This window comes from Pistacia vera, unplaced genomic scaffold (genome assembly GCF_008641045.1).
Source record: "Pistacia vera cultivar Batoury unplaced genomic scaffold, PisVer_v2 Contig875, whole genome shotgun sequence".
Lineage (NCBI taxonomy): Eukaryota > Viridiplantae > Streptophyta > Magnoliopsida > Sapindales > Anacardiaceae > Pistacia > Pistacia vera.
The window spans coordinates 1-214,405 of NW_022196751.1; the positions used below are offsets into that span (position 1 = coordinate 1).

General features: G+C 35.8%; 29 protein-coding genes, 2 long non-coding RNA genes, 1 other non-coding gene and 1 pseudogene across 46 annotated transcripts; 14 read left to right on the forward strand and 19 right to left on the reverse strand.

The window, feature by feature from the left end:
* The first annotated feature begins 1,264 nt into the window (after positions 1–1,264).
* LOC116119173 (RNA helicase aquarius-like) lies at positions 1,265–10,149 on the forward strand. The gene is made up of 14 exons (XM_031405121.1): positions 1,265–1,765; positions 1,855–1,944; positions 2,324–2,386; positions 2,748–2,834; positions 2,921–3,073; positions 3,180–3,340; positions 3,723–3,957; positions 4,091–4,201; positions 4,311–5,369; positions 5,497–5,760; positions 6,544–6,729; positions 6,869–8,023; positions 8,424–8,762; positions 9,531–10,149. The coding sequence occupies exons 1-14, from the start codon at positions 1,364–1,366 to the stop codon at positions 9,852–9,854; spliced, it is 4,629 nt and encodes a 1,542-aa protein (XP_031260981.1). The 5' UTR covers positions 1,265–1,363; the 3' UTR covers positions 9,855–10,149.
* Positions 10,150–11,071: 922 nt separating this feature from the next.
* Positions 11,072–15,109, reverse strand: LOC116119166 (putative disease resistance RPP13-like protein 1). Its single transcript, XM_031405113.1, has one exon. The coding sequence runs from the start codon at positions 15,107–15,109 to the stop codon at positions 11,072–11,074; it is 4,038 nt and encodes a 1,345-aa protein (XP_031260973.1).
* A 660-nt stretch (positions 15,110–15,769) lies between these two features.
* Positions 15,770–19,234, reverse strand: LOC116119150 (putative disease resistance RPP13-like protein 1). The gene has a single exon (XM_031405090.1). It carries the CDS (start codon positions 19,232–19,234, stop codon positions 15,770–15,772), a length of 3,465 nt encoding a protein of 1,154 aa, XP_031260950.1.
* A 2,513-nt stretch (positions 19,235–21,747) lies between these two features.
* On the reverse strand, positions 21,748–23,150 carry LOC116119143 (protein DOWNY MILDEW RESISTANCE 6-like). Its single transcript, XM_031405082.1, has 4 exons — positions 22,950–23,150; positions 22,588–22,838; positions 22,175–22,490; positions 21,748–22,082 (listed from the first exon to the last, which is right to left on the reverse strand). Exons 1-4 carry the CDS (start codon positions 23,148–23,150, stop codon positions 21,849–21,851), a joined length of 1,002 nt encoding a protein of 333 aa, XP_031260942.1. The 3' UTR covers positions 21,748–21,848.
* A 7,060-nt stretch (positions 23,151–30,210) lies between these two features.
* On the reverse strand, positions 30,211–33,551 carry LOC116119167 (U3 small nucleolar ribonucleoprotein protein IMP4). The gene is made up of 9 exons (XM_031405114.1): positions 33,306–33,551; positions 33,133–33,216; positions 32,650–32,759; positions 32,464–32,514; positions 31,785–31,928; positions 31,606–31,695; positions 31,083–31,189; positions 30,859–30,943; positions 30,211–30,550 (listed from the first exon to the last, which is right to left on the reverse strand). The coding sequence occupies exons 1-9, from the start codon at positions 33,415–33,417 to the stop codon at positions 30,452–30,454; spliced, it is 882 nt and encodes a 293-aa protein (XP_031260974.1). The 5' UTR covers positions 33,418–33,551; the 3' UTR covers positions 30,211–30,451.
* A 1,655-nt stretch (positions 33,552–35,206) lies between these two features.
* LOC116119175 lies at positions 35,207–36,217 on the forward strand. The gene is made up of 3 exons (XR_004126335.1): positions 35,207–35,357; positions 35,511–35,583; positions 35,885–36,217. It is a non-coding gene; the product is annotated as an uncharacterized LOC116119175 (long non-coding RNA).
* Positions 36,218–37,113: 896 nt separating this feature from the next.
* LOC116119164 (U-box domain-containing protein 44-like) lies at positions 37,114–41,428 on the reverse strand. Of its 3 annotated transcripts, XM_031405111.1 has the most exons (5): positions 40,855–41,424; positions 40,039–40,580; positions 39,590–39,999; positions 39,185–39,485; positions 37,114–38,762 (listed from the first exon to the last, which is right to left on the reverse strand). In XM_031405111.1, the coding sequence occupies exons 2-5, from the start codon at positions 40,496–40,498 to the stop codon at positions 37,309–37,311; spliced, it is 2,625 nt and encodes an 874-aa protein (XP_031260971.1). In that variant the 5' UTR covers positions 40,499–40,580; positions 40,855–41,424; the 3' UTR covers positions 37,114–37,308. The 3 variants fall into 3 exon arrangements, with proteins under 3 accessions (XP_031260971.1, XP_031260970.1, XP_031260969.1); XM_031405110.1 differs by having other exon boundaries at positions 37,114–38,729; positions 39,590–40,580; positions 40,855–41,428; XM_031405109.1 differs by having other exon boundaries at positions 39,590–40,580; positions 40,855–41,425.
* LOC116119165 (mediator of RNA polymerase II transcription subunit 28-like) lies at positions 38,670–45,577 on the forward strand. The gene is made up of 4 exons (XM_031405112.1): positions 38,670–38,775; positions 44,345–44,615; positions 45,135–45,250; positions 45,352–45,577. The coding sequence occupies exons 2-4, from the start codon at positions 44,357–44,359 to the stop codon at positions 45,484–45,486; spliced, it is 510 nt and encodes a 169-aa protein (XP_031260972.1). The 5' UTR covers positions 38,670–38,775; positions 44,345–44,356; the 3' UTR covers positions 45,487–45,577.
* A 1,409-nt stretch (positions 45,578–46,986) lies between these two features.
* LOC116119148 (mediator of RNA polymerase II transcription subunit 28-like) lies at positions 46,987–48,167 on the forward strand. 2 transcript variants are annotated; one of them, XM_031405088.1, is made up of 3 exons: positions 46,987–47,248; positions 47,666–47,781; positions 47,883–48,167. In XM_031405088.1, the coding sequence occupies exons 1-3, from the start codon at positions 46,990–46,992 to the stop codon at positions 48,015–48,017; spliced, it is 510 nt and encodes a 169-aa protein (XP_031260948.1). In that variant the 5' UTR covers positions 46,987–46,989; the 3' UTR covers positions 48,018–48,167. The 2 variants fall into 2 exon arrangements, with proteins under 2 accessions (XP_031260948.1, XP_031260949.1); XM_031405089.1 differs by having other exon boundaries at positions 47,886–48,167.
* Positions 48,168–49,144: 977 nt separating this feature from the next.
* Positions 49,145–52,769, forward strand: LOC116119145 (CSC1-like protein At3g54510). 2 transcript variants are annotated; one of them, XM_031405083.1, is made up of 10 exons: positions 49,145–49,428; positions 49,568–49,705; positions 49,881–49,977; positions 50,166–50,378; positions 50,571–50,768; positions 50,956–51,254; positions 51,406–51,685; positions 51,818–52,096; positions 52,190–52,423; positions 52,537–52,769. In XM_031405083.1, exons 1-10 carry the CDS (start codon positions 49,145–49,147, stop codon positions 52,690–52,692), a joined length of 2,178 nt encoding a protein of 725 aa, XP_031260943.1. In that variant the 3' UTR covers positions 52,693–52,769. The 2 variants fall into 2 exon arrangements, with proteins under 2 accessions (XP_031260943.1, XP_031260944.1); XM_031405084.1 differs by having other exon boundaries at positions 49,914–49,977.
* Positions 52,770–53,404: 635 nt separating this feature from the next.
* LOC116119176 (integrator complex subunit 9 homolog) lies at positions 53,405–59,307 on the forward strand. 2 transcript variants are annotated; one of them, XM_031405124.1, is made up of 12 exons: positions 53,405–53,695; positions 54,156–54,214; positions 54,313–54,702; positions 54,818–55,032; positions 55,430–55,723; positions 56,526–56,736; positions 56,978–57,070; positions 57,174–57,265; positions 57,388–57,505; positions 57,819–57,904; positions 58,453–58,504; positions 58,621–59,307. In XM_031405124.1, the coding sequence occupies exons 1-12, from the start codon at positions 53,653–53,655 to the stop codon at positions 59,137–59,139; spliced, it is 2,172 nt and encodes a 723-aa protein (XP_031260984.1). In that variant the 5' UTR covers positions 53,405–53,652; the 3' UTR covers positions 59,140–59,307. The 2 variants fall into 2 exon arrangements, with proteins under 2 accessions (XP_031260984.1, XP_031260985.1); XM_031405125.1 differs by lacking the exons at positions 53,405–53,695; positions 54,156–54,214 and having other exon boundaries at positions 54,307–54,702; positions 58,621–59,306.
* Positions 59,308–59,309: 2 nt separating this feature from the next.
* LOC116119177 (annexin D3) lies at positions 59,310–61,280 on the reverse strand. The gene is given in 6 exon segments (XM_031405126.1): positions 59,310–59,658; positions 59,778–59,867; positions 59,957–60,169; positions 60,300–60,524; positions 60,851–61,018; positions 61,120–61,280. Coding segments are annotated over 6 exon segments (975 nt in total). The 5' UTR covers positions 61,195–61,280; the 3' UTR covers positions 59,310–59,454.
* A 2,745-nt stretch (positions 61,281–64,025) lies between these two features.
* LOC116119174 (annexin D4) lies at positions 64,026–66,138 on the forward strand. Its single transcript, XM_031405122.1, has 6 exons — positions 64,026–64,077; positions 64,314–64,489; positions 64,696–64,914; positions 65,106–65,327; positions 65,533–65,604; positions 65,702–66,138. Exons 1-6 carry the CDS (start codon positions 64,032–64,034, stop codon positions 65,909–65,911), a joined length of 945 nt encoding a protein of 314 aa, XP_031260982.1. The 5' UTR covers positions 64,026–64,031; the 3' UTR covers positions 65,912–66,138.
* Positions 66,139–67,868: 1,730 nt separating this feature from the next.
* On the reverse strand, positions 67,869–69,684 carry LOC116119172 (annexin-like protein RJ4). The gene is made up of 6 exons (XM_031405119.1): positions 69,311–69,684; positions 69,075–69,220; positions 68,745–68,963; positions 68,408–68,620; positions 68,233–68,328; positions 67,869–68,136 (listed from the first exon to the last, which is right to left on the reverse strand). The coding sequence occupies exons 1-6, from the start codon at positions 69,381–69,383 to the stop codon at positions 67,933–67,935; spliced, it is 951 nt and encodes a 316-aa protein (XP_031260979.1). The 5' UTR covers positions 69,384–69,684; the 3' UTR covers positions 67,869–67,932.
* A 1,620-nt stretch (positions 69,685–71,304) lies between these two features.
* LOC116119146 lies at positions 71,305–73,037 on the reverse strand (annotated as a pseudogene).
* A 1,925-nt stretch (positions 73,038–74,962) lies between these two features.
* On the reverse strand, positions 74,963–76,720 carry LOC116119170 (annexin-like protein RJ4). Its single transcript, XM_031405117.1, has 6 exons — positions 76,568–76,720; positions 76,332–76,477; positions 76,002–76,220; positions 75,665–75,877; positions 75,490–75,585; positions 74,963–75,393 (listed from the first exon to the last, which is right to left on the reverse strand). The coding sequence occupies exons 1-6, from the start codon at positions 76,638–76,640 to the stop codon at positions 75,190–75,192; spliced, it is 951 nt and encodes a 316-aa protein (XP_031260977.1). The 5' UTR covers positions 76,641–76,720; the 3' UTR covers positions 74,963–75,189.
* A 1,908-nt stretch (positions 76,721–78,628) lies between these two features.
* LOC116119178 (annexin-like protein RJ4) lies at positions 78,629–80,539 on the reverse strand. Its single transcript, XM_031405127.1, has 6 exons — positions 80,467–80,539; positions 80,215–80,360; positions 79,897–80,115; positions 79,575–79,790; positions 78,917–79,012; positions 78,629–78,832 (listed from the first exon to the last, which is right to left on the reverse strand). The coding sequence occupies exons 1-6, from the start codon at positions 80,537–80,539 to the stop codon at positions 78,629–78,631; spliced, it is 954 nt and encodes a 317-aa protein (XP_031260987.1).
* Positions 80,540–80,936: 397 nt separating this feature from the next.
* Positions 80,937–81,009, forward strand: TRNAR-ACG. Its single transcript has one exon. It is a non-coding gene; the product is annotated as a tRNA-Arg (tRNA).
* A 3,591-nt stretch (positions 81,010–84,600) lies between these two features.
* Positions 84,601–97,122, forward strand: LOC116119158 (auxin response factor 2A-like). 3 transcript variants are annotated; one of them, XM_031405100.1, is made up of 12 exons: positions 84,601–85,216; positions 85,305–85,361; positions 85,439–85,609; positions 85,693–85,777; positions 86,364–86,454; positions 86,632–86,916; positions 87,055–87,130; positions 87,208–87,376; positions 87,509–87,613; positions 87,713–88,395; positions 88,496–88,686; positions 88,781–89,226. In XM_031405100.1, exons 1-12 carry the CDS (start codon positions 84,974–84,976, stop codon positions 88,959–88,961), a joined length of 2,337 nt encoding a protein of 778 aa, XP_031260960.1. In that variant the 5' UTR covers positions 84,601–84,973; the 3' UTR covers positions 88,962–89,226. The 3 variants fall into 3 exon arrangements, with proteins under 3 accessions (XP_031260960.1, XP_031260959.1, XP_031260958.1); XM_031405099.1 differs by lacking the exons at positions 88,496–88,686; positions 88,781–89,226 and adding exons at positions 96,392–96,582; positions 96,677–97,122 and having other exon boundaries at positions 84,602–85,216; positions 87,488–87,613; XM_031405098.1 differs by having other exon boundaries at positions 84,602–85,216; positions 87,488–87,613.
* On the forward strand, positions 90,903–93,240 carry LOC116119160 (pentatricopeptide repeat-containing protein At5g13270, chloroplastic-like). The gene has a single exon (XM_031405102.1). It carries the CDS (start codon positions 90,928–90,930, stop codon positions 93,238–93,240), a length of 2,313 nt encoding a protein of 770 aa, XP_031260962.1. The 5' UTR covers positions 90,903–90,927.
* Positions 97,123–101,164: 4,042 nt separating the features above from the next.
* On the forward strand, positions 101,165–104,166 carry LOC116119159 (pentatricopeptide repeat-containing protein At5g13270, chloroplastic-like). The gene is given in 1 exon segment (XM_031405101.1): positions 101,165–104,166. A coding segment is annotated over 1 exon segment (2,340 nt). The 5' UTR covers positions 101,165–101,285; the 3' UTR covers positions 103,626–104,166.
* Positions 104,167–105,117: 951 nt separating this feature from the next.
* On the forward strand, positions 105,118–108,881 carry LOC116119163 (protein NEOXANTHIN-DEFICIENT 1). 4 transcript variants are annotated; one of them, XM_031405107.1, is made up of 11 exons: positions 105,118–105,370; positions 105,643–105,735; positions 105,827–105,910; positions 106,009–106,072; positions 106,198–106,244; positions 107,027–107,087; positions 107,433–107,471; positions 107,785–107,956; positions 108,137–108,200; positions 108,283–108,339; positions 108,560–108,880. In XM_031405107.1, the coding sequence occupies exons 2-11, from the start codon at positions 105,671–105,673 to the stop codon at positions 108,801–108,803; spliced, it is 897 nt and encodes a 298-aa protein (XP_031260967.1). In that variant the 5' UTR covers positions 105,118–105,370; positions 105,643–105,670; the 3' UTR covers positions 108,804–108,880. The 4 variants fall into 4 exon arrangements, with proteins under 4 accessions (XP_031260967.1, XP_031260964.1, XP_031260965.1 ...); XM_031405104.1 differs by having other exon boundaries at positions 105,247–105,370; positions 105,636–105,735; positions 108,560–108,881; XM_031405105.1 differs by having other exon boundaries at positions 105,265–105,735; positions 107,027–107,081.
* A 14-nt stretch (positions 108,882–108,895) lies between these two features.
* On the reverse strand, positions 108,896–112,128 carry LOC116119161 (serine carboxypeptidase-like 45). Its single transcript, XM_031405103.1, has 10 exons — positions 111,753–112,128; positions 111,558–111,659; positions 111,337–111,432; positions 110,843–110,935; positions 110,665–110,744; positions 110,260–110,541; positions 110,014–110,138; positions 109,578–109,670; positions 109,371–109,488; positions 108,896–109,277 (listed from the first exon to the last, which is right to left on the reverse strand). The coding sequence occupies exons 1-10, from the start codon at positions 112,006–112,008 to the stop codon at positions 109,128–109,130; spliced, it is 1,395 nt and encodes a 464-aa protein (XP_031260963.1). The 5' UTR covers positions 112,009–112,128; the 3' UTR covers positions 108,896–109,127.
* A 4,222-nt stretch (positions 112,129–116,350) lies between these two features.
* LOC116119171 (coiled-coil domain-containing protein SCD2) lies at positions 116,351–122,433 on the reverse strand. Its single transcript, XM_031405118.1, has 17 exons — positions 121,938–122,433; positions 121,669–121,841; positions 121,514–121,589; positions 121,378–121,419; positions 121,197–121,259; positions 120,972–121,021; positions 120,856–120,883; positions 120,496–120,570; positions 120,262–120,372; positions 120,128–120,188; positions 119,658–119,774; positions 119,429–119,550; positions 119,181–119,250; positions 119,016–119,060; positions 117,336–117,376; positions 116,949–117,075; positions 116,351–116,762 (listed from the first exon to the last, which is right to left on the reverse strand). The coding sequence occupies exons 1-17, from the start codon at positions 122,319–122,321 to the stop codon at positions 116,644–116,646; spliced, it is 1,704 nt and encodes a 567-aa protein (XP_031260978.1). The 5' UTR covers positions 122,322–122,433; the 3' UTR covers positions 116,351–116,643.
* A 1,668-nt stretch (positions 122,434–124,101) lies between these two features.
* On the reverse strand, positions 124,102–126,582 carry LOC116119151 (protein NETWORKED 3C-like). Its single transcript, XM_031405091.1, has 2 exons — positions 125,524–126,582; positions 124,102–124,856 (listed from the first exon to the last, which is right to left on the reverse strand). Exons 1-2 carry the CDS (start codon positions 125,681–125,683, stop codon positions 124,102–124,104), a joined length of 915 nt encoding a protein of 304 aa, XP_031260951.1. The 5' UTR covers positions 125,684–126,582.
* Positions 126,583–126,689: 107 nt separating this feature from the next.
* LOC116119157 (RNA polymerase II C-terminal domain phosphatase-like 3) lies at positions 126,690–132,984 on the reverse strand. The gene is made up of 11 exons (XM_031405097.1): positions 132,077–132,984; positions 131,824–131,959; positions 131,610–131,665; positions 131,467–131,527; positions 129,947–131,371; positions 129,099–129,731; positions 128,566–128,984; positions 128,342–128,453; positions 127,984–128,241; positions 127,664–127,710; positions 126,690–127,548 (listed from the first exon to the last, which is right to left on the reverse strand). The coding sequence occupies exons 1-11, from the start codon at positions 132,616–132,618 to the stop codon at positions 127,485–127,487; spliced, it is 3,753 nt and encodes a 1,250-aa protein (XP_031260957.1). The 5' UTR covers positions 132,619–132,984; the 3' UTR covers positions 126,690–127,484.
* A 2,239-nt stretch (positions 132,985–135,223) lies between these two features.
* LOC116119168 (acyl carrier protein 1, chloroplastic) lies at positions 135,224–137,608 on the reverse strand. Of its 3 annotated transcripts, XR_004126334.1 has the most exons (6): positions 137,354–137,608; positions 136,281–136,379; positions 136,058–136,180; positions 135,836–135,972; positions 135,622–135,674; positions 135,224–135,490 (listed from the first exon to the last, which is right to left on the reverse strand). XR_004126334.1 is itself a non-coding variant. In XM_031405116.1 (5 exons), the coding sequence occupies exons 1-4, from the start codon at positions 137,420–137,422 to the stop codon at positions 135,844–135,846; spliced, it is 420 nt and encodes a 139-aa protein (XP_031260976.1). In that variant the 5' UTR covers positions 137,423–137,608; the 3' UTR covers positions 135,224–135,674; positions 135,836–135,843. The 3 variants fall into 3 exon arrangements, 2 of the variants coding, with proteins under 2 accessions (XP_031260976.1, XP_031260975.1); XM_031405116.1 differs by having other exon boundaries at positions 135,224–135,674; XM_031405115.1 differs by lacking the exons at positions 135,224–135,490; positions 135,622–135,674 and having other exon boundaries at positions 135,680–135,972.
* A 7,058-nt stretch (positions 137,609–144,666) lies between these two features.
* LOC116119153 (poly(A) polymerase I-like) lies at positions 144,667–147,706 on the reverse strand. The gene is made up of 11 exons (XM_031405092.1): positions 147,698–147,706; positions 147,293–147,376; positions 147,031–147,164; positions 146,795–146,867; positions 146,653–146,698; positions 146,462–146,571; positions 146,274–146,381; positions 146,131–146,178; positions 145,888–145,949; positions 144,976–145,288; positions 144,667–144,879 (listed from the first exon to the last, which is right to left on the reverse strand). Exons 1-11 carry the CDS (start codon positions 147,704–147,706, stop codon positions 144,673–144,675), a joined length of 1,194 nt encoding a protein of 397 aa, XP_031260952.1. The 3' UTR covers positions 144,667–144,672.
* Positions 147,707–147,816: 110 nt separating this feature from the next.
* LOC116119154 lies at positions 147,817–149,451 on the reverse strand. The gene is made up of 3 exons (XM_031405093.1): positions 148,788–149,451; positions 148,315–148,431; positions 147,817–147,947 (listed from the first exon to the last, which is right to left on the reverse strand). The coding sequence occupies exons 1-3, from the start codon at positions 149,449–149,451 to the stop codon at positions 147,817–147,819; spliced, it is 912 nt and encodes a 303-aa protein (XP_031260953.1).
* Positions 149,452–167,820: 18,369 nt separating this feature from the next.
* Positions 167,821–171,642, reverse strand: LOC116119155. The gene is given in 4 exon segments (XM_031405094.1): positions 167,821–169,254; positions 169,381–169,491; positions 169,549–169,896; positions 171,307–171,642. Coding segments are annotated over 4 exon segments (2,229 nt in total).
* Positions 171,643–177,515: 5,873 nt separating this feature from the next.
* LOC116119147 (transcription factor bHLH137-like) lies at positions 177,516–179,702 on the forward strand. Of its 3 annotated transcripts, none has more exons than XM_031405086.1 (8): positions 177,516–177,971; positions 178,063–178,251; positions 178,387–178,452; positions 178,663–178,731; positions 178,852–178,935; positions 179,035–179,178; positions 179,275–179,366; positions 179,447–179,702. In XM_031405086.1, exons 1-7 carry the CDS (start codon positions 177,558–177,560, stop codon positions 179,362–179,364), a joined length of 1,056 nt encoding a protein of 351 aa, XP_031260946.1. In that variant the 5' UTR covers positions 177,516–177,557; the 3' UTR covers positions 179,365–179,366; positions 179,447–179,702. The 3 variants fall into 3 exon arrangements, with proteins under 3 accessions (XP_031260946.1, XP_031260945.1, XP_031260947.1); XM_031405085.1 differs by having other exon boundaries at positions 179,471–179,702; XM_031405087.1 differs by lacking the exon at positions 179,447–179,702 and having other exon boundaries at positions 179,275–179,367.
* Positions 179,703–188,368: 8,666 nt separating this feature from the next.
* On the forward strand, positions 188,369–188,878 carry LOC116119149. Its single transcript, XR_004126333.1, has 3 exons — positions 188,369–188,436; positions 188,513–188,593; positions 188,687–188,878. It is a non-coding gene; the product is annotated as an uncharacterized LOC116119149 (long non-coding RNA).
* Positions 188,879–199,194: 10,316 nt separating this feature from the next.
* On the reverse strand, positions 199,195–202,254 carry LOC116119156 (zinc finger MYM-type protein 1-like). The gene is made up of 3 exons (XM_031405096.1): positions 202,221–202,254; positions 200,316–200,573; positions 199,195–200,153 (listed from the first exon to the last, which is right to left on the reverse strand). Exons 1-3 carry the CDS (start codon positions 202,252–202,254, stop codon positions 199,195–199,197), a joined length of 1,251 nt encoding a protein of 416 aa, XP_031260956.1.
* Between the last annotated feature and the right edge of the window lie 12,151 nt (positions 202,255–214,405).

Below are 214,405 nucleotides of genomic sequence, written 5' to 3' on the forward strand. Positions count from 1 at the left end.
ACAGTTGTGTCTGAGAAATGAGAATCTCAAGACGAAAGCACAAACAGGCTAGCTTTGACTAGCTTTCTGTGCTGCGCTCAGTGCTCACAACAGTTACACCAAAATATGTATTTATACAATTGCAACGGTTGCTGTGATATTGCGAGGATCTTTCTTATTTGTTACATGCAAAAACACAGAAATTATAATTACGAAAGTTTTACCGAGAATTAAAATATGAATCCTATTAACCACCAAATGACCCAATGGTTAATTAGTATTCGAGGATGTATTTTTTTTAAGTTTAATCCATTTGAGTTATTAATAAGAATAGCTATTGAAGGGGTTTATCGAACTGTTAATTTTAAGGTCTTGAAAGATTAGTAAAGGTGTACGTAAGTTAGCTCCAACACCCTCGATCATATAAAGAAAAAAAGAATCCCATTAGAAATAAAATGTTTTATATATACCGGTGAAAACTAATTTAAGGTTATGAATCCTATTAATCACCTAAATAACCGAACAGTTAATTAGGACTCTTGAATGTATTACACTATTACTCAAGAAGTTTTGAGTTTGATTTACCTAAGTTACTAAAAGGGGTGGTCATTGAGGAGTTTATCCGATTGTCAACTTCAAAGCTTTGAAAGATTAATTAAGGTGCACGTAAGCTGGTTCGAACATCTTTGATCAAAAAAAAAAAAAAAAAATCCTATTAGAAATAAAAGGTTTTTTATACATAGGTGAAAACTAATTTAAGGTTATGAAAGAATACGATAATACAAAGTGTTTGATTTAAGGGTTATATACCGCCTTTATGGAATTGAATGCCTTTTCTATGTTATTTTTCGTTACGGGATTCCCTAAATTGACCTCTCTCTACATATATTTTAAGAATTTCACTTCAAGAGATGATGAGGAGTAAAAGGCACCCCCTCGTACAGATTCTCTCAGTAATATTACACTCATAAACTTTTTTTATTAACTTTCTCTCATAAATACGACATGTCAGTTTATGATTGATCAATTTGTAATAGATCTCCGCTGTTCGATAATAAGTCCCGTTTACCTATATCAGCGATTGTGAAAAATGTTTGTGACAAAGTTCCATGAACAGAGTGTAGCCCAAACCACTTATATCTGGTTTGGGCTGGTAGTGTGTAGCCCAAAACGAGGCGATAATGGGCCTAAGCGAACATCTAAATCTAGAAATTGGCCCAGCCCAAGGATACAAAATGTGCGCCTTAAATTAACTAAAGAAAGAACAGCAAATTTCAGTGTTCATCACTGGTTCTTACTGAACCAATCTAAAACCCTAATCAATAAACTTTCATTCAAAACCCTCAAATTCTCATTCTCTTCATTTCTTTACTATACCTTGACGATGACCAAGGTTTACGGTACTGGTGCCTATGATTTCAAGCGGCATCGGGTCGCGGAGTACCCGGTGGAGTTGCCGAACCAGCTCGGCGACAAACCGGTGGAGTCAAAGGCCGGTTCGACGCTGCCAAGTTCTATTACTCTCTCGGAAATTCAACGCGATAGGTTGACGAAAATAGCTTCAGAGAATTGGCTTAAAGCGGAGAAGGCGTTCGATGCGGAGCTGGTGAAGGACATTTATACGACTGAGTTAACGGTCAAGGAGGGGAGGAAAACAGTGCCGTTACATAGAGTTATGATATTGGAAGTGAGTCAGTATTTGGAGAATTATCTGTGGCCGAATTTTGAAGCGGAGACGGCATCGTTTGAGCACGTGATGTCTATGATGCTCATGATTAATGAGAAGGTAAATGTTTTTTTTTTTTTTTACTGAAGATATTGTTTATGGGACAGTGTATTTTGTTTTTATGAATTTAATTTTTGATATATTTGCAGTTTCGGGAGAATGTGGCAGCTTGGATGTGCTTTTACGATAGGAAGGATTTATTCAGGGGATTTCTCGAGAGGGTTCTTCGTCTCAAGGAGGTTTGTGATACACCGTTTTTCTTTTTAAATTGGAATTGATAATTTATGCTTTTCTGTTTGGATGGGGAGAAGTGATGTGAAGTTGAGAATGAAGATTAATTTTAAATTTTTTTATTGTTTTGAGGTGAGTGGTGAAAAGGACAAAATTAGTATGAGTAACTTGTGGAGAGATTTTTGAGGGAACTGAATAAAAACTCTAATGAAAATATAACACAATTAAAATTTGAATATTGAGCTCTTTGTTTATATGTGTCTTAATTGCACCACTGTTTAAGAAGCATGTTGCTTTATTTTATATACTTTCTGTTGGCATGTGTAAATTTGTTAAGACAGTCTGAACTTTTTTAGACTGATTTATTGAATCTATATATGGTTGTAGGGAAGAGACCTAACTATAGCTGAGAAGACGAATTATCTGGTTTTCATGATAAACGCCTTTCAGGTATGTTAGCTTCCTAACTTTGCTTTTATTAGATACATTAAATATATACTCCTACTTGTTGGATTTTTTCTCTGCCCTTTGGTTGAGGTTAGTTTCAAGGATCTCTTACGGCAAGGAAATAATTAATATCTTAAAGAAAATAAGATGTTTTGTTTTCTGTTGTTTATTTTGCTGCACAGTGGATAAAGTTCTTTTATCTATTTTCCCTAGAGCTAGCTTGATGCTTGCATACCAGTTTCAATTACCATTAAACTGCACAATTTTTTTTATTTTGATTTTTTTTTTATTGATGAAGTATTGTTTATGGAATTTCAAATTTTTATTGGCTTTTCTTTATTTTGTCAAATCATTTTATTCACAGAGTTTGGAAGATGAAATTGTCAGCGAGACTGTCCTGAAGCTAGCTAGTTTAGAGTGCTGGCATAGTTTGTCTTATGGTCGTTTTCAGGTAAGAAATGCTCTCTGTTAGCTTTGTTTCATGCTAGATGTAAAGTAGAGTTCTTTTTTATGCATGATTTGCTTCTGTCTTTGTAGATGGAGCTTTGCCTTAATCCAGATTTGATCAAGAAATGGAAGAGGATGATAAAGAGAGAATCTAAGGAGGCTGCGAAACGAGGAGGGCCTTTTGACCCCTCATCATCGCTTGAAGTGAAATTCTTGAGAAATCTTTTTGAAGAGTTTCTTGAGGTACTGTTTTACTAAATTAATATATAGTTGTATCTTTATAGTGTTTTAATTTCCGGTGCCCCACAATTTTAAAAATAACATTTTACAACTTTTTAATGTTTACCAGGTGCTAGACCACAAGGTTTTTCCACAAAAGCACTCTGTCAATGGTGATGATGATATTGCTGATGCTTATGGTTTTGAGCGAGTTGACGACGCTTGTGTCTTGTACTGTGAGAGGTTTATGGAATTTCTTATTGATCTATTGAGCCAACTGCCTACAAGAAGGTTTGATTGCTACTAGAGTCAGTCTTTTTTTATTTTGTTAAATTTCCTTTGGTGAACTTATTTCTGGTCATCACTTGGAACATTTAGGCTGCCGAACAGTTGAGAGCTTTTGAGTTTTCGCTATATTCTTAAGTCTTTCAGCTGGTCTTGTTTGATGGACTTTAACCTGAGATGAGCCTATTAAAAAGAAAAAAAAAATGTTTCCTGTTCTTTTAGATTATAGAAATTAGTTTCTTAGATTTGTTATTAGTTGGCATTTATATGCTTCTTATACTGGTGAAAGGTGAGAATTTCTTGTACATCTGATTATATCATGATATGTTCTGTCATTCTTATATTGTTTATGCTATTTCTCATTTTTGGTTTGGTTTTGCCGGTACAGGTACCTTAGGCCTCTTGTTGCTGATGTAGCAGTTGTTGCTAAATGTCATTTGAGTGCTCTTTATAGACATGAAAAGGGAAAACTCTTTGCGCAATTGGTTGACTTACTACAGTTTTATGAAAATTTTGAGATCAATGATCATGTTGGCACACAACTGACTGATGATGAGGTTTTACAATCTCATTATGATCGTTTCCAATCTTTCCAATTGCTTGCATTTAAGAAAATCCCCAAGGTGTGTCATAGATAATCTTGTTTAGTTTATATATTGTCTCACCTTTAAAAATCAGCTGCTATGAAATTTGGGACTAGTACTCGTTATGGTTGTTCTTTGCAGTATCTAAATTTTTCCTGTATGGTGCTTGCAGTTACGAGAACTGGCACTGTCCAACATTGGCTCAATCAACAAGCGAGCTGATCTATCAAAGAAATTGGCAGTACTCTCTCCTCAAGAGCTGCAAGATCTTGTTTGTTGTAAGGTTTGTAGATGGCCAATTTATATGTTTCTAGAAGTATCTTTCTGAATACTCTACTAATTTAGAATACTGTGTAAATCTTTGATCTCCTGACATTTACTTCTTTGTGCAGCTCAAACTGCTTTCAAAGGAAGATCCTTGGTCTGAAAGGGTTGATTTTCTGATTGAAGTCATGGTCTCCTTTTTTGAGAAACAGAAGTCACAAAAAGAAGCCATAAATGCTCTTCCACTCTACCCGAATGAACAGATTATGTGGGATGAAAGTGTTGTGCCGAGCATTAATTACTCTGGGGAAGGATGTCTTGCTCTTCCAAAGCTTAACCTACAATTCTTAACCCTCCATGATTATCTCCTCAGAAATTTCAATCTCTTCCGTTTGGAATCAACATATGAGATTCGTGAGGATATTCAGGAAGCTGTGCCTCACCTCCTTGCTCACATTAATAATGAGGGAGAAACTGCTTTCCGTGGCTGGTCAAGAATGGCTGTGCCAATTAAGGGCTTTAAAATCAGTGAGGTAAAGCAGCCCAACATTGGAGAAGTCAAGCCAGCATCCGTGACAGCAGAAGTTACTTTTAGCATTTCAAGTTATAAAGCACAGATAAGATCAGAATGGAATGCACTTAAAGAGCATGATGTCTTATTTTTACTTTCTATTCGCCCTTCATTTGAGCCTCTAAGTTCAGAGGAAGCTGCAAAGGCTAGTGTGCCACAGAGGCTTGGCCTTCAATATGTACGAGGATGTGAAATTATTGAGATACGTGATGAGGAAGGAACTCTTATGAATGATTTCTCCGGAAGAATTAAACGTGATGAGTGGAAGCCACCAAAAGGTGACATGAGAACTGTGACTGTTGCTTTAGATACAGCACAATACCACATGGATGTCACAGACATTGCAGAAAAAGGTACAGAAGATGTTTATGGGACATTTAATGTGTTGATGAGGAGGAAACCGAAGGAAAATAATTTCAAGGCAATCTTAGAATCTATAAGAGATCTGATGAATGAATACTGTATTGTTCCTGACTGGTTGCACAACATATTCCTGGGCTATGGGAATCCTTCTGCTGCACAGTGGAGTAATATGCCTGATCTTCTGGAAACAGTGGATTTCAAAGATACTTTTCTTGATGCAGATCACTTGAGAACTTGTTTTTCAGATTATCAGGTTGGTTTTTTTTTTTTTTCTTTGCCTCTGATTATGGGAAACTGCCATGTTCTTATATTTTAAGAATGATGTGACTTAGAAACTTGTTTTTGTTATTGTTTTTTTCTTTTTTCTCTTGAATCTATAGGTTAGTTTTATAAATTCAGATGGTACTGAGAACTTGGACCCAAGGCCTCCATTCCGAATTAGGCTTCCCAGGACACTGAAAGGCAACACTCATGCTCTTCCTGGGAATAAGAAATTAATTGCTGATTCTATTAATGATGCTAACATGGTGGATTCCTGTGGTGAAAAAGATCAACTTATTGTTGAAGCATACATCCCTCCAGACCCAGGTCCTTATCCCCAAGATCAACCGAAACAGAATTCTGTGAGATTCACACCCACTCAGGTACTAAGCAACTCTTTTTTGTGCTCACTTCTTTTTCCTGTATTCCATCTTAAATTAAAACTTTTTAATCTTTAGATGATGTTGCAACTGGTTTTTTTGGTAGTTGTTCTTAAAGAAGTTGAAGTCTTTTATGGCACATCCCTGTACTTTTAATTGTTTTATGGAAAAATTGATTGTAATGTTCACGCTATCTTATCAGGAAAAAAAATGGTGACTTTCTGTCTGATTTTTTTTTTTTTTCCTTTCCTACAATTAATTTGCTAATACACTCTTTCATGGAATCTGGTGATGCACACTACATCCCATTGTTCTGAATCTAATTTTTTTCTATCCTTGGACTTCCTAGTCTTTATTTACTCAAGGGAATGATAGTGTTTTTTGATTATTCTTCTTGTTATCTTGAGACATGTATTGTCTAATTTTTTATACTTATTTTGAAATGGAGGGTGCATCAAAGTGATGCCTTGCTGATTTGTCTTTACAAGTAAAGACATTTGTCTAGATTGAACCTGTTTTCTTTGCAAAAGTCAAGGTTTGAAACATCAGAAGTTTTTCAATGGAGTTTCATGGTTGTAGACTTTTGACTCTACTTTATTAGAGCAAGGAGTGATGTTTTTGGATTCTCTCAATAATGATTTTGGTTAATTATCTGTGGCTCGGATATCTTTGTTGAGAGGGATTTGATGTTGATCTATATTGAAAGTTACAGCTTATTAATAAAAATAAAGGCTGCTGTCTGCGTTATTTTTCTGTGACTGGACACTTCTTTTTCTTTTTGTTCAGATTGGGGCAATAATATCTGGCATTCAACCTGGACTAACAATGGTTGTGGGTCCACCTGGTACGGGAAAGACTGATACAGCTGTGCAAATCTTGAATGTTCTCTATCACAATTGTCCTTCTCAAAGAACATTAATAATCACTCATTCAAATCAGGCTTTAAACGACCTTTTTGAGAAGATAATGGAGGTACTTTTGATCTACTTTTAAGATTTAAACACATAGAAAGGATTCACTCTTAGTCCTGCCTTCTGTATTGTGGAAGTGACTGTGGGACACTTAATTTCTTGAGTAACTTGCTAATGCATGTCGTGTTTTGCTTTGTCAGAGGGATGTACCTGCTCGCTATCTTCTACGTTTAGGTCAAGGTGAACAAGAGCTGGCAACTGATCTTGACTTCAGCCGGCAAGGCCGAGTTAATGCGATGCTTGTTAGACGGTTGGAGTTGTTGAGTGAGGTTGAGAGGCTTGCAAGATCTCTTCAATTGCCGGAGGATGTGGGGTATACTTGTGAAACTGCAGGATATTTTTGGTTGCTTCATGTGTACTCACGCTGGGAGCAATTCCTGGCTGCTTGTGCAGATAATGAAGGCAAACCAACATTTGTACAAGAACGCTTCCCCTTCAAGGAGTTCTTCTCCAACACCCCTCAGCCAGTTTTTACAGGTCAGTCATTTGGGAGAGACATGCGGGCGGCTAAGGGGTGTTTTCGTCATCTTAAGACTATTTTCCAAGAGCTTGAAGAGTGCAGGGCATTTGAACTGCTCAAGTCAACTGCTGATCGAGCAAATTATCTAATGATAAAGCAGGCAAAGATTGTTGCGATGACTTGCACTCATGCAGCTCTTAAGAGGAAGGATTTTCTTCAATTAGGTTTTAAGTATGACAATCTCTTGATGGAAGAAAGTGCCCAAATTTTGGAGATTGAAACTTTCATCCCAATGTTGCTCCAGAGACAGGAGGATGGTTATGCACGTCTTAAACGCTGCATACTGATTGGTGATCATCATCAACTGCCTCCTGTTGTTAAGAATATGGCTTTCCAAAAGTATAGTCACATGGATCAGAGCTTATTCACAAGGTTTGTTCGTCTGGGTATTCCTTATATAGAGCTCAATGCTCAGGGTAGAGCTAGACCGAGCATAGCCAAACTATACAACTGGAGGTACAGAGATCTGGGAGACCTTCCTTATGTGAAGGAGGATGCAATCTTCCATAAAGCAAATGCTGGATTCTCCTATGATTATCAATTGGTGGATGTTCCTGATTATCATGGGAGAGGTGAGAGTGCCCCTTCTCCTTGGTTCTATCAAAATGAGGGAGAGGCTGAATATGTTGTCAGTGTCTATATATATATGCGGCTTTTAGGGTATCCTGCAAATAAGATATCCATCTTGACAACTTACAATGGCCAGAAGCTTCTGATTCGTGATGTTATTAACAGGCGATGTGTTCCATATCCCTTTATTGGTCCACCCAGTAAGGTAATTTTTTAAGTATAGTCCTTTTCACATTAGAATTTAGTTTGACATTAATATCTAAGGAAGCAGTTCAATAGTTTGAATGTCATGTATTTATTGTTAGCCAGCGAAGGCCTTATGAGATCTCCTTTGTGCACATAAAATTTTGTTTGATGACCATATTTTTGAACAACTAGAATGAGCTGTTGGTTGCTCTCTTGGTATGGATGTGAGGTTCTTTTAGTTCCTCTGATCCAGTTATAAAGGCTGGATCCTTCATATGGTTTCTTAATGACTTAGGGCTTTGTTTCATTTGTCATGGCAATGTGCAATCATTTTTTTATACTCATTCCTCTAGTTTTAGTAGATTGATGCTTTATAGTTGTGCTTATATATAACTGCTTCCCTTTATGTTTTGGTTCAGGTCACAACGGTTGATAAGTTTCAAGGTCAGCAAAATGATTTTGTATTGTTGTCTCTCGTGCGTACTCGCTTTGTGGGTCACCTTCGTGATGCTAGAAGATTGGTTGTTGCGATGTCTCGTGCTCGGCTTGGTCTGTATGTGTTTTGTCGACGTTCTCTGTTTGAGCAATGCTATGAACTGCAGCCTACATTTCAACTTCTGCTCCAGAGACCTGATAGACTTTCACTCAATGTGAAGGAGACTACATCATATACTGAACGTAATGTTGAAGACATCGGAGATCCTTATCTAGTTAGTGGCATTGAGCATATGGGTGATATTGTCAATCAATTATATCAGGTAGCTCTCTTCTTGATATGATTTATATATTTGTGGTATTCTGCATGGTTGATGCCTGATTTTGAAGCATTGCATTGCTTTTTGCTTGCTTTCCAGTTGGAAATACTCGAGCCTTAAATAATTGTTAGTATTGCATGGTAATCATGCTTTTTCAAGGTCCAGTAAATGCATTACAGCTTTGAGTCCGCTAATGTTGGTTAATACAAAATATGAAGCCGCTTTTAGATATTTGCTTTTCACTGTTGGACTTTGACATTGATGAACTCAGGCACTGATCAAATGCATACCATTATTAATTGATTGTTACATTCTAGTTTCTCTACAGCATTATGGTTCTAGAATTTTTGAACTTCAGTGATTAACAAACTTGAAGTAACAGAATAATAAGTAGTTTCATAGGAGACTTTGATTTTAGATGTATTGCTATAAAGTTCTCTAAACAAGATTCTCTGCCACAGTACCTCCAATCCTTGGGAGGTTGGTAGGGCCTCAATCTAAGGTCCACTTGGCATGGATGGATGGGCTGACGACTTCAGACATTCTCTTTCTCTATCCAGAACTCCAAATAGGATTTAGTTACCCTAAAGGAGGCAGATATATTTCTGCTTTCATATGTTATCTTAGTGTATCTACAAGTTCTCCAGTTGTCTCTAGTTACTTATGAACGTTGAGAACTACTGAGATATTTGAAATGTGAATCTGTTGTTGGTTACAAGAATTTAAGTTACTCAAAGTTTCCATCCATGATTCTAAGTTTCTTGTTGACAGGCAACCGTTGCTAGCTATGAATATCATCAGCACATGGCTTATTCTGGATCAATGGATACGTCAGGTGAGCAGAGTAACCAGCCAAATTCAATGGCAATGGACGATGACATGGATACTGATATTCCAGCATCTGCAAATGGTTCTATGGATGGTACACCACCTGTTAGCCAGTCGGAGGGCCCTACTGACATGAATGGCCTTGCAAATGGAGAGACATCTCATGATAACCAGTTAGATAGCGAAACAGATACTCAAGTTCCATCCACTGATGGGAATAGCAAGCCACTTGAAAGTGATGTAAAGGAGGATACTAAGTCGGAGTAGTCTAAATTAACAGTGTGCCTGTTAGCATTTTAACTTTTCTGCAATTTTGCAGAAACTTCAGGTTCAACTGGACAGACAGCAAAGCAAATTTGAACTGCGCAGTTATGGGACAAGGAAACTTGGTATATTTGTGAAAAAAAACCTTTTAATCCATCTATTTTGGGGTCAAAAGCTTCTACAAACCATTCAAAGCTTGTCGACAACAACTGTGCAGTGCCTCAGCTGCAGCATATGCATTAGGAGAATGATGGGAGTCGTTATTTGCATGTACAGTTCGTAACTCTTGGAAATAACTTGATGGGAACTCAACTGAATGTTACTAGCTGTACTGATATTTAACTACGAGAGAAATTTTGCTGTAAATTGTATCATTAACTTCAGATGTTGCCCCGTGTGATTGAGGGTTATCACTCCTAAAATGTCTTGATTGAGCCATTTCGTTTAATGTGCAAGAGTTCAATCTTTTGCAATTTATAGTCATCGTTTTCATTTTGCACACCCCTAATTCCTAATATGAGCTATCTTATACCAGTCTTCCCCTTGCCTCCTTTGAGGTTTTGATTTCAGCAAATCACAGTCGTTGATACTTGATATACAAAAGAGTCAAGGAGGAAGGCAGGCCCTCTTCAGGTAAGGACTGAAGCTTGTTACAGCGATTGATCTCCGAAGTCGTAAGAGATGCGAGGTGCTGAATGCCCTTTGTAATTGAGGAGTTTGAGACAATGAGAGTTGGAAGTCTGCTGATGCGTAATGAGTTCGGGTTACTAGGAAGCAACTCTTGCATGGGAAATAATTCCAATTAGAACTAAATCGGAAATCTTCGCCATGGTATTCTGGAAACTAATTCACATATGGTTGATCGCAGCTTGAAACTCTGCACAACCGACCAGAGTTAGATTCCAGGATTGCGCTCGTTATTAGATTTCAGAGATAGTATCAGTGCTAAAACAATACCCAATTGGGCTCCAGTGGTAAAATAGGAAAATGATTGAGCTCTGAGCCTATCAGGTCTCCAAGCATCCCTTTTCCGTATCAGGGCTTGTAAAATATCCACGATCGAATCTACAAAAGTACCAATCAAGGAGAAAGCTTTGAACAGATCAACAAATAACAATCCCAATAGATAGATCTTTAATGTCAATTGATATTTCAATCACTCTCCTCTGATAGTTAATAAATAGATGATCTTTTCTTACCGAAAATGCAGGCTCACTTACTCATGAGAAAACTTCCTCATCAATTTGTATTTGGGGAATATGAGATATCCTGTACCAGTGTTTCCCTTTCTTATTCTGAAGTTTTAATTGCAGCAAAGGGCACTCTTTGATACACAGAAAAGTCAAGGAGGAAGGCAGACCCTCTTCAGGCAAAGACTGAAGCTTGCCACAGCAGTTGATCTCCAATGTTTCGAGACATGTCAAGTGTTGAAGGCCTTCATAGTCCAGGAACTTGAGATTCAAAAGTCTGCTAATCCGCAAAGACTTGAGGTTGCTGGGAAGCAGCTCCTGCTCTGGAAATGACTCCAAGGATCTACATACACCTTCAATCTCGAAACGAGTAAGATATTCAAGCCTTCTTAATCCCCATTCCTTACAGGGTGTGAGTTTGGGGCAAGAAATAATGCAAAGTGAACCTAAGTTATTAGGAAAACCTCCTTTAGGAATTGACATAAGTTCTGGACATTCATTTATAAATAGTGACTGAAGAGATATGAGGCTTTGCAGCTGCTCCGGAAGTTTCCTGAGACTCCTGGAATTAGAAAGCAGAATTGACTTCAGGTTGGGGCTCCGCAGTCCTTTTTCTGGGAAATATTCCAGGCTAGGACAGTCCCTGATTTCCAGGGCATCAAGCGACTTGTGATCCTCAGTTATTAGTATGGAATTCAAATTTGCACAATCCCAGACCACAAGACTTCTGAGCTTTGGAAAGGAGGATAATGGGAATTCTGTCAGAGAATCACAGCTGCTGCCAATGCACAAGTGTTCAAGGACTGGGTACTGGTGTATTGTCACTCCAGGGGAGATAAATTCTAATTTCCTACAGTCACGGATATAAATCGTTTTCAAGGCAGTGGGCCAATAGCCTCCATGAAAGAACTTGAGAGAACAACAATTGATTATATATAAATGTTGGAGATGAGGATTGCTGTGCATCAGTTCCCCAGGTATAATATTTAGTGCTTCACATCCTTCAATTTTGAGGCTACACAGATTTGGAGGTAATTTCCTTAATTGTGAGATTTCTGAAACTTTCAACCTTTCAGGACTAAAGATGTCATGCAAATTGTCTTGGACATGCTCTGTGTTCATCTTATCAACAGTTTCAGCTCTGAGAATCTGTGATGAACCTTCATGCTTAAAACTTGAAGTATCCTCAATCAAAAGCTTAGAAGTTTCTTGGGGAGAGGCAGACAATGTGATTGAAACATCAGTCTTATGCTCGGCATGTTGCAAGGCAACTTCATGATCGCTTCTGAGTTGCCCCATGTTGCTGTCAACCTGAAGTCCTGGAAGTGTCACTACAAGCTCTGGACATTCTGAAATGTAAACTCTAGTTGAAGGAGGAAGGCACTTGGGTAAGCTTTTTTTCAACTTGGGGCACTTCCGAATATGAAGTTCCTGAAGACAAGGAAACTCTCCACCTTCAACTTCAGTAGAAATCCATTCTTCCCATTCCAACATTCCCTCAAAAATTAGAGTCTCCAAAGATGGAAATGGCCTGAGATCTGAAGAATTATTAGCCCCATAGAATTCTGGACCGACCCTTTTTACTTGTTTCATCTCTTTGATAATAAGCTCCTTAAGAGACGGTAGCTGCCCAAGAGGAGGCAATTGCAAGCAGTTATTACAGTTGCTAAGACGTAGGAGAACCATGTTTGAGAAAGACGAATCTCCCAGCCAGTCTGGAAGTTGCGTGCCATTGTAAAGCTTAATGCTGAGCTCTTTCAGATATTCATGAGGTTGCAGCTGTTCAAGCACCTCTCTTTCAATCTGTGGATCAACTGTGGTGTCACTCCATTCTAACTCTAGCACATCAAGTTCCTCCTTGTTTTTCAAACTGGCCAGGGATGCGTCTCCAGCAAAAACCACGTTCTGCAACTGTGAAATATGAAGGGTTCCACGAAGATTTAAAAGGGACCCCAAATCTTTAATTTTTGAGCCACCATATTTGCCTACAACAAAGTTAGACAACTTTTGAAGACTTGTTAATCTACCAATGTCTGCCGGCATCTCTGTTAAGTTAGTTCCAACTATATCGAGATGACACAAATTAACAAGGCTCCCCATGTTCCTTGGCAACTTAATGAGAGAATTACAATTTGACAAAATCAATGTCTGCAAATTGTAGAGAGAGTTTACAGATTCTGGCAACCTACTAATCGCAGTGTGAGAGAGATCAAGGTAACGCAAAAGTTCCAACTCATGACCAATTGAATCAGGCAACTCAATTATAGGATAATGAGACAATGAAAGCACCCGCAAGCAGTACAGGTTATCCAACAAAATCTCTAGTACCCCACTACTTATGTGACTTGATTCATTCTCTGGTGGCAATTCATATGGTAAGAAGGTCCTTAAGAACTCAGGTTTAGAAACTTCAACAATTTCAATAAAATTGCCTCCACAAAATGACAAATGCCGAACTTTGTTCAAAACAAATTCCAAATTCTTAACATCTACCAATCTGGAAAAGTAATCATGATTTACCAAGCTAGAAAGTTGACCATGATTTGGCAGTCTTGATATGTAATTTCCAGATAGGATTAGAGCTAAGTCATGAACAAGATCATGCATTGTATAGCGAGATCTAATGGTAGTTGATTGTTGAAAGAAAGACCTTGATGTCAACTCTTGAAAATACTGATGGCCTACCTCTTCCATTCTTTCATGTCTCGATTGTTCCAGAAAGCCTTCTGCCATCCATAAGAGGATTAACTTCTCCTCTTCATACTCATAATCCTTTGAAAAGATCGAGCAGTAAGCAAAGCATCGTTTTAGATGTGCAGGAAGATAATAATAGCTCAACATAAGAGCTTGGAGAATTCCATTCCTGTCTGATGACGAATCAAACATGTTGTTCTTCAACACAACGTCCCACTCTTCAACCGTTAGCATAAAACGCAATAAACAACCAAGCAGTTTTGCTGCTAAAGGCAAACCATTACACTTCTTCACAATTTCTTTGCCAATCACTTCTAGTTTGGGATATAAACTGGATTCCTTATTTTCAAATGCATATTTTGCAAAAAGCATCCAGCTATCTTCATATAGTAATGGCTTCAAACGGTAAGCAGGAAGAGTGCCAATAAATGCTGCAATATCTGAACTGCGTGCAGTCACAATAATCTTACTGCCTTTCTCCCCAGCATTAAGGAGAAACCGCAGAATTTCCCAGATAGAATACTCATTAGACCGAACATTATCTAAAATGAGTAGAATTTTTTTCTTGTTGAGACTCTCCTTCAACTTAACTTGGAGGGAATTTCGGTTTTCAACATCCGAAGTTTGATCAGTCAGTTGCCCCAGAATAGCTTTAGTCAATCTTTTCGCATCCAAAACCTCCGAAAGACAAACCCAAGCTTTGCAGTCAAAATATTTCTTCACCCTCTCATCGTTGTACACAAGCTCAGCCAGGGTGGTCTTACCAACTCCAGCTTCTCCCACAATGGCAATGACATCTGACTGGTAAACTGTTTCATGTTCACCTGAAAGCAACAGCTTCAATATAGTCTCTTTGTCTTCATCCCTACCAAATACAACTTGGGATTGATAATCATCTACCAAACTAGAGGATGGCAGCTGATTCGATTTCGTTACTGTAATACATTCTTCTTTTAATCCAAGTCTGTCTTTTTGCTCCCCAAGTTGTTCCAGCCTGACAATTAAAACATCCATCCGGTCTCCTATATCCTGTGAAAATGTAAATACCAAGTCCCATACTCGAGACTCAGCTTCCAACTTGCTCCGCAAAGCTTGGGTGGCAATCTGGTCAAGTAAATCTTCAATATCATAGCAAAAGTCCGTAATCTGAGCAAGCCAGTCGCTCACTTCAGGGTTTCTGAATTGTTTCTTCTCAGCATCATGGATCACAGCATTGATAGTTGACATTGTTTTCTTCAACTTCTTCAGCCATGCCTCGTCGAGTTTATGTTTACGGATGAAGTGAGTGAGTTCAGGAGGCTCCAACTTGTCAAGCAGCTGTTGCAAAAAACCGGAAGGAAATGATCCCGATCTTAGAAAAAACTCAGCAGCCATGCTCTCCTCCTTTCTATGAGAAGATACAAAAAGAAGGATATCTCAGGAGGAAATGATCTGCAATAAACACTTCCTGTAAGAGCTACAGTGGAGATGAACAAAGGTATGATTGTTATTTTGACTAATATGTAAAGGACAAAGGAGATACAACTTTGAGAATTCCGAAGTTTGGGCGGATAGATCAAGAACTAAAAACTATTTCTACAACAAATAAAAAAAGTTTTTTATTTCATTGAACGTAACTGAGTCTAATTGGCAGGAAACAAGAAAAGATAGAAACAATTTTAAACAATAGTTGACAAGTATTTTGTCTTATGTTGGCGGACAAGTTCCTTGTGCAAATTCTTGATTGATTGATGATCTATTATCTCTCATTTTTCTATATGATGAAAATTTTTGGTATATTTGTTGCTTGTTTATGTTGTTCGAGACACACTCTCCACAGGATGGACTATCTCACTACAGGCTTTTCCGATTTTCATTTTTCAATATTTAAGGTAATGACAATACAGGAACGTAAAACTTTAAATAAATTTCAACATATGGATTGAAATGAAGTACTTCAAAACAGAATTTTACAATGAACAGCTGTAAATATGTCATAATTTACAGTTTATTTTAGAAAGGAAAAGGGCCTGATACACATATAAATCACATTATTTAAAACATTTCAATATTGGGAATGTGATTAATCTTTTCCCAATAATCCCCTTTCTCTTGGCATTTTGGTTTCAACAAAGGACATTCATTGATGATCAAATTAGCAAGAGAGCTGGGTAAGGTCCCTTCTGACAAGTCTTTGAGGCTAGCGCAGCTGTTGATCTCCAGGGTTCTAAGAGAAGTGAGGAGCTGCAGCTCCCTGAGGTCCAAAGTTTCGAGCTTTGGAAACTTAGTCACTTGAAGAGAAATAAGAGAGGCAGGCAGTAGCCCCTTTTCTGGAAATGACTTCACATCACTAGATCCACCTGTAATTGTCAAAGAAGTGAGTGAATCCATTTCGTTCAGACCCCAATTCTTTTTCGGAGTGAGATGGTCACAACTCATGATGAAAAGTGATCTTAAATTTGGGGGTAATCTGTCATTTTGAAACGACTTAAGGTTTCTACAATCAGAGAGAGCCAAGGTTTCAAGAGAAGTGAGGACTGGCAATAACTCAAGGCTCCTGCATTTTGAGACTGAAAAAGATTTGAGGTTAGGAGCAAGCAACCCGCCTGTAAAGTGTTTCAGATTGGAGCAATCACTAACTTCCAAGTCTCCAAGAAATTTGAGCTCCTGGACCTGGTGAAGATCATTTGAAACTTCTATGTACCTGAGTTGGCTGCACTTCTGGATTTGAAGATAAGCAACCTTGTTGAAGAAGCCTAATGGGAAGCTCTCCAGAGAATCACAGCCTATGATGTGCAGAGTCTGGAGCTCCGTGTAACGTCTTGAATCATCTAGGAAATCTAAAATCTTACATTCTTCAATATGTAACAATGTCAAAGAAGGAAGGTACCTCGGTAGATTCTTGGCAAGCTTTCCACAATTCTGTATATGAAGCTCTTGGAGGGAAGGAAATTCTCCATCTTCAACAGCAGAAGGTAACCATTGCTCCCACTTTGGCATGTCCTCAAAATGCAAAATTTCAAGAGATTTGAAATGTCTGATAGAAGTACTGGAGCCATTACCATAGAATTCAGCACCAATTTTTGCTAAACTCTCCATTTTGGCAATGTGAAGTTTCTTGAGAGATGGTAGCTGTCCTAGTGAAGGCACAGAAGAGCAATTTTTGCAACCAGTAAGACGTAGGAACACCACATTGGTCAATATTGATGAATTTCCTAACCAATCTGGGAACTCCTTACCGCCATATCTATCAATTGTGAGTATCTCTATATTTTTATGTGGCTGCAACTTTTCCAAAACAGCAGATCCATTCTTCGCTGGATCATGAAGACTGTCAATATTCCAGCTGAAAACTAACTCCTCAATATTCTTCTTATCCTTCAACTTTGCAGCCTCAGCATCTGCAGCTTCGCTCACATTCTGCAGCTTGAAAATGGAAAGTTTACCCTGAAGATTTTGTAGGTCCCTCAATTCATGAATACTTGACCCATCACTCACAACAAAAGTTGGAAGTGTCTGAAGGTTCTTTAATTTACCTAAATCAGGAGGCATCTTTTTCAACTTGGTGCCACTCACATCAAGATGAGCTAATTTACTTAGGTTCCGCATGTTTTCTGGCAACTCAATAAGGTTAAAACAATTTGTCAACAACAATGTCTGTAAGTTGTACAAAAAACATGTTGATTGAGGTAATTTTTCTATTTTAGTGCGAGAAAGGTCTAAGTAACGTAATTGTTTCAATTTGTCAAAAGTATCAGGCAACTCACTGATCTCATAATGGCACAGAGACAACACCCTCAAGCACTTCATTGTCAGCAGAAGATGTTCAATTATCATCTTGTTTAAGGAAAGGGCTCCTCCAGGATTTGATGAAAAACTCAATGGCAGGAAGGTCCGCAAAAACTTCAACTCATGCAAGGTCTCAAATTTTTGAATGGAATCTATCTGATCCATTACATACGAAAAGTGGCGAACCCTCTCAGATATAACAAGTGGCATTCCCTCCTCAATCTTGAAGCAAAATTCACCAGAAGCAAATTGTGCTAATTCACTGATAAGGTCATGCATTATGAAGCGTGATTTATTGTCACCTAATTGTTGGAATAAAGACCTTGATAGCAATTCATTGAAATACTCGCGACCTACTTCTTCCATTCTTTTCTCACTTGTTGGCTGCTGCAAGAATCCTTGTGCCATCCATAAAAGAACTAACTTTTCTTTTTCAAATGCATAACCTTTTGGAAATATTGAACAGTAAGCAAAGCACTGTTTCAAATACGGAGGGAGATAGTAGTAGCTCAACATCAAAGAAGGAAGTATATCGCTCTCATTAATTGAAAGATCCCATATGTTACTCTTTAAAATTTTATTCCACTCACTGGTTTGATCGCCTTTAGTGCACAATAAACCCCCCAATGTTTTTGCAGCTAAAGGCAGACCTCTGCACTTCTTCACTATCTGTTCACCGATCTTCCGCAGGTTTTGTGGTGGCCTGATGTTTGCACTTCTAAATGCAAATTTTTCGAACACCAACAAGCAATCTTCATCAGATAATGGTTGAAGAGGATGAACATGAACGGAATGCATGATTGATGCAACACTTTGGCTACGAGTTGTCACAATAATTCGACTACTGACGTCTCCGTCTCCAAAGGGTTTCTTTAGGACATCCCAATTCAGGAAATTTTCATTCCAGACATCATCTAAAATGAGCAGAAATCTTTTTCCTGCCAGTTTCTCCTTCAGCTTGACTTGGAGTACATTTAGATCAGTGATCTTACACTGCGAATGACAAGTCCCCGGCTCAAAAATGGTCTCGGTTATCTTAAACACATCAAAGTTCTCAGAAACATGAACCCATACTCCTGTGGAAAAATGCTCCTTTACGTCAGGGTCGTTGAACAGAAGTTGAGCAAGCGTTGTCTTGCCGACTCCACCCACCCCAACAATTGCTGTTACCGGAATCTCCCGTTCATTTGGATCAGTACAGTCCGATAACAAAAGTTTCTTAATCTTCTGTTTATCATCATGTCTACCGAACACTTTAGATTCATCTACCAAAGATGTGGATGGCCATCTTGGAAATGAATTTACACCAAGAGTGCTTTCTTTCAGACCAAGACCATCTTTGGTATTTGCCACATGTTCCAGCCTCGAAATTATGTCTTTAAGCCTGGAATTCCTGCTTTGGACCTGTTTGTTGATTCCTCGAGATTCGCTTTCCATTTGACGTTGTAAATTATTAGTAAACATCTCATCAAGAAAGTCCTCAGCACGGTAGACAGCATCTTTAAGCTCATTAACCCACCGTTTTACGATTGAGTTTGTGATTTGCTTCTCCTCTGCATCACTAAGTACAGCGAGAACTGAGAGCAGTACTGTCTCCAGCCTGTGCAAGAGAGTTTCATCGCATTCCCTACTCCGGAAGAATTCAAGAAGCTGATGAGAAGCTAGTCTGTCAAACAGCACTTGAAGGGAAGCTGACAGAAGTGCACCTATTGCTGTTTCAGGCAAAACCATGGTCTCTTCTTTGTGGGAAAGGAGACAAAATCAACCAGAAAATTTAGAAAGAAAATGGGTGACAAGGGTGCAGGTCAATCTCTGTGAAAGTCACTATACTGATGAATATTTGCTTTTAGCCTTTGATTAGACGACGGTTTTTGTGGCCCTATTTATCGTTACCATGTGTGACTGAGAAGGTATATTCTCTCCTCTTTTTTTTTTTTTTGGGAAATAATTAGTCTTCAAGATCCTGAAATTAATAGTCAGATAAGTTTTTAGTGGTTATCCCTTATTAGTAGTCGTGGGGATTTGAACTCAAGATCTCTTGAATGTATTATTTGAAAGTTTTGATTGAATAGTTAAACTATCTAGAAGTAGTTGAGAAGATATACTCAATGCGTGAATAAATAAATAAAGAAATAGTTTAAAAATTGGGAAACAGGTTTCCAGCAATTTTCTGTTCGAAAGTAGCGGATTCTGTCAAGTAACGAACTTTGTTTTAATCTCTGGGTTTACCGTTAATGGTGGTGCTCTTTTGTCTGACTTTAATATGGATATATTTGTTTAACTTGAAAGTTATCTTTTCCTTTTAAGGTATCTTTCTTGTATATTCCCTTTTTTTAATGACATTTAAGTCTTCCATATATAAGTCGCGTCAAGGGATAATCAAATTCCCACTATGTCGGAGTGCACTAAAGATACCTATTAGGAAAACTTCAATATAATATTTGAAGATAATTGAATTTATTAGTATTAAATTGTCTTAAAATCATACTGCAAAGAGAATAATAACACAAAACAAACAGCCAAAAAAGAAATTAATATAGCTGTTGCTTATAAGAATTAGTCAAATTTTCTACTGATAATTCAAGAAGCGCTTGTCTCACAACTTCAAACCTGATGTGGATTGGATTAGATTCTAGGAAATGTCTCGTTTTAATCAGGAATATTCTTATGCAATTACCAAGGAAGTTACCAATTTTATTCACTACTATTGACGTGTAATTTTGACACCAACGACTCATACATGTAAAGTGTTAAGTTGTTCTTAGAAATTACACGTGATATGATTGATTCAAGAGTCAAGACAAAACTAATCAGTATAATTGAATGCAAAGACTGAATAATAAATGAGAGAGATGATTTTTAAAGTGGTTCGGATACTTAAAGTGATTCTTATATTTACTGTTTTTTTTATATATGAGAGTTTAAAAGAGGTTACGTATAGCGAACAACGAGTAGAGGAATATTAACTGAGTATTCAGAAAGAATATCAAGTCAGTTTCTTCCTTGTAAGTTATCTTTGCTTTGAAAATAGATATTACAATCAGAATCAGAATCCAAAAAATGAGAGGGGGAGTCATCTATTTATAGTAGCTGAATTTAAGGTAATGATTACAAATCTGCAAGTGAATAGGTGCTGTGCAAGTATTTCCTTGCCTCCCATTGGTTGATAACTTAGGAAATATCCAAAAATTACTTGGGGCTTAGATAGGTGTGCGGTCCTGAGCCACTTATGGACAAAACCTGAATCTGCTAAGTTGATGACAGCCGTATTCTTTCTGTTTGAGGTGATGTGGTAACTCCTGGACGGCACAAAGTTTTCATGAACTCTGATTGGTGCTCGTTCATGTAAGTTTAGTCAGCCCTGATTTTTTAGGTACGTTTGGTTAAGAGAATGTTATGTTACTGGAATATTTTACCTTGAAAGATTACTAGGAATATTATATTAATGTGTTTGGTTATGAGGTATAAATTTATAGGTATGTTATTTAAATTACTGAATTGTCCTCTTTTTAAATATTATATTATTATTATTTAGATTATTAATTTATAATCCTCTACATTTAAAAATTTAGCTAAAACATCCCCATAATAAAAGTTGAAAAATCAACGAAGACACCCTCACCTACCCAACCACTGCCGGCCTCCACCATCGGTCATCGGTAACCAAACGGTGCATGATCGGTCAGATTGGGCCGATCGTGCGTCGATCTGGCCGAAAATGGCCAAAACAGATTTTTCACTATCTTACCATTTTCGGCTAGAAATCTGGCCAGATCGACACCAACCATTGGTTGCCGATGAAAGTGGTCGACGGTGGTAGTTTTGGTGGGCTAGAATTTGTTTTAAATACAAGGGCATTAATGTCCAAAAACTTAATTAATTAGGGGTAAAATTGTAATGGTAGGCTCATGTAAATTAATTTTAAAATAAGGGTATTTTTCTTCAAAAATTTTATTAATAAAGAGTAAAATTATAAGAAAAATAAGATTACCAAATAATCTTAAAATACCTAAGAAAATGTAAGTAATCAGATTACCTTTTTTATTACCAATGGTAATTATTATTGATTTTGAAAGATTGTCAAAATCTTATATTACTTAATAATCAAATATAATAATTTAATAATATAATATGACATTATCTCAATAATCCTCCGCTACCCTCAAGCAAACACATCCTTACAGTACGGAGTTATGAATCCACAAGTCTGAGATACAAGCAATAGAAATTTGGGCCTATGGGAGATCAGCCCAATATAAATGAAAACTCTTGAACTTGTTCAGTCTTTTACAATTATTTTATTCCTTGCATTTCCCATGGCAGCACAATCAATGATCAGGAAAGCTTAAAGCTTAAAAGGTTTCAGAACCTGTTCAGTGTCCCCGGACATGGAATGGTAACGCGTAACCAATTCCTTGTATTGACAGGCTCTGAAGATTGGAGGACCAGTTAAAGCTTTTGCAGGCTCTATAATGCTATCAGTAGTTGGATTTATGAAGAAAGCTGCAGTTGTCCTGGTATCTTTCGAGTTCGTCACAGCTCTATGCTCAGCACTTTTCAGCTTGTTGTTACTGATTATCTACAACCGCAAATGCAAATACACTTTGTCACATTAATTCAATTAATCTTGAAGCAACAATTTTTTATATTCTATATGTTAGAGATAATTACCTGTAACGCATAGCCTATGTTAATTACAAATGCATTTGGAATAGGCTCTACGCCAATCCATTCCCCATCCTTGAAAACCTGAAGCCCGCAGACATCTTGATGCAGAATCGTTATGATATTAGGGTCACAATGTTTAGGAATCCCCAGGGTCAAGCTTGGATCTGGGCATGGTGGATAATAATTAACTGACAATACTGATGTTTCGCTTAGTTCATTCTTGAAATAACTGGTCTCAAGTCCCAGTCCTTCAGAAATCAGCTCCAGGATCATTGAACCCAATTTCTTTGCTTCAATTGAATACGCCCCAACAACCTCACTAACATCAATAATAGATGAAATTAATCACGCGTTACACAAATATTTGGTGTACATATGTAATAAAATTTTATGATATATCAAACAAACGGGTTTACCGATATCTAGTTGGCTTTTCTGGCCATTGTTTTATGCATTCCTCTAAGGGATGGCAAGGATGTCTCAGAATATCACGCCAGTAGTGAATCTTTTCATCATCGTAATGTACAGTACTGGTGCAAAGCCTGCAACTTTTACTTAAATCCTCAGAATAGACACTTGATTTGTCCTCCGCAGGCATCTCAAAGAACTCCTTCAAGACACCCGTTGTCTCATTTATTAGTTTCTCTGAAACTCCATGGTTAGTAACCTGGTAGCCAGGATGTAATAGTAAAGTAAAAATCATTCTTAAAGGAAAAAAAAAAAAAAAAAACCAAAATCACTTTGAGAGACCTTTGAGAGAAAGATGAGTGAAACTTACCTGGAAAAATCCGAACTCATTGCTAGCCTTCAGTATTTGCTGAACCATATCAGTTCGATTACGACCAACTGCTTGACTTAAATCAATCACCGGAACATCGCGTACAGGAACAATGGATTTCCCAGGTCTCACTTCTGGTGGGAATATGTAATCCTCAGGCAAGGATTGGTTTTTATACCACATTGAAACGAGCTTCTCCATGGCTGCAGTATAGCTGATTGAATCTTCTACTAATTGAAGCAGTGATTTTACTCTGATGATAACTTGGCTTTCATAATTTTTTGAAACATAATATTGACTATTATTAGTTAAACAATTAAGTGAAATATTGGCTTTGCCATTGTAGCCAATCACAATCAACTGATACATAAGCCAACTGTAATTTCCTTTCCTAAGGTTAATTCTTATACTAATAATGGAGTTCATTATTAACAAACATTGGCAACCAGCAGTTACTTGGCTAATCAGGGACGTAGTCAAGATTCTGAGTCAGTGGGTTCAAAACATCAAAGTTGATAATTTACAATAAAATATATACTGAAGTAATAAGTATAAAAAATGTACTTTTAAAACTTATATATATCGAATTATCAATTCTACAATTGTCCTCCACAATTTTCATATTCTAAAAACATTGCATAATTGTTTTATTGACAATTCCATCAAATATCTCTCTCTCAATATATGTAACAAGACAATCATTTAACAATTGATCTCCCATTCGATTCCATAATTGATTTTTCACAATCTTCATCGCAGAAAATGCTCTTTCAACAATTGAAATTGCAATATGTAATATCAATACTAATTTCATGTTTAAAAAGATAACAACACAAACAAAAACACCCTCCTTTTCTACACTATACTCCAACCAATTTGCATATTCTCTAAACCAAATGGGATTAAAACGACGCATTAAATTCTCAATTGCTCGCTTTTTAAAATTATGATTGTGTGGTTGGCAAGGTCTTTTTTGCAAGTATGTCTTTCTCACTTTGTCTCTATCATTAGGATGATATTCTAAAATTTTAATCCTCAATCCAGGATTTATAGGAAGACTACTCAAGTTAAGCCTAACATATGTATGTCTTGAACTAAACTCCATAGGCTCATTGTGAACACTATCGCGACGTCTTATGTTTTGTTCAATTGATGGTTCCTCGTTAAAAAACTTTCTTTTAATAAAAAACTTGTCAATAACTAAAAAAAAAAATAAAAGAATTTTTATTATTAGAAATATAATTTATTTACAATTACAATTAAAAAATAACACAAATTTATCAAAATTTAACTCATAACTTAAGTTTTTCAAACAATTTCTACTAACCTAATAAAATTCAACTCATAAACCATGAAAACTCATCAAATCTAACTCTAAATATCAAGCAACTAACCAATATATCGAAATTAAACCAAATCCCTAAATCTCTACAACTTAGGGTATCATCAATTCTTTAAACCATAATCAAAATTAACTCAATAACTAACTACAATTTATCAAACCTAACTTAAAACAACAATTAATTAACTCATACCTCAACATAAACATGATTAAATCAAAACCCATATCAAAATCTAGGAATTATTTCAAACTCATTTATTAAACTCAATATAAACTCATAACTCATAATCTTTCATCAAATAAGAAAGCTAAAAGAAAAGAATTAATTTTAAGTAAAAAAATAAAAATAAAACTAGTATCATCTTACCTTGTAATCTAAAGGAGTAGCCTTTCTTGAATATTCAACAAAATGAAAATATAATATGAGAGTAAAAGAGGGGAAATAAAGAAAAGAGAAAAGTTTAAAAAATATTAATTAATAATTTATTTTGTGGGGTTAATATAAAGTTAAGTAGTGTTAAAATTGAAAAATCTATAAACTATTAATACTTTTTTGAAATTTTTGAAAAGTTCAATGGATTAATTAAACCCACAAGCCACTATATGGCTAAGTGTGGCTAATAATTTACTAATTTCAAAACTAATTCCGGTAAACCAATCAGTGTTTTACTATAAAAATCCAACTGTATCCAACTTTGAATATATTTGGAAAAATTGTTTGTATGAATTTACTGTGCATTTTATTTTACTTACTGTTTCTGTAAATAGTTTTGTCACTATCCTAACATCTCTTACACAACCCTAAGAGGGTGTTTGGTTGGAGAAAATAAAAGATTATTGGGGTTATGTCATCTTACATTACTTTGTTACCATGTTTGGTTGTCAAGTAATATAAGATTTCAATAATCTTGAATTACCAATAGTTGTTACTGTTGGTAATATTAGAGGATTACCTCCATTTTCTTAAGTATTGTAAGATTCTTAAGATAATCTTATTTTTGTTACAATTTTATCCCTTATTAATAAAAATTTTGGACAATAATGCTCCTGTTTTAAAATAAATTTACATTAATATACCATTTCAATTTTACTCTTGTTTAATTAAGTTTTTAGACAATGATGCCCTTGTATTTAAAACAAATTATAGACCACCACCGCCACTCAGCCACCACCACCGACAGCGGGCCAACCACCACCGACCATCGCTGGAATGTCGTAGGAGTCCTTGAAAATGACCGAGATTCGTCGGCAGACTTCAAGAGGAAAATAGCCATATTAGGCTAGATTTGGCCGTTAATAATCTAACATTCCCTGAACCAAACGCCCCCTGAAGAGTATATAACCAATTAACCATTGAATTGACAAGTCTTCAAGTCCATTTCATTTTACCTAATGTCCTTGAAAAAGAAAGTAAATTCATCTTCCATATGAATCATCGGCTTTCACTCTACAAAACTCCTCTTGTCCTGGCTCTTAGTAACTCGCCGAACATTGGTATTTTGAGTGTTAACGGGAAATAAACTTTGCGTGGGAATGTGATATTTTGAAATTTTTTGGGGGCGAAAGTGTCATTAAGTCAAACCTTTGGGTGGGAAAAAGTCGTTTACTCTCCAAAGTAATACAAAGGCCCATATTTGGACTGTCGGCTTACAGCGTAGTGTTTTTGCTGCTGAAGGCAAACCCTTGCATTTTTCTTCATAATTTTCAACATACGGGAAGCAATCGTTTCAAGAAGCAGACTAAGAATATCAGCATGAGCTGATATTTGTACCACAGACATGTTCTCAGTGAAATTAAAAATTACCAAGTTACAAATAGCTAGCAAGTAGGCAAAGAAGAAGAAAATTGGATTTTTCACTGTGAATGTTTCTGCGAAACGCTACTTATTAGATTGGAAGCAGCTTCGATTTCTCATTCTAGCATCCTACTACAGTATACTGCATATCCTATTATAATAACTATATGTTATTAATGTTACCAATTTTGTTTTATTTATACATTTCCAAATAATTGGTATTAATTTGCATAAAAAATGTTGTTCGTATCCATGACCACGTTTCACATGTCTATATTCACTCAATCAGTCCGACCAATATGAATAAGTTCTAATTTCTTTCATAAAGATATCCATTCGATCTAATGAAGATAATTCCTTGAGCTTGTCAAGGAAGGTTCTAAAGTAAGCTACTATTGTTTCAACTCAATTATAGATAATATGATCATGTAATCATGAATATTAGCTACGTACATTAGGGTGTGAGCAACAAAATTTTTATAAATTATGTTAAATCCAACACCTCAAAGTACTCAGGAAACATAATCCTACACGAGCCTGAAACTATTCTCTGATTATCAATCCCCAAGGAACTTCCTCTTCTTGGTTGTGTTCATGTATGGTCTGATCACCCATTCAATCTTGGCTTCACTCTGATCAACTGTTCCCAACTTTATCTGCAACATATGCAAAGAAAAATGAGGACCAAATCGATTAGTCAGTTATACAAAGCTACACTATTAAAAAACACCACTTCTGCTTGATGGCAACAAATTGGATACCCTATCATCAATGTAAACAGATAATAAATGAACCATTGAATCTATTAGGCCAACTTCTGAACAAAAACTGTTTCTCTATTCATACAAGCAACTAGCAAGTATACACAGGAATATCCAGTAAAAGAGTAGAAAATAAGAGAAAAGGGAAAAAGAATTTCTTAAGCCATTGCATGGACTAGAAATGCAGAAAAATTTAACTTCACCAACAACAGTTGATAACTATAAACCAGCAAACTAAGTTATTAATTGTACTCTCAGAATTTAAAATGAACTATATACCTGAATAGAAAACGGGTTCCTTTCTCTGCCTCCATCCATTATCTTCCATCTTGAAAAGTACATAGCATTACTTATTTGCAGATTTCTATGTTGCAGACATGACATATCTAGGGCCAATCTTCTCCTTGCTCCTTTTGGCAATGCGCTGTCAGCAAAGAACATTCACACATGTGCAGAAAAGAAAGGGAGCTTGACAGCCTCCCATGTGACAAGCAGAGAAGGCTAACACAGCTGTTGATCTCCAGGTTTTCAAGATATGGGAGGAACAGAGGGACACTGAGATCCAAGACTTCATGCACTGCAAACTAACTGAATCAAAAAGATATGAGAGAGGCAGGCATCCAGCATCCCTCCTCTTTCTGGGGACTGAGATGGTCACAATTTTTTTATTGAGATTGTAAGTTGGGGGCCAAAACACCATTTAGAAATAACCGAAGCTTTGGACAGCGAGATATACGCAGTGCTGGAAGAGAAACACCATCTGGCATTGACATGAGATTCCTGCAATTCGAGACTGAAAATTTTGTCTCGTTGGGAGTGAGCAACCCTGTCCCAGGAAAGGATACCAGATTATCACAATGACTAACTTCCACTTCTTGAAGAAATCTGAATTCTGGGACAAGAAGATCCTCTGAAACTTCCATAAATTTGAGATACCTGCAATCCTGTATATGAAGAGATTTAAGCTTGTTGAAAAAGCCCATTGGGAAATTTGTGAGAGAATCACAGCTACACCTTATGATTAGTTCCTGAAGCTCAGTGTAAAATATGGTATCCTCAAATACCAAATCTAATTCCCTACAGTCATCAATTCTCAGTAATTTCAATAAAGGAAGGTTCTTGGGCAGGTCCCTCGTCAGTTTTTGACAGCTCCTTATGTGAAGCTCCTGGAGTGAAGGAAATTCTCCACCATCTACCTCAAAAGATGACCAGTGCATCCAATTTGGCATGCCCTCAAACCACAAACTACACAAAGATTTGAATGGGTTTATAGAAGATGGACCAACTCCATAGAATTCAGAGCCAACACCTACCAACCTCTCCATATTTGTAATACGGAGTTTTTTGAGAGATGATAGCTGCCCCAGTGATGGTAAAGAAGAACAATTTTTGCAATCATTAAGATGTAGGAACACCATGTTAGAGAATGATACATCCCCCAACCAAAGTGGAAACTTTCCACCGTTGTACTTGTCAAGGGTAAGTTTCTCTATATTTTTGTGAGGACATAACTTCTCAAGGACATCTGTTTCTGCTTGTAGATCATGAATGTTAGAGTCCCACCTGAAAACGAGCTCTTTAATATTCTTCTTATCCTTCAGTTTTGCATTCTCAGCAGCTGTAGCATTCCTAACATTTTGCAGTTGTAAAATGGAAAGCTTTCCATGGAGATTCAAGAGCCCACTCAACTCGCTAATGCTAGAACCACTCTTGTTGCCCACAACAAAAGTGTTTGAAGACAATCTAATCTACCAAATTCAGGTGGCATCTCTCTCAACCTGGTTTCAGACACATCAAGATAACATAATTTAGACAAGTGTCGCATATCTGCTGGCAACTGTGTGAGATTAGAACATCTTGACAAAATCAATGTCTGCAAATTGTGCAAATAACATACTGATTTTGGCAATGTTAGAAATAAATTGCGAGATAAGTCCAAGTAGCGTAAATGTTGCAGTTTGCAAAAAATATCAGGCAAACTAGTGATGCTATAATCAGACAGGGACACCACACGCAAACATCTCATTGTTGGCAACAGCGCTTCAATAACCATTTTATTTAAGTTACAGTATCTGCCATGATTTGATGGTAAGCTCAATGGTAGGAAGGTTCTCAGAAACTTTATTTCGTGCAAGGCTTCAAACTTCTCAGGAGCATCAAGCTGGTCCCTAACATATGAAAGTGGCGAGCTCGCTCAGGAATGTAATGTGGCTCATCTCTCTCGAGCTTGAAGCAAAATTCACCTGCTGCAAATTGAGCGAATTCATTGACAAGATCATGCATAATGAAATGTCCTTCATGACCACTTGATTGCTGAAAAAATGACCCTGATAATAGTTCATCGAAGTACACATGCCCTTCCTCTGTCTACCGCAAAAAGCCTTCTGCCATCCATAACAAAATTAACTTCTCCATTTCAAATACATAACCTTTGGAAAACATTGAACAATAAGAAAAGCATCGTTTTAGAGACGAAGGGAGATAGAAGTAACTCAATCTCAAAGAAGGAAGTATGTTGCTCTTATCAATTGGTAGATCCCATATTTTGTTGATTAAAATTTTGTACCATTCACGGGGCTCTGTCATAAAGTGAAATAAACTCCCTAATGTTTTTTGCAGCCAAAGGAAGGACTTTGCACTTTTTTGCTATCTCTTCACAAATTAACTTCAAGTTTGAACGTAAGAGGGTTTCCTCAATTTTAAACTGTCTTGCAAACACTGACCAGCAATCTTCGTCAGATAATTGTAGAAGATGATGAGTAAAAAGGGCCTGCATTGTATATGCAACACCTTGGTTACGAGTTGTCACAATAATTCGACTCCCCTTGGTGGCAGCTTTGAAGCAAGTTTGGAGAACATCCCATTAGATAAAATTCTCGTTCCATACATCATCTAAAACAAGAAGAAATCTTTTTCTAGTCAATCTCTCCTTTAATCTGACCTGAATTACATTTAGATCAGTAATGTTGCAATGTCGTGAAGTCACCGACTCTAAAATGGCTTTAGACACCTTGAACACATCAAAATCTTCAGAAAGATATGTCCATATTCTTGGACTAAAATGTTTCTTCACCCTTAAATCATTGTACAAAAGCTGAGCGAGGGTTGTCTTTCCAACCCCACCAATCCCAACTATTGCAATTACAGGGATATCCTTCACATTGTCCTCCCTATTAACACTACTTGAAAGCAAGTTACTGGTAACCAGCTCTTTATCATCATCTCTACTATATACATATAAAGAAGCAAGAACCAAATAATTGGTATTAATTTGCATATAACTTGTTGAGCTTGTCTATGTTTCACGTGTCTATATTCACTCAATCAATCCGATCAATGTGAATAAGTTTTAACTTCTTTCATAAAGACATTCGTTCGATCCAATGAAAATATTCCTTGAGCTTGTCCAGGAAGGTTCTAAAGTAAGCTACTATTGTTTGAAATCAATTATAAATAATATGACCATGTAATCATGAATATTAGCTACATACATGTGGGTGTGAGATACAAAATTTTTATAAATTATGTTAAATCCAACACCTCAAAATACTCGGGAAAACATAATCCTACACAAAGAATAAAGCCTGCAACGATTCTCTGATTATCAATCTCCAAGGAACTTCCTCTTCTTGGTTGTGTTCATGTATGGTCTGATCACCCATTCAATCTGGGCTTCACTCTGATCAACTGTTCCCAACTTTATCTGCAACATATGGAAAGAAAAATGAGGACCAAATAGATTAGTCAGTTATACAAAACTACACTATAAAAATACACCACTTCTGCTTGATGGCAACAAATTAGACAACCTATCATCAATGTAAACAGATAATAAATGAACCATTGAATCTATTAGGCCAACTTCTCAACAAAACCTGTTTCTCTATTCATACAAGCAACTAGAAAGTATACACAGGAATATCCAGAAAAAGAGTAGAAAATAAGAGAGAAGGGAAAAAGAATGTGAGCTACACTGAAAAATGAAGTGCCACCTAAATGACATGTTGTTACCTGATAAAGCCGCAATTCAAATCGAGGACCAATCTCCTTCAGCACAACTGATTTAGGACCTCCTGGCTTCTCATAGATATGATGCCTTCGTGTAAACAAGTTATTAACAAGAAACAAGTTGTCTGTTACTATCCATATTCACTTTAGCATTTACACAAATAAAGTTCAACAACCAAAATACAGTCAAGACAAACAACTTTTGAAATATGCTGCTACAAACCAACCTGAAAGAAACATAGTCAGACTGATTAGCAAAAGTGATAATGCGCTTAGTATCTGGCTTTGGCACTGGAAATAAATGCTTTAGAATGTTCGCTGTTCTTTCACCTAGCTGACAATGATTACAAAGATCCATAGATGCAATATAAGTTCAATATGTCAATAAAGATTGTCAAATTTACACAATAACACGAAATGAAACGAAATTCCTCAATGACATAACAATCAAGTATTAGTAAAATCCTTCTCACAAGTAACAATTATTTTTCCTACATATAATCAGTCATTTCTAGATGATTTCCAGAAAAAGAACAGGAAAAACTTGTTGTATTGCCAATACAGTATTTTCACAGTACTTCTTTGAGAAGCATAAACCATTATTATTATCACGTTGCATGCTATTACACATAAAGTGATACCAATGGGAAAGTGCAAAAAGTGGTAGCAATATGAACACAACCATAATATGTACAAAATCCAGTTGATTTTCCAGCAAACACTTTAATTCCCCAAGTGGGAAAGGGATACCTGTGTTTTGAAGTTATTAAGAATCAAATGTGGGTAAGCCTCAGGCATTGTCCCAATAGCGTTTTTGTCTTTAATATCATGTCTGGTAACCTACAGGCACAAAAAGATTAAAATACTTGAAGCAGAGAATATAGGTCAAAGAAAAGGTCCACAAAGCACAAGACTGATCAAATACTTGCCACGTTGAGTAATCCAAAGTAGGCAGTTGGGCCAAAAGGTAGATGACTTATAATTAAACCATCTGGCACACCACGATGTTCATGAACCAACACAACATCAGTAAAATCATGTGCACGGCAAGTTTCAATAATTTCAGATATAACCTGCGAGGAAAAAAATTTGAGAAATTTTCTCATATTTATATTTGTTTGCAGCCTAGCTAAAAGCTGAATGTTCAGGTGCTAATTTATGAAAAGCTCAGAAAAGGAGGAAAATCATAGGATTTAAACTTTAAGATGCCCCTTACCTTGCATGACCAAAATTAATGGACTTGTCACATGGATAAAAAAAATATGCATAGACAAATTCATAATCAAATTAATGTTATGAAGGGATTATGAAGATGGAATCTTGACTGTATTGGCTGGAATATCACATTGTGAAACTGAAACTATTAATTCCCAAAGCTTAAAAGCTCATAGGAAAGAGACCCACAGTAGTATTTTAATTTTCCCACATAGAAGGAAGAGTTGCTTTAATATTCTAACATACAAGGTATGCATTTGATGTATATGAATGAAAATTGTAATTAACCATGACTCGAATCAATAGGAACCAAAACAAAAAGATGAAGACTTGAAAACTACTATGCACATGTCAAAGAAGGGAAGAGTGGACAAGCATAAATTAAAGACCAACCTGGGAACCACGATTCATTCGCTGTGCATTAGGGAACACAAACTTCAATTCCTGCAGGAATAGTGGCAATTAAAAACACAGCCGATGATCAAGACAAACTTACATTTCTCAATACAAACAAAATAAACAAAAAGCATAGCTAGAGTCGGCATATATTAATGAAAGATAAAACACCACAAGACCAACCTTTACAAATTGTGTAAGAGGAGCACTTGGATTCCGGGACGTAGTCAGCAAAATTTTTGGATCTCTTTCCGTTGCATTTGCATATTCATCATCAATGTGACTCTTCGGCACTGAGTTTCAGCAATAAGAAAGAGAAACATATTATCATTTATGCCCAACCATGCAAACATCTCTGTAGCTGTGAAAAAAAATTGTTTATTCTACTCCATTCACGATTATTTGTAAACAAAAGAGTTCCTACATTTCTTCGAATTTGTTAAATTTCCTTTTAAAAGCTCCAAGTTATCTGAAGCTCATAAACACCAGGGATTGCATTGAGCTGAATATCTCTCTAAAGTAAATACTAAAGAACAGAACGCAAAGTTACAAGCTAAACTTCAACAAAACCACATAAACTGTAATGCCCATCTCCTCGCAACCAAAAAAGACGTAACCTAAAGTTTAGTTTTTATATTTAATTTAAACAAAAAAGAGTAAACTTACCAGCAGTATTTTCATCTTCGAGATCGATTTCTTGGCGAAGTGCCGCCTCCTCGTTTCTGAGCTCGGTAGGAATAGCTTTTCCCTCTGCAACAACACAAAATTATATCAACACTACAGCCTCGCAGAGATAGGTATTGAATTCCTTTCTTAAATAAATAAATAAGTAAGTAAACCTTGCAGGGCTTCTCTGATTTTGCGCTTCTTCTCAAAAAGCAACCGTTCTTTTCCTTCTAAGCTCTTTCTATACAAGTACTCCCTTCTCAATCGAATGTTACGACGCAACATCGTTGCTCAAATTAGGCTTACTGAAGAAAAATCAAGTATTATTAAGGTTTAAGGAATTACAGGGTTTTTAGGGTTTGGGACTACCAAAGGTGGTCTTTGAGAGACTGGCAGGGGTTTAGGTCTTTAGGATACTTAAAACGCCGCCGTTTTTTTGGCCCCCTCGCTCTATGTATGAATTTGTAATTGCCAGAAACGCACTGTTTGCTTTAATACGAGAAAAGTAACAGTGAATACTAATTTAGAGAGAAATACATTATCAACCCTGTAGTTTTAGTTAACCCCTCCTGATCCTGTAGTTTCAACTAATACGAAAGACCCCCCTGTACATAACAGACGTTAATGTCCTTACTAATTGAAGGTCCAAAGTACCCTAAAGTATTAACCTGAATAATTAAGAACAAGAAATATAAATTGGTTTGATTTATCGCAAAACTTTTCTTCTTCGTCCAACACCGCCTCCAAATTATCCCTACAGTTACAATCAATCACCCCACACGGTTTCAATTTTGATTTCAATTTCGAGTTCAAAACCAATAAAGAAATGAAAAATCCCATGCCAAAAACATTTCTGCAAATTTTCACCATAACCATTTGCATGTGTTCCATCAAAACCACCTTCACAAGTGCTTCCATCAGTCTATAAACTCAGACAAATTACACACAAAATACGCCCAAGCCATACAAGATTATAATACACATTTATTCGCATATTTGCTTATGCTTCAAATGAGAAGAAAAAAAATTCACAACCATCAACCACTCCTATAGCCAATTCAGATTCAAAGCAAACAAAACCGTGGTAAAAATTCACACAGAACTCAACAACCTCTAGCAGATTCAATTCTAGATCAAGTCACAAAAGAAAAAAATCTTAACCAGATCAAGAGAGTTGAAAAGTGACCTAGGAGAGGGAAAGGATCGGCTATTGATCTCCTTTAACAAAATGACCATTCTGCCGCCACACCATTAATCCTGCTCTAATGTCTGTTACCATCTGGGGCGTTAATTCTAGTATTCTGAACTTCCGGACCTGGAAAAGTAAACCCGAACCCAGAGGGATAAATAATTAACTCTCCCTTTTGCCTCTATCTAGTGGAAGTTATTTTGATGAACTAATTAAACCTAATTTGTGTAACTAAAATGGTTCAACAGAACAAAAGAGAAAATGGTGTTTGTGTTCAAGAATCAAGATTTTCGTATGTCAACATCTTTGGACAAGTAGAAACAATGACCTTTAATCAAGTAGGTGTTCATAATAGCATTCAAAACCCCAGACCTTATAGAAGCAAACCATAGGTTTAATCATCCCGGTTAAATCCTTATATGTATAAATACGGAATTAGAATGCATATTTAAGCAACCAAATTACTTGGCCTTTCCAACCACAGATTTTCATTGGAGTATATGTTCTTTAGTCATTTGTTTTCTTTATTCTGTCCTCCATGATGTATAAGCATATCAAAACTGAATAGCATCTAATCTGGCAGAGATGTTAAAGTTATATATGAAAGAGTTGTTACTGGTAAATACAACTCTTATAATTATTCTTTACTTAAGATGGTTTCCAATGATCAAATACAGGGAATTTCAGTATCACTTTATTCTAAAAGTTTCTTCACAGTATGATATTCTTCAAATAAAGTAAATTCTCTTTTTTTTTTTTTTTCAAACGAGAATGTATGGTTGCAATGTGCTGATTATTATCAGTGGTCTATGTGTTGATGGAGATTGGACTTCAGATTCTGCAAGCACTAGCATTACAAGCATAAGCTCAGCTGGCAAAACTTCTTCAGCTGTTTGGCCAAATATATATACGCGCATTGGCGGAGAGATTTTAGTAATACAGGGACAATTATATCACTGAGAATAGGTTGAGGGACTAACTGAACCATTGAGCATGCGCTGCGCTTGGTTTAATGTAGCAGCCAAAAAACAACGAGGTCAGAAAAGCCAGCCAGCACCAATCAGCTCTCTCATCTCTCTTGCCACCCGCACCTGCACACAGACATATCTTCAGTCCATGTTTTTTTTTTTTTTTTTATTTGATCAATGATATTCATGGAACTTTATTAACATGACTGGATCATGTGCAGGAAGGACGAAAGAATGCTGTTCGAATGAAGTGAAAAAAGAGGGTGGAAAGAATAGAAGTTGTATTGAACAATGGTTAGTGTATTCACTTCATTAAGGAAAAAGAATGATCTGATTTGTAATCATCTTTACATTATCACCATTATGTCTCATCTTTTAAACTTCACCAGCCAGATGAATTTTCATATGAAGTTCCTTGATAACCCTTAATAACTGGGTATAACGCAACAAAACTTAGAACTTCTCTTTCATTCCTAGTGAACATACATTTTTGTGCTAATATAGTTTGATTCCATCAAAACCCTTTTTTTTTTTTTTTGGTCATAAATCAACCCAGATTTTGTTATCTGAGAACTTAATCAAATTTTTTCTGCAGTCTGTCCATCTTGTGCTGCTGCTGGCTTTTTGATGTTTGCTTTGGTTTCAGCAGAGATTAAGAAACAACAAGATGGTACCTGCAGATCTGTTTCCAGTACACTATTCTTCAACTTCTACTCAATTTCACTAGCGATGAACCGTATCAGTTATGTAGTGTAGAAGCAGTTGTTCATCATGTATGCTCTACAATAATAAAAATTGTATGCTTCTTTGCAGAACCAAATAATTGTATGCCTTTTATCAGAAAAAAAGAACTGAATTAGGTTAGGACACATCATGAAAACACAGTTCAAAGCAAACAAATTCTCTTGCCTTGGCGAAAAAGCACAGAAGAAAGGTACGGCTCGTTTGGTTCACATATCTAGTTTTCCTAAAAGTTTTCCAAAAAAAGTAAAAATTTCACCTATTTTCAAAATAGTTTTCTAAATTATTCAATTTCTTTTAATCCTCCTAAATTTATTAATTGAACCAAACAACTCCCAAAAAAAAATTTAAAAATTGACAAAAACACCCCAATAACCCAAATTTACCAGATTCTGACCACCACTACCGGAAGCTGGCCGGAATCTGGTGTAATGACGCACTACCGGCTGAATCTGGCCGGTAGTGCGCCTATCTAGCATTTTTCGACCAGATCTATAGGCAAAGATCTTTGGCCGTAGACAGTCGTCAACAACGGCCAAGATATGATCGTCGTTGACCATCAACGACAGCCAAGATATGGTCGTCGTTGACCATCAACGAAAACTATATCTTTAGCTGTCATTGACGACCAAATGCGGCCAGATTTAGCCGTCAATGGCCAGATCTAGCCGCAGATTTGGCCTTTTCTGGCCAGATCCACGGTGGATCTAGTTGGAAAATGCCATATCAGGGCACGACCGACAAGATCGAATCGGTCATGCGCCGATAAGGTAACTCCGGCCACCCTCCGGCGGTGGTGGCTGACTGTCCATATTTATGAGTGGATTAGGGGTGTTTTTGTTTACTTTGAATATTTTATTATAGGGGTGTTTAGTAAATAAATAAACATAGGGGTATTTATGTTAATTTTCAAAATTCTACATCGTAATACCCACCAAATTTAACTTTTTTCAAAAGATTATTCTAAAAACTATCCAATAATGAACCAAACGGAGAAAACTCATGGAAGATTTATCATTTTGTAGTTAAAAGGCATTTACATCCTAATCAATTTTCTTTCTCTATTTTTTTTTTTTTTTTTCCATCGGTCATAAACCTTCACAAGGACAACTTTTAGCATTTCCTCAACTATTTTCATTTGGAATGCAAAATGTTTCTTAATTACACAATAAACAAAGAATCAAGATGAAAATGAAAGATGCAAACAAAGAATATTTTTACATTAAAATATAAGAAAATATTAAGAATCACAATGTTGCTTACACAGCGTGAATTGTCTCAGAAGTAACTTGATTGACCTTGCAAGAGTTCAAGCTGTGCCAATATTGGTGCAATTGTTGATTTCAATCTGGAATCACCATTCTGGGCAAGGTCAATGAGCACCACCTGTGCTGACTCTCCATAGTTTACTCTGTGTTCCTGAATTCTAAATATCCTCTCCAATATCCACAATGCTTTCTCTTGAGCCTTCACAATCCCGGATTCTAAAACTTTAATAATGGCTTGAATGCCTGAACTTTTTGCTATGTAATTACTTCCACTTTCACAAATTTCATCCTGCAAGAGAGTCGCAAGTGCAGCAAGAGCAGCTTCATCAGCTTCTCTCTCTTTACCTTCCAGTACTTGGACCAATGGAGGGATAGCCCCAGCCTTGACCAAACAAAATGTGCTTTTGACAAAGCAGTAACCATCATGAACTTCACAAAATGCATCTGCAGAAGGAGGGACACACAACCACCTTGATGTTTTGGACTTTCTAAGAGAGAGTGAATTCTGGGATAGCTGAGCCAGTGAGGACGCGGCTCTGCTTCTAGCAATAACTGACCCACTTGACAGCAACTTCACAAGCAATGGAATCACCCCATGTTCTACTGAAAACTGCTGCAGTTTCTTATCAGAGGACACTGTAAACCGAACCAACACACCAGCAACACTCTCTGCTAACCACTGGGTTGTTGGAGTTGAAGTTGTAGTGCTTGAATTCATTATGGAGATCAGAATAGGCAGTAAACCTATCTTCTTAAGTAATTCTGTAGCTTTCTTATCATTAACAGGTAAATTGCTCAGTATGGCAACTGCAGCAGCTTTTTCACTTTCAGATGTTGATGACGATACAATGTTTACAAACATGTTAATATGGCCTTCTCCCAGCTGTTCTGTTAATTCTCCTGACATATCTTTAGAGAGAGTGGAAATCAAATTCAATGCAGCTGTCCTGATTTTTGCGTTGGTTTCTGTCAAGAAGGGCAGTAGCAATTGAATTGCACCATTTTCTTTCATTTTTCTTCTAACATTTGATGCACTAGAATGGGCAGAAATGCTATTGAGTGCTTGTAAGAGGTGATACTGAATTGTTGGACTAGAAAGATTTAGAAGGGAAAGCATCTGCTGAGCCACATCTTGGTTGACAAGAATAGATTCTGACTGAGCAACTCTTGCAAGAATCGCCGATGCAGGCTCCCGAAGAGTCATGAGCACAGATGTTACAGAGAAGAGAAGCTGAAGCAGTAGTGCCACAATTCCTGAACTGATCAGACGTGGTATGTTCTCTTCCAACATAGACAAATTTTTCAATGCACTTAATGCAGATAGCTTGGCTTCGAGCTTCCCAACTTTAAACATTTTAACAAGAGGTTCAATTGCCCCATCCTCTGCAAGGGAAGATCTACTTTGGTCTGTAAGCTCCATCCTGGAAAGTGCTGTTGCCATAAGGATCTTACACATGTCAGAACCTGCAAGGACCAGGTATTGTATAATTTCATTATGCAATAAGGACATTGCCATTCACAAATCTTCAGGAATCAAGAAAATGTTAGATTTTAGCTCTAATAAATATTCATATTACCAAAATGAAAAGATAGAGAAGTTAAGACCCTTTTGCTTGTCCAGTCAATTAGTCAAACAAGGTCTCACTGTTTCATTTCTACAAACAGTTTAAACTACAGATAGATAGTCATGCTAATGAAACTTTATCCTACCTATTCTGGTCGTACAGCTTAAACTACTGAAATTTAAAATCAGAATCTTACGCAATTCAAATAAAAAGGAGAGATCTTCATTTTCTTAAAAATCAAATCAAGCAGATAAACAGCTAGAGAGGAGGGATAAGGAACATAAATGTCAGACAACTAGTGAAAGAAGACTGTATTATTACCGTCCTGCAGATACTTCACCAATGGCTTAAAATAACCAGCTTCTGCCATATGAAGTGCATTCTGAGTATTGCTAGACAATGCATCTAACAACTTCCCTGCATCATGTGAAGCAACTAGGTCATCCCCAAGTAGCATTGCAACTAACATAACAATGCACCCTTGAATTCTGCCTAGCCGCCGCCAAACTGCAGGAAGATCTGAAAGATCCAGCAACAGCCCTACAGCTTCCCTTCGCTCTTCTACATCTCGCGTCAAAGATTTCACCAATGCTGATAATGACCCAACATCGGCCATCTCCTCCTGCAAACTACTACACAATGTGAGATAACTAACAACTTCCCATTCTGACATTTCAAACCAAATCAAAATAAATAATAATGATTAAGAACTCATATATGATATACCTTGCTGTCAGCATTATATGATGCAAGGCCTCTTAAGACTCGAATAATACTTAACCGATTGTTTGGCTTGCTGGTACCTAAACGATTTAACAGAATTGAAACAATTTCTCCCTCTTTAATCCACTCTCTGTCAACTGACTTAGCAGTAATCATTTCATTTAAATTCAAAATAGCAAATCTCAGTCCTTCATCATCACCATACTTAAGCTGCAACACAACATCGTCTATTCCAAGACTAATTGTTTCCTCCTCAATTTCTTGTATTTCCTCCTCAATTTCTGTTTCTTTTTCAGAATCCAAGTTACTAGCGAACCCTGATTCATAACTTGGATTTGCGCTTGGACTAGCGTACCCTGATTCACAACTTGGATTTGCGCTTGGACTAGCGTACCCTGATTCACAACTTGGATTTGCGCTTGGACTAGCGTACCCTGATCCACAACTTGGATTTGCACTTGCACTTTGGCTAGGGGTAGGGCTAGGACTTAAACTCTTATCAAATTTGGCATTCATCAATTCTTTATGCAATTCTCCAATTTTTCCCTTGATATCTAACTTCAAATCAATACTTGCAAAGAGCACAAGGCCTAAAGATCGCCCAATATCTCGAGTTAAATCCTCCATTTGCTTACTAAGTAATCTTGAACTGGAATTTTTTATCGAAGACTTGGCTCGCCTAAGCTCTTTTTCAAGGGATTCAACTGCTTTTCGAATTGGAGGTATGTCCATGACCTTGCTATTGTCTTTTATACCATCAAAAATCGGGGTGAATTTCTCAAGAATAAGTGTAAATTCATTGAAGATTTCTATCTCAGATTCTGAGCTTCTTGCAAGTGATGCCACCTCTTCACTTAAGGCTTGTAGCTCTGTCACAACCACCAAAAAGCTTCTACAATCTGTGTCTTGCATTCTATGAAGATTGTCAATTGTCTGGGAGAGGTATTGATATAACAATTACACCAAAATAAGAACTCCCAGAAAAGAGAAATTTCTGCCACAGATAGAGAAAATAGAGAGTATTAAGAGAAATTATACACCAAAACAAGACTGACAGGAGAGATTAAATAGTCAGACGTTGAAAGAACTGAGAAAGTTGAGACAGAAAATGAGAATAGCCTAAAAATTCAAAGCAATTAAAGATGAAGAAGAAATTAACAGCAGAAACTACGAACACACATATATAAAGAACAGAGATAAACATGACAGATAGAGAGAATTCAAAGCACTAAAAATTGAAGAGATGAAGAAACGAGAAGGAACTGAACCTGGTGAAGAAATGCAGACTGCGCCAGCGAGACAAAGAATAGTCTCAACCCACTAACTATTTCGTCTTGGACGGGAAATAAAAGAAGAGAAACAAAGAATATGAAAACAAAAGACTATGACTTGTTTTCTTTTGTATCCTTCTATCTGTCTACCCGTCCACTTCTCCTTCTTCTTCAACTCCAACAAGAAACATACAAGTTAAGGGTAGCTAATTTCTTAAGCTTTTCAAAGAAGTTATTTTTTAATAAATTTAGAAGCTTTCGTATATGGGGCTGTAAGTAAACTGGAGGTTTGTGATTGGAATTATTCGAAGAAGAGATCAAAGTATAATCATGTTGTTGTCAGTCGGCTCTGACTTGTAATCATCTTCAGTAAAGAAAAAGAAGACTGAGTCAAAAACTCTAAATTAATCTACCCCATCTCTGGCCTTGTTTCTCTACCCCATTTGCTTTGAATGTTACGCACATCTAGCCGGTGATGACAAGTTTATTGTGTCGGTGAAATGGGAATTCTTCTGTTTCTTCATGGTAACTGCTTTGAGCTGTCTCCTTCTTTACCATGCACATGAATATACCGCGTTATTACTTCAATTTTCAGCACGTTTGACTTCAGATTAAGTGCTTCATACACCTGCAAATTTTGACCTCACAATGGTTAGTGCTTTTTACAGTGTGTTTTAAGTCTTGAGAGATTCTGTTTCTGACTTTCTTCTATAAAATTCCAAATATCAAAACCCAGTAAATATAAACAAATAAAACCTAGGCCGGCGCATTGACAATGAAAGCAATCTTCAACCATCAAGTTATTTTTTTATTTCTAATTTGTAAGTTTCTGGTTAGGCTGAGGTGAGCCATACACGTGAAATCAGGTCCACTGAAAACGAAAAGCAGAGCAGGATACTGCCCGTCCGTGTACGGTGAAAATAAATTTAATAAATACACATACAGAATACGAGCCCAAAGTCATCTGACAATTTCAAACACATTAAATGAGTCTGCGACATTATAGTCCATGAAGGCCCACCAATTTTTACTGTGATTTTGATTTACAAATGTATAGGCTTCGCCGTTTGGCCCAAGTTTGGGAATTTTAGTATTTCCAATAAAGTTAAATAATAAAATATCTAAAAATTAATATTATTTAATATTATTTAATTATTTAAATTTTTTAATTTAATTAAATATTTTTAAATATTTTTTTTTAATTATAAAAATACCCTTAAACTCATATTATACCAGATTCCGGTCATCATTGTCAAAAGTTGATTAGAATCTGATAAGATGACATACTACCGATTGGATATTATCAGTAGTACGTCGATCTAGTCTTTTCTGGTCAGATCCACGGTGGATTTGGCTAGAAAAGGTCAGATCTAAGGCTAAAGATCTAGCCGTCTCTTTGACTGTAACCAATCGTCAACGACAGCCAACATATGGTGGTCGTTGACCATCAACGACGGCTGTATCTTTGGCTGTCGTTGACGAAGATATACGGCCAAATCTAGCCATAGATCTGGCCTTTGCCGGTCAGATCCACCGTAGATCTGGTCGGAAAAGGCTATATCGTGCGCCGATACGGCGACTTCGGCCATCCTCCGGCGGTAGTGACCGACTGTCCGTATTTGATGGGTGGGTTAGGGATATTTTTGTTAACTTTTAATGTTTTTATTATAGGGGTGTTTTGTAAAAAAATAAACATATAGGGTATTTTATTAATTTATAAATCTTACATCGTAATACCCGCCAAATTCAACTTTTTTTAACTTTTTTAAAAAAAAATTATGGCTTCGTCGTTTGGCTCAAGTTTTGGAATTTTAGCGTTTAAAAAAAATAAACATTAAAATATCTAAAAATTAATATTATTTAATACTATTTAATTTTTTTTTAAACCTTTTAAATTTATTAATTTAATTAAATATTTCTAAATATTTTTTTAATTACAAAAATACCCCTAAACCCATATTATATCATATTCCGACCACCACTGTCAAAAGTTGATCAGAATCTGGTAGGATGGCACACTACCAGTTAGATATTGCCGGTAGTATATCGATCTAGCCTTTTCCAGTTAGATCCACAATAGATCTGGTCAGAAAAGGTCAGATCTAAGGTTAAAGATCTAGCCGTCTCTTTGGCTGTAACCAATTGTCAATGACGACTAACATATGGTCGTCGTCAACGACGGTCGTATCTTTGGCTGTCATTGACGAAGATCTACGGTCAGATCTAGCCATAGATCTAGCCTTTGCCGACCAGATCCACCGTGGATCTGGCCAGAAAAGGTCATATCGTGCGTCGATACGGCGACTCGGACCACCCTCTGGCGGTAGTGACCGGTTGTCCGTATTTGATGGGTGGATTAGGGGTGTTTTTGTTAACTTTTAATGTTTTTATTATACGGGTGTTTTATAAAAAAGCAAATATAGGAGGTATTTTATTAATTTGTAAATCCTACATCGTAATACCCACCCAATTCAACTTTTTTTTAACTTTTTAAAAAAAAAATTTCTCAAAAACGTAAAAATGTGAACCAAACGTAGTGTTTGACTTCCAAATTCCAATCATGTGTGAATGAATAATGCAACACCAACTCTATAGACATAAAGTGAAAACACCCCAGCTGTAGTACATAGTTTCATGAGGAGAACCATCGTGTTTTCCACTGATTCAACCCTTGATCGCCGGCAAATTACATGCATTATTGATGTTCGACACGAAAAACTTGATTGAAAATTGTGGTTTAAACCTAACAATCAGGTAAACCCTCTATTGACGATTTCTATTAGTTAACAATTATGGAGAATCAAAATCAAGAACTTCTGAATAATATATCCAAGAATCTCTATCTCTTCTTTTTTTACGAAAGTATTAAAGAGTTAGCTTGTTGAATTATTGATGTTTGGGGTTTGGTATATACTGAATTTAGTGAGACAGCGGTTAAATGTAACCCAATGAACTTGATGATCGATACAAGGTGAGGATTTATTAAGATATTGTATCTGATATATATATCAGAAAGTAAGGATCAAACTTATCCTGATGATAAGGATGGAAGAAGATTTGCGTCTTGGAAAGTTGGAATTAGAACAAACAAAACCTGAGACTTAACACTGTTATATATTTGTATAACACGTGTTGATCTAAGAATTTGACGTTTCGAAACAGGTGTTTATAGATCATTCACGGATCACCAAATTCTTATAGGTTTCAACGGCTTCTGTACTATCACCTCCTCTTTTGCTCATTACACTGTGTTTACATATGGGATTTTTTTTCTTTTATTATTATTTTCCTTTTTTTTTATTTTTAATTCGCTTATGTTAAGTCAATCGTCTGAAGCGAGGAAAATCTGCAGATACCATTACTTGTATGGCAATTAATTATGCGTTCATTAGTCAAATATAATACCTAATTACAGCTGTTATAATCAATGTTTATACACTTTTGAAGGGTAATAATTTAACTGATTCATCGTTTATTCTCAGAGTAGGAGATTAAATTTATGGCTGAAGAGGAACAATCACAGGATCAGCAGCAACGAGTTGATGCTCAACAATCTTCGAATTCGGAAGATATGATCGCTTGTTTGAATGCATTAGAGGCTGCGTTGCTTCCATGCTTGCCGTCCATAGATCATAAAGAACCTGTACCGGATTTTGAAGCACACTTAGCAGATTTTGATGAATCCATGACAGAGCTCCTTGAACCGCCCACAATGGAGCCGGAAAAGATCGCTGATCGCCCTCTTCTTCCTCATCAGAGTTTGTATCCATTATCTCTCATAATTATATTATATTGATTTCTTCAGAAATATTTCTTTCACTGATAGTGCAATGTAGCATATATACGTACGTACAAGTTTAGATTTGAAAAGAAATAGATTTTAAAAAACAAAAATGGATGACTATGGTTAAAGAGTGATGGTGATATATACCAAAGTCAGTTCATGAAAATGAACATGGCGTCGAAAAAGTCAAATTTTGGTCCATTAGAAGGGTAATTCATTATCCTTAATTAACCATTTATGAGGGTTTGTCCTTTCAATCTGGACTTGTATTTGGAGATTATTATGATAGATTTAGATCTTGATAGCAAGTTGAAACAGTGACATGGTGACACAGTGCATCATTGGCTCTGCAATTTAAGATCATTTACCTTCTGCAGGTCAAAGTAAAAATTTTGATCATCCCAGTTCAACTAAATCTCCATTGTTTTAAATAATTTCTGGTTCTTCATCAAACAATTACACTCCGGTAAGGCGTTTTATTGTCTTGTTTCAGCTGATGTGGAGAAGCACGCTAAAGCTTTTATGGAGGCCGCAAAAAAACTTCAGCGATATTTCATTTGTCTGCAACGTGCAGAGGACAAGCCAACAAAGGCTGAAACACTAAGAAAGGTATAAAATATCAGTAAGAAAAAATAGCTGCATTAATCAAGTAGTCCTCATATTCAATATTCAATGAGCGTGTTATGTATCTGACGTCAAAATTTTGGCAGGAGATTGCTGCCATGGAAGAAGAGTCAAAGCTAAAAGATGAGCTCATTCAGAAGCAAGAGAATCGGATTCAAGACTGGAAAAATGAGTTCAAAGACCTATTGGATAAACACAAGGCTGAATTAGAGAGGGTTTAGCATAAATATTGTATTGTTGCAGCTGTTTCCACTGTTGGTATTCTCACTGTTCTGCTTGTAAACTTCAACAAAATTTTCTTATTCAGCGATTTCTCACATCTCTTCCTTCTGGCTGTGTTTGCCTCCAGAGAAAATAAATATCAAAGTCAGCGATTAAAGTCTATAATATCAACTCACAATTAAAGTTTGTATTAAAATAACTTGACCCTTTAATTAATTGTATGTGATAATGTTAATCATCAGAAACCATTTCTATTTAACTACAAATTTGTAGCTAAAATGTTATAAGATAAATCACAATGATCATTGATAAATACTCCTGTTTGTATTATCGTCATATATAATCTTTTTCTTATATATGAATGTGTTATGCTATAATTCGAAAAACAACCAAGAACAAACACACATAATAATCAAAGGAAAAACAGTCACACAAATATCAGAATTACCGTGGTTCACTTGTTTTAGATTCGAGCAAGCTACATCTACGTTGAGCTCTGGAAATAGAGAACTCGCTGTACTACTATTAAAATTGAATTAACAGTTTATAGCCCTATTCAAGAACAAGCTCAAGATCCTCCTTTCATAGTCCTGAAATACAACTCGTAACCTGACCCTAGGGAGACTCTAACCCACCGAATCCCTAGAACAAGAGTTATCCTCCTCTTCTCCAAATGAGCTGTCAGAATTGCAAACCCTAACAGCGAACACAAAAACAAAGGAGAATGCTTCGAAAGAGGACTTCGGGTGTTCCTAATATTTGTCGCCCTTTTTTTTCTGTTGACTTGAAGTAGGAATTCCAACCGTTGGATTGGTGTTGAATCAACGGTCAGAATCCAACTCAAAAACTGACCCAAACGGTGACGTTTCACTAATCCTCGATGCGAAGACCTTTTTAGCACTCACTTCAACCGAAAGCAACAGCTTTTAAATTGAATATCTACCAGAAGCTCTCTTATTGATGATCGATACAAGGTGAGGATTTATTAAGATATTGTGTCTGATATATATATCAGAAAGTAAGGATCAAACTTATCCTGATGATAAGGATGGAAGAAGATTTGCGTCTTGGAAAGTTGGAATTAAAACAAACAAAACCTGAGACTTAAAACTGTTATATATTTGTATAACACGTGTCGATCTAAGAATTTGACGTTTCGGAACAGGTGTTTATAGATCATTCACGGATCACCAAATTCACATAGTTTTCAACGGCTTCTGTACTATCACCTCCTCTTTTGCTCATTACACCGTGTTTACATATCGGATTTTTTTTCTTTTATTATTATTTTCCTTTTTTTTTATTTTTAATTCGCTTATGTTAAGTCAATCGTCTGAAGCGAGGAAAATCTGCAGATACCATTACTTGTATGGCAATTAATTATGCGTTCATTAGTCAAATATAATACCTAATTACAGCTGTTATAATCAATGTTTATACACTTTTGAAGGGTAATAATTTAAGTGATTCATCGTTTATTCTCAGAGTAGGAGATTAAATTTATGGCTGAAGAGGAACAATCACAGGATCAGCAGCAACGAGTTGATGCTCAACAATCTTCGAATTCGGAAGATATGATCGCTTGTTTGAATGCATTAGAGGCTGCGTTGCTTCGATGCTTGCCGTCCATAGATCATAAAGAACCTGTACCGGATTTTGAAGCACACTTAGCAGATTTTGATGAATCCATGACAGAGCTCCTTGAGCCGCCCACAATGGAGCCGGAAAAGATCGCTGATCGCCCTCTTCTTCCTCATCAGAGTTTGTATCCATTCTCTCTCATAATTATATTATATTGATTTCTTCAGAAATATTTCTTCACTGATAGTGCAATGTAGCATATATACGTACGTACAAGTTTAGATTTGAAAAGAAATAGATTTTAAAAAACAAAAATGGATGACTATGGTTAAAGAGTGATGGTGAGGGTGTGTCCTTTCAATCTGGACTTGTATTTGGAGATTATTATGATCGATTTAGATCTTGATAGAAAGTTGAAACAGTGACATAGTGACACAGTGCATCATTGGCTCTGCAATTTAAGATCATCTGCCTTATGCAGGTCAAAGTAAATAATTTGATCATCCCAGTTCAACTAAATCTCCATTGTTTTAAATAATTTCTGGTTCTTCATCAAACAATTACACTCCGGTAAGGCGTTTTATTGTCTTGTTTCAGCTGATGTGGAGAAGCACGCTAAAGCTTTTATGGAGGCCGCCAAAAAACTTCAGCGATATTTCATTTGTCTGCAATGTGCAGAGGACAAGCCAACAAAGGCTGAAACACTAAGAAAGGTATAAAATATCAATAAGAAAAAATAGCTGCATTAGTCAAGTAGTCCTCATATTCAATATTCAATGAGCGTGTTATGTATCTGACGTCAAAATTTTGGCAGGAGATTGCTGCCATGGAAGAAGAGTCAAAGCTAAAAGATGAGCTCGTTCAGAAGCAAGAGAATCGGATTCAAGACTGGAAAAATGAGTTCAAAGACCTATTGGATAAACACAAGGCTGAATTAGAGAGGGTTTAGCATAAATATTGTATTGTTGCAGCTGTTTCCACTGTTGGTATTCTCACTGTTCTGCTTGTAAACTTCAACAAAATTTTCTTATTCAGCGATTTCTCACATCTCTTCCTTCTGGCTGTGTTTGCCCCCAGAGAAAATAAATATCAAAGTCAGTGATTGAAGTCTATAATATCAACTCACAATTAAAGTTTGTATTAAAATAACTTGTCCCTTTAATTGATTGTATGTGATAATGTTAATCATCAGAAACCATTTCTATTTAACTACAAATTTGTAGCTAAAATGTTATAAGATAAATCACTATGATCATTGATAAATACTCCTATTTGTATTATGGTCATATATAATCTTTTTGTTATATATGAATGTGTTATGCTATAATCCGAAAAACAACCAAGAACAAACACACACAATAATAAAAGAAAAAACAGTCACACAAACACTAGAATTACTGTAGTTCACTTGCTCTAGACTCGAGCAAGCTACATCCACGTTGAGCTTGGGAAATGGGGAGCTCGCTGCACTACTATTAAAATTAAATCAACAATTTACAACCTTATTCAAGAACAAGCTTAAGATCCTCCTCTCACAGTCCTGAAATATAACTCGTAACCTGACCCTAGGGAGACGCTAACCCACGAAATCCCTAGAACAGGAGCTATCCCACTCTTCTCCAAATGATTAACACAAATCACTCAAGAATCACACAAGTTACACTCAAATCTCATATCAGAATTGCAAACCCTAACAGCGAACACAAAAACAAAAAGGAATGCTTCGAAAGAGGACTTCGGGTGTTCCTGAAATTTGTCGCCCTTCTATACCGTTGACTTCGAAGTAGGAATTCTAGCCGTTGGATTGGTGTTGAATCAACAGTCAGGATCCAACTCAAAACCTGACCCAAACGGTGACGTTTCACTGATCCTCCGATACGAAGACGTTTTTAGCATTCACTTCAACAGAAAGCAACAGCTTTTAAATTGAATATCTACCAGAAGCTCTCTGATGATGTATATGAAAGTTTACATGCAAGATGGAAGCGCGCCACGTATCCCAAAGCTGGCAGCTTCTCAATCGATCTTCATAATATTTTCTACAGCCGAGCACAGTCTGTTTGGGAGTGAGTGAAAATGAACCCACTGAGCCTTCTTGCATCTGCGGTGATTAACATTAGCTTGGCTGTCATTGTTCTTTCACTCTTTTCCATCTACAAGAAACAGCCCTCAAATGCTTCCATATACTACGCTCGTCGTCTCTCTCAAAACCACCATATTTCCTTTGATCATTCTTTCACCATATCCAGATTTCTCCCCTCGCTTTCTTGGATCCCTCTCGCTGCACGTGTCACCGAAGACGAAATCCTTCAATCCAGTGGTCTCGATGCGCTCATCGTCATCAGACTCCTTAAATTTGGGTCAGTATATGCAGAGCTTTCATGTATCAACTAGTTTATCTAATTAACCGGATCTCGGAATGTACTAGGATAATGCATTTTGCTTGAGAATAATTCTCTTAAGGAAGGTTCTGTTTTGAACAGTTTTCTTGTTTTGCAGTACCAATTTCTTTTCAGTTTGCTCTCTCGTTGGGTTGGTGGTACTTCTTCCAGTTAATTTCCACGGCCAGGATGAGCCATGGAGCTTTAATTCCATGGATTCTTTTACAATATCTAACATCAGTAAAGGTTCCAACTGGTGAGACTTTCTTAATTTTCAAAGTAAGATTGGTTCAATAAGTGTCATATCAGTTTTAATAGTTTACATAGAAATTCTTAAGAATGGACTTAAAAATATGAACTCAATATGAACCTGGGTTTGAATTTAATGGATGTTCTGCAGAAAAGGACTGTTAATTTATACATCTAATAAGTATTTTTTTTCTTTTTCATGTTTTATTTCATAGGCTTTGGATGCATTTTACATGCCTGTGGTTTATATCTTTCTATGGATTATACCTATTGTATAAGGTGAGTTTCACTATGGTATACTCCTGCATGATAAGAAGTTTTCCTTGAGAAACACTTATGGCATGTTATGTTTTTATCATAGGTACAAGTTGTAACGGGTGATTATTTTGCCTCATGTTTCTTCTTGGACTTTTACATTCATATAAGTTGGTCTTAGAGGGTGACTTCCTGCATCATTTCATCTCCAGGAGTATAACGAGATTCTGATTAAAAGGATCCAACAGCTACGAAACATCAGGCATCGGCCTGATCAGTTCACTATTCTAGTTCGGCAAATTCCCCTCTGCATTGAACACCAGATTCGCGGGTGTTCTGTTGATCACTTCTTCTCTAAGCATTATCCAAACAGTTATTATTCTTGTCAAATGTTATATGAGGGAAAAGCTCTTCAAGATTTGTTGGTAAGGTTAATCTAAGATTAATCTTCTCCTATGCATTTGTTGTATTAAATTTGCAACGATTGCTCTGCTACACAATGAGCCTTTTAAATGCTTCCATAATAGCAAAGTTGATTATCATGGCTCCACATAGAGTACATTCTAGTTCATATTTCATTTCAAACAGTCGCCTCTTACAGATGTTGTTACATGTAGAACCAGGCAAAACATATTGCAAGGAAGATAGAAGAATTAAGAAAGCAGTGCTCATCAATCAAGAAGCATAGCAGCGAACACTTACTCTTGGGTACATCTCGAGAAAATAACACAAAAATAGCCATGCATGAGGAAAAGCTCCTAGAACTTACTCATAAGATTCGTCAATTGCAAGATGAAAATATGCTGAAGGATAAGGTAATTTCTAATTGTGGCACTGATTTTATTTTGTAATAGCAGAACTGATGTTCTGGCATGAATAATAAAATGACTACAACATGAATATTAATATGGAAACATGGCTGTCTTTATACACATTGCCACATTGGTCTATAAATGCAGATTGTGAGATTATGCAAATTATTGTTGTTCTTGTTTGTTGTAGGAGTTGCCAATTGCCTTCGTCACATTCAAGTCTCGGTGGGGTGCTGCACTAGCTGCCCAATCTCAGCAACATTCTAACCCACTTCAGTGGATCACAGAAAGGGCTCCACAACCAAGGGATATATACTGGAGGAATCTGGCAATTTCATTTAAATTTTTGCCAATTTACAAAATTGGAGTTATTCTTGCAGCATCACTTCTTACAATTTTCTTCACTATTCCAGTCACAGCTGTTCAAGGAATTGCCAAATTTGAGAAGTTAAAGAAATGGTTCCCTCCAGCCATGGCCATACAGTTGATGTAAGGAATCTTGTCCTTGTGCAGCAGCTCTGGGAATTTGTTGTGCTGGCCTTTATACCTTAGTATTCTACTTTAATGGTCAGTTAACTAATTATTTCTTATTGAATATTGCATAATCTTATCATTATTTGGCATATTAAATGTGCAACAGACCTGGATTAAGCTCTATTGTGATGGGTTATCTTCCAAGTGTCATTCTTAATGGATTTATATACGTTGTTCCCTTCGCAATGTTTGGCATTGCTAAAGTTGGTGGTTCTATATCAAGGAGCAAGGTGGAGATCAAAACTTGCAACATGGTTTTCTATTTTTTAGTGGGAAATGTATTCTTTTTGAGCTTGATATCAGGGTCCTTACTGGAGGAAATTGGAGAATCTTTCAGGCATCCTAAAAACTTTCCGAGTCATCTTGCTCGTGCAGTCTCCGCTCAAGTAAGCCTTTGACATAAATTTTCTGTGTTATCAAAATCAACAGATGAAGTTACATGATTTGTCTCTGTTAAACTCCAATTTTCGCTAAGCAAACTGTCTTACACGTTTGAATGTTAACATTCTGTTCTCAAGGCAGATTTCTTTATGACATACATCTTAGCAGATGGGCTGTCAGGATTCTCTTTGGAGGCTCTTCAGGCTGGAATGCTGTTGTTGGACTTTATAAAATCGCATACTTTTGGCCGAGGAAAGGAGAAAAATCCATATCTTTATCCACTACCCTACTTTAGAGTTATCCCTTTAGTCTCCCTATCAATTCTGATCGGCCTTGTATACGCATTGGTTGCTCCATTGCTGCTTCCTTTTCTTCTTGGCTACTTCATGCTGGGCTACGTCGTGTACATCAACCAGGTTAACTTTCTGGCTTTCCCATGCTCATTTTTTATACACAGTTCTGCAATACTTTTAACATATGGATATGATTTTATTACCAATATATTGCAGATTCAAGATGTATATGAAACTATATATGATACGTGTGGACAGTATTGGCCGTACATTCATCATTATATATTTGTTGGATTCATTCTCATGCAAATCACCATGATTGGCCTTTTCGGACTAAAGTCGAAACCAGCTGCTTCCATAGCAACAATTCCTCTCTTGATCCTCACTATAATGTTCAATGAATACTGCAAGAACCGTTTCCTTCCTACGTTCCGGCTTTACTCCATCCAGGTATCTTTGATCTTCTACAGTAGTTCATAAGCGCCACTGAAATTGAAGCACTACAAGCTTATTACTTTCAGATCGTAAACTTAATAGAAAAAATAATGATTTTTATGGGGCAGAATGCTGTGCAGAATGATGAAATGGATGAGAAGAATGGTGAGATGGAAGTGAATTACAAAAGAGCAAGCAATGCATACTGCCAGCCTTCTCTAAGGCCTATCAATAACATTACATCCGAGTCAAGCTTACGACAGCCCTTAGCTTCTTCAGTATGATTATGATCTCATAGAGATTGATTTTGTGTGGTATTAAAATGTGAGAGAATTCGATTGGTTCTGTCAATTACAGAAGAGAAGCATTGCACAAAACTGGGATTCTTATGTTATTCATAAGTAAATAATCTTCTTATTTGTATGTTTTCACTTTTCATTGGATGATGTATCCTTTGGAAAATTCAATCATTAACCACCACTAGGTGGTCTGGCTATAGTAAAGGCGCAGAGGAAAATCTAATTTTACAATAATTTCCCGAGTTTGAATCCCTATAACTTTTAATAGGGTTAATTATTAAAGTTAATATCCAATTAATAATTTAGAGTTTCAAGGGAATAATCGAGATATGTATGAACATTTTTGGTCTTTATTTAAATATTTATCCTTAGATAGTTCAAGTTATAAGCAAATGAACATTTTTGGTCTTTATTTAAATATTTATCCTTAGATAGTTCAAGTTATAAGCAAGCGTTGAGATGTATGGTTAAAAAGCACGATCCCAAAGTTACTATTTTAATTGAATTTATTATTTAATAACTTTTTTAACCTATAAAAAAAAATCCCAAATCAACACTCTTAATTTGTAACATTATCTTAAAATAATTGACATGATAAAAAATAAAAAAATAAAAAATTTAATAAATAAAATAAAAACAGGCGTAGACTATATATATGGAAGGGATGTTGAAAAACCCTGATTCCCTAAAACCCCACAGCAAATCAACTATTTTACACAAATCCGGGAACGATTCTTAACGGAAGAACGATTCAAATCCAAACCCGTGAAATTTCATTCTAATTTTCTTCATTATTAGAGCAATTTAATCTTCAAAACGCAGAAATTAAGGCCTAATTAATGTTTCCTAATTCCTATTACGCATAACTCTTTTAATCAAACGACCACCACCTTCCGCTACTGCGTACGTCTCAACGCCCCCCTCACGCCGCCTTGCAGAAGGTGGATGCCGCCCAGTGCCGCTTGCTTTCAAGAAGAACACTGCAGAGGTGAGTAGTTTGTTGGTCGGATGCTATTGCGATGACATTTAGGGATAGTTGTGTACACTTGACGGTAGGGGAAGCATTTTCTGGGCTTTCTAAACAGCCGGGTATCGTTGATGGTTGGCCAAACCTGAGGGAGGTGGACCTTGACTTAAACGCTTTATTAGTTCTTTTAACTATTTATTTAATCAAAGATTTCATTTTGCTATTAAATTGAGTTAGCATTTGGTCATAACTGTTTGAAAGTTTCAATTCTTATGTCCCTTTTCCTTATTTTAAGCCGGTTCCTGCTATATGCATGTCCCAGCATGTTTCTATCATTACCATTATCATAAACTTTGTCCTTCATAATTTGTGATCACTTAAACTTCAATGAAAGCATATTGGTATTGTATTTTCTTTTTTTTTTCAATGCATTTGACATGCTATCACTTTAATCATATGGGGTTATGAATCTTTTTTGTAGGTCGGCTACCTGTTATAGACTACAAATATTCTTCTGTTTGGTTCATGTTCATGAAGTTTGTAAGTCTCTATCCCTCACTGCCACAAGAAATGTGGTCTTGTTTTAAAATTCTGGTATTGAGCTTAATAAGTGATTTTTTCTCTTCAATTATATGCAGACATGTTTGAGCAAAGGTGGGGGTAGCCACTTTCCACCGTGTCATATACTAGATGTATGTGGGTTCAGGGTCTTACTTGAGTGCCCATTGGACCTTTCTGCTCTCGCAATCTTTGCTCCTTTTCTAAATGATCGTCACTCCATAGTACCTGAAGAAACTTCGGATTATGCAACTCATAAGTCCTTGGATGCAGAATATGTAGCTCAAAAGAGGCAGAAAGTTGAGAAACCCCTTGATGCTAATGATTTAATACATGCAGAGCCATGGTACAAAACTGTTAACAACTTGCACCTGTGGAATGTTTCTTTCATTGATGTTGTGTTGATTTCCAGCCCAATGGGTATGGTTGGATTGCCATTTCTTACTCGAATGAAGGGATTTTCTGCTAAGGTAACTGAAAAGTTAGGCTGGTATCTTTTCATTACAGAATTGATTGTATATTAAGTTGATTTGTTCAGAAGTGGAGATGGTTTTGATTTGCTGAGTCTGGTTTCCAACTGATCAGATATATGTAACTGAAGCAACAGCTAGACTTGGGCAGCTTATGATGGAGGATCTTGTTTCAATGCATATGGAATATAAACAATACTATGGATCTGAGGGTTCAAGTGACCCTCAATGGATGAAGTGGCAAGAGATTGAACTCCTTCCATCTTCTCTCAGGAAGATAGCTTGTGGTGAAGATGGGGCAGAACTAGGAGGCTGGATGCCCCTGTACAGGTAATTAATGCTTATTTGTTAAAATGGAAAAATCCCATTGTTAACATTTTATAGCATGGTAGACAATAGTTGTAGAATAGAGACACTATTCTTCTGCGTCTATTTTGCTATCTATATTGAACTTGGAAGGTTTGCATTCATGTAGCATTTAACCTTTTATTTTTGTCTTGTCTTGTCTTGTCTTGTAGGCTTTAAATTTAGTTTGGGGGGATGTAGTTTTTTGGTTCCATCTGCCGATCCTATGTTATTTTCATGATTGAAGTTGTTAAAAGACAAAATAACAGCCAATCTTAACGGCTTTTCTTGAGCATGTTTTATCAAGTTGCATATCTCTTTTCTTTTAATTGGATATTACTGATGACAAACTTAAACATTTATGATAGAGGGTTTTTCTCAGTGCAGCTGATGTGAAGGACTGCTTGACAAAGGTTCAAACAGTTAGATATACTGAAGAAGCATGCTACAATGGGGAGTTGATCATAAAGGCATTCAGCTCTGGTTCAGAAATAGGTGCATGCAATTGGATAATAAATGGTCCAAAAGGAAACATAGCATACGTTTCTGGTTCCATTTTTGCTTCAGATCATGCAATGAATTTTGATTACAGTGCTCTTCAAGGGAGAGATCTGATATTATATTCAGACTTCTTCTCCCTCGACACGACAGAAGAAATGGATGAGTCAGCTTTCAGGTACTTTTGAACTTAACTTAATTGTGTGTTTGGATGCAACGTTTCTTTGTGGAATTTGATGCGGGAGTGGAATTTAAATTCCACTCTTGATAAGTGTATATGACTGTGTTATGGATGAATTTGACTCACACTCAAAAGAGACAGAATATGAGCCCATCAAATGCCATATCAAATCTTGTCTTCTGTAAAATCCAATGGAATCTAATGCATAGTCCTTCAAGACAGAGCTACAGTGACAGGAAGAATCCGTCTTACCGGGACATCAAATTAACAGTTTTCTCCTCACTCTTTTAAATCTTGTTTCAGCACTCCTTCTAAGTTCTTTCTTAAATTGGGTGTGTTTTGATTTTAGATTGGTGATGGACTTTAAACATTATATTGGGTGATTGATGGCAAATAGTGGCTAGATTTTGAATTCAGTGATTATATTAGAAATGTGATTTGGGCTTCCATGGTATGCTACAAGTAAGCATATTTGCCATTCCAAAGTTAAACTCCTAATTAAAATGTTCACCTAATTTAGAGATCTTGGTAACTCTGCGATTTGAATTCCCTTCTTCTCAATTGTTGGGAAATTTTAAAATGATCATCCAAGTGTACCCAACTACAGTTTAGATTTTGTTCAGGTATTATTTGAATTCCTGATTTTATTTATTTATTTATTTTTTTTTTTTTTTTGGGTTTAGGTAATTTTTTTTTTTTTTTTTTTGGGTTTAGGTAATATCTTTGTTAAATGTGTACCCATCTTTTCTAATTCCTAATGCATTGATTGAAAAATTACGCTGCTGTAAACTATGTGTAGTGATGATAATGACAAATGGGAAGCTCTGACCAAATCGTTGCGTAGAGGTGATGAGAATTTAGAGGAAAGGGAGAAACTAGCTTTTATTTGCTCCTGTGCCATTGATTCTGTTAAAGCTGGTGGTTCAGTCCTTATTCCTATTAATGGGCTTGGAGTTGTTCTGCAGTTTTTGGAGCAGATTTCAATGTTCCTGGAATCCTCAAGCCTGCAGGTATATACTCGACCTTTTATTGTTGTTATTGTATATACATTTGTATGTATGGTTAAATGAACACTTAAGAAACTCTATAGGTACAAGTCTATAATTATTGCATAGATAAGGATATATGCAAATTTTTAAACACAAAACTTTTCATGTGCGGCATGCCCAAGTGGAATGCTTAAGGATCCATGTAATGGGAAGTGGGAGGGTAGACTACTGCATTTGACCTATCAACTTAACCATTCTGCAGGTTCCAATATACATTATCTCTTCTGTAGCAGAAGAATTGTTGGCATACACCAGCATCATACCAGAGTGGCTATGTGATAAACGGCAAGAGAAGGTACATCTTTTTTAAGGTTTACTGGTTCTCATTGTGTTAAAATTATGCTTGATTTATTGCCTAAACTCATAAATAGATATTGCTTTCTCTTTTATTGTGACAGCTTTTTTCTGGTGAGCCATTGTTTGCTCATGTCGAGCTTCTAAAAGCAAAGAAGATTCAAGTATTTCCTGCAGTTCATTCACCTAAACTACTGTAAGATAAAGACCTGTCTTTGAGTTATAATTTTTCTTATAGTGCAATGTTTTTAAAGGCAATACCAAAACATAAATAGTAGTAATATGTGTTCACCCAAGTAACTGACATTATGTATATAGAACAAATTGGCAGGAACCATGCATCGTATTTTCTCCTCACTGGAGTTTGCGGCTTGGTCCCGCCATGCATTTGCTCCGGCGGTGGTGTGGGGATCAAAACTCTTTGCTTGTTCTGGAGGTACAAATTTGCTCCCTGATATATCTTTTTTTTTTTTTTTTTCCCCTTTCCTTTTTTTTTCTGTTTTGGCTGATATCAAAGTCCATTAACCTTTCTTACATATTCACCACATTCTAGACTGGAAATTACTGTCAGACCTTGCAACCTTGATAGTCCAAAAATTTGTGGGATGTAAAATGCCAAGTAGGTGATCCCAAGGGGGCTCTCACTCATAAAGTACATTTGTGTCTTTTTTTGCTTCCTTAAATTATGGTCTGTGTAATTGTTTCAGGAATATTTTATTGGATGACTTAGTGAATGCACTCTTATGCAGGACAAAGTGGATGCCAATATAGCCCTCTTGCCTTTCAAGCCAATGTCAATGAAGGTTCTTCAATGTTCATTTATCCCTGGAATAAAGTATGGTTTACTTCTTTCTCTCCCTCCCTCTGTATCTAGTGTTCTACTTTTAAAATGGCGTGATTTTCTTTTTTTTTACCCAATCTGTCTCATGTGTGTCCTGTCCATATCATAAAATTACTTTGAGTATAAAACAAAACCTCTATAAACACCCATTCTGTCTATCTGATGCTTTTTCTGTAAAGGATTTGAAATTCTGAACTGATAGTCCCTTTAAAACCATCTACTCAGCGTAAGATCTGGATGGTAGAGGTTGTGTTTCTTTTCTTTGATTTAAATTTAAGTATGGGCGTGTTGAATTCTTTATAAAATGTATGGTAGGTCCTCAGATTTGAGTGCTTTAGGGTTGATAAATTTCTGGTGGAGTCATTTGTTGGGTTATGCACTGAAATGTCTTGCTAACTTTACACTTCTAGTGAACTTTCCAGACATTTTTAAAATGGTTAGGGGTAAAAACCTTTTTGAGTGGTTTAATAACTCCAACAAACAAGTAGTCTCAATGTTTTGATTTCTGACTATTTTTGCTATAAATTCTTTCTCCTGTGTAGGTTGCAGAAAGTTCAACTTATGCTGAAGGCACTTCAGCCAAAATTTGTTCTGGTATCCATCCAGCTCAACTATATATTTAATTTTTAAGTTTGTTGTATTCATAGCAAGCCGAGATCTCATCTGTGTAACTAATCAGTTTCTTTCCTTTTCTGTTGTGCTCAACACAGTTCCCTGAGGAATTGAGGAGTCATTTTATTACTTCAAATATAAATTCATTCTCAGTTTCTCACTATTCGGAAAATGAAACAGTATGCATACCAAGTTTGAAAGAAAGTGTAGAGGTAGAGATTGAAGCCAACTTAGGTTCCCAGTTCCAGTGGAGAATTTCGAAACACAAAAACCTGAATATCACGAGATTAAAGGGAGAGCTATTGGTGGCTCACAACAAGCATCAGTTACTCTCCAGAAAGGAACTGGCAGGCTCCTCAAAGAATATGTCCTTGCTACATTGGGGTTCTCCAGATCCAGAAAATCTTTTGGCAGCATTGTCCAAGATGGGTATTAATGGAAATCTAGAACGAAGCATGTCAGATGCTGAATCAGGCGAGGCTTTTATTGTACATATTAAAGATCCAAAACGAGCTACAATTGAAGTCGGAGCTGCTGGTACTGTTATAAGTGCTGCTGATGAGAATTTAGCCTCCCAAGTTTTTGAAGCTTTAGGAAGCATCCTGGACGGCATTTAGTTTGGCGATTCTCATATGTATTTCTATGTATTATATCTGATATACAAATAGTGATACTTTATAATCAGGTGTGTTTGTTCACTGAGTTGTTTAAGTGATGCTAATTGGGTATCTTCAAAACACTGCAGTTGATTTCTTAAATTTTGACCATTCAAAGAGATTCTGTTATAGAAATGCAAAAATGTCATCTTGCAACTGCTGAAATCTCTTACAGCAACAAACTCATACATTTTTTATTCAAAGAGGGCAATATGAGCAATTCAAGGTCATCTGAACTGAGAAATAAAAATGCAACATGGGTATGAGCTGAATGAATTAGTATTTATCTCCAGTCAAGGTGAGTAAGAAATTCTTATAGCTTCCTGATGTATCACCAACTACATCATCTTCCACGGTGCATTTGTACATGTGAGGGTACACTTCTTTGATATTCTTCATGTCAATTTCAGCTCTAGTCACAATGACTCTGTTTAGCGCTTCCTCATCTGTCCCAATACCCAGAATGGAATCTCTGATTACCTGTTCAGATGCAATTAACACAATAAATAACTTGAAAGTAATCTTTTTCTTGAGCTTGCCTCTACTGTTCAATATTCGCCTCATAATTCATATATTGACACCAAAGGGTAGTGGATTACCTCTGCAAAGTGCATCTCTGGGGTGTCAATGCATAAGATGGCCATTTTCAATAGAGATACCAAATCACCCTTCCCACCGTTCTTGATATCCTGCCATAAAAACAAATATCAAAAACAGATGCTCAAGGAGGGAAAAAAATGGTAAATAAAATATCTACAATTAACTGCAGAAGGTGAACCTCCTCAATAGAATTAGCATGTTTGTATCCGTAGCACTCAAAGGTTAATCTGAGCTGATAGAAGTTCCGAGTGCTAATTAAATGAACAACTTTATCATCATCGAATCGCTTTGATGTGATGGCATGATGTAATACATCAGCTTCTGATTTGGCTAACTCTATATCCACCAGTTCCTTATCATACCTGAATGAGCTCACTAGACCCAGTAGAAGCTGTGCAATGCCACATATTGAGATTTATCAATTGAGCATATGGAATCAATCCACGTTCAAACAAAACAATAAGACAAGTCCATATTGATGAATGCCGGTATCTTATTTTTCTTGAGTAGATTTTTGTTACCTTTCTTAGTGCGAAAGGAACTACAGACACAATTTCTTCCTCAAGTGAGCAATCAAAAAGAGAACAATACGCCTTCCTCACCTCGATGAGATGGTAAGGGGATGAGGCACATGCTATCTCAACTATCACTTGTAGGTGTTTAACACTGAATTTTTTCTTCAATGATTCCTTTGCTAGTCTTGCATGCCTTTCTGCAGGATCATATGTCCAAAAAATCAATGCATCCTGTTCCACAGAAAAAACTTAAATTGTCACACCCTAATAGCAGATGCCAGATGGGTAAATTTATGTTGCAACCGGCAGTTCAAAGAATTCAAGATCCATTTCCAGGACTCAAAAGTAATTTAAAACGAATAATTTCAATTACTTATTCAAAAGGGCACTCTATAAGAGCAGAGATGGATCCCAAAATTTCAATAACTTCATATTAACAATCCTGATAAACCTCCCAAGATTTGTTTTCTAGAAATATAATATGAAAATACCTAGAAATTACAAATATGAGGAAGGAAACTTTTCTTCCTCGAATTAAAAAAAAAAAAAAAACATACTTTAAAATCACCAGCGATTTCAGAATTGATACGATCAATGAGATCTTCATTGTAAAGCTGATGATAAATTTCTCTGATTTGCTTCCTTTGAGTTGCATTTCTATGTCCTAATATCCGTATCACCGACTTCTCATCCACTCCATATCCTACAAACAAATCTCACAAAAACTCATAACGCTTATCATCAAAAATTCAAAATAAAAATATTGAATAATTTATAGCTGGAACAGGAAAAACCTTTCCATAAAGATGTAGAAGAAGAGGGACACCTTGGAGAGCTCCCTGAGTTTCTGAGCGTCTTGTTCAGGAGTAGGAACCATATCTGGCACTCTTAGAGTTGCCATTTTTTTTCTCTGGAAGTAGAAAATATCAAAGTGTTGTTTGTTCTTTCTTGCTCTTCTGCTTTCAGTTTCTGTTGTTTTCCATACACAGCTTGGATTGAGCACACCTAAATCTATTTTTCTGATTAGACTTCATTGCCCCTCTTCCGAATTGGATAGTTTTCTTCAGGGGCCATTTGAGAATTTTCATAAACTTCTCTTATTTTATGATTCTTACATTATTACCTCTGGTTTTTGCATTTTTCATGAACTTCCATGAGCTTTTGTATTTTATAAAAGACCACATAACTTCTCTTCATTAATTTTTAAGATATTATTTTTTATATGAATAATGAGTCACTTTAGCTGGAGTCTTGCCAATAATTTGAGCATCGGACATAGCTCTCATATCAACAACTAAATAATTAAGATAGAAACGACAATCCCATGTAGGGGTGTTCAAAACCTGTTGGAATCAGAACGACGGTATCCGGGTTTGGTTGCAGTTCCTACCCAGAATCGACCGTCAATGGATAGGTTCCGGTTCCAAATTTTTGGAACCGTTACTATGCGATTCCAGTTCTGGTTCCTATAGTTAGGAACCGGAACCAGGAACCAACCGAACTATATAAACAAAATTAAAGATTAGAGGGTTAAACTTTTGTAGAAAAAGTAACGTGAATACATTTATATTTTTATTTCATAACATTTAAAGTAAGTTGGTTTGACTTTTGAGAATCTACCTTTATAAGTATGGAGTTTGTAATTTTGAATTTTTGAATTTATATTTATAATTTGTAATTTTATTTTTATTTTTATTAACAAGTGCCAAGTGGGGGGGGGGGTATTTGTAAGTTTTTAAGGGTTTTTTTGCTATTTTAAAAACTTTTGGGGAGTCATGAATATTACAGGGTACCTAGAATTGGAACTGGAACCGTTGTTACAAGTTATGGTTCTGGGTACCTAGGAACCGAAATCGTCAGTTCCGGTTCTGGTTCCAAATTTTAAGAAACTGTCGATTCCGATTCCAGTTCCTTCAAAAAATATAGGGTACCTGGAACCGAACACCCCTAATTCCATGTGATTTAAGTGTTACATTTTAAAAGAAAAAGAATTCAAGTATGAAAAGATAAATTAAAAGAGGGATATATAAATATTCATGCATGATAGAATCAAGAGAAAAGCAAGAGTACCCCGGTGGTACCACCTCAGCATTGGTACCATTAACAAATAAAAAAAATTAAAGTTCTAAAATGCCAAAGAAAGTAAGAAACCCTATATCGGCGGGGTGGAGAATCAAAACAAAAGCATCTTTTTCTCACCAAAATTAAAAGAGACACGTTCCAATATCATAATTTAACAAAATCAATTGAATAATATCGTTCAGATTGATCTTATAATATAATACATTCAAGTTACAAAAGGATTATATTTACAACTTAATCTCACAACCTTCTCTTATAATTAACTAAAGATGAACGATCATTCCTTGAAGACGAACGATATCGTTTATTTATAAGAAATAACTTTATAAGAAATAGTCATTCTTTATGTTTCTTCATAAGAAACACAAATTCCTTGTTCAAGAACGATTGTTGAAGGAACACTCATTCAGAATTGGCAATATGATCATTCGTGTAAAGTCATTTAGAGCCTCGGGTGTGATGAAAGCTGATATGACAGTTTCCAACTTAACTGTCACGTTGAAATTGTAAGAGAAAGTTATGAGATTGGGTTATGGATGTAGTAATACTCTTCAAGTTATGCCTCTAATTTCACAACATTTTAGTTTGATATATATATTCATCTGATGTGTATCTATCTACGGCTTGTAAAATCAATGAGTTCTTTTTTTTCAAGCTTCGGGTAATTCATCAGTCAAATACAAGTTTAGTCTTCTCCTTGTTGATTTATTATACTGCTAAAAGCTACCCAGAAAAGATTGAAATATCTACTGCCTGAGAAGATTTTCATTATTGTTTTACTGTCTAATAAGTTTATATGATGTGAACTTGATATTTCGTTCAGTGAAGCATCTAAAAAAAAATGTTCATGGGGGTGGTTCCCATTACCAACATAGAATCCACACTTCTGTCATCAAACAATTCATATATATCAGGCTTATCTGTAAAGATACAACTAAGTTTATTTATAATAAATTCGGAAGAATTAATCACGAGCACCGCCAGAACTTTCAGAATTTTATTTTAAGATCAGTCAACATGTGTTGTGTTACACGAGATGCTGAAGATTGATGAATGCCACCCTCACCCTGTGATGGATAAGGTTAAATAAAATATTATCTCAAGAGGTTTTGAGTTTAAGTCCTTTCTCAGTTGCTAATAGGGATAACCATCAAAGCTTTTATCTGAACGATAGTTACAGAATCCTGAAAGATTAGTTGAGGTGCGCATAAATTAGCCCAGACACTCCCGATAAAAAAAGAAGGATAAAGTTTGTTAACTATAGGTGACAATATGAACGTAGATTCTACCGTGTAATACACAATTATAAAAGGGGAATATCTAAAATAAAGTAGTCAAAGGTCCAAACTTAAATTACATAAAAAAAGAGGGGTTCAGTGGAATATCTCAAAATGTGTGGACTATTCAGCCAAAAAGAAGTCTCATAATTAATAAATTAAATAACAAGGAATATTAACTCTTTATGCTTTTACTTCTGGGCGTTATCTTTTGATTATTCATTCATTAATATATTAATAACAATTAATAAATGGTCAGTTGTTAGTGTAAACAGTTAAATATTTAAAGGCCCCTTTCTAAATGACCAAAAAACCCTTTCAGGATTTATATAAATTTGGGTTGGAGCTGAAGATCTTCAACTTACAACTTCAAACACAAATGGCACTTCCTGATGGCCTGGATTCTCTCGTCAAGGCTTTCTCAGGTTCTTACTTATCCTGTCGTTGTCCTCTTCATTTTCTTCACTCACTCTCTACCTCCATTTCAAATTCTAACGCTTCATCAAATATCTTACAGTTTTAATTTGGCTTTAACTATCAGTTCCAGGCACAAGCCAAGTTCCATTCTGTAGCTAATTTCGTTGAATAAGAAGCATTATAATTCCGATATCTTTGCTATTATTTTGATGGAAATTTACCTGGTTTTGTATAATTCAATCAGGGCATGGAATTGATGAAAAGTCAATAATTTCTTTGCTGGGAAGATCGCGACCTGAGCATAGACAATCTTTGAGGAAGGAATGTACGGAATTCTTCATAGAGGATAACGAACGTGGTTTTGAGCGATGGGATGATCATAGTATAAAGCTTCTCAAGCATGAATTCATGAGATTTAAGGTGCTTTTTTTTGTTTTTCTTTGGTTTTCAGCTCTTGTTTTTAGTTAATTGGGAACTAAACCAAGTTTAATATATAGAAAAATTGCTGGTGTGTGTGTACTTGCTAAAATGTGACAGTACGAATTTAACAATTCTCAACATTACATTATGGAAAAAAGTTGTTTTCATTTATGGGATTAATTAGTTGTGGGTTGTATGGTTGATAGAATGCTGTGGTGCTTCGGGCCATGCATCCTTGGGAAAGAGATGCTCGTTTGATTAGGGAGGCTTTGAAAAAGGGACCAGAATCATATGGTATGATCGTAGAGGTTTCATGTACCAGATCATCAGAGGAGCTATTGGGAGCAAGGAAGGCTTATCATTCTCTTTTTGACCATTCGATTGAGGAAAATATTGCAACCCAGGTTGAAGGAAGCGAGCTAAAGGTGTGTAGCATTAATTTTTGTGTTTCTTTCTCAGATTATGTACTAATGTGCGTTGTATGAGTACAATCTATTTGTTGGCTGCTAGAAGTCCTGACAGAGAGTGATTAAAATTGGTCTAATTGCATCTCTAGAGGTTGTTTTTATTCATTTTGTATCTCATTAATTGATTTGGTTATTTGTACTTTGGGCAGCTCTTGGTAGCACTTGTGAGTGCCTACAGGTATGAAGGGCCGAAGGTCAAAGAGGACACGGCGAAATCAGAGGCCAAAATACTAGCTGAAGCTATGAAGAATGCTGAGCAGAAGCCCATTGAGGATGCAGAGTTAATAAGAATACTTTCAACCAGGAGCAAGCCCCACCTCAAGGCAGTATACAAGTACTACAAGGATATTTTTGGCAAGAACATCGATGAGGTATGCCGAACGAACACGCCATATCCTAACATGTTGAGGAAATTAATATAAACCAGCTCCATTGCAATAACTGACAGACATTTAAAAGTGCTTAGAAAACAATTTTTTATCCAGCAAATCTAGTTCTTTGAGCACATAAATGGACCTGAAAGCAATTTTGTTGTTGAAGCAATCTGTTTTCATTTAACCTGCATGCTTGATTCAGGATCTTGATGATGACTCGATCTTGAAAGCGGTTGTGCAATGCTTATTTACACCTCATAAGTACTTCTGCCGAGTAAGATTACAAATTATTCAACTCCTAAGGTTTAATTACTTTCTTATTTCTAATATACCAAATGATTAATTCTTTGTTTCTCTTGTTCTCTTTTCAGGTCTTGGATGCAGCATTGAGAGACAATGCTCATAAGCGTACCAAAAAAGCACTGACGCGAGTAATTGTGACCCGGGCTGATACAGATATTGAGGAAATCAATGCAGAATACCAGAAACAATATGGAGTTTCTCTGACTGAAAAAATTGTTGAAACTGCCAACGGGAACTATAAGGATTTCTTGCTTACTTTGATATCAAGAGAAAACTAATTGAGAAACACAGTACTTAAATTTGTGTTTAGCTATTTGTATTGAATTTGGGTCGTTTTGTTATTTTCTTTATCCTGGTCTTGCGGTTTGTACAATAATTGTGTTGCCCTAACGAGAGGCTTAATAAATCAGACATGCTTCCATTTGTTGGCTTTTCTATTTCCCATTCTTTAACATGAAGCTGAGGAGTTACTGTACTGGTTTTTTAAGAACTGAAGAAATGAAATAAGCTGTTACTTGGAAACTGATGGAATTTTCTTTTTTCTGGATGGTTATGCTCTTGTTAGCTTCTAGTTAGAACTTTCAACCACTAAGGCACACTTCTTTTTACAAAATTAATAATAGTAAAAACGAAATGATAATTTAGGCCCCATAACTGCATATAATTTGCAGGATATATAATAAAATTTCAAGTATCAATGTAGTTATGAATAAGAGCAATGAATGTAATTTGAGAGAAGCAGAATCCTCTACAATATTCTTAGTCAAATAAACACAGTTTTTAGTTCCAGTTCAACTTAAAGTTATACCGTTTCTACTTCCATTTCAAGGATGAGGCCGCCTTCCGCTCAGTTTTAGCAAATGGCCCCTGGATCTTTGGGGGGAAACACATCATCCTCCTTCAATGGCAACCCTATGGATCTCTTGGATCTTCCCGGATCACTAAAGTCCCGGTCTGGATTCGATTGTCAAGATTGTCTTTTGCTCTATGGACGCATGAGGGCTTGGGCTATGCATCCAGTGTAGTTGGTCACGCGTTATTGTGCGACCAATCGACCTATGAGTTCACTTAGCTTGATTATACCTGCGTGTTTGTGGAGATCGATGCCGCCAAGCCTATCCTGCATTGGTTTACTTTCAAGATTGAGAGCGAATCAATCCCAATTGAGGTCGAGTATGAATGGAAGCCGAAGCAGTGTACAAAAAGTTGTGAGTTTGGCCATGTTTGCCACCTGTCAAAGGCGGCTCCTGAGCCTCCTAAGGCCCCTAAGGAGGCCCCTTTGAGTATTCCTCATCCGAGCCTTTCTAGGGCCTCAGAGATCCCCCTCGTGAGCACCAAGCTCTTGGACAACTTTCGGACAAAGACCGCCTCAACTTCAAACCCGAAGGATGTTTACCTAACGGGTGATCTGATGATCGAGGCTCGTGACCATTTGCTCTCCAAAGCCCTAAAAAGGGCGGCGAGGGATCATTCGGGTGATGACTCCTCTGTGGACAGCCGAGAAGGGTCGTTAGCCTTGGTTCCTGTTGCCCCCTACAACACGAATGCTAACACAACTTTATCCAACAACTGGAACAGTTGTTTCCCTTCCTCTGTCGACGGCGTCGAGGTGGACCTCCACTCTGACATGGAGTGGCCCATGCTCCAATCCTAATCCCCTCGCCCTTCAGATCAGTCGACATCCAAGGGTAAGAAGAGTAAGAAGAAAGGGCGGAGATCCTAATTGCCCTTTTCCCTTTGTTGAGCCTGCATTCTCGTTTCTGGGGCGTATGTACCTTTTTTTTTCTAAGCTTGTGTGCTTTTTTCAGGGCATCTGTGACTTTTTGAGCCTGTGTGCTCTTTTCCGAGCATTTGTGCCTTTGTTTGAGCATGCGTGCCCTCTTGCCAATTAAGGCGTTTATGCCTGTGTTTTGTTTGCCTTTGAAGCTTTTTGGTTCGGCGGATCGTGTTATTTTGTAACCATTTTCTTTTCTTTTGGATATAAAACTTACATACCCTAAAAATAAATAAATAAATAAAATTAATATTCCCTAACATTACTTCCATAGCAAGTTACTTTGTCTATGATGGCACAAAAATTTATTGATAGCACTTAGAAAATACTGATTCTCACTGAAGTAAAGCAAACTGAAAATACAGAAATAGATAGGGACATAACTGGGCAACACAAACCACATAAGGAAACACACAACACAAATTTTAAAGACCAGAGTGCCAATCAAGAGCAAGCAACAAAGTCCAACCACCCACCCTTATTTCAAGTTTTAAGCATCTGAACAGTGCCCATAAAAGAAGAATTTTAATCTTCTTTTCCTAGCAGAGTTAAAAGGAAGGCCTTGTAATCCCCTGAAGTGTCCTTGGCCACAACATGATCAAGAGAGACACTGTTCCTGTTGTAATAAATCTCTTTGATCTCCTTCAAGTCCTTCTCTGCCCTGGTAATGATCACGCGAGTGAGTGCATCCTCATCAGTCCCAAGCCTTTTGATTGCATTGCGGATAACCTTAAGCACATAAACCCAATTGAGAATGAGTAAACTGAGATTATACAATGCTTAAAGAAAGAGGGTTGTTCTTTAATTGCACATAAATCACACAACCTTTTCAAAGTACTTATTTGAGTTGTTGATGCAGCGAATGGTTGTACGCAGAGCAGCCGGAAACTCATTATTTTGATCGCCTTCGCCAAACAGATTCTGCGAAAAGACAATGAACGAAAATTAACAATTCATGCCGGCCAGTTTTACTTACAGAACCATTTTTTTTATGTATTACCTTAGTGATGGAAGTGTTATGTTCATCTCTGTAACGATTAAAAGTTGCCATGAGCTGTGCCTTACTCCTTGTGGATAATATCCTGATGATTTCATCATGATTAAGTGCCTTATCCTTGATAGCATCATGAAGAATATCAGCCTCAGACTTAGCCAATCTCTCGTTAATCTCACCACCAGCATACCTAAATGCACTCACTAAGGCAACCAAGAGCTGTAACAAAGACCACAAAAAAAAAAAAAAAAAAAAATTACCACTTATTAGTTGTTGTTCACCTCTGTGTTGGTTTAACTCCCGTTAAAAACTTAAAATGATAAATCAATGTGAAGTTACAGACCTTGCGAAAATCGCCAGTGGTATGAGCAGCCACATCTTCTTCCAGGGAACGCTTGTAGCGAGCCTGGTAAGCCCTCCTCACAGCCAAGAGTTCTTCAGGAGATCGGACGCATGCGATTTCGATGATCACATGATAATCAGGGCTTAGTTTCTTGATGGCCACGTGGGCTAGCACAGCATCGCGATCGGCTGGTTCCAATATCCATCGGTACACAGCTTTCTGTGTTCACAAAACAACCCCGACCCACCCGAAGAAAAACAAAAATTAGTTCACCCACTAATCACTTAATTATGTATAAAATAAAATAAACGAGAATATGACAAAAGAAACCTCAAAGTCTCCGCTGAGTTCAGACTCGAGGCGTTTAACAAGGTCTTCTTGGTGAAGATCCTGATAAGCTATCCTGATTTGTTGCCTTTGTTCTGCAGTTCTATGACCCAGTATTGAAATTATTCCCTTCTCATCAGTCCCCCATCCTGACAAATCATGCAAAAAAGGATTGACTTTTTATCAGAAAAATAACTTAAACATTTCTAAAACAAACTGAACATGATTTTGGCATTTACCTTTACAAGCCTTGTAGAGAGCTTCAGCATCCTCAACAGGAGAATGTTGGGGAGGAGCGACAAGGGTAGCCATTCTTTTCTATGAATTTTCCTTAGTTTGTGTGAATAGAGATGAGAAATGCGCAAAGTATAAACTTCTGAGAAAACACCTTCCAATATATAACAGTCCAGTTTTTAACACTAATTAATGTTTAGTATTAAATATTATTCCAAATATTGGAAATTACGCCAGCTCACTTCTGTAATTCATGCATTGGTCGGTTGAAACGTTACCTTATTTGTGAAGAAATTGGTGAGGAAAAAGACAAAACAGCTCATTGTTTTCTCACATTCATTATTAAGCTGCACAAAACTGGTTTTCTGATAACAAGTATTTCGTGTTTGGTTATGGCGTTTTGTGTTTGGATGTTGCCCATGTTATCAGATTTTAAGATTCTCTGACTAGAAAGTTACTGCTAATTTCTCTTTGCCGCTGTTATCTTTTCTTCTTTGTCTTTCTTGCTTTTGCTTTTGCTTACTAAAATATATAATTAAGATTTTTACGAAAAATTCTGCAGTATTAAATCTAAGTGCTTTTGTTCTTTTTTATTTTGTTGATTTTTTTTTTATTAGAATCACAACTAATAATAATATTGTATTGTATCATTTACGACTCATTACATAATCAACATCATCTCTGGGTCGTCTTTTTTCTTTTTATTTTAATCTAAGCTAACGATTAAGCATCTGTTTCTTTTCCTTTTTTCTTTTTAATCAAGGTGTAAGAACCAATTTCCGCACAACTCCTCAACTAATCTTCAAGAGAGACTAGCATAACAATCCATCATCACGACTCCACACTTAAATTACGGATATTCAGATAGAAAATTAAACCTGAGACCGTACGTCTACCCCCAATTTGTCGTGTTTCTCTATATTCTCAATCACTATTTTTTTTAAATTTATTTATTATCAAATAATATAATAAACAATGTCATAAAGATAAGCTTAAAATGATGTAAATAACGTCCAATAATCTCTTCCATTTGTCATGATTTTAAGCTTTAATTTGTATCAAGTCTATGTTGAATATGTATTTACATTTGTATTTTTATCAATCTATCTCTTGATATTTGATCTTGACACTAAGAAATCTTAGTAATTACACTTGAATTGATTATGAGAGTTGATTATGGGGCACTGTTCTCACAATAGCATGCAAAGACGTAAAAGTAATTGAAGCAGCAAAAGTTTTTACAGTAGTTTGAATGCTTAAAGCGAATCTTACATCCACTATTTTCTTTTATATTAGTGTGTTCCTGGTTATTAGTCAAGATTACAAGAGGGTCGATAATTACTATTTGGGTTATAGGTACTTGGTGTTGTAAGTGTTTTTAGAGAATATCAAGCTAGTCTCTTTCTTATGATGTGTCTTTGTTATTTTCTTTGTTGAATTCAAAGGGTTTGATCCCGATTTTGTGAGGGGTAGCTGCTTATTTATACCCGCTGAGCTCAAGGTAATGATTACATGTCTACAAGTGGGTTGGTGTCGTGCAAAACTCTTATATCTTCCCATTGGTTGAGAACTTAAGAAATATCCTTTAATTAAATAGGGCATAGACAAGTGTACGAACCAAATTCATTCACAAACAAAGCTTGAGTTGACTGGGTTGTTGACAGCTATATTATTTCTATCTTGAGCAATGTGACAAACTCTAGACGATGCAAAACCTCCCTGAATTCTAATTGATGCTCGTTGACATCAGCTTATGTCAGTCTTGATTATTAGGCATAACATTGTCCTTAATCTGTATCGTGTTATTTCGAGTCAGGTAATCAAAGTCAATAGAATCGTTCAAGTTTATAGCCCTTCATTATTATTATTATTATTATTAGGAAGCAAACAAATTTAAGGCCACACTAATGAAAATAGCAGGTACACTAATAATCCAATTCTAAACCGCCATTATTATCAAAACTATAAGCATCGGCTGATTAATTCCCGTAAAACAAGTTTAATCTTCTTTCCCTGACAGAGTTAAAAGGAAGTCCTTGTAATCTCCTGAAGTGTTGTTGGCCACAGCTTGATCAAAACTAACACTGTTCCTGTTGTAGTAAAGCTCCTTGATCTCCTTCAAGTCCTTCTCTGCCCTCGTAACCATCAGACGAGTTAGTGAATCCTCATCAGTTATAGCTCCTCTCATTGCGTTGTGGACAACCTTAATTAACCATATTAAACTCAGAGTGATCAGTCAAGTGAAATATTAATTTCTGAAATTAAAGAAGAGGATTGATCTCCATACCTTTACAAAGTACTTGTTTGAGTTTTTCATGCAGCGCATAGCTGTACGCAAAGCTGCTGCAAAATCATTGCCCTGATTACCTTCACCTTTTAGATTCTGGAAAAAGAACAATTTACGCAAGTTAAAAAAAACAGTGGTTTACTCATAGACTAATAATGGAATGGTTATATATTATTGGAGTTGTCGACTACTTTAACATTAATGGGTTATACAGACGCATTGTCAGTGGACGGAGGCCCCACTCCACGGTGAGCCCTTGCACCCCTAGCCCGTAAGCAATTTGGGCTTTTTCCATATATAACTGTCCGCTGAAGAATTTCTTTAAATTATTAATTCTTTATTGAGTTGGGTTTAAAAATAAGAATTTTTATAATACTAGGTTCTAATCATTTAAACCTAATATATAAATATATATTTTTCTTATAATATAATAGCAAATCATAGAACAAATTATTTCATTGTAAACGAGAGAGGTGAGATAGTATTAAAATAATATTGACTTTGTTGAACATAACCTGTTAATTGGGTGAACCAGGATAAATAATACGTATCTCTTCGGTTGTTTTACTGTTTATGATTTGTGTGCTTTTGGTTTGGTTTTGCATATCTCTAATTCGTTCATATATATATATATATATATATACCTATACCTTAGTGATGCGAGTGCCATGGTGCTCATCTCTGTAGCGATTGAAAGTCGCCTTCAGCTGTGCCTTACTTCTTGTACATATAATCCTCATAACTTCTTCATGATTAAATGTCTTATCCTTGATAGCATCATCAAGAATACCAGCCTCTGACTCAGCCAATCCCTCGTTTATCTCATCACCAGCATACCTAAATGCGCTGACTAAAGCAACCAGGAGCTGTAACAATGACCACAAAAAGAATAATAATAATAATAATACTGTTAAGTTACATGGTTTTTGTTATAATATCGAATTATTCAATGTTAAGTTTAATGTTACATGCCGTGCGGATATCGCCGGTGGTATGAGCCGCCACATCTTCTTCCAGAGAACGCTTGTAGCGCACCTGGTAAGCTTGTCTCACCGCAAAGAGTTCTTCAGGAGAACGAACGCAAGCAATCTCGATGATCACATGATAGTCCGGGATTGCTTTCTTTATGGCCTCATTCGCTAACAATGCATCACGATCTGCTGGTTCAAATATCCATTGATGCACAGCTTTCTATGTTCAGATAACAAAAGATCAGCTTATAACATTGAAAGAGTTGACAAAACAAAATTCAATAAAAATAAATATCCTCATGTCAGTCCCCCATCTGACAATCATGCAAAAATGGATTGATCACTTTTTATCAGAAAAATAACTTAAACATTTCTAAAACAACAGAACATGATTTTGCATTTACCTTTACAAGCCTTGTGAGAGCTTCAGCATCTTCAACAGGAGAATGTTGGGAGGAGCACAAGGGTAGCCATTCTTTTCTATGAATTTTCCTTAGTTTGTGTGAATAGAGATAGAAATGCGCAAAGCATAAACTTCTGAGAAAACACCTTCCAATATATAACAGTCCAGTTTTTAACCTAATTAATGTTTAGATTAAATATTTTCCAAATATTGGAAATTACGCCAGCTCACTTCTGTAATTCAGCATTGGTCGGTTGAAACGTACCTTATTTGTGAAGAAATTGGTGAGGAAAAGACAAACAGCTCATTGTTTTCTCACATTCATTATTAAGCTGCACAAAACTGGTTTTCTGATAACAAGTATTTCGTGTTGGTTATGGCGTTTTGTGTTGATTTGCCCATGTTATCAGATTTTAAGATTCTCTGACTAGAAGTTACTGCTATTTCTCTTTGCCGCTGTTATCTTTTTTCTTTGTCTTTCTTGCTTTTGCTTTTGCTTACTAAAATTATAATTAAGATTTTTAACAAAATTCTGCAGATTAAATCTAAGTGCTTTTGTTCTTTTTTATTTTGTTAATTTTTTTTATAAATCACAACTAATAATAATATTGTATTTATCTTTACAACTCATTACATAATCACATCATCTCTGGTCGTCTTTTTTCTTTTTTTTTTTTAATCTAAGCTAAGATTAAGCATTTGTTTCTTTTCCTTTTTTTTTTTAATCAAGGTGTGAACCAATTTACGAAACTCTTCAACTAATCTTCGGAAAGACTAGCAACAACCCACTCACGACTCCACACTTAATCGGGATATCAAATAAGAATAACCTGAGACGTACGCCTACCAATTGCCGTGTTTCTCTATATTCTCAATCACTATTTTTTAAAATTTATTTATTATCAAATAATATAATAAACAAGTCATAAAGATAACTTAAAATGATGTAAGTAACGTCCAATAATCTCTTCCATTTGTCAGATTTTAAGCTTTAATTGTGTATCAGTTATGTTGAATATTATATAGTTATTGTGCTACCAATCGACCTATGAGTTCACTTAGCTTGATTATACCCACGTGTTTGTGAGATTGATGCCGCCAAGCCTATCCTACATCGGTTTACTTTCAAGATTGAGAGCGAATCAATCCTAGTTGAGGTCGAGTATGAATGGAATCTGAAGCAATGTCCAAAATGCTGTGAGTTTGGCCATGTTTGCCACCCGCCAAGGGCGGCTCCTGAGCCTCCTAAGGCCCCTGAGGAGGCCCTTTTGAGTATTCCTCATCCGACCCCTTCTAGGGCCTCAGAGATCCCTCTCGTGAGCACCAAGCTCTTGGACAACTTTTGGACAAAGACCGCCTCGACTTCATACCCGAAGGATGTTTACCTAACAGGTGATCTGATAATCGGGGCTTGTGGCCGAGAAGGGCTTTTAGCCTTTGTTCCTGTTGCCCCTTGCAACACGAATGCTAACACAACTTTATCCAACGACTGGAACAGTTGTTTCCCTTCCTCTGTCAAAGACATCGAGGACTCTAACATGGAGTGGCCCATGCTCCAGTCCCAATCCCCTCACCCTTCGGATCAATTGACATCCAAGGGTAAGAAGAGTAAGAAGAAAGGGTGGAGATCCTAATTGCCCTTTTCCCTTTGTTGAGCCTGCTTGCTCGTTTCTGGGGCGTATGTACCTTTTTTTTTTCTAAGCTTGCGTGCTCTTTTCTAGGCATCTGTGACTTTTTGAGCTTGTGTGCTCTTTTCCGAGCATTTGTGCCCTTTTTTGAGCCTGCGTGCTCCTTTTGCTTTCGAGCATGCATGCTCTCTTGCTAATTAATGCATTTATGCCTGTGTTTTGTTTGCCTTTTGAGCTTTTTGGTTCGGCGGATCGTGTTATTTTGTAACCATTTTCTTTTGGATACAAAACTTACTTACCCAAAAAAAAAAAAAAATAATTAATCCCTAACATTACTTCCATAGCAAGTTACTTTGTCTATGATGGCACAAAAATTTATTGATAGCACATAGAAAATACTGATTCTCACTGAAGTAAAGCAAACTGAAAATACAGAAATAGATAGGGACATAACTGAGCAACACAAACCACATAAAGAAACACACAACACAAATTTTAAAGACCAGAGTGCCAATCAAGAGTAAGCAACAAAGTCCAACCACCCACCCTTATTTCAAGTTTTAAGCATCTGAACAGTGCCCATAAAAGAAGAATTTTAATCTTCTTTTCCTAGCAGAGTTAAAAGGAAGGCCTTGTAATCCCCTGAAGTGTCCTTGGCCACAACATGATCAAGAGAGACACTGTTCCTGTTGTAATAAATCTCTTTGATCTCCTTCAAGTCCTTCTCTGCCCTGGTAACGATCACGCGAGTGAGTGCATCCTCATCAGTCCCAAGCCTTTTGATTGCATTGCGGATAACCTTAAGCACATAAACCCAATTGAGAATGAGTAAACTGAGATTATAAAATGCTTAAAGAAAGAGGGTTGTTCTTTAATTGCACATAAATCACACAACCTTTTCAAAGTACTTATTTGAGTTGTTGATGCAGCGAATGGTTGTACGCAGAGCAGCCGGAAACTCATTATTTTGATCGCCTTCGCCAAACAGATTCTGCGAAAAGACAATGAACGAAAATTAACAATTCATGCCGGCCAGTTTTACTTACAGAACCATTTTTTTTATGTATTACCTTAGTGATGGAAGCGTTATGTTCATCTCTGTAACGATTAAAAGTTGCCATGAGCTGTGCCTTACTCCTTGTGGATAATATCCTGATGATTTCATCATGATTAAGTGCCTTATCCTTGATAGCATCATGAAGAATATCAGCCTCAGACTTAGCCAATCTCTCGTTAATCTCACCACCAGCATACCTAAATGCACTCACTAAGGCAACCAAGAGCTGTAACAAAGACCACAAAAAAAAAAAAAAAAAAAAATTACCACTTATTAGTTGTTGTTCACCTCTGTGTTGGTTTAACTCCCGTTAAAAACTTAAAATGATAAATCAATGTGAAGTTACAGACCTTGCGAAAATCGCCAGTGGTATGAGCAGCCACATCTTCTTCCAGGGAACGCTTGTAGCGAGCCTGGTAAGCCCTCCTCACAGCCAAGAGTTCTTCAGGAGATCGGACGCATGCGATTTCGATGATCACATGATAATCAGGGCTTAGTTTCTTGATGGCCACGTGGGCTAGCACAGCATCGCGATCGGCTGGTTCCAATATCCATCGGTACACAGCTTTCTGTGTTCACAAAACAACCCCGACCCACCCGAAGAAAAACAAAAATTAGTTCACCCACTAATCACTTAATTATGTATAAAATAAAATAAACGAGAATATGACAAAAGAAACCTCAAAGTCTCCGCTGAGTTCAGACTCGAGGCGTTTAACAAGGTCTTCTTGGTGAAGATCCTGATAAGCTATCCTGATTTGTTGCCTTTGTTCTGCAGTTCTATGACCCAGTATTGAAATTATTCCCTTCTCATCAGTCCCCCATCCTGACAAATCATGCAAAAAAGGATTGACTTTTTATCAGAAAAATAACTTAAACATTTCTAAAACAAACTGAACATGATTTTGGCATTTACCTTTACAAGCCTTGTAGAGAGCTTCAGCATCATCAACAGGAGAATGTTGGGGAGGAGCAACAAGGGTAGCCATTCTTTTCTATGAATGTTCCTTAGTTTGTGTGAATAGAGATGAGAAATGCGCAAAGCATAAACTTCTGAGAAAACACCTTCCAATATATAACAGTCCAGTTTTTAACACTAATTAATGTTTAGCATTAAATATTGTTCCAAATATTGGAAATTACGCCAGCTCACTTCTGTAATTCATGCATTGGTCGGTTGAAACGTTACCTTATTTGTGAAGAAATTGGTGAGGAAAAAGACAAAACAGCTCATTGTTTTCTCACATTCATTATTAAGCTGCACAAAACTGGTTTTCTGATGACAAGTATTTCGTGTTTGGTTATGGCGTTTTGTGTTTGCATCTTGCCCATGTTATCAGATTTTAAGATTCTCTGACTAGAAAGTTACTGCTAATTTCTCTTTGCCGCTGTTATCTTTTCTTCTTTGTCTTTCTTGCTTTTGCTTTTGCTTACTAAAATATATAATTAAGATTTTTACAAAAAATTCTGCAGTATTAAATCTAAGTGCTTTTGTTCTTTTTTATTTTGTTGATTTTTTTTTTATTAGAATCACAACTAATAATAATATTGTATTGTATCATTTACGACTCATTACATAATCAACATCATCTCTGGGTCGTCTTTTTTCTTTTTATTTTAATCTAAGCTAACGATTAAGCATCTGTTTCTTTTCCTTTTTTCTTTTTAATCAAGGTGTAAGAACCAATTTCCGCACAACTCCTCAACTAATCTTCAAGAGAGACTAGCATAACAATCCATCATCACGACTCCACACTTAAATTACGGATATTCAGATAGAAAATTAAACCTGAGACCGTACGTCTACCCCCAATTTGTCGTGTTTCTCTATATTCTCAATCACACTATTTTTTAAAATTTATTTATTATCAAATAATATAATAAACAATGTCATAAAGATAACCTTAAAATGATGTAAGTGACGTCCAATAATCTCTTCCATTTGTCGTAATTTTAAGCTTTAATTTGTATCAAGTGTATGTTGAATATGTATTTAAATTTGTATTTTTATCAATCTGTCTATTGATATTTGATCTTGATACTGATGACTTCGCACGTGCAAAGTGCTAAGAAAATCTTAAAAATTACACTTGAATTGATTATGAGAGTTAATTATGGGGTATGAGAGTTGATTATAGGGTACTGTTCTCACAGTAACATACAAAGACGTAAAAGTAAATGAAATTGCAAAAGTTTTTATAGTGGTTTGGATACTTAAAGCGAATCATGTATCCACTATTTTCTTTTATATTAGTGTGTTCCTAATTATTAGCCAAGATTACAAAAGAGTTGCGAATTGCGATCTAGGTTATAGGTACTTGGTGTTGTAAGTGTTCTTAGAGAATATCAAGTTAGTCTCTTTCTTGTAGTGTGTCTTTGCTATTTTCTTTGTTAAATTCAAAGGGTTTAATCCCGATTTTGTGAGAGGGAGCTGCCTATTTATACCCGTTGAGCTCAAGGTAATGAATACATGCCTACAAATAGGTTGGTGTCGTGCAAATCTCTTATGTCTTCCCATTGGTTAAGAACTTAAGAAATATCTTTTAATTAAATAGGGCTTGGATAGATGTGCGAACCAAATTCATTCACAGACAAAGCTTGAGTATGCTGGATTATCAACAGTTATATTTTTTTTATCTTGAGCGACGTGACAGACTCTAAACAATGCAAAACCTTCTTGATTCTGATTAGTGCTCGTTGATATCAGCTTATGTCAGCCCTGATTTTCAGGCATAACATTGTCCTTAATCTGCATTGTGTTATTTCTAGTCAGGTAATCAAAGTCAATAGAATCGTTCAAGTTTATAGCCCTTCATTACTATTATTATTATTATTATTATTATTATTATTATTATTAGGAAGCAAACAAATTTAAGGCCACACTAATGAAAATAGCGGGTACACTAATAATCCAATTCTAAACCGCCATTATTATCAAAACTATAAGCATCGGCTGATTAATTCCCGTAAAACAAGTTTAATCTTCTTTCCCTGACAGAGTTAAAAGGAAGTCCTTGTAATCTCCTGAAGTGTTGTTGGCCACAGCTTGATCAAAACTAACACTGTTCCTGTTGTAGTAAAGCTCCTTGATCTCCTTTAAGTCCTTCTCTGCCCTCGTAACCATCACACGAGTTAGTGAATCCTCATCAGTTATAGCTCCTTTCATTGCGTTGTGGACAACCTTAATTAACCATATTAAACTCAGAGTGATCAGTCAAGTGAAATATTAATTTCTGAAATTAAAGAAGAGGAATGATCTCCATACCTTTACAAAGTACTTGTTTGAGTTTTTGATGCAGCGCATAGCTGTACGCAAAGCTGCTGCAAAATCATCGCCCTGATTACCTTCACCTTTCAGATTCTGGAAAAAGAACAATTTACGAAAGTTAAAAAACATTGGTATAATTGAGCATTTTACAGACACAAAAAATTTTACTCATAGACTAATAATGGAATGATTATATATTGATAGAGTTGTTGACTACTTTAGTATTAATGAGCCATACAGACGCATTGTCAATGGACGGGGTTCCCGTTCTCCAGTGACCCTTGCACCCCCCGACCCGTAAGCAGTTTGGGTTTTTTCCATATATAACTGTCCGCTGAAGGATTTCTTTAAATTATTAATTTCTTATTGAGTTTGGACTTAGGAATAAAAATCCTTGTAATACTAGGTTCTAATCATTTAAACCTAGTATATAAATATACTTTTCTCTTGTAATAAGTAATAACAAATCATAGGACAAATTATTTTATTGTACGAAAAAGGTGAAACAGTATTGAAATAATATTGACTCTGTTAGACGTAGTTTAGCCTGTTAACTGGGTGAACCAAGATAAATAGTGCGTATCTCTTTTGTTGTTTTCCCGTTTGTGATTTGTGTGCTTTTGGTTTGGTTTCTCATATATATATATATACCTACCTTAGTGATGCGAGTGCCATGGTGCTCATCTCTGTAGCGATTGAAAGTCGCCTTCAGCTGTGCCTTACTTCTTGTACATATAATCCTCATAACTTCTTCATGATTAAATGTCTTATCCTTGATAGCATCATCAAGAATACCAGCCTCTGACTCAGCCAATCTCTCGTTTATCTCATCACCAGCATACCTAAATGCGCTGACTAAAGCAACCAGGAGCTGTAACAATGACCACAAAAAGAATAATAATAATAATAATACTGTTAAGTTACATGGTTTTTGTTATAATATCGAATTATTCAATGTTAAGTTTAATGTTACATGCCGTGCGGATATCGCCGGTGGTATGAGCCGCCACATCTTCTTCCAGAGAACGCTTGTAGCGCACCTGGTAAGCTTGTCTCACCGCAAAGAGTTCTTCAGGAGAACGAACGCAAGCAATCTCGATGATCACATGATAGTCCGGGACTGCTTTCTTTATGGCCTCATTCGCTAACAATGCATCACGATCTGCTGGTTCAAATATCCATTGATGCACAGCTTTCTATGTTCAGATAACAAAACATCAGCTTATAACATTGAAAGAGTTGACAAAACAAAATTCAATAAAAATAAATAAATAAATAATTAACAAAGAAAAAACCTTAAAGTCTCCGCTGAGTTCAGAGTCAAGGCAGCTGACAAGATCTTCATGGTAAAGCTTTTGATAAGCGATTATGACTTGCTGCCTCTGTTGTGCAGTTCTATGACCCAGTATCGAAATTATTGCCTTCTCATCAGTCCCAAATCCTAACAAAATTCACGCAAAAATGGACTGAATAATTAACAAACTGATGAATTTGGCCATTGTCATATTATGAACATATATATAGAGAATGAAATGTTAATAAATTACCTTTACATGCACTGTAGATAGTTTCAGCATCCTCAACAGGAGAATGTTTGGTGGGGGCAATAAGAGTAGCCATTGTTGACTGTTTCTTGATTTCTCAAGTACACTTCTCAAACACCTTCCTATTTATAACACCAAATTTAATGTTTTGTATTAAATATTTTTACCAAAATTAGATTAATTGACGACAACTGACGTTCCTATATCTATGCATGTATATGTTACCAGATTCTGGACGTTACTTTGCGAACCAGTTAAAGAGAAAAGAAACGGAAAAGAATAAAATTCTTCATTACTGTGCTGTCACTTACTGTTTTCTGATAACATGTAACTCATGCGTACTTAATTTATTAACTATTAGTTTTTAATCAATGGCGAAATTTACAAAACATTTTCATCAATAATGATTACTGAACTTAAATATGAAAAATTGAATAAAAGATTAAATATTTTTTTATTTTGCAGAGAACAGGGACTCCATGGCCCAATGGATAAGGCGCTGGTCTACGGAACCAGAGATTCTGGGTTCGATCCCCAGTGGAGTCGTACAAAAAGTTTTCTACATTTTCCTTTTTTGTCCTTGGGCTTCAAAGTAAATAGATCTTGATGGACTCAGCCTGTCTGTGGGACTTTTTGTTCTTCAATTATGAAGCTAATTCAGCTACTAATTAGTAATTCCCCATAATTTAACAAGATAAAATAATTTAATTAGTCATCGATTTATGTATGATTATCTATTTAGTCCTATAATAATATATTGAATTGAAAATTAATAATAATTCAAAAGAATAATCTATCATATCGAGATTTAAACAAAGCTCAAATTCTCTATCAAAAATGATGACAAAAATAATTTTAGTCGCGCGTAAAAATTTGACAAAACATTATCGTGTCAAAGTAAAAAACTCGTGGATTGTGAACATGAAAATTTTGTATCGAGAAAAAACAAAAAAAAAAATGATCATAAAGATTAGTAATCATCGAGTGCTGATTTAGATGTTGAAATCATATTAAGAAACGAGACACACGCTAGAAACATCGTACTTAGTGTAAACACTAATCCATGAAATGACCTGAAGGGACCAAATTTAGGGTGAAAAAATAGGAAGAGGAAATGAAAGAAAATAACTGGATCCATTGTCTCGATCACTTTGTCAAATATTGAGCTAATAAAACCTGTTGAAACACAAGAAAAATGTGCCAATTTTAACTAAATCTCAATGCTTCAATTCAAAAGCAGTTGACAAGGGTGAATATAAACGTGGAAAAAATCATATCCGGAGACAAAAGTAAAAGGTTTAGTTGATTAATTAATCTAAGAAATCGATTAATAAATTTTGATTAATTCAAATCAACGGCGTGTCGGGCTGATTATGTGAAGAAACTTCATTAATCATGTTGATTAAATTGCTTAATAAAAACTAAAAAGTCATAGCCTGCTGCAGGCTCAAATCCAGTTCCCACGTGATGAAACGTACAAATGAAATTAATTTTTAATTTGTTCTGTTAATAATAAGGAACTGATGCTCTTATCTCAGAGTCAGGCATATCTGTCTAAATATCTTTTGGGTTTAAAGAAATAATTAATTAATTAATTAATTAACTTAAAGCACGGTCAAGTTTAATAAAAAAGCTTATCTTTCCAGGTGAAGGAAGCTGCAGATTCCTACATTATGTGGACTTTTATAAACAAGACAATGTCAATTGTCAAATAAATAAATAATTAAATTAAAATAAAATAATAAAAATTTATAGGAGACAATAAAACACCGACAATTAATCTGTCTGAGCAAGAAGGCGTTGAAGCCTTAAACTATGTTAAGTTGTTGTCCACAAACTATAAAAGCAAATTGGAGACCATGACACCTAGTTTCATCTATTGGTGGCCCTTCTCTTAATAACATTTTATTTTTAAATTAGTTTTATATTAATTGATTCCACAAATAACAAGTAGAGATTAAATAACTCTTTAATTAGCATCTTAAAAAGTAGTTATAATCCTAATATGATCTTTGTATTTTATGTATACGTGGCTGGTTGTCCATACAAGAAATCGAACACAAGATGTTCAACGCAATCCGAAAAATCTTCAATGTGTCTATTACCATTGAAATTCAAAACAACCTACTAGTAGATAATATATATATATTTTGTAATATACAGATAATTATTATTATATGGAGACAAATTTTTTAAAACGAGATTTAGAAAAATTATAACTTATTGCAATGTGAAGTTTATTCTTATTTATAACTGGTCTAAGTTGAGAATAATTTTTTTTTATGACTATATAAAGGTTATTTTTATATATAATATCACTATAGAGATGTTACGACTTATGGAGTATACAATTATTTTTAAGAAAAATAATAATAAATTCATGATATCTCAAGATCGATATCATTAATAAGATGGGATTTTTTTAGTTTAAAAAAATTATAAAAAAGGAACAATTAATTAAGGTTAGTTAAGGTCAAATTTTAGGTTTAACTATATAAGGGTATTAAAGTAATATTTTATAAATTAAAAATAGGAAAGCCGAATATTAAAAAAATTATTCCCCGAACAAAAAAGATATTTAACTTTGACTCTATTATATCTTTTAGATTATGGTAATATTCCTTGTAAGTATGAATCAAAATAGTGTAAAATTTATGGTGGACTCATATTCATATTCGAAAATAAAGGCAAAAGAAGGTAAAATAAAAATAAATAACAAAATATATCTGAAAATTAATAATATTCGAATAAATAAAAAATATGGGTTGATTTGTATTATATTGGGTAAGCATAACATAACTACGTGTCCAAAACAATGGTCACAGAAACCCCCGATTCCTAGTTTGTTTGATAAAGACATAACAGTGATGAGTGATAACGATAAGACCAGCTTTTATTTTAGTGGAACTCAACCCTTTCTACTTTACAATCTTTTTATTTTATTTATTCAATGCACTTTCTATCATTCACCAATCACTTTAATTAACTCTATTCATTCCATTATGTCCTACTATATCATATTCTATGGTCGGGTACAACAAATAAATATATTTATAAATTAGATGTTTAAATTTCAAAAATCTTTTATTTTTGATGGAAGATGAAAGAGAATTAACCAAAACTTAATGAATTTATTATAAAAGGGCAAAATAGGATTTTATGAACTTCTAAGTTCGAGTTCTAGGCATTAATAGAGGTGGTTACTAAAACTCTTATCCGAACGTCAGTTTCAGGACTCGAACTCCTCCTAAGTACTAATAAGAGTGGTCACTGGAGCTTTTATTTGAACGGTAATTTCAGAACTCGAACTCTCCCCAGACTCTAATAGGGGTGGTTATTGAAGTTCTTACTCGATTGATAGTTTTAGGATCAAAGCTCTTCCTAGGTATTAATAGGAGTGATTACTGAAGTTCTTACCTAACCTACAGTTTGGAAACTAAACTCCTCCTAGGTACTAATAAAAGTTGTTACTGAAACTCTTATCCAACTGATAATTCCGTGATGTAATAACAAGTTGAGTTAAATGAGAACTAGCTAACCATCTCAGCGATTTAAAAGCAAAAAAAAAAAAAAATGTACTGAATTTATTCGGTACGTTTCAAAACAGGTGGTGGTCACGTGACCCCGGCAGTGATATTTTTAACATTTGTACAACCCCACCCACAAGAAAGGCATCGTAGCCTAAATCTCCGACACGTGTCCTTTCCATGAAGCTCAAGTGAGTAACGCCAACTACACAAAGCACTGATTGATTAATTCACCTTCCATCAACCACACGTGCGTAGAACTTTCTTTCCGTACTCGAGTCCTCATTGGTCTGTCATTTAACTCCTGTGGCTTTATCATCTCTCCTTTATCCGATCGTACTCATGCCTGTTAATAACAGGACAAAATCTCATCCCCGTATCAGAAACAACTTTCCGTTTGCAAGACAAACGCCGTCTATTTTTACCAATCTGTCAGCAACATGTACACTATGCTGATTATAACTCCGTTAAAGTTACCCGTCAACGCGCGTAATTAAATCCTCACCTTGCCGGTTAAGCAGTGGACAGGTGCAGCAAGCAGGCACAATAATTTATACTTAATTAAAAAACAAAATAAAAAAAATGAAAAAAATAATTTATATATCATTGTTAAGGGGAAGATTAAATTGTGTGACTGTAAGAGAGAGAAAGCTGACTGTACGAATAGCGAATAGTAAGTAAATGGCAGTAGAGATTAGTGGCGAGATGGTAACAGACGAGACAGAAAAAAATGATTCAGATGATGAAACCAAGCCGATCCAAAAAGTTATTGCAGCTGTTGTTCGTGAATCGAGGAGAACTTTTCTTATTGCTTCCTGTTTCAGTTACAGAGTGGCACAGTGTTTCGAGTCTCGTAGCCAGGATTAGCTTTTCAGAGGTCTTCAATTATATATTATTATTACTCCTATTAATTATTTATTAAGGTTTTGGTTTAGTTCAAGTTTTAGGTCACAGTGAACGGAAGTGATTGTAATTTTGTGTCAATGGAGAGATGTGGGGATTTGGAAGGAGGAGAAGGAGGAGATCGTGCGTTGTATAAGGAGTTATGGCATGCGTGTGCGGGTCCACTTGTGACGGTGCCTCGTCAAGGCGACATCGTTTTTTACTTTCCTCAAGGTCATATAGAGCAGGTTGAAGCGTCGATGAATCAAGTGTCTGATCAACAGATGCCTGCTTATGATCTTAATGCCAAGATACTTTGTCGTGTTGTCAATGTTCAATTGAAGGTTCAACTGCTATCTTCACTTTCATCGCCTTCAACTTCAAATATTTGGTTTCTTTGAAATTAGGTTCAAATGTTTTGTCTTGCTGCAGGCTGAACCGGACACTGATGAAGTTTTTGCTCAAATAACTTTGCATCCGTTATATAAAGTATGCTTCTCTCTTTTGAAATTTCAAGAATAGTAATTAGTTAATTAATCAATTGGCTTAATCGATAACGAGATAAGAAATGCGTGGCATGGCAGCATGAGGAGGATACGGTGGAGAAGGAAGTGGGGCCTCCGCCTCCACGTCCTCGAGTCTATTCCTTCTGTAAGACTTTAACGGCGTCTGATACAAGCACTCACGGTGGATTTTCAGTGTTGAGACGGCACGCTGAGGAATGCCTGCCTTCTCTGGTTTGCTTTGTTCCCCTCTGCCCTGCCCTGTTGCTTAATTTTTTAATTGTTGAGGAGGATTGAATCGCCTTTTTTTTTTGCAGGACATGTCCAAACAGCCTCCTACTCAGGAGTTGGTGACCAAGGACTTGCATGGAAATGAGTGGCGTTTTCGCCACATCTTTCGGGGTAATTATTGTTCTTTGTTTAGTCATTTGTTAATGTTGAGTTAAAATGACCTGTACTGGATATGATATTTGTTTGTGTTGAATGGCTTCTTGAAATTTAGTGAAACTATGACTGTTGGAATTGGATAAAGTTAATTGGACCGAAAGTAGTTGTAATTTGTCCGTAGAATGAGATGGAGATCTTGCATTGCATAAACCTCTAATCTTTAACAAGGTCTTGGTGTTTTTGGCATATCTTCAGGCATGAGATTACAGTTTATGTATAGTATTTATTATCGTGTATACATTATCTGTTGATGTTTGCTCATATCTAAGAAATTTTGAAATCTTAGATTGGCCGTTTGACATTTGTGTAACTGTTGATTGATTACTCAGTATCTTTATGGTGGCAGGAATGCCTCTTGCGAAGTGATCAATAAGTTTCTGACTTCAATCTCCAAAAAGTTTTGTCAATTTGACAACATCATGACTTTTAGAATTGTTATCAAGAAAAATTTAATGTTTCCCAGATACTTGTTTAATCTGTTGTCATTGTAGGCAGTAGGTTTTAGCACATTTGCTCACCGTACATGAATTGAAAATGCCAGGTCAACCGAGGAGGCATCTTCTTCAAAGCGGTTGGAGTCTTTTTGTCAGCTCAAAGAAGCTTGTAGCTGGAGATGCTTTTATTTTCCTCAGGTTTTACTTTCATTGTGCTCTCAATGTATTAGGAGGGTGACTGTTGTGTAGTGATTGTAGCCAGAGACGCTTTCATTATCCTTGGGTTTACTATCATCTTGATTTGTCAGTATATTGGTACATTTGATTCAATGATGAATCAATCATTCTGATCATTTTCTAAATTCTTATTTCCAGGGGTGAAACTGGGGACCTTCGTGTTGGGGTACGACGTGCTATGAGGCAACCCAGTACAGTTTCTTCTTCAGTCATATCAAGCCACAGTATGCATATTGGTGTTCTTGCAACAGCATGGCATGCTGTTAAAACAGGCACAATGTTTTCTGTCTACTACAAACCCAGGACTAGCCCTGCTGAGTTCATGGTTCCTTATGACAAATATACGGAGTCTGTGAAGAACAACTACACCATAGGAATGAGATTCAAGATGAGGTTTGAAGGTGAAGAGTCTCCAGAACAGAGGTATCATTATTTTTGAACCCTGCAAAAAAATCCGGATGGTTTCAAACTTTCTATTTATGGGTGTATTATTTAGAGTTGGCAAAAGAAAAAAAGATTCTATTCCCTTCACTGATCTATTCATTTTCTGAATTATATTAGATTCTCAGGCACTGTAATTGGAGTTGAAGATGCAGATCCAGTTAAGTGGCCTGGTTCAAAATGGAGATGTCTTAAGGTATTCTATAGTAGCATGCTTTGTATTGGAGTCACAATATTTATATAATCAGCTAAAACCCTCTTATGTTGTTTTAGGTGCGTTGGGATGAAAATTCTCCTCATCATCGACCAGAGAGGATTTCTCCATGGGAAGCAGAGTTTTCTCTGGCTTCTCCCCAGGATGCCCTTCCACTCTGCCGAATGAAAAGATCTCGTCCAAACATCGCATCATCATCTACTAGTTCCTCCATGCTCACAAAGGAAGGTATAATAATCGCATTACACTGTTTAGAAGGCTTTATTCTGTCCTGTTGATCCATTACTATGTTTTAAAATGTGGTCTGTCAATACAAGTGATGAACATCTTACTGATCAGGTTCATCAAAAATCACTGTAGACCCTTCTTCAGATTTTGAAACTTCAAGAGCCTTGAGAGGCAGATTTCCTGGGAACAATGAATCATCCATTTCTCAAAGTGCTGCTGTACGAACTCCATCACAAGGTAAGGATCAAACTGAACAGCTTCCTGTAAGAGCAGATTTGGACCAGAGGATAGAATTCCTGAATTAATGCATTGAATTATGTTTATATCCAATATCAGGTTCTCAGAGCTTGCACGAATCCTGCAAAATTTTTCAGTCCTTTGTTGAGCGGAATGCTGAAGATGTTGACCAAGTGAAAATACATGATTTAGATCAGGAAAGCATATTCAAGTTGCTTCCAAGGTCCATGATGCACATAAAGTCCCCATTTAACATGGTGGAGCCCAGCAGAAAAATTCGTGCAGTGGAAGATAAAGAGATGCAATGCCAGGATGCTTTAAATATTAGACCTGTCCCACTCCGAGGGTATGATAGACTTCAGGGCCCCGAAATCGACCAGCAGCCAGGAAGCTGGGTTTTGCCTTTTCTTTCATCATATGCTGAGGGCTCTTCTCATCAAATGGTGTCGGATGCACAACCTCAATCTTCGAAACAACAGGAGGTGGTGAAGTCTAAGGGAGATGGCAGTTGCAAACTTTTTGGTTTCTCTCTCATGAGTAATCCTGTGGCAACAGATCAAGCCATGCTACATACAAACTCTGTGCACGGGCCACAAGGGCAACGTAATATTGATGCACAAGATTTGAGCACTGACCCACTGTTGGAGCAACTGAAGGGTACAAGGTCAGGCGAGATTGCCATAGGAGGTGATGAACAGGGCAGTCTTTTTCAAACTTCAGAACAGCTTCCTAGAGATGTTGTGGGAAAGCAGTTGAGTGGTTCAGTCAGAAGTTGCGTTAAGGTATGTTGTAATGTGTTGGTCTTGGATGCAAAGGGTGTTTTCCTTTTGGATTTGGAAATGCTAATATTTTGCCTTTTTTTTTTTTTTTTGATTGATTCAGGTGCACAAGCAGGGGATTGCTGTGGGGAGGTCTTTGGACCTTAACAAATTTAATGGCTATGATGAATTGATTGCAGAACTGGATCGTATTTTTGAATTTAATGGTGAATTAATTGCTCCTAACAAAAACTGGATGATTGTTTTTACTGATGATGAGGGTGATATGATGCTTGTAGGAGATGATCCCTGGCTGTAAGTATATAAATTTAGTCTTCATGCATATCACAGCGTCTTCACTTTTTAATTTATTGTAATCTAAGCTGGTTGCTGTTTCTGTATGTTGTAGGGAATTCTGTAGTGTGGTCCGTAGGATCTTTGTTTACACTCGCGAGGAGGTTAAGCGAATGGATCCACGACCCTTGAATGTTAAAATCAAGGAAAATTCACTCACTGCAGATCCAGATGTTGGTTCGAAAGAGGACAAAAGATTGACACATCCTCCAGTAGCAAGTCCTTCGGAGGTTTAGTTGTGAGTTACATGGATGTGAATAAGGTTAGAGGTGCTACTAAGTTCTGCAGACGTTAGTTCGAGATTAAATTGTTTGGTCTGTTTTTTTCTTTTTTTACTCGTTAAATGAATCTAAGATGCAAAATAGAGATGGTATTCTAAGTGCCCAACTAATATCCAATCTCGTGTGGAATGATATTGAATTGACAAAGTATTTAGTTGGTATTGTCTATCTTTCGAATTTCTTATGGAATTGTTCTATCAGGCTTCATTTCACATGTTGATTTTGGTTTGCTATCGGGTAAGGTATTAAATCTTCATATTCTGCTTCTTGTTTAGGCTGTAAAACGGGAAACAGGTTAAAAGTGTGGTCTTCAGGTTTGGGATATGGTGGTTGCATTTAGTTTTGTTGCGCGTTTGTGTATACTTACTCATTGATGTATATGCTTGTGGCCAGTAGGAGTTGCACATATCACATTGTATTAAATTCTCAACTGCTACATAAACAATAAGGAAAGATTTCATCTAAATTGGAATGAAGAGATTATTTACAAAAGGCACCAATGTGGAAAGTTAACTACCTCCAAAGATACAAATGATTAAATCCTGATCGTAAAATCAGAGTTGAATATTTCAAACCACCTTCTACCCACTCTTCATGGTGGGAACTGAAGACTGCACAGTGCACATCAGATCCGATTCACGAACCCAATTGATTGTATTTTGATTCGACTTAACAATTTCACAAATAGGGCAACAAGTAATATTATATTCACTAATTTTTTCTTATAAACGTGACATGTCAATTCATAATTAGTCAGTTTGTAATGGTTTCTGTCCAACCAAATACGAACTAACCAATTGCGAGTTATCACGTTAACATTTGTGAAAGAAAATTATAAGAAGTGTTTGTTAACTTATCTTTATTCATAGAGCAACAAAGTGTGTTTTAATCTGCACGAGTGGCTTCATTTGGGTTCTGGAAGAGCTATGACAAACCAGATAAGTCAACTCTGTACCAAACACAACAGACAAGTCCGCTTTATGTTATTCACTTAAGAAACTCGTATACATATTACATAATATCACTTGGTAAGATTACACTTATAAAATCTTCGTAAACAAATTAATATAAAGTGATCTGTCATTATTTAGTAAATAACATATCAATTAATGAATAAACAATACTACACGTACAATCCAATCTCATAAATTTTTTCTTATAATCCCGACGTGATAGTTCGTAATTGGTCAATTCGTAATGGATTTTAATGAGTCTCACTTACTCAATTACGAATTATCACATCGAAGTTGTGAGAGAAAATTTTTTAAAATTGGGTTATAAGCTAATCTTTATTGTTAACGAATTGATTTTATATATTACTCTACTATTTATATATTGTCATAGGAAAATACTATATTTATCAATTTTGTATACCAACTTCTCAACCCGATTGATGTGGAGAGCGTGCGACATGGGGAGTTCCCATGCTGATCATGTTGCACTCTATGTCAGTTGGAAAGAATAGTCGGTATGCAGAATCGGGAAGTATATTCTTCCTCTTTCTCGGTTTGTATATATATTTTTGTAGAGTAATGTTAGTTTAACAAAGATACATACAAATGAGACATATAAAGGTAATCTCTATCTTTGATTTTCATGATTTCTCTCTTTCTCTCTCTTTTTCTATTTTTTTTTTTTTCTTTTTAATGATGTCACTTTGTAGGGTTTTTTTTTTTTTTTTAGGAATAACATTTTTCATTTGTAAATACAGTATTATTGATTTATAAAGTAAAAGCATAGAAAAACCAGGTCTTATGGGTGCCACGTGGCCCAGTCGTTTTTTGCGGGGGCTTGACAAAGTCAAATAGGGAGAATATTGAGAACAGTCGCCAAGAATCCTGCGATCAAGTGCTGTGAGTGAAACAACTCAACTGTCTGGACCAAGATTATCTTCATGGTAGTGTACTGTACAAACAACTGCATGTCTTCAATCACTTTCCAGCATCACTTGCCTCTATTACCTTCCAATACTTCACTTATAATAGCGGCGGCTTCAGACAATGCGCCAACCATAAAGCCTCCCAACTTTGGTCAAATCCCTTCATGGCTCTCTCTCAAAACCGCTCCTTCTTCCCTGAAAACCCCGCAACAAAACCAGCCTGGCAAAGTCGAGAATCTACACCTAGTTTCTTTGTCCAAACAGGAGAAGCTCAAAGAAGCTCGTGCTTTTCTCGAGCAAATGGGCGACGCTGGCGTTTCCGTCCGCCCGTACTCCTTCGAATGCCTCCTTCAAGCATGTAGTAATTTAAAATCAGTGTCAGATGGAAGATACTTTTACCATAGATTACGAGAAACAGTGAAGAATCCCTCTGGGTTTCTTCAGAATTCCGTGCTTCGTATGTATTGTGATTGTGGTAGTCTAGTTGAGGCGCAGAAGGTGTTTGATGAAATGATTGAAAGAACTTTGGTTTCTTGGTTGATTATCATATCTGCTTATGCGGAGGCAGGGTTTTTTAATAAGTCTTTTCGGTTATTTTCAGATATGATCGAATCGGGAATTGAACCGAATTCGTTGGTATACAATGGTCTGTTAAAGTATTTAGTTAGTCCTTGTTTTTTGGAACTTGGTAAACAGTTGCATTCTCATGTTGTAAGAAGTGGATTGAGTTCCAGTGTTTCTATTAATACAGCAATCTGTAACATGTATGTGAAATGTGGCTGTTTAGATGATGCTAAGCGTGTTTTTGGTCAGATGGATGAAAAAGATTCTGTAGCTTCGACAGCATTGATGGTGGGGTTCACTCAAGCTGAGAAATTGAAGGATGCTTTGAATTTGTTTGAGAAGATGGTAGTTGAAGGTAATGAATTGGATGAATTTGTATTCTCAATTGTTCTCAAAGCCTGTGCTGGGTTGAAGGACTTGAACTTGGGAAGACAAATTCATGGTTTTGTTGTTAAACTTGGGTTGGAATCTGATGTTTCGGTGGGAACTCCTCTTGTGGATTTTTACATCAAATGTTCGAGTTTTGAACCTGCTTGTCGAGCATTTGAGAGGATAAGAGAACCAAGTGATGTTTCATGGAGTGCTATGATATGTGGTTATTGCCAAAATGGAAAATTTGAGGATTCTGTCAAAATTTTCAAATCTTTAAGGAGTAAAGGTCCGGTTCTTAATTCATGGATATATACTAACATTTTTCAAGCATGCTCTGCACTTGCAGACTTCAATTTGGGTGGCCAAGCTCATGCAGATGCTATGAAAAATGGTGTAATCTCGTACCTATATGGAGAGAGTGCTTTGGTTAGTATGTATTCCAGATGTGGAAGGTTAGACTATGCCACTCAAGCATTTGAATTGATAGATGCACCTGATACTGTTGCTTGGACTGCTATAATATCTGGTAATTCTTATCATGGCAATGCCTCTGAAGCTCTAAGGCTTTTTAGGAGGATGCAGTACTGTGGTGTGAGGCCAAATGCAGTTACATTTATTGCAGTTTTAACTGCTTGTAGTCATTCAGGATTAATTACAGAGGCCAAGCATTTTATGGATACAATGCTTAGTGAGTATGGTGTGAACCCAACTATTGATCATTATAATTGTATGATTGATATTTACTCTCGTGCTGGGCTATTGAAGGAAGCAAATGAGCTGATAAAGAGCATGCCATTTGATCCTGACACAATGAGCTGGAAGTGTTTATTGGGTGGTTGTTGGGTCCATAAGAATTTTGAGCTTGGAAAAATCGGAGCAGAAAACCTCCTTCAGCTGGACCCCGAGGATACTTCCAGCTATATTCTCTTATTTAACCTGCATACTTCATCTGGGAAATGGGAAGAAGCAGCTAATATTAGGAAAATGATGACTGAAAGAAATTTGAGGAAGGAACTTAGTTGCAGTTGGATTACTGTCAAGGGAAAAGTACACCGGTTTGTGGTGGGTGATAAACACCATCCTCAGACAGAGGAGATTTACTCAAAGTTAAAGGAGTTTAATGATTCCATGTTAAACCATGAACATGGCCTTCTAACTGAAGAAGATTTATCAGCTAGTTTGCCTGAGCGAAAAGAACAACTTCTTGATCATAGTGAGAGACTTGCTATATCATTTGGGCTCATGTCAACCCCAACTAATGCTCCTATTGTAATTTTCAAAAACCTTCGGGCGTGTAAGGACTGCCATGACTTTGCAAAACATGTGTCCGCGGTCACTGGGCGTAAGATTGTGGTTAGAGATGCCAGCAGGTTCCATCATTTCCACTCAGGGCAATGTTCTTGCAACGATTACTGGTGATATCTCCAAATAGAACAGAAGGTATCCTAGAATGTACAGCAGGCAAGCTTTTTCACATCACTGTTTCTCAGTTACATAAGATGCCATTACGGCATTCTTTTCTTTAAAATGATGGGCAAGTGGGGTAGGATTTTGGTGTCCTAGCCACCGGTGGCTGTTTGCACGCGTGAGGCGTGAATTTGCAGCAGGGTTTATCACTAAATCTTCCCTGCACTGTAGAGAAGAAATCTACAGTCAACACCTACAAGTGGAAGTGGGGTGAATAAACCAATCTTGGTTCGACAAGATTCATTGAAATATTGAATTATGTTATTGGATTGAGCGCCTTCAAGTGATCACAGCCACAGACTTAGTAGCCCACCTAAAGTACAAATGTAATATCATATGCGAAAGCGATGCTCTACAAGCTGATTAGCTGACACGTTGTTGCATTGTATCTTCCAATGAAACCAAAATTTCATGCTTGGTCTTCTAAAGTCTTTGTTCATCTTGGATTGCTACGCTAGTCTGCCATTCGCGATCTCCTCCACTCTCAGTCTATCACTTTTCATCTTGGTTGTAGTTGCTACTGCCATTTGAGATCTCCTACACACTCAGTCTAGTCCTCTCTTCGTGTCCCTATTGCGATCTCGAACTCAAAAGTCAGTCTCCTTCAAGCTTTCAGCTAAGCTTTAGCGATTACGCCTCACGTCTTCACTCTTCACTTCAGTCTTCAAGTCTCGGTCTGCAGTCTGCTCTACTTGCTTCAGCGCTTCTTCCTTGTCGTGGCTAGTCTGCTGCCTGCAACCTTCATTCTTCAAACTTCCAGTCTTCAACTTCCAGTCTTCAACGTGAACTCTTCAATCATCACCATCGCCATGATATTACTTTACTTTGGGGGTGTTTGTTTCAGCTATGAGAATTAGCTATTGTTACTTATAAGCTAATATTTGAAATTTTAAGCAATTACATGTTTGGTTAAAATATTGATAAGTAGTTGATATGTTTGATAAATATGGCTTTAAGTATATTTTTATCAAAAATAACTAAAAAAGTACTACATTAAAGAAGGATATTAAGAAATTTTAAAATAACAAAGATAATATGGTAATATACTGATCAAACTAGTTTATAAGCAGAGTGCTTATAAGCAAAAAAAAAAAAAGACCTCCCCCTTAACTTATTATTATTATTTTTTTTTTTTTTTTTTTTTGCTTATAAGCTTAAAAATGTTATAAACAAACAGGTCAGTTAATTTTAGAGTTATAAGCTAGTTTGACCAGCTTATAAGCTAGACCAACACCCATTTTGTAATGTCTTTAACGTTGTTCGAAAACTTCGAGTTTACTTTAGACTTGAGGATTGAATTTGTAAACTTTAACTGTGAAACTTTGATGGTTTTATTATGTTTGTAGGGTTGGTTTGATGGTTTTTAAACTTTAATTAGATGGGAGAAAATTATTTTGTAGGGTTACTTTTGATGGTTTTTTTTTAACTTTAATAGATGGGGAATCTGAATTTTTTGCCTTTTTTACGTTTTTGCTTATTTCAACATGCTGATGTCAGTATGACTTTATGCTAACATCAGCATATTGACGTCACCGATCGGACCGGTCGGTCGACCGGTCAAACCGTTGGAATCGGGAACCGGCCATTGGCGGGTTGGCCCAGTCCGGTTTTCAGAACATTAATTTTTATCCAGGCCAAGGAGAAAAAAAAAAGCAAAAAAGACCCAAATTTATTATAAATTTTTTACATATATTCCCACCCAAAGTTTGATAAAATAGTAAGTTTGTAACTCTAGTTTTATATATTCTAATTTACACCCCTAAATAACAAATTAAATTTCTTTTAACAATAAAAGACTAAAATGTCATATATGTCTCAAATTACTCAACCCCAATTCCATCCCAAATTCGACATTCACATAAATTATCTCCACCCTCTTCGCCACCATCCGTTTGGAGGTGATTCCCATCAATTTTCTCACCAAAATTGACTGGAATCATCACTTATCATTTTCTCAAGTGTTTTTCCAGCCTTGATAACACTCGATTTGACCTATTTTTTACGAATCTCAAACCCAACTCCATCGTGCACGACAGCCATTTTCGACCTTTCAGCATGTACTCGACGTGTTGGCCTTGCTGCACAACCATCTTCCTCCCTCAACCCTTTCATCAAAATCCCTATCATACCTTATGTTCACTCGTCAAATCGCCGGCCATCGAAACCTTTTGGGTTGCTACTTCTCAAGCCTTTTTTGGCAATCTAGACATTGGAAATTACTTATTTCATACCATCGTTTCTCCAACATCGCTCTCCAAAACCCTCCACCAACCTGACCCAGTTAGCTTGTCGATCGTCGTCCACCTCTCTAGTGATTTTTGATCTTAAAAGATAAGAAAATAAATTTGAAATATTTTTTTTAATATAGCTTATATTATTTGAAGGTCGTAAAGTATTCTGACTAGGGTTATAAATATTCTTGAAACGGCCCTGTTGCACCTTATATCAGTTGGATGAAAGTCGGAATGCAGAATGACAAGTGTATTCTTAGTATTTCACAGTTTGCACTCTATGTCAGTTGGAAGAGAAAGTCGGAATGCAGAATGACAAGTGTATTCTTAGTATTTCACAGTTGTATATATATTTGTATATGAATTCCTAAGTATAGAATATTGATGTATAAAGTAGTCGTACGGGAAAGTATAGAACAAGCAGGTCTTATGGGTGCGACGTGGCCCCGTCAAAATAGGGAGAACATTAGAACAGTCGCCAAATCCTGTATCAAGTGCTGTGAGGGAAACAACTGAACTTCTGGACCAAGATTATCTTCATGGTAGTGTACTGTACAAACAATGCATGTCTTCAATCACTTTCCAGCATCACTTGCCTCTATTACCTTCCAATACTTCACTTATACTAGCGGCGGCTTCAGACAATGCGCAACCAAAAGCCTCCAACTTTGGTCAAATCCCTTCATGGCTCTCTCTCAAAACCGTCCTTCTTCCCTGAAAACCCCGCAACAAAACCAGCCTGCAAAGTTGAGAACTACACCTAGTTTCTTTGTCCAAACAGGAGAAGCTCAAAGAAGCTCGTGCTTTTCTCGAGCAAATGGGCGACGCTGGCGTTTTCCGTCCGCCCCGTACTCCTTCGAATGCCTAGTCAGGTGCACAAGCAGGGGATTGCTGTGGGGAGGTCTTTGGACCTTAACAAATTTAATGGCTATGATGAATTGATTGCAGAACTGGATCGTATTTTTGAATTTAATGGTGAATTAATTGCTCCTAACAAAAACTGGATGATTGTTTTTACTGATGATGAGGGTGATATGATGCTTGTAGGAGATGATCCCTGGCTGTAAGTATATAAATTTAGTCTTCATGCATATCACAGCGTCTTCACTTTTTAATTTATTGTAATCTAAGCTGGTTGCTGTTTCTGTATGTTGTAGGGAATTCTGTAGTGTGGTCCGTAGGATCTTTGTTTACACTCGCGAGGAGGTTAAGCGAATGGATCCACGACCCTTGAATGTTAAAATCAAGGAAAATTCACTCACTGCAGATCCAGATGTTGGTTCGAAAGAGGACAAAAGATTGACACATCCTCCAGTAGCAAGTCCTTCGGAGGTTTAGTTGTGAGTTACATGGATGTGAATAAGGTTAGAGGTGCTACTAAGTTCTGCAGACGTTAGTTCGAGATTAAATTGTTTGGTCTGTTTTTTTCTTTTTTTACTCGTTAAATGAATCTAAGATGCAAAATAGAGATGGTATTCTAAGTGCCCAACTAATATCCAATCTCGTGTGGAATGATATTGAATTGACAAAGTATTTAGTTGGTATTGTCTATCTTTCGAATTTCTTATGGAATTGTTCTATCAGGCTTCATTTCACATGTTGATTTTGGTTTGCTATCGGGTAAGGTATTAAATCTTCATATTCTGCTTCTTGTTTAGGCTGTAAAACGGGAAACAGGTTAAAAGTGTGGTCTTCAGGTTTGGGATATGGTGGTTGCATTTAGTTTTGTTGCGCGTTTGTGTATACTTACTCATTGATGTATATGCTTGTGGCCAGTAGGAGTTGCACATATCACATTGTATTAAATTCTCAACTGCTACATAAACAATAAGGAAAGATTTCATCTAAATTGGAATGAAGAGATTATTTACAGAAGGCACCAATGTGGAAAGTTAACTACCTCCAAATATTCAAATAATTAAATCGTGATCGTAAAATCAGAGTTGAATATTTCAAGCCACCTTCTGCCCACTCTTCATGGTGGGAGCTGAAGACTGCACAGTGCACATCAGATCCGATTCACAAACCCAATTGATTGTATTTTGACTTAACAACTCGGTTTCACAAATGGAGCAACCAGTAATATTACACTTACTTTCTTTCATAAACATGATATGTCAACTTGTAAATGATTAGTTTGTAATGGTTCTTGCTAAACTAAATAAATTGCGAGCTATTATGTCAATGTTTGTAAAAGAACTGATCAATTGCAAGCTATTATGTCAATGTTTGTAAAAAAAAGTTATAAAAAGTATTTGTAAACCTACCTTTACTTTTACAACCGCAAAGACAAGCGTGTTTTAACCAACAAGAGTGGCTTCATTTGGGTTCTAGAAGCAGCTATGACAAACCAAAATCAGATAAGTCAACTCTGTACCAAACACAACAGACAAGTCTGTTTTAGGTTACTCACTAGAAACTCATATACATACTATCATTTGGCAAGATTACACCTATAAAATCTTCGTAAACAAATGAATATAAAATGATGTGTCATTATTTAGTAAATAAGGTATCAATTAATGAATAGATAATACTACACTTACAATCTAATCTCATAAATTTTCTCTCACAACTTCGATATGACAACTCACAATTTATTAGCTTGTAATCAGTTCTAATGGGTTCTACTTATTCAATTACAAGTTGTCACGTTAGGATTGTAAGAGAAAATTTATAAGATTGGGTCATAATCTAATTTTTATTGTTAACGAATTGATTTTATATATTACTCTACTATTTATATATTATCACAGGAAAATACTATATTTATCAATTTTGTATACTGACTTCTCATCCCGATTGAAGTGGAGAACGACGCTGATGTGGGTGCGACATGAGAGTTCCCATGCTGATCACGTTGCACTCAAGCCCGACTCAGGGGGTAGACAGGTGAGACCTACCTAAGGCCCCCAAAAATAGGGGTCCAAATTTTTTATAATTTTTTAATATATTACAAAAATAAAAATGATGTATGATTTTTTACAAGGTTCTGAAACCCAGACCGGACCGGGCGGTCGAACCGATCCGATCGGCACCCGCTTGCATTTCCGGTTTAAAGAGAGCAAATAATCGGGATTTACGATCAAACCATTTCAAACCGCAGTTGGACCGTCACACTATAGCAAACCGACTATCCAACCGGTATTAAATAGATTTCCGGTCCACATCCCCATCCGGTTTAACACATGAAATAAGAAAAAAAAAAATTTAAAAATTAAAAACCACAGTTGCAGAGTTGCTCACAGCCACACACACAAATTCAAAGTGTCAGACCAAACTCTCAAAATTTACAAATTTTCAATTTGCTTTTGAGCTACAGATACGGAGCCGTCTTGCCCCTTCATCAGTTTTTCAATTTTTCATCTTGGATTGCTACTGCTAGTCTGCCATTCGCGATCTCCTCCACTCTCCAGTCTATCACTTTTTCATCTTGGTTTGCTAGTTGCTACTGCCATTTGAGATCTCCTCCACACTCCAGTCTAGTCCTCCTCTTCGTGTCCTCTATTCGCGATCTCAGAACTCAAAAGTCAGATCTCCTTCAAGCTTTCAGCTAAGCTTTAGCGATTCAGCCTCACGTCTTCACTCTTCACTTCAGTCTTCAAGTCTTCGGTCTGCAGTCTGCTCTACTCTGCTTCAGCGCTTCTTCCTTGTCGTGGCTAGTCTGCTGCCTGCAACTCTTCATTCTTCAACTTCCAGTCTTCAACTTCCAGTCTTCAACGTGAACTCTTCAATCATCACCATCGCCATTGATATTACTTTACTTTGGGGGTGTTTGTTTCAGCCTATGAGAATTAGCTTACTTGTTACTTATAAGCTAATATTTGAAATTTTAAGCAATTACATGTTTGGTTAAAATATTGATAAGTAGTTGATATGTTTGATAAAATATGGCTTATAAGTATATTTTTATCATAAAATAACTAAAAAATGTACTACATTAAAGAAGGATATACTAAGAAATTTTAAAATTAAACAAAGATAATATGGTAATATACTTGATCAAACTAGTTTATAAGCAGAGTGCTTATAAGCAAAAAAAAAAAAAGTACCTCCCCCCTTAACTTATTATTATTATTTTTTTTTTTTTTTTTTTTTTGCTTATAAGCTTAAAAATGTTATAAACAAACAGGTCAGTTTAATTTTAGAGCTTATAAGCTAGTTTGACCAGCTTATAAGCTTAGACAAACACCCATTTTGTAATGTCTTTAACGTTGTTCGAAACTTTCGAGTTTACTTTAGACTTGAGGATTGAATTTGTAAACTTTAACTGTGAAACTTTGATGGTTTTATTATTGTTGTAGGGTTGGTTTGATGGTTTTTAAACTTTAATTAGATGGAGAAAATTATTTTGTAGGGTTACTTTTGATGGTTTTTAAACTTTAATTAGATGGGGAATCTGAATTTTTTGCCTTTTTTTACGTTTTTGCTTATTTCAACATGCTGATGTCAGTATGACTTTATGCTAACATCAGCATATTGACGTCACCGATCGGACCGGTCGGTCCGACCGGTCAAACCGTTGGAATCGGGAACCGGCCATTTGGCCGGGTTGGCTCCCAGTCCGGTTTTCAGAACATTAATTTTTTATCCAGGCCAAGGAGAAAAAAAAAAGCCAAAAAGACCCAAATTTATTATAAATTTTTTACATATATTCCCACCCAAAGTTTGATAAAATAGTAAGTTTGTACCTCTAGTTTTATATATTCTAATTTACACCCCTAAATTAACAAATTAAATTTCTTTTAACAATAAAAGACTAAAATAGTCATTTATATGTCTCAAATTACTCAACCCCAATTCCATCCCAAATTTCGACATTCACATAAATTATCTCCACCCCTCTTTCGCCACCATCCGTTTGGAGTTGATTCCCATCAATTTTCTCACCAAAATTGACTGGAATCATCACTTTATCATTTTCTCAAGTGTTTTTCCAGCCTTGATAACCCTCGATTTGACCTATTTTTTACGAATCTCATAACCCAACTCCATCGTGCACGACAGCCATTTTCGACCTTTTCAGCATGTACTCGACGTTGTTGGCCTTGCCTGACACCACCATCTTCCTCCCCTCAACCCTTTCATCAAAATCCCTATCATACCTCATATGTTCACTCCGTCAAATCGCCGGCCATCGAAACCTTTTGGGTTGCTACTTCTCAAGCCTTTTTTGGCCAATCTAGACATTGGAAATTACTTATTTCATCACCCATCGTTTCTCCAACATCTGCTCTCCAAAACCCTCCACCAACCTGACCCAGTTAGCTTGTCGATCGTCGTCCACCTCTCCTAGTGATTTTGTATCTTAAAAGATAAGAAAATAAATTTGAAATATTTTTTTTAATATATGCTTATATTATTTGAAGGTCGTAAAGTAATTCTTGACTAGGGTTATAAATATTCTTGAAACGGCCCTGTTGCACTCTATATCAGTTGGAATGAAAAGTCGGAATGCAGAATGACAAGTGTATTCTTAGTATTTCACAGTTTGCACTCTATGTCAGTTGGAATGAAAAGTCGGAATGCAGAATGACAAGTGTATTCTTAGTATTTCACAGTTTGTATATATATTTTTGTATATGAATTCCTAAGTATAGAATTATTGATGTATAAAGTAGTCGTACCGGGAAAGTATAGAACAAGCAGGTCTTATGGGTGCGACGTGGCCCCGTCAAATAGGGAGAACATTAAGAACAGTCGCCAAATCCTGCTATCAAGTGCTGTGAGGGAAACAACTGAACTCTCTGGACCAAGATTATCTTCATGGTAGTGTACTGTACAAACAATTGCATGTCTTCAATCACTTTCCAGCATCACTTGCCTCTATTACCTTCCAATACTTCACTTATACTAGCGGCGGCTTCAGACAATGCGCCAACCATAAAGCCTCCCAACTTTGGTCAAATCCCTTCATGGCTCTCTCTCAAAACCGCTCCTTCTTCCCTGAAAACCCCGCAACAAAACCAGGCTGGCAAAGTTGAGAACCTACACCTAGTTTCTTTGTCCAAACAGGAGAAGCTCAAAGAAGCTCGTGCTTTTCTCGAGCAAATGGGCGACGCTGGCGTTTCCGTCCGCCCGTACTCCTTCGAATGCCTCCTTCAAGCATGTAGTAATTTAAAATCAGTGTCAGATGGAAGATACTTTCACCATAGATTACGAGAAACAGTGAAGAATCCCTCTGGGTTTCTTCAGAATTCCGTGCTTCGTATGTATTGTGATTGTGGTAGCCTAGTTGAGGCGCAGAAGATGTTTGATGAAATGATTGAAAGAACTTTGGTTTCTTGGTTGATTATCATATCTGCTTATGCGGAGGCAGGGTTTTTGAATAAGTCTTTTCGGTTATTTTCAGATATGATCGAATCGGGAATTGAACCGAATTCGTTGGTATACAATGGTCTGTTAAAGTATTTAGTTCATCCTTGTTTTTTGGAACTTGGTAAACAGTTGCATTCTCATGTTATAAGAAGCGGGTTGAGTTCCAGTGTTTCTATTAATACAGCAATCTGTAACATGTATGTGAAATGTGGCTGTTTAGATGATGCTAAGCGTGTTTTTGGTCAGATGGATGAAAAAGATTCTGTAGCTTCGACAGCATTGATGGTGGGGTTCACTCAAGCTGAGAAATTGAAGGATGCTTTGAATTTGTTTGAGAAGATGGTAGTTGAAGGTAATGAATTGGATGAATTTGTATTCTCAATTGTCCTCAAAGCCTGTGCTGGGTTGAAGGACTTGAACTTGGGAAGACAAATTCATGGTTTTGTTGTTAAACTTGGGTTGGAATCTGATGTTTCGGTGGGAACTCCTCTTGTGGATTTTTACATCAAATGTTCAAGTTTTGAATCTGCTTGTCAAGCATTTGAGAGGATAAGAGAACCAAGTGATGTTTCATGGAGTGCTATGATAAGTGGTTATTGCCAAAATGGAAAATTTGAGGATTCTGTCAAAATTTTCAAATCTTTAAGGAGTAAAGGTCCGGTTCTTAATTCATGGATATATACTAACATTTTTCAAGCATGCTCTGCACTTGCAGACTTCAATTTGGGTGGCCAAGCTCATGCAGATGCTATGAAAAATGGTGTAATCTCGTACCTATATGGAGAGAGTGCTTTGGTTAGTATGTATTCCAGATGTGGAAGGTTAGACTATGCCACTCAAGCATTTGAATTGATAGATGCACCTGATACTGTTGCTTGGACTGCTATAATATCTGGTAATTCTTATCATGGCAATGCCTCTGAAGCTCTAAGGCTTTTTAGGAGGATGCAGGACTGTGGTGTGAGGCCAAATGCAGTTACATTTATTGCAGTTTTAACTGCTTGTAGTCATTCAGGATTAATTACAGAGGCCAAGCATTTTATGGATACAATGCTTAGTGAGTAAGGTGTGAACCCAACTATTGATCATTATAATTGTATGATTGATATTTACTCTCGTGCTGGGCTATTGAAGGAAGCAAATGAGCTGATAAAGAGCATGCCATTTGATCCTGACACAATGAGCTGGAAGTGTTTATTGGGTGGTTGTTGGGTCCATAAGAATTTTGAGCTTGGAAAAATCGGAGCAGAAAACCTCCTTCAGCTGGACCCCGAGGATACTTCCAGCTATATTCTCTTATTTAACCTGCATACTTCATCTGGGAAATGGGAAGAAGCAGCTAATATTAGGAAAACGATGACTGAAAGAAATTTGAGGAAGGAACTTAGTTGCAGTTGGATTACTGTCAAGGGAAAAGTACACCGGTTTGTGGTGGGTGATAAACACCATCCTCAGACAGAGGAGATTTACTCAAAGTTAAAGGAGTTTAATGATTCCATGTTAAACCATGAACATGGCCTTCTAACTGAAGAAGATTTATCAGCTAGTTTGCCTGAGCGAAAAGAACAACTTCTTGATCATAGTGAGAGACTTGCTATATCATTTGGGCTCATATCAACCCCAACTAATGCTCCTATTGTAATTTTCAAAAACCTTCGGGCGTGTAAGGACTGCCATGACTTTGCAAAACATGTGTCCGCGGTCACTGGGCGTAAGATTGTGGTTAGAGATGCCAGCAGGTTCCATCATTTCCACTCAGGGCAATGTTCTTGCAACGATTACTGGTGATCTTTCCAAATAGAACAGAAGATATCCCAGAATGTACAGCAGGCAAGCTTTTTCACATCACTGTTTCTCAGTTACATAAGATGCCATTACGGCATTCTTTTCTTTGAAATGATAGGCTAGTGGGGTAGGATTTTGGTGTCCTAGCGACGGGTGGCTGTTTGCACGCGTGAGGCGTGAATTTGCAGCAGGGTTTATCACTAAATCTTCCCTGCACTGTAGAGAAGAAATCTACAGTCATCACCTACAAGTGGAAGTGGGGTGAATAAACCAATCTTGGTTCGACAAGATTCATTGAAATATTGAATTATGTTATTGGATTGAGCGCCTTCAAGTGATCACAGCCACAGACTTAGTAGCCCACCTAAAGTACAAATGTAATATCATATGCGAAAGCGATGCTCTACAAGCTGATTAGCTGACACGTTGTTGCATTGTATCTTCCAATGAAACCAAAATTTCATGCTTGGTCTTCTAAAGTCTAAACCTTGGGTATAGGTTCAAATCCTATGGGACGTAATTCCATTTCCATATCATATTATAATAGGATTATTTTAATAATATTTAATATCCCATTATTTGAATATTCAATTCCGAATCATTCAATATTAGAAAGATTAAAAGGGATCAGTTTTTTTATTATTTATAATTATTCTTAAAGGAAAAAGTTTACATTCTTATTATGAGACTGTGTCATTCAAGCGTATCTAAATAGCCATTGGATGTTTTATTATTTGAATTCTAATAAAACATCCAATAGCTTTGATAATTCAAATCAAAGCTACTGGATGTTTTATTAGAGCCTATATGACATGATGGATGAATGGAAATACTCTTTTAACACTCCACCTTTATCAATTGGATTCTCCAATATTAATATATGGAAGGCATCTTTCGGGTAATTCAAATCGGAGAATTTAAAGGTTCGATTGAGATGTATATGGCATGACCGATCAATAAAAACACTCCACCTTCGTCATTTTCTATTCTGCAGATTTTCGGTGCTTGTTGGGAAATTATTATTGGGGTCCATGCCAGCGTAAATTAAGTCACCAAGGATGGGACGTTATCGAAGTTGAGCAAATTGAATGCATAAATATTGTAATCCATTTTCAAAATCCACAATCTCTGCCATTTCAATGAGCAGCTATAAATTTGCGTGAAAGTAACAATACAACATTCAACTTTGAATTGTAAGAGCCTATATTTTATTGGACACTGAAATCAAGTTGGAATAGAAAATTGAAAGGTAGATTAAGCGAGTAACGAGTTGGATTCCATTAATAAAATATGCAATGCTTCTAGGTAATTTACCAACAACAACCCACATATCTTTGCGTCTGTCATGTCCTCTATAAACCAGAAATCAAAAGAATTAAATTTAAGATGAGGAAGTGGTTTTACGAAGCTGTAGAGAATGACGGATGGTATTGTGTAATTATACTCGGTTGGCGCCAAAAACGATTGGTTGGATATATAGATAAAGTTTATCCACTCCTTCGACTACTCTTTGCTTTGTCGGTTCCTCTTCGTATATTTACCGACTTTCACTCACTTTCATACACAACTTGTTCTCATTTCTCTTCTGGGTTTCTGTCAATTTCTTTATATATAACTCTACCACCAAAAAGTTTTAGTCTTTGTTATCTTCAATATATCCTCACTTCTTTCTTCTTCTTCTTTGGAACTGCTTCAAGCACAACTAAAAACCTTGTAGCTTTTCTGGCTTATTACATTCGTACTATAAGGTAATTAATTTTTGCTTCTGCTGGTACATAGTTTGTTTATGTTATTTGTTTCATGGTTTTATTTGGGTTATGTGAGTCTTGGTTATTTTTGGTTCCTTTGAATGAGCTGAATTCGTGTTCTTGTACTTTGTGTGACGAATATGAACCGGAAATCATGCATGGTAGTTTAATTCTTGATAGAAATTTGAAATTTACTTAAACCCACTTAAGTTGTGATGGATCTATATTAAGATCATTTTGGCATCTCTGAATCTAGTCTTCTAAGAAATTAGTATTCAAGTTCAAGCACATATAAAGTCTATGGAAGTTGGAGAAACAAAATGTTCATCTGGCTATGGCAACCCTCCATGGACATTTAAAGGCAGGCAAGTGTAATTTTCTACGTTTCCCTCCAGGAATTTGATTATTCACCATCACTTTGATACGCTAATGATTTATGTTTTTCTTTTATTTCAGTGCACTATACCAGCTCCATCTTGTGAAAGCAGAAACTGCTCGAGCAGTCATCCCAAAGGAGTTGAGATTAGTTGAAGCATTTGGGTACTCAATACTTAACTTCAAAGTTATGGTATTGATTAGTGAGGTTTAACAGTTTCATCTTCTACTAATTACAAAAAACCTGAGTTTGTGTGCTGCAGATACACTCTTGGTGGCTTTTTCCTTGCTAGTTATGAGGACAGTCCAGCTGGGGCCTTTGATGAGGTTGTACACTTTCATTTCAGCCACTCATTACCATTATTGAAAAGTATAGAGCGTGCTTGAAGTTAATTCAATCAGTCACAATCTTATTTAACTTTTTATCCTTGTGTGTGTTTCTTCTTCACCAGCTTGTGGTGATTGCAGGAATCGTGTGGAATCCGCCGACATCTTGCGCGTATGTTCCCTATCTTCTCTTTCTATTTAGTCCATTGGTATGGACAGTTTGTTGAAAACGTGTTTAGATAAATGCACCCATATTTTTCTTAAAAAGTCCAGAGAGCTTTCAAAACTAACAAGTTGGTTACAACTTAGCTATCCTGATTTTGAAATTCCTGGTTCTGGTTCAGGTTCAGGTTCAGGTTTATAAGGGTATTCATAAACCTGAAAACCCTCATGAACTTTAAACTGGCTTATAATAATTATGCTAGATACAAGATCCTCCAGTTAACAATTCCTAATCTTGAATGTCTCACATGTGTTTATTAAAGGATACTATTATTTGAATTCTATTTTATAATTATCATGTTAGCTACAGTACGGATAGTTTCTGTAAATGGCATTAACAATTAGTCAAGTTGCTGTTGTTTAATGTTTATTCTGATTCATGCATGGGAAAACCATAGAATCAATTTGTTATAAGCCACCACAGTCATTTGCTTTCCAGCAGTGGGCCTAGCCGCCATAGCTTTAGTAGTTGTAGAGAAAATCTTTGTTGTAATGAACCATGTGAATCCGACCAATTATACACTATCTGTGTTGATGTGGCATTCTCGAATTGGCTGTTGAGAAGCACTTTTCCTCATCATATAGGTTTGGTAATGTCGTTTTTCTATTAAATTTATAAATTATGACTACAGGGTCAATGAACTGTGCAACTGTACCTTAAACTTTTCTCATTTCCTCCCCATTTCCTCCCCCAACCAAATGATTATTAGACTTCATTTTTTTTTGCAACAGATGGGCTGCTAGGGTGCTTGTGAACAGTGATGAGGCTTGTGATCATGGACGAAAGGTGGAGGTTACCAAATCCTCTGCACATTCTTATATTTTCAAGTTCATTTGATACCCAAGTCATACTATTTTGACTTCAATATCCCCCCCACTCACTATTTGGTAGAGACGGTGGCCAAAATTGTCATGCCCCCTGTGTATTGCTTGTAAACAGAATGCATTTAGCTAAAAAATTTGTCGAAAAATATAGAGTACATATAAATTAAACAAAGAAAGGAATCTATATAAGACTTTTGAACTATATAGCATGGCAACCCCATTGTTTACAGTCTCATGAACAAGATACATTTCAAAGGAATAGAAACAATATCTCTTATTTATGATCTTTTATGCATTTTTCCTTCTCTTGCAGTATGTAGGGCTTCCAAGTCAGGTTGCAAGATTTACAAAGGTAAAGCTTTGCGCTACATTCTTTATTATTAGGGCTTTTCAATTTCAGAATTAATAGATATTGGTATAGCTTAGCTCACATAATGTCTTTTAGTTATCAAGATGATTTATTGCTACATTCTAACCATTTGATGTGTGTATGCTTCTTTATAATTGCCAATCTTCTTCGATGGGGTTTCCTTTTATATAATTTTTTTTTGGCTAGGATCACTCTATCCAGTTGTGGCATTAGGCAGATTGAAAATGTACTTTGCTCTCCTTAATACGCTTAAAGCAAGTGCATATCTAACATTGTGTTTTGATGCTTGTTATAGAGAATTACTGCTGTTCAAGGGCAACCAAAGCGTAAATCCAGTAGCTTTCTGAACATGATTGGTTTGGGTACAACCACGACATGCACTCCAAAGGGTTTCATGGATTTACAAGTGAGCGAAAACAAGGGTTGTGTTGCCACAGATATTTGTAACATCAAACTAGCAACTATAGGTGATCTTCAATTTTACTGACTCTGTTACTTCTTGCTGGTTGATGTGGCTAATTTTTGTAGAATTTCACATTTTCTGGGAAGAGGACTTCACTCTCCTCTTTTATCTCTATTTTCCTGTGAAATTCCATACTTCTTATTGATGGCATCGTTTGTTTTTCTGATTACGAACTTGGTGATAGGGCCTACCCCGAAATTCGACCAGAGGATGGGGCTTGCAATCAAAATGTCACTGCCAAGTTTTAGGTAAAATTTGGCTGATTTTTTGTTTAAAGGATATAGAGTTGCACTTTGTAACAATGGTAAGTTTTTATGCTCTAAACTGCAGTGGCCATTCAGAGTATATTCCCAACCTTTTAAAGTATTCTTGCCATATTGAATGCAGGTATTTATGATACAGAATCGTTCTTAATATAAAGAAATTTTCATTTTTTTTGTTTCCCAAAGTAAAGGTTCATGTGAATGCTTAACTTTGTAGTGACAGACCTTTTTGAGTTCTAATTTCTGTACTTCTAAAGAGAAACCCCCCAGTGGGAAAAAGTAGATTACTGTAATTTTAATCTGGGTTGACTTAAATGAATGAAATGATTCCTGAAACAATACAGGGTGAGAGCGGTGGAGCCAGCAAAAGTTTCAGGGCCATCTTTTGCACCAAAAGAGGACACCGGGAACCTCCACCAAACAGCAAACTCTGCTACTGAAGAATTGATAGATAATGAACGTAACTTGAGCATATCTGTGTTGTTATCAAAGCCAATAATAGCTCTAGAATTCAATTGTTTGAAAATGCAAGTTGAAGCTCCCATTGTTGTTGCCAATTGCTCTAAAAGTTCTTTAAAAATTTCTTGATCATTCATGTACTGCCTCATTTCTTGATAAGTTAAACAAAAATTCCTTCACATGCAGTGTGTTAAGTTAATATTTGTGGGCTGACCAATTATTTGGATATATTATGCTATAATAAAACATTAGAAGTACACAAAGAACACATTTTTCCTTTCTCTGAAATTTTACAAAATTTTTGTACAACCATAACATGGACAATTACAAACTTGGTAAACAAGGAACAAACAAATGCAATTTCTCTCAAGGACGATTAACAATTACCTTTTTTAGCAATCAAACTTACTTACAATCCCAATTTGTATTCCCATCAAAGACCTGATCAGCAAATCAGAATGCTTCTGGTAGAGGCTGTCCATCTAAGAATGCCTTGAAAAGCACAAGTGATCGCTCAGGCTGAGAGAATGGAGCTTCATGGGATGCTCCTCTAATGGTGGCAAATGATAGGATATTACCATAAACTTGGGTCCATCCACCAACCTGGAGATGAAAGAAAAATTATGTTTTCACATGACAGTTCTCTATTAAAACTACCATCAAGTTTCTTGAACTTCAAGTATACACCAGAATTACCTGCTGCCCCTCAAACCATACCCTGTAAGGCACAGTGGTTCTGAGCTTCAATTGCTTTGCCAGTTCATTCACCAATTTTCGACTTCCAGTCAATGGGATAACAGAATCTTGGTCACCACTGCAATTTAAGAATACCAATATATATCATTTCTACAACAATCTTGATATAATATTCTTGAGTAAACTTCAAAGGCTAGGAATATTTACCTGTACACCAAAACTGGGATTCCTGCATTAACAAGTTGTCTAACAATTGTGATTGTCGGTATCTCCAGGTCAAGTAGCTCATAGTCTAGGATGCTGTAATAGTATGGTAGAGAGACAATAATTAGACTTCACAACTAAAGGATATCAACCTTTTTCCAGAAAATCCAGAACCGAAGAAGTTTCTACCTAATTACCAAATTTCATGGCCACATATTGATAATGTTCTTTTCTCTTAATACGTAGTTGTTTTTTTTTTTTTCTCTTTTCTTTCCTGAATAGAATACAAGAAGTAGGAAGTTATTTCAACAAGTTGAAGTATTCAATAGAGTGTGCATTGGTTTTTTCTTATTGTTTGGTCGTTTTTTTTTTCTTTTTTTTTATCTTTTTATATATACATACTAGCAAAAGAATTATTAAAAACAGAGTGTAGAATTACTTGCTGCAAACGTCCCAACGACGAACTCCTACAAGGCGTGCATGTAAAGCCAGCTGCACATCTTTCCTGTTAAGATAATTAACAGTTTCATCTTCCACACATACATCTATTCTTTCACCCATTTGCTGCGGAGCAAAATGATTGAAGAGAAAATTATTAAGAAATTAATTGTGATTTAGTTAACTTAAAAGATGGAACACAATCCATAAATGATGGATTGATATACAAATAATAAATGGCAGTCACCTTGGGAGTAAGGACTTTGGATTGTGAGAGCACAGATGATATACAAACATCAAGAGTGACATCATATTTGTCAACAAATCTACTGGTTTCTCTAGTCACTTGGCTCATTACCCTTGAACAAATGGGAGAGACAGAGCCTCTGTAATATTCACTTACATATCGGGAATAGTTGCAGAAAGAAGTGAACATTGTGTATGTGGAATCAGATATAAGTCCATGAGACCAAAAGTATTCAGCCCGCGAATTGAAATCGGTAGCAAATTCCAAAACTGGATTTCCCAGCTGCCATTAAATGGAGAGTCAGAAGGTATCTTAGATCAAAGAAAAGAAAAAAAAAAATGTTAAAATTTAGAAAAATTACTAGGAGAGGTGAAAGATTAAAAATCTCTTTATTTGACTACTCACAGCAATTCCTTTCAAATTGAACAAGTTCTCCTTCTTGTTGAACTCAAGCATCAGTTGGGCCAGTTGGGGTATATAGTGGCCTAGTCATATAAAAAAAGAAAAATAGAAGTAAATCTCAGTATCAAAATCATGGTTTAGATTGAAAGAGAAAAAATTACTTCGAGAAGCAAAAGAATACCAGCATAGCTCTCTCCTGTGATGAACAAACTTCTATTTCTGTATTGAGGAAATTTTACAAACCAGTTCTGCAAGAACATCATATTGTCCCTTGCTATAATCACAAAGACAAAAACGATGTTTCAGAAAGTTGAATGTGGCCTGTAAAGGTCAACTTTTTGTCAAATCAGAAAGAAAACAACAAAACAAGCACAGTAAGCATAGAACATTGTATAACTGTAAAGCAATCATAATACTAGTGCCAAGAACATGATGAAATATTCCAGCCATCATTCTATTTTCAAGATTCCGAAGGATTTACAAAAGAAAGAAAAAAGGGTAACCCAAAAATTTAGAAAAGAACAAAAGAGAAGTTCCATTAAAGGGGAAAAAAACAGTTAGACCTGAATACCAGCACAGAAATTTTTTGTTTCTTTTCCAGAAAAAACTTACATGAAGTAAAATTTGATAAGGAAAAAGAAATGAGTTTATGAGCATTGAAACGGTGAGAAATACCAGTAATCTTGTCATTAACGCCTTCATACGAGGAAGTGTCCCTTGAATAAGAGAACCCAACTCCAATTGGAGTCTCCAAATATAACATATTAGCTTCTGCAGAACAATGAGCATGTTAAAGATCAGCACTTTGGCTTCTTTAAAAGCTACACAGTAACGCAAAGAACAAAGTAGAAAACTTTTAACTCATCAGAAGGTTTGACTGTAAGTTTATATTATACCTCTGTTCCAGCTAAATTCATTCCTGACCAGCACCTCTCCGCTGGGTCTAAATGGCCCATTTTCAGAAAAAGCCCCAACTCCCAGAGAAGAGCAACCAGGACCTGCAAACAAAGATCAAGAGCAAACTATCAAAGGATAGCTGAGGAAAAACAAAGTTTAATGCTATATTTGTGATGAAGTGAGAGGTTTTAGACCTCCATTGAGCCAGAGAACAAGAGGCTTAGAAGCAGGATCTATTTCAGCTTCAGCAAAGTAGTAAAACAGAGCTCTCTGTTTCTTCTCATCGACGGTCACATAACCCGAATATTGTTGAAACCCGACTTGGGGTTGACCCGGTAACCAAGTGACTCTATCAAAATGAGAAGAAGGATTGGACTCCACTAGTATGCAAAAGCATAGCTGGAGCAAAATTGAAACCAATGCTACTACTTTCCAGTGTAGAGAAGACATGGCTTTTTACAGTAAGAGAATAAAGAAGCCAGAAAGAGAAAGAGTGTGCTTTTAAGGAGAATAAGAGAAAAGAAGAGCTTAGATGAAGACCAGTAGTAGCCAGTAGGGAGGGGATTATATAAGAATAATAAGAAAGGCAAAGCAATGTGATTTTGTTATTTTAATAATGGTATCTCTAAGGGAGACTTTTATTATTATTTGTGGGGGAGGGATCAAAAGTCACCGTTGAGTTATATTTGGAGCTGAAACAGATGTGAAATTAGTAAGTGGGTCTTAGATTTTGATTTTATTTTCTTATTTTTTTCATTTTTTTTTTTTCAATCACAGTGTCTGATAATGGTGAACTGGGTCAGTAAGCCAATGGTGGGTGACTGTGGATTGATAATGAAAAGACAGAATGTGCTTTTGATTCTGCATTGGCTCACGGAAATTACAGGACTGGTGTGTTTTTGTCTCATCACTATTTCCATTCCATCAGCATTGGTACCATATACTGCGTTGTTTTACTTTTACCTGCTCTCCAGGGAGAGCAGCTTTAAAAAAAAAAAAAAAAAAAAAGCTTGCTTCCTTTACACAAATTAGAACAAGAGTGTAACACTCCACTTAATATAAGGTTAATGACAATTTAAGCTTAGCTTATTGTGATTCAATTATAATTTGTTTAGTTATTAATTAATCCCTTATGGGTGTGACATAGGGAATCTCAACTATTGTAATTATATCTGTCAATAAAATTTTCAAGAAAATAAAAATTTGTTTCTGTTTTCAAAAAAGGGTATTGGGAGAATCATGGTTAATGACAACCATAACTTTTTTGTTTTCCCATAAAGAACAAACTTCCCAGTTGATTAATAACCCCGCAGATGCCCAAAATCATACAGTTTTTCCATGTGTTTTATTATGTTTTTGGCTGTTCTGGAGACAAAAAATGACTTAAGGAAGATAATCGCATATGTCCAAAAATTTAGTTAAAATGTAGGAGAGGCTTATTAATTATTATCACTAAACTTCGGGTGACCCACTTGACTTAATTCAAAGAAATTGTGTTGAAACACAGTAAATGATGATGAAAATTGAAGCTTTTTTATGGTGTCGTTTTGCAGATATACAGTCTGTTAGTGGAACAGACAGCAGTATTTCGATGCAAGTACCCGGTATATTTTCACTCAATTAGAATCTTTTGTTGGGTTTTGCTTTGTTTGACTTGTCCAGGTTAAAGAGTCCTTTCATTTTGTCTGATCTCTGCTTCAGTAATCAAACTGTAAAGACTCTTTCTTCGTACTCAATCCATCACCTCCAAAACTCTCTCTCACTTTCACTCTCAAATGGGGCCCTATCCACCAAGAAAGCTGGGCAATGGGCATTGTTCCCCAGCGAAGCTGAAAGTGGACTGATGGCAGAAGGCATTTTCATAAAAGTTACTCACTTTTATCCTCCCCTGGTTAATTAAATTATACTATAAAACTGTTTCTTCTTCACCTGAACAATAGAGATTTTACATTACATTTTAATGGGCAGCCGTGAGTTCAGAAATCAATGACGTGAAGAAATAGTGAAAGGCATAAATGTATGGGGATATGCATTAAATAAAAGAGATTACTGACTGGTGTTATGCATGTTTAGATTCTAAAACAGAAAAAACAAGATCTGAAATGGTGGATTCTACGTACAAGCATGTGAATTTTTCTGTTATTGGTAACAATGGAATATACAGGTCCTGACCCATTTCAAATCCGATGCTTTTTCTTCCAATTCTTTTACATATTTTTACTTCTCAACATCAAGATTTCAAGATTTTGTGCACTTATTATAGAATATCTTTTTTCTCTATATTAAGACAGTTGATATAGATCAATTGGTTCAGAGAATATTTGCAGAAGAAAGAAGCTTTTAGATTCAAATCGGCATTGAACTAAATGAATTTATATTTTTGAGTGCCCCACATAGCTACGAGATTGGCCTTTCTTCTTTGTTCCTTGCATAAGCTGCCATTAGCGACAAAATTTGATTCGTTATTCAATGTTTTTGATTGTTTCTTTCTTCACAGCTAGGTTAAGTCTCAATCTTTCATTGAAATTCAAAACATAAGGTACTTACACAGGCCCACCAAAATTATTTATAACATATAAAAAACTAAATACAATTTAAATGTTTTATGTGGATAACTTTTGGAAAAAAGAGCAAAATAAGAAATGGGTATAAATATTAATATTATGGTAGGGCTAGTTGGAGTTGGACAATGTGCTTGGAAAATGTGCAAGTAATGAGAATGGAGATGAAGTTCATGGAGTATATATATATATATATATATATACACAAGAAAGAGCTAGCTTTTAGAGGCTTGAAATGGAAGCAAATATAAAGTTTTCACCTTTTGTTTTTTCCTCTAAGCTGTATAATTATTTATATGATTATTATTATTGAATTCTACAGAGGGAAAAAGCTACCCAACTTTTGAATAGATTATTCACTTTTCATACCTATCTTTTACACCCATTAGGTTAGTGGTAGAAGAAGTTACAACTTTCAACTTACAAATAAATACCCAATTCAGATTTAATGCCAAAGACAGTGTGAACTAGAAGATAAACTGCAACTGGAACTGGGTTTTGGCTTAGTATGAAGATTTTAAACTTGAAAAATGGGACCAGTTATTGGCCATGGATGGGGAAGGTAGGTTTTCTTTTGTCTGACATTATGATGGGGTCAAGAGGGTAATGATACCCACTTGAGCATGTTTGGAGAAAAATATTTTCATCATGAGGAAGACCATGGCATGCTACAGTTAAATTTATTTATTTTTTTACCTGCAGACAAAAAGCAGAAGCTGTAGAAAAAAAAGGTAGTAAATCTCTCGTCTTTGAAACCCCTCAACCACCTTCTGATTGGCTTTTTGGTGGCCCATCTCAACTAACTTCCATACATTCTTTCCCAAATGGAAGAACAAAGAAGAAGAAGAAGAAGAAGAAGATCATCAAGAGAAGATATACATCAAGTATATATCTATCACCAAGAAGTTGCACTTAAAACATAATTGATTGTCATCATTTCAGTGTCATAATTACTAGGGGAAAAAAAATCAAAAGGAGACAATACCCAACTAGGGTTTATTCATATATTCAAATCAATGTAGTGGTGGGCAAGAGTGTGTGAGACGGAAGAAGATTTGAATAAGAACCAGTGTGTATTGGGGTTAATATTTTAAGGGGGAATGGAATGTAGGTCCAAGAGAGTAACAGAAAGTGAAAAAATGTAAGGTAAGGGGATTAGGTCAAAATGGCCTTTAGAATTTATTAGTGTCTTTCTTTCTCTTCTCTTCTTTCCCCATGCGCACCTTTTCACCAAAAGAGAGCTTTTTCTTCTCCACCGAGAAAACCCACTGTTACTATTATATTGAACAGAGCACATGCCCATCTTCCAAATACTTTTATTTTTATTTGAAGTTAGGAGAGGAACTGCTCTCCGCGTGCTAAGTGCCATAGACAGAGTGAAAGAGACTTGTTATAGAAATTGAGGGACCTCTTACGGAAGAAGCTTTATCTATAGATTCCAGTCTTTTAATCGGCCAATTTACAACCTTCCATTTGAGAAATGACAAAACTTAGTTCCAGGACTTATTCTCTTTCTCAGTTCTCTCCTTAAAATCTGATTGAACCCATTTTAGCCTCACCTTACCTCACCTGTGCGTTTTGTGGGGGCCTGCTGCTTTAATCTTTTATTATCACTCACTCCCAATGGGCTCCACTTAACAAAGCATATTAATGCATTTTCACTGAAGAATTTCCATTTCAACCATCTCCAGCTCAGGAGGCAGGCAATAGCTTGTGTAAAACGTTGCATATATTTTTGGTTTGGTTCAGTTAATAATGAAACCACACAGAAACCAGGAATCTTCTGCGCCCCCCGGCCCCTGCTTCATAATTTCTCTATCAAAATTTATTTCGGGATCCCCATCGCCATGATCACTTGCTTCAGTAAGTACATAATACAGATATGATTGTTACTGTGATTAGCATCCTTTTGACAACCCTTCACCCAAGACACTATCATATAGTCAACCACATTTGGAGGATCCATTTATTCTTGTTGGGCCGGCACTGAAGTACTGAACTACCCTTATTAAATTCTAAATACAGAACAACGAACCATCCCTTTGATTTAGACTTTGGATTTTGAAATCCAAGAGCTGAGATAATTCTCTGTTTCAAAAATAAGCACTGAACTCCCACGTGTTGCCCGTGTATATTAATTATTAACAAAAATTCTAAAGTTCATTAAATTATCCAACGACTAAGTGCACGGCTACAAGTGTGTACTCATACATATTTGATTGGGACAGTCATTACTCTCATTAAATACATTAACTATTGAATATTCAAAACTTAAATTTTCTCCAGCGTTTTGCGTATCCAACATATACCATATACGAAAGTGTCCAAGGGGAAGAAGAAACCCTACTCTACAATATTACAAATTACAATACTCGTTATGGCGCAAACCCATTTTCGTTTCATCCAGTAAATAATCATTGGGATGATCATAAACTGATGAAGTTGGAGTTGGAGGATATGGTAGAAGTGTAAAACTAGAATAAATAATATATTAAACAACCTTCTCAGGAGCTGAAACCTTCAGTTATTTAGCAAGTTTCCCGGCACTCGATGTGGAAGAGTCTAGATCAATTTCTTTGCGTGATGCTTCCCACAGTCTATGCTCAATCCCCAGTTTCCTTAGCTCCATCATACCTTGTTCAACTAAACAAGAAAAAACCATATTTTGTGAGCACATCAAAAGACCAAAAGTTAATATGCAGTCTTATTCCACTGGTTTTCATGAGATTGAGACTATATATTTCTGAAAAATGTATTTTATAAAAAAAGAAAAAATTTCTGAAAAATGTATTTTATAAAAAAAGAAAAAAAAAAAAAGTGTAATTTTACCATCTACAGCATCATGTGAACTAGGTGAGTGTCCGCTGCGGCTGATCCAAAACCGAAGTCGTTCTTTGGCAATGTCCTCCTCTATACCATGGGCTTTGGCTCTTCTCCAGAAGTATGTCAGCCATGCCTGTGCCAGTTCAATTTATGGTTTATACAATTGATACAGCATGATCTACACATCTTTTTCCATGCGTAAGATGAGACTATTTTAGTTTTCTCGACTTTCTTAATAGGTACATAAAAATATAAACGAGATTTTTATTTAATTTTTTTATAACATACCAAACTGAGAAGGTATATTAATAATATTACAAGAAGATTTATAAGTAAAAAAAAGGGTAAATTAACGAGATTAGAACCCAAGCTATCAAGAAAAAAATGACAAACCTCCTTGAAAAGAACATCCTCCGACTCCTCTGGGCTAAGTTCTGCAAGAAAACAGGATTGATGTTATACTTATGATCACATGACAAATAAGTCAGGATGCTATTAAAAATTAAAGACAAAAATATATAAATCTTCTATCACTTACTTCTGCAAGAACATCCTTGGACATTAAAATCAGATACACAATTGAAGCCAATTAAAGGCAATAGAAGTATATTTTGAAACAAAAACATTCCCTAAAATAGACACTTAAGCACAAACTTGATGTAAGAAAAGTTAATTACCATTAGTTTGTTTATGTTTGTGCATTTTAATATGAATGCTACCCATCCCAAGTTATGTGCCTTCTTAACTAAGTGCAATATAGATGGTGGATAATGTGGTAAGTAATTTATTAATACTAAGAATACTTGAAATGGGAAATTTAATATATTATTCTTCTAATATAAACATCAGCATAAGTAAAGTTATATATTACTATTGACAAGGTTGTACGATCGAATTTGTGAGCATATTAACATATTTTAGTTCCAGCTTTAGTTAATGTCTTCAATGTTCTTTCATTCCTTTTTATTGAGGGAGGGTTAGCCTTGATGCACGATCACTGTGAAACAGAACACATGAATCTTATTCTAGTTATGTCTTGGGTTTTTCACATGTTTTTTTCACATGAAATAAGAAACTTGACTTCAAGTGAATGCCCAACAACCAACTGTAGCTCTATGACAAACGAGAAGAATTAAACAAACATAATACATGACCAAATCATCCAGACAGATTGAACCTCTCAGAGATCTCCTGGTCACACTCTTCAATGATGAGAGATAATAACAGAGATTCTCTGAAGGATTTGGTGTTATTTAATAAAAGGAGTAATTTCAAAAGACTACTAACAATTAAAGAGATTCAAGACCCAGAAGTCAAAGATCCTCAAGTAGTTCCATTTTTTCCTTATTAAGCTCTTACATTATCTAAGCATAAGCATTCCACCAAAAAATGCGCTCAAGGCACAGAAACTTATGCTTGTCTAATCATTTTTTTTTCACTACTGACCATCAAAGTCACAGTCAAATCATTGGCCAAAGACTAAAAAAGGTATGAGAGTAATATAACTAAATTCCATGGTACAAAATCAGATTTAAAGTACTCTTTAGGTAACTGATTCATACAAAGTGAGTTCTGATCCAACATACTTGGACAACAGAAAAGGGAAACCACGTCAAATTCAATATTATGACAAGTTTTGGTAGGTTATCTACTATCTACAGCCAAGAGGTATCTGCTTTAGACACTTCAGATAACTAAGAGACCTAGGCAAATATCCTGTAAGCAAACAGGGACCACAATTCACACCAACTGTTTATGAACTATAAACCTAACAAATTGCTTCTGATGTATTGTTGGCAGAAATTCTAATCTTCAAAAAGAAAATGAACATTGGAGACAAAGCAGCATACAAATAATCACAGATGAAATAACAGAAAAATTTTCAGAAGCAACATTTTTGTGATGAAAATTTCTAGAGTACAATGTGTGACTTAACTGGGGAGGTGGTAGTTTTTGTCCGTCAATTACATGGTAAAATATGCTTCTTTTTACGAAATACAATTAAAATAAATAAATAAGTAGACACAAGATAGCAAATGCTGGCACAAAATGCCAACTAAAAATACTACTCACCAAATGCCTCCATAAACTTTGGATCACTACCAGGAGATTTGAGATCTGAAAGCAATAGGAAATAATGTAAAAATAAGCATCAAGCCTGCATCACTAAAGCAGAGATATCAAATTATCAATATACACACTGAAATGCAGTGGGTCATCAGGTTACAGAAAGTAAACCTGAGATGGATAGTCGAGTAGAATTGGCACGCCGTTGTTGGGCCAATGCAAGCACAATAGCATCTTCGACCTTGTAAGTAGCAACCATAAAGTATCACATATACAGCAACCCTTTGTGGCAGTGGAGACTCAAGCATGAAACTTGAGGTTAATAAAATGAAGAGTAGAGAAGAAGAATAATTCTGAACACTCAAAAAATGAATTAAACTATACAAAAGTAAGCAAATAAGGCATGAAAAAAAAAAAACCTTCAAGGAAGCAAGCTCCTTCAAACCCATTTCAACTGACAGCATACTCTCAATATTTCCTTCTCCAGTTAGATCGGTCAAGTCCAGAACAAGTTTGCCTCTCTTCTCACTGTCGTCGTCGCCTGCTCAGTTCCAATTATGAAAAATTTCAACACTGTCAATCAAATTAAGAAGCGCTGAAAAAGATAATCCAATTTTAACTACAAAGACCAATTTACTAATTACTAACCTTTTTCCCAACACTCTTCTTTAGCCTTTTGTCCAGCAGAAATGACAACCTCAAAAGGAAGTGGGGCCAAGGATGACCAGTATTCATACTTTGAAACTGCTACATCCGCACAGATCCCTAAAAGAGTAAGAAAAATTAAACATGGGGCAATATTGAATCAAATATATTAATTACCAGTATAAAACACTGTGAATGTGAAGTGAGATCATGTCTAATTAACTTTTTTTTTAAAAATAAAAAATAAAAAAAATATTATAGGATAAATCCCTGGAAATGATAACTTAGGAGGTTTTAAGATAATGTTACCAATCTGTATTGAACATAATAAACAAAATATATGAAATGAAAATTGGTTATAGCATAATTTGGTAATAGCCTCATGAGTCATGGAGAACAAGTCAACTTAATGAAGATTTATAAGGGGATAAATCTCCGTGATGAATTAGAAACGAGAAGTATCCCGTAAATACCATATTTTGCAGCTAAGCCCCAGTAACGTGCAAGCCAACACCTCTTAAGAACAACTTCTTCCTGAAATGAATATAAAGTAATTATATTACCCTTAGATGACCACACATAGGTTAATGGAAACTAAAGCACTAACCATCTCTTTCTGAGTCAGTATCATTCTTTGCGTCATTGAGCGAAGGGCTTTCACTTCAGATTCAGCTCCACTAAGTTGTCGTAAAACAGTCGCAGTGTCATCTTTAGTATTCTGATTCAAGCAAGAAATTAAAGCATAAAACAATAATTTGAATCAGAAGCCAGGAAGTATTTAATAGATTTAGCAATATATGAACAAGGATATGTAGTAGGATAGACACAAGAGAGGACTAACCTCCAGTTCAGACTGAAGAGATACAATTTCTTTGTTTACCCCACCCTTATTTTGTTTTACATCCTTGAGTGCAGCCTAAAGGAAAAAAAAAAAGTTATTTTTTCATTTTTCTCCAAATAAACGAAAATAAAACAAGAAGGCCTTTCCTGTCCTAATACAAGATGAAGAGGCCATTTTATCTCCATAGCTCAGAACTCTAAATCAAATAGCCCAAGCAAAAAATTTGCTCATCTTGTTGTCAAAGAACAAGAAAATTTTCCAGCACGAGTAAAAGACCAATGATGAAGTTAAGTTGATAAGCATAGGATAAGCCATTTGCATATCTAGAATAAAAAAAGAATTGAAAGTTTCCTTTGATACCTCTCTCTGACGCAATGCAGCCTCCTTCCTGCATACGGTAACTAAGTTGTGTAACAACAAAAACAATAAGGCAACAAAAACGAGCACATATTAAATTGGTTGAAATCCTAACTTACCTGCTCAATAGTTTAGCTTCCAAGGATACACCTTCTCCAAGAGCAGCAACCTAAAGACTCCAAGCAAGCAGCAAAATTAATACATCAGATTTGCAGCAATTCATATTCCTTCAGAAATGACAATGAACAAAAGGGAGAATCCCTGTGAGTAAAGAACTTCCGTTGATTTCAATCTTTCCGACTAGGCAAGTATTAAGCATAAATAACTAAGAACTATCCATTAACCTGTTTCTCGAGCTCCCTAACTCTGGCCTCCGATTCTTCACATCTCTCTTCCTCAAGTCTGAGCTGTACAGCAAATGCAGCAATGAATTTGCAACAAATAAGTACCATGAGTCGTATATTTGTAATAAACTTATCACTTTCTCAGCAGAAAAAAATTTAAAAAAAAAATCCGGTCTCCCACCTTGTTAAGGATATTGTCATTCTCTTCTTGTAGCATATCAAGCTGCAAGATATGCCTCAACAAATTCAGTTTTAACACCTATTTGAGTGTTAATGCAAATAAAAGTTAAGGTATAATTTACAATTAACATACATACTTCATCATGAAGCGCAGAAGCGTCACGTTGATCTCCATTTGCTTTCGCATTAAAACGTCCCATATCCGGTGAGAACCTGCCATTTATGAAAAAAATCAAAATTTACTTCTCTTAACCGTTAAAAATTTAAATAATACATTTGTTAATTTTTAAACCTTTTGTCTCTTGGAACATTTTTAGGAGGGTCAATTGGAGGCAAAGAAATAGCAGTCCTAAGTGGCGCCTTATTAGGCGGCAGAGACGGCGCCGTATGAAGAGACATTGAAGGCCGTCCAGCTGACGTTGATCTGACCGACGTAGCTTCTTCTCCTAAGTTTCTTCCTAACGACTTATAATTACAAAACAACACAATCCAATTATTTAACTTAAACACTCAACAAACATGAACAAACTCAGGAAATGCACCGCATCGTAATAAACTTACCGCAGGTGAAGGAGATCTCGTGGTTCTCGAAGACGTAACCGCCGGTTTATTACTACCAGTGGTTGCAGTAGCAGCATTTGAACCAGAATTAACGTTTCTTGACAGAGACAGTGACAGAGGCGGAGGAGCACTGTAACGGAAACCTAGATCATCGTCACCGTCGTCATCATCGTCAGCAGTTTGAGAAGCCATGACCTGAGCGAGGCGCTGAGCAGCAGCTTTAGCAGCGAAGTTCTGGTTCCTCTTAATAGTGGACATTCCACTAACAGAGGAAGAACGAGCGTGGTGGTGACGCGCCGGAGACACCACAGGAGAGGAGATGCTACCGGACTCGCTGCTCCATTGGCGCCCGTAAACGGGACTGTCGGTTCGGTTCCTGTCCATCTTATAAGAAAGAGAAGTCAAGTCAGAAATGGAAATGGTGATGCAATTGAGAGTGTGTCTGGGCGCAGATCTTGGTGAGCGAACAAGAGTGAGACACAAGTCAGTGCATAGTGGACAATGCTGTAGTGAGGGACTGGCGGAGATATCGCTCTCTTCTCTGCTTTCTACACAGTAAGTAAACCATTTTGTATAGCAACTCTTTTAAAATACAAATTTTGGAAAATAGGATTTAATCCAAATTAAAAATATTTTTTTATCTGCTCAGAATGGCTACAGTTGCTTATTAACTGAGCAATCAAGGCTGTGCAGATATAGGAAGGTTAATTAATTATTTAAGGAGGCGTTTGGTTGGGAATGCGAGGGAGTTCTGGGTTTAGTCATATTATATTACTTGATTATTTGTTTAGTTATCACGCAATATAAGATATCGATAATCTTTAAATATCAATAATGGTTACTATTGGAAATATTGGAGGTAATCTGATTACCTCCATTTGCTTATGTATTCTAAGATTATCAGGGTTTTCTTTCTTTGTTACAATTCTATCTCTTATTAATAAAATTTTAGGACAATAATACCCTTACTTTTAAATTTATTTACATGAATATGATTTTTACTATTTTCCCCCAATTAATTAACTTTTTGCACAAAATTATCCTTGAATTCAAAACAAATTACAGCCCACCCAAGCCACCATCCCCATCCACCTGTCGTCGCCACCGCCGTCGAAACTGCCCACAAAAGGCCGAAAATGGCCATATGGTGCAAGGAGGCCATTTCTTGCCTTTCGTGGCCGTTAGGTTTCTGGCTGTCGACGGCCTGCAATGGTTGCCAACGGTCGGCATTGGCTGGGTTGGTAGGGGTGCATTGTTGATTTTTCAAACTTTTATTATGGGGTTGTTTTTGCTAAGTTTTTAAATGCAGGGGTTTATATAATCCAAATAATAATCAATATTAAAAAATGATAGTAATTTAAATAACATATCCACCAATTTATTCCTCTCAACCAAACATATTAATATAATATACCTACTAATTAATCAAACACATTTTCTTAAAGATTCCTAATAAGCTTCAAGGTAATCTAACTTTTCAGTAATCTAACATTCCCTGAACCAAATGTCCCCTAAGAGTAATGTTACACCTATAGCCTCTTTTCACATACTTTCTCTTATAATGCTGATGTGGTAGCTCACAATTGGTCAGTTGTAATTTATTAGGTCAAACCTAATAAAATCTATTATGAATTGACCAATTATAAGCTACTAAGTTGAAATTGTGAGAGAGAGTTTGTTTGATGAGGTTGTAGGTATAGTATTTGTCATTATTTAATAATGCAATGGGGACCTAAATTTGTTATAATAATGGAAAATTAATCAGCCGATCATCTTGAATTCTTGATAATCGCATTAATTAATTGCTAAGTGAAATTTGCTTTTGAAACTTTCCCTCTTAATTTGTAATTAATTCGATTTAATTAACCAATAAAAAATCAGATACAACCAAAATAATCAAATATAAATTATTCTTGGGTGATCGAGTAAGACGATAAGAATTTTTTGTTGTACTACTTAAGAAATCTTGAGTTTTATTCAAAGTAACTATTGAAAGATTTATATAAATCTTAACTTTAAAATTCTAAAGATTAATTGAGGTATGAAAAAATTAGTTTAAAAAAAAAAAAAGCAAATATATAAAATACTTAATCAAATATATAACTGCCATTATTTATATGCAGATTGTTTTTTCAATAAAAACAAAAACCTTTGAAAAGCCAACTCAAGTCTTGAACCTTATGCAGGAAATTTTTTTAAATATTGAAGCTCGACGTGTTTGGTTTTGCTTCTTATCAATATCAACCTTATTAGTATGGCAGCTGCTTTGACAACTCTTCAAAGCCTTGTTCTCATCCATCAGCCTGTTGATTTCAGAATAAAGTTGTTCAATATCTTCTCTCTTCTTGTCATTTCTCTTAATCAACTGCTCCTGCTCTTTCAAGTTATCTTCCACTAGTTTTGACACCCTCAAGCTCATTTCATTCCACATCTTCTCCCTTTCTAAGAAAAGCATGGTTTGACGTTCATCAACCTTCGAACCACCACCACTACTGGATTCGATTTCATTACTTACTTCGTTGTTGACTTTTTCATCGTCATGATCATGAGTATTGACTATTAGTTTCATCTTTCTTGAGTTATTTAACATTAACTCAGTTTTCAGGGACTCAAAGTCCTCTCTAATCTTTTCTTGGTGGCAGGTTTGGAGTTGTTGAACTTGATTGAGGGAGTTTTGGAGTTGTTTAACTTGATTGAAGGAGGAGTTTGACGAAGGAAACAACTCTGGGTTGGTGAAGCGAAAAGAATCGGATCTGAGATTTTCATAATTTTGAGCTAAACAACGATAGGATTTGGTCAAGTCTTCCACCATCTGAACAAGTTCAGGTCTCTTCTTATAGTACATCTCAGCTCTCTTAGCGAATGAATCACTATCATCTTCCATTATGTCGAGCATAGCCTTTGTCTTGTTATCCAAATCTGCATATACACATAACCAGTTATTCAATTCCGTATCTATATAAATCGCTTTTAGGCAAAAAATATTCACATTGTTGAAGCTAAAAACAATGAATATCGTCGTTCTTAATCATCAAGAAAGCCCTTCTTTCCTCCGGGCTCCCTGAAATTCGCGACAGATCGATGTTCAGTATTACAGTATATGGCGCTATATGCATATAATAAACAAAGCTGACAAAGTAAAACTTCATCCTGAGGTCATTAATCATGCACAAACTGCCAAACTTGAAAGTTAAAATAAATACCAACGAACATCCCTTGTTTTTCTTAAACATAATTGTATTAAAAGATCTGAATTTTGAAAGTTCTGACTGATATTCACTGATAAAATTGGGATGTTCGTTTCACTTTGTTCAAGTTATGGACACGACGAATTATAGCTGGATGTCGTTGTATCCCCACACCTAATTCTAGTTTATAATCAAAACTACCCGCGAAGAATTTATTATAAGAATCCCAATGTATTGTATTAATATTTTACGAAAGAGTGCTGAAACCAATAAATCTAAAATAAATTAATAAATAAAGTAAAATCAGAAAACATCGATCACAGCCAGAATACATTCATGAATGTGCAACTGCATCGACTCAAATTAAGAGAGGGAATAAGAATAAATCAAATAATGACCTGAAAGAGTAGTTTGAAGCCATTGAGATTGTTGGGGAGAATTAAGGGTATCCCATCTCCTCGAACGAGCGGTATACCATCTGCTCGAACCCGCAGCAGCTTCATCGTTCTCTTCCACTTCCCCTTCCTGTATGTAATCTTTAATGTCAGTTGAAGCCATATCTTCTTTCCCTCAGAAGGGCCTCAATATCTTCAGTTGAAAAGCTTTTATATATGTCCCACGCACAAAGCAATCCCCAAGCTAATAAGAGAGTTACAGGGACCAGGACGTTCAAGAACTCTAGTTCTAGCTAATATTGAAGTCTTCTTTCTCAATCTAAAAGGGGACCCCCCCAAATTTCTTTGAGTTTCAACTTGACTTACGTAATCTTAGTCTACACGACAATCGTTCACGGATTTAAGAGTTTCTCCAAACTCCAAATACTTCTCCTTTCACAATCTTTGGCGACACCCCAACACAGGAAGCTGTTTTCTATTTGCTTTTTAATTAATTAGTTAAGACTCTTGAGAAATTAATTGCAGTAACTACTTTTACCTATCAAAACATTAAGTAATCACTATCGTTCAACTTTTGTTTTTTACAATGCACGTTAGTTAAACTTGTGTCTATGGCTGGTTGGTCGTGTGCAAGTATGTTGGCCACTTAATCAAGCGTTAAATTATAACCACTTAAAAATATCATCAGAAAATCGTCATTTACATTTACTTAAAATTCGAAAATTTTTCTGTACTGAATTGTATATGTAAATGATTTGACAGCGACGTAACGTTTGTAGATATACTGAAGACACCTGCACCCGTGCACCTGGTACTGGGAGAGGCCTAGAAGTTCTCCATAGCAGGCTACGAGAAAGGTTTTATTGCATTTCCCAGGCCTTGGTTGTAACTTGACACGGTTACACTCGGCAACAAAAAGGCCTAAAAATAGACAATAAAAATTTTGCCACATCTGGCTACTACGTTTTCCAGTCAGCTCTCTTATAATTTAACTTTCTTATTTTAAGCAATTTTATGTCACTTTATTGAATAAGCTCTATTGACAATAAACGAACGTTCACATTTTGGCTATTTCAATGATTGTTATTGTCAAATCTGATTGGGATTACAGGTTTCCATTTCTAAAGTATTAACACCTACAAATGAATAATATTTCTTTCAAACGAGAATTCTGGAAAAATTTAAACAGACTTGGAATTATTAAAAAGGAAAGAGGAGATTCAAAATGCAAGTGAGGTTAGATAAATTGAATCACTAAACCAGTGGACGCCGAAGTTAGTTTAGCTGCCCTCAGTAATGGGGGAATATGACACTCCGAAAACTCCAGCCTCAAATCGTCCAACCCAGAACGAAAACACACTCTAGCTAGACACTCAAAAGTTATAACAATCAGTCTTATCAACCTTTTCTTCACTCTTTCAGGTTAATGTTCCGAATAAAATTATCACACTCAAATGCCTTCATTACTCTATCCCGATGACAACGCCTTGGTCTGAGACATTCGGATATTGTTTTAGTATTTCTTTTACGTCCTGAATGTCACATTTAATGATCCCCCTCCTCCATGTCAATTAAATTCACTTGGAAATTTTCAAACTGTGGCTAGCCGCAACATGTAAAAACTTGGTTCAGCCACCACAATTCACCATATGATGAAGAGCCCTCAACTCAACCCAATTCGTTTTCCCTCAAAAGATATCCATTTTTAAACTTCTTGTAATCTTCTTTATATGCTTTAACTGTAACAGTTAATTTCAAAATCCTCTTCAGCATATTGGCCATTGAAGGGAAAAGGCAATGGGTGGTTTATGGGACTCAAAAACAAGTCCTGACAGGATCTCTCCAGTCTCACCCGGAGCTACCAAGTATGACCTGAAAGTTCCCTTTTCAACTTAAGTGTCTACTCGATTCAATCTTTATCATGTGTTATAATTTTACCAGAAGAGGTTAGGGTAATGGCTTGTTTATGTTTTAACAGCAAAATCATGCTCATTTGCCCTCCGATAAAGCAAGGCTGATGCTTCCACCCTGTATATATTACGAATGGTTAAAAAGAAAGGAGGACAAAAAGACCGTCAAATCCATAAACATAACGATTGCTAAACTGCAAGACATATGAAATGAAGAGAACAGACAATCTCACCAGCTAGGATAGACAACAAATCTTCCGGTGGATAGTGCCCAATTCACCTGTCAAAAGAGTTGATATCATTAACTCAAAGTCCCCTTATTTTGGTATATAGAACATTTTCCACCCTATTATACTTGAATGCAATACAGGAAAGACAATTTGCTGTAGAAGTTTTAGTGTACAATGATCTTCTTCTAGACATTTGATAAGATAACGTTCCGAATCTTCCAGAATTTATTTGTTCAGAATATCCAATTACAAGAAGTCCTAACACTTATGGAGGAAGTTGGGAGAAATCACAAAAAAGAAAAAAAAAAATGCCAAAAAATTACCTTATCAGTTCCAAGGGAATTGGCAACTACATGAGTAACCTGTTCATCAATCTGATTTGTGCATACAGCACCAAATTGTTCAGCTGTCTGCCACAGCGGATGTAGATGAGGATTGGCTTCACCAATTGGAATCACCCTGCTAAATACTATACGACAACCAGCCAAAATCCTTTTCTGCTCCATCACTAGAATACTTCTAACATCTGCATCATCTAAAGACTGATGGGAGAAAAAGTCCTGGTGTATTCTCTCAATAACCTAGTCGAAGCAAGCATATTTATTGTTATAACAACAGAGAGATGGTAAGCACGGTGAAAATCATTGGCAGACTATGAAATTAATGCAACTGCAGCCTCACCATCAAAGAAGATGCCAAAGTCCCATCTTCAGCTCTCTCATCTACATCAATTTCAAGAAGAGAAGGACCTGGAAGCCCAAACTGGCGCCTACTACAAGGAAAATAAATATACCTGCAACACTAAAAATTAGATTGGTGTATGGGTAGACAAATAAGATGGAACGAACTAAACTACAAAAGTGAAAAGGGATACAAATTTCATTTGTCAATAAGCAAATACTTACCTTTCTACAACTATCAAATTCATTTTGTGATGTGGCCAGACTCTAACAGAATCATCTACAATCACAACACCAGATTCCAAACCCAACACCCCTTCAAGATCCTTACTCTTAGGAGGCCCACCATTATCACTGTCAAAAGGATCTCCATCATCACCTCTAGAGATGACTCGTCCATTAAACAGAACCCCTTTAGGGTCAAGCACCTTTGCCATCTCCGTAGCATATAGCTTGTTCCCCATTGTATAAAGATGCAGCTCATATAGTTTACTAGCTCTCTCCAAAAATTTCCAGATCCCAGGCCTCAATTTGGTCCACATTGACATATGAGGAAAGCGGAACAGATGTCTCTGTGGTTTTTCACGATCCTCCTCCTCTTTCTTTCTCAATATCTCATCATGCACAGGATCTACTTCGTTGAACTGAACAAAGTGAAAAATTGTATAATTAATAAATGAAATAAACACTTCTTGATAAATCAGGCTAATACCTACAAACATGAGAAGAAAAAAATACTTTGCACAGCAGGAACCTACCTTAGCTGAATTAAGAAGAGTATGATCTAGATCCAAGACGAGACAAAGCTTCCGTGCAGCAAACATCTTCTTCTGTTCTTCTATCCTCCTTGTCCTCTCTCTTTGAATAGCGGCTTTTTGCAGTTCATCATATCCTTCAAAAAGATGTGCAACATCTCCCCATGTGTTCTGTACAGGAAGACCAGTGGGAGAGCTCTGTGGCGGAGGACCTACAGGTCCATCAGTAGCCGCACCAGCTCCACTTTGCTTATCATCATTATTTGGAGCTACAGTTGTCACATCTGTTCTTTCCAATTTAATCTGTGATGATTGACATGGAAGATTCTGTGAAACCATTGGTTGATTTGTTGATGCTTGGGACACAGACATAATATCAGCAAGATTCTTCAAAGTCTTGGTGAATTGCCGCGTAATATCTGGGGGTGGAACTGATTGAGATTGCACTTGTTTTGTTTCTGCTTGACCCTGTTGCTTTTGGGAATTCAAACTATCCTTGCCTCCCTGGGTATTAGAAGTCAAAGGTCCGTCAGTTTTTAACAGCTCAGGTCCCAAGCTCCCACTCCTTTGAAGTGAATTTCCATGGAGAACACGTCGAGGGTCACGAGGTTTCATGCGGACTTTTCCCACCTCATCCTACAAGGTCCATATATTATTACACATGCACCAGAGTTTACTTAAAAGAAAACAAAAATAAATTAATTAATTAATTTATAAAAAAAAAAAAAAAAAAAAAAAAAAAAAAAGCTTCCAAAAATAAAAGGGTCCACACAACAAACAACTAAATCCCACAATAGTGTCAGTATAGTTAAGACTGTCTCATTCAGAAAAAATATATAAATAGCACTCACCAAAGAAGCTGCTGGAGAAGGAACCTGAACTGTTCCTGTTGGTTTTGGTAAAACCACTGAGGGTGTTGACAGAGCAACATTCTCCAAAGGAACCGATCGCACAATCGGACTCAGACTTGGAGGATGCATCATACTTCTTAAAGGATCATTAGACTTCTGCTGGGCTTCTACTGTTAATCTCTGTTGTTGTCCCATCTTAAGTATATTTAGTAACACAGTTGGATTCACTGCAATATCTTTCAATAAAGCAGGCAAAGAGGCCGTGGTACTAGGAACAGTCACTGGCACTGGCTCATTTCTGCTAGCAACCACATTCTGTGTACCAACAGTAACACTAGGACAAGTAGTTCCATTCTCCAATTTCTTGGGATCAGAGACTGCAGATTCTACAAACTGATTTCTGTTTGGAATCTTAGGCCCAACCATATTGGTGTCCTCCAACCAGCCACTGCTTCCATGCACAGTTTTTGCTTCCCTACCAACTCCATAATTTTCTGTTCTGTGTCGTTGCCTTTTAGTTGCAGGACCCCCAAAAGAAGCCTCTTCCATTGTCTTTTGCTTTCTTGAACTCATAATTCCACCAACAGGTTCTGCTTTAGGTGCATTATGCACCATGGGTACAGGACGTTGGTTGAGATCCAATGCATCAGGGTTTGCAAACCGAAGCCTGGGGTCTCTACTCCGAACAGATGCTTTCACAATTGGATTAGATCCTGAGCTAACAGATGCAGTATTTCTAGCATTAAAGAATCCTTGAATGCTGGAATTGTCCATGCGTTGTGAAGAAGAAACAGCTTCTTGCACTGAAACGGGTGGATTTACAACTTTAGATTTATCAATGGTGGAGGAACTAGATATCTCCCCACCAGTATCACCATCCCCCTCACCAGACTCCTCTGACGGGGTCGGGCTTGGAAGTCTATCATTGGAAAAGAATGAACTATTACTGAATTTCTGTTGATAGGAAGAAACAGCTTTGAGGACATCAGTTTCATAATAACGCATTTTAATATCTTCTGAGTCATGAGCTGCCTTGGCTGTGGTCAACCCTGACTTAACCATACCATCTCCAACAGTCAATGCTGTGCGAGCAGGTAGAGATGGTGTTGTTTCCCTTGTGGGTGATGGGAGGCTGTCAGCATCATGGTCCTTATGTAGGTCAAGCAGTGGGAGCAAAACTCTACTCTTAACACCAGGTAAACCTGGTTTTGAAGCTTCCAGTAACATGTTATGCTTATTATATATCGAAGATTCAACAGGTAGCAACTTATGTTTAAGAGTCAAATCATGGCCAGCACTTTCAGCTAGAGCATTACAATCCGTTTTGTTCAGTCCATCTATGTCCATCATCTCTTTCTCTTTGTTGCTTGCTATAGCACCCAGAAAAATATTTCGGGAGTCCAGAGAGGATACCACGGCCTCTATCTGTTAGGAGAACATGTTTAAAGTTTACAACAATGATAAAGCTGAAACACATTTAAAGATTCCTGAACTACATTAGTTAGAACTTAGAACCGCACCTCTTTCATCTGTTCAGGGAGAAAAAGAGGAGGATAGTGGCTCTTGACAAGAGAAAGTAACCTGTTAACCAAAGAGATGACTAAACAACTACAACTAATGATAATCTTTATAATAACAAGAAATGAATATTACAAAACTGAACCTTGACAAAATGTCCTTATTCTGTTCTTTCAAATCATTATTCATTGAGCAGAACACCTGCAAACAAACAACCATCTTTATAAACAAGTACTGTCATGAATTTGAATTAGTCAATTCAAAGCAGAATTTCTAAATTAATAATTTACAATAATTTACAATCTTCCATAACTAAAGTTAACCATTTTCAATAATTAAAGTTAACTAGTGAGCCTTACAGAATTAATAGCTTGAACAGCAGAAAACGCTAGTTGAATGAGAGCATCTCTTCTGGGAAGAACATTATTGTCAAAAATCACTTCCCGCAAGCTCTCCAAAGCATTTTGAAGTTTTGAACAAACTCCTTGAAATGATCTACACAGCACAAACCATCAAACATCAATCCTGAAACTAGCCGAATAGTTCAACAATAATCAATCACATCAAATACAATCCAATACAATCTAATTCAATTCAATTCACGCCACTTACTTGTCAGCATCAATCACATTAACAACACTCTCCAAATCTCCTATAATAGACTCTACTTTCTTATCTAAACCATCACCATTAACTAAATCCTTCTCTTCAATAACTTTCTCAACCGATTCCAAATCCAAATCAATCTCCCCTTCCTCCAACTCACCTTCCTCCTTCTCATCACCACTATCATCAATCACAACTTTATCCACTTCCTTCTTAACTACTTCTTTACTATTAACAGACGCCACCGACGACGACGGTGACGATCTCTTCGACACCTCATCTTGTTCAACATCCATAACAAATATATCATTCAGAGGTTTGTTCTGAACCGCCTGGGCCCACGCAAGATTATACAAACCAGCCGACGCATATCCTCGACAAATTGTCGGATATTTATTGTACAGATCCCGCATCGTCCAAACCCTAGCAGACTCACCTTTCGGCTTCGATTCTTTTAAAACAACAACTTCCTGATTATTATTGAAAACATCTTCACTGATCTCTTCAACTGACGCTGTATCAGAAATTTCACCTTCCTCTAAGCCCATCCCTCAGCCAAAATTTTCCTTTTTCTTTTTAAATTATTCAACCATACTACCACAAACATATATGCATATTCAACCGATCGTTCAGAATAACTCTTCAATAGATCTGAACAATATTAATTAATCGTCTGTCTTTCTTTGACTAAGATCTAAATATTAACACACAAAAAAGTTATATGAGACCTTTGACCACGAGTTCTTACAAAACAGAAATTCAGTCTCTAACTCCGATTTTAATTTCTTTCCAAATCTCAGATTCAGATCTGTGTTTATGTGAGATTTTGCAAGCAAACACAACGAATTATTTTCTCGAGAAAATCAATTTAAAAGAGAAAAAAAAACAAACACAAACGCGTTAGAATGAAAATAAAAAAGAGACTTTTTGAGGAAATTTTGGGAGGCGAAAGGAGTTTTATAAGGGAGAGGGTGAATCTAGTACAATGTGTACAGTTTGAATCTGGAGCGTACACGTCAGCGATCCGGGAATGGAAATAATAACTTTTAATTGGTGAGCGTAACGTGTGACACAACTGGAATACTAGTGTGTAGTGGTGGGGGACTGGGAGGGACTAGGGAGGTGTGAGGTTTAATGCTGAGTCATAAGTTGTTGGATTCGGGTTTTGATTTGGATCCTAATTTGTGAGTTATAAAAAGAGCTACTATCCAAACTCCCTGACGTTTAAGAAAATATCAAAAAACCTCTAAAATATGAGAATCATACAAGAACCTACTCATATTTAGAAAAATCATTACTTACCTTCATTTAATCATGAAAAGTAAAACTGATTTTATGAAATGTTTAATGTGAAGAGGTAACTAATGTTTCTAATTCTTATGGGATTTGTTAATACAGAAATTTACGACAGTCAGAAGTACATGATTAACAGCATTAGAATCACATTGAATGTGTGCGTAATTTTAATGAATTAGTAATAGAATAATATGATTATGAATAAAGTAATACTAGCCTTACAAAGAAGCATACAAAGAGTCAAATCCATCCCTTGAAATTCATAATTGCCTCTTTCTCTCTCTCTTTTTCTTTTATTTCAAGGGTCAGACTTGACTCTTTGTATGGATCTTTGTATGCCTCTTTGTAAGATTAGTATTACTCTTATGAATATGCATGAATTAACACAAAATACAAAGAATAAATAGACTTTTTTTTATGTGGTTCGGCCACTTACAACGTAATGTCTACGTTCACTATTATGTTATTGTATGTATTGAAATAATATTTTGATTTACAAAGAGCTTGCAATTGATTTTCTGCGACCTATACTCTTTCTCTCCTTAAAAATATATTACAACTGGGTTTATATAGAGTCAGTTACACGGCTGAATTGAAGATGAACTCAAATTCTATAAAACAGGGAGTAACATGATTTTCGACCTTAATCATGGGATCTAGATTGCAAGATATCTACATGCAAAAAAAAAAAAAAAAAAAGATTTATTTGCTCTGGATTTCCCGCACAACAGGACCTTTTTGATATTTTCTAAACCTCAGGGAGATCAGCGTAAGAAGCCTTATGAAAGGTCAAAAAGTCAAAAGTTTAATCCAAGGAAGAAAAGAATATATACGGTTCACTTTTTACGGGTCTACCAAATTAGAAGATAAAATTAAAGTTTACGAAAATAATAAAAAATTGATTTTTTTTATTTCTTTATAAACTAAAATTAGTAGAGAAAAGATCTTCATAGAGTGAAAAAAAAAAAAAAAAAGGTCTCCAAGGAAAGCATCCGTAGCTTATAATAATAAAAAGAATTAAAGAACAAAACAAGACCTGAAGATATGGGCAATATTTTTGAAGCAAGGAACTTTAATGTTCGTTAATTTATGTGTGAATATTATTATTTAGGGAGAACGACATTTTCACACCCAACGGTTGACGAAATGTCACATTCTCGCCCGTCAAGTTTTAAAATGACATTTTTCCATCCTTCGTTAGGTTTTGTTAATGTTTTTTTGTTAATATTTAACTGAAAATAGGAAAATACCCTTAAATAGTTTATTTCTTAATTAGTTTATTATAAATTAAAATTTAATTAAGTCAAAGTCTTTACTCGATTATTTATTAGTTCAAGTGTAAAGATACTTTTTTTCTTTATTTATTTAATTAATTAAGAATATTGATTTTTTATATTAATTAGGAAAAATAAAAAACATTATAAATTTAATAGATTATTGAATAATAACAATGAGATATTGATAACATTATAAATAAATATTAAAATCATTTAACTTTAAACAATTTCATAGCATTACTCCTAGATGGAACTAACTACTTTTTTCTTTTTTGACTTTTTAGCTAATTAAAAATTTATAAAGTCAAATTTTTAAGGGTGTTTTCATATTTTTAATAAAATATTAACAGAAAATATAACAAAATCTAACGAAGGGTGGGAAAGTGTCATTTTTAAACTTAAAGGGTGGGAAAGGGTCATTTCGTCAAACCTTGGGTGGGAAAATGTCGTTCTCCCTATTATTTAATTATACAGATAAAAAATTTGGGAGGTTCCGTGGTTACCAGGAAAGGAATTCAATACACTTGCAGTAAACTTTATCTTTTCATTAAATAAACTCAAAAAAATGACACACCTGCGCTTGAAATCTAACAAGGGAGGAAATAAATTATTATTTCTCCGTATGATAATATAAATGTAATGATAAATCAAATTGTGGTAGAGCAAGACAGCAGAGCAGCCAACACAAAAGCTGGTGGTGGCTGCCAGATGCTAATGCAAAAATAATGACTTTGGCATGAGGAAAAGCTACTGCAATGGAAACTCCAGGTCTAAAGAAGCGGACAGCAAACTAATTATTAATAAAGTTGGACTTGGAAACTTCAATTTCTGCCTCCCCAACTGTTGCCTGTCGTGTAGAAGAACATATTAAATCTCAGACCCACATTCTCATTTGCTTTATGGAATTGACTTTTGGTGAGCAGGAATTTAATTTCCAAGTCTCAACCCCATTGACGGGGACAATTTCCAGGAAGTTACCTGTGGGATGGGGTACTAGATAGCGAGGGGCCAATGACTAATCTGAAAGCTATCTGTGTAAACCAAAGCAATAATGTGCCATTGACCTCATTTGGAACCACAAAAGAATGTTTAAGCTAATCTGGAAGTCATTGATCTCAATATCAATTACAAAAGAAAGCAAAATGAACTAACTACTCGGCTTGATTGCAGCTCAGCAGTTCAAAACTTGTACCGTGATGTTTAAGCTGCCTTCTTTTCCACAAGCTTCTCTATCAAATCAGCTGCCTCTTGGACAGTTGTGATGTTTTGGGAACTATCCTCTTCTACAGTAATTTCAAATTCTTCCTCCAAAGTCATTACTATTTCCACCTGCATTTACGGTAGTATTGTCAATCTTTATAAGATGGTCAATCATAGTATTCGAGAAAAATAAAAATTTTTCATTTCGATGTACCGTGTCAAGAGAATCAGCACCCAGGTCCACGAACTTGGATTCTGAGGTGAGCTGTGTCTCAGCAGGCAATGCAAGCTGTTTCCTCACTATATCACAGACTTTCTGCACTGTCTCAGGCTTGGCCTAGCACACATATTTACAAGCATTGTCAGCACAGATAGGCATGCATCTCCACTTCTATAAATTCAGTTTTTATTGAAATAGAAGTGGAAAGTGATTTTACAGCGCATGAGACACGGAAGCGATTGGTCTTCAAAGAAGGGAAGCTGCTCTTTCTCCAACCCACTGTAACCATCTTCAGATTTGAAGTCCTTTCAGTTATCTGCATGAAAGCATTTTAAGGATTTAGCATCCTACTAATACAAGCATTTGCAGCTGCCACTTCAAAAGCTTTTGAACTTCATTTACATGACACTAACAATTAACATAAACAGAACATTTTAAGTTTGTATTAGTCGTTTACAGAATCATCTGGAATATACAAGAAATAACATCTTAAAGTTACTGCCACTTCAATTCAATTCCTCCAAAATATTGAAACATAAAGATAACCAGAATCATTGTCATCATAAAATTTCAGATATGAATGGAACATGTTTATGTTAGAGTTGTCAACCACTTCAGCATTAATGGGCCACATAGGGTTCTCATTGAAGGATTTCTTTAAGTTATGAATTCTTTATTGGGTTTAGACTTAGGAATAAGAATACTTGTAATACTAGATTTTAGTCTTTTAAACCTAGTATATAAACATACTTTTCTCTTATAATGGGTAATAGCAAACAATAGAGCAAACTACTTTTATTGTAAACGAGAAAGGTGAGATAGTAATGAATAATATCGACTTAGTTGGACATAACATGTTAATTGGGTGAACCAAAATAAAATCGCACGTATTTCTTCTTTTTGTTTACTGTTTGTGGTTTGTGTGTATACTATTATATTGATTTTCGTATGTCTCTGTTCGTTCAGTTTACACATGAATCATGTAAATATGTAATGCTTTAAAAGTTAACAGATGCAGGGCATATACAAGTTCGAAACTAAAATGTAACATCACAGTTCAAAATTTTATAGATACAGAAGAACCACATTTTGTTAGACCTTTCATAGTAAGTAACAAATTAATTAACAAGCAAGCTATTTTCCAACAATGGAAACAAAAATCATGATCCAATTAACTGAAACTGAACGAAGAACTTAAACCCAGTAGCAAGAGAAGCAAAAACAGTAATTTCAAGTGACCAGAAAGCAAATTAAACATCGAAATATATACGTATAGAATAAGGAAGTTACCACATTATTCCTGAGGGAGAGCTTGAGGGAAGATGCAAAGGTAACAGAAGTTGCAGAGAAAGCAGCCATGGGAACTCAAGCTCAAGAAACAGGAGAGATAAGAGATAAACAGTGAAGTGAAAGTAATTTGTGAAGCAGAAAACACAAACTGTTAATATCAAATGAAGGAAGGAAAAGTTGTTGGGGGGTTTATCCTCTTACTGAAGCAGGGCCTGTTCAAGCTTTCACGCTGATCCAAGTGGGTGGGTTTTTTGGAATCTTGTATTGAGAGGAGTGGAGGATATTTGACTTGTTAGAATATGAGTGGATAGACTGCCACACATTTACTGTAAATCTTTCCAGCTATCGGCACATATGAGATGCAATCTAAATAATTTGCCATCTTGAGCTTGCTCTTATCTCTCCACCATTTAATCTTCCTAATTTAATGTTAATTTTTTAAAAAAAAAAAAAAAAAAAAGAATCTATAATTTATGCTAAAAATATATGAAATCAAGAAATCTAGTCATACCAACAAAAGAATGTGTAAACTTTGTAAGATTGCGAGTTTTAATGAACACAGGAGTGTTAATTTAGAGAGATGATTGTAACATATCGAAAGAGGGAAATAACTAACATGTCATTAGGGTTCTTCCATGTAGTACAACTGTCTGTCTCTAATAGTTAATCTGTAAATCAATTGCCAGGTCTTGGCAAAGTTCAAATTCCAGTCCAATAGGAAAGTTTCAAAGTGCCTAAGTAAATATAAAAGCGTTTAATATGATAACAAGACTGAGTTTGAAGATCCCATAAGTCAGAACTTAGCCTACTGTTAGAGGACAACTTACAAAAACAAAATAAGACCATCAGAAACTAACTCCTTGAGCTTTTTTGTTCACAGAACATAACCTATTCTCGGTCTACTATTGTTTGGGGATAAAACGTGTTCAAAACAATCCTCCCAAACATAGACCGTCTCCTCCAAGTTCCCCACGCCAATAACTCATAGTTAATCTCTTTTCTAGCTTGGGTACAGATCCCCTCCCATGCCATCTAACGCATTCAAAAATCTTGCATATACTTCTGAAATCTCCGGCGGAACGAAAAAACTGAGATTGAAGAAAACAGTCAGGAAATATTAACTTAATTAAAACCATTGGAAACTGAGGAAACTTAATTCAAATTTCAGTCCTCACAGATTAACTGCTGTGGGGATGGTCATTGATTGAGGAACAGAATATTGTGTCATTTGTGTAGTACAGCTATGATTGAAGTTGCAAGATTGATGACTGATACATTAATGCAACATTATCTAGCTTTTGCGATTTTGGTAATCATGGAAGCTCATGCACGAGTCATGCAGTTGGGAATTCTCTCGCCTTCTCGATAGATTTAACAAAGATCCACCACTATGGACGCCAAGGCAAAATGCAGCAACGACCAATGGATCTTGGGTTGGTCAACCACAGCTTTATGGAAAGCAAATATACTACCTGCAACACTTACACAAACATATCAAATACCAGGTATAGAAAAAGGAGAAACTGTCTTAGGTCACATAACACCCAACATCAAATGGTTTGACAGTTCACTACTAGCTAGGAAGGATTCTACCAACTTACATCCCAGTTCATTCAAAATACTAAGGACAGATTATTATTTAAGTCAAGAGGAAAATGCAAAGAAATGGAAATCATTTTACAAAGTATTAGACAAGGTTTGACAGAGCTTAAAGTTCCATGTTAAAACAATTGCCTCAAACTGATGATATGCTGTGTTTATTTTGTTTTAAACATGAAATAGCAAGTCTGACATTCCTAGATTACGAGAATGTTACACAAAATCGAAGCATAAACAAATTTAAAAGGTAACTCTAATCAAACAAATAAATACTAAAATAATTATCTAAATGCAAATCAAATGGTAACTCTTTTCCAAATGAGCCCAACATGCATAATCATAGCTAACATGTTGCCTGCAAACAAACTAATAAACCTCAATGTATGGCGACTAACCTTGAATTCCTGACATCATCTTTGACCATACAAGCAGTTCCAAGGAAGTTAAAGCACTTACCATAGGCTTTTATGGCACCGCCGATCTGGTTCCAAATATCTATCAAGGTTGGTAAACAACTTCTGCAAAACAAACCAAACTGAACATGTTATATCACCGCTAGAAAATTTGAACCTTAATAAGGACTAAAGAATCATTGAGAGAGATGAGACAAGTCAAATACCCCACAAGTAAAGACAACAAAGTGTGATATCAGCACAAACTCTAAATAAAAACTAAATATCTTCACATACCAGGAGCATGTTGGATTCTTGAAACCTTCGGAAACAAAGTAGATGCCTGTATGTACATAATATAGATGATTCAGAAATACAATATGGTACCTCATTACAAAATAATATCAACACTAGATGAGAAGTTTCATGCCTGGGTGGGGAGAAGTATCTTTAGAAGGCCAAACCTCCACAATAACCTCATAGATGCTTCTCCAGACCCAATGCTAAATAAAGTTCATTTCTGGAGGTTCTTCTCTACAGCAAATAGAAACAAAGAAAAAATGAAAATATAGTATAAATGAAACTATCTGATTGAGAACCAGAAATTTGGTTACCCTGTAGAGCCGCAGCACGGAGCAAGATAACTCTTTCAAGGACAGAGCTATTTCACTAGTGATCTGAAATCCTAATCGGCAGCAAGTCTGACTAGACGTAATATCGAGCTGTGGATTGAATGCTTACTAAAATCAGAGTCTTGACACGTAAGGTGATCAACCACTAAGTGGAAAAGAGATACTCACCACAGTCTTCAAAAGAAAGTTTTGCAGATATTATGTCCGCACCTAGAAACAGAAATTAAATAAAATGATAATTGTAGCCACAACACAGGGCTGAAACTAAAATTATGAAATGAAACCGTCAAGACACAGTGCATACTTTAGCTTTTCTAATGTCTTCAAGTCCCCCAAGATAGTCATAGACAATCTTTTTGCATGTATCAAACATCAACCTGAACAAATAGAGAAAAGAGATAACATGTAGAAATAAATTACATCTATGATGAACAACAGTGTCCTTAAATGATAATAAGTTAATAACATATCTAGTCAAAGTGAACTAGATATTGTAAAATCTATTAGACAGCCTAATTTCAAATAACAAGTATACGAACAAAACCCGTTCATTGTAAAGTCTCGCTCCAAACAGTTTCTCCAGCGATTATAATCACTGTCATTGCAGCCTGGTGGCCTTTGACATCATCTTCAACCAACCCACTAGCTTTAGGTGAGAGGTCTTGAAACTTGAAACCTAAATTATAAAAAAAAAAATGATATCCATAAACCTTAAGAAATAGAAAAAATAAAAACTATATATATAGATAGAGATGAACTTGCTAGGTATCCTATAACGACTAGAACAAAAAGATTACCTCCACAAAGGTATTGTCAACATGCACAAGACATATGGGAAACTGCTTTCCAACAATTTCACATTGATGAAATATACCTCGTAACTGCATTTTTTTGGATATTTAACTTGGTGAATTAGTACTGCAACCAGAAATCGATTAATACAACACAATTGTAAAAAGCATGAATGCCATGGTCAATTTTGCACAAATCATTTCAAGTTTATATTTTTGTCTAAGTCAGAATTATGAAGTAGATGACCAGCATTATGGCACGAACTCTGACATGGGACGCATGCCATACATGTAAGATTCACCTGCAAATTATGCTTTAAGACTCAAATCCTTGTGTATTTCTTCCTCATATGCATAATTTTCTGTATGTCCTTCCAAAAACCCTTATATCATAGTACATTTACCAGTAAATGACCTCAAATCACATATCAATGCAGTTATCAAAAATTTAGAGACATTAACTCAACATCACAACAAAATTCTAGCTAGATGACACTTAATGTAAAAATAGATTGAACATAACACGAATAGACAGAGAGAACCTGCTCAAGTAGCTGAAGTTATAATATCAAAGTCTCTGGGAGTCTCTAGATAAGATCTCGTACACAACCTCCAACAAGGTAACCTCATAACCTACAATTCATTTGAACAAAGTCATTTCATACAACACAAAATGAACCATGCATATAAAAAATGTAATTAAAAAGAACAAATGACCACCCTGCCAAAAACATAGTGCCCCAATTAATTAGCATTGTACCAAAATGCTAATTCAAAACAAAAAGTTTCTTTGATCAAACTTGCTTGTAACTAAGTGACACACAAAAATTATTATTTAATGACACAAGGACTAGGACTGCATAAGTTTATTTATTCATTTGTTTACATTTAATGAAACTTAATATAATTAGACGGGATACCAAACACAAACAATGATGCTCAAAGATTTATGTGAATATAATATGAAAAAAATGAATAAATCATACATATACCTTTTCCTTCAACTGATTGAGAACCACATTTGTAGGCTTACTAATCATTGATGTATCAATCCCCAGCTCTTCAGAATTCAATTTCTTCCATCTACCCGTCTCGCTATAGCAATTACCTACGTTAATTGAAGATCATAGTTAGTTTTCCGACGCGACATTGCAAACTAATAGTACACGAATCAATGGGTATGACACAGTATTGGCCATGGCCGGATGTTACCATTCACGCATCTTTCATCACTAATTATATTTCATTGTTCATTAATCATTACTAAAAACATTGTTTTTTAGTAACTCGAACAAATCCCCTTGCCTGTATTAAACTTTGGAATCGGTAGCTAATATGTGTACCGCTAGGAAACATTGAAGTCTGGACTTACAAGACTGTCTAATTCCCCAAAATTAGACCATTATTAAAAACCATTACCCGAAGCTGTGGTTGTTTCAGAGACATTTCTTTCCATTGCAACGCATTTCTCGGCCATGAGTTGGTCACCTTTAATATCAACAACTCCATTTCCATCTCCAGCCGGACACTTCATCATAAATGGAAGGTGGACACCACTCCATTCATTTTGCCTATCCACTCATACCCCATAATAAGATTGTAGGGAGATTCCATGTCATCTCGCATGTCGATAAGCACAAACTCTACCGTAAAGTACGACCAGGCGCGAAACGGTAAATACACTGATCCAATCGCGTTAACGACTTTGCTGTAATGCATTGCCAACTAGCGGCGTTTGTTTGGCTTGATGATTTCTAGGTCTAGTTCCATCTTGTTGAAGGTGTCCAATACATTACATTCGCTTTGCGTCCTGAAGAAATAAGCACTCTCTGGACTGCAAAATTGGCACTTTGAGTGCCACGACGGCGGGAGCGGCTTTCGTAAGGTAGTTGAATGTGATTCAAATCATATCACGAAACTGATTTCTCCCGATGTATTGGAAGCGACGAACCGCCATCATCTTATAAAACTCTTCTTACCTTTTTGGGGCGCCAGCGGTCATGTCCGTACTTTACTGACAATCAGCTTTTCCGATGACCGCTTTGGCGGCGGCTCCCTCCTGTACTGCATTGTTTGAATGACTGAATCAAAGAAAAGCTATTGAAACTTGTACTAGAGACTCTGAAGACCGACATACGGCAGAAGATAACTTCCTAGCAAGCTCTGAAGACTGACATACGACAGAGATAACTTACTAGACAGTTAAATCAATGGGCTTGGCCCATGTTTTATTTGGATTTGTCAAAGTAATGGGCTTTGATTAGAGCATGGAAACACTTTAGCCCAACTTATGTAATAGAAAAATCTGTAGTCTCAACTTATATGATGCTAAAGTTTAATTAAGCCCGGAGTATCATATAATGACATTGACAGAAGGAAACCTGCTAGTGCTAGACATTTAAAGCAATGGGTTGGGTATATTGGATTTGTTAAAAGTGTGGGTTTTCTATGAGTTAGCCCAATTTCTGAAAAGAATGCCATCAGGATGATAATTTTTTCGATAATACTATACTTGCAAAAAAAAATTTACAAGATTTTATATAAAGGTTATGGTAAAAAATGAATAAAGAGTGAAACAAAAAATCAAACTTATATATTAATCTCTATTCGTTTTTGTCACATCACTTGTACGGAGGTCTTTGTAAATTTTTTTTTTTGTAAATGTAGTATTATTATAATTCTTTTTACAAATTTTTGGAAATGTATTTTAAACCCCACTTAGTTGATCAACACTCCCCCCTTCTTATTCATATAAGAGGATAGAGAGAAAGAAGATGAAGATAAGGATAAAATAAGTAAGATTGGAATAAAACTTCTCTAATCTCCAATTTATATATTATAACATAGGCTTGTTTTCTTTAATGCTCAGATGGTTAGAGCGAATTGGGGATAGTGTGGATAGACACACAATCTCAAGTTCACTTTCCCATCTAAGATCCGTGATTTAAGTGAGGGATCGTGGTAATGGGTTGTTGTGCTAGTCTCCCCTGAGAATTAATCGATGTGCGCATAAGCTGGTCCAGATACTTTAATTACCAAAAAAAAATCTTTAAACCCAATTTAATTTCCAATTACAAGAAACTCTTTAGTCAAATTTTTAAGTAGTCACAAATAAATGAATTACCTTATTATACTTAAAATAAAGAAATCTCACAAATTTAATTTGTTCTTTGATTATTTAATTTGTATAATTATTAGTAAAATAGTCAAAATAGCCAATCTCACTACAGTTATTAAAAACACTGACCAGTCAGTATAAAAAAAAAAGACCAAATTAAATAAGTTTTAAGTCCACTTTGGATGGATTATATTTAATCAACAAATTAATGAAGTATCCGAAAAAAGAACTATTTCTGCATACTTTAACTAATCTCTATGACCATGAAACTATAATCGAATAAAAGCTCCAATGATCACCCTTATTAAAGGTCGTGGAGACTCGAACTCGAAAAACCTTGTTAAGTGAATCTTTCTCAACCTATCGGCTACATGTGAGATGCAATCTAAATAAATTGCAATCCTTGAGCTTGTTCTTATCACTCTATCATTTTATCTTTGCCTATTTAATATTTAATTTTAAAAAAATAAAAATAAAAAAAATCTATAATTTATACTAACAAAATATATGAAATCAAGAAATCTAGTCATATCATACCAACAAAAGAATGTGTTAAACTTTGTAAGATTGATGAGTTTTAATTAACAAAGGGAAGTTGTTAATTTAGAGAGAAATGATTTGTAAGATATCGAAAGAGGGAAAATTAACTAACAGTTCATTAGGAGTTCTTCCATATAGTACAACTGTCTCTAATAGTTAACCTACTGTTATAGCGCAACATACAAAAAACAAAATAAGACCATCAGAAACTCTAAATACTTGAGCTTTTTTGCTCACAGAACTTGACCTATTCTCGGTCTACTATTGTTTCGGGATAAACAGTGTTCAAAACAATCCTCCCAAACAGATGACGCGTCTCCTGCAAGTTCCCCAGCGCCAATAAGTCATAGTTAATCTCTTTCTCTAGCTTGGGTACAGATCCCAACACCATGCCGTATCCAGCGCATTCAAAAATCTTGAATATATCTTCTGAAGTCTCCGGTGGAACAAAAAACTGAGCATTTGAAGAAACAGTCAGTCAGGACAGTATTAACTTAATTAAAACCATCCTAAAAACTAAGGAAAACTTAGTTCAAATTTGAGTCCTCACTAGATTGAGCGCTTGTGGGGATTGGCTCATTGATTGAGGAACAGAATATTCAAGTGTCATATCGTGTAGTATAGCTATGATTGAAGTTGCAAGATTGATGACCCGATACATGAAGTCAACATTATCTAGCCTTTGCGATTTTGGTAATTCATGGAAGCTCATGCACGAGTCATGCAGTTGGGAGATTCTCTTCGCCTTCTCGATGGAGTCTAACAAAGATCCACCACTATGGACCGCGAGGCTAAATGCAGCAACGACCAATGGATCTCGGGGGTGGTCAACCAGAGCTTTATGGAAAGCAAATATACTTATCCTGCAACACTTAACACAATATCAAATACCAGGTATAGAAATAGGAGAAACTGTTCTTAGGTCACATATATAACACCCAACATCAAATGTGGTTTGACATTTCACTCCTAGCAAGGACTGGATTTCTACTAACTTACATCCCATTTCATTCAAACTATTAAGGACTGATTATTATTTAAGTCAAGAGGAAAATGCAAAGAAATGGAAATCATTTTCCAAAGTATTAGACAATGGTTTGACAGAGCTTAAAGTTTCACTGTTAAAATAATTGCCTCAAACTGATGATATTGCTGTGTTCTATTTTGATTTAAACATGAAGTAGCAAGTCTGCCATTCCTAGATTACACAGAAGGTTATACGAAATCAAAGCATAAACAAATTTAAAGGGTTAACTCTAATCAAACAAATAAATACTAAAATAATTATCTGAATGCAAATCAAATGGTAACTCTTTTCCAAATCTGCCCAACATGCATAATTATAGCTAACATGTTGCCTGCAAACAAACTATATAAAACCTCAATGTATGGCAACTAACCTCGAATTCCTGACATCATCTTTGACCATATCAAGCAGTTCCAAGGAAGTTAAAGCACTTACCATAGGTTTTTATGGCACGGCCGATCAGGTTCCAAATATCTATCAAGGTTGGTAAACAACTTCTGCAAAACAAACCAAACCTGAACCATGTTAATATCACCGCTAGAAAATTTGAACCTTTAATAAGGACTAAATTGAATCATTGAGAGAGATGAGACAAGTCAAATACCACACAAGTAAAGACAAACAAAGTTGTGATATCAGCAACAAACTCATAAATAAAAACTAAATATCTTCACATACCAGGAGCATGTTGGATTCTTGAAACCCTTCGGAAACAAAGTAAGATGCCTGTATGATACAATTAATTAAATGATCTTCAGGAAATACAATATGGTTACCCTCGTTTACAAAATAATATCAACACTAGATGAGAAGTTTCATGCCTGGGTGGGGAGAAGTATCTTTAGAAGTCCAAACCTCCACAATAACCTCATAGATGCTTCTCCAGACCCAAATGCTAGCATAAAGTTCATTTCGTGGAGGATTCTTCTCTACAGCAAATAGAAACAAAGAAAACATGAAAATATATTATAAATAGAACTATCTGATTGAGAACCAGAAATTTGGTTACCTTGTCGAGCGACAGCACGGAGCAAGATAACTCTTTCAAGGACAGAGCTATTTCACTAGTGATCTGAAATCCTAATCGAGCAGCGAGTCTGACTAGACGTAACATCAGAGCTGTGGATCGAATGCTTACTAAAATCAGATGTCTCTGACAGGTAGGTGCATCAACCACTAAGTTGGAAAAGTGATACTCACCGAAGTCCTCCTCAAAAACAAGTTTTGCAGAAATTATTGTCTGCACCTAGAAACAGAAATTAAATAAAATGATAATTGTAGCCACACATACAGGGCTGAAACTAAAATTATGAAATGAAACCGTCAAGACACAGATGCATACTTTAGCTTTTCTAATGTCTTCAAGTCCCCCAAGATAGTCATAGACAATCTTTTTGCATGTATCAAACATCAACCTGAACAAATAGAGAAAAGAGATAACATGTAGAAAGAAATTACATCTATGATGAATCAACAGTGTACTTGAACTTGATAATAACATAGCTAGTCAATGTGAACTAGATATTGTAACATCTATTAGACAGCCTAATTTCAAATAACAAGTATTACGAACATAACCCATTCATTGTAAAGTCTCGCTTCAAACAGTTTCTCCAGCGATTATAATCACTGTCATTGCAGCCTGGTGGCCTTCTGACATCATCTTCAACCAACCCACTAGCTTTAGGTGCAGAGGTCTTGAAACTTGAAACCTAAATTATGAAAAAAATGATATCCATAAACCTTAAGAAATAGAAAAAATAAAAACTATATATATTTATTTATTTATTTATATATGGACTTGCTAGGTATCCTATAACGACTAGAACAAAAAGATTACCTCCACAAAGGTATTGTCAACATGCACACGACATATGGGAAATCGTTTTCCAACAATTTCACATTGATGAAATATACGTCGTACCTGTATTTTTTTGGATATTTAACTTAGTGAATTATTACTGCAACCAGAAATCTGATTAATTACAACAACAGAATTTTAACCAAGCATGAATGCCATGGTCAATTTTGCACAAATAATCTTTAAGATTTCATATTTTTGTCTAAAGTCAGAATTTATGAAGTAGATGATCCAGCATTATGGCACGAACTCTGACATGGGACCCGTGCCATATATGTGAAGATTCACCTGCAAATTATGCTTTAAGACTCAAATCCTTGTGTATTTCTTCCTCATATGCATAATTTTCTGTATGTCCTTCCAAAAACCCTTATATCATAGTACATTTACCATGTAATATGACCTCAAATCACATATCAATGCAGTTATCAAAAAAGTTAGACACATTAACTCAACAATCACAACAAAATTTCTAGCTAGATGACACTTAATGTAAAAATAGATTAGAACATAACACGAATGTAGACAGAGAGAACCTGCTTAAGTTTAGCTGAAGTTATAATATTAAAGTCTTTGGGAGTTCTCTTTAAGATAAGATCTCGTACACAACCTCCAACAAGGTACACCTCATAACCTACAATTCATTTGAACAAAGTCATTTTCATACAATAAAAATGAACCATGTATTATAAACAATAATAATCTAAAAAGAACAAATGACCATCCTGCCAAAAACATAGTGCCTCAATTAATTAGCACTGTACCAAAATCCTAAATCAAAACAAAAAGTTTCTTTGATCAAACTTGCTTGTAACTAAGTGACAACTACAAAAATTATTATTTGATGACATAAGGACTTAGGATTGCATAAGTTTTATTTATTCATTTTATTTTACTATTTAATTTAAAGCTTATATAAATTAGACGGGATACCAAACAACTAAAAGCTGACGCTCAAAAGATTTATGATGATATATAATATGAATAAATCATACATATACCTTTCTCCTTCAACTGATTGAGAACCACATTTGTAGGCTTACTAATCATTGATGTATCAATCCCCAGCTCCTCAGAATTCAATTTCTTCCATCTACCCGTCTCGCTATAGCAATTACCTACGTTAATTGAAGATCATAGTTAGTTTTCAGACGCGACATTGCAAATTCATAGTACACGAATAAATGGGTCATGATACAGTATTGGCCCATGACCAGATGTCACCATTCACACATTCTTCACCACTAATTATAATTCATTGTTCATTACTAATTAGCATTTGTTTCTTAGTAACTCGAACAAATCCCCTTAGCCTGTGTATTAAACTTCCGAATCGGGTACCTAGCATAATATATGATTCGGACAAAGAGATAAACCCATGGCATGTGTATCGCCCACATAACATTGAAGTCTGGACTTACAAGACTGTCTAATTCCACAAATATATAGACCATTATTTTAAAATTTCCATTACCCGAAGGCTGTGGTTGTTTCAGAGACATTTCTCTTTCCATTGCAACGCATTTCTTGGCCATGAGTTGGTCACCATTAATATCAACAACTCCATTTCCATCTGTAGCCGGACACTTCATCTTAAGATGGAAGGTGGACGCCACTCCCTTCATTCTGTTTATCCACTCACGCCCCATGATAAGATTGTAGGAAGATGCCATGTCATCTCGCATGTCGATAAGCACAAACTCTACCGTTAAAGTACGACCAGCGGCCGAAACCGGTAAATACACTGATCCAATCGCGTTAACGATTTTTCCGTCAATGCCAACTAGCGGCGTTTTGTTGGGCTTTATGATTTCTAGGTCTAGTTGCATCTTGTTGAAGGTGTCCCAATACATTACACTAGATTTGGTCCCTATAGAAATAAGCACTCTATGGACTCGAGAATCGGCTACATCGAGTGTCACGACGAGCGGGAGCGGCTCTTCGTAAGGTAGTTGAATGTGATTCAAATCATCATCACTGAAACTGATTTCTCCCCATGTATCTGGAAGCGACGAACCGCCATCATCTTCATAAACTCTTCTTACCTTTTTGGGGCGCCAGCGCTTATGTCCGTACTTTACATTGACAGTCAGCTTATCCGATGACCGCTTTGGCGGCCGCTCCCTCCTATACTGCATTTTTTGGAACTTGAACTGAATCAAAGAAAATCTGTTGAAACTTGTAACTAGATCACTAGACTCTGAAGACCGACATTGGTACGGCAGAAGATAACTTACTAGACAAGTTAAATCAATGGGCTTGGCTCATTTTTTATTTGGATTTGTCAAAGTAATGGGCTTTTGATGAAGACCATGGAAATAGTTTAGCCCAACTTATGTAATAGAAAGATCTGACTTCTCAACTTATGTGATGCTATAGTGTTAGTTAATACCATGGACAGAAGGAAACCTGCTAGACGAGTTAAAGAAATGGGTTTGGGTCATAGTTGGATTTTTTAAAGCAGTGGGGTTTTCTATGAGTTTAGCCCAATTTCTGAAAAGAATGCCATAAGGATGTTTAACTCTATTTATAACTTTTTGGAAAGATTTTTCAAACCCCACTTAATTGATCAACATCAACGATCCCCCATTCTTATTCATATCAGAAGATAGAATGAAAGAAGATGAAGATAAGGATAATAGTGGTGTGTTTGTTTCTCTATTTTGGATAGGATTTTTGAAATGCTATTCAAAATACATATTTGTTTCCCTATTATGAAAATTTTATTTTATTCTATTTAACTTTTTAAACTCTCTAGGTTTGTTAATTTAACTAAACACTTCAAACCAATTTTTTTTTTAAAATTAACAAAAACAATCCCACCCACCCGCCAACAGTGGTGGCCAGCTGCCGGCTTTTAATGGGTGGGTGCGGTATTTTTATTAATTTTTAATGTTTTATTGTAGTGCTATTTAGTAAATTAACAAACTTATAGGGTGTTTTATTAATTTTTAAATCCTACCTCGTAATAACCATCCAACTCAACTTTTTCAAAAATCTTACCCATAATTTTAAAACAAACACACCCATCACAATTTTGGATGTAAAATATAATACTATTGGGAGATATAGATAAAATAATTATGATTGGAATAAGACTTATATAATTTCCAATATATATTATAACATAGGCTTATTTTCTTTGTCCATATGGTTAGGGCAAATTAGGGATAGGCGCATAATCTCAAGTTTAATTACTCATCTAAACATCTGCGATTTAAGTAGGGGTTTTGGCAGTGAATTGTTGTGTTAGTCTCCCGAGAGGATTAGTCACAATGTGCATAAGTTGGTTCGGACACTTTGGTTAAAAAAAAAAAAACTTTAAACCCAGTTTAATTTCCAATTACAAGAAACTCTTTATTCAAATTTTTAAGTAGCTTTAAAAATTGTCACCAATAAATGAATTACCTTGTTATAATTTGAAATAGAGAAATCTCACAAATTTAATTTGTTCCTTGATTATTTAATTTGTATAATTAATACTAAATTAGTCAAAATAGCCAATCTGGCTGCAAGTTAAACACAATGACTAGTCACTATCCAAAAAAGACCAAGTTAAACAAGTTTTAAGTTCACTTTGGATGGATTACAGTTAATCAACAAATTAATGAAGTATCATAGTATATGATTAATTAATGAAGTATCGTATATATGATTAATTAATTACTTGAAATAATCACATTATTAGTGTGTCTATATATATATATATATAGTAATGTATCCTTGAAATAATCACATGATTTAATTTCTAAAGTAAAAAAAGTCCCTTTGAGTACAAAAGTTAACCACTTTGTTTTGTTTTTTTCTTTTTGATAAAATTGTTAATTTGGCATTTAAAGAGCCATATAATGTTAGGATATTAGAGCATCTTCAAATGACTCTTTATATGATCCAAACTCTTTATTATAAAGAATTCAATTACTAAGTGAATATTTAAAATAATAAAGAAAAAAACAAAACAAAATAGTTAACTTTATATTTAAAAATTAATAAAGATATTCTTTATTTATATAAAAGATGTTTTTTTAAAATAAAAAGCACCATTTAGAAATGCTCTTATCATGTTTAATTACCAAGTGACTATTTAAAATTTTAAAGATGAATTAAACAAAAGAAACCGTGTGCTTCACCACAGAATTCTCTTTAATTTCCTTGGACCCATGCATCCTTAATTTAATTCTTCAACTTTATAACTCATCCCCGTAATTTTTGGTTAAATGATTGAAGGAGATGGATTACAGTGTAGAATTCTCTCTAAACTTTCTCTCCATCCAAACATCTATAATTCATATTACAAAATGGTTTAAACCTATAGAAAGTACGTCATATTCCCTACGCCATGCATGAGAACATATAGAAATATGAAGGTTCGTGTTCTTTGAAAGTTACGAAAAAGAGCCGTCCTTGAGAAGCCAAGCATGCATAAACACAGTGGACTGAGTGTGAAGTAATGTTTTTTGTTTTGAAAGATTGAAAATTTATGAATTAATATCCAAAAACGTGAAAGATGACATTCTTAAAAAGTGGATCCGGAACCCTCGTGCTGTCTTTTCTTGTTTGAATGCAGGAGGCCTAACATAATTTAACAGCTTCCCCGAAGCCGTCTCGTTAGAAAATTTTGGCAGGACCACAGGATTTAATCGTTTTACAGCGATAATGCTTTTAGAAAGGGAAATGCTGAATTCCTGGAGGTGGACGGCATGCTGCATGCACCTGGACACCATTCCATTCAGCTGAAATTTGTCCCCTCCCGTTCTAATTTGAGTGTCTAATATTATTATTATTATTATTTTTTTTTTTTTTTTAAATTAGCACCGTTTACCATACCAATTGGGACGAGTTCCCACCAGGCCTGAAGCCATTGGACATTTTTTAGTCCCCTAGTGTTAGTATTACAAAGAACCAAGAAATAAAATGATGGTGATGGTACAAGGGAACCAACGATAATTATATATTTTGTCATTCAATACAAACTCATCAGTAATTTCGGATAATTAGTTTTGTAGTCAAAGACTTTTATCTCCATTTCAATGGACGGAAAGCAACAATGGAGCTGGCACAGTTTATGAAAACTACGACTGTTAATGTGAATCTTTTATTATTCAAATCAAACGATACTTTTCTAACATATTTAATTTCTAAACTTTACCAAGTTAGTCAAAACATTTAACGATACTTTTTTTTTTTAAAAACATATTTAATTTAAAAATAGTCACCAATAAATGAATTTACCTTGTTTATATGTAACTTGAAATAGAGAAATCTCACAAATTTAATTTATATAATTAAAAAAAAAATAAAAAAAAAAAACAAAAAAGCTATAAGTTAAGCACAATAACTAGTAACAGAAACATTCAGCTCTCGACCACATTTTGGTTGAAGTCCATATATGTTACTGTCCAAAAAATACCAAATTAAATAAGTTTTAAGTTCACTTTGGTTATATTTAAATCAATAAATTAATGAAGTGCCATATGATTAATTACTTGAATAATGGGATCTCACATTATTAAGATAGTAATACTGTATATCCTTGATTTTTAACACATTTTGATTTCTAAACTTTACCAAGTTAGTCAAAACATTTAAAGTGTCGTATAATGTTAGGATATTGACAAGATTAAATATGTTTATTGAACTTTTTATCATGTTTAATTACAAGTGAATATTTAAAATTTCCTTATTCAACTTTGATAAAAACAAAACAACAAGAATTAAAGGCAATTTAAACAAAAGAACACGTGTGGTTAACCAAAAAAAAAACCACATAAGTACATAAAATATATATATATATACGCGGAGTCCAGTCAGGGTTGCCAGCTTGTTTAAAATGAAAATGCTGATTGCTTTTGAATTCCTTTTTGTTCAATGTTAGCTTACAACTACTCATGCGATCTACTGGCGTAATATTAAAAATGTGTTCCATGCAGTTCAACGTTTCATCTGGTCCCCCAGACAAAGACACTTCTTGACAGAACAGAACATGGAATTTGAGCTTCAATTTATATGCACCCATTCATAACTCATCCCCGTAATTTTTGGTTACATAATTGAAGGAGATGGATACAGATGAAGATTGGGTCCAGTGTAGGCTGACTGATCCGAGTAGAACTCTCTCTAAGCTTTCTCTCTATCCAAACACGTACATGAAGGGAAATTAGCAATATAATTCATGCTACAAAATGGTTTAAACCTATAGAATAAAGAGACTGCGTTTGTGTTCTCTACGTCATGCATGAGAACATAAAGAAATATGAAGGTTCTTGGAAGCATTATTTTAAAACCCAGGCGGAGGGCCATTTTGCTGTCCGAATCATGGGTCAATCGGTCCTATCAGTTGTACCGATGGCATCAACAATAATTTAATTTTTAAAAAATTACATATGAATCCCTAAAATTTTAATATATTACAAAAATATCCTTAAAAATTTTAAATTAGTCCCTAAAATTTTTATTTATTTTAAAAATACCCCAAAAAATTTACCAATTGATCCCTAAACTTTTGATATATCTCAAAACACTCTTATAATTTGAAATATTATAATACCGCCTAAACCCTGAACCAGACCGGAGAAGCTACCGGGTCTCAGTCGAACCGGTCTGGTTCGGGTTTTAATGCAGAGCTTGGAAGTAAAGAGACTGCAACTGTTTTTGTTTTGAGAGAGAAATTTTTTGATCAATTGTCCCAAAAGGTCAATGAAAGACGAAATTCTAAAAAATGGGACCCTCGTGCTGTCTGTCTTTGTCTAGTTTGAATGCAGGGAGAGCTACAGTTGTTTCGTTTTGAATTTAATAAACACGTTATTCCAGTCCCACGTAATTTAACAACTCCCCAAGTCGTCGCTTTAGAAAATTTTGGCAGGAGTTATTTGCTTACAAGTTAGTGTATATGTTTCTATGGGGCTAATTAAGCACGTGGTTAAATTTATTAGCTTACAACGATAATGATTTTAGAAAGGGAAATGTTGACCTGGTGGAGATGGAGGGCATGCAGCTGGACACCATTCCATTGACCTGAAATTGGTGTCCTCTAAAATTAATATCTTTCAGTTGAACCCGTTGGACATTTTCTAGTCCCTGAGTGTTAGTATTACAAAGAACCAAGAGATTTATGAAGTGATGGTGATGGTACAAGGGAACCCACAAGAAATTGAAGATTTCTTTTCATTTGACTGCCTATTCCTAATCAACCACAACAAAACAAAGAAACCCCCCACCAACAACAATTATCTATTATTCAACATGTTGATGTTTGATTTTGACACCAACGACTCACACATGCAGAGTGCTAAACAGACTTAAAAATCACACGTGATAAGAAAACATGAAATGAAACAATGAATGAGAAGCGATATTTAAAGTGGTTCGGATGCTCAAAATTGAATCCTATGTCCACTGCTATTGTATTAATAGATGGGTAAAATCAGGTCGCGTGCGGCGAGCGGAGTTATGATCTAAAGAGAATACAAAAAGAGAGAGAAATTGTGTAAGTTATTTTAGACTAAGATTAGCCAATCCCGTAAATGAGAGAGGTGTTCTCTATTTATAGTGGGAGAGTTCAAGGTAATAATTACAAGTCTGCAAGTGGGTAGGTACCGTGCAAATCCTTCTTTGCATCCCATTAGTTATATGCATAAGAAATATCCTCAAATTACGTAGGGCTTTGGCAGGTGGATAATCTCTGACCACTTGCGAGCCTAACGTTCACCTGCTGTACTGACAAGAACCATACCTCTTCTGTCATCGTGCGACGTGGCAATGCTAGACGATAAAAAACCTTCCCGAATCCTAATTGGCTCTTGTTGACTAGAGTCCACGCCAGCCTTAACTTTACAGGCATAACAAAAGTTCCCCGGTTTTTAAGGTTTAAAGATTGAACCTTGAGAACTTAATAATTATGCCGCGACTTGACTTGTCCCAAATGATGCTTGGTCGAGCTGACCGAGCTACAAGGAGGTCACAACACATGTCTCTAAGGGTGTAATATCCCACTTGAGGTACGTGTTTAAGATTTGTTGTATTAGTTAAAAGTTTATTGTTTTAACTTAAATTGAGTTTATATGTTGAGTTGGTTGAACTGTTGCCTTGAAATGGGTTGAGTTTTGGTGAAGTTGGAAATTCAAACTTCGCCGGGGCGAAGAAGAAACTTCGCCGCGGCGAGGAGGAGAAGTGGCATTACGGGTAGGTTCTGCCCTATTTCGCCGAGGCGACGAAAAATGCTTCGCCGCGGCGAAGAGCCTAAAATAAAGATTCTTGAGTTTTCTAGAGAATTCTTCTTTTGGGACACAATGACCATTCTACCCCTAATTAGTAGGAAAAGTGGGGAGTAAAATGAAAGGAAATTTAGTAGAGATTGTGTTTGGATGGGGGTATAGTTGAAAGGAATCAAAGGATATAGATGGAATTTCCAAGGAAGAGCAAGGGCAAAATGGGAAAGGATGCTTATAATATGAACTAAAAAGGGTTAAGTGTAGAGAAACCCTTTATTTCTTCATTCCACCGCCTCTTCCATTTGCCCATTTTCTCTCAATTTCTCCATCCAATCTTCCAAGATTTCTAAGGGATTTAAGAGGGGTTTTGAGTAGAGATTTCATCTAAAGCATCCTAAGGTAAGGATTCATGCTTTAGATGTGAGTTTTCTTATAATTGTAGTGAAGTCTTATTTGGTTGTTGCTGTCCTTGTGGTTGTTTTGAGTTGTAGAGAAGAGACAAGTCCACAAAGGGAAGGAAAAGTGCTAAAGAAGTCATCTTTGCACAAGGTAAGTAAATCCAACCAAGTTGAGTTTTGACTAAGCTTTGAGTAGAGACTTATTTTAATTATGTATGTACATGGTATACCTACTGAAAATTGAGATGAGATGTGTGCTTAGTCTTAGTAGTTGGGATTGATTAAATATGAGAAGTGTTGTTGATATGTGTATTGAGAATGGAGTTTGAGATGAAGTTTGAGAGATGTTTTGTAATCCTTTTTGGGAGTGTTTTTCTTGACAGGGATTATGAGTAATTGAGGGAGTTTTTCCCCAATTTAGATGGCTAGAAAAATGAAGTTTAGTAGTAATTTTCGTAGGGTGTTTATATGCACATGAGATGTTTGAGGAAATGCCTAAGTGAAATCTGCCCTGTCACTGCCGTAACTTTCTGAGTAATTTTTGAGTATCTTACGGTTCGAACTGGGCTGAGACCAAAACAGAGAAGTTGTAGCCCTGTTTCTAAGCTTTGAAACGAGACCAGAACCGTAGTAATCCGAGGTGTATAGCATAAGTTATGGCCGTTTTAGTGTGACTGGTGCAGAATGACTGTTTTGAGGAAATCTTGTAGTTGGCATTTCATTAGTGCATTAGGGAGCATGAGATAGCTCTACACCTTTGTTTATACACTTGAGAAGTAGCTTGAGATTTAGTATAGAATGTGAGTATAAGTTCTTTAAGAGTTAAGAGAATAGAGTAGGTTGTGCGATGGGGAACCCGTGAGTAATGGGTAGAGTATTCCCGCATGTACGCCGCATTGAGAGAGCGGCATGAGTATCAGCTAGAGAAGTGGTGTAGCCCGTGAGAGTGCATGCGGATGAGGGCTATACCCGAGTACCCGAGAGAGAGAGATTATATACTCACATGGCCAAGGGTTCCGAATCCATGCATAACCGAGTCCGATCGGCTAGAGTGAATAGAGGTCACGTAGAGCGGGAGTGAGTCCCGGCCGTGCCCCCGGTGAGATGGGGTCGTGATTTATGAAAGAGTTATGAGAAAAGAGTTTCTAAGAGAAAGAGAAAGAGGAAAAGAAAGACGTACCCAAAGAGATATTGAACGGGGAGTTGTAAGGAAAGAATTAGAGAAAGAGAGTTACGGGGCTAGTATGAGTAGAGGATTTACTTACTGAGCATTATTTTAGTGCTCACCCCGTTGTTTTCCCATGTTTTGCAGGACCTAGGTGAGGACACTGTCGGATGGATGTCGGCGTGCGAGGAGGAGTGGCTACACTGTCCCTGATGTTTTTGATGACTTTTGTATATATTATGCATTTTGTGTAAAAATGTATAAGTTTGTAAAGAGTATGTATATATGTTTAATAAAAGAAAAACTTGGGCCCAATTTCTTTATGTTATTTTATATTTATTTCATTATAATCTTTTGAGTAGTAGTGGCTATTACAAAGGGTAGCACAAGCGACCTGAGATGGCCTTCTTCCACAAATTCAACGACTTGGATCAGGCCCTACTCAATGCCGTACCGATGTGTTTCAAATCTCATCCGTGGTGTGCGACTTGAGAATACTTAGCATATTTTTACCAAGGATAAGAAATCGCATTGTCTCGAAATTGATACGCGACGAAGAGTGTTCTGCCCCTCAGATGTTATCCCTTGCACGTGACAGCTAACCCGTTTAATAAAATAATCTTTATTCTGACAGAAGTGTCAAGTGCGCAATAAGTGTCAGCCATGCGCATTAAATGCAAGCATAGTTGAAACGACATTCCCTTTTAGAGCACTAAATGTCGATGAGGGTGAATTTAATGTGGAGGAGATAATCGAGTCGTCGCTTGGTTGTTCCAATGGATGGAAACGTCGATTGGCATTCTCGAAGCATAGGGGTTACTTCTTCTCACGAATTGATGACACATGGTCGCAATCAATGGCGAGAAATATATTCTGCCCAAGCGTCGCTTACCTTAGGGAAATCAATCGTCGCTTTCTCCCCTTATAAAACCCCAGGCTCGCCTCAAACATTGTCACAAAACTCATGCTTTTAGGGAAAACACAAAGCTCTCACGAGATCAATCTCCCCTTTTCCAGTTGGTGCACACCCTTTGTTTACGACAGAAAGTCCGTTCGCGGCAGCCAAGAGATAAGGAAGATTTCTCCTTTGCTTTTCTTTTACTATTTTGTAGATAGCTAGTCTTGACAATGATGGTGGGTGTGAACTGTTTGGTAAACCTTTGTGGTGTGTGTGTATGGGTAGTTATGAGAAGAAGGCTTTTTCTTTCATAAAGAGTAAGATTTTAGGACACGAATCGGTTTTTAGGGTTTTTTCTAGGGTTTAAGGAAGGTACATTAGGGTTTCTTTTGTTCTTCCATGTCGTCATACGAAATACTGTACGAAGACTGAGTTATCTTTGCGTGTCGCCCCTTTTTCAGACCTCAGGAGCAATGGATGCCTCAGCGACCAGGACAACCGAGGGGACGATCTTGCAGGCGCAGGACACCCCAATGGGTCTCATGCAAGAGATTCTATCAATGGCCACCCGAGATGAGATACAAACGATAGTGGACCAATACGCACTTAGCGTGGAATGACTGCGATCTCCGAGACAATTTTCAAATGCGAGGCATTGATACATTTTCACCCCTTCATTAGTTCAATCTTTGATCACTTCGAGGTCGTACCACTGCAGCTGATGCCCAACGCATATATGATAATAGTTGTTATGTATATCGCATGTGGTGAGAATGGCCTCGGCCAACTAACTGCACTGGAGCTTGCATGCTCCTATTACCTGAAGAAGAGCAAGGGCAAATACTCTTTTTACCTCTCGGAGCGATCTACGATTGAGAGGGGCATATTTGGTTATTGTAATAATGTCGGGGCCTATGAAACCAAATTTTTCTTTTTTCAATATGATGGCGTCTGCCAATTTAGGGAACCGAGTAGGTTTTCCCCTCTTTTACTTTGTGAATTTTTTTCTTTTCCTTCAGGCTTTGCTTTCTAATGGACTTTTCTGTCTCTTTGCAACAAATAAGATGACTAGGTTGTCGACTCTAACTGATTTCAACTGAATCATAGCATTTGGTAATCTGCCTAAGCAAAGTCGTGACGCGAGACAGCTCGTGATTACCGCCAACCTAAGGAAATACGGTTTCTTTAATTTTGAAGCGTCTCTGAAACCCTTAGTTCGTAAGTGTCTGCGTACTTTAGAAATTCTTTCTTTTGCATGCAATGACCTTTTTCACTAACCATGTTTTCATGCAGCGACCATGCCACCAGAGTCTTGAGACCGATGACAAGGACCAGGGGGTTCGTTTTTCCCCAGGTTGTCCCGACTAAGTCAGCCGAGGCGATCCCTAGCAATACCCCCATCGGAGGGACACAGGTGGGTGTGCGAACACCCACAGAATGACCAGGGGAAACTTCCCGGCTTGTGGTTGCTCGCGCCCCCAAGCAGAAAACCATGGGCCAAAAATCTAGGAAAAGAAAACAATTGTTGATTGAGGAATCTAAGTCTGAGCCAGATGGCTCAGGGTGTAGCCTGAGAGGTCGTAACCTTACCAGGCTTTCCACTTGGGGACGACCCCAAGGCCTGCATTTGACATTTCGATAGTCCCGAAGTGCCCATGCAGGGGACAGGAGGAGGCCATGGTCCCCCATAGGAGAGCGGGTAAAGAGTCGGTTGGCGAGTTGCCAACTCTTTCAGGGCGGACACACTTGTGTTGGACTCTATGGGACAACTTTCGGAACACCTGCAGCTGGTGATGTATACCCTGTTGGAGTGCTAACTTGTTGTGGCTTTTGAAGAGTTTGTGGCCTCTCAACCTGCAGACTTGATTACTATAGTGCTCCAGCTACAAAGCCAAGTAAGGCAGCTCGTCCTCGTCGAGGATTTTCCAATATCGATTGGTTTTCATGTCTTTTATGTTTTTCAGAACAATGGAGTTTAACCCTTTTTTTTCTTTCTCACGCAGTTCCTGCTCCCTCTACACTTGGCCCAACAGAAGACCAACCTGGACTCTGCTGGGGGGCTCCAAGAGCTGAAGGAAGAAAATGTGAAGCTGAAGCAGGACCTAGTAGCTGTGGACGCAAAGGCAAAAACATATCACATTTAGGTGAACCAATACCTGTTAGAGGGGAACTCTGCCCTTCGCACAGTAAAGTTCCAAAAGGTCGAGTTCGAGAAGAGAGGCGAAGAGATCAAAGAGCTCCAGAGGACAGTGGCCAGACTCACCAAAGAGTGTGGCGAGAATGAGCAGGAGCTACAAGCAAACTCCGGATGGGCCAAGAAGGCAAAGGAAGAAAGAGCTCGGTTGTGGGAAAACACCAAGAAGCAGAAGAGAGCACTGGAGACAGGCCTCGAGCTTGCCAAAGGCGGGTCGCTTCATTAACTGATCAAATGAAGTGGCAAAGCCTAGAAATTAAGAGGAAGGCCGCTGACTGGACAATTCAGGCCATCTATAGCTTGCGGCCAAGGAACTTAGGGATGGACCTTTTCGACCTTCCGATCGAATACTAGAACATCCTCACTTCCATAGTAGACGTTGATGATGACATTAAGGAGGATGAGGGACAAGAGCCTCCTTCATAGGACGATCGTTTGAAGGAATATGTCCTAGAGGACCCAACAACTGACCAAGTGGTTGGCGACCAACCGGGGGATACTAAGGTTGCACCCGCAGGGCCTGGAGGTAGACACTAGTGATCGTTTTTTCCTACTTCTGTACAGCCTTGCCTTTAACTTTATTTTTGCATTTCCTAATTCTCTGTACTTGTCTTCATTACATATATAAATAAAAGAAATATTTTTTAGCCATCTGTTATAACACTTATAATTTTGCATACTCCATAAGACTAATGTTACATATGCTAACATAAAGCTTGTAAAAACATTGCAACGAACAAGATCATACAAGATAAATTTGCTTAAGAGCAATCTTATTTCCAAAGTTTACAAGTAAGAAATTTTTTTGCAAGGAAATTAAAAATTAAGAGCGAGTTCGAAATTACTGGTAATAGGGGCGAAAATGCTTAGCATTCCAAGCTCGCGGTACTTCGGAACCGTTAACTCTTTTGAGGTAATGCGCCCCTAGTTGTATCACCTTGGCGATGCGGTATGGGCCTTCCCAGTTAGGTCCTAATACCCCTGCGCTTGGTGTACCAAGAAGGACTTCTTTCAGAACTAGGTCGCCGACCTAGAAGTCTTCTTTCCTGACCTTAGAGTCAAAGAACCTTTTTGCACGCTGCTAGTAGGATGTTATCCTTAACTGAGCCTTGTCGCGGTGTTCTTCAACTAAGTCCAGACTTGCATGCAGAAGTGTTTCATTGTCTGTTTCATTAAATAGTTTCCAAAGCGAATTAGTCCCTACTTCCACTGGGATCATAGCCTCGCAACCATATGCTAGCGAGAAGGGCGTTTCTGAAGTAGAGGTTCTTGGAGTTGTTCTATATGCCTATAGAACTTCTGGGAGGTCGTCGACCCAATTACCCTTGGTAGCGCCAAACTTAGCCTCCAAAGTATGTTTAATGGTCTTGTTGACAGCTTCAACCTGACCATTGGCTTATGGTCTTGCGACTAAGGCAAACTTTTTATGGATCCCTACCTAATCGCAAAACTGTTTGAATTCCTTATTATCAAACTACTTCCCATTATCAGAGATGAGTGTATGAAGAATTCCGTAGTGGCACATTATATTTTTGAAGACAAAGTCTTTGAGTTTCTTAGTAGTGATCGCGACCAATGGTTCAGCCTCGGCCCATTTGGCGAAGTAATCTACTACAACCATAGCATCCTTGACCCCTCCCTTTTCAGCTAGCATGTGCTCGATAAGATCAATTCTCCACATGGAGAATGGCTAAGGGCTGGTCATGGTTATCAGCTAGTGGGAAGGAGCTCACGGTATGTTCGCGAACCATTGGCACTTGTCACACTTTTTTACAAAGTTGAAAGTGTCTTCCTAAAATAGAGGCCTGTAGTACCTTTGGCGGACATTTTTGTTGGCAACAGATCACGCGGCAGTGTGATTATTGCGGATCCCTTTATGTATCTCCCTCATGACATAGTCTGCTTCTTCATTGGTTACACATCGGAGGAAAGGCGCGCTAAACCCTCGCTTGTATAACTGATCTCCTATGAGTGTATAACAAGCAGCTCTGGTGCTCAAGATTTTTGTCTCAGTCTTGTCATTGGGCAAAGTCTCATCTCAAAGATACTGAATAATTAGAATCATCCAGGAAAATGACTCTGTTGTAGCCACTGCTGCTCGGGCGAGCTGATATTAGGAATCTCTCTATGTATCGAACAAGAATACTTTTCGGCGTGTCTGAGTCTAGCAACGAGGCTATTCTTGCCAAGGCATCTGCGATAGAGTTACAATCTCTAGAAATTTGTCTGATCGTGAAGTGCTTGAAAGACTCGAATGCAGCCTTAGCTTTCTCCAGATAACTAATCATGTTTTCTTCCTCGGTTTGATATTCTCCCAAGATCTTATTGACAAACAACTGGGAATCTCTATGAATATTGATGGCGCTTGACCCCATTTCTTTTGCCAATCGCAGGTAGCAAGTAGCGCTTCGTATTCGGCCTCGTTGATTGTAGCTTAGAACCTAAATCGAAGAATTTCATAGATACGAGTCCCTTTGGGACTAAGGAGGAGAAGACCTGCCTCGACTCTTTTTCTGTTCGAGGAACCATCGACATAGAGGCTCCAAGTCGATAAGTTTCGAACGGTTTCTTAGGTGACTTCATTGGCTCACTGCTCAGATTCCTGATTCTATTATACGAGAACTTCGAAATGAAATCGGCAATAGCCTGCCCTTTAATGGTTGCTTTCGGTCTATAATACAGATCAAACTGACTCGGTTTCATTGCCCATTTGAGTAACTTACCCAAAGCCTATGGCTTCTGAAGGACTTGTTTGGATAGTTGGTCAAGATATAGATTATGTGAGCATGGAAGTAGGGTCGTAGCTTTCTAGAGGTGATCAGCAGGGCATAAGCTAATCGCTTCATTTCTAGATACCTCATTTCGGCGTCTAGCAGTCGCTTTCTCGCATAATATATTAGCCATTGGACTCTACTTTTATCCCGAATGAGAGTTGCGCTGGACTCTACTTTTATCCCGAATGAGAGTTACGTTGACCGCATGCTGAGAGACGGACAGGTACAGGAGTAGAATTTCCTTGAGGAGAGGCTTAAACAGGAGAGGTGGCTTTCCGAGGTGCTCTTTTATGCTCTAAAAAGTATGCTTGCACTCTGGAGTCCATTCGAAATTTTTGTTGGCCCTAAGTGTATTGAAAAATGGTAAGCAACGACCTGTTGCCCTTGATATGAAGCGACTGAGAGCCGCTATTCTCCCATTTAGACTTTGAACCTGTTTTCGGTTGGTCAGGCTTTTCATATCAAGAAGAGCTTGGATCTTCTCGAGGTTGATTTCTATCCCCCTCTGGTTAACCATATACCCTAGGAATTTTCCCGAGGATACTCCAAAAGAGCACTTGAGAGGATTGAACTTCATTATATACTTTCGAAGTACGCTGAACATCTCAGCGAGATATGTTATGTGATCTGAAGCGACATGCAACTTGATTAGCATGTCATCAATATAGACTTCCATCGATTTTTCGATCTGCTTGAAAAACATACAGTTAACCAACCGCTGGTAAGTTGCCCCAGCATTTTTTAAGCCGAACGGCATGACTTTGTAACAATACAGCCCCCGATTTGTAACAATTGAGGTATGCTCTTTGTTCAGTGCGTACATCGAAATCTAATTTTATCCCTAATAGGTATCCATAAAACTCAGCAGCTCATGTCCGGAGGTAGCATTGACGAGCTGGTCGATTATTGACAAGGGGAAGTTGTCTTTCAGATAGACTTTGTTGAGGTTGGTGAAGTCAACATAGGTTCGCCACTTGTCGCTACGCTTCTTTACCAAGACAAGATTTGCAACCCAGCTCGGGTAAAACGCCTCTCGAATATACCTATTCAAAAAGAGCTTATCTACCTTGATTTTCAAGGTAGCATAGCGTTCAGGGTCCATTGCTCTTCTCTTTTGGCGAACCAGCTTGACTGCACTGTCAATATTCAACACATGGCATATGACATTCGGGCTGATCCCGATCATGTCAGCATGAGTCCATGCGAACACGTCAACATTTTCTCTGAGGAAACTTGTCAGGTCTTTAGCGAGCTAAGGGTTGAGATTACTCCCGATTCTCAACACTCATGTTGGCTCATTGTGATCGACTGATACCTCAGATAAATTCTCGACTGGCCCACTATGAAGGCATTGTTGGATGCGAAGATCCATGTTATCCTCTACCGGGTCAGACTATGGCTCGATCTTACTGATCGTCATTGCTTGTTTGGGGATGCCAACTGGTATCCCTCTTCCCTTGCACGCCATCTGTATTGCTCTTATGTAGCAGTCGAGGCGTTGAGATCTGTTTACTTCCCCCATCCCCATCGAGGTGGGCAACTTCATTTTCAGATAGTAAATGGATGTGAGTGCCTTCAAATTTCTCAGTAGAGGTCATCCCAAAATTCCATTGAAGGTGGACGGACAGTCTACTACCAAAATTTTTGTTATTTTGGTCATTTCGTCGGTTTCTCCCAACGTGACTGGTGGGTGTTGAATCCAACAAATAATAAAATTCTCACTCTCAAAAAAAAAAAATTGTAACAGTGATGAGCAAGGTCGTGTCCATAGAGATTGGGTAGATTTATTTTAATGAAAATTAAAGCAAAGAAAAAGGGGGGTTTTGAGATTTTGAAGTGAGATAAAAGAAAGCAATTATAATCAACTAAAAATTAAGGAGAAATCAATATCAAGCAAATATCCAACCAAAGGTATAATTTCGGAATTGGTTCAGAGAATTGATCACAGATACAAGGATAAAATCTTCTATTCTTCACTAAATTGGTTATGGTTATTAACAAACTCTAACAACCTATCTCTCTTTACTTCCTCGATAATCAAAACAAGCTCTTTGATTACTTCCCTTGTCAATAAACAACCCTAAACAAGCTCTTAGGATTTAATCTATCGACAACATTAATAATTAGAGAGACTACCAATTCCAGCCAACAAATACACAAGCTCGATTCATTTAGACTAGATTATACACCTTCATAACATAAATTGAAAATCCCTTTATAATCAACTATGTTATTTTACCACTAATATTAGAACACTTAAACAATTACGGATTTAAAGTTCTAAATGGCAATTTATCAACTTGATAATTGAACAACGGGCCCTTTGCATCAATCAATCAAGACAATAATAATTAATAAACATAGAAGATATATAAATAGTAAAGAAATAAAAGAACACTGAAAATTATTTAGATCTCACAATTCTTGAAGAACCAAAACTTCAATTATCCTTCAGTTGGAAGAAAAGTATTTAGCTACACATAATTAAAAGAATGCCTCAAGAAAAGAGAAGAGAGAGAGGTAGAGATAGATGTCTCCCCCCTTTCTTATGAATATTCTCCCTATTTATAACTCCATCTAATAATAGCTACCCTATCTAGATCAGGAAACTAATTAAAAGCAAATCTCACCAAAATAGGGAGTCTTGGCAAATCCTAGAGATTAAGAAAGGGTAAATAAATCTTTCCAGCTGTCATACATATCTTTTTCTCCAACAAATTCGTAACCCTAAGTCAAAAATCTCGGATCCAGTAAGGCGCGCCCACGCTTTATCTGCTGACTGCTTTTGTGAACATTCTGGGAAAACAGGACGTGCCCACGCTTTAAGCAAAATCCGCTTCTGGAATGTATCTCTTTTTGAGCTCCGATTTTTTCTCTCCAAAACTCTTGATTTTGAATTCAATTTGATTTAACTCCTCAATCTACTCCACAAAATACGAAACATAATCAAAATCCAAGATTTAAGCATTTATAACCATTAAAACATGAGGAAATATAACAAATATATAGATATTATGAATGCTTATCAAATTCCTCCACACTTAAACAATGCTTGTCCTCAAGCATACAATAGCTCAAGTTCGTCACCTTTTCTCATCATCATTCCTTCTTCTACCTTTACTCATCTTCTTTAATCCAAATTATCATGCCTTAAAGATTTAAATCTAAAGACAAATAAGAAACGAGAAATTTCATAGAGTAAATTCTTATAAACCACATCCATGAACAATCACCTCAATGATCTTCTCGAAATCAAAATGCAATAGGATCTAACACCCTCTCATTGGATTCACTCAATAGGCTCAAAGTGTTTAGGGTATCAATGAACTCTCGAGTCAAAACATAGAAGATCTTTACCATAAGCTTGCTAATATATCGCATCTTTATCATCAATTGATTGAATTGAATGCAAAAAATCTAAGGGTCTTAAATGGGTTGTAACGAGGCTTAGGTAAGGTGCGGTGAGAGGAACTTTTAGGTACTTTTATCAAAGGAATTATACCACTTCTTCACATAAAGCACAACTCAATAACGTCAAATGTTTTCTTCAATCAATTCACTTCCAAACAATTGAAATTGCACAACTTTTCTTTCTTCCTGGCCCCTTATTATTATTATTATTTTTTAAAGAACATTGAGGCACTTGTAACTTGAATCACTTTATTCCCAGCATCTTTCAATCCTTTCAAAGATAATTTGAAGCTTCATGTGAACAAGCTAGTACGATCCTTCAATTCAAGGTTCAAAAGAGGGAAATCAACAAAAGAATGAGTTGACAATGCTTATATCATGGTTAAATTCCAACAAAAGGGCCAAGGTTCAAAATTGGCTTTCTAAGGTAAAAATCAAGGTAGGCTTTTTAAGAAAGCTAAATGGCTCCACCTAAATGCCCTTATTAATTCAATGCATCCAATTCAACAATGTAGTCTCCTGACATGCATAACAAAGCAAGTTCTAGAAAAATCAACTATGTATGACTATCACTCAATTAGGAAAATGAAGCATAATATAATATGAATGCTTATTGGCTCAAAAGTGCACAAAAAGGTCATTTGCATTAGATCCCACACATTTTCCATTCAATCAATCATCAAGAGCAATTAATCACTATGTAGTAAATAAGAATTCAACTATTCATGCTAATCCCTTATTACGCCTCAATTTATCTCAATAATTCACAATAATCCTGATCATTTAAGACAAGCATCGACAGAATCTAGAATTTAGAAGAGAAGGATTACAAACAAAAACGAAAGTATCACTTGGATTTTTGAAAATTTTCTTGGAAAATGACGCAAAAATTGATCAAAAGGGAGCTAAAAGTGAAGTTCAAAGTAAAATCAAATTCATATGTCAAAGACCCTCCCCCACACTTAATCCATACATTGTCCTCAATGTATAAAAAAAAAAAGATGCTTAAAAACTATAAAAGAACAAGAGTAAGTAGAAAACTCCCCTGAAAATGTTGAGCATCAACTAAGATATCAGTCACGTGCTTGGGGGTGAAGGTGGCGTGAATGGTGCGAGGTGGAGGAGGCGGTTGTTCAACCAAGAGAACAATTGGAATAAGGCGTGGGCACGTTGTATTCAAAGATCTCGTCTAGTTTGTTGCCCAATTCCATGATTCAAGATTTTCCATAACGCGTGCCCACGGGTTACGAAAATCATCTTCTGCCAAAAAATTTTGGAAAGAAAATCAAATGCACTCCAAAAAATGATTAAAAAAATAAAAATAATCTAAATAAAATAAAGAAAACAAGGAAAGTAAGACAGAAAGTTGGGTTGCCTCCCAAAAGCGCCATTCTTTAACGTCTTTGGCTAGACGTTGCCACCTCTTAATCGCCATAATTTGGACTTTCCAAAATAATTTAATCAACATTATACACTTGAAAACCTTCATAAAAAGGTTTCAAACGATTCCCATTGACCTTAAAAGTTTTACCTGTATCCGAACTTTGTATTTCAACTGCACCATGAGGAAATGCTTTAGTAACAATAAAAGGACCTACCCATCTAGAACGCAATTTACTAGGAAATAACTTCAGTCTAGAGTGATAAAGTAAAACTTTCCGACCAATAGAAATTTTTTTCCTAGAAATCAGTTGATCATGAAAGGCTTTAGTCTTTTCTTTATATATTCTCGAGCTTTCATAGGCATCATTGCGGATTTCCTTCAACTCTTGCAATTGTAATGTCCTTTGTTCGTTGGTGATTTCCTGCACCAACGGGTCAATAACATCCATAACAAAAACAGAAGACACATCATTAGGGTACCTCATGGCGTCATAAATATTGAATTTAATAATTTCACCATCAAATTCCATGGTGAGTGTACCATCATGCACATCAATTTTTGTCCTGGATGTTTTTAGAAATGGCCTTCCTAATAACATTAGTGTTGAATTAGAAGAGTCATCTTCTTCCATGTCAAGAACATAAAAATCAGCAGGAAAGACCAATCCATTAACTTGTACTAAGACATCCTTCACGACTCCTTCAAGATATACATTAGATCTATCAGCAAGTTGAATAATCACACCTGTTTCTTTTAATGGACCAATATTCAAAGATGAATAAATAGAGAGAGGCATGACATTTATTGAAGCTACTAGATCTAGCATTGCTTTCTCAATCTTAACATCACCTAGTTTGCAAGGGATAGTAAACATACCTAGGTCTTTGCATTTCAGAGGCAATTTTTTCTAGAGGAGGGCTGAAACATTTTCCCCCATACTTATCTTTTCATTACCTTTCAACTTCCTCTTGTTGGTGCACAACTCCTTGAGAAATTTAGCATATCGAGGCACTTGTTTGATTGCATCAAGTAAGGGAATATTTACCTCAACCTTGCGAAAAGTTTCAAGAATTTCCTTCTCTTCCTCTTCTTTGTTAGATTTAGTCAATCTAGTAGGAAGGGGAGGATTTGTCACCAATGCCTTTGGTTGTTCACTATCGAGTCCTCTAGGCTGGTCAGTTTGAGGTTGAGGAGCAACTACTTCTTTTTCCATTTCTTCTCCACCTGTTGCCTTACTAGGTTCCTTCAAATCCTTCCCGCTTCTCAAGGTAACTACACTAGCATTTTGTTTTGGGTTAACAACAGTTTGTGAGGGCAATTTACCTTGAGATTCCAATCTGCTCATAGATGATGCTAGTTGACTCATTTGATTCTCCAGTTGCTGAATGCTTGTTCTTGTCTCCTGTTGAAATTGTTGCATGTTAGTTGCAAGTGATTTAACAATTTCTTCTAGAGACATATCTGAACCTGTGGAGGTTTGTTGTGGTGGTGGAGTAGGTGGTCTAGGCTGAAAGTGTTAGAATGGTGGTCTTGCTCCATAACTGAAATTGGGATGATCCCTCCATCCTGGGTTGTAGGTATTTGAATAAGGATCATATTTCCTTTGTGGTGGGCCTGGAAATCCTCCAGCTACATTGGCATACTCATAGGAATCATCTCGAAGTGTGGGGCACATGTCAGTTGGATGACCGATGGTAGCACAAATTCCACAAGTTTTCACTTGTTGCATATTTCCCACAGCTAACTGTTGAACAATAGAAGTTAGATTGGATATTTGATTTCCAAGGGAAGATATACTTACCTCATTCACCCTTATTGGAGATGTATCCTGCCTGAATCCAAATTGTTGTGAGTTAGCGGCCATGATGGAGATCAAATCTCTAGTGTCACGAGGAGTTTTGTTCACTATGGCACCTCCACTCGCTGCATCCATCATCTTCCTTTCCATGGGTAGGAGTCCTTCTTATATATATTGAATGAGGAGCTATTCAGAAATTCCATGTTGTGTACAGCTTGCACAGAGTTGCTTAAATCTTTCCCAATACTCATGAAGGGTCTCTGTATCTTTCTGTTTAATTCCACATATATCCCCTCTAATACCAGCAGCTCGTGATGCAGGGAAAAATTTATCAAGAAACAATCTCAGCATCTCCGTTGAACGGCTATTCTCAAGTGTACGAAATTGTGCAAGTAATAAAGCTCGAGTAAGCGAGTGTCGAATCCCAAGGGAACTACCTACCAAGTACCAAACTAGTCTATTCTATTGCTATTTGATGAAACAGAACTTTAAGAATGACTTTAATGAAATAAAATAATAAACTAAAAACTAAGCACTAAATAAAGGCAGAGTTTGTAAACACTTTGAAGTAAAAATCAATATGACTAAACCTAGGGCATAGATTTCACACCAATTTAATCCTATACATTGACAATTATTGCTAACCTAATTAAGCTTATTCTAAAAGCCAAATCCACTATTATTCCACTAACTCTCTCTCGAGCAATTAGCAAATTAACCATTAAGCAACAACCCAAGATATCTCTAAGTTGGATTTAGGAGCTAAGAGATCATTAAGCTCTATGGAATTTACCGGAGCCTCACAGATCACGGTAACCTATCTCTAGCGTTTGCTCAATCTATGGTTTTGTTACCTAAGACAAATCAGGTTTCATCTTTGATCTCAACCTAACACATGATATCATTCAACTCTCGGGCCCTTGAGAATTGAAAGCATTATGCACAATAATAAAACTTAGAATTAAAAGCTCAATAAGAATTAACAACAATCCAAGTCAACACATATTCATAAATTGGGCTACATCTTAGCACTAGAAAAGAGATTTAGTTCATAAATACAGTAATGAAAACAATCATTGTATTTAATAACATGAGTTCAAGAAAGAAAAATAGAAAAACTTCTCTAATTTGTGAACGAGAATCGCAAGAATTCCGATCTCCAAAGTAGTAGCCGTCCTTTCTCCTCCTTCAAATCTCTTTAAAACTAATTAAAAATACTTATTTATAGTGCTACGGTTTAGAGGTTACTTAGGAAAAGAATTAAAATCCTTAACCCACTCAAATTCGGATTAGGAGAATGCAATAACCCAAACAGGTCCGAGACCCATCAATACGGCGATCGTTTTCTGTCCCCAGAGTCCACGAACTTCAGAATTTGGTAAAGTGATCAACATGAACTTTGTAGATCTTTGAATAAGCTTTCCAACGCCACCAGAATCGTCAAATTCAGATTACCATAGCTCAAGTTATGATCAAAACATCAAAGCATGCTCATCTTGAAGGATTTCCAGATTTTACGTTGTAGTTTTTACGTGTCACAACTTTCTCGTTCCAACTCCAATGCTTGCACCGTTTGTTCCTAATCATCATGAATTCCATCAACATCATTCTTTTTCCTTTAAATATCTGTTTGAACCTGAAAATACTCAAAATACACCCGTGATCCCGTAAAAGGTATTTATGAAATAATAAATTCAAATTCCAACAATTAAACACCTTTTTTCACAAATAATCCAATTAAATCACTAATAAAATGTATACTTTCAAGCTCTTATCATCCGTCCATGTGGTTATAGAGCCAGGGGGCAAATAAAATAACCAATCCTTTGCTTTTTCAGTCAGCGAGAATGGAAAAGCACGTAATTTGATTTGTTCTTCGGTCACTCCTTGCGGTTTCATGCTTGAACACACCACATAGAATTCCTTCAAATGCTTATAAGGATCTTCATTCTCAAGACCACGAAAAGTTGGGAGCAAATGGATCAATCCAGATTTTAACTCAAAACCCACTTCCAAAGCTGGATATGTAATGCAGAGTGGTTGTTGATTTACATATGGTGCAGCCAATTCCCCTAAAGTTCTCTCTTGTTCATCCATTGTTTCTTCTATTTCAGAGTCACTAGAAGAATCACTAGATGAATCAACCAAGTCAGTACTAAATTAAATTCGGGGAATGAGGATGAAGATGCTTGTTTGTCATGCAATTTAGCTTCCTTCCTAAACTTCCGAGCCGTTTTCTCAATCTCAGGACCGTATTAGAGTTCACCTGCACGAGAAGAACGAAGCATTAAAATAGATCTAATTAACACCAATCCCCAGCAACGGCGCCAAAAATTTGGTGGGTGTCGAATCCAACAAATAATAAAATTCTCACTCTCAAAAAAAATATAAATTGTAACAGTGATGAGCAAGGTCGTATCCATAGAGATTGGGTAAATTTATTTTACTGAAAATTAAAGCAAAGAAAAAAGGGGGTTTTGAGATTTCGAAGTGAGATAAAAGAAAGCAATTATAATCAACTAAAAATTAAGGAGAAATCAATATCAAGCAAATATCCAACCAAAGGTATAATTTCAGAATTGGTTCAGAGAATTAATCACAGATACAAGGATAAAATCTTCTATTCTTCACTAAATTGGTTATGGTTATTAACAAGCTCTAACAACCTATCTCTCCTTACTTCCTCGATAACCAAAACAAGCTCTTTGATTACTTCCCTTGTCAATAAACAACCCTAAACAAGCTCTTAGGATTTAATCTATCGACAACATTAATAATTAGAGAGACTACCAATTCTAGCCAACAAATACACAAGCTCGATTCATTTAGACTAGATTATACATCTTCATAACATAAATCGAAAATCCCTTTATAATCAACTATGTTATTTTACCACTAATATTAGAACACTTAAACAATTACGGATTTAAAGTTCTAAATGGCAATTTATCAACTTGATAATTGAACAACGGGCCCTTTGCATCAATCAATCAAGATAATAATAATTAATAAACATAAAAGATATATAAATAGTAAAGAAATAAAAGAACACTGAAAATTATTTAGATCTCATAATTCTTGAAGAACCAAAACTTCAATTATCCTTCAATTGGAAGAAAAGTATTTAGTTGCACATAATTAAAAGAATGCCTCAAGAAAAGAGAAGAGAGAGAGGTAAAGATAGATGTCTCCCCTCTTTCTTATGAATCTTCTCCCTATTTATAACTTCATCTAATAATAGTTACCCTATCTAGATCAGGAAACTAATTAAAAGCAAATCCCACCAAAATAGGGAGTCTTGGCAAATCTTAGAGATTAAGAAAGGGTAAATAAATCTTTCCACCTGTCATGCATATCTTTTTCTCCAACAAATTCGTAACCCTAGGTCAGAATCTCGGATCCAGTAAGGCACGCCTGCGCTTTATCTGCTGACTGCTTTTGTGAACATTCTGGGAAAACAGGACGTGCCCATGCTTTAAGCAAAATCCGCTTTTGGAATGTATCTCTTTTTGAGCTCCGATTTTTTTCTCTCCAAAACTCTTGATTTTGAATTCAGTTTGATTTAACTCCTCAATCTACTCCACAAAATACGAAACATAATCAAAATCCAAGATTTAAGCATTTATAACCATTAAAACATGAGGAAATATAACAAATATATAGATATTATGAATGCTTATCAGTGACCGAGAGCGAGATCGTTCCCCTAGGAATCAGATGATCCCCAGTAAAACCATAAAGTAGGATGGAGGCAGGCTTTAGGTCTGCCTCGTCTAGTTGCATTTTTGCGAAAGCTTGCTGAAACAGGATATTCACGGTGCTTCTATTATCCACCAACATCCTATGGACTTTGCACCGGCCTATTTCAGGCGTAATGACGAGAACATCCTCATGGGAATGATGCAATCGCACCGCGTCTTTTTCTAAGAAGGTGATATCCTCCTCTCTGCAAACCTTAGCAGGTCGCGGCACCATGCTCATTACACTCACGAGGTCATGACGGGCTTCCCGAGCATACCTTTCCTGGGCACCTCGAGAATTCCTCGCGAGGTGTGGTCCTCCGAAGATGATCCCTACACAATAGAGTCTTTTGCGACCACAACGCTTCTTCCCTGGTTCCTCTTGATCTTTCTTCCAAACGGGAGTAGGGCCATCAATATATTCTTTGAAGTGCCCCTGCTTGATGAGATTTTCTATTGCCTGCTTGAGAGCTTGACACTCATCAGTGCTATGCCCATTATCCTATGATAGCGGCAATACTTTTTATTGTTTCTGGTTGAGGGGGGATTCTTCATGGGCTCTGGCTCTCCAAGCAAGCTGGCCTCTTCTGACTTATCTAGAGTGACCGATACTGAGGTGTTCAAGAGAGTATATTGATTCTTATCGCAATCGCAACGAGAAACTGAGGCATAAGATTTCTTGGGCTTAAATCGATGTTTCTTTCCTTTCCGCTAATCGTCATTAGCCCATCTGTGATCAGTCCTCCTATTCTCCCCCTGGTTGGGAGCAGTGCTCGAGGGATCGGGGTCGTGGCGATTGAGAGCAGCCACAAAATTTTTAATTCAGAGGTATTTTTTGGTGAGGTTGTAGAAGTGAGTGAGGGAAACATCGTCTTCGGATTGTAGTTCCTTCCACAAATCTGTCTGCGAGCAAACTCCAGAGATAATGAGAGTCTGAACGGACTCTTCTGGAAATTTGTCTATATAATATTGGAAGGATTCATCCATCTCTTGTCGTATGTTGCTCAGGTAGCTCAACGACATTGAGAACTTCCTGTTCACCTAGAAGTGTTTCAGGAATTACGAGCTTATTTAAGGCCATGAGCTGACTGATCCCGCGAGAAGTAACCTGAACCAGCGCTTGGCATAGGCAGTCAGGGTCACTACTAAGCAACGAAATTTGGCCAAGTTGGAGACTTGGTAGAGTTCCATGAGGTCGTTGAACTCGTATAGGTGATCCTGCGGGTCTGAATTCCCATCGAATGCCCATATGTCGGGCATTCTGAATCTCGATGGGAAAGGGGTAGTTAAAACTGCTAGAGAAAAGGGATATGCCAGTGCAACCTTCCCACGCTCATTTTGCTAAGCCTTAAGTTGATCCAACACTCATTGTAGTTCCTCAATCTGAGGTAGCGGAGCTTCCTAGGGATCACTTTTCGCAATGTGGGTTCAAGCCTCATGGTTGCGGTTGAGGAAAGATCGCAAATCGAGCTCTTCCTCAACTCGGTCGAAAGCTCTGGCAAACCTTAACACATGTTGGCTGGAGCCATGTGATGGCATTGAGTGATTCGGGGAATTTTCCCAATCTCTGCGGTGGTCCGAACTGACCTGCGGACAATGGGGATTTCTCGCATGACGACGATCAAGGTTGTTATTTCGGATACTGTGAATCTCCCCGCCTTGCACTTTTGTGGGAGTGCTCATGCGACGTGGCATGAGACGGCTGATGCTGTGACATGTCACCGAGTCACAATGCCACAGGGTATTCTACCCGTTGCATGACCGGTGTTCACTGGTCCCTTAGAGCCCTCTAATCCACTGTTTGCCACTTGATTTCCCTTTCTTTGACGCACTACAGTGTGCGCGGTATGGGCTTTCGCCCTTTTTCGCTCTTTTGTGCGACCTGCTGACGTTTTTGGCGGTGGCATTGCCTCATTGGATTTTGGTGGCACGACCCGATCCAAACTATCTAGCCTTTGGCTAACTATTTGGAGAGTATTATTGAAACTCTCCAAGTAACTCATGACGGTTGGGTCGAGCCGCGAGCTTAAAGGAATATCCACCATGATAGTTTGTTGGACTGGCGACACTTCGGGAGAAGTGTCCTCTTGTACCTAGGGGATTTCCTTATTGTCATAGTCAGTTCGCTCAGGTTTGAAACCGCGAGCCATTTACTGATTAGTAGAACCGATTAGTCAGAGATTTCTGATGAAGAGCGGATAATAAATCAGGGCCCTCCTTCTAGCGCCAAACTATTGATGCTTGATTTTGACACCAACAGCTCACACGTGCAAAGTGCTAAACAGACTTAGAAATCACACGTGATAAGGAAACATGAAATGAAACATGAATGAGAAGCGATATTTAAAGTAGTTTGGATGCTCAAAAGCGAATCCTACGTCCACTGCTATTGTATTGATAGATAGGTAAAATCAGGTGGAGTGCGGCAAGCTGAGTTATGATCTAGAGAGAATACAAAAAAAGAAAGAAAGTGTGTAAGCTATTTTAGACTAAGATTAGCCAATCCCGTAAATTAGAAGGTTGTCCTATATTTATAGTGGAAAGTTCAAGGTAATGATTACAAGTCTGTAAGTGGGTAGGTACTGTGCAAATCTTTCTTTGCGTCTCATTGGTTATCTGCACGAGAAATATCCTCAAACTGCGTAGGGCTTGAGCAGGTAGATAATCCTTGACCACTTGCGAGCCTGGCGTTCACCTGTTGCACTGACAAGAACTATACCTCTTCCATCACCGCGTGACGTGGTAGCGCCTAGATGGAATAAAACCTTCAGGAATCCTAATTGGTTCTTACTGACGAGAGTCCACATCAGCCTTAACTTTATAGGCATAACACAACACACACACATTCACATCAAAAGAATAAAAGAAAATTCCATCATTACAAATAATTTAAAAAGGTCCCCGTCGCGTCGAATTGTTCACTGGCGCATCACAAACGCTACACTATTGCTAAGCCGCCATGTTCACCAAACCTTGCTTTGTGCTTATGTAGGAGATGGTAGAAATAATAAGAAAATTAAATTGGGGAAGACGATGTGTGAGGGACTTCAGTTTTACAAAAGGTTATATATATATAGTACTACAAGAAGGATATTGGGTGCGTTTGTTTTAGTATTTTGAATAGTATTTTTGATATTTTTAGAGTTGGGTGGGAATAACGACATAAGATTTAAAAATTAACAAAAACACTCCCCTAGGTTTGTTAATTTATTAAACACCTCTATAATAAAAACATTAAAAATTATAAAAACACACCCACCCACCCATTAAATACCGGTAGCCGGCCACCACTACCATCGGAGGGTAGCCGGAGTTGTCTTATCGACACATGATCGATTGGATCTAGTCGGTCATGTGCCGAGATGGCCTTTTTTCAGCCAGATCTACGGCCAGATCTGGCCATGTTTGGCCATCAATGATGGCCAAAGATATGGCCGTCGTTGATGGTCAACGACGGTCATATCTTGGCCGTCATTAATGACCAACTACGACCAAAGATCTGACTGTTGATCTGGTCGAAAAATGATAGATTGGTGTACTACCGGTCAAATCCAGCTAATAGTGTGTCATTATACCAGATTCTAGCCGCCTTCCAACGGTAGTAGCTAGAATCTGGCAAATGTGGATGTGTGTGGCTATTTTTGTTAGTTTCTAAATATTTTTTTGGGAATAGGTGTTTAGTTAAATTAATAAGCTTAAAGGGTTTAAAAACAGTTGAGCAAAATATAATAATATTTTTAGAGTAAGAAAACAAACCGGTATTTTAAAAGTAGCATGAATTGGATAGTGAAAAAGATTAGACCAAACCGACCAATGTTTTATGTTAGATGCGGTTCTTTACTCTTACAATAAAATGAATTATCAGATGTGATTTTTCCTTTGTATTATAAGTCTTTCAAAAAAGATTTATGGGGATTCACATTATGCTTCTTTAATCAGAATCCGACGTAAATAATACTATACCATTCTTTTGTCAGCCATCTAATTTTATAACAAGAAAACGAAACTCTTTTGTTTCAACAGGCCCACACCTACAGTAACAGACCTAATAATTTTACTTGAAATTAAAACGACATGTTTTAATTGCAACACAAGACCAAAACTAATCACATCAATTCTCTCTCTCTCTCTCTTAATTCTTTCAAATATTTATTTATTTATATATATAGAGAGAGCAAGCACTAGCTGCTTCCAGCTTGTAATTTATCAGACCCACTGCCATTCTGCTCCTGCAGTGTCATATCTTTGTGTAGCATCTCATTTTCTCCCTTAATGAATTCCAATCACTATCAAATGGCAGCCTTTGCTTATAACCAGCAGCAGTTTGTTCTTGACTCGTTTCTTGTGCCAAACACCTCGAACAACATGCTGATGCATAGCATATCTCATGATAATCATAATAGTACTCAGACTACAACCTTTACCACCGAAACTTGTTTTCCTCAAATTCCGCCTAATCATCATCATCAATCTCTTCAGGAGATTCCTTTGCATCCTCAAATCCATGAAACTTCCACTGTTAAACTTTCTTCTTCATGTACTAGTACTACTACTACTGACCTTTCTTTTATTGTAAAACAAGGTTCAGTTTCATCAGCCATGGTGGGTGAGCTTGCTGGAGGTGATCAAGTTTCTCAGGTGGGTTTCAGCTCAATGGATAAGAAGAGAAAGAGCATGGAAATGAAGGTGCATTATTATTAGTTACAACTTCAAAATTACTCTTAATTTGCGTGAACAATATCTGAATTTGATCTTTTGGTTTCATTTTGATTATTAGGTAGAAATGGTAGGCAAAGGTGATGAGAAAGAAAGAAAGTACAGTGGTAACCCAAGAAAGGCTGAGGACAGAAGGGTGAAACGTGCTCCAAAGAAACAGAAGAAAGTTCCTGAAGAAGTTCCAAGTGGTTTTGTCCATGTAAGAGCAAGGAGAGGTCAAGCAACAGACAGTCACAGCTTAGCTGAGAGGGTAATTAAGTGATTAAACAACTCTTTAATTAGTGTTTTATCCCCTTAAAAAGCTTATTTTCTTCTCAATTTGCCGGTCCATTTACTCTCTCTTTCTGTTCAATATCTGTATCTCTTTTTACAAATGAATTTGCAGGTGAGAAGACAAAAAATTAGTGTGAGGATGAAACTATTGCAATCACTTGTTCCAGGGTGTGATAAGGTGACATTCTATTTTCCGGAATATTAAGTTTATTTCATTTAATTTCCTATGAATTCCAAAATTTGAGTGGGCCTGGCAAGAGAAGAATCCCAAATTGATGCCTGGCAGACGTCTTTGACTCTGTGGACAAGGGTCAAGGATTGGCTGGCATGTTTTTCATTCCTTGTTTGAATACCAAATTTGATTCCTTTGAATTACATATATTAACAGGTAACAGGCAAGGCTTTAATATTGGATGAAATTATTAAATATGTCCAAACCCTACAGTCTCAAGTAGAGGTAACCCTTCAACACATATATACCTTAATTAAACAATGATTTTTCATTTAGTTAAACTTAATTTATTGTGTAATCAACCACTTATCATTCTCATCATCATCATCTTAATCTTATTTTCAGTACCTGGCTGCAAAACTTACTTCTGTATATCCCACATTTAATGACTTTGACCTGGACTTCGATACAAACACACTTACCCAGGAGGTAACCTTTACAATTTCTTCATCTACATGCAGTATGATAGATCTATCTTATGATGTGATAACTTTATTTTAATTTACTTTTCATATGATAAATTTTCAGAAGACTTGTTGTTTGGATTTTCAATTGCCACCTGTTCTAGAATCCAACTCCACCCAGCTCACATCTTTCCCTGAGAAAATCAATACTCTAAATTCCCAGCTGTTACCTCTTGATCAGGAGCAAAGATCCAACATTTCCTTTCAGGTACGCATATTTTGATTACCAATGTAAGATATTATATTCATAAGAATATATATTATACAGTTCTAATTAGCTTTAATAATTAAATATTACTTTCAGGATAATGATAATCTGCTGTGGGGCACAGACAGCAACCGGAAACATGAACTGGCTAATTACTGTGGATTAGACGGTTGGAGCTCTCTCTAGCGGTAATTGGGGGAAAAAAAAAAACAAAAAAACTTACAGAAACCTGTAGCTATAAGGTCTTGCTAAATCATATGTCTTACAGAATTTTTGGTTAATTTCTTTGCAGGAAAAAATATCACTGAGGAAACAGAAAACAACTGAGAAAAAGCCAGGCAAAATAAATGCTGATCTACCAATTTATATCCAAGGATAGGAGTTACGCACATAATCTCCTGTAATTTGAAGAGAACTTTCTGCTTTTCATTTCATTCGTTAAAAGAATAGAGTCGCATGCATGTTATCTTCCGGATTCTAAATTATGATGAGTTCATTATATTGCTGCTGAGAAGTAGTTGCCATTTTGTACTGTAATAATCCAATGTTACTATTTTGGACTTATCGACCTGTTAATTAGCTTTTACCTCTTAATTATCTGAAAAAATAAAATTAAACGTCGCTCCAATTCGATGTTTGAGAAGATAAATCCTGCGTTGTTCACCCTTCAATTTCTTTTATATATATTATATGTTGATTTTTTTGTTGTTACTTTAATTGTCAACTGTTACAGTTTCAAATACAAAATTGGACTAAAATAATAATGCCAAACAGTACTTTTAATGTTGAATCTTGCGCATTAAATGGACCCTCCCCCGGTGTATTTGTCAATCAATTTTAGTCCGTCATGGAAAAACTGCATTCGCAAACATTATGACTGAGGGTTTGTAAGGGTACCGATTTGATGTTTCAGTAGGGTTTGTAAGGGTGGGTACCGAATTGATTTACTATATTTATACATATAAATTAAGACTTTGATTTGATTTAATCAACGGTACTGAAGCATAAAACCATAAGAAAAGACCTTTGATTGGTCAATAAATTCTACATATTAAACTATAATAAATTGGTCTTACTTTTAACCTATATAGAGTTTGAAAGATTGTTGAAGTGTTGATTAATTAATATTATATTGAGTTAACTGATTATTATTTAAGTTAAAAATAACAAAAAAAAAAAAAGCTTCACGTTGTTCAAGAACATGAAACCACTATCATTTCAAACGGTGGTTAATTGGCTTCTGAAACTGGTGGTGCTTCGACTGAATTAAAAAAGATGGTTAGTTGCTTTCTTGCATTTGAGGTTTTGGACGGCGATGCTTCTCTGAGAGAAGGAGATTGTTGAAAAGTAAAGAAGTAATTTGAAAATGAAAACAGAAAAAAGCCTGCGGTAGAATACTTTTTTGAAATTTTCTCAGTCCAATTTTCCTTCCATTCCCCGGTCTAATCAAAGTCTAAGAAGGAACTTGATATGTCCAAATCTTATTCCTAAGGTGTGTTTGGTTAGGGCTTTGAAAATATAACTCTCGTAATCTATCTTTAATTTTGAATATTCTCTTGTCTGGTTATCAAGTAATAAAAAATTTTGTTAATAATCCTACATTTTTAACTATAAAACATTCTCCGAATCAAACGCATCTTAGAAAATTGATTATCATCATTACAACCATATATATTCCGTTTGTTTTTATTCTAATTTTCAACAACAGTTTGGTTAGAATATTTTGGATCAGTTGGCTTTAATTGAAATCTTCGATTCATTCAGCATCAGCCTTGTACAAATATTTCTAACCAAAATCCGAACGCTATGGAGGCTTCAAATTGTTCGTACATGTCTCTTCGATTCCTTGTTTGATGTGAATGCCGCCTTTTGCAACAAATCAACAGTAGCAGCCGCCCATGACAAGCACGCAAAAAACAATTTCATCCGCAGCTAAAGATCCAAAAAGTTTCAAAAGTATTGAGCACCAGTAACCTAGCTAGAAAATTCTTTTCCAGTTTTCCTGTAACTTACAGCAATCCAGCTGCATGCCTCGCTAGCTTTTCATCGTATTCCTAGGATCACTTTAAAAAGTGTTTAATTAATTAATATTTCTTTTTTCTCTATTCTTTGATAAGGGTACTTACTCTATTAATGACTCAAAAGTTTACTATAAACCAAGCCCTTTTGATGAATTATAATATCCTATTTAATTCTTATCCCATTTTGTCATCCATAGATATATAAGGTAGTTGAAAAAATAATCATGAATATTTTTGTATATTAGTTTACATTCTTTCAATTTGAAAATTAAATTATAAAGATTTAAATTTACCCTTTCTTATATTTTTATTTCTCTAATTTTCTATTATCCCCTTAATTAATAAATTCTAAAACATATATTTATTATTTTCCTTTGTAATATTTTAGTTTTGAATAATAATATGTTTTTTTTGTTAAATTGTTTTTACTATATATATATTATAGCACGATATTTGTAGCTTAAAAGTCGCTTATCAAAAGTAAAAGTTGCTTATCAAAAGTAAAACTTATAATCATGTGAATTGTACTCATTTTAATATCTAATATATAAATGATAAGATTATTATAAAACAAAATTTTGAAACATATTTATGACCACTAATTTAATATAATTTTGTGATATAAAAGCTGTCGAATTGACATAAAAAATATCGATTTTAACTTTTCTTTTAAGTGCATTAGATTTTTAAGTTCATTAGGTTAATTGTATTAAATTTAATTTAATAAATTAATTATGTTACGAATTTGTGTTACAATAATACAAGTCATAAATGTAGGAATTCTAACATGAATTTCATTCAATTCTAACAATTAATCCGAAGGTTTGCATATTAATTATAGAATACTAAATTTAAAGTTTAATTAGAAAAACCTGATTCTGTCATGACTTTTGAATTTTTTGAATTCCCTGTAAATAGTGACCGATCTTCCTTTAGAGAAACGCTCTAAAATGACGACTTTCAAATAAGATTCAACGTTCAATCACGTTATGGAAAGAAGACCTAGCCAATTTAAATCAACCTATTGGGTCCTCCCATTAGAAGTCCAATAAACTCTAAAACCCATTACAAACGCAAATACATATTTGTTATCAACCCATATTATTCAAAATGAAGTGTACTTTCAAATTCTATAATGATCACTAGGCACGTAGCCACATAGTGGCTTGTGGGTTTAATTGAACCCATTGAACTTTTCAAAAATTTCAAAAAAGTATTAATAGTTTATAGATTTTATAATTTTAACTCCACTTAACTTCATATTGACCCCACAAAAAAAATTATTAATTAATACTTTTTAAATTTTTCTCTTTTTTTTATTTCATCTCTTTTGCTCTCATATTATATTTTTCCTTTGGTTGAATACTCGAGAAATGTTACTCCTTTGGATTACAAGGTATGATGATACTAATTTTATTTTTATTTTTTTATTTAAAATCAATTCTTTTCTTTTAGCTTTCTTAATTGATGAAAGATCATGAGTTATGAGTTTTTATTGAGTTTAATAAATGAGTTTGAAATAATTCCTAGATTTTGATGTGGGTTTTTATTTAATCTTGTTTATGTTGAGGTATGAGTTAATTAATTGCTATTTTAAGTTGAGTTTGATATATTGTGGTTAGTTATTGAGTTAATTTTGAATATGGTTTAGACAATTAATGAAATCCTAAGTTGTAGAGATTTAGGGATTTGGTTTAATTTCGATATATTGATTAGTTGCTTGATATTTAGAGTTAGATTTGATGAGTTTTCATGGGTTTATGAGTTGAATTTTATTGAGTTAGTAGAAATTATTTGAAAAACCTAAGTTATGATTTGAATTTTGATGAATTTGTGTTTATTTTTTAATTATAATTGCAAATAAATTATATTTCTGATAATAAAAATTCTTTTATTTTTTTTAGTTATGTACAAGTTTTTTATCAAAAGAAAGTTTTCTAATGAGGAACTATCAATTGAATAAAACACAAGGCGTCACGATAGTGTTCACAATGAGCCTATGAAATCTAGTTCAAGACAAACATATGTTAAACTTAACTTGAATAGTCTTCCTGGAGATCCGGGATTGAGGATTAAAATTTTAGAATAATCCTAATGATAGAGATAAAGTGAGAAAGACATACTTGCAAAAAGGACCTTGTCAACCACACAATCATAATTTTAAAAAGCGAGTAATTGAGAATTTAATGCGTCGTTGTAATCTCATTCTGCGATGAAGATTGTGAAAAATTGACTACGGAATCGAATGGGAGATCAATTGTTAAATGATTGTCTTATTACATATATTGAGACAGAAATATTTGATAGAATTGTTAATAAAACAATTATGCAATGTTTTCATAATATGAAAAATCATCGAGGGGTATATGTAACTTTTAAAAGTACATTTTGTATGTTTATTACTTCAGCATATATTTTATTGTAAATTTATCAACTTTGATGTTTTGAACTCACTGACTTAGAATCTTGACTACGTCCCTGATGATCACATAAACCCATAGAATATCTTATGATTATGAATTTACTTGGTTTTATCGGACCCAAACAAAATTAATGTTGGTCCACAATTAAAAAAATTTCTAACAATATATAGATATAATATATTTTATGTGGATACTGATCCATAATTAAAATAACATAAATATTTTTTGTACTTAAACATCAATATATAGTTGCCGACAATGCCTTAGTTAGAATCTTAATTACGTAACTGGTTAAAATATGAACGGAGTTCAGAGTGGTTCTTTTTCTGTCCTTGGAGGCCGAAAGATTGAAAATGATATTAAAGAAATTCTTCAAAGCAGAAATTTCAAAGTCTCGTACTTTATCATAATTCTAAATAATGACATACTACGACTTCACGTAAATTAACATGTGATTTTAATCACAACGCTAGAGAGAGACAAAAGGGAGAATAAGACCAAATTTGCGTGTCATAAGTTATCAATTAAGATTTTATGATAAAGATTTTTAATCTGGGAATTATTCCTTTGCTTTCTTGACTAAAACATAAAATTTGTCTTCACCTTATCGTTAATAGGTTTTTAATTATCTCTTATGCTCATTTCGTGTATAAAGTTGACAAACCGATTAACACTGGCAAACTATGACTTTGTTTGTTATACGGGAATACTATTATTAGTATTTCCAATAAAGTTAAAAATATAATTGACTTTTTCTTAAAATATTATTCTATATTATTCAATTTCTTTTAAATCCTCGTAAATTTGTTAATTTAACTAAACACTCTTAAATATTTTTTTAAAAAATTACAAAAACACCCCAGCAACCCTCCGACGGTGGTGGCCGGCTGTCCGTATTTAATGGATGGGTTAAGGGTATTTTTGTTACCTTTTACTATTTTATTATAGGGGTGTTTAGTAAATAAATAAACCTAATGGGTATTTTTGTTAATTTTCAAATCCTACATCCTAATACCCACACAATTTAACTTTTTTCAAAATATTATTCTAAAAAGTATCAGAATAATGAACCAAACGAACCCTGTAACTCTGTAACAGCTGCCTACTTCGGACGAAGGATGAAGGGTTTGAAGATGTTGATGCTTGATTTTGACACCAACGACTCACACGTGCAAAGTGCTAAGTGGACTTAGAAATTATATATGATATGGAAATGTGCAATAAAAGAATAAATGAGAAGCGGGTTTTAAAGTGGTTCGGATATTCAAAAGTAAATCCTACGTCTACTATGATTGCATTAATAGATGGTTACAGGCAGGTCGCGTGCAGCGAGCTGAATTACAATCTCGAGAGAATATATATATATATATATATATATATATATAGAGAGAGAGAGAGAGAGAGAGAGAGAGAGAGAGAGAGAGAGAGAGAGAGAGAGTGTGTGTGTGTGCTTTTGAAAACTAAAGATAAGTCAATCTCGTAAATGAGAGAGAAGTCATATATTTATAGTCGGAGGATTCAAGATAGTAATCATGATTCTGCAATCGAGCAGGTGTGTGTGTGTGTGTGTGTGTGTGTGCGCTTTTGAAAACTAAAGATAAGTCAGTCCCATAAATGAGAGAGGAGCCATATATTTATAGTCGGAGGATTCAAGATAGTAATCATGATTCTGCAGTCGAATATGTATGGTACAATTTCTAACCCACTTCCCATTGGTTGTCTACACAGGAGACATCCCTACATCGCGTAGGCTTGGGCAAGTGGACAATTCCTAACCACTCACAAGCCTGGCTCTCACCTGCCACACTAACGATAGTCTTATCTCTTCCGTCCTTGCACGACGTAGCTTAGATGACACAATGCCTTTCTGAACTCTGATTGTCCTTACTGGCATGAGCTTATATCAGCTTTGATTTTTTAGGCATAACAGAAGACATGGTGCAGAGGATTTAGAATTATCTATCTATCGATAATTTAAATTATATTCTATAAATAATTTTCAGCTTTGTTATTGATCTTACTGATGTTATTTTGTCATTGGGTTTTAAATTTTGATAAAAAATTGCTGAATGAAATTTGTGATGAAGAAATGAAAAAATTCAGGGGAAGATGGTAACATTCGAGCAGCCATGGCTGCTGCAATGCGAGCAGTTTGGGCCGCATGCGTGACAACAGGTCAAGCCGATCTAGCGGCCCAAACTGAAAAAATATTTAAAAATTAAATTAATTAAAATTTAACAAGTAATATTGACGCCAAAATACGAAAGCAGCATTACGTAATGTCAGATTTTTTTCCAGGCGAATCCAAGTGGAGTATGTTCTTTGGATCCCCGTCTTTTCCAAGTCCATGCACAGTTCCATCTGATAGATATAGTGTGATATTTTATTTCCACATGACTAATTTCCGTGTGAGTGTGAAACTTGCCAGAGCAAGATTATGTTATGTTATGCCTGAAAAAAGTGGGCTGACACAAAACTCTGTCAACATAAGTAGTTAAAGTTTAGGTAAGTTCAGTAACCATCTAAATACAATCATGTAGCACGTTAATGTAAGAGACGTGCTCCCTATTCGTGTCTTTTAATTACATTTAGTTGGTGTCAAAATCACACATCAACATGTTTCTTCAGACAATATGAGAGGGACAGTTGTCATAGTTCTTGACTCAGCTTCACTTACTTCCGATTCTGAATTCTGTATTAGCCCCACCCACATGGCAAATTGAAAAAAAGGAATGGGAAAGAGAAAGATAAAGGCTACAAAGTTTAAGAGAGACAGAACAGAAGGACGGTACATGCATGAATAAGAGCTCAACTTGTTTTCGTGTAGGTTTAGTTTTAAGCAGAGGAAGTATGCTGGAAATATCCTACAAAAATTAATAAACACATTGCTGTATTTTATTTGTCCGACAAAGAGAAATGCAAGCCACCGACGACCCTCACTCAAATCGAGATGCTCATATGAGAAATTGAGCATTTATTCATACTATTCCTAATTTGTTCTATTTATCTGGGTTATCTCAAATATATTACATATCTTGAGATAAAATAAAATTTTGGATTTGTAACATTGAGTAGAATATAAATTTGAAGTAAAATTCAACAAATAACTTGAATAAATAAATAAATCTCATGGTGTTACATGAGGAATAATCCTTTAATCTATTCTGTTGTACTATTTGTTTCTCTTATAAGTTTTTATATTGTGATAAAATCTTCTTTAAGAATGGCTAATTAAACTACCAAACAAATGAATGGGACTGGATACATATGTAGTTCTTCTTGACAAGATATGCACGCAGAGATTCATCTATTGTCTATTTGATGGTAGATTATGTTGCTATAATCAGGAAATGATGTGAAATAACATTAAAACATTTTTTTGTCAACTATCTCTAAATTATCTAATTTCATGACAAGATAAGAAATTCCATCCTTCCCGAAAAATCCAAAACACTAGTAATTTTGCTCGGAATAAATGGACAATATTCCTAAAATGCAAGCCAAGACAAAGAGAAATCACATCAATTAATGTTTTTTCTCTAAACTCTCTTCTCTCTCTATATATATGTTGACACGATCCTGTCACAGACATGTTATTGACCATCTCCTGCTCCTTCTACACTGTGTTTATCATCATCCATCTTATTAAATTTTCTCTCACTCACAGCTTTTCATTTAATTCCAATCAGTCAAATGGCAGCCTTTTCTAATGATCAGGATCCTGCTTTTGTTCTTGGCTCGTTTCTCGGGCCAGACTCCTCGAACAACATGTCTAGCTTCAATGAGGAAGGAACCTTTAATAGCTGTTTTTCTGAAACGATGCTGCCTAATAATCATGAATATCTTCAGGAGATTCCTTTGCATGCTCAAATCCATGAAACTACCCCTCTTTACGAAAACTCCATTCCTTTTTCGTGTATTTCTGATACTTCTTTGTCAACAGTAGTTGTAAAACATGATTCAAATTCATCAGCCATGGTGGTTGACCAGCTACTTGGTCCCCGTGTTGATCAAGTTACTCAGGGGGAGAACCGAAGCCCAATGGAGGAAAAGAGAAAGAATATGGACAGAAAGGTACATTTTAAAACTCGAATAATCTTTTTGATTTCACGAACCTGCTTTGAAACTGAGTGAATTTGATCAGCTTATTCTGTTTTCGTTTCATTTTTTATTTTATTTGGAAAAAGACCGATGAGAGAAGGACCAAACGTGGTGCAAAGAAACAGAAGAAAGCTCCTGAAGAAGCTTCAAGTGGTTATGTTCATGTGAGAGCAAGGAGGGGTGAAGCCACTGACAGTCATAGCTTAGCTGAGAGGGTAGTTAACCTGTAAACCCTACAAATTAACCTTGAGACCTCTTGTCTAAAGTCATCCTCTTTAATTTTCAACCCCTGAATGAATTTTTTCTTTATTAAATGAATATTTTTCAGGCAAGAAGAGAGAAAATCAGAATAAGGATGAAGCTACTGCAATCACTTGTTCCAGGATGTGACAAGGTGACATTCTATATATTTTTACATGATTTTTATGTCCTACTTACGAAGAGAGAAGAATCAAAATCTCTTTGTAACACCAACTTAATTGGTGCCAAGATCATATTGGCCTGGTACAAATCATAAACGACTAGTAGTTTTGAGTTTTTGGTCGGGTTTAATTCCCAATTTGCTTTTTTTATTTTTCTTCACCAGAAAGATCACAGGAGTTAGTTGTCATGGAAACTTTTTCCTTCTTAATTAATTATAACAGATGATTGGAAAGGCTCTCATACTGGATCAGATAATTAAATATGTCCAAGTCCTACAGATTCAAGTGGAGGTAATTGAATTGTGATTTCATTTACTTCAACTTATTTTGGTACCCCACTGCCACTAATATTCATTCTCATCTTCAGTTCCTTGCAGCAAAACTTGCTTCTGTAAGTCCCATATATGACTTTGAAGTGGACTCCGACTCACACACACTTGCCCAGGAGGTAATTAAGTATCCATGAATATCAGTGTACGGTTCTGTCATCTTATCTTTAATTAATTTTCATTTAGTAATTAAAGTCATGAATTGATTTCAGAAGACTCGCAGCTTGGATTTTCAATTACCAGCTGTTCTAGAATCCAGCTCCACCCAGCTCACATCTTTCCCGGCAGAGAGTTCTACACGTATTGGACCAAATTTCCTGTTACCTAATCAGGAGCAAACTTTGATAATCAATCAGTTTCAGGATAATACCAATCAGTTATGGGGCACAGATGACAGCCAGAGACTTGACATTGTTAATTACTTTGGTTCAGACAATTTGAGCTCTTTCTAGTGGCAAATTAAAGTGAAAAAAAAAAACTAACTTCCCACCTAGGTAAGGTTTTCTTGATTCCAAATTTCACTGACAGATATGATATCTTTGCCTTTACTAAATTATATACAATCTTACTATATTTCATTTGGCTTCTATTGGCAGGCACCTTGATCAACAACATTTAGAGAACCAGAAGAGATCATCGTGACAAAATTAATGCGACGACAAAATTTCGATATACTGTGCGCTGAAGGGTCTCGATGATCTCTACTATCTCTATCAAAGGATTAATTATGATTTCATTCTCTTAATGCTAAGATGTAGTTGTTTGTTGTAATGTAATTGTCATATTTTCTTGTAATGGGGAGTATGATTTTGTAATTTCTAGCTGTGTAATCTAATTGTAAGAGGATTGCTTTATTTGTTGAATTGTATTCCACTTTTCCTTAAAGGATTTCTGATGGCTTTGTTATCTTATTTCTGTTATTTCTGTTCTATGTATCTGTCATTGAAATTACTGTAGCATGGATTTACATTAACACTGAACTGAAAATAGTTTTTTTATAATCAATTCATAGCACTTTGGTCCATTCCAATCCAATATTGTTTAAGATGTAGACTTCTCCAAATATCGCCCCATTTAATATTAGAGTAGTATTTTTTACTATTACGATCCCGTTTGGAGCCTCCATATGGTGTCAAAAAAATTCAAGTCATAGTATTTTAACTTATGCATATAAAACCATATAAAACTTAAAAGTGCAACATATTTTATAATTATCCATCATTAATTATAATCCACCGATGATGTTTTGACGTAATAAAAGAGATTTTAGAAAAAAGGTAAACTTTGTTATTAGTCAATTATATTAGGTAATCAGTCCCTCTAATTAAAACAGAAAGAACGCTCCAATCGCTGCTCTTGCTCGATCAACTTAATACAGTGCAATTGTTATGAATCTCGGTAAAACTTTTTAACTACAATAATTGGAGGGTAATAAGTCAAACTGGAGTTAACAAATTTAATTAATAGAATAGAATCCTTTAATAATTATGTCTCACATCTAATCTATATAGAGTTTGCGTGTAGAAAATTAGCATTAATCACGTTGATTTTGAAGAATGTAGAAGCCATGTTTGTTTATAATTCTAAGGAGAAATATTCAGGTTCACGTTCGGTGGACTAGTGGACTTCACGTTTATTAAAATTATTTTCAACGCCTATAACTGTTGTCGGAAAGATACTACTATACAAGCACAGTAACCTTATATTTGACAAGTATAATGCATTGAATTTCAAGGAGAAGAACAAAGAATGAATTTCTTTTTAAAAACAAATAAAACAGAAAAGAAATGAAAAGAAAATACTGAGAAAGAGTACTCATAATAAATCCTGAGTATAATCATCATTGGATTGTTGATAGTAAAAAAGCGAAAAGAGATTCTATAAGTTTCTAAATTCGACTTTTCTCAGTATTAACGAAAATAGTGAAACTCTTATCTGATTAACAGTTTTAGGATTCTGAAAGATTAATTAAAGTGTACACAAACTGACCCAAATATCTCATATGATATATATATATATATATATATATTTTGTGAGCACCCACAATTTATTATGTAATATAGCAAGTGCCAACCCATCCCAACTTCCACAAGGTTAAGGTCAGATCACATTCTGAGATAGATATGTTGTTAAGACTTAAGACTGGACTGTGGAGAGAGCGATCAAATGTCTCACGTAAGTCTAGTTTTCCTTTGGAAATAGGAATTTTACTACGATACAGCTAGAAGCGCATGCCTAGCTCACCTTTTTCTATGTTCCTGTATTTGATTTTTCACTGGTTATAGTTGTTGTTGGAAACATACTACTATAAAGCTACTGTAACATTGCTTACCAGTTAATTTCTCTTGAATTAGTATAAGTTTTATATATATATATATATATATATATATATACCCAAAAATTATTAAGCCTTTAATAGTTGTTGCACTGTATCCACATTTTGTCTGGGAGCAAAAACTATACGCAAAAGTTTCAAAGTCTTGAGTTGAACACGAGTGTCTGACCCGGCTTACATAATAGTTTTAGTTGTTTTGTTTTTGAGATGCATCGCCTCAAAAAGCATGTTAATTATGATCTCGTTTGACGGCAATATCTTAAAGATAACCATCCTTGTCTCTTAAAGTCCGATTACAGACGGCGTATTAAGCTTTTGAAAGAATCCAACAACTTCATGGATGACCTGTTTCGTGGAAACTAATAAAAGGAAGTCCATCATGTTAATTTCAAATCGATATATTTGCATGATTAAAAACATGCACAAACTGAATGAACTCAATATTCTTATCACTATAATCATATAATTTGACTTTCCCTCTGTTTTGAGAAGCCAATGAAAAACAGCTGCATGCTTCGCTTTCGCACAATTTTGAACATCGAAGATCTCCGATGTTGATAATTGAACTTGTAGGCCTCCACCTCTTTTTAATTACATTTTTCACGCCTTAGATTATAGATAGCATGGTTATATCGTATCGTGTATCAAAAACTTAATTTTTTGAATCGTGTATCGCGTATCATATCGTAAAACACGCTTTTTTAAAAAAAATTAATAAAATAATCAAAATTTTCTAAAAATTAATATAATCCCCAAGATTAATTAAAGAATTTTGTGTTATTATTAACTTTAAATTACGGTATTACATAATCAAAATTAATCACAAAATTCCAAGATCATTGTCAATATCTATATCTCCACTTATATTATTATTATCATGTAAAATGGGTAATACATATTCCTCTTCACTTTCTTCATGCAAAATAGGTAAATTTGGACAGGTTTTAGTGAATCAGGTTGGGTGACCCGGTTTCGACCTGAAATTTTTTTTGGACCTTTGGCCCAAATTAATAAAGTCGTATCGACTTATATCGATATTTTTAAGGATACGAATAGATACATATCGTATCGTATGATACATATCAACGTATTGAATGGTTTAGGATACACTCTTTGATATGTATCATTGGCGAGCTGTATCGAATCGTATCGTATGATACGTATCGGGTATCGTAGGATACTAACAACCATGATAGATAGTATTAATAATTTCCACGAATGGTGCAAGAGAATTCGAGGAGATGTGGAAATATGTAACCAGGGGCGGAATCTGTCAGGAAAGAGAGGGTCGAAACAGTATCACACAACAGAGCATGGTTATCAAATAGTGTATCGTATCATGTATCGAAAACTTAATTTTTTGAATCGTGTATCGCGTATCGTATCGTATCGTAAGATACATCTTTTTCAAAAAAAATTAATAAAATAATCAAAATTTTCTAAAAATTAATATAATCTCCAAGATTAATTAAAGAATTTTGTGATATTATTGGCTTTAAATTACGGTATTACATAATCAAAATTAATCACAAAATTCCAAGATCAATGTCAATATCTATGTCTCTACTTATATATTATTATCATGTAAAATGGACAATACATATTCCTCTTCACTTTCTTCATGCAAAATAGGTAAATTTGGACAGGTTTTAGTAAATCGTGTTGGGTGACCCGATTTCGACCCGAAATTTTTTTTTGACCTTTAGCCCAAATTAATAAAATCGTATCGATTTATATTGATATTTTCAAGGATACGAAAGGATACGTATCGTATCGTAGGATACATATCAACGTATCGAATGGTTTAGGATACACTCTCTGATACGTATCGTTGGCGACCTGTATCGAATCGTATCGTATGATACGTATCGGGTATTGTAGGATATTAACAACCATGCAACATAGTAGAAATTGAGACATGAACAATTTACATGGAAAACTGTCAAACAAATTGAGAGAAAAACCACGGGCAAATGTATGAGGATTATACCAATTCAAGTACTAACAATTTAAATTTTGAAATTTTTTTTTTTTTTTTGGAACTGACATGACAATAAAAGAGGNTTGTAGGCCTCCACCTCTTTTTAATTACATTTTTCACGCCTTAGATTATAGATAGCATGGTTATATCGTATCGTGTATCAAAAACTTAATTTTTTGAATCGTGTATCGCGTATCATATCGTAAAACACGCTTTTTTAAAAAAAATTAATAAAATAATCAAAATTTTCTAAAAATTAATATAATCCCCAAGATTAATTAAAGAATTTTGTGTTATTATTAACTTTAAATTACGGTATTACATAATCAAAATTAATCACAAAATTCCAAGATCATTGTCAATATCTATATCTCCACTTATATTATTATTATCATGTAAAATGGGTAATACATATTCCTCTTCACTTTCTTCATGCAAAATAGGTAAATTTGGACAGGTTTTAGTGAATCAGGTTGGGTGACCCGGTTTCGACCTGAAATTTTTTTTGGACCTTTGGCCCAAATTAATAAAGTCGTATCGACTTATATCGATATTTTTAAGGATACGAATAGATACATATCGTATCGTATGATACATATCAACGTATTGAATGGTTTAGGATACACTCTTTGATATGTATCATTGGCGAGCTGTATCGAATCGTATCGTATGATACGTATCGGGTATCGTAGGATACTAACAACCATGATAGATAGTATTAATAATTTCCACGAATGGTGCAAGAGAATTCGAGGAGATGTGGAAATATGTAACCAGGGGCGGAATCTGTCAGGAAAGAGAGGGTCGAAACAGTATCACACAACAGAGCATGGTTATCAAATAGTGTATCGTATCATGTATCGAAAACTTAATTTTTTGAATCGTGTATCGCGTATCGTATCGTATCGTAAGATACATCTTTTTCAAAAAAAATTAATAAAATAATCAAAATTTTCTAAAAATTAATATAATCTCCAAGATTAATTAAAGAATTTTGTGATATTATTGGCTTTAAATTACGGTATTACATAATCAAAATTAATCACAAAATTCCAAGATCAATGTCAATATCTATGTCTCTACTTATATATTATTATCATGTAAAATGGACAATACATATTCCTCTTCACTTTCTTCATGCAAAATAGGTAAATTTGGACAGGTTTTAGTAAATCGTGTTGGGTGACCCGATTTCGACCCGAAATTTTTTTTTGACCTTTAGCCCAAATTAATAAAATCGTATCGATTTATATTGATATTTTCAAGGATACGAAAGGATACGTATCGTATCGTAGGATACATATCAACGTATCGAATGGTTTAGGATACACTCTCTGATACGTATCGTTGGCGACCTGTATCGAATCGTATCGTATGATACGTATCGGGTATTGTAGGATATTAACAACCATGCAACATAGTAGAAATTGAGACATGAACAATTTACATGGAAAACTGTCAAACAAATTGAGAGAAAAACCACGGGCAAATGTATGAGGATTATACCAATTCAAGTACTAACAATTTAAATTTTGAAATTTTTTTTTTTTTTTTGGAACTGACATGACAATAAAAGAGGTCTGCCACATTAGTATAGTTTTAGTTAATGCATATATCATTATTCAATTAAAAATAAGTATTATAACACCTTCTTTCTAAATATAAGGAGAATAACAAATGACAATTCTCTCTAAAATTGGAGAATGCAAATTCTTTCAATTTTGGGATGCCTAAAACCATAACCAATGCCCTGCTATTTATAGCCATTAAGAGTGAACCCTAGCCATCCACTTCTCTTGGCCATGAAGTCACCGTTTGGTTGAACCGTGACCACTCATTCAAAACTTGACTACCATCTAGTCACTTGGCTAAATCTCCACCACTCATTCCACTTGGCCACTTGGCCATTTGCCTACTTGGCAACTTGGTTCAAGAGGTTAAGCCAACTCACTTCTTCGACTATACTTGGGTTTTGATAATGGACCTAATCCAATAGAATCAAGAGGTCAGAATATATTTTTAAGTTAATTTATAAAAGTTTTTATATTTGTATATTAAAGTTCTATAATAACTGTAAGCGTTTTGCTCTGTATATTACAAGTTTTAAGTTATATTTTATTACAGTAGAATATAACTGGGGATAAGAAGTCAAAAGAGAAGGAGAAAATATGACACAAGAATGTTGAAACAATATGCATGATCCTAAAGTACATTTTTTAAAATTGGATCGATTTTTATTTTCTATTCATCTTGGTCACCAACTTTGAATAAAGAAGATTGCAGATAAATTAGTATTACTCAAACGTTAAATTAGAAAATTTTCAATCATTCTAGTATTCGTAATTTTAGGCACAAAAATGCAGCACCAAAGCTTTTCTTAATTAGTGCAAATATTTGGAGCATACTTGGCCGTTTTATCGACGTTATTAAGACTTTCTCCAGCTTTTTGAATGATTGTCATATGTTGAAAATTTCAAGGTGAAAAGTGTCACTTTCTTAAATCTTTGGGTTAAATGAATTTGTCCAAATCTGAAGGGTGAAATAATCATAATTCATAACCCCCAATATATATGACACTTAAGGCTCCCACTGGTTCACTATTCCAATGTTTATTAAAATAGTATTTTAGAAAAAGTAAAATTGAATTGAGTTTAGTTATTTTTACGAGAAAAATAATTATTAATATTTTGAGTTGAATAAAATATAATTAGATTTTAAAAATATTAAAATAAATATATTTTAAGATTTTTAGGATACGATAATGGAATAGGATAGGATTTTTCAATTGTAACAAGAATTGACCTTTATTGATTACGTTTGTGTCTGTCAACGGAATTGACCTCACGTTCAGAGTGAAGCCCATAATAACCAAACCCAACCCAACTACGATCCATGACTTGTAGCCAAAATCCAATTCTACAGTAGGATGGCTCTCTCACCCTGGTGATGGAGTTATTCAACGGCTTAAAACCCCAAATCAAGATCAACGATACCCATTGGATCAATTGGGCTTGTTTTGGACCAGGAAAAGCCTTTCCAAGTTAAAAATAAAGAATATGGGCCTAGGGGAGGAAATCTAAGGCCCTGAACCTTCCAAATTGGTCTCATTATGTTTCAGCAATCAGAATCTTATACTGGGCTTTGGCTACAATACAGAAATGTATTGTAGTTTCCCATCTAATCTGAATCTGACCACTGGAGGAAATTTTTCTGGGCAAATACTTATTACTCTTCAACCGGCCATGTTAAACAGTTCCGTTAGGGATAATATCATAACTACCCCTTATAGTTTGCATCTATTATATATACGGAGAATGAATTTCTCATTTTTATCAAAATTACCCCTTATAATGTTAAAAGCATAAAATTATAAAAATGAATTGAAGAAATTTATTATACAAGTGCCAATTAAATAAATCATATAAATTTATAAAATAAAAAATGAATTTCCGTTATATTGGTCCTGGCATTAAAGGAATAAAGTATTATAATACGCCTAAATATTAGTGTAGATGTGCTAAATGAACCATTATACCCACATAATATTTGTTATACCCAATCTAACAAATATTATTACAATTAATAACTAAACACTTAGTTGATTAATTAGAAAGAAAAACACATAGATTCAGTTTTAAAGATTGATAAGATTAATTCATACCTGGGTATCAATCTTCTTGAATGAACATTTCTCTTTGCTTCGAGCATGCAATTCAAAAGTAAAATAAGAGATTGAAATAATGATTTTTTTCACAAACTGAAAATATTATTGATTTTTCTTCGAATAAAAATGTACATAAGCTTTTCTTTATATAGAGAAGTCCGGATTTGAAATGAATTGAATCCGTAAAACAAAACAAAACAAAAGATCTAATCAATCATGAACTAAAGGTGACTAACTATTAACAAAGACTAATAAACTAATAAGAAAATAATATATATCTTAAAGATAATGACACTAGGGTCCACATGTCTTACAAAGATATAATTATTACATTACACGTTTTACATATCAAAATATAATTATTACAAACGACAATACACAATATCTAATGCCTTCTTTTAATCTGGATCGTTGAATTCTGACAGCAAAATCCTCGATGTCCATGCATTATCTTCCGCTTGTTTGATACACGTCAACATATTTACATGTTGGACATTTTCGGTTGTCCAAATCTCCATTCTCTAGATTTTTATCAATCTTTGAAGTTATCCATTTCTATAAGATCAATAAAATCTTTCAGAGTTTTTTCTTCTTGGGCCTTTTGGTCGTGGGCTAAGACCAACATCAGAAGATCAATAATACCTTCCATTAAAGTTTGTTTTGATAGATGGGCTAAATCAAACCCTTCTAGTAGCATTCTTAACTAGGCTTGGTTATGTTTGAAGAGTGTATCTTGGATTGTCGCATACCTGTTTGGTAAAACTACCACTATCCCATTATAGATATGGACAGTAGCATTTGCTTTAACAAGCTCTTCCAGCTTAGATTTAACTAGTAGCAGTTTTGCAATATGCAACTTGGTCCAATCATCCTCTTCCTTCCTTTAAATTTCTTCTAGCGCATAAGATCTCATTCTTACCTCATTATCTAACATAATTCGACACCATGGTTCTCCTATAAGAAATTCCCATATCCGTACAGGTTGAACATTATAGTTCTCTTGCAATGAAGAAGTAATCATGCAAGTGAAAGTATCGACCTTTCTATTTAATACACAAAGCGTTTGTTTAACCGCGTGACTGCATCTGACATATTCGGGTCCACCATTGCTTCTTGTACATCAATTTCGATTGCATCGATCCATCCTCGATTCAAAAGGTTTTTGCAATAACCTTTTCTAAAGGTTTTCCATGGAACGTACAATTCCATAACGCCATTAGGATAAATTACTAATCCTTAGACTAAATCTGCCAAGTCAGTTTTTCCCAATTTCACTATTAGATCATTTAAATTCTCGAGTTTGAGATCCATCATGTCAAACAAATGACATTTTCTCATTACCTCGATTTTTTGAATTACTGCTCCATAAAGTAGAGTAGTTCCTCTAAACTCCTCATCTTCATAAAACAGTTTGTCAGCTTCCAGCCAAGTTATCCTTCTTGCAAACTTTTCTAAACACCTTTGGAGTTGCACTTCCTCTTGACATGTTGCTAAAGCGATTCTAATTTGGGTTTCCAAATCCTCCTAGAGTGTTTGACTAGTCAGAGTTAATCTTAAGCCTTCTTGAAAGCTAAACCTCTCACCAATATCCGCATCAATTAACCGCTTTTGTGGAGTGTGTGGGATCACCACACTTGCAGCGCCTGATGATGAAACCTTAGAAGCTTTTGTCTTTTGCCGTTTGCAATAAGCTCGTTCATGTCCTTCTTGATTATAGGACTAGCCAATGGCAGAGCTAGGATTTTTGCCCCTGGGGGGCCTCCACGACTCCGCCATTGTTTGCCAAACAACAATTTAAAAACTTTTAAAAAAACCACCAAACCTTAAGCAAAAGAGTTTACAGCAATCACAATCCACCAAAAATATTCCACACAAATTTAGAGGTAAATCGAAACTCTAACACAAGTAAAATACATAAAAGTTTACAAAGAGATGGATTAAAATCACCAGAGAAGCAATCAAACTTCATGCTTAATAACTCTAAATCCAAACATTAATATCAAAACTCAACCGTCTAGATTAAAGATCCACACATCCTCTGCGTATTGACCAAAAAATCAAGTTAGAATAGTATACCTGAAGATTTGAATATATGAATATTGTTTGTTTAAATATGAAAGCAAGTTAGAATGGTATACCTGAAGATCTTCAATTTAACACGATTTTCCGCTTCGATATATTCTGAAAGTGTTCAATGATATAATCATTTTCAATTGTAGCAAAAACTTCCTTTTCAATGTAAACCACCAAGCAATTGTTCATCCAGTTGTCTCCCATTCAATTACGCAAACTATTTTTCACAAGATTCACTACAGAGAACACTCTTTCAACTGTTGCAGTAGCCACAGGCAAAACCAATGCTAATTTAATAAGCAAGAAAACTTTGTTGTAAGCAACATCCTTCTTAAACTCAACCATTTTTTTTAGCAAGGTCAGCAATCCCTTCGACATGAGTGAAATTGGCACTGGTGGTAACATCCTCATAATAGTTTTCAAGTTGATCATCGAGCAACCAAATATTATGTTAAGGAAAATCAGTAGGATAAAACTTTGCAAATTCAAGTAATCTATCTTTGTTAAATGCAACAAAAGAGTTACTTGAATGAAGAGATGTCATACATTAAAGCAACCTCATATTTACTTCATCAAAATGATTATTGAGTTCTTCTTGAATGTTATCCAAAACTGTATACATCAATTCCACCTTAAAATGACGTTTATTCGTACTTGGCGCAATCCCCTATTTTGTCCTCCCAAAGTTATCTTCCATATTCTCCAAGATTGGTATGTCAGTATCTTTGCACATATCAGGAGCTTCTTTTAACAATATGTCGAAGCAAGTGTCTTCATTTCTCATTTTATGCAATCGACGCTTCGAAACTTGTACAAATTGTATGGCATTAAGAAGATCATGATCTTTTCTTTGTAATGCTTGTGACAGTTCATTTGTGATTCCTAATACTCTTTTCATTAAGAATAACAAAAAGACGAATTCAAAATTCTCCATGATTCGTAATAAACTCCTTGCTTGACTTTTGTTTTGCGAATCGTATCCTTCAATCTTAATCACCCTAAGCACATCAACAACAGAAGAAAATAAATTTATGACACTATGAATTGTCCCTATGTGTGAACCCCAACGTGTATCTTCTGGTTGTTTAATAGTGCATTCTTGATTCAAACCTTGTCCCATATGAAGATCACCATTAGAAATCAAAGATATCACGTTTTCATATTGTTTATCACGTAGAAGATCTCTGCGCTTACAAGATGCCACTATAGTGTTTGATAACATAAAAAGAGATTGAAAAAATTCACCCAATGCCGAATGGTTACTTATAACTTTGACTAGCGCCAGTTGGAGTTGATGAGAGAAACAATGAATGTAGAAAGCTAATTTATTTTCTCTCAATATCAAAGTCTTCAAACCATTGAACTCATCTCTCATATTGCTTGCTCCATCGTAACCTTGCCCCCGTAAACTTGTCAAACTCAATCCATGCTTTACAAAAAAGGTATCTATTACAATTTTCAAAGACTTTGCAGAAGTATTCTTAAGATGCACAACCCCGATAAAACGTTCAATAATACAACCTATTTTGTCCACATAGCGAAAAACAATAGCCATTTGTTCTTTCACTGCCACATCACGAGATTTATCAACTAGTAAAGAGAACGGTTGTTTATCTCTCACAATTTCTGAAACAATTTTTTTGGTTGTCAAATGAGTACAAACACTAGTTAATTCCCTTTGGATGTTGGGGGTCGTCATTTGATGGTTTTTTGGAGCATTTTCTAGCACAACTTTTTTTATGTTGTCATTATGATTGGATAGAAACTTCAATAGTTCCATAAAGTTACCTTGATTTTCAGATTCAACAGACTCGTCATGACCATGAAATGCCAATCCTTGATGTAAAAGAAATCTAATGCAATAGTCCAATTTGACCTTTTTCGACATGCAAGCAAGATCTACATCGATGTGTTGCCTTTGGTTTATTAAATCAACACACTTGGCATGACATTGGTTATGAGTACTAGAATGATCTCCAACATGTTTTTTCACTTTTGCTTTATCTTTCCAATTATTAAATCCCTTACTCACAAAAACTTCACCACCTGCTTGGTCACCATAATCAGTTTTAAAAAGATAACAATTTAAACAAAAGATGTAATCTTTTGCCACACTATATTCCATCCAACTTGGTCCTTCTTTGTACCACTCTGGTGTAAACCTATGCTTTTATCTCCGAAAAGAGTGAAAGGAAAGTTACGATCTTTAGGTTGGCAAGGACCTTTCAACAAGTATACTCTTCGAATTTCCTCATTTTGTTTGTCAGTACAACAAATCTCATTAATTGGTATCCTCAATCCTGGATCAGTTTATAGCTCATCTAAATTGAACATCCCGACCGAAGGTTGAGCTTCTTTTACTTAGTGTTGTTGTTGCTGATGTGGGACTTCTTCTTCTAATGGGATTTGATTAACCTCAATATCAGTAAAGTCTCCATCAACAATTTCTACTAGAATTTTCTTTAATCTCTTGAAATAATTGAATATCATAGCTATCAAATAATAAAAAAAAAGATAATATGATATATGTAAAGAAAGACCGATGAAACTTTAACTAATAAAATTACAAGGACTGACTTATTACGTTTTTAGATGTAACAATTAGATCTAATTAAAATATTATTTTAGCAATTAATTAATCATTTTATTGTGTTAATTTTCTTATATTTAAAATCATTTTAGTGAAATTTAAAAACTTATATAATTTGCTAATCAATTTTTTGACTTATTTAAATTAATGGCATAGATAAGCTAGATTTAATTTAATTACTATTAGAGCATACTTTGTCAGCTAATCACATCATAAAATAATAAAAATATCATTATCAATATATTAATGATTGGTGCAAAGCAAGCTGTCCTCTAATTATATAAAAAATTAATTTTATAAATGTATTTGTGATATCTAAAGTCACAAATTAATAATAATGTTTTCAACCAATTACAAAATCAAACAAACACAAAACAAACTCACAAGATTCATACTTTTTTTCATCAGAATAAAAAACCTCCATAAAAACAAATATGATTTAACCCTAAAATAAACTAAACTAAAATAAGTAATATAAATACCTAAAACTGATAAAATAGAAAATAGTCTTCAAAAGTTGTAACTTCAACCGAGCCAGTAAGACAAAGAGAAAGAGAGGCACACTCACTAAATTAAATTAGGGATACAAAAGTTGTGGTCCTATGGAGATTGGCCGGCATATATATATTATATTTATAATAATGAAACTAGTGGGCCAGCATAGCCGCAATATTTATGATGGGTGAGCCTGACATTGCTGCATTAACATATTATAGCAATTACTTTGATTGTGGGCCATATATATTTGTACCTTTTTGATATAAAAACAATTAATTATAAATATTTGCAATTTTTTTTTCAAAATCCAGGCCTACCCTCAAGGATGCTGGATCCGCCCCTGGGACCAGCAAACTATTGCTTTCTTCGGAGTTTTTTGTTTTTGCTTCTAAGGAATAACCTCATTTTCAAAAGTAATTTCCTTCGTAGAAGTAACTTTCAAGCGTTGAAATTTTGGGTTTCTTCTTTCCAAAGTATCAGAGTCATAATCTCAACTCTTTCCTTCTTTAACCTGCTTTGCTGCAGTAACCTACTTAGGAGTAGAGATCACCTGCTTATTTACAATTTTTTTCCTTTTTAGCAGTAACCCTTGGAGCCAAAATTACCTTCAAGGGACAATTTCTTCTCAAGTGTCCTCATTGTTTACACTTGGAACATGAGAAGTGATTACCAGTTTCCTTCTTATTCGCCATTATCTTGTAATTCTTCAGAGAAATGTCTAGACAAAAAGTCAGCAATCAAGTTAGATTTACCAGAAATATATTCAAATTTGATTCTATAATTCGCAAACCAAATTTGCCATCTGATTAGTCTAGCTTTGTCATCCTTTAAAGACAGTTTCATAAAAGTTTTTAAATATTTAGAGTCTGTCCTTAAAGTAAATTTTTGACTGATTATAAACAATCAAAATCGATCAATACATTCTTTCGCTGCTAAAACTTCCTTTTCATGAATATGATAGTTTATCTTAGTAGGAGAGAATTTTCCTGATGCATATCGAACAATCCGTTCAATATTATCAGTACCCTTAGCCTTAAGCACACCTCTCTAGTATAAGTGAGACGCATCATTCTCTATAATAAGCACATCCTCATCTTCCGAGAGTTTTAAAGGTTTTAATTGCTTTGTCAAGGCTTTGGTCCGCTTAACACAGTTAGTATCTTCAAGTGTCCAAACCCAGGGCACTTTATTACTAACCTTAAGCGTCAAGCCATTGATTACATTAGCGAGATTAGGAACATACTCGCGCATATAATTGGCTAATCCAAGAAATTGTTATAAAATGTGCTTGTCTTCCAGCACATCTGGGAATTCTAGCAACTTCTTCGAGATATGTTCTTGGAGTTGAATACCTCCTTCCCCAATCTCAACGCCTAAGAACTTCACCTTGTTCTTAAACTATTCTACCTTTCTTTCAGATATAATCATTCCATTATCAAGGAACATTTTGATCACCAGTTTAAGATGATTTACATGCTCTTCTTTGGTCTTACTAAAAACAAAAACATCATCAATATAGACTACATAAAAGTTAGATAAGTCTCCAAAGACTTTATCCATTTTTCTCAGGAATATTGATGGTGTCTACTTAAGCCCAAAAGGCAGAACCATCCATTCAAACAATCATTTTGGACAAGTGAAAGTCATCAAAGGAATGCTTGACTCCTCTATTCTGATCTGCCAGAAACCTGACTTTAAATTGAATTTTAAGAAGATTTTTCCAAATCTAGCTTTATTCAAACAAGCTGATTTGTTTGGTATCTTATAGGCATCATAAATAGTTTTATCATTTAATTGCCTATAATCGATAACCATTCGCGCTTTGCCTTTTTCTTGCTCAGCTCTATTCATGACCATGAATGTCGGCGAAGAGTGTGGGCTTTCACTAGCGCGTATTAACTGCTTTTTCAATAATTCAGGTATTTACTTGCTAAATTCTTCCTCTGCATCAGGAGTATAAGGATAGGATTTGGTAGTTATCGTATCATCATCCTTTTTTAATTTAAGCGGAAGCATATATACTGTTCATTTCCCATAGCTTTAGTGCTTGATCATCAAAGCATGGAGAAAATTCCTCTTTAAAGGATTGTACAAGTTCCTCTATCCTTAAAGAGTTTTTTTGGCTCTTGTTTTTAACCTTCAAGATTATCTCCTTATCTGTTGATTTATCTGTGCTCTCAGGGCATGCACCAGAGGGACTAACCTCCTGCGATATACCCTGTGCGATCCGGTTTATATGATGACTAGGATACAATCTTTGAAAGAAAACATTACAAGCCTCATCTATTCCTTCTGTTTCAGAGGCTTTCAACCACCATTTTTCTTTTTCCAAAATTTGGAAAACAATGTGATTTACTTCTTGCCTTAGTTTCACTGGTCTAAAACCATTTCTATCTTTCGAAACTTTAGGCTTAGCAAGAATAGAGATTTTTATGACCTCCAAGGATAATGTGGTCGTTATCCTGAGTAAATGGTCTAACTTCTGCTTGCCCTCGCAAAAAGCTTTTTCCAAGAATGAAATCTACTTCTAAGTAATCCACTATTAGGACTTCCCTTAGAATAATTTTTTTCTCGTTTAATAGTACAACCACGTTTTCAACCACATTCGTGATCATACTTTAACCTCTATCTGCAACCATATTTAGGATTGGTCTTTCCAATGATTTCCAAAGCTCCTCTAGAAAACATTGTTTTCTTGCAATACATTTGGTTGCTTTGAATAGAACTACGTTAGGCTAGTGTCAAACTACACCAATTGGTGCACAAGGTGGTTTGGTGATCTCAAGTCCAAGGATCACATACACCACCATCCGTTAGAGGATTTATTCCATAGACACTGGGGTTACCATCCATATGGAATCCTCTGGTAGGTCTGTCCAGTGAACTTACCTCTAGCAAGCACCCATGCGTTGCACCAGGTTATCGACAAACAACCTTGACAAATGAGATCAATCACTACCTTTCGACATGGTCATTCAACACTATGATAGCCTTATCGTATTATTTGTGTCCTTGGTCAGAATAATACTAGGGCTACGGACGTTTTTAGAATGACCACTATATGTGATCATAGGGTTCTCACTATCAAGATTGAAAATACTTGATACCCTCATCACGGTTCTACCATCCTAAGGACATATATCATATAACTATGATTTACACGATATAAAATAATATGCTTTTTATTAATAAATAAACATTTATTACATAGTCAATTTTTACAATAATAGATTGGCTCTAGGGCACCTGCTCCAATAATCTCCCACTTGCACTATAGCCAATCATTCATGTATTTAACATTGAATGACCCAAGTGCTCATCATGCTTCTACTCCAATAGAAACTTAAATAATGGGTTAGTAGGTATTCTGCACATTCTCTTTCTGATTGACTTCTCAGATCAGATTGAATCAACTAAGTAAGTGTTTGGATTACTGGTGACACTGTGATTCCTCAGCCACAACAATGGCTCCATTGTTATCGCAGTAGAACTTTACTGGATCAACAATGCTTGGAACCACATCAAGTTTAGTAATAAACTTCTTGATCCAAACAGCCAATACGACTACATTAAACAATGCGTTATACTTAGCATCAATCATAGAATCCGCTACAGTACTTAACTTCGAGCTCTTATAGCTCATTGCAGCTCTATTGAGACAAAATATAAACCCGGATTGTAAGTAAAAATCATCTTTATCTGTTTGGAGGTTAGCATCACTTTATCTTTTTACAGTAAGCTCATCTTCCCCCTCCATAATCCAAGATCATATCCTTAGCCCTTTTTTGGGTATTTAAGAAACTTATCTAGTGTTACTCACTTAGATCTGATTGATATCTTCTACAAGTGTTGAATGCACACAAGACATCAATTTGAGTATTGCTCACTAAGATCCTATTGATATCTTCTGCAAGTGCTTAATGCACGTAAGATATCCGTGCAAGCATGCAATCACAACATCGCTCTCTTGGATCCGATTGATATCCCCTACAAGTGCTTGATGCACATGAGATATCAATCTAGCATACAAGATGGATCCACTTGCTGAAGCATGTGGGATCCTCTTCATTATATCTCTCTTAATGTGTGGTTTAGGACACATATCCTTAGAGAGATAAACACTATGTGCCACTAGAAAAGGTTCTTTCTTTGATTCTTCCACACTGAATCCCTTTAATACCTTGTCTTTATACTCTGACTTGGGCTAAGCAAACTTCTTAATCTATTGCTATAGATCTTCATTCCGAGAATGTAAGTTGTTTCTCTTAAGTCTTTTATGGAGAATCACTTGGATAACCAAGTGTTTACTGACTGCAAGTTTGATATATCATTCCCAATCAGAAGTATGTCATTGACATACAATACTAGGAATGTCACTGTGCTCCCACTCACCCTTTTGTAAACACAGGTCTCATCTTCATTCTTGATGAAACCAAAGTATTTTATGACTTCATCGAAACGAATGTTCCAGCTCCTTGAAGCTTGCCTGAGTCCATAAATGGACCTCTGCAACTTGCATATCCTTTTAGCTTGTCCATCAAGAACGAAACCACCGGGATGTGCCATATACACATCTTCTTCAAGGTTTCCATTTAGGAAAGAATCATTTACATCCAGTTGCCAAATCTTATAATCATGATATGCAACAATCGCAAACATAATCTGGATGGATTTAATCATGGCAACTGGTAAAAGGTTTTTTCATTATCAATACCGTGAATTTATTTGAAACCTTTGGCAACCAGTCGTGCCTTATAAGTATGCACCTTGCCATCCATGTCAGTCTTCATCTTGAAGACTCATTTACACCCTATGAGTTTTACCCCTTCAGGTGAATTCACCAGAAACTATGACTGGTTACGGTACATGGAGTCCATCTCAGATTTTATGGCTTTAAGCCACTTAACAGAATCTGGATCCAATACAGATTCATCGTAGGTTCTGGGTTCATTATCTTGGTAGACCAGTACGTCATCATGTTGAGTCACGAGAAAACCATGTTTCTCGTACTCACGACGTCCTCTCCCAGATTTGCGTAGCTCCTGTGCTACCTGAGGTGGTTCACTTTGATCCATAAGTTGTAGAGTAACCTCCTCCTAATTTTAACCACTTCCTGTGGCATATCTAGAACTTCATCAAGTTCTACATTTCTCCTACTAGTACTTCTTAGAAAAAATTACTTTTTTAAGAAGACACCAGTATGAGCAACAAAAGGTTTTATACTCTTCTGAACGGTAGAAATAGTATCTTTCGGTCTCCTCAGGATACCCCACAAATACAGTTTCGCAGGATTTCGAGCCCAACTTGTTCGAAGTCAATTTCTTGACACAAGCTTCGCAACCCGAAATCCTTAGATAAGACAAGTTGGGCTTTCACCTACTCTATTATTCATACGGAGTCTTATCTATAAACTTTGGCGGTAAACGGTCTAGTGCGTCAGTCGTAGTCTCTAGGGCATAACCCCAGAATTATGTGGGTAGATCACAAAAACCTCATCATGGACCTAACTCTCACATTCCTTCAGGTATGTTTAACTCAACTTGCCACATTTGGCGTAGATGTGACTTTGAGAATATTCTTATTGTCCATTTTTTAAAACATATTATTATGAAACAGTTCCATAGAATATTATTTATACTAAAAGACAACAATCCATTAGTAAATGAATATTCTTACTTGTCCAAAGTGGACACAGAAAAATTATTTCTAGAAACTGAATGAATATCATAAGAATCCACAAGTTCCAAGTAACAAGCCCGTAGGCAAAATCAGACAATAAGATCATACAACTAATGCAACATCATGTGCTCCATGTCCAACTAGTAAGTCTACCTCTCCCTTGACGAGCAATCTACTCCGTCGTAGTCTTTGGACATTAGAATAAATGTGAGTACCACATCCAGTGTCAATGACCCAAGATGTTGATGGGAGAAGTTAATCTCAATCAAGAACATACTTGACGAAAGAAGTAACATTCTTCTTCATTTTTGTTAGAAAGGCCTTGCAATGTTTCCTCTAGTGGCTGGGATTCCCACAGTGAGGACAAACACTCTTTCTATCTATAGCAGTTCCTTCCAACGACTTTGAGCTCTTACCTTCTTACTTGAGTTGGCTTCAACCAATGTTAATGTTTTTGACATTCTCATGCCTAACTCGGTAGCATTCAACATATCCAGAAGCTCGGAAAGGGTATTCTTCTTGTCATCCTCAATGAAGTCATAGACAAATTGAGAGTAAGAATTTGGTAAAGAGTGTAATATTAGGTCTATTGTTAAACCTTTATTAAGTCTGCATCCCAAAATCTCAAGCTTGTTCGTATACTCGGTCAACTTGAGTATATGATCGCCAATTTTGGTACCCTCTTCCATCCTACATCTGAATAATGACTAAGACACCATATGTTTCTCATTTCTTTGAAGAAAATGAAGAATAAAAGCCAAGTCCATTCTTTATCACTGTTATCGCAGTAATGGTGTCAGTGATGCAAGCACAATGTATCTAGTCTTTTCTGCTTTCGCATCATGTGTATGCTTCACATATACATCCCCAGTCTCATGGATAGAACTATCAGCAGGCTCTGGTGACAAAGCCCGCTCAATGGTGTATAATCTATCGCTTGATTGAAGTATATCGTTTATACTTCTATACCAGTCAATGAAATTCTTACCATTCCATTTTTCTCCCAGTTTGATGATTTGTCGCAATGATGTTGGGATCATTTTGCTCAATTAAGTGAAACTACAAGTGCAGAATAAAGCAAATAGCCCTTACTATTAACTCGGGAAAGCCTACTGGCTTTCCTAGTAGACTAAGATCCCATCTAGCTCATTTCAAACTTTCGCTTTGGCGAAAAAGCCAAAATGGGTTGATTAAGCAGGCCAACAAACTTAATCCACACTAATTGATAGCTCCTACTACCAACCTCAAATGTGAAGCAAGCCACCAAGCCAATCACACAATGCAACGGCCTAGCCGTCATCCTCAAACGTGATTTCCAGTATCAGTAGAGTGGACACTACATGTCGCCACGTACACATAACGAGTGTACTTCTCTACTATGCCTAGACGTGTTTATCAACCTTCGCTTTGGCGAACAAGCAAAACTGTCATTTTAAGTCTACTCATCACCATTAATGAAAACTCCAATGAATTTTAATCTCCCATTGGTAGAAGTGTACCCTTCGCTTTGGCAAACAAGATTCTAACGAATAGTGGTTTGATTAAAACCATGGTGATGGAAGGCATACGTGACTTAATATACTCAAGTTGAGGGTTTTTTTATTTAATGTCTCACTAGATTATTATCTTTGTTAGAATGTCATTGTTTGACATGTTATTGAACATTCAGCATTAGTATGCATTCTAAATAAAATAAAACGTGCCGGTACATGGCCCACTAAAACCAATTGCCTCAAGCTTAGAGGAATCGGTGGGTCAACCTAGGGGTTTAAAAGTAAATCTTGGGTCTTCAAGTTATTCCTCTTCATAGCTCATTTGTTTCTTCTTCACGATCATTATAAAGTATTTTATAATAAAAATCATATTCTAATTTACATCGATAAAATAGAAACCTCGCGTTACATATGAAGGGAGTGAGATGAGAAAAAGAAATACATGGAGATATAAGAGAGAGAGAGAGGCAGGACTCGCAGGTCCTATTTCTTTATAAAATTACAAGCAAACCCAAAATTACAAAAACATACCAAAAGTCTAAGGCTCATGTACCAGACACCATGCAATTTTAAACAAGAACATTGCATACATCCAAAAAAATAACATTTTGAATTTGGGTGGGTGGAATTATTAAATTGCCCTTTTTATATGTGCAGAATTATTATTAGCTTTATAGGTTCAAAAACTGCAATTTGGCCCTTGTGCGAAAAACAGAAAAGCAAAATGAAACAGTAGCTTTCCTGCTGTAGCGAATAAATTATTTGCCCCGACGAAGTTTTATTTCGCCGTGGCAAATACCATAAACTTCCAAAAAACACAAAACGTTCCAGAGCCTTTGATGCTGCGGTAAAGTTTTATTTTGCCGCGGCCAGATTCACTTTTTGCCTCTCACCGCGGCAAAGTGTTATTTCTTTGTGGCTAACGCTGCAAAACAATGAATCGCATAGTAACCCATTTTTTGCAGTTTTTCATATAATGATATGGATCCAAATCGAATCGAATGCACAAGCATTCGACTAGGACATCAACCAACCAATAAGTCACTCATCAACATATCATTAGCCAATTGATCAATTAAACAAAATTTTACAGATTTAAAAACAATCAATTTATGCATCAACATGTTATCAATCAACGATTAAACATTATAATCTGGTACCTGAGGCTCTGATAACACTATGACTAATTGACTGGATTCGCGCAGTGGAAAAATGTAATATTTAAAACGAATCGATCAATTACATGAACCAAGATCCGAGTACAGATTATAACGTTTTCATGCATAAGCTGAAACGTAAAATAAAATTGTATTAAAAACAAATCCATACAAGGATTTTGTTCATACCGACATTTGGAGGCTCCTCCTAATATCTCTGACTTCGGACAAGAACACTGTTCACCGATTACTATTCATTGGATACTATTCATAGACACTATTCACGTGATTCTTCACAAATCAATCAAATGTAGGATCGCACTCATGGAAGTCCACACGAAGATAATCTGTAGAGCCCTTGATTATTTTGCTAGAACAATCAAAAGCTTCAAGAATCAAGAAAGAAAAACAAGAAAAATTTTCTTTTTCACACAAGAGTGTAATGTGAGAAAGAGAGAGAGATAGGGTGGCTAGGGTTTTTCATTGAATGAATATATCACATTGTTTTAATTTTAAGTTGCACTTATATAGTGCAACAATTAAAACCCTATTCCACTTAGGAATAGACATGGGCTCCAACCCTAGTTCACCCTTGCAACCAAACACAATCTTTATGATATTTTAATTAATTAATTATTATTATAATTAAAATCAATTAATATATAATAATATATTAACATTTAATTAATAATAATAATTCATTTAAATATATACATAGATATATTTAAATATAATCTCATTAATTTAATTTTAATATTAAAATTAAATACAGGCAACAACCTTAGCAAATTTAATTGCACTGTGAGATTAACAAAATATCATTTCGTCCTGAAAGACGAAAATACCCTTCTCACAAATTAATTATTAAATTATCTTCTAAGTGTGTGACCCGTAGGCTCCTCATCATATCGGCAGTGTGTAGTATCGTGATTAACACAAATTAATTGTCTCATTACATACAGACCAAGATTGGCCCCTAGCAAGGCATCATGGCCACCTGATAGATTTGGATTCAACGAAACTGCAACCTGTCAATGGTATGGTTACTGTGCAATCAAATCCTTTCATCATCTATTATCTCATCAAGACTGAGGTACATAAATAGTGTCAACCTCAGATATCCTCAACATGTTTGTATTCAGTTAATGGACCAATGACCGAAATAATAAATTGGATTGAGCATCAACTCAATCCCATTGTGGCCACGGATTTAGTGTCATTGCCATTTACTGAATTACCCAGTGAGATAACTTCTCCCGTACCCAGGAGTGATGAATCCTTTGTCGATCCACCATAGTCTCGATACACTTCTCAATGTAGCCAATCACTATCGTATTAATAGCTCTGAATAGAACTATGTTGGGCTAGTGTCAAACTACACCAATTGGTGCACAAGGCGCTCCGGTGATCTCAAATCTAAGGATCACATGCACCACCATCTGTTAGAGGATTTATTCCATAGATACTGGGGTTACCATCCATATGGAATCCTCTGGTGGGTTTGTCCAGTCAAAAAATCGAGGTAATGAGAAAATGTCATTTGTTTGACATGATAGATCTCAAACATCTCAAACTAGAGAATTTAAATGATCTAATAGTGAAATTGGGAAAAACTGACTTGGTGGATTTGGTCCAAGGATTAGCAGTTTATCCTAATGGCACTATGGAATTGTACGTTCCATGGAAAACCTTTAGAAAAGGTTATTACAGAAACCTTTTGAATAGAGGATGGATCGATATGGAAATTGATGTACAAAAAGCAATGGTAGACCCGAATATGCTAGACGCGGTTAAACAAACACTCTGTGTATTGAATAAAAAGATCAATACTTTCACTTGCATGATTACTTCTTCACTACAAGAGAACTATAATGTTCAACCTATACGGATATGGGAATTTCTTGTAGGAGAACCATGGTACCGAATTATGTTAGATAATGAGGTAAGAATGAGATCTTATGCACTAGAAGAAATTCAAAGGAAAGAAGAGGAAGATTGGACTAGGTTGCATATTGCAAAACTACTACTAGATAAATCCAAGCTAGAATAGCTTGTTAAAGCAAATGCTACTGTCCATATCCATAATGGGATAGTGGTAGTTTTACCAGACAGGTATGCGACAATCCAAGATACACTCTTCAAACATAACCAAACCTAGTTAAGAACGCTACTAGAAGGGTTTGATTTAGCTCATCTATCAAAACATGTTTTAATGGAAGGTACTATTGATCTTCTGAGTTTGGTCTTAGCCCACGACCAAAAGGCCAAAAAAGATGAAACTCTAAAAGATTTTATTGATCTTGTAGAAGTGGATAACTTCAAAGATTGATAAAAATCTAGAGAATGGAGATTTGGACAACCGAAAATGTCCAACACGTAAATGCGCTGACGTGTATCAAACAAGTAGAAGATAATGCGTGGACATCGAGGATTTTGCCGACAGAATTCAACGATCTAGATTAAATGAATGCATTGGATGTTGTGTATTGTCGTTTATAACAATTATATTTTGATATGTAAAACGTGTGATGTAATAATTATATCTTTATAAGACACGTGGAAGACATGTGGACCCAGTGTCATTATCTTTGAGATAGATGTTATTTTCTTATTGGTATATTAGTCTTTGTTAATAGTTAGTCACCTTTAGTTGGTGATTGATTAGATCTTTTGTTTTGTTTTACGGATTCAATTCATTTGAAATCCGAACTTCTCTATATAAAGAGAAGCTTATGTACATTTTTATTCGAAGAAAAATCGATAATATTTTCAATTTGTGAAAAAAATCATTCTCTCAATCTCTTGTTTTACTTTTGAATTACATACTCAAAGCAAAGAGAAATGTTCATTCAAGAAGATTGATACCCATATATGAATTAATCTTTAAAACCGAATCTATATGTTTTTCTTTTCAATTAATCAACTAGGTGTTTAGTTATTAATTGGAAAGAAATATATAATAATAAAAGTTAGAATCCAATGGTCAGAGTAGGAGGGAAGCTACAATACATTTCTGTATTGTAGCCAAAGCCCCAATGGAGATTCAAAACATTACTTTGGGCCTATTATTGGTTGTTTTCACACAAGAAAGACTACAATGTACAAATAAATAGAAGATAGTTGAGGGCATCGTGCATATTATTCTTGTCACCAGCTTTCCAAGGCTACATATATAAATTGACTTGAATAGATATTCTTCATTAATTAGATTTGATTTTGGGCAGAAATTCCTGAGGAAATTCGCAAACCAACTAGTTAAAGTATTACTTGGGAAAATTAGGTTCAATCCAATCCATCAAACTTACAATTAGTCAATTAGAATTTTTTCATTAAAGGGTCATCAAAGCATGAGATAGAAAAACAAATAGAACAATGTGGAAGAATGAATTATCAAGCCTGCGTAGCTTGGAAATACATTAACTTTGAGTAATTAATGCATGTTATTGACCCAAAAACCATAACATCATTTGGGACTATTCCAAACTATTCTCTCCATCAATCAGAAACAAAATAAAAAAAACAAAACCCATTAGCGATCGAGAAGACAAGAAGAAAGAAAGGGTTTTCATCATAACTTATAAATAATACATGTTGGAGCAAATAAATAAATTATGGGATTTTTTTTTTTTTTTTTTTTCTTTGCTTTGAAATTTGTTATTTAAGTGTTTTTATAATGAAGCAGTCCTACCATAGTGCAGCACCATGACATGATCCGTAGTAGAGGAATCTGGAAGCAAAGTCACTGCGTCTCTGGGACTCCATATATTGTCCCTTACATGCAGCAACGTCAAGAAAGGTAGAAGCTGTTGTCCTCTACATGTTATCTCTATCTGCTTTCAATCAATCACCATCACAACAATCACACACACAACCGTGTATTCATCATCAGACTTCATACAAACCATCATAATAAAAATCAAGAAAAAAAATATATAATTAATCACAAAAAATATCTACATATAAAGTTAAAAAATGATTAATCACTTTAGTTTAAGTGGGTCATTTTGTTAATTAATTTAAGTTTTCAAATTTGTCTTTGTTCATACAATTACTAATTAATGAAAAATCTACAAAGCTTAGACTTGCTGCGATAGTTCATTTCACTTAGAAGTAAAGTAAAGAAAGAAAGATGGATATATTAAATAAAATAAATTAGTAAAAAATTGAAGTCATGCTTCGTCAGTAGCTTACGTGTTATCCATGCTATCTCAATAACATAACGTCTACTTTACCCATAGAATTTCTCTCTCTCTCTCTCTCTCTCTCTCTCTCTCACTGACTTTGTTTCTTTACTCACAAGAGAAAAGAGATTCGTCGCAGAAATTTTTAGGGCAACGAACAGATGAAGAAATAGACGGTTTAGGGCTGCCCGATCCATTCATCAAACAGCCCGAGTTTAATGATTACAGGACCCACTTAGACTTTACTCGTAAGCCAAAATCATGATGCCATAAGACTTTT

Excerpts from the sequence above, each read along its gene's own strand:
- LOC116119173 (XM_031405121.1), top strand. The coding sequence starts at position 1,364 with ATGACCAAGGTTTACGGTACTGGTGCCTATGATTTCAAGCGGCATCGG. Across the intron at positions 1,945-2,323 it reads GGGTTCTTCGTCTCAAGGAG|GGAAGAGACCTAACTATAGC; the intron begins GTTTGTGATACA and ends ATATGGTTGTAG. Across the intron at positions 3,958-4,090 it reads CATTTAAGAAAATCCCCAAG|TTACGAGAACTGGCACTGTC; the intron begins GTGTGTCATAGA and ends TGGTGCTTGCAG.
- LOC116119166 (XM_031405113.1), bottom strand. The coding sequence starts at position 15,109 with ATGGCTGCTGAGTTTTTTCTAAGATCGGGATCATTTCCTTCCGGTTTT.
- LOC116119150 (XM_031405090.1), bottom strand. The coding sequence starts at position 19,234 with ATGGTTTTGCCTGAAACAGCAATAGGTGCACTTCTGTCAGCTTCCCTT.
- LOC116119143 (XM_031405082.1), bottom strand. The coding sequence starts at position 23,150 with ATGGAGAAGCTCGTTTCAATGTGGTATAAAAACCAATCCTTGCCTGAG. Across the intron at positions 22,839-22,949 it reads ATGAGTTCGGATTTTTCCAG|GTTACTAACCATGGAGTTTC; the intron begins GTAAGTTTCACT and ends CCTGGCTACCAG. Across the intron at positions 22,083-22,174 it reads ACATAGGCTATGCGTTACAG|ATAATCAGTAACAACAAGCT; the intron begins GTAATTATCTCT and ends TTGCGGTTGTAG.
- LOC116119167 (XM_031405114.1), bottom strand. The coding sequence starts at position 33,417 with ATGTTGCGTCGTAACATTCGATTGAGAAGGGAGTACTTGTATAGAAAG. Across the intron at positions 32,760-33,132 it reads CGAAGATGAAAATACTGCTG|TGCCGAAGAGTCACATTGAT; the intron begins GTAAGTTTACTC and ends GCTGAAACTCAG. Across the intron at positions 31,929-32,463 it reads GAATGAATCGTGGTTCCCAG|GTTATATCTGAAATTATTGA; the intron begins GTTGGTCTTTAA and ends TTTTCCTCGCAG.
- LOC116119164 (XM_031405109.1), bottom strand. The coding sequence starts at position 40,498 with ATGCAAGACACAGATTGTAGAAGCTTTTTGGTGGTTGTGACAGAGCTA. Across the intron at positions 39,486-39,589 it reads CATATAATGCTGACAGCAAG|GAGGAGATGGCCGATGTTGG; the intron begins GTATATCATATA and ends AGTAGTTTGCAG. Across the intron at positions 38,763-39,184 it reads GGTGAAGTATCTGCAGGACG|GTTCTGACATGTGTAAGATC; the intron begins GTAATAATACAG and ends TGGTCCTTGCAG.
- LOC116119165 (XM_031405112.1), top strand. The coding sequence starts at position 44,357 with ATGGCTGAAGAGGAACAATCACAGGATCAGCAGCAACGAGTTGATGCT. Across the intron at positions 44,616-45,134 it reads CCCTCTTCTTCCTCATCAGA|CTGATGTGGAGAAGCACGCT; the intron begins GTTTGTATCCAT and ends GTCTTGTTTCAG. Across the intron at positions 45,251-45,351 it reads AGGCTGAAACACTAAGAAAG|GAGATTGCTGCCATGGAAGA; the intron begins GTATAAAATATC and ends AAATTTTGGCAG.
- LOC116119148 (XM_031405088.1), top strand. The coding sequence starts at position 46,990 with ATGGCTGAAGAGGAACAATCACAGGATCAGCAGCAACGAGTTGATGCT. Across the intron at positions 47,249-47,665 it reads CCCTCTTCTTCCTCATCAGA|CTGATGTGGAGAAGCACGCT; the intron begins GTTTGTATCCAT and ends GTCTTGTTTCAG. Across the intron at positions 47,782-47,882 it reads AGGCTGAAACACTAAGAAAG|GAGATTGCTGCCATGGAAGA; the intron begins GTATAAAATATC and ends AAATTTTGGCAG.
- LOC116119145 (XM_031405083.1), top strand. The coding sequence starts at position 49,145 with ATGAACCCACTGAGCCTTCTTGCATCTGCGGTGATTAACATTAGCTTG. Across the intron at positions 49,429-49,567 it reads ATCAGACTCCTTAAATTTGG|TACCAATTTCTTTTCAGTTT; the intron begins GTCAGTATATGC and ends CTTGTTTTGCAG. Across the intron at positions 50,379-50,570 it reads AAGCTCTTCAAGATTTGTTG|AACCAGGCAAAACATATTGC; the intron begins GTAAGGTTAATC and ends TGTTACATGTAG.
- LOC116119176 (XM_031405124.1), top strand. The coding sequence starts at position 53,653 with ATGCCGCCCAGTGCCGCTTGCTTTCAAGAAGAACACTGCAGAG. Across the intron at positions 55,724-56,525 it reads ATGGATGAGTCAGCTTTCAG|TGATGATAATGACAAATGGG; the intron begins GTACTTTTGAAC and ends AACTATGTGTAG. Across the intron at positions 56,737-56,977 it reads TGGAATCCTCAAGCCTGCAG|GTTCCAATATACATTATCTC; the intron begins GTATATACTCGA and ends ACCATTCTGCAG.
- LOC116119174 (XM_031405122.1), top strand. The coding sequence starts at position 64,032 with ATGGCACTTCCTGATGGCCTGGATTCTCTCGTCAAGGCTTTCTCAG. Across the intron at positions 64,078-64,313 it reads TCTCGTCAAGGCTTTCTCAG|GGCATGGAATTGATGAAAAG; the intron begins GTTCTTACTTAT and ends TAATTCAATCAG. Across the intron at positions 64,915-65,105 it reads TTGAAGGAAGCGAGCTAAAG|CTCTTGGTAGCACTTGTGAG; the intron begins GTGTGTAGCATT and ends TACTTTGGGCAG.
- LOC116119172 (XM_031405119.1), bottom strand. The coding sequence starts at position 69,383 with ATGGCTACCCTTGTCGCTCCTCCCCAACATTCTCCTGTTGAGGATGCT. Across the intron at positions 68,964-69,074 it reads AACTCAGCGGAGACTTTGAG|AAAGCTGTGTACCGATGGAT; the intron begins GTTTCTTTTGTC and ends TTGTGAACACAG. Across the intron at positions 68,329-68,407 it reads ATAACACTTCCATCACTAAG|AATCTGTTTGGCGAAGGCGA; the intron begins GTAATACATAAA and ends GTCTTTTCGCAG.
- LOC116119170 (XM_031405117.1), bottom strand. The coding sequence starts at position 76,640 with ATGGCTACCCTTGTTGCTCCTCCCCAACATTCTCCTGTTGATGATGCT. Across the intron at positions 76,221-76,331 it reads AACTCAGCGGAGACTTTGAG|AAAGCTGTGTACCGATGGAT; the intron begins GTTTCTTTTGTC and ends TTGTGAACACAG. Across the intron at positions 75,878-76,001 it reads CCACTGGCGATTTTCGCAAG|CTCTTGGTTGCCTTAGTGAG; the intron begins GTCTGTAACTTC and ends TCTTTGTTACAG.
- LOC116119178 (XM_031405127.1), bottom strand. The coding sequence starts at position 80,539 with ATGGCTACTCTTATTGCCCCCACCAAACATTCTCCTGTTGAGGATGCT. Across the intron at positions 80,361-80,466 it reads TATCTACAGTGCATGTAAAG|GATTTGGGACTGATGAGAAG; the intron begins GTAATTTATTAA and ends GAATTTTGTTAG. Across the intron at positions 80,116-80,214 it reads AACTCAGCGGAGACTTTAAG|AAAGCTGTGCATCAATGGAT; the intron begins GTTTTTTCTTTG and ends ATCTGAACATAG.
- LOC116119158 (XM_031405099.1), top strand. The coding sequence starts at position 84,974 with ATGGAGAGATGTGGGGATTTGGAAGGAGGAGAAGGAGGAGATCGTGCG. Across the intron at positions 86,455-86,631 it reads GATGCTTTTATTTTCCTCAG|GGGTGAAACTGGGGACCTTC; the intron begins GTTTTACTTTCA and ends TCTTATTTCCAG. Across the intron at positions 96,583-96,676 it reads GTAGGAGATGATCCCTGGCT|GGAATTCTGTAGTGTGGTCC; the intron begins GTAAGTATATAA and ends TGTATGTTGTAG.
- LOC116119160 (XM_031405102.1), top strand. The coding sequence starts at position 90,928 with ATGTCTTCAATCACTTTCCAGCATCACTTGCCTCTATTACCTTCCAAT.
- LOC116119163 (XM_031405107.1), top strand. The coding sequence starts at position 105,671 with ATGGAAGTTGGAGAAACAAAATGTTCATCTGGCTATGGCAACCCTCCA. Across the intron at positions 106,073-106,197 it reads CAGCTGGGGCCTTTGATGAG|CTTGTGGTGATTGCAGGAAT; the intron begins GTTGTACACTTT and ends CTTCTTCACCAG. Across the intron at positions 107,472-107,784 it reads AGGTTGCAAGATTTACAAAG|AGAATTACTGCTGTTCAAGG; the intron begins GTAAAGCTTTGC and ends TGCTTGTTATAG.
- LOC116119161 (XM_031405103.1), bottom strand. The coding sequence starts at position 112,008 with ATGTCTTCTCTACACTGGAAAGTAGTAGCATTGGTTTCAATTTTGCTC. Across the intron at positions 110,745-110,842 it reads CACAGGAGAGAGCTATGCTG|GCCACTATATACCCCAACTG; the intron begins GTATTCTTTTGC and ends TTATATGACTAG. Across the intron at positions 109,278-109,370 it reads TATGGTTTGAGGGGCAGCAG|GTTGGTGGATGGACCCAAGT; the intron begins GTAATTCTGGTG and ends TTTCATCTCCAG.
- LOC116119171 (XM_031405118.1), bottom strand. The coding sequence starts at position 122,321 with ATGGACAGGAACCGAACCGACAGTCCCGTTTACGGGCGCCAATGGAGC. Across the intron at positions 121,420-121,513 it reads CTTCTGCGCTTCATGATGAA|CTTGATATGCTACAAGAAGA; the intron begins GTATGTATGTTA and ends CATATCTTGCAG. Across the intron at positions 117,377-119,015 it reads AAAGTTTATGGAGGCATTTG|AACTTAGCCCAGAGGAGTCG; the intron begins GTGAGTAGTATT and ends GTTTTCTTGCAG.
- LOC116119151 (XM_031405091.1), bottom strand. The coding sequence starts at position 125,683 with ATGGCTTCAACTGACATTAAAGATTACATACAGGAAGGGGAAGTGGAA. Across the intron at positions 124,857-125,523 it reads GCTTCAAACTACTCTTTCAG|ATTTGGATAACAAGACAAAG; the intron begins GTCATTATTTGA and ends GTGTATATGCAG.
- LOC116119157 (XM_031405097.1), bottom strand. The coding sequence starts at position 132,618 with ATGGGCTTAGAGGAAGGTGAAATTTCTGATACAGCGTCAGTTGAAGAG. Across the intron at positions 128,242-128,341 it reads CTTTGGCATCTTCTTTGATG|GTTATTGAGAGAATACACCA; the intron begins GTGAGGCTGCAG and ends TGCTTCGACTAG. Across the intron at positions 127,711-127,983 it reads ATTCCCTTGGAACTGATAAG|GTGAATTGGGCACTATCCAC; the intron begins GTAATTTTTTGG and ends CTCTTTTGACAG.
- LOC116119168 (XM_031405116.1), bottom strand. The coding sequence starts at position 137,422 with ATGGCTGCTTTCTCTGCAACTTCTGTTACCTTTGCATCTTCCCTCAAG. Across the intron at positions 136,380-137,353 it reads TCTCCCTCAGGAATAATGTG|ATAACTGAAAGGACTTCAAA; the intron begins GTAACTTCCTTA and ends GCTTTCATGCAG. Across the intron at positions 135,973-136,057 it reads GTGCTGATTCTCTTGACACG|GTGGAAATAGTAATGACTTT; the intron begins GTACATCGAAAT and ends CCGTAAATGCAG.
- LOC116119153 (XM_031405092.1), bottom strand. Across the intron at positions 146,572-146,652 it reads TGTTTTTGAGGAGGACTTCG|CTCTGATGTTACGTCTAGTC; the intron begins GTGAGTATCACT and ends TTCGATCCACAG. Across the intron at positions 146,382-146,461 it reads CCGTGCTGTCGCTCGACAAG|AGAAGAATCCTCCACGAAAT; the intron begins GTAACCAAATTT and ends TATTTGCTGTAG.
- LOC116119154 (XM_031405093.1), bottom strand. The coding sequence starts at position 149,451 with ATGCAGTATAGGAGGGAGCGGCCGCCAAAGCGGTCATCGGATAAGCTG. Across the intron at positions 148,432-148,787 it reads GAAACAACCACAGCCTTCGG|GTAATTGCTATAGCGAGACG; the intron begins GTAATGGAAATT and ends CAATTAACGTAG. Across the intron at positions 147,948-148,314 it reads CAATCAGTTGAAGGAGAAAG|GTTATGAGGTGTACCTTGTT; the intron begins GTATATGTATGA and ends AATGAATTGTAG.
- LOC116119147 (XM_031405086.1), top strand. The coding sequence starts at position 177,558 with ATGAATTCCAATCACTATCAAATGGCAGCCTTTGCTTATAACCAGCAG. Across the intron at positions 178,732-178,851 it reads CCCTACAGTCTCAAGTAGAG|TACCTGGCTGCAAAACTTAC; the intron begins GTAACCCTTCAA and ends TCTTATTTTCAG. Across the intron at positions 179,179-179,274 it reads GATCCAACATTTCCTTTCAG|GATAATGATAATCTGCTGTG; the intron begins GTACGCATATTT and ends TATTACTTTCAG.
- LOC116119156 (XM_031405096.1), bottom strand. The coding sequence starts at position 202,254 with ATGAGGACACTTGAGAAGAAATTGTCCCTTGAAG. Across the intron at positions 200,574-202,220 it reads GAAGAAATTGTCCCTTGAAG|GTGGTGAAGTTTTTGTGAGT; the intron begins GTAATTTTGGCT and ends GTGACCAAGCAG. Across the intron at positions 200,154-200,315 it reads TGTTGAATCTGAAAATCAAG|AAATTGTGAGAGATAAACAA; the intron begins GTAACTTTATGG and ends AAATTGTTTCAG.